The sequence below is a fragment of the Lygodium microphyllum genome, chromosome 5, assembly GCF_053477565.2.
Source record: "Lygodium microphyllum isolate KBCC chromosome 5, Lygodium_microphyllum_v1.1.10, whole genome shotgun sequence".
NCBI lineage: Eukaryota > Viridiplantae > Streptophyta > Polypodiopsida > Schizaeales > Lygodiaceae > Lygodium > Lygodium microphyllum.
In genome coordinates, this window is record NC_141139.1 from 159,769,302 (window position 1) to 160,057,659 (window position 288,358).

The following is a 288,358-nucleotide window of genomic DNA, read 5'->3' on the forward strand; positions in this document are numbered from 1 at the left end:
CAAAGAAGTTGACAGCAAGGAACGTTGACCTAGAATCTAGGATACTAGAGTCCCGATTTGTACTGTTTTAGGGGAACGGAATGGGACTATGCCTTATGGGCACAGAGGTCGAGCTTTGCATCCCTCTCGTTTCCCATTCTCCTTGAACCAAGTGCAGCATGAATCCGCTTTGACCCTAACGTTTCCGCGTAAAGTAGTTCTCCTGGGGTTCGGCGTTAGTTACCATTCTAGGAAAATGACCACTAGAAAACGGCCGGAATGCTTCCGCTTTGTGGCAGACTCGGGAAGACCTAGATCGCAAACCCTGTGACATTCCGTAGGAGTACCGGGCGGCACTTTCTGGACTCTCTTCCCAATGGGTTGCTAAGATGTGTCCTACAAGTGAACAAGTGGACACGTTACAGTTGGTATCAGAGCGAACCAACAAAGGACCTGTCTTTACAAGGAAACTTAATAAGAAGAAGTAAAGCAAATGTTGATGTTAAGAACATTTTCTTACCTACTTATCAATGCTGACTTGCAGAGTTGCAAAGCATGGAACAGATTCTTGGTGTTCCAAGTTATGTTTATGACCGCGATGGGTGCCTTGATTTATCGATGGAGGATCGATATGATGAATATCCTAGACCGCATCTACAATCCTTCACCCCTGTACGTGGAACGGAGATGGACGGGTGATTCAAGAATTTATTACATAGTTGCCCACCGATTTGCGTACCTTCGAACCAACCTAAAGAGAATAAAGTGGTTGGAGAACCTGAAGATCGTGAAGCTGTTCATCTTTGTTGAGGCTCACGCAAACTTAAGCCTACATGTCGAAGGTCGGAAGGTCAAGCAGAACACGTATGTGTACAAGGAAGTGACCCGAATAATCCCTGCCGACAAAATCAAGGTCTTGGAAGATTACGAGAAGAACGGGTACCAAAGGAAAGGATACCCTAATCTTCCAATGACCTATCAATTCCTGAAAATCTATGATCCCAATCCATACTATTACTCAGTTCCCGTAGCTGAATGTAACACAATCTTATTCTCCCCAAATTAATGTATCTGCTTGTTCCATTTTCCCAAGAATAATTATACTCGAAAGGGCTATGCCCATATGAATGAAATAAGACTTCTTTTTATCAATGATTGTCTTGACTGTGAGTATTGATTTTAAAAAAAGTTAAGTGATTAGGTCTCTTGGCTGAAAGCTGAATTGGGCATGAAATGTAATGTGAGAAACGTTTAGCGAGTTGTTAACATTAAGAATCTCAATGCCCAGGCACAACCTCAGGTCCGTCCAAACTTATGCCAAGATCTAGATTGAATCCATGGAGGATTACTTCGAAGCGACGGGTATTGCACCTGCCAACCAGGCTATGCTCCGCCAAGTTGAAGCTTACCGATGAAGCAAGACTTTGGTGGAAGCAATGGTGCAGAGACCAAGGGATCTCAGAAGGGTCCGTTACTTGGGAGAAGCTGAAAAGAGCTGTGCAAGGAAGATACTGACCACCTGCATACCGCATGCAGAAGATGAACGAGTTCTATGAGCTGAAGCAGCTTGGTTTATCTCTTGACGCATACTACTCAAAGTTTGTCTCTCTTTTGAAGTATGCACCACAAATGGATATGACACAACAGGTGTCAAAGTTTTGTGCTGGATTAAACCCACCCGTAAACACTTGCCTTGAGTCGATGCGCCCAACAGATCTTCAGGACGCACTCATTCAAGCTGCACCCATAATACAAGAGGTGCAGACCAGGCCAAGAAATAACAAGACTTGGTCTTATAAGGATCAGAATAAAGGACTGCATAGGTCCTAGGTGAAGAGAGTTCAAGGTCAAAACCAGGGTCAAAGGAAGAAAGCTAAGACCAACAATGTCAATAATTTTGTCCCTACCCAAGGTAATGGCCGCAATCTCTGTTGCTTCCATTGCAACGAGCCCGGTCATTTCAAAAGGCAATGTCCCAAGATTGGCAGAGGACAACATCAAGGATCATTCCAAGGAACCGCCCGTGGCCAAGGAGCCGCCACCTAGGGCAGAGGAAGAACCATTGTGTCACCAACAGGAAGATGTGCGAAGAAGAAGACCCGACCATGGAAGCAGACTTTGAAGGGCAACAGTCCATGCCGCCCTTCACAAGAAAGGGCCGAATCGCCAGTTTTTGGTGATTCGGAAACCATCGGACTATCAAGGTAAAGGCTTCAAAACCTTGATTGATTGTGGCAGTACGCATTCCTTTATTTCACTAGTTTATGCAAAAAGATTAGGAATAGCCACAAAAGATGCACCTACCTTGCTTATGGAATTAGCAAATGGTCGTGAGGTCACTTGTACCAGGCAAACTGCTAAGGTGGAATTCCTACTGGGAGGAAAGTCGACTTCGATCAGATTCAGGGTTATGAACCTAGGTATCCAACCGTGTTTGCTCGGAATGGATTGGCTTAAACCTAATGATGCCCACATTCATTGTGGAAAGGGCCAAGTTTCCTTTCGAAATTCTGAAGGGGAATTGGTCACAACTCAAGGAGAGGCTGGAAAGCCGAAAATTCAATTGGCCAAAGCATCTCGGATAATAAAGGGAGTTAGAAAGGGACTACCTGTCTATTTGATTAAGCTTAATAAGCTAGATCAGAATCGGGAGTCTAGTGAAGAACCTTCATGGCTAAAGGAGTACGCAGACGTATTTCCTGAAGAGTTGACAGAACTCCTGCCTCAAAGGGAAGTTGATCATGAAATCAAGCTGGCACCAGGAGCTACACCAATTGCAAAGAGGCCATATAGAATGTCCATCCTGAAAGCAATTGAGTTGAAGGAGAAACTCAAGCAACTGTTAGATCAGGGCTATATCCGTCCTAGCAGTTCACCATGGGGAGCTCCAGTGCTGTTCCAGAAGAAGAAAGATGGAACGCTTCGGTTGTGTATTGATTACAGAGGGTTGAATCAATCAACCATTAAGAACAAATACCCCATTCCAAGAATAGATGAACTTCTTGACCGTCTTCAAGGTGCGAAGATCTTCTCCAAGATTGATCTCAGGTCTGGATACTATCAGATAAGGATCAAGGAAGAAGATATCCCAAAGACGGCATTCAGCACAAGATATGGGCATTTTGAGTTCCTAGTCATGTCATTCGGGCTGACGAATGCACCTGCCACCTTCAACAGGTTAATGCAGGATATCTTTAGGCCATATCTTGATGACTTTGTACTCGTCTTCTTCGATGATACCTTAGTCTACTCCAAACAGGAAGAAGATCATGAACCCCAGCTTTGCATTGTCCTTGAGACAATGAGGGCACACTGTTGCCGTGAACCAAAAAGGTGGATTCAATATTTGCCACTAGTTGAGTTTGCCTACAATGCCTCATACCAACAAAGCATTCAGATGATCCCTTTCCAAGCATTGTATGGGCACGATTGTCGTAGTCCTTTAAACTTCTCAGATCCAACCTTGAGAGTTGAAGCTTCAAAGAAAATGCTGGAAGATATGGATGACCAAATGAAGTCAACAAGGCAGGACATCCAAGCCGCCAAGGATAGACAGAAGGCTTACACATATTTGAAACGTCAAGATAGATCCTTCGCTGAAGGGGATATGGTCTTCATTCGTGTACGCCCAAAGAAGAGTTCCCTTTCCTTGGGTGAATGCAAAAAGCTAAGTCCAAGGTATTGTGGACCCTACAAGATCCTCAAGTGCTTAGGGCCTAATGCTTATAGACTTCAACTCCCTGAGAACCTAAAGGTTCATAATGTATTCCATATCAGTCTATTGAAGAAGTATGTACCTAACCCTAGAGCATACTTGATGATCAACAAGTTGTAATGCCTAGCCAAGGAGTCCTTGAGCTACGGCCGGACAAGATCTTAGATGTTAGGGAGAGACATTTGAGATCCAGAACCTTGAGAGAATACCTCATCCAGTGGAAAGATTATCCCGAAGAGGATGCCACTTGGATGGATAAAAGTACTCTCAACCAACAATACCCCCAGTTCTTCTCGAGATGAGGACATCTCGATTCCTCTAAGGGGAAGAGAATGTAATATTTCCACTCAAAATATTAAATCCACCTTAAAACCCTACGCAATAAGGCACCCCACACCCTTCTTGGAAAAAGGGGCAATTGGATAATGGTTAAGATTAAGGTAGATTTTTTTAATAACTACCCCCTCCCCTCAGCCGATGCATGGCAGGGGGAGAGGGAGTGTAAGAGAAAGGCGTAGTGGTGTGGGGAAGCATGAGGGGGAAGGCATGCACACAAGCCACGTGTGTGGCTACCTCTCCCCCCCTTAGCCTATATGGACCACCCTCCCCTTGAGCTTGGGAAGGAGGGGAGGACAGTCATGAGACGTTGTGCTGTAGCCGTCGTTGCCGCCTTACAACACCACGCAACCCGCCATCACCGCCGCTGTGAAGACCGCCAGGCTGCTGCTTGCTGCCGCCGTACACCCTTAGAACAAGTTTAGCATCTCTAAGAAAAGGTCGTTTCTTGTCGCAAGACAAGTAGACCGATTTAGCTAAATCACTTGTAATGACATAACCCACATGGGATTCTTCAAAGCATAAGTAGTTAGTACAACGAACACCTCAAAGTGCTAGCTAGGGTTTAGTATGTTAAAAATTTTGCCTAGTATCACACTTGGAACGCCAAGTCAAGACTTTTGATCCCTAAAGATCCTACCCACGTTCATGGAACGTTAGGGTTAGCTAAACACCCATGCAACAATGATCTAGGGATTGACCCGAAGGATTGATCGACCTAATACTAAAACTTCGATTGAGTTTAGAAACCCTAGGTCCGAACGTTGTCGTGCTAGTATAGTTAGGGTTGGGTTGGGTCAAGAGGACCCCCAAACCCTACAACTTGGCCAAACATATTTCTTGTCCAAGAAATGTCGTTTGATGGGAGAAATGATCCCATGAGTTAGGTGCGACACCTGTGCAATAAGTTGTAACGTCACAAAGTTTTGTGTTAAATCACAAAGTGGAGTTGCCACTCCTTAGAACAAGGTTGGCAGGTTCTAGCGCAAGTCTAACTTGAAAGAGGATGAGTAGTCATCCTGTTACATCACCCTTCTTGGGCTGATTTGCCAAGCTAGGGGAAGTTATGTATTTGCCTAGCAAGAAATTGACCAATCAAGTTGGGGCGATGAGGTTGCCCAGGATTTAGTGTCTTAAATTTAAGGAACCTAAGGTGTTTGTTAATTGGGTTGACAAGGTATAAGCCCTAACCCAAGGTTAAAAGGGTAAACAAACAAACCCTTAGGGATCTTGCCAAGTTGCAATTGATCCCGGATCGAATGCTAGATGCATTCGGAGAAGAGGATTCACACCTTAGCAGTTGGCCAAATAATACCACCGCTGGATTGATTGTGTTTTATAGTTTAGGAGCACTGTTTGCATTGCTTTGCTCAAAGAACTAAAGATGGAAAAATAATTAATGCTTCAGGTTGAAGGCTTGGAGGGAGAGGCAGCATCAGTTACCCCTAACTGTGTGCCTGACCCTAACCAAGGGGGTTGTTAGCCGCACCGAGAATGTGGACCGAACTTGCCATGAGAGTCTCTCCATTGGGCCCTACTTGGAGCAGGAGGACGCTTGGGTGCTAGAGGGGGCTTTGGCCGTAAATCCCTTGCCTTCCGGGTCCTGCACAAGAGGCCGACGTGACTCGAGATTTGATCTCGAGGCATGCATACTAGTCTATGGGCGAAAACTTAGATTAGTAATCCATGTGGATTGCTGGATTGCCTTAGGGCAAATTATGGATAGCCTTCGGGCGGATTATGAATTAGCCTTGAGGCTGGATTATTATAATGTATTCCAAAGACTACTTAATAAGATAAATTGTTGAAAATAAACTTGTTTGACACTGTTTTTTATGTCAGTGCTAAGATTACGTGAAGGAACCGGTGACTAATTGGCTAATTAAGGAAGCTATTTTATGCGTGTCCAACTAAATGTGGTAAGTAATTAGACAACTAAAGCAACCCTGAGGAAAGTGCAATGGATGTGGCCATGGGTCCGTCCTATGGATTGGTGATCCCAGTTGATCGGGAACTTTTCTCAAAGAAGTTGACAGCAAGGAACGTTGACCTAGAATCTAGGACACTAGAGTCCCGATTTGTGCTATTTTAGGGGAACGGAATGGGACTATGCCTTATGGGCAAAGAGGTCAAGCTTTGCATCCCTCTCATTTCCCATTCTCCTTGAACCAAGTGTAGCATGAATCCGCTTCGACCGTGATGTTTCTGCGTAAAGTAGTTCGCCTAGGGTTCGATGCTAGTTACCGTTCTAGGAAAATGACCACTAGGAAAACCTTGATTCAGGTCGGTCCTAAGTGGGAACAGTCGGAATGCTTTCGCTTCGTGGCAGACTCGGGAAGACCTAGATTGCAAAACCCGTGACATTTCGTGGGAGTGCCGGGCGGTGCTTTCTGGACTGTCTTCCCAATGGGCTGCTAAGACGTCCTATGAGCGAACAGGTGGACACGTTACAAGTTAATTGGGGGCGGAAGATCAATAATAACCCTGACTTTCAAGAAGTCAGTGGTGGCAATGCCGTTCTTCGACACCACGTGCCCTAGGATGCACCCATGTTTCACCCAAAACTGGCACTTTAAGGGGTTCAGGGAGAGACGATATAGGTGACGCCGCTCAAAGACTGCTCAAAGTTTGCCTAATTGTTCTCGCCAAGTTGAGTGAACACACAAGTTATCCACGAAGACCTCAAATTCCTTGCAAAGCATGTCTTTAAATATGGTGCGCATGAGGTGTTGAAAGGTGGCTGGGGCATTAGTCAACCCAAAGGGCATGACTATGTAAGCAAAGACGCCCCATTCGATGGCGAAGACAGTCTTATGCCTGTCAGCAAGATGTACTTGCACTTGATTGTATCCAAAGAAGCCATCTAGGAAGCTGTAGGCCTCTTTGGGGCCACTCTTTTGAGCATGTGCTTGATGTACGGCAATGGGTAATTGTCTCTCTTAGTGGCAACGTTCACCTTCTTGTAATTGATGCACACTCTAATCTTCCATTCTTCTTCATTACTATGACTATGGGCGACACCTAGTCCATCTGCTCGATTTCGTAGATGAATCCTGCTTTCATCAGCTTGTCAATCTCTTCTTTGACTGCATGAGCGTGTTTTGGATTCATCGGGTATGGTCGATGCTTGACTGGTGTTGCATCTGGTGTTATGGGTATGTTATGGGTCACTACACTCGAATCCACCCTCTTAATCTCCTCCAAGGACCAAGCGAACACGTCTACATACTCTCGCATGAGAGCAACAAGACTCGTCTCCTCTTTCTCAATCAAATCATCGACAATTAAGATAGGTCGGGGTGCCTCCCCTTCCTGAGCTAGGTTCACCTCCTTGACCTTGGTCGATCCCTCGATGGGTTCACTTGTTTGCCCTTGGCGTTTGGCACCCAACAGGATCACTACCCTGTCACCCTTCTTGAACTTTGTAAATCTCCTTAGGAGATCTTGCGGCTTCCTTTGCTCCTCCATTTGTGTGTCCCTAGGCTGTTTTGCCCTATCTTCCTTCAATCGTCTGTGCCAGGTGGACTCAGGTGGACGGGTAGGTCCTCCTTGTTGAATCTAGTCTTGGATGGTTGAGGTATCTCCAAGTCGCTATCTGAGCTCACCGACTCAGAATCGAACTCAGCGTTTTTGCTAGAAGAGGTGGTTTCTCTTGTCGATTGCAGTCCAAGCACTGGTGTCGTACCTGGTCAGGTTAGGCCTACTCGTTCAAAATCTATGGCTCCTATGTTTTCCAACCACGCACAGTCACATTCCATACGCATGACCCCTCGTCCCATCCTAAAGGCACCCTTTTTCTGTGGCATGGAGTCTGCTTGTATCTGTTCTATTTCTCGTCCCTCGGTGTCGTACTCCACCATGTCTATTTTGCCCTTACTTTCATCACTAAAGGAATGACAGTCTTCGTACTCGTCCGTGGAATCATCTTTGTCTGACTGCTCATCGTCCGCTAGGTTTTGGTACAACTCTTGTCTTTGGTCAAAAACAAGAGCCCACATACATGAGGTTTTGGCACAACTCTTGTCTTGGCACCTTGGTCCATTGCCACCTAGGTCCATCTAGCAAATCCTGGAGTGTCTCGAAGTTTGCTGCTGGATTGCCAACTAGTGTGCCAGTCAAATGCTCTAGAATCTCTTGAAGTTCCTTCTTGTTAATTGGCACTTGGAACGTGATAGGCTTAGGTCACCCACCAAGGGTTCCTGCCATCATACAGATTGGTGTGGAGGGTGTGTCTATTGTCCTGCTAATTGTCTGGATGGCTTGTTCATATGTCTCATGATCTGAGAATGGCACTTCAATCGTAGCAAGGACGTGCATCTAGTCTCGCTCATCCTTCGAGCATGGAATATACTTGGTCAAGGGCCCATAGGGCTTCTTGACCTAAGTGTTACCCTTAAGCATCGCGGAGATGGCATTCAAGTCGACTGGTGAGGTTTTCCAAGTGTCCATCTCTACCCTCACAGCTTCCGTCCTATTGCCCAGGAAGATTAAGTCATTACCCCAATCCTCCATGACTCTGGTATTGTGCATCTAGGGTCGGCCTAATAGGATGTCGTAGTCTACTCCCTTCATGACTATAAAGTGGACTGAGAACTGGATACCTGCGATCTTCATCGACCAATTTTTAAGTACCCCGAATGGTTTCACTTTCATATCGTTTGCTAGTGTTACATTGAACCTGGTGGTCTCCACAAGCGGGCTTCCCCACGTCTGAAGCATTGTGTGTCTTAGTACATTAACCCCCTCTCCTGTGTCTACAATCCCCTTTCAAGTTGTGTCACCCAGGGCTAAGACAGATAGGATTGCATGTGTCTCGGTGCCTTCCCAGAAAGCATTAATATGCAAGGTCTTAGGTATAGAGTGCAGCGTCATGCTTGGTATTTGTGTCTGCATCATGATCGTGCAGGTCTACAGTAGCTTGCTCTCGTGATCCTTCAATCCACTGCTTCAGGTCTTGCCATAGGGTGGAATGCAATCTAAGCAGGTCTCCCAGGCTAGCATCACAAGGGTGGTCACCAGTGTGGTAAGGAGGTCGTTGACTGCTCGCTTTTCTCCTATTCTGGATTGTCCTAGCCAATGGCCGTGATTGATTTGCTGGCCTATAGCATCGAGGCTTTGCTTAAGCAGTACCGCTTGCGGCGTAGTTGCATCTCATGCTTTCGGTCGAGGGGGTGAGACTGGCATGCTTATGCTAGAGAGATCCTTGATCTCATCCTCTAGGATGGGCTCCACATCTTTTAGGTGCTCTTGGGCCTCTCTTACCCATTCCTTCACTTTCTCGATAGCCTCTAGTTGGCGCTTAGGATGCGGGTACTCCCCTACCCTAGCACTTCCCTTTTCGGCCGTCTTAGGGGCTAAGGTTTCTTCCTCTGCGTCAATAACCTTCTTTCCCATAGGCAGAGTAGTGGCATTCTCAGTTTTTAGCGTGATCTTAGCTTCAGGTTTCTTCTTTCTCTGTCTATGGCTCTTCTTCCTGATCGAGACTGCATCGAGGTTGCTCAGACCTGTCAATGATATGCTGACCTGCTTTGTCTATGCTCGGGTCATAACATGCAATGGGATAGGTGTGGCCTCCCTGTTGAGATTCTCAACGCCGAACAGCCCCAATGGGACAAATGGCACATTAACTGAACTTGAGGATGGTTTTTTCTTAGGACAGTCAATGAAGAGGTGAGTGATTCCGTACTCTGGGCATCTTAGGTCTGCCTTATCTCTATTTGGTTGCTCCCATTCAAGGCAACATGATGAGACGTGCCCTGGATGACCACAAGTCCAACATATGATTGGATCCTATGTTTGCCCTCCTAGGCCTCTACCTTGGCCTCTTCCTAACACCATCACCGACACTGGCCAATAGTCCATAAGGACTACATTGCCCTCATCGTCGTGTGAGACATATGGGTATACGTAAGTCTCCTCCTCATTTGTCTCCTCCACATAGTGGACTGGCGTGTCAGCTGGTAGATGAGCCACATAGGGACCAGGTGGTCTTGGTATACCTGTAGGGTTTATGTCCATTCTAGGAACAGCCTGTGAGTAAGGGAGTCTTCTTGGTAATCTGCAATGCACAACGTGGTGACCAATTCTACTGTAATTAGTGCAAGGTCGTGACCTAGGGTCTTGACACTCAGCCGGCAAGTGGCTTCTGCCATAATGCACGCATTGTACGTGCGGGCGTGTTGGTCATCTCAATATGTCCTGTAGTTTGGCTATCTCCATTTTCACCTTAGTCAAGTCTTGGTTTGTCTTCAGAGGCCTTCCCCTTGTCCTGGGTTGTCGGACCTAATCATTTGCTAGAGGCCGATATTCTCTTCAAACTTTGCGAGTTGGTTTCTTTTGAATTTGAGCTCCTAGAGATCCGCTCTTTCAGCTGGTCATCCACTCGAATGGCCTCTTCAAACACCCTAGTTGTTGAGTCTCACTACAAGCTCGAATTACCTACCAAGGCCTTATACAGCTCCTCGCTCCATATTCCACTGATAAATACGGTGGACACTGCTCTCTTGGTAGGTCGTTTGCCCATGGGGACTCTCTTGAAGAGGCTCCTTACGTGGGTGACACAGTCGCGAATGTCCTCTTTCTCCTTTTGCTTGACATTTATCAATCTCACTAGCAGATTGTCAGAGTATCGGGGCTCGAGAACCTCTTGATGAAGAGGTCTTTGAGGCCATTGAAATTTACTCGTTCTCCGGCATCTAGACTCGTGTACCAAGTCCTACCCTTGTCGCCTAAGCAAAGCCCGAATGCTTGAGAGCATTGAGTCAAGTTGGTGAGGCCGTTGGTCTCGCAAACTTGCTCTCATTGCTCCACAAAGCTGTATGGGTCGTCATGGGGTTCGTACTTGTCGAGTTGCTTTGTAATGATTGGGATTCTAGACTGGCCCTTAAAGCCTTGGTTTGTTTCTAATCCTGTTAGTAATGATGTCACTAGTGCTGCAGCACTCTGCTCTGCTACGGTGTTATCAAGCAATCGCTTCATGAGAAGCTCACTCAATGTCAAGTCTCCTTCTAGGGCTCTCTCGTGATCGATACGATTCCCACCTACCAGGTTCAGTACCCGCTGTACTTCGTGTAATTCTGTGTTCTGCCTTAAGCTCCTAGCACGTTGGTCCTATTTGTATTTCATTATGCCTTGCAGTGCCTTGTGGTCTAGCTTTCGTTCCTCCTCCAAGTCTGTTATGATGGCTTCTGCTATTCTACCACGGTGCTCATATCGAGCATGCGCATTGTAGTTGCTTACCAGCTCTGGATCGTCTCTGGAAAAACTCCTAAGTTGAGTTTCTCATTTGGGCTATGGTCTAAGCTTTCCTTTGACATGATCGCCTTCTCATGCTCCACCAAGCTGTTGATGAGGTTGCACAAGCTAGTGGGATCCACTTCTCTAGTGCTGCTTGCTTGGTCCTACTCTGTACCTTGGTTGTTCGTCTATGTCTTGGGATCTTCTCCTATTGGTGGGTTCCTTGAGGTGTTTATTTGAGTGAGTTCCTTGACTTATTGCATCCAATCCTCAATTTACCCCTCCTCAATGTGTGTGTTCTATCCCGTGCTCTTGTGCTCAATTAGGCTTTCTGTTGTCCTTCAGTGTACTTCAGGTGCAAAAATTCAGGGTGAGTGTAGAAAACAAGTGTCTAAACGGCTTACATACCCTCTCGCTATCAAGATTGTGGGAGAGAAGGAAGGAGTCTCACTTGTAGCTTTCTCTTTTACACAATGGGGGAATACACACAAAGGTGGAGGCTGAAAACAGTTTTCCTCTTCTTAGTTATGTAAGCCAAAAGAACTCTAGTACAAAGAAATAGAAGAACCCTATATGGGTCTCAAACCAAACTCAACTAACTAAGGTGGCATACTAACTGAGGCACGAACTAGAGTAGATAAGGATAGCTGTCATCTAGCTATTATTCATGGGCAGTGTACCAACCGCATCTGCAGCAGCTAACAAGTCGGTGACATAAATGCACAATGGTCACCCTCGCATATCACGAGTGGAGCTCGATATCTCAACACTCCCCCTCGAGCTCAATCCCAATTCCTGCATACCAAGCAGGTCTCTGAACTTGTGCAGCTTCTCTGCGCCCAATGCCTTCGTGAATATGTCAGCTACCTGATCCTCTGTGCTGACATAAACTAGATCAATAAGACCTAGTAAAACCCTCTCCCACACATAGTGATAATGCACCTCAATGTGCTTTGTTCTAGCATGATAGACTGGGTTATTTGCTAAGTGTATACTGCTCATGTTGTCACAATAAATGACAACTACCCATCTGTAGGCTGATGCATATCATAAAATAGCTTATGCAACCAAGCTACCTCACATACAGCCATTGCTGCACCCTTGTACTCAGCCTCTGTGCTCGACAAGGCAACTGTAGGCTGTTTCTTGCTGCTCCAAGTGACTGCAGCACTCCCAAAAGAGAACACATATCCACTGGTAGATCGTCTATCAGAAATACTACCAGCCCAATCAGTATCAGTGTATCCATGCAACTGTATCTGAACCCCAGTCTCATAAAATAGTCCATATTGCAATGTGGACTTCACATACATGAGTATGTGTCTAGGCACATCCAAATGTGGTTTCCTTGGAGCCTGCATAAACTGACTTACCAATCCAACAACATAGCTCAAATCTGGCCTGGTAATAGTCATATAAATCAAACTTTCTACTATGCGTCCGTACATAGTAGGGTCTTCCAGAAGCTCACCTGCATTTGTGCTCAGCTTGACATTCTGCTCCAAAGGAACTGAAATAGGCTTACAGCCTGTTATCCCATATTTGGACAGCATGTCCAATCCATACTGCCTCTACAAGAGCCGTATCCCACTTGGTGATCTAATCACCTCAATGCCCAAGAAATAACGCAACTCTCCCAAATCCTTTATCTCAAACTTCTGCTTCAATAGCATTTTCACATGAAGGATATCTTCATCACTATCACCTGTCATAATCAAATCATCAATATAAATGACAAGTAGCATAATACCTTTCTCTGTTTTTCTCACATAAAGTGAGAAATCTGCCTTGGAAATCTGAAAGCCAATAGTGACAAGATACTGTCCTATCTTGTCAGACCATGCTCTAGGTGCTTGCTTCAAGCCATACAAGGCTTTCTTCAACCTGCAAACAAACTCAGGATGAACAGCATGCACATAACCTGGTGGCTGCTCCATATAGACCTCTTCTTGCAAATCACCATGCAAGAAGGCATTTTTTACATCCATCTGATGGAAAGACCATCCCTTTGATGTAGCCATAGCAATGACTGCTCTTACGGTTGCCATCCTTGCAACCCGACTGAGTGTTTCTTCATAATCAATGCCATATGTTTGTGCATACCCCTTGACTACTAATCTTGCCTTGTATCTGTTCACAGAGCCATCCGCATAGTGCTTCACTTTATAAACCCACTTACAACCAATCGCATTCTTATCTTTAGGCAAAGGTACCAATTCCCATGTAGCATTTGCTTCCAAGGCATCCATTTCTTCATCCATGTCTTTCTCCCATTTTTCTTTTCCCATGGCTTGCTCAAAAGAAGTAGATTCTGGTTCCTGTATCACTTTGACCATATAGGCGTAGTGAATGGCTGGTAAATCCATCATATTTCAGCCTATCCACAGGATACCTAGCTCTGGTAGACCTGCGCAAAGTAGGTTCACTCCCAGGTGCTCTCAAAACATCCCTGGTCTTCCTTACTCCATGTGTAACAATAGAAGGAATACCCAACTCATCATCAATGCTCTGTTCTGAGCCACTGGACTCACCATCCACATAAGAGTGACCTGCATTCACATCAAACATGGGCTGATCTATCTTCTCTTTTCCTTTTCATGAAACCTGCATACCACTATCTGCATTGTTTTGTGGAGATTCTGTTGACCTCAATCTACCTGTCCATGGTGAAGAATGTGAACCACTGCTAGAGGACACTCTAGGTCCACTAATATTTTGTGATTGCTCCTGTGAATTCTGTGCAGCATTACCATTTTGTGCATCTACATTATCAATCACATTTACTGGTTTATACCAGCTACTCATCTCATCAAAAACAACTTCTCTACTCACTGTAAACTTACGAGTAGAAGGGTTATAGCATCTATACCCTTTCTGCTGCAGAGAGTAACCAATAAAGATGCAGTTCTCAGCTTTTGGATCCAACTTGGATCTCAACTCATCTGGCACATGAACATAGGCAATGCAACCAAAAATCTTCAAATGAGAAATATCTGGTTTCCTACCAGTATACCTCTCCTCTGGAGTCATCCCATGTATTACTGTAGTGGGAGTCATGTTCATTATGTAGACTACTGTAGCAACTGCTTCAGCCCAGTAAAAATCTGGCAAGTCTTTTTCGTTGAGCATGGCACGAGATACCTCTCCAATATGCCTGTTTTTCCTTTCTGCAATTCCATTTTGTCGTGGGGTATGACTGCATGAATATTGCCGCTTTATGCCGTGCTCCTGCAGGAACCTTGCAAACTCATTTGAGAGGTACTCTCCCCCTCCATCTGACCTTAGGCATTTTATTTGCAGGCCTGTTTCTTTTTTAGCCATAGCTTTAAGAGTTTTGAAATGTCCAAAAACTTCACTTTTCTTTTTCATAAAATAGACCCAAACTTTTCTGCTATTGTCATCAATAAAAGTGACAAAATAATGACAGCCTCCAATAGATGCAGCTTTAGTAGTCCACACATCAAAGTGGATTAATTCCAATGGCTTCTTACTCTCTTGAACATGTCTAGGAAATGGTTTCCTTGCCTGTTTTCCAAATTGATAGGCTTCACATACCTTATGCATTTTTGCAACCTTGAATTTAGATAATCCTACAACAATATTTTGGGCTTGCATTGATTTAAGTCGCTGTACATTAACATGACCAATGCGTTTATGCCAGATATCAATATCTGCAACTACACCGGTCCCATGTGCAAACATTGCTGCACTCAATTCAGACATGTCTGCATCCAATGTAAACATTCTGCCTTTCTTCTTTCCTTTTGCTATCAAGCGACCTTTATTTTTCATATCCTCAACAAAGCATCCATGAGGATTAAATCTGACCTGCAAGCCCTGCTCAACCATGTGACCAACAGAAACCAGATTCTTGGTGATATTTGGGACATGAAATACATCGGATAGGTATTTCTTTTTCCCATCCTGCATAGACAAAGGAAATTTTCCAATCTGCACAATAGGATGTGCAGTATCATCACCAATCTCCACAAAATCCTGGTTTTTCCATTTTTCTTGCATCCTCCATCCATTCTGCATGACCTGTCATGTGGTTTGATGCTCCTGAGTCAACATACCATACATCATTGCTTTCTTCTCCACTTGTCACAGAATTGTTGATGTGCTGCACCATGAACAAATGCTCATTTCTGTCATCACCCTGTCTACTAGAAGATGCATAATTCCCTTGTTGCAGTTTTCCATTCATGATGTCATTCTGCTTTTTATAGCAGTCTTTAGCCATATGACCCATTTTACCACAGTAGTAGCATTCAACATTACTGTTTGCATTTTGGCCTCTCTGCCATCCACCACGACCTCTTTGGCTCTCCCTGCCTCTAGAGTTACCACGTCCTCCTCCATAGGACTGGTTTTCTTGAGTTTGCTGCATATTCTGATTTCTACCACGGCCTCCAAATCGGCCTCCTCTACCTCTGCCTCTACCTCTTCCAGCATTTGAGTAGAAGACAGCTTCTTTTGAAGTTCCTCCTGAAGAAGATGCACCACCATTTCTCTGCTCCTCGGAAATTAGAAGAGCAATCAACTCCTCAAAATCAGGAAATCTTTCACGGATGGAAATGGATGTTCGGAACTGTGCATAATCCTTTCCTAGACCATTCAAGGTCACAGAAACTAAATCATCATCTTCCACTGGCGACCCAATGGAAACAAGTGCATCTGTTATCTTCTTCATCTTCATGTGGTAGTCATTGATGCTCATACTTTCTCTTTGCACATTGTGCAACTCTTGCTTGAGCTGTATTTTCCTGGCTTGCGTATTTGTGCTATACATTTTTGACAAAGTTTCCCATGCCTCCTTTGGCATACTTGCATCCTGAATATGCACAATCATAGAGTCTGAAATGCTGATAGACAGCCAGTACATAACTTTCCTGGCTCTCTCATGCCATGCTTCAAATGCCTGCATTTGCTGTTGATTGGGAACATCAGGAAGAACTGGTTCTTCTTCATTTCCTGCAACAAATCCCCAATATCCTTTTCCCATAAGGAAATTCGTCATTCTAAACTTCCATGCTTGGAAGTTGTTCCTGTCAAGGTTTTCAGTGACAATCTGTGAAAGAGAATCAGACGCCATTACAGAATACTGCAAAAAACACAGCTTCAGCCTCACAAGGGCAAATCTGCAAAACTAACAAAAGTGGTATTTGACCACACAGTCACTTCCTAGTGATGATTTTGCATCAACATGCAACAAGGATGATTCTGTAACTCCCAATGTCTCTGCGCACAAGCATATGATGCAATTTCTACAATAACTTTTCACCGACCTGTAGAACAATGGTCGCACAGTAAAAAACTGGGCCTTTTTTTGAGTGCATGCGAAAAACTTCTGTCTCCAAAACAGGCACCGAAATGGCCTCGAATCAAAAAAACAGGGCAACCAAGGGCTAAAGCCCTTGCCGCAGCATATACTGCCCTCTTGCTACACCGCGAAGGGTCTCTCAATTTGAGACAATGCACTCTTGCACTTTCCGGCTGTGCTACCTGCAGAGACTTGCTCCCAAACTCAAAAAATGAAAGCAACACTGGTCCTGTTACCAGAACACCGCGAACTTGTTTGCTTTCTTGAGCTCCTTACCACGAACCAGGCTCTGATACCATGTCAAGATTGTGGGAGAGAAGGAAGGAGTCTCACTTGTAGCTTTCTCTCTTACACAATGGGGGAATACACACAAAGGTGGAGGTTGAAAACAGTTTTCCTCTTCTTAGTTGTGTAAGCCAAAAGAACTCTAGTACAAAGAAATAGAAGAACCCTATATATGGGTCTCAAACCAAACTCAACTAACTAAGGTGGCATACTAACTGAGCCACGAACTAGAGTAGATAAGGATAGCTATCATCTAGCTATTATTCATGGGTGGTGTACCAACCGCATCTGTAGCTAACAAGTCGGTGACATAAATGCACAATGGTCACCCTGGCATATCACGGGTGGAGCTCGATATCTCAACACTCGCTTCATTTTAGGCCTAGTAGACTTGTTGACCCGCATCTGGCCATCTTGTCCATCTTTGGGTCATTCGTCCAAGTTGCAGGGGCCGAGTGTGTCACTCATACGGCGGGCCAAGGGCCGAATGGGGTTGTAGGCTCAGTGAATTCAGTCGGACAGAGGGCCGAATGGTAACTAGCCGAATGGGCCGAGGGCCGAGGGCTCAGTCAAGAGGGCCGAGGCTAATGGGCTGAGGGCCGAATGGTGTTATAGGCCGAGTGGCCGAGTCAAGTGGGCCAAGGGCCGAGTGGTCTGAGGGCCGAGTGGTCTGAGGGCCGAGTGGTGAATTCGTTGGGCCAAATGTCAACTTGTCCGAGCGGGGTTGTGTCAAGAATCACGTGATGGGGGGATGTGCTTGAGCTGCTGTGCCAAACACACACTGTATACACAAGAGAAAGCTCACTCAAGAACAAAGAAGAGAGATGGAGGCCAAAAGGTTTTCTTGCTGATTTTTCTTCTTCTTCCACACACTATACAATGTACACAAAGTATAGATAAGATACAACATAAAAGAAAGTGGCCTTCTAAGTCAAATAGTGCATAATCGACTACACTAATCGATTGGCGTTATATCTTTGCCAGCTGTAGGTAGGTGTAACAAACTAAATATAATAAGTGGTAAGTCAATGGCCATGTGTGTTAAGACTTCAAGCTCGATCTACTATCTTTGGTATGACCATACCCGACACTTGAGTTGTCCAGCTGTACTACATGATGTGGACATTAAATAAGTTGGTGGTTAGGACTTAGTTGTTTGGTGTGAATGGTCCTAGACCTTAAGTTGTAATTATTCTCTTTAGTGATGTGTGGAATGTAAGAAGAGAAGAAAGGTGTGAGAGCTTATTGCTCTACATTGTTAAGTCCGACTCTCTCCGTCTCTGGTTCAGACTTCAAACATGGTATTAGAGCACCCATGACTGGGCTCTATGGAGTGCGTGCGGGAAGAAGATCTAAAGATTGACCTGCCAAGGTTGAAAAGAGAAGAAGGGCTATCTGCCATTGTCTTTCTGAAGGTATGCATTGGTTTATCAGGTCTCCATTTGGCTCAAGTATTGGTTGAGGATTGTCTGGCTCTTGTCTGGAGCATTTGGAGGTGCCATTGATCACATTAGAGAGGGCATTAATCAGTATGAAGATCAAATGCTATTGATGTAATATGGCTAATGCAGAGAGGACTGACAACATAACCCAGATAGTGGGGGAAAACCTTGACAGTAACAATTATGCCATATGGAAGTTTTACATGGAGAACTTCTTAATAGGGAAAGGCTATTGGGAATTGGTGACTGGAGCGGAAGCTAAACCTGAGCTCCCAGATCGACCTACGACTGATCAGAGATGATTACACCGAGCTTGGATAGAAAGAGCTCATAGAGTCTTGCACTAGCTCTCTTTATGTATCTCAGATGCCATGGTAATGCAGATAATGAACTGCAGCTCTCCTAAGAATGCATGGGACATTTTGGTCAAGTACTATGGCACAACCACAAGTGCCAGAAGATACAATTGAAGCAGAAGTTCAACAACATGGAGAGAAAGAGCAGATCTATACATGATTATGTCACGAAGGTTAAGACCATTGCAGATCAGCTGGCATCTGTTGGTTCATAGGTTGAAGATGAAGACATGGTTGCTGTGACTTTGAATGGGTTGGAACCTGAGTTGGCACTTCTGTGTCTGTGAGGGCTAAAATGCCTGATTTTAATGAGCTGGTTGCATTGCTTATATATGAGGAGGTTAAACTTGGCTTGGCTACAGGGTCAAGCAGTTCTAAAAATAAGGATGCAGTTTTTTATTCGAATCAGTGCGGCCGTGGTAGCCGAGGTAGAGGCTATGGATTTGGCAGAGGAGGCCAGCAAAATGCATCCTATGGCAATAACAACCAGCAAGTATCGAATGCAAGAGGTGGTGGAAACATTAGAGGTAAGGGGAGATCTAGCCCTAGAGGCAGAGGCTCCTGGCAACAGCAGCATCCATCTGACAATCCAAATAAGGATAAGGATTGTCATTACTGCGGGAAGTATGGTCATATTGCCAAGGACTGCTAGAAGAAGCAGGGCAATCAGAAAGGCAAACAACATGGACACTTTGCTACGTCTAGTCAGGCAGATGATACTTCAAGAGATAGATTGTTTACCATGCAGTATGTAAAAGACAAAGCTGCTGAAAAATCCACTGATGATGCAGTTTGGTATATTGATTTAGGTGCATCGAACCACATGATCCCTCACGGTGATTGGTTTACTGATATGGTGGCTAAAAAACATGGCTATGTCTATACAGGTGATGACACGCAGCATATCATTGAGCATAAAGGCAAAGTGCCTCTTGTGGTTCATGATGGTAGAAAGAAAAATTTGCATGATGTATTGCATGTTCCTTCGATTACAAAGAACTTACTGTCTGTCGATCAGATGACGGAGCAGAACTTGCAGGTTAGATTCAATAAGCATGGCTGCTTTATTGAAGAGTTTGGCAATAGATGCAAGTTGATAGCTCACGGTCACAGGAATGGCCAAATGTTTACTCTTGATGAGACCTTGCCAGAGCTGAATTTAGCTATGTTTGCCCATGGTTCTAGCACTATCAGAGATTTGGAAATTTGGCACAAGAGAGTGGGGCATGTGAATTTGCAAAGGCTGCAAATTATGCAGAAAAAATAGCTTGTTATAGGGTACTTGGTGTGAATGGTCTTACAGACCTTAGACCTTAGAGTGTTGTATTCACCTTAGATATATGGATTATGGAATAATGAATGGAAGATAGAGAGCATGACTGAGCTCTCCGTTCCTCTACACTATCTCTCTCTCTCTCTCTTAACATGGTATCAGAGCCATGAATGGGCTTTATGGTGGATAGCATTTGTGAAACAGACTTGGAACTTGAAGGTTTAGGGTTCTTGACAAGAGGGGTTGACTGCCATTGTTCCTGTTGAAGGTATGCATTGCTTCATTTGGTTTGGCATTGCTATTGGAGGTTGTCTGGGTCTTGTCTGGAGCATTTGGAGCCTTCATTGATCACATTAGAGACAGCACTGATCATCAGTGTGTTGAAGAGTTATTGAATACACCCCCATGCTGCATCACATGTTTGCATCTATTGTCCAAACTGTTCTCCATGGCTGCAAATCAGTAAAATGATCACTAGTCAAGTGATCTATAGCTTGCATACACACTTCGAAAGGTACTTGAAGGTTGTACTATGCTATTGCCTTTGTGGGAGCTCATCTATGAGTTGTAACAATGAATTACTAACCTAGAAATAGTCTTGAACTGTTGTATACAAGGCATATATAGCATATGCTTTACATTGGAAAGGTTTTGGAGCTCTTAGACATGTCCGGAAGACTTCATTAGGGCATAGATATGCTCATGGAGACATGTACATTGGTTGTCATGCACATGGGCTGAAGTTTTTTGACAAAAATACTTAGATCTGGAAATATCTGATAGGGTGAAATCTGTCATGGAATTTCCAACACCACTACAAGGCACCATTTGATCCATACATGCCTTGGAATGATGGTTATGACTAGCTAGAATGCTAGGTGAATGTTTGAGCAATACTCGTGTACACTTGGGCATGAGTAAAAGGATTAAAATTTCAGTTTTGGAATGTGTTTACAGATCTAAAAATTACAGGGTGAAAACTTTCATAAAACTGTGGACAGTAAACATGATATTTGCCTGAAGCACTACATGGCATTGATTGGTCCCTATAAAATGTATGGTTTGGGATATGTCTAGGAATGTTTGAAGCATTAAGACAAGGATTGAATGTTACTTAAAACTAAAGTCTGAGCTGAAAACAAACTCATTTAAAGTGTGTTGGCTAATTACAAGCAAGGAATGCAGTCCATGACATTGCTTCTTGAAGATAGAGCGTCTATGGTTGTATGTATGGTCATATGTTGACCTTAACACACTAAAACAAATGTATGAACTAATTTAAAGACATTTTGGAGCTGGATAAACCTTGCTTTGCTGAATATTTGTTGACTGCAATCTGTGAACAGAATTTTTGACACTTGCACTTTGCTGGTTATGCACTGATCTGTGCCCGTATGGTCATATTTGGACTGCTACATGTACTAGCAGATGTCTATGAAGATTTGGAGCATGTATGACATGTATACATCTCAATTTTAGCTATGAATTAGCTGCTGGTCACACTGACAGTTTACAGATTTTAGACTACATGTATGTACTCTGACAATAAGGTTGCATGAGATAGAGTTAAAACAACTACATGGTTTATGTATTGACTGATGTACCTACCGGTTATGCCTCATGGTTGTGGATGGTTTTGGGGCTGAAATACCCTGTTTTCAACATTGAATTTGTTGTAGAAAACTGCCATAAATAGTCAAAGACTGCAGTTAGTCAATTAGACTTGTTGGCTCAGGCATTGTTTGCAACATGGCAAATGCAGACAGAACCAAGAATATAACCCAGATAGTGGGGGAAATGCTTGATAGCAATAATTATGCCATATGGAAGTTCCACATGGAAAATTTCTTGATAGGAAAAGGATATTGGGACTTAGTGACAGGTGTTGAAGCTAAACCTAAAATTCCAACGAGGAATCCTACAGCTGGATCAAAGACGCGCATCGAACTTGGTTGGAAAGAGCTCGCAAAGTGCTACACTGGTTATCTGTGTATCTTGGATGCTATGGTAATGTTGTTTGTGAACTACAAGTCACCAACAGATGCATGGAACATATTGATCAGGTACTATGGTACAACTACTAGTGCCAAGAAGATACAATTGAAGCAGAAATTCAACAACATGGAGAGAAAAGGCAAATCTATATAAGATTATGTCACATAGATTAAGACTATTGCGGATCAGCTGGCATCCATTGGCACACAGGTTGAGGATGAAGACATGGTTGCAGTGACATTAAATGGTTTGGGATCTAAATATAAGTCATTTGATACTTCCATCTCTGTGCGGGCTGAAATGTCAGATTTCAATGAGTTGGTTGCATTGCTTATTCATGAAGAGGTTAAACTTGGATTGGCTACAAGTTCTAGCAACTCCAAGAACAAGGATGTTGTATTTTATTCAAATCAACGTGGCCGTGGTAGCTGTGGTAGAGGTTACGGTTCTGGCAAAGGAGGCCAACAAAATGTATCCTAGGGTCATAATAACCAGCAGGGTTCAAATGCACGAGGAGGTGGAAATTTCAGAGGCATGGGGAGAACTAGCCCTAGAGGTAGAGGCTCCTAGCAGTAGCAACATCCATCTGACAATCCTAATAAGGATAAGGATTGTCACTACTATGGAATGTTTGGTCATATTGCCAAGGACTATTGGAAGAAGCAAGGCAATCAAAGAGGCAAATGGCATGGACATTATGCATCGTCCAGTCAGGCAGAAGATGCATCAGGGGATAGATTGTTTGCCATGACATATGTGAAAGACAGGGCTACTAAGAAGTCTCATGAGGATGCAATTTGGTACATTGATTCAGGGGCATCGAATCATATGATGCCTCATGGTGACAGGTTTATTGACATGGTGCTTGATAGGAATGGCTATGTATGCACAGAGGATGACACACAACATAGCATAGAACATAAAGGCATGTACCTTTGGTAATCCATGATGGCAAGAAGAAGAACTTACATGATGTACTGCATGTCCCATCAATTAATAAAAATCTATGGGTTAGATGAAAGCAGAATTTGTAGGTCTAATTTAACAAGCATGGATGCTTCATTGAGGAATTTGATAATGGCTGCAAATTGATTGCTTGTAGTCATAGGAATGGCATGATGTTTAATCTTGATGCCACTTTGCCACAGCTGAAATCAGCAATGTTTGCCTGTGGCTCTAGCACAGCTAGAGACTTGGAAATATGGCATAAGAGAGTAGGACATGTTAATCTTCAGCGGCTACAAATGATGCAGAAGAAACAACTTGTGACAGGTTTACCCAAGTTTCAGTATACAGATATTGGTCATGTCTGTGATGCTTGTCAGTTTGGTAAATAGTCGAGGTTGCCATTTGTTAGGCATGTAAGAAATAGTACACAACCATTGCAATTAGTTCACTCTGATGTGTGGGGGCTAGCCCATAATGCATCTATGGGAGGCTCCAGGTACTATCTGACATTCATTGATGACTTCAATCACTATACTTGGGTTTATAAACTGAAAACAAAGGATGAGGTGTTTGCTATTTTTTAGCAGTCTAAAAAGCAAGTTGAAAAGGAATTTGATTGCTACACCTCTTGCTTGAGATATGACAGCGGTGGGGAGTATGTTGCAAATGAGTTTAATAGTTTTTTGGCTGAAAATTGCATATGTAGGCAGCTTACATGCAGTTACACTCCACAACAGAATGGGGTAGCTGAATGGAAGAATAGGGTATTGATGGAAGTTGCTCGTGCAATGATAAATGAGAAGAGTATGCTGCTCTATTATTGGGTTGAGGCTGTTATGGCAGCCATGTATATCTTAAACAGGACTCCCACTACAGGTATTCATGAGATGACACCATTTGAGAACCTGTATGGCTACAAGCTTGATGTCAGTCACATGAAAGTATTTGGCTGTCTTGCTTATGTGCATATCCCTAATGAGAAGAGGAAGAAGTTGGATTTGAAAGCCCATAAGTGTGTCTTTATTGGTTATTCGCAAGAGAAGAAGGTATATAAATGCTATGATCCCTCCACTCGGGAGACATTGGTCAATAGAGATGTTATCTTTGATGAGATGGCCTCTTGGTATGTATCATCGGCTGTAGTGCCATCGGATATGCCTTCTACACATGTATCTATAGTTGATTCTCAACAAAGTACTATAGTGACAAGCCCTAGTGGTACGATGGTATCTCCATGGATAGGGAGATTGAGGATGGTGCGTAGATCGGACGCTGTATGCTCGCGTAGTGAATGCCGGAAGGTGCCCAAGAACAATGAACTCTACTTTTTGCACAAATTACAAGGTAAAAAGCATGAACGACAAGAGCAAGAGACCAATTGGGTGCAATCTCCCCCCATGCATTGTGTGAGTGCTCCACAAAGCATGTATTTTATGTATATTTCATCTTCATGCTCAATAATAGCCCAATTTACAAAAAATAGCAAGCTTTTAGCTTTTGAGTTTGCTTTAACACAAAAATAGGAATAAAGCTAATGGACGGTGCCCAAAGAGTCTGGCACTCCCAATACAATGTCTAAATAGAAATAACATAACCGTGTGCCCATGCGCATACAAAATAATAATAAATAATCGATGCCTCAATACATAGGCATGACAAAATATAGGCGTGGCACCTATCAAAATATAATCCATAAATCGAATACTCGCTATCCTCCAATGCTTTCCTTCGCCACTGCTGCTATCTCTACATATCAACTGAAGCATTCCCAATCGTTAGTAAAATAATACAATTAAACCGACAAAAGTCAATACCTAGTAGTCTTCAGCTACATAAATAAATCAACTGGTTAGAAATAAATCCTAACCTTAATTTATTACGAGTGCGCACTCTAAACTCATAAACGTTTATTAATTTAATATGCATTCTGTGGAATCACCCGCTATGGAATCACCCATGTACACACTAAATTAATGAAACGCCCGAAAAGGATAGGCGTCCCCATCAACTTCTCGCACAAAGAATCCACTTTGTGTATGAGCTCCGGTCATCAAAGTTTACGGAATCCACCGTAAAACCTCACGGAATCCACCGTGGCACGGAATCCACCGTGAAGTATGCCTCCTGGCATCATACCCCCGGGGTGGGATAGCAATTGACCTCAATTGCTATTAGCTCAATGTGGAGCTAACAGAGTGGGGAAAGCATTTAAGTCTCTAGCGTGCATCCATTGTGCTTCCTCTACAGGATGGTTCTTAAATTTAACTAGATATCTAGAATATCTTCGGCCAGTTCTAGTGGTCATAAAGTCAGTGTCTATGATAGCTTCTGGTTCAAGTATTTCAGTCTCTTCCTCTAATAAAGGTGGGTTTTCATAAACAGGGTGTATAGGTAATTGGCCTCTAAATGGTCTCAATAAACTAATGTGAAATGTGTTGTGAATTTTCCAATGAGGTGGTAATTCTAACTTGAATGCATTGTCATTAATTTTATGAATGATCTTAAATGGTCCATAGAATCTAGGGGCTAATTTGACAATTGGATGTCTATCTACACTTTGTAGTCTACGTTTTTCTATTCTCAACCAAACATAATCATCAACTTTGAAATTCATTGCTTGTCTTTTCTTGTTGGCTTGTTTAGTATATGATTGTTGGGCTTTGGCAATCATATCTTTAACCTCATCAAAAATAGTGTTATGCATACTAGCAATATCATCAGCACTCTGAATTCTATTTGACAAAGATGCAATAGGTGTAGATAATCTATATCCATAAATCACTTCAAACGGTGCTTTCTTTGTAGATGTGTGTGGTGCATTGTTATATGCAAACTGTAATAAATGCAAATGTGTGTCCCATGTCTATGGTTTAGAGATAGTATATGCACGTAAAAGATCTAGAATTGTGCTGTTAGTGGATTTTGTTTGTCCATTAGTTTCTGGATGAAATGCAGATGAGAAATCAATCTTTGTGCCTAGGTTAGCAAATAGAGTAATCCAAAAGTTGTTACAAAATCTAGAATCACGATCTGAAATAATAACTTTTGGCAATCCATGGTTAGTGAAAACAGTTTTCAAAAACAACTGTGCTGCTTGTGATGCTGTTAAAGTTTTCTTACATGGAATGAAATATGCTTGTTTACTAAATCTATCTACTACTGTCCAAATCATATCATGGTTAGATTTAGTATTAGGTAAACCAGTAATGAAATCCATAGAAATTTGTTCCCAAGGTTTAGATGGAATAGACAAAGGCATAAGTAATCCATACTGTTTACCATGATGTCTCTTAACTCTTTGACAAATCAAACATTCAGAAACAAAGTTAGATACATCAATATCCATATGCGGCCAATAAAAATCTTCAGTTAATGTACGTAAGGTAGATATGATACCTCTATGACCTTGATATGGGGGACAATAAATCTCATTCAAAACAAAAGATCGGAATGGAATTGTAACACACAATCTCTTTTCATAAAACATAAATCCATCATTATATGACAATGAATCAATAGGAATCAAATTATTTTGAACTAATTTATTCCAATCAGCATGAAAAGTAATATCCTGATGATAAGTATCTTTCATAGTAATCAAAGAATCAAAAGATATAACAGAAATATTATGAATGGCAGGTCTTCTACTTAATGCATCAGCCACTACATTTTCTTTTCCAGGTTGGTATTGAATGATAGGATGAAAACTTTGAATAAAGGAGGCCCATTTGATATGTCGGTCAGAGATTTGGGGTTGGCTAAGTAAATGTCTAATACTTTGCTGATCGGTCTTAATCATAAATTCTGAACCCATTAAGTAGTGTTTCCACTGTCTTAATGCTTGTACAACTGCTAATAGTTCTTTGTCATATGTAGAATATTTCAGTTCAGAAGGTTTCAACTTACAACTAGAATAGGCTATAGGATGATTGTCTTGCATAAGTACAGCTCCTATTCCTGATCCACTAGCATCCGTCACTACTAGAAAGAATGGTCTATTAAAATCAGGCAACTGTAGAACAGGGGCATGGGTTAATGCATGTTTCAATAAGTCAAAGGATTTCTGTTGATTTTCGGACCAATGATAGACAATACCTTTCTTCAGAAGTTTGGTTAATGGTAATGCAAGTAATGAAAAATTACGTACAAACTTCCTATAGAAACTAGCAAGTCCAAGGAATGAGTGTAACTCATGCACGTTTTTAGGTACAGGCCAATTCAATATTGCATCGATTTTCTTAGGATCAACTTTAATTCCATCAGATGATACAATATGACCTAAATACTCAATTTTTGTTTTAAAGAATTCACTCTTTTCAGGGTTTGCATACAGTTGATTTTCTTTCAATAACTGAAAAACCAATGACAAATGCTCATAATGTTCTTTCTCATTTTGACTAAACACCAAAATATCATCAAAGAAGACAATTACACAATACTGATATTTCAAAAATATACGGTTCATCATTCTACTAAATGTAGCAGGTGCATTAGTCAATCCAAATGGCATCACTAAAAATTCGTAATGACCAAAATGTGTTCTAAATGCAGTCTTGAATATGTATAACGTATCTAGTCTCACCATATGATAACCAAACTTAAGGTCTATTTTACTAAATATAGCAGATCCTTGCAGTTTGTCCATAAGATCATCAACTCTAGGAATGGGATACCTATTCTTTACAGTGATCTTATTTAAAGCTCGATAGTCAATGCACATACGATAAGTATTATTCTTTTTCTTGACTAACAGAACAGGTGCACCGAATGGAGAACTGCTAGGTCGAATCAATCCTCTATTTAGTAATTCCTCAACTTGACTCTGAATTTCTTTTTGCTCTATCTGGTTATGCATATATGGTGCTTTGCAAGGTGGTTGTGTGCCAGGGATCAAATCTATCTTATGGTCTTCTGGACGTGAAGGAGGTAAACCAGGTGGTAGGTTTTCTGCAAAACAGTCTTTAAAATATGCAAGAAATTCTTTATGCCTAGAGTGCATATGATTATCTTTTACTTGCAGTTCATTCACCCAAATGAGATAGGATTTACTACTCTTGCGTAATGCACGTTTAGCTTGAGTATGCGAAAGCAATGGAAAAACATTAGATGCATGCATACCATATAATGTAATAGATTTTCCTTGAAAATTAATATTCATTGAGTGTGTGGAATAGTCTATATCTGGATTATGCTGATGACGCCAAGGCATACCTAAAATAATGTCACTTGACTGTAATGGAACAACTAGAAAATTTCTTCTTTCAGTGTATTGACCAATTTGAATCTCTAAGTCATGCACTTCCTGTGTACCATTATACCTAGTACCTAAGAATGTAGCTTTGATGCGGTAATGCGTAGGTACAGTCTGTAACTTCAATTCTTTTACTAATTTTGCTGAAATAAAATCATGAGTGCTACCGTCATCATGCAAGATAATCTTTTCCTTTCCACGCACCAAACATTTCATAGTCAGTAAAGAATGCGGAGTAGGCATACCTGGTAAAGTATCCGAAGGTGTAGTAGTGTCATCCTCATCTTCAGTGAAATCAGGCATATCTTCATGTTCGTCTTCGTCCATTGCTCCAAGGTAGTTGATATGGGTAGGTGGCTTCTTTGAATGACAATTTGCTGCTAGATGTCGAGGCTGGTGGCATTTATAGCATACTATTGGCTTGGCTTTGGTTACATTGTTTGCAATGGCGGGAAGTCTAGGGACATTAGGGTTTGGCTGTGGAATAGGCTTAGAGTTTTGATTGACATTGGATGGTAATGCAGGTGGTTTTGCCCAATTTTTGCGGAAAGATGATGAAGAGAAACATCCTGGATTAAATCTTCTAAAATTGGAATTGAATTGTTTAGATCCATAGTTACCATTGGCTTGGAATTGCTGTGGACATCTGTCTCTACCTCGTAGCTTATCTTTAGTGTCGTGAGCTAGTGAAATGGCATCTTCAAGAGTAGCAGGCTTGAACATGTTAACTTCAGCGTAGTAATGCCCAAGGAGTCCAGACATATACTTGCGCTTGTGTGTTGCTTCAGGTACGTCTTCAAGCATGCGTAGCTGGAGTAATGCATTCCAAAAACGCTCTGTATACTGAGGAATAGGCTCACGATCCCGTTGCTGGAGAAGATCCCATTGCTTAATAGCTTTCTCATGAAATTGTGGTGGAAGGAAATTCTGCATGAACTTCTTCTTGAAATTCTCCCAAGTATCAGGACAATCTATACTCTTGCGTACTACAGTCCACCAAAGAGATGCTCTGTCTACTAAATGATTAGTGACACACTTGATTTTATCTTTTTCTTCATAGGTTTCCTCATGAAAATAGTCATCAAACTGACTAATAAATGCTAGAACAGTTTTTCCTTCTCGTATGCCATTGAAAGTACGGAATTTGAAACTTCTTTTACTTATCTTTGATTCCTTGCAGATGGTTTGAGCTTCGAGAGTTGCGTCGATGGTACGTCGAATAAGATCTTCAGCTTGAGGTTCTTCTTTGTCGGTAGACGCTCTTTGTAAATTTGCCAGTTGAGCTTGCAATCCTTGCCTAGCCCTTTGTTCTTCTTCCAATTGCATCATGATTAAGTCCAGCTTTTGCTCCATCGTAGGCTCAGGTAGGTCGCCTTCAGCTATAAGATCATCCATATGTGGTTCCGTCATCCTGCAAAACTCAAAAGACCTTTCTCACTCAAAATCAAGTTAGCGGGATGAGCGTAGCTCAAGTTCGGGAATACAAGGCGTATGTGTTTTTGGGTATAGCTTTCACAATCTTCAAAAAATCTGTGTTTTATCCTTCTTCGTATGCTGAAAATGCTTTAGCAAACCTGCGTATGGGTAGAGTACCTTCCAATGAACAACTTTGCAGTTCGGAGTTTCTGCGCAGAAACAGTCCTTTTAGGAGTTTTGAGCACAAGTCAGTTCTGACTCCAGTTGACTAGTCTGACTTGTAGAGTTGCAGACTTATGTGACTTGCAGACTTGCAGACTTGCAGAACTTAGTCGATTTAACTGACTTGCAGAATTTAGACTTGAGAGACTTGTTGAATCTGAACTTTGCAGACTTGCAGTACTTGCTGGATCTGAGAGACTTATATGTCTTGCAACTTAGGTAACTAAGCTTTTAAGCTTAGCTTAAGGAAAAATTGTGAAATCGTGGGTGGGGGGTGGGGGGGGGGGGGGGGCGTTTTGCTGACGCCGCGGAAAAATCGGAGGTCTCTGAAGACCTCGCGCTGACAAATCGAAGCTTTTCCAAGCTTCTTAAAGCTTAGCAAGCTTTAATGCTAAGCTTACTAATAATAAAGCTTTGAAGTTTATGAGCTATGGAGGATTTCTCACTGTTTATCCACGACTTGATGAAGGAGATGTAGGAGTGGTCCTCCGCCTCTGTAGCCCGGTCCTTCGCGATCCAATGACGGAAATAGGGGTTCTTGATCACCAGAAGTCTGCCTGTATCGACGGTTCGCGACAATATTGACCGTAGAGCCCGATCGTTCCGGGAGCTCCGCCTTCGCACGAGATGGGTAGCGATTGAAAGCTCTTGATCTCAGGTTCGCTCTGATACCACTGGTGCGCAGATCGGACGATGTATGCTCGCGTAGTGAATGCCGGAAGGTCCCCAAGAACAATGAACTCTACTTTTTGCACAAATTACAAGGTAAAAAGCATGAACGACAAGAGCAAGAGACCAATTGGGTGCAATCTCCCCCCATGCATTGTGTGAGCGCTCCACAAAGCATGTATTTTATGTATATTTCATCTTCATGCTCAATAATAGCCCAATTTACAAAAAATAGCAAGCTTTTAGCTTTTGAGTTTGCTTTAACACAAAAATAGAAATAAAGCTAATGGACGGTGCCCAAAGAGTCTGGCACGCCCAATACAATGTCTAAATAGAAATAACATAACCGTGCGCCCATGCGCATACAAAATAATAATAAATAATCGGTGCCTCAATAAATAGGCATGACAAAATATAGGCGTGGCACCTATCAAAATATAATCCATAAATCGAATACTCGCTATCCTCCAATGCTTTCCTCCGCCACTGCTGCTATCTCTACACATCAACTGAAGCATTCCCAATCGTTAGTAAAATAATACAATTAAACCGACAAATGTGAATACCTAGCAGTCTTCAGCTACATAAATAAATCAACTGGTTAGAAATAAATCCTAACCTTAATTTATTACGAGTGCGCACTCTAAACTCATAAACGTTTATTAATTTAATATGCATTCTGCGGAATCACCCATGTACACACTAAATTAATGAAACGCCCGAAAAGGACAGGCGTCCCCATCAACTTCTCGCACAAAGAATCCACTTTGTGTATGAGCTCCGGTCATCAAAGTTTACGGAATCCACCGTAAAACCTCACGGAATCCACCGTGGCATGGAATCCACCGTGAAGTATGCCTCCTGGCATCAGAGGAGCTCTAGCTCACTGTCCACTAACACCACTATGTCAATGAGGGGGAGATATGATGTGGTGGATAGCAAAGGAAAAGAAAAAGTCAGTGATGATACATCTGGTGTGATGACACCTGGCAGGATGACTTCAGGTTATGACTCAGCTAAGAGTCTAGACAATGAGCTTGGTATTCCGACAGTGTATACGCCTAGCACTAGGCAAAACAAGTACATACTGCCTCATGAGAGAGGGAAATCGAGTAGTGCACCACAGCTTAGGCGCTCACAAAGAGTCAGGTACCCTGTGGATAGGTTAACTTACATTGGTTACTTTGCAAAGCATTTTGCTTATATGACAAAGGTGATAGAGGCCAAAGAGCCTACTACATTTGTTGATGCAGTGATGGATAAAAATCGGTGCACATCTATGGATGAGGAGATAGATGCTGTAGTTAAAAATAGTACTTGAGATCTTGTGCCTCTGCCAGAAGGAAAGAAGACCATTGGCTACAAATGGGTCTACAAAATTAAATGCAAGTCGGATGGCAGTGTAGAAAGATATAAAGCCAGGCTGGTTGCTAAAGGATATGCTCAGCCGTATGGGTTAGACTATGAGGAAACATTCAGCCCTGTTGCCAAGATGGCAACCATACAAACAGTGATCACATTGGCTACTACTAAAGGCTAGAAATTGTACCAGATGGACATGAAGAATGCTTTCCTCAATGGTGATTTAGCAGAGGATGTTTATATGGATCAACCTGAAGGGTATGCACACCCTAACTTTCAGCATTATGTATGCAAGTTGAAAAAGTCATTGTATGGGCTGAAGTAAGCTCTGAGAGCCTGGCATGCTTTCAGAGTTTGGGATTTACTGTTGGCAAGGCTGATCATAGTCTATTTACAAAAAAGACAGCTAGTAGTGCTCGTCATCTATGTTGATGACTTGATAATCATAGGTGATGATGACCTTGGGATACAGAATGTTATGAGAATGTTGAAATCTGAATTTGACATGAAAGACTTAAGTGAACTGAATTATTTCTTGGGTATTGAGGTGATCAAGGCTGAAAATGGTTTATGGTTGATGCAAAAACACTATGCCATGGAAATGCTGAAGAAATATGGCATGGCTAAATGTAAACCACTAGATACACCTCTTGATTAGAATGTCAAGTTGGACATTAGCACTCGAGCTAAAATTGATGATGTGATTATGTACATGCAGATGGTTGGAAGCTTGATCTACTTAACCATCACAAGGCCTGATTTGAGTTATGCAATTGGGCTCATAAGTCAGTTCATGCAGAAGCCCAGGAAGCCACATCTAGATGCTGTTAGGCGGATTATGAGATATGTTAAGTCCACTGTAGATTATGGGATGTTCTATGTGAAAGATAAGCCCTTGACACTGGTTGGATACACAGATGCGGATTGGGTAGAATGCTCATATGTTTGCAAATCTACGAGTAGTTATGCTTTTGGATTTGGAAGTAAAATGACTAGCTGGAGTAGCAAGAAGCAACCAACGGCTGCATTGTCTAGCACTGAGGCAGAGTACAGGGGTGCTGCATTGGCAGCATGTGAGATTGCATGGTTGCTCAAGCTTATGGCTGCTTTGGACATACACATGGATGCTCCAATGACCTTGTTATGCGATAATCTCGATAGTGTACTCCTCCCAACGAATCTAGTATACCATGCCAAGACTAAACACATTGAGGTACACTACCACTTTATCAGAGAGATGGTTCTTGCACGGAAAGTAGACCTTATGCATGTGAAGACTGATGAACAGGTTGCAGATATCTTTACCAAGTCTTTGGTTAAAGATAAGTTTAGTAGATTCTGACAGCTACTTGGTGTACAAATTTTATCTTGAGCTTGAGGAGGAGTGTTGAGACTTCAAGCTCATTATCTTGTGTGTGACCCTGACACTTAGCTTGTCCAATTGTACCACATGCAGACATTGAATAAGTCGGTCTGTACTTGGTGTGAATGGTCTTACAGACCTTAGACCTTAGAGTGTTGTATTCACCTTAGATATATGGATTATGGAATAATGAATGGAATATAGAGAGCATCTCCGAGCTATCTGTTCCTCGACACTATCTCTCTCTCTCTCTCTCTTAACAATATCTTTATGGGCTATGTATATAGTCACACACACCGGTGTTCTAATGATTTCTTGCATTCAAAGGTGCACCTCAAGTTTATGTGAGCGTGTGGTGTGTCTATGTGTACTTGTGTTGTCAATGTGTGTGTGTGTGTGTGTGTGTGTGTGTGTGTGTGTGTGTGAAAGAAGAATCACTATTGTGATGCAATGTGCACAACTTATCACGTACAGATGTGTATGTGTGTCACTACATGAGGTATTATGGATGCATTGTGTATTGTTGTGTGCACTAGGTGTTCTAGGTTATGTGTAGATTTGAATGTACTTGGGTGTGTGTCTATCTAATGTGTGTTAAGGTACGATATGCATGGGTGTGTGCACAACCAAAGTATAAGGTGTTTAAGCACATGTACATAAGTTCAACCTAGGAGGGCTTGTAGGGTACTAATGTACTGGGTGCAATGTGTGCATGGTGTGCCTACATGGTGATTGGGCACTAAGTGAGGATGTGTCTTAAGGTGAGTGGAATGTGCTAGGTGTGAGTTTAGGTACTACGAGGTGGTTGTTACGGTGTGTGAGTGAGATTAGTGTGGCATAGAAACTTGGGTAGGTATGGCCTAGGTGTAAGGAAATACAATAGCAAATTGATGTGTCTATGTATGTCAATGTGCTTATATGTGTGCACTAGGGTGGTGTAGATGCACTTGTGTGTGTGGCACTTATGTTTGAAGCTAAGGTGTGCAAGGTGTGTGCAAAAATGTGGTGTATCTAGGTGTAACACAATGTGCGCGCGCGTGTGTGTGTGTGTGTGTGCACGCGCGCAAGGCTATCATGTGCATGCAATGGTCCACATGCATGTGTGTGCACAAGTCTATGTATGAGGATGTGTGCACGTGCAAGTGTCTACATGTGTGTGCAAGGGTCTACATGTAGGGGTATTATGCATGTGCTCGTGTGCAATGGAATCACATACAAGTGCATGTGTGCAAGGGTATGGTGCAAAGTCCTCAGTGTTAGTGCTTATGTATGATAACCACGTGTAGGGGACTATGTGCAAGTGACTATTTGTGTGGAGATCCTAGTGCATGGAGTTGTGTGTGTGTGTGTGTGTGTGTGTGCACGTGCATGCGCATGCGCATGCAAAAGTGCAAGGTATGCAAGTGTACAAGGGTTGTGTGCGAGTGTCTATGTGTAGGTGTCTATCTGCAGGGTATCTTGTGTATGTGCTTATGTGCATATGTCTAAGCATGTGCACATGGGCCTTGAGCAAGTGCCAAAGGCCATGTGCATGTACACGTGTGCACATGTGGGGAGCTATGTATGGGTAATTATGGATAGATATGAGAGTGTAGGAGTCTTAGGATTCATGGGCACAAATGCAGGGGGCTTGTGTATGTGCACATGTGTTGGCCTATATATGCAAGTGATCATGTACATGGGTCTATGTGCATGTGCATGTGCATTGCTATGTGTGGGGGTCTACATGCATGTGTGCATGTGCAAGGGTATCTTAAGTGCAAGGATGTGCATGTGTCTATGGGTACCTATAAAGAGCTTGTGTGCAAGGGTGGAATGTGCAGGGTGTCTATGTGACAGTTCTAAGGCCTAGGTGTAGGGTTTTGTGAATGTACATGTGAGAGTTGTATGCATGCAAGGTTTCTATGCAAGGGTTTTTGTGTATAGGTCTTGAATGAGGGTCTAAGCCTATGTGTTAGTATGTGTGCATCTATGGGTCTGTGCACAAGGGTGTTGTTTTTGTGCACAGGGGTTGTGTGCATGAGTGTTGGTCTATTTGTACACATCAAGGTGTGTGTGCAAGGTTGATGCATGCATGGGTATGTGTGTAAATGCATGTGTCTGCGGCGTGAGAAGTGGTATATAAGGGTATTAGTGTGCATGTGTGGGTGTTAGTGCAACAAGTCACGTGCAATGCACCTATGTGGGGAGGGTAAGTCTTATGTGCACATGAGAGAGTAGACAAATGTGTGATGTGTGCAAGCATCCTATTACATGTGCACATGTATATATGCATGGAACATAGTGCAAGTACACAGGGTTGTGTGCACATGCATGTGCCTGTGTGTAAGGATCTTATATTGAAAGGTCGGAGACTGACAAAATTATTTAAAAATCATGAATTCCCCACTCCCCTGCACTAATTTGTCCACCATCTCCTTAGACTCCCCTCTCTCTCCCCCACAACTAGGATTAAAGAGAGCCAAGTTGGCCATGGACCCCCCTAGTGCCTCTGTTAATCCATTCCAACCCTAAAATAGAAGAAGCTCAATTTATAAAGAGTTGCAACCAAAGGTTCCTACCTCCTTGAAATTGTTGATAGATTGTTGCCCCTCTTCGGTAGCTCCTCTTCCCTTGCAACGGTTGATGCTTCTCTCTCAATGGTTCTCCCTCCTTGAACAAAGGCCACTTTGCTTCCCATAATATCTCTTTTGAAACTCTTGTCCTTTGTAGGGTGTACTACTTGACTAAGGATGGCATCGTAGATGGAGATGGGGAGGGTAGGTAGGAGATGTGGAGGAGAATGGGTGGGGGAGGAAGGCGAAGCTAAGAAGGGGGAGGAAGTATAGTCAAAGGAGAAGGATGGCATAGGATTGAGGACTATGAGCTCCAATGGGAGTTGGCGTCATGGATGGGGTTGGTGAGTGTTGCAGAGTAGGTGGTCATGAGGATGGGATGATGGCGGTTGATGTGACCCTTCATGGTAAGGGGGGCCTAATAACTGTAAGCCCCCCATTATGTTAAGCTTTTGACTCTTTTTTTGCTATTTTTTCTCATTTTTTTATATAAGATTAATCCTAACTTTTTAAGCCTTTACTAATTCTAACTTTTCTAACTTTTAAATTAATCCTTACACTAACCTTTACTAACCTAACTTTGCTAACACTTTCCCTACTAATCCCACTACATATATCAACATTGCTAATCCCTCCCCCCTTTTTTTAATAAATTAAAGAAATGAAAACACAATAAGATAAATAAATGGATATAAAAGGAATATCCTAGTAACAATGGACTTAATAAAAATCACCACCCTTCCTTTCTTAAACAAGATTAAAAAAAAAAAAAACAAGATGATTCTAAGGGCTTTCCCAAACCCCCATTCTGTCAAACCTAGCCAAAAACCCAAACCAAGCACATAGTCAAGCATGAAAACACCAATCTAATCACTAAATATATGTTTTAGAGTTGGTAACGCTTATCCCTCCTATTCCACCGTATAAGAGATGCAAGCAACCTCCTATTCTATCGTACGAGACATGCAAGAGAACTTGTGCTCAATATATCCTTAGTCCTAACAATGGAACCAAAATGTTGTGTGTCACATGCTCAACGATGGGACATTGGATACTCTCTTATCAATTCAAAAGGTTCGAACACATGGCATGTCAGTTAGCTCTCACCTAGCCTCTTACACATCACAAGAAAATCAAAACCATTGTAGTGAACTCCCTTGGCCCTCCTTCAAGAATGAAGATGGCACTTGGAAAGCTCCAAACCCACAAATGCACCCACTCTCCTTTTTCACCCTCAACGGCCTTCACATGCAAGATAGATAGGTATGAGAGAGCACTCAAGAGAAGGAATGGAGGCTTCACCCTTGGTCCCTCACACACACACACACACACACACACACACACACACACACACACACACTCTCTCTCTCTCTCTCTCTCTCTCTCTCTCTCTCTCTCTCTCTCTCTCTCTCTCTCAATGGAAAGAAAGAAAGTGAGAACAAGAAATTAGCACACACATGAATATCCTTTTTCATTCTCTTTCAACCTATTTATACAACTTTTTAGGGTTAGGGTTCCCCATCCCCCTTGGGCATTTAGCTCACTTTTTCGGCCAAAGACCGATCTTCCCTCCATGCATACACTCAAATCCATGTTTTTATGCTAAGTACTACTAAATTTCATTACAATTTTCATGGGAGGGAGCTTGCCCCTCATTTACAAAATGATTTCTTTTTTCAAGGTCTAATAATTTCCAAAAAAAATTGTCGTTTCCATGTTCTTCTTTCTCATCATGTCTTCATTTTTTTCAACTAGTTAATAAATGCATGAGACTACAAGGTTAGGATGCTATCAAAAGCCAAGAAGATATCCAAGCAGGCCCACAAGAAAATCAAGCGCTTGAAAATGGCCCAATACTTGTACTAAGCCCATAATACCAAGCAAAGCCTTATTTTTAAAAAATCCCCATAGCCTCCAACTCAGTTAAGCATTCTGCAACATCTCTATGTTCAACGAGGGCTTGCTCGGTTGCTATCTCATGCAAAGTTCTAAGAGTTTCCTTAGGCTTTAGCATGGCTGGGGGCTCAGGCCTAGATGAGCAAGATTGGTCCACACTAGGTTTTCTTATGCTCTTGGGGTTCTCACGTTTCTCCTGAGGTTTTGCTATTATTTCGTCATGGTTCTTCTCGGATGTGACTGGTATAGATTTGTCACCCTGTTGTGATAGCATTGTATCCACTCCTGATTGATCAATGTGAGTTCTATTGTCAGTGGATAGAGTGTTGCAAGCAACTGTTGTTGGCAATGGTTGCTTTGGTTTCTTAGAGCACACGGATGTGTCTGAGGGTTCACCGCTATTAGGAGAGGTATTAATGGGTTCATTAGTGGATGGACTCGATGCTTTATTCATCGGCTCTCCCGCACCCTTCGTCTCAATGTTCTTGGGGTCCACAACCACCTGCAACTGTTGCTATTTTCTCTGCTTTCTCCTATTTTTCTTGGTCAATGAAGGTGCCTCTCTCGATGACTCAGGACCCTGGGCTATATCGACCGTTGATGTGCTTGGTCGGGCCTCAGCATTTCCCTTCTCTAGTGTGTCCTTATGGGACATAGCCGTGGTTTGCTGAATAGCCTTGCCCGGTTGTGAGGGCACAACTGCCGCCCTTTTCGGAGAGTCTAGCTTTTCAACCAACCCCCTTGCGTTTGACTCCTCCGTCCTAGGCTTTAAGCACTTTGAAAGTGCTGGAGGTGCCGAGGGATTTGGTTGCGACACCTCCTCCACAGGTGAACTTCTAAGGACACGTTCCACATAGGGTATTGTCACAACCGAGGGCTGTGACTGCTGTGATCCCTGATTGGAAGTAGTAGCAGCTAGTTTAGTGGGCTGGCTACCCTTGGTGGATTGCGGTGTCAAGTCCCTAGGGCGATCAGAAGTGGCTGTGTCTTTCGTTGGCCTTTGAGCACTCATTTGTGTAGATCGAACAGGAGCTGATCTAGTCGCATTAGGTGGCTCAGGCATATCCTTGGGTCGAGAGGTACAGATGGCATCCTGCCCCACCTCTTTGACATTTGGAAGCTTAGATGGAGATAGAGATTGGAATTGAGCAGTCGCCCTTGACAGCTGCTGTAGTGCTTCCTGTGTCTGTTTGGGAGAAGAGGGCGTAGGAGATCTAGGACTCTTAGGTGGACTTGGCACTCGCTGAATGGTCTGCTCGAGGTTACTAAACGATTGTGCCATTTTCTTTGTTGAGCGATCAGCCTTGCCTTGAGCAATGTTGTGCCTATGATGTTTGTTCTCCCCTTGGGAAATCAAAGGCTCCTTGGGCACTAATGATTTTTGTGCACGCTCAGTGGCTGCATCTGATGTCCACTTGTCAAGCACACTAGGCTGAGGATCTACTTTTTGATAGGCCATGGTTGGTTTCTTGATTTCAGTAGTGATGGGCTCAATCACTCCAATATTTTTGGTTTGAAACTTGGCCGTTCGTTTAGTTTTCCTCCTACGCCTCTTTGCTTTGGACATAGTTTGGGCTTCTGATAGAGGTGGCCTAGCAAGGAGTTTGGGCACCCAAATCCATTGGTTACCTGCGTAGTATCCTTGAGCACGTAGCAACGCTTTGGATATCCATCGCGGTGTTGTGCTGACTCTCCATCGACGCCTCCATCTATAAGGCTTGGGCTTCGTTCGTGGTCTTCTACGATATTTGTGAGTCCAAACCCTGTCTTTGGCCTTGTCTCTTGACCTTCTTGTTTCCGGTATGGCCTCACTCACTGGTTCTCGTTGTTCGACCTGTGCTTGTATCAACTCTTCCAACAAGTCCTTGCCCTCGTTTGTAGGCGTGACTGTTATGTCATCACCTTCCTTGCCTTTCCCTTGAGGTTCGATGAGGTCACCCTTGCTAAAGGTGGTGACAATCCTCACACCCGGCAGTGTCAGGTGTATCCTCTGTGCTACATAGTCAGCCTCACATTTGGTCACCCTTTTGAAGGGTCTTCCTAGGAGGGTTTCTTTCTTGCAGCTAGCACTTTTGGGAGGAACATGAAGCAAAGCTTTCCATTTCAATTGTCGCAAGGATTTTGCACTTCCCTATGAGTGCTTGTGGGTGTCCCCCATAAGGGCTAAGAGTTGCACTAGTCGGTGTCAGCTCTGGTTGGCCTAGTAGGGTCCATGATTCATAGGTCAAGATATTAAAATCTGCTCCTTCATCAATTAGAGCATCAATAGTATGCTCTCTTTTTGCGGTGAGTTTGACCCTAAGATAAGCAGGTAGTACTATGTCTTCATCTTCTGGGTCCTGGCTTGTAAATTTAAGCCTTCTGACAGATGCCCTTGAGTTCTCGACTGCACGACCAGATGTGGATTCTCCACTGCTATCTTGGATCGTTAGTGCAGTGCTATTCAAGGTACATCTCTCGTCAAGAGTGTCCTGTCTAGTCATCTTGGCCTTTGCAGTTTGCTGATGTTGCATTTCGCTCCGACTAGACACGGTGTGAACACAATGTCTTTGTGTTCTCGTGGTGTGGCCTTTTTGCCCTTGATGGCTAGATTGGCCCGTTGAGGTTCTAGGGTCTCTGTTTGTCTCTGTTTGGGTATGGGCTTTTGGCTGCTCTTTTGCACGTGAGAATCCATGCTCGTATAGAGCCATTACTTCACTAGGGTCCAATTTGGAAGACCTATCACGGCGCGCGTTTTCTCTCCAACCTACTCGGGGGAGGTGCGGAGGGGGCAGAGCCCCCTCTGCGGGGGTCCGGGGGGGTAGTCCCCCCCGGCCCGCAGGGCCGTTACGGTAGACGCCATATGCAATTTGGAGGACCGTTTATAGCCAAATTTTGAGCTACGTGCTCTAAATTTTAGCCCGGTTATGGATCTGTGATGTGCCTTTAGCTCTACGTAGCCTTTGGGGTCAATTTCGGGGTTTAGATGCGTCAGAATTTGTGTTCTGGATACCTGTCCGATTTGACAGTTTTTTTTTCTTGGTCCGATTCTAAGATGTCCAATTTTCAGGAGTCCGATTATCAGAATCGGACGTCCGATTTTGGGTGGGTCCGATCGGACCAGTGGTCCGATTTTGGTCACGTTCGATTCTAGGAGTCGGATCAAAAAGTGGTCCGATTTTCAAAGTGGTCCGATTTTGGGAATCGGATCGGACAGGGTGGTCCGATTCCGATTCTGAGCTGGTCCGATTGTGAGTGGTCCGATTATAGACTCGTCCGAGTGTCCGAGTCGGACGGATTGGTACGAGCATCCGATTCTCAAAATCGGACGGGTTGGTCCGAGTGCCACGTGGCAAGTCCGATCGGGCTGGTCCGATTCTAGGAATCGGACGGTCCGACTCCCGAACTCGGGCAGTCTGATTCTGGGAATCGGACCACAGCGAGTTGGTCCGAGTGCGTCGGCGGCGGGCGCGATTCCCGCGGGTTTGTCCCCTCCTCACTGTCTGGTGCACACAATCACCACAGACTTTCTAGATCTGATCAGGACACTTGTTGGAAAACACCAGACTCACCTGGAGCAGCACGAATCACCGGCGCCTAGAGATCGGGGTAGCGCTTCCTCGTCCTGTGAACCAGAAGTTCTCTCTCTCTCTCTCTCTCTCTCTCACAAGGCAAACCAAGGAACTGAGGTTTGTCCTGGCCTCCCAGGCCTCTTAAGGTCCTTTCCCAGCACTGCAGAACCTTACAGCTAGTTCCCTGCCATTGTCTCACCCAGAACTTGAATCTGGTCCCCTGTTTTCCTGTTTTAGCCTGTTATACAGCAACAGAAAACCCTACTGTTTGCTTGTTTTTTCTTCTTTTTCTTTGGTTTTTCCTACCCTAATGCACCCAATTCATACAGTAAATACCTACACTACTTCATTCCACAATATGAATCTCCAGAAAGCAACAAACCTACTTGCCAAGGAGATCGAATACCATCTTCAACCCCCTCGCTTCCTACCTATCTACCTCAAGCACCGGTTCGGGGGAAACCCCTTACTTTGATGCTCGATTTGAAGCGCGCAAGCGCTCAAGGCTTGAATCCGTTGGTCCCGGCAACGGAACCAAAATGTGGGAGCTTTCACTCAACCGCCAAGACCCTCGGACCGCTTATTGTTTCAAGCGTTCCAAGCCGAGCACTAATGGCTACCTCTCACATAGCCGATACGCCATTCATATCTACGGGTGTAGTGAGCTTACCTTGATGCCGTTCGAGTTACCTCCTCTCCCGCGCACTCCGGTAGCTCCACGATCCAAGTGCAAGCTTCAAGCAAGCTCAATCCTCCCGCTCCAAGCTCCAAGCTCCATCACCGCGAGCAAGACAAGAGAAGAGAAGAGAAGAGAAGAAGAGAGGAGAAGATGGAGAGCTTCTCCTCCTCGGTCCCTCACCCTCACACACTCACTCCCTCACACTCTCACACTCCCTCTCTCAAGCACAAGCTCAAACAAGCAAGAACAAGAAGAAGAAGAAGAAGAGGAGAGCTACTTTTGGCCACACACAAGAATGAGCTTCTCATTCACTTTTCAACTTTATATACAAAACCCTAAATCCCTTTTGGGCGGTCATCCCCTTTTTCCCTTTTTACATGGCCGGCCATAGCCTAGGCCCTTTTTCCCATTGTCCTTCTATCTTCCTAGATTCCTTTCCACCGCCCGTCTACATTTACAAATTGCACGGGTGAGAGCCCGGCGCTCTTTTACAAGATTTCAGGGTGTGCCTTTTTATTTTAAAATGCGCATTTTCCCTTTTGCCTTTGCCTTGGACTTGCGCTTTTGGCCTTTTCTCCTTTTCTTTCTTCAGTCGGGCTACCTTTTTTCCGCCTTTGCCCTGCGTCTTTTCCACTTCCTTTTGCTTTCTTCGTGTTGGGGTTAACACCCCTCCCGATGGGCTGCTAAGACATGTCCCACAAGTGGACAAGCGGACACGTTACACTCTCCCTCTCCCTCTCCCTAATCCTTCACTATCCACAAGCAGGTAAACAAAATTTTCACACACTTGAATATCTTGTTTTATTCTTTTTCATCCCTTTTATACAAAGGTCTTAGGGCTTCTATCTCTATTGTGCATCTTGCCTACTTTATGGCCTTAGAACCAATCCTCATTTAATTTCATGCTTTCCCTAATGTCCATGAGCTATCCTAAGATGTAAAATTAAATATGACATCTTGTCACAACCCTCATATCCTCTATGGGTTATTAGATATCTCTTAAATATATCAAAAGGAGCATTATTAATTGCACATTAGTGACTTTGACACTCACAAAGAGCACAAAACTAATTATAAGAGCCCTAAATAATGCCACACGTACCCAAGCTAAATGAAGTCCCAATAATTAATATCCATGAAAAACATTCTTGCACTTGCACTTTGACATGGATTGAGTTTTCCTTGGACTTTGGCTTTCATAATTGTTGTAAATAGTGAGATCCTTTTAGATGCTTTGGTAATAAATTGTATTGTGGTCAAAACAACTACAATTGAAGCATAATCATTTGGAACTAGAACACTCCTAAAGTAAGTGGTCTACTTTGCAATGTACATAGTATATATTATGTCTAGAACACTTTGAAGTAAAAAGGTTAGTATTGCAACGTATGTAACATGTGTTAGGTCTATAAGCTAAATCACTACAACCGATGAGGGTTATACCAATTGTTATTTTTTATCCAATTTAGAAAAAATTATATAAGTGATGGTATAAGTGTTGGTATATAACCTATGATATAAGTGTCACAACTAACTCCATAGAATAGGGATGCTTTTTTTACACATATTTTGAAATAATAAAATTTTGGTGCATACACCAAGGCATATATTAACAAATATGTAAGGCAAGAGTTTTTCTTCTTTCTCATTTCATTGGCCATGGAGTTCACAAGTATGCTTGCAACCCCTATTGCATTTCTTTTTTCTTTTTTCTTCTTGTTGCCAACTCTTAGGTGGGAAAATAAATGTAAGGTCCATAGATGTTCTAAATAGTTAAAATTTTGTATGTTTTCCTATTTTTGTGTTGCATGTGTGTGTGTGTGTGTGTGTGTGGAGAGAGAGAGAGAGAGAGAGAGAGGGAGAGGGAGAGAGAGAGAGAGGGTGGAGAGAGAAAATAGTAGATAGAGAGTAGAAAGAAAAAAGAGTAGAGTAGAGAAGCAAGCGAGAGAGAGGAGAGAAGGTGGAGAGAGTAAACAATATGTAGAGTAGAGAGGAAAAAGAGAGAAGAGAAGAGAGAGAGAAGAGAGAAAAGAGTAGAGGGTAGGGAGAGAGAGGGTCAAAATTCATAGAGGGTAGAGAGAGGAGAGAGTATAGAGGAGGGTAGAGAGAGGAAAGTAGAGGACAAAGGGAGGATAGAAAGGAGTAGAGGGTAGATAGCGGAGAGACGAGAGAGAGAAGAGAGAGAGAGAGAGAGAGAGAGAGAGAGAGAGAGAGAGAGAGAGAGAGAGAGAGAGAGAGAGAGAGAGAGAGAGAGAGAGAGAGAGAGAGAGAGGCAGTAGAGAGAGGAGAGAGAAAATAGTAGGGAGAAAGAAAAGAGTAGAAGAAGGAGTACATGGTATAAGAGAGAAGAGAGAGATGAGGTAGCGAGAGAGGAGGGTAGAGAGGAGAGAGGATAGAGTGGAGATAGTAGAGAAAAGAGAGAGTAGAGAATAGGGAGAGAAAGGATGAAAGAAGGTAGAGAGAAAAATAGAGAGAGGAGAAAGGAGAGAATAGAGAGAGGAAGGGTGAAAGAAGGTAGAGAGAAAAAATTTGTAAAACATACAAAAATAGTAAAACATACGAAATTGTAACTATTTATGATTTAGAGTAGACAAGAGTAGAGGGTAGAGAGAAGAGACAAAAAAGAGTAGAAAAGAGATCAGTTGGTAGAGAGACAACAATACATGTTAGAGAGAGAGAGAGAGAGAGAGAGAGAGAGAGAGAGAGAGAGAGAGAGAGAGAGAGAGAGAGAGAGAGAGAGAGAGAGAGAGAGAGAGAGAGAGAGAGAGAGAGGAAGGGTTTAAAAGAGCATTGAAAAAGAGGAAAGTGTAGAGAGAAAAGAGTAGAGAGAGAGAGACTGTAGAGAATATTATAAAGAAAGATGAAAGATTAGAGTGAAAAGGTTAGAGAGAAAAGACTAGAGAGAGAGAGAGGAGAGATATTGAAATGAGGTAGAGAGAGGACAGAGAGATTAGATCAAGGAGGTAGATAGAGAAAGTAGAGAGAAGAGGAAAAACATTTAAAAAAAGGGTAGATTGAGGGGAGGAGAAAGAGACTTTCTATCTCAATAAACTAGCAATGTGTTCCAAAAGTAACTTAATGTTTAGGCTTTTTGAACTCCTCTATAATGACTTCTTCAACTCGATAAACTATCCATTTCTTGTATTATTTTTCAACAAAAATGCCATTGTACTAAGATTGACACTTACTTCAATGATTTTTCTAATGGCAAGAGTTGATATTCTAAAATGATATTCACATGTATTCTCATCTTAAATTTAATCAACATAGCCACTATATATTGTATGTAGGTTTCTTTATGGCTTCCATGAGCTTAGAGAGCTCAAGTTGCTAGTGCTAGAGTGCACTAAGGAGTTCTTTAGTTGCACTCAAAACTTGGCCACTTCAATTTAATCGGATGTAGCATTTCCATTTCCTTTTGACCTCCACTTTTCTATTTAAAGAAGTTGTTGGTTCTACTTTCCTCATCAAGTATCTCAAAGAGATTGAGTTGATTGATGGTTGAATTGTTAATTGAGATTTCATAAACTCTCACCTCAAACGCCCTTAGTGAACACTTTGGTTTACTCATTTTGTGCTTGGCCTTTTAATAAGTGGGATTCTCTTATATAGGCTTTGCACTTTAGCCACATAATCCTGTTGAGATATCGAGCTCCACTCGTGATACGCCAGGGTGACCGTTGTGTATTTATGTCACCGACTTGTCAGTTGCAGACGCGGTTGGTACACCGCCCATGAATAATAGCTACATGATAGCTATCCTTATCTACTCTAGTTTGTGGCTCAGTTAGTATGCCACCTTAGTTAGTTGAGTTTGGTTTGAGACCCATATATAGGGTTCTTCTATTTCTTTGTACTTGAGTTCTTTTGGCTTACACAACTAAGAAGGAAAACTGTTTTCAGCCTCCACCCTTGTGTGTATTCCCCCATTGTGCAAGCAAGAAAGCTACAAGTGAGACTCCTTCCTTCTCTCCCACAATCTTGACATGGTATCAGAGCCTTGTTCGTGGTAAGGAGCTCAAGAAAGCAAGCCAAGCTCGCGGTGTTCTGGTAAGAGGAGCAGTGTTGCTTTCATTTTCTGTTTTGGGAGCAGATCTCTGCAGGTAGCACAGTCGGAAATTGCAAGAGTGCATTGTCTCAGGTTGAGACGCCCTTCGCGGTGAAGCAAGAGGGCAGTATATGCTGCGGGAGACGGCTTTAGCCCTTGGCGACCTTGTTTTTTTGATTTGAGGCCATTTCGGGGCCTGTTTTGGAGGCGGAAGTTTTCTGCACGCACTCAGGAAAAGGCCCAGTTTTATGTTGTGCAGCCACTGTTCTACTACCACATGACAGGTCATGCAGAATGGATGGAGGATGCAAGGAAAATGGAAAAACCAGGATTTGTGGAGACTGGTGATGATACTGCACATCTTATTGTGCAGATTGGAAAAATTCATTTGTCTATGCAGGATGGGAAAAAGAAATACCTGTCCGATGTATTTCATGTCCCGAATATCACCAAGAATCTAGTTTCTGTTGGTCAAATGGTTGAACAGGGCTTGCAGGTCAGATTTAATCCTCATGGATGCTTTGTTGAGGATATGAAAAATAAAGGTCGCTTGATAGCAAAAGGAAAGAAGAAGGGCAGAATGTTTACATTGGATGCAGACATGTCTGAATTGAGTGCAGCAATGTTTGCACATGGGACCGGTGTAGTTGCAGATATTGATATCTGGCATAAACGCATTGGTCATGTTAATGTACAGCGACTTAAATCAATGCAGGCCCAAAACATTGTTGCAGGATTGTCTAAATTCAAGGTTGCAGAAATGCATAAGGTATGTGAAGCCTGTCAGTTTGGAAAACAGGCAAGGAAACCATTTCCTAGACATGTTCAAGAGAGTAAGAAGCCATTGGAATTAATCCACTCTGATGTGTGGACTATTAAAGCTGCATCTCTTGGAGGCTGTCATTATTTTGTCACTTTTATTGATGACTATAGCAGAAAAGTTTGGGTGTATTTTATGAAAAAGAAAAGTGAAGTTTTTGGGCATTTTAAAACTCTTAAAGCCATGGTTGAAAAAGAAACAGGTCTGCAAATAAAATGCCTAAGGTCAGATGGAGGGGGAGAGTACCTCTCAAATGAGTTTGCAAGGTTCCTGCAGGAGCATGGCATAAAGCAGCAATATTCATGCAGTCATACCCCACAACAAAATGGAATTGCAGAAAGGAAAAACAGGCATATTGGAGAGGTATCTCGTGCCATGCTCAATGAAAAAGACTTGCCAGATTTTTATTGGGCTGAAGCAGTTGCTACAGCAGTCTACATAATGAACAGGACTCCCACTGCAACAATACATGGAATGACTCCAGAGGAGAGGTATACTGGTAGGAAACCAGATATTTCTCATTTGAAATTTTTTGGTTGCATTGCCTATGTACATGTGCCAGATGAGTTGAGATCCAAGTTGGATCCAAAAGCTGAGAAGTGCATCTTTATTGGTTACTCTCTGCAGCAAAAAGGGTATAGATGCTATAACCCTTCTACTCGTAAGTTTACAGTGAGCAGAGATGTTGTTTTTGATGAGATGAGTAGCTGGTATAAACCAGTAAATGTGATTGATGATGTAGATGCACAAAATGGTAATGCTGCACAGAATTCACAGCAGCAGTCACAAAATATTAGTGGACCTGGAGCGTCTTCTAGTAGTGGTTCACATTCTTCACCATGGACAGGCAGATTGAGATCAGGAGAATCTTCTCAAAGCAATGCAGATAGTGGTATGCAGGTATCACGAAAATGAAAAGAGAAGGTTGATCAGCCCATGTTTGATGTGAATGCAGGTCACTCTTATGTGGATGGTGAATCCAGTGGCTCAGAACAGAGCATTGATGATGAGTTGGGTATCCCCTCTATTGTTACACCTGGAGTAAGGAAGACCAGGGATGTTTTGAGAGCACCTGGAAGTGAGCCTACTTTGCGTAGGTCTACCAGAGCTAGGTATCCTGTGGATAGGCTGAAATATGATGGATTTACAGCCATCCACTATGCATATATGGTCAAAGTGATACAGGAACCAGAACCCACTTCTTTTGAGCAAGCCATGGGAAAAGAAAAATGGGAGAAAGCCATGGATGAAGAAATGGATGCCTTGGAAGCAAATGCTACATGGGAATTGGTACCTTTGCCTAAAGGTAAGAATGCAATTGGCTGTAAGTGAGTTTATAAGGTGAAGCACAATGCAGATGGTTCTGTGAACAGATACAAGGCAAGATTAGTAGTCAAGGGGTATGCACAAACATATGGCATTGACTATGAAGAAAGATTCAGCCCGGTTGCAAGGATGGCAACCGTAAGAGCAGTCATTGCTATGGCTGCATCAAAGGGATGGTCTTTACATCAGATGGATGTAAAGAATGCCTTCTTGCATGGTGATTTGCAAGAAGAGGTCTATATGGAGCAGCCACCAGGTTATGTGCATGCTGTTCATCCTGAGTTTGTTTGCAGGTTGAAGAAAGCCTTGTATGGCTTGAAGCAAGCACCTAGAGCATGGTCTGACAAGATAGGACAGTATCTTGTCACTATTGGCTTTCAGATTTCCAAGGCAGATTTCTCACTTTATGTGAGAAAAACAGAGAAAGGTATTATGCTACTTGTCATTTATGTTGATGATTTGATTATGACAGGTGACAGTGATGAAGATATCCTTCATGTGAAAATGCTATTGAAGCAGAAGTTTGAGATGAAGGATTTGGGAGAGCTGCGTTATTTCTTGGGCATTGAGGTGATTAGATCACCAAGTGGGATACAGCTCTTGCAGAGGCAGTATGGATTGGACATGCTGTCCAAATATGGGATGACAGGCTGTAAGCCCATTTCAGTTCCTTTGGAGCAGAATGTGAAGCTGAGCACAGATACAGGTGAGCTTCTAGAAGACCCTACTATGTACAGACGCATAGTAGGAAGTTTGATTTATATGACTATTACCAGGCCAGATTTGAGCTATGCTGTTGGATTGGTAAGTCAGTTTATGCAGGCTCCAAGGAAACCACATTTGGATGCGGCTAGACGCATACTCAGGTATGTGAAGTCCACATTGCAGTATGGACTATTTTATGAGACTGGGGTTCAGATACAGTTGCATGGATACACTGATGCTGATTGCGCTGGTAGTATTTCTGATAGACGATCTACCAGTGGATATGTGTTCTCTTTTGGGAGTGCTGCAGTCACTTGGAGCAGTAAGAAACAGCCTACAGTTGCCTTGTCGAGCACAGAGGCTGAGTACAGGGGTGCAGCAATGGCTGCATGTGAGGTAGCTTGGTTGCATAAGCTACTTTATGATATGCATCAGTCTACAGATGGGCCAGTTGTCATTTATTGTGACAACATGAGTAGTATACACTTGGCAAATAACCCAGTCTATCATGCTAGAACAAAGCACATTGAGGTGCATTATCACTATGTGCGAGAGAGGGTTTTACTAGGTCTTATTGATCTAGTTTATGTCAGCACAGAGGATCAGGTAGCTGACATATTCACGAAGGCATTGGGCGCAGAGAAGCTGCGCAAGTTCAGAGACCTGCTTGGTGTGCAGGAATTGGGATTGAGCTCGAGGGGGAGTGTTGAGATATCGAGCTCCACTCGTGATACGCCAGGGTGACCGTTGTGTATTTATGTCACCGACTTGTCAGTTGCAGACGCGGTTGGTACACCGCCCATGAATAATAGCTACATGATAGCTATCCTTATCTACTCTAGTTCGTGGCTCAGTTAGTATGCCACGTTAGTTAGTTGAGTTTGGTTTGAGACCCATATATAGGGTTCTTCTATTTCTTTGTACTTGAGTTCTTTTGGCTTACACAACTAAGAAGGAAAACTGTTTTCAGCCTCCACCCTTGTGTGTATTCCCCCATTGTGCAAGCAAGAAAGCTACAAGTGAGACTCCTTCCTTCTCTCCCACAATCTTGACAAATCCTTCATGCTCTTTCCTTATTGCTACTCCTCTATGTTGTTCATTAATAGCATGATGTGACTATCTTCATAGTAGCCATCTTCAATGAAGTGTTAAAGAATTACAAGAAGAATTATAGCAAAATAAGATGATGATTTAATTTATTTCTGTATATTTTCAACATCATTTAATCACCGCATGATTGTAACTTGTTATGCATGGGTTATGCATAGGCCTAGATGCGACATTGGTTGCTCGTGCCTGGTAGTTAAATAGTAGGGCCTAGTGTGATTTGTGCTTGGTGCATTAGATTATTAGGTGAATATATTATTTTTTGAAGAGTGCTTATGGTGCACAAAGGATATTTATTCATTGGACACTTGAGTAAGCAGATTTATCATATTTTGGATGTATGCTTTCTAGCATGATGGTTGTATGTGTACAAGTGCTAGTGGATTATTTGACGGCTAATTTATAAAAGCTAGATTGGGAGTGGTCCTCTTACTATTTCCAAGGTGATAGAGACCTTTTAAAACTCAATCCCACGTTTATAGCAAGGAAACCATCTATAAGTGGTTTGCTTCAACAAAGGTAGTTTTGCCAAATAAAGGGAAAGAGGCAAGTCTAAAAATGGAGGTATGTTGCTACTACTGTGGCTTTTGCAAATCCATCCTCAGAACCATAATTCTCTCGCAAAACTGCATAGAGAGTATCGATGTCAGCTCAGATAGGCATGTAGATCCTGATATTTCTACAATGGTCATTTTTCTACATCGTCCTACTGTCATCTGGTCCCCAAAGCTTGGTATTACTAAGATTTTAATTGAAATATTTTTTTTAAACAACTTGCAATAGCTATTTTCTATGGGGAGGGGGGCTACTTCAATATTACCCTTTCCCTACCTTCATAAGTTAAGGCTCTTGTTCCCCTTTAAATACACCTTTGTTCCTATTGCCACCACCTTGAGAATCTATTCCCCATTCAAACACTATGATAGAGCCTTCCATGAAGCTAGAATTTAATGTAGGATCTCCTCTTCTAGAGATTATTATTTAGTTACAAATTGACCTTTTGCACTATAATTTGGTAAAGAGGTTACTCGAGTCCTACAAGAGTGCAAAGCATAGTGAAGCCTACCTATCCAAGATGAAGATGATTGCATTGCACATATTCTTTGTGGCATTTATGATGCGTAACAAACACTTCAGGATAATTGTGTTAGCTGAAAGTCTTTCCAATTTACAATATTTTATGATAAGAAAGATGGAAATCTTTTCTTGTCATGGTTAAGACAATTCAATGATTATTTTGATCTAGAATCCTTTTCAAAGAAGGACAAACTCAAATGTACTACAAATTACTTGTCTGACAAAGTGTCCCTATGGTGGAATGTACTTTGCCAAAGTATGAATAACCCTGTCACATGGGATGCATTTCAAAAGAATTTCAAATATTATTTCTTACCTCCCCAATTTCATCTCAATGCTTAAAGGAATTGGGCTAATCTTTTAGGGCAAGAGGATGACAATCTAATCATCTATAGTGAGAGGTTCTAACAATGACTTCTATTGTTGCATATGCTAGAGAATGTATTAGAAGACATACTCCAACAAAAACATGAAGGGGGACTCCAATTAGGTATACAAGCTAAGCTTCATTCTCTTAAGCCTTCTTCTTTACAAGCTACTATCCCATGCACATGATGCTGAAAAAGAATTCTAAGCTAGGCATACATCATCTACACCCAATAATCTTTTGAAATTCACTCTCACACTAACAACTAGAATCCAAGGAAGCCTTTCATTCCCTTCTGTTCAAATTCTTTCTCGCCTTCTTGTCCACCCAATTTCATATCTAAAAGCACAATCAACCAACAAGCTAGAGCAATCAAGGCAAATTCCCAAAATACAAATCTTAATATTCAACATAAATATTTTAAGCCAATATGTTACCATTGTGGTCATCTTGGCCATCTACAAGTAAACTCTTAGGTTAAATTTCCAAACAACAACAATATTACCAACAACAACATCACTGCTCAATTGCATAGTATAGAAAAAGTGCTTGATTATGCTTCTGATTGGATCACTAACTCTCTACAACAAGAGGCAATAGCTGAAGCTAAGCAAGGTACACATCTCTCTCTTCATGCTTTATTAACAATGTGAGGATCTATGCATGATTCAAATGTAGTTATTTTGCATGATGATGGTAGCTCACATAATTTCATTTTTTGTGAGAAATTGATTAGAATATTACATTTGAAAACCATGCCAACTTTGTAATAAGGTAAAATCTTCTTTCCAAGGAATAACATATAATAAAACCCATGAAGTTAAAGGATTAGAAATAACCATGGGCTCTTATAAAGAAAAACATTATTTTCTTATGGCTCCTTTAAAGTCTTATGATATTATATTAGGTGTGTATCACTTGCTTGCCCACACGATGGTTTGACTTGCTTGGTCGTGCTTTGTAAGGCCCACTTGGCCATGCTTTGAAAGCAACATTTAGCCACTCATGGAGTGGATTTCATCCATGCTCTAAAATGCATACCCACCTACTTGACTAATGAGTTGTGCCCACCAATTGGTCCTTGCTCGAGCCCTACTCCAACTTGTCAACTCTCAAGTCTTGCATATACCTTGAGTTGTGTACCAAGAATTGTGTAGCTAGAGTCATTAGTGCATGTTGAGCTTGGTCAAAATTATGTTAGATTTTAGGTGAGATAAGAACACCACATCCAAGACCCAATAAGAAACAAAAGGAGGGTTGGTAATAAGTGGAGTTAGTGTTCGAATTAGGATCCAACTAAGAAGAAATTTCTTGAAACTTTCAAACTCCCCAACTTCTTGCAGCTCAATGTCCAACCTTCATTGTATTCTCACATACAACTCACATGCAAAATCTAACAATCAAATGCCTATAACTCTTCTCAATAAACCATTCAAACTCAAAATAACATTTCTCCACTAGAAAGGACCTCAAAAAACATCTCTTAAAGCATCCCGTGTATCTATAGTCCAATATATACATGAAAAAACTTTTAAAGAGTTTGAAAGATTTAGAAATTTTTCTTCCTAAAGTGGGTTAATGTTTTCCTTCTTTTCAACACAGAAGACATATGAGACAAAGAAATCTTATGGTTGAAACCCTTGGCACCAAATACTAGCTTTACAATTTGTTGAGATACCAATAAGAAATTTATTAGACTTTTTGAAGAAGCACCAACTTGACTGATTCAAGAAACTCAATAGTTTCCTCTTAAGGAAGTCATATTTCTAATGCGAGATGGTTTTACATTCAAAATAACTATTTCATTTTAGTGTAATTTGAGGCATTCATGAATTGCTTTCTTAGATCCTCTTGGAAGAGACTTTCACCATGGTTAAGAAACACAAATTCATGCCTACAAAGATGATGTATCAAAACCCTTTGAGAATTTACAAACTTTCAAACCTTCAAAAATCTCAAACCAAATAATGGGGCATCACACTCAAAAGATCACAAGTTAGGATATTCATCGTCTACTAATGTGAATAAAACTTAAGTATATTATCAAGAAACCCAAGATAATTTTAGATATTTGAAAGCCCAAGCAATCCCTTATAATGGTTGAATTTTTGCACTTTGTGAAAATGATCCTTAATGTGTACTAAGTCAAAACATCTAATTTCTTGAGTACCACATGTTTCACAGTTAAATCAAGTATTAATAGTTTTTTAAAGAAAAATTTTTGAGTTTTTCTAGGCAACATCAATATACATGGAAATGGAAATATAATTGAATTTTTTGAAAATTATAAGAATACAAACAATGAATACATGTTGAGTCATTAACTCCAAAAAGATAAAATTTCTTCTAAGCACAAATCTAAGACTACTTTAGAACCTTAGAAGAAGTAAGGTCCACTTAAAAGAAAACATGTCTTAATTAGAAAAGACCTTTGTACAAAGAAAAATTCAGTTATGAAGAAGGGAAGTGATGGGACCTAAAATGGGCCGGCACTGGCTATAGCACTAGCCGGACCTCTAACATACACAAGACAACCCCACGGCCTTGCAGTCAGGAGCATCTACAAGACACATTGCCTTGCCATCGTATACATTTTGCGTTTGTATCGTGTTTATAGTCCAACCCTTAACCTCCTCAGACTCCTCAAAGGGAGACCCTACACATTTTGGTGTAATTCACCACGTAAAGCACATAGGAGACACCCCTCAGCTGATTGTCGCGGCCCCACTGCGACCCTCCTACACCTTAGGGATTGGCCCCTCAATGCGTTGCTAACACATATAGTACATATGAAACAGACTCCACTCTTGGTACCAATATTATATCGTTCCAGGAATGTACTAGTCCTCACTTACTTGTCCCCTTGGACCCACCGTCTAGACCTATAGCTTGGGTGCTTTACTCTCTCCAGGGTGGGTCATTTATACTTCAACCAATTGCTATGCATGCCAGGAATAGATATCATGTGTATGATTCATGCAATGGTCTATGCTTTATTGTGCACAAATAATTATGGTTTAAAATCAGCCTATGTGTCGTACAAAAACAGCCCTTTTAATGAATTTCTGCTCATACGCAATGCTGTGTTGTGGGAATCTAGCACCAAGGCTAACCTCGAGCTACTAGATCCATTGTTTTCAAATAAACCGCATCCTAAATGTTATGCATAAAGAGAACAATCAAACTTTGTATCATTTCAGTGCTTAACTAATGTATAACATCATTCTCCCCCTCACCGTTTACATTTTGCTACGGTGCATAGGTGTAGAGGTTCTTTTATGTCATTTTTTGTATGTAAAAGCAATAAATACACACTTTAACCCAAAGAAAAATGGCCAACCTGAGGCTTAACCTCATGCTTCAGCCCCGTCAGACATTCACATACAAATATCTTATTTTTCCATTTTTTTCGAGTACCAAAATCCCATTTTTTTCTATTTTTTTCTACTTTTTCTATTTATTTTTAATAAAAATAGATATTTTTTGGTTCTTTTTAATGACTGATCATTTGAACTGAAACTCAGCATTTTTCCTTATTTTATCCCATGTCCACTCATTTTTTCCCATTTAAAATCAAAGAAACTATCAATTTTTATCAAAATTAGTGTTTTTTCGGGTTTTGAAAATTATAATTGATGTAAATCAATACGGGTTCTGCATAACAGTGATTGCAGCCCTCAAACATAATGCAAGGAATATTTAAATAAAAAGTTTAGCCCATGTGCATACCGCCTTTTTTTTTTTCATGTTTTGGATTTTTGGAATAATTAATTCGGATTGTGTATCAACCCACCGGCCATGGATTTTAGCATAGATCTTTAGCCTTCAGCCTCCTCAGCCTCTTGGAACAATCCGGTGCCTCTCGAACAAGCATCCATCACCCGATTCTCTTCTTGATTCTTGCACATGAAGTGTCTCTTAAGGGGAGAGAGAGGGAGGAGAGAGAAAGACTGAATTCTGATCTTCACAACCAACCAGCCATTTGACGAGCGGAAGCAAGCAATAGGGAGCGAAGATTGAGTGTAGACCGGGCATGAGATCAGTTGGGGGTTTGCTTTCAATCCCCCATAACCCATCTCCATTAATCATAAGAAAATGGCACCTTCATCTGCCTCACGCCCAAAAAAATGCCCCCCCCCTCCCCCCCCCCCCCCCCCCCGCCTCCCACCAATTTGTTTTTTGGTTGGAGAGCCCCCAAAGGTCATGACTTTTGGGACTTCTTAAGTCCTATTCACTCTTGGCCTTGGCCTTGGCCTCCCAAGCACTCCCTCTTTCGCGTCCAGTGCCCGAATTGAAGTCTAAAAAATCCTGGGCATCTGTCTTGAAGTCCCCACTGACGAGCATCTCCCATGGTCTCGTCTGACATGCCAAAAATTTATTAAAATTCACCAATTGCCATCCAGTGGATCTTTTAAGCACTTTCAGGCATTGCCGCTTAAAATCGTACTAATTGCCACCGCCGCCTTTGACGAAGTCTATTTTTCCCTTGAAATTCAAAATTTTTGGCTATTTTTAAACACTTCTCAGCATCTAAAATCATATGTCATAAAGTTAATAAGCTTTGCAAGAGCTTCTAATGCATTCTTTGATGGCCTTCGCTTTTTTAATTTGGCACCAAATTTAGCATATTCTATTATGACATTCTATCTAAGGAAAAAATCATGGTATGGATCTGCTCAGCATCTAGATTTCACACTACAAAAAATGTGGACTTCCTTGTCAATCCAAGAGCTTGTTCTTCATCACATGATTCTTTGTATATCATGAAAGGGTCTCCATCAATCGATTGACTTCTCTCTCTCTCTCTCTCTCTCTCTCTCTCCGATTACCAATGATCAATCATTCTCCTTCTTCCATCCAATGTTAAAAGCTTGATTTTTATCACCATTTCTTTATTCTCCTTTTAGAATTTTTGCTAAATAGTACACATGTAACTCCCTTTCTCTCATGAAGAGAACCACGACTCCTCTTTTTCTCCTTTTGTTTTTCTTTCTTTATCTCATCATTCTAAACCTTTAAAAAAGGTTAAAGTCCATCACACATGGTAAAGGAAAAAAGTACTTACCATGTTTTTATTCAGTGCTCTTAAGCACCATGGACATGAAACAAGACTTTAGCATAGCTCATAAGTTTTTTAACAAAATCATGCCTCAAGGCTCCGAATGATTCTCTAAAAGAACCCATGTAGGCGGATCATCCATATATCATGATCATGAGCTAAAACGTTTTTACAAAATAAACTTTCCAAGGAATGAAAGTTTTCATAAGATCCTTTAGGCAAGACATGTTCAAGAAAAATATAGCATATTTCCTACCACAAGAGGGATGGATGGAAAAGTTTTGAGTGCCTTTACCTCCATGAGTTCTTCAAGGTATGTTTTTTCTTGATGAGATCACCACCATGTGAGCTAAACTTTAATCATTCTTCTTTGATGTCAGTATCCCTTAGTCTTCTTGAGTTGCTTCTTTTTCTCGATGCTCAATACCTATCTTGTGAATTCTTTATGCGAGAATCCCCCTAAGAAAAAAATCATGTTTGATGAGAATATGTGATGCTCATGCACACATGCTTTTAGGTCTGTGCAACCCCAAAATCAACTATGAAACCAAAAATTGTATGAGCAAATGCAAGATTTTTATGCTTTGAGAAGATTGGTGCCTATCCCTTTTGTGATGCCTATAATATGTGTATCAATGCAAGAAATTCTTAAACCATTTTTCCTCTCAATTTACCTCTCAAAAGAAATAAAAAACTCTTGTACCCAATTCCCTTTCACAAATTCTCTCAAACATTGCCATACATGATAAGCGATAATGAGACCCCATCTTACAACTACTAAAATCATTCATGACCCTCTTGTGCTTCCTTTTAAAAAACATGCTTTGCATTGAATGAAAAATGTACCAAATCACTCATGTGACTAAAAGAGTTGTAACTTTGAAAGAAAACCCTATACACTTTCATCAAGCTATGATCGCATGGGAAGATGTACACAATGAGTAATCAATGCCTAGTTTTGTGTCTAGTATTCTATGCATTCATCCATCACATCAAGTTTTTTAATTTTATTATAGTCTCAATAAGACTGTCAACCTCACCTCTTAACATAAATGGAAAAAGATCTCCTCTCTTACCCCAACTCACAATCTCATAAAAGAGTGTTTGACTCTCTCTGAGTGCTCTTGGAGACCTTCACTACCCTCTCTCTCCCATTCTCCTTATCTCTCACACCCTGATTCCTAACAAGTGAATGATCATCCCAATGTGCATTGGTAAGAAGTGTATGGTCAATGGAAGATGTAACTCTCAAGTGCTCATGCATGTAAATTTTTCTAGATATACCTCTAGCAAGCCTCATGTCATGCAATGCCTTTGATGGCGCTTTTAGTGATTCTTCCCCTCTAGCATGGAAATTATTTGGGAAAAGGGTATATGAAACCCCAATGCAGATTAGGGGAAAAAAAAAAATGAGTACTTGTGCTCGTGTCCCTTATTCCCAAAACATACAAAGAGTTAGAAAAGAACAACATATCTTTCTATTCCTTTTTCCCATACTCAAGATTCCTTTGTGTAGTTGTAAAAATTGCTCCTTTGGACAAACAACTTTGTCAAAATATCTCTCAATAAAGAATCCTAGATGAAGAATGTTTTTCTTCTCCAAGAAAACTCTCAAGAAACCTTTCACAAAATAAAATTTTAGCTTTGGAAAACTTATGCATACCTATCTTTTTCCCTCCTCTTTTTGTAGGAATTTTTTATTTCACCTAAAAATCCTAGCAGTATCTCTTCTATATATTAAAAGGATATTTGGGGTCAATTGTCACAAGTCACACACCATACCCTCTCTTCCCCTATAATTTGTGGCCCTTTGTGCCTCCTTGATAGGTCACCCACTTGCCCACCTAATGGTCTAGCTTGCCAGTCTACACTTTGTAAGGTCCACATGCCCATAATCTGAAAGACCCACTCATCTACCCACGTTCTCTATCCCACCTATGTGCTAGAAATCCCAATATCTTGTCTGCCATGTTGCATTGCAATTTCCCATTGGTTCTTACCAATGGCCTACTCCAATCCACCACCACCCATCGAGCCATGTACACAACTCAAAGTTATACACCTTGAATTGCACATTTGAAGTTATATTATTATATTATATGATCACTAAAACTCTCTCTATTGCAAAAGTAGAAGCCAAGTTGTCTATTGAGCCAAGGCCAAGGAGTGTCTTACAAAGAAAGAAAGAGAGGAACTTCTTCAACAAAAAGGACAAGTTAACCTTGTCAAAATGACAAAGGCCCAACCCCTCCATAGCTATTACCCCCCAACAAGCTACATAATCAATGCCCAAGGTATCTACTACATCACCAATGAAGAATAAGAAGAGCCTATTTCTCTTAGAAAATTCAAGATTCATAAAGAATGCATGCTCTAGAAAGGAGGGAAGCTATCTAGGATCATATTTGGAGCTCACCTAGGTCCACTCATAGTTTGGATGATACTCCTCCATCCCCCAAGCTCGTTCACCTCTCAGACACAAAGCCCTTAAGATTGTACCTTGACATAGTTTATAGACTTTATTTCCTATAAGAGGAAGCCACTTCCTCTATGAGCATTTTGACAATCCAAATGTTATGTGTAGTGCTCACTATTTTGTAAATATATTTTTAACTTTCAATGCAACTTAATGCATTATTAAAAAAACCATAATTGTAAGATTCAACTAAAAGTAAGCATAATTTCAAAAAAATTAATGACCAAAATTATATAAAGTAGGCATATAATTGCAACAGGCTACTAAAACTAAGCATAACTTCAAATATTGTTTTGTTCTACTTATCCTTGATGAGAAAGAGAAACGAGAAAAGGAAGAGGATAAATAATTGTTTTCTAAGAATCATTTAATAGAAGTCTTCTTTTTAAAAAAATTTGTGGTTGAAAGTCATGTCAATAAAGATACAAAAAGGATCATGACAAAGAGTGGAGAGGAAGAAATAAAATAGAAATTAATGTGATTCTTTTGATTTCAAATACAGGCATTTAGGGAAAAACGAAAAGTTGCCTATAGTCATCATTACCAAAATATTTATAAAGGTGTTTGATACATGTCATATAACTCTTGTTGTAAATTTGACCAAAGGAAAACCATAATGAGGTTGCAAGAAAAATGCCCATTTTTTCTTGTATTCAATATAAATCAAAGTAGCCTTTCATGCATTTTCATGTAAATCCTAGTAGGGCCCCTCCATGTATTGATTTTTATCTAGGCTAAATTAATATTTCATGTAGTAAATATTGTAGTTTTGTCAACAGCATGCAAATATGGAAGACCCATAATTTTTTAAAATAAAAAGAGGAACTATTGTAAGCTATAAATTTTGAGAAGAATTCATTGTATAAAACATTATAACAAGAGCCAAGCTCCCTCCTATGCAAATTGTATTAGTATTGAGTGGAACCTAAGGCTAGAAATGTGCAAATTAATCAATATTAGAGTAACTCTAGGTGCATGCAAGAAGGGGAGACTGTTCATTGTCCAAAATGAGGGCCGAATGCCCAAGGGGGATGGAGAAATCCTAACCCTAGATTTCTTGACAAAAAAGGATGAAAGTGAATGGAAAAGGCTATTTATGCATGTGAAAACTTTGTGTGTGTGTCTTCTTCCCTTCTATTGTGTGAGGGAGAGAGTGAGTTTGAGAGAGTTTGAGAGAGGATATGTGCATGTGTGAGGGGCCATGTGGTTGAAGCCTTAATCTTTCTCTTGAGTACTTTCTTGTGCATATGTTCATGCTTCATTCTTGTGTGCTAAGGACATAGATGGTTGAGAACAAGAGAAGCATACTCTTGGATCATGGAGCATTGCAAAGTGTGTCCTTCATGCTTGAGGAAAGGCCATGCAAGCTCACTACAAACACATATTGTTATTCATAAGGCCTGCTAGATGCTAGGTAAGAGATAACCATCGTACTATGTGGTTGAACCTCTTTAATGAATAAGAGGGTGTCCAAAGTCCCATTGTTGAGCTCATGTAGCACAACATTTTGGTTCAATTGTTACTGGGACAAAGAACATGTTGGTCACATAGTCACTTGCGCACTTTGCATAGCACAATAGGAGGGGTGCATGCCTACCAACTTTGAAACACATGCAAAATAGCTAGGTTCATTTTGTCAATTATGAGAAAATGCTTGAATATAGCAATGGAATAGAACTTGAATACATGAAATCAAAACAAAATGTGACAAACACTTTTAGTAAATTTGATTTTCTTGATTAGACACATTTACAACATCATCAATAGAGGTGACAAATAAGGATTTATGCATATCATGCATATCACACTTAGGAAGCAAGAGAATGATATATTGAATAGGTCAAGTTTACATGGATCAACCTATCATTGTTTATCACAAATGTCTCCTCAAGGAGGGAACGAAAGCAGTCAGGCCAAATAGATCCCACATGTCCGCAACTGCATAAGGAAAAACAAAGAAAGAGAGTTCTTGAGTGGGAATAAAGGCTTGTCCCCCCTTTATTCAACTTTAGTTATTTTTTAAAAAATAATTAATTACTTTTAATAAGGAGATTAAGCCTAGGATACCCCCTCCTCATCATCACATAGCTAGTGCCATTGAAACCCACCATCATCGCCTCACAATGCCTCCTTGCTCTCAGGTAGATTATCATTATGTTGCTTATTGCCAATGAATCATATGCATGTGTGACCTAATTCTTTTGATGAAAACATGTTGAACTAGGCAATCATCATGGTGATTGCATATTTTTTGCATTTTCTACTAGCAAGACTTGATTGTTGTCCATAAACCACCCTATTAACATCAATGACCTGCTCCTAATCATGGTTCTACATCTTCATGATCATCAACATGGAAGTATGTGAACAAGCTCTAACAACTACACATGTAGGTTCAAAATGTTGGCAAGCTAATCTACTCCAAGGATATGGCGATTACTTTGTTATTGTAGTTTTCCCTTAGGTTCAGTGTATTCTACTTTGCTTTGGTTACCTTAGGGAGGACAAGACCCTTAAATGGGAGGAGTTGATTCTTATGGTCTTCGACCAAGAGGAACAATTGAAGGATACAAATTCTGAGAAATCTAAGGCTCTAATAGTCCAACTTTCCCAAAGGAGGGGAAGCAAAATTAGAAGAGAGATGAGAAGAACAAGAAAGACAAAGAGTCTACTTTTCACATCTATGGAAAGAAAGGTCACCAGAAAGAATATTGTCCTGATAAGGATAAGAAGGACACCAAGGATGAAAAGAAGGCTACAAAGGACTCAAAAGAAATGGTGCTCCTTCATCAACAATGTTTCTACATTTGGAGCTTATTTAGTATTCTTCACATGATCCTCCAATGCAACATTGATGGCCCCATAGTCTTTGTTAACCCCAATTTGAGATGGAGAAAAAGAAGTCCAAGAAAACTACAAATGTGGACACAAAGGAAGAAGCAGGAAGGGAAATGGCCAAAAGTGCAAGGCCAACCTCAAAAGCTAAGTCAAAGGCAAAATCGTATTTTTAAATGCAAGGCACCCCTAAAACTTTTGTAAAAGAGTGCCAGGCTCGCTCCTATGCAAATTGTAAGGGGTAGACAAGCATAGGTAAAGAGAAAGGGAAACTAGAAGGGAATGGAAAAAAGGGGACCTTGCCACAATGGCCAGCCATGTAAAAGGGATGGGTGCCCAAAGGGATAAGGGTTTTGTATATAAAATCAAAAGTGAATGAGAAGCTCATTCTTTAGTGTGTGGCTAAAGTGGAGTCTTCTTCTTTCCTTCTCCTCTCCTTCTTGCTTGCTTGTGTGTGCTTGAGAGAGGGAGTGTGAGAGTGTGAGGGAGTGAGTGTGTGAGGGTGAGGGATCTTGGAGAAGAAGCTCTCCATCATCTCATCTCTTCTCTTCTCTTCTCTTCTCTTCTCTTGCATGTGACTATGGAGGATGGAGCTTGGAGGTGGAGGCTTGAGGATGCTTGAGCTTGCATCACAAATTGTGGAGCTACTAGCTCACTTGAAGAAGGAGGCTACTCATTCGAGCATCAAGGTAAGCTCACTGCACCCCGATAGGATCGAAGGTGCATCGGCTAGGTGAGAGATAGCCATTTGTACTCGCTTGAAGCAATAAGCGGTTTGTGGGTCTTAGCAATTGAATCTGAGCTCCCTCTACATTTTGGTTTCATTTCTAGGACCAACAGATTCAAGCTTGAGCACTTGCGTGCCTCAAATCGAGTAATAAAGTAAGGGTTTCATCCCCGAACTAGAGCTTGAGATAGGTAGGAGATTTTGGGGTTTTAATATTTGCAACAAGTGAGTATTTCATCTTTTTGATGATTAGGCAACTAGGAGGAATCATTTCAGTATTTGGATTTTGATTTTTGTTGCATTTAGAGTAGGATAGGATTGAGAAATCGAACCGAAAAGCTTTAGGGTTGCTGCTATAAAACAGGCCCAAAAAGGGCACAAACAAGGAAGAAATGGAAAAAAAGAGCACTTAGATGTGTTAATGTTGCAAGGGAAGTGATCAGGAAGGTCGGCAAGGGTTTAAAACCTAAGAGGTCAAGGGAGAGCTCATTTGTAATAATAGCATTGAGAGAGAGAGAGAGAGCTTGAAGAGACCAAACGTTTGTAGCGGATTGATCAATTCATTCCGGAGGTTTTTGAGCACGTCAAGTATATGCAAACCTTGATCTTTGTCTATTGATCTATTCTAGAAGTGCTTGTGACCTAGGATATTAGGAGTCGATTGATTCATTAAACCAAAGTTGTTGCCCCTGCCAACACGCGCCATTGCACTCAGCCTATTTGAGTCCCAGACTTGAATGGCCACTCTAAGCTGAGCCCTAGAATCAGCCTTCAGCCATTCGTCCTAGTCACATTCGAACACTTCACTTGACCATTCGAGCTAATTTGGTCTAACTACCATTCAATTCACTCGGCCCTACCCACTCAAACCACCTTATTTGGCCCGTTTTCAGATGATCAAGCACTCGGCCCACCTTGCCACATGGAATTTGAATGGCCTTACATTTGACCCTTAGATTCGGTCCTAATAGCATTCATTCCTACGCCACTCAAATGGGCTGAATCTGACAGTCAGACCAGCTTGGCTGAATCTAGAATTTGTTAGATTTGACATGTATAGGCCCTCACTGACCTAGACCATAGCTATATGAACCCCCAAGACTGATAAATATGAACAAAACACCTTTTTGTTGGCGCATGAAATGAGAGAACCAGTGAATCACAAACCTAGAAGAATGCCAACCAGACAGCCTATTAGCTGTCCACCCCGGTAAGAGTGCCAAACTGAACCATAGACCCTGATTTGTGGTCCTTGACTGAGCCGAAAGATGCAACGCAGACCCTAGAGACTAAGATTAATTGGGAGGATCATGAAAAGGCTAGACAAGTGGTCTTTAAGGAGGTTATGAAGTTGCAAAAGAAGAAGCACTCACAACAGTGTAAAGGTGTAGAATTATCCCATGGGATGTAGCAGACTGAAGTGCCCTATGAGGACAAATATCAGGATATGGTTTTGATAGTAGAGCAAACTAGATCAACATCAAAGTTTTGATCCATATGAGTCATTTTGTGGTTCCCATGAGTTGTTTGCTGCATTGGTTAAATCTTCTTTACAGCTAACTTTGGAACAAATTCTTGATTTGATTCCAGGATTTAAGGAAAAGCTCATTACAAAGATTATGTCTAATCAGGATAGGGTATGGAATCATCATGATGGTGATAGTTAACTGATCTTAGAGTGTCAAGCAATCATCCCCACACAATGGAAGGTGGTAGATTACAAGGTTCCAACCATGCGAGAGCAGCCACAACGACTAAGCCTAAAGTCCTATTAGACCGAGAATGTAGACGAGAGTGTTGAAGCTACATTTACCATTGTGCATTGCCCCCACATTGTTCTTCGACACTTGAAGTGCACCTGAAGAAAAGCTGAAAGCTTGACTTCACACAGTGCACAGAAAAGAGCACACACACACACAGTGATAATAAATTAAGGATTTTTTGTAAATAACAAGGAATTTACTCATACTTAAGAAACTAAACTAACCCACCAGTAGGAGAAGACCCCAAGACTTTGTTGGATAATCAAGAAACCCAAGTTATAGGACCAAGACGAAGACGCGACACAGGAGTTAGATGCATCAAGGATTGACATCATTAGGAAAGTGAATCTACCCGACTAGATCAACCTTGTCAACACCCTAGTGGAGCAAGAGATCGCAAACATGGCAAATACTAGCATGAACCATAGACACAACAAGGAGCTTGATTTGGGGGATTTCCCAGATGAAATCCAACAAACGGTGAGTAAGTAGTACGACTTGCAAACCCGAATGGACCACCATGGTAGGCCATCTAAGGACATCATAGCAAATCTCGAAGAGGAGAGGAAACTAGCGCGGAAAGCTTTGCAAGGCATAGTGGCATACAATTAGGAAAAATAGCAAGCTAGAAGCTTGTGACAGAACATAGAAATGCAGGAGATCCAGTGAGTGTTGGCCTTAACAAATAGAAATCAAATAGCAAGCCAGAAGCTTGTGACAGGACATAGAAATGTAGGAGATCTAGTGAGTGTTGGCCTTAGCAAATAGAAATTGAGCAGGACCTGACACACACACACACACACACACACACACACACACACACACACACACACACACACACACACACACACACACACACACACACACACACACACACACACACACACACACACACACACACACACACACACACACACACACACACACACACACACACACACACACACACACACACACACACACACACACACACACACAGAGTGTGTGTGTGTGTGCGTGCTAAAAGGGGACCTTACGCTAAGCGAGCTTCTCATGAAGCAACTATTAGATAACATGTCAATAGAGCAGAGCGTAGTAGCACTAGCAAACTCACTGCTCGCAAGATTAGGAGCCAACCAAGGCTCCAAGAAATAGTCAAAAATCCATGCTGTTGCTAAGCAGATAGAAAAGTACTTGCCCAATCATGATCCCTACAGATTCATAGAGTAATTCGAGCAGGTATGTGAGGCCAACGGCCTCACTGATCTCACCCAACACTTGCAAGCCTTTGGCCTATGCCTAGCTGATAAGGGTAGGACCTAGTACACAAGCTTAGATGCCACAGAGTGCAATAACTTCAATAATCTCAAGAATCTCTTTATTAAGATATTTTTGGAGGATGGGTACTCGGACAATTTGATAGTGTGGCTGATGAACGTAAACCAGAAAGACAAGGAGGACATATGGGACTACGTTACCCACGTGCGAAGTCTCTTTAAGAGAATTTTGACAAATGAATGACTAACAAAGAGAGTGGTGTCCACCGTCTTTATCAATGAAATACGCAATCAAGAGCTCTACAAGGCCTTGGCAAGCAACTCAAGCTTGCAGCAAGATGCATTGACTAGGAAACCGCATATTCATGAATTTGAAAATTTTCATAAAGTTTGGGAATTCCTAATGTGATTAATATTTTGACACATGGTCAAATCTTATCCCCTTAGTTGAAGGTGATATTATTCCTAGATACTATATAAGCAATCCCCCCAAGTCTCAGTCTCAAATATGGGGTTTAGATTTAGCCACTTGGTCAAATCTTTACTCCTTATTCAAAAGTGGAACTTGGGAGATTCCCAAATTCTCTAATATGGTATTTAGGGTCTTTGAAGAGGCCATTTGAGTGGATGGCCATCTCAAGGAGAGGAGCTCAAAGAGCTGAAACTGAGACGACACTAGCTCTAGAACCTCAGAAAGGGTAACCAAAACCAGCAAACAATCAGTCCCAAGTAGCCAAGATAAGGGAAAGAGTGCTAACTAGATCCAAGAGCTAGTAGAAATGAAGATGGAGCTAGCAAGACTACAAGAGATGATGAGGAGACCTACACGCCCACACATCCAATGCATGTATTGTGGAGGAAACCACCTGCCAGCTCAGTGTTAGGATCCTAGGTCCTGACCATGTGTTGATTGCAGTAGGTTCGGCCATGATGCCATGCATTGCAAACTACCAAGGAGACTCCCATATTCACAACCTTACAACTAGCCTTGCCTAGGGAATAGGCCACCAAATTTCTTCAAAAGGGGAGCCCCATTGGCTCTCTTGATAGCTAATTACCCTAAACCAGCCATTCCTAGGATGTAGACAAATCCCACAAGCATACCTCGGTCACCGAGGCCTTTTGTAACCCATCCATCGAGTGACACTCTAGTCCACTATGTGGAGGAGCTGAATGACGATGAGCCTTACGTGAACCATTACGTCTTGTATGATGAAGAGGGCAATCCAATCCTCATGGATTATTGACTAGTACCAGTGATGGCACTAGGTAGAGATAGAGGCAGAGGCTTAGGAGGGCAGACCCAAGAGCCAATCTTGAGATCACCTAGGACACATCTCCTCACGCTTCCCTAAAAGGGAACAAGCCAATCAAGACAAGGCTAATCATAGATGCGATGTGTGGAAACACATATCTCTTTGTTGCCAATTTTCCTAGACAAAAACCATGCTCCAATTTGGCAGTCATGCCATCAATCCTATTGGGGTTGTTTGGTATTGAAACACTTGACAGTGAGGCCACACCCATCCCCCTTGCATGTCATGACCCAAGTGCAGACAAAGCAAGCTGGCATATCACTGCGAGGACCTAGCAACTTAGACACAACCTGAATCGTAAAGAAAAGTCATAGTAGGCAAAGAAAAAAGAAAACCAACACAAAGGTCACGCTCAAAATCAAGAGTGCCACAACATTGCCTACTAGAAAGAAGGTCACAAAAGTGGAGGTAGAGACATCCACTCCAAAGACTGCTGAGAAGGGGAGTGCTAAAGTAGGGGAGTACCTCAACCCAAACCATCAACTCAAAGCCATAGAAAAAGTGAAGGAGTGGGTGAAAGAAGCCCAAGAACACCTAAAGGATGTTGAGCCCATCTTGGAGGACAAGATCGATGATCTCTCAAGCGTAAGCACACTAGTTTCGCCTCCATGACCAAAATTGAGAGATGCAATTGCACCATAAGCAATGCCGCTTAGACACAATTTAAATGTATGGGCTAGCAAATCAGTCAAGGCCATTGGCCAAGAAATGTAGAATCAGGAGAGAAGCAAGAAGTTAGCAATCTCCTCACAACGCTAGTAATCACTCTAGTGATCTAAACTTAGGAGACCTACTTAGGTAGCATTTGACACTATGGCAAGAATTAAAACAATGGATGGAAGAATCGATAGAGCAAGCTACTCTACTGACTTACATGAGCTTGATGTTGTGACACCAATACCAAGTTTGACACTGCACTCTGTGCCCAAGTCTTTGCATGTTAATGCTTTCAAGAAAGGCACCAAACTGCATGCAACCTTACTGGTCCTAGCTCTAGGCAATACCATGAGAAAGGGAATTGTAGACATGAGGGCAGGAGTCAGTGTGCCTAGCCATGCAGTGCTCTAGGCTTGGGGTGACCCACCTATCAGGAATGCTAGATTTAATATCACACTAGCTAACGGAATGAAAGTAAATCCATTCAGAGTATTAAAGAATTGGCCATTGAAGATCATGGGAGTCCAGTTCTCCGTAGACTTCATAGTCATGAAAGGACTGGACTACAACACCCTATTAGGCCAACCCTGGATGCGCAAAGCACGAGTCATAGAAGATTGGGGCAGTGATATGATCTTCCTAGGCAATCAAATGGAAGTGGTAAGGGTAGAGATGGATACTTGGAAGATTACGCCAGTCAACTTAGATGCCATCTCAGCCATGTTGAAGGGCGATGCACAAGTTAGAAAATTGTACGGGTCACTCACCAAGTATATCCCTTGTCTTGAGGATGAGCGAGATTGGATGCACATGCTAGCCATGATTGATCTGCCATTCTCAGATAATGAGGAGTACGAGCAAGCTGCTAAGGCAATTGGTAAGCCTAGTGACCCACCCTCAATACGAGTCTGCATGATGGCTAGGAGCTCACATAGACAACACAACCATGTCATATTCCACATATCAAACAACAAGCAAGAACTCCTTGAGATCTTAGAGCATCTAATAAACAAGCTAGCCTACAACCAAGTAGCCAATCTCAAGCCACCCAAGGATCTCTTGGATGAACACAAGAGGTGATGGACTAAGGTGCACGACCTGAACTTAATGTACAATTGGGACTTAGTCACTTGTGAAAAGGAAATGTTGTGTCAAGACTTAGGAGATGGCGAGCACTTGGATGAGGATAATTCTAATGATAAATATGAGGACTGCTACTCCTTCAGTGACGAGAGCAAAGGAGAGACCGATACAATAGAATACGACACTAAGGGACATGTAATTGAGAAAATATGGGCAGACTCCAAACCTCAAAAGAAGAACACTTTTAGAATCGAGAGAGGAGTCATGCGCATGGATTGTGATCGCACGTGGTTGGAGCATATAGGAGCAATTGACTATGAGCAAGCAGGCCTGGTCCAACCAAGTGCTGCACCATTATTTAGAACAAATTCATCCTCTAAGCTACGACCACCAGGAGAGACCCCCTCTTCTAGAGAAGGTGGAGAGTTTGATTCTAAGTCGAAAGTAAGCTCAAAGAGTGATCTTGAAATACCTCAACCACCTAAGACCGGAAGCACCAAAGGAGACTTACCAATCCACCTAAAGTGCTGAAGGTTGAAGGAAGAACGAAAGAAATAGCCGAAGGAATCGCAAGCTAAGGAGCAAATAAAGTCATACGACCTATCAAAATGTTACACAAAGTTTAGGAAAGGTGGTAGGGTAGTGATCTTGCTAGGAGCCAAATGACAAGGGAAAGTGAGTGAACCAATAGAAGGGCCATCCAAAGTCAAGGAGGTTAATCTAGCTAAGGAATCAAAGCTGCCTTGACATGTCTTTATAGCCAATTACTTGACCAAGCAGGAGGAAACCAATCTCATGGCTCTCTTATGGGAGTATATAGACATCTTTGCTTGGTCCCTCAATGAGCTAAAAGGGGTAGATATGAGTGTAGTGACTCACAATATACCCATGATGCCTGATGCAACACCAATCAATCAATGACCGTACCCTATGAACCCCAATCATGCTCACAATGTCAAAGAAGAAATTAATAGACTATTGAGAGTAGTATTCATTTATGAGATTGAATACAAAGACTGGGTCTCACCCATTAGTGATTGTACTGAAGGAAAATGGAAAGATTAGAGTGTGTGTCAACTACAAGAAAGTCAACGTTGCTACCAAGAGAGAAAACTACCCATTGGCTTACACTGAGCATATGCTCAAGTGAGTAGCTGGTAAAGAGGCCTACAGTTTTTTGGATGGCTTCTTAGGGTACAATCAAGTGCAAGTGCATCCTGACGATAGGCACAAGACTGCATTCACCAATGAGTGGGGGGTCTTTGCCTACATAGTCATGGCCTTGTCAAGATTGTGGGAGAGAAGGAAGGAGTCTCACTTGTAGCTCTCTTGCTTGCACAATGGGGGAATACACACAGAGGTGGAGGCTGAAAACAGTTTTCCTCTTCTTAGTTGTGTAAGCCAAAAAGAACTCTTATACAAAGAAATAGAAGAACTCTATATATGGGTCTCAAACCAAACTCAACTAACTAAGGCGGCATACTAACTGAGCCACGAACTAGAGTAGATAAGGATAGCTATCATGTAGCTATTATTCATGGGCGGTGTACCAACCGCATCTGCAACTGACACGTCGGTGACATAAATGCACAACGGTCACCCTGGCATATCACGAGTGGAGCTCGATATCTCAACACTCCCCCTCGAGCTCAATCCCAATTCCTGCACACCAAGCAGGTCTCTGAACTTGCGCAGCTTCTCTCCGCCCAATGCCTTCGTGAATATGTCAGCTACCTGATCCTGTGTGCTGACATAAACTAGATCAATAAGACCTAGTAAAACCCTCTCCCGCACATAGTGATAATGCACCTCAATGTGCTTTGTTCTAGCATGATAGATTGGGTTATTTTCCAAGTGTATACTACTCATGTTGTCACAATAAATGACAACTGGCCCATCTGTAGACTGATGCATATCATAAAGTAGCTTATGCAACCAAGCTACCTCACATGCAGCCATTGCTGCACCCCTGTACTCAGCCTCTGTGCTGGACAAGGCAATTGTAGGCTGTTTCTTGCTGCTCCAAGTGACTGCAGCACTCCCAAAAGAGAACACATATCCACTGGTAGATCGTCTATCAGAAATGCTACCAGCCCAATCAGCATCAGTGTATCCATGCAACTGTATCTGAACCCCAGTCTCATAAAATAGTCCATACTACAATGTGGACTTCACATACCTGAGTATGCATCTAGCCGCATCCAAATGCGGTTTCCTTGGAGCCTGCATAAACTGACTTACCAATCCAATAGTATAGCTCAAATCTAGCCTGGTAATAGTCATATAAATCAAGCTTCCTACTATGCGTCTGTACATAGTAGGGTCTTCCAGAAGCTCACCTGCATCTGCGCTCAGCTTCACATTCTGCTCCAAAGGAACTGAAATAGGCTTACAGCCTGTCATTCCATATTTGGACAGCATGTTCAATCCATACTGCCTCTGCAAGAGCTGTATCCCACTTGGTGATCTAATCACCTCAATGCCCAAGAAATAACGGAGCTCTCCCAAATCCTTCATCTCAAACTTCTGCTTCAATAGCATTTTCACATGAAGGATATCTTCATCACTGTCACCTGTCATAATCAAATCATCAACATAAATGACAAGTAGCATAATACCTTTCTTTGTTTTTCTCACATAAAGTGAGAAATCTGCCTTGGAAATCTGAAAGCCAATAGTGACAAGATACTGTCCTATCTTGTCAGACCATGCTCTAGGTGCTTGCTTCAAGCCATACAAGGCTTTCTTCAACCTGCAAACAAACTCAGGATGAACATCATGCACATAACCTGATGGCTGCTCCATATAGACCTCTTCTTGCAAATCACCGTGCAAGAAGGCATTCTTTACATCCATATGATGTAAAGACCATCCCTTTGATGCAGCCATAGCAATGACTGCTCTTACGGTTGCCATCCTTGCAACCAGACTAAATGTTTCTTCATAGTCAATGCCATATGTTTGTGCATACCCCTTGACTACTAATCTTGCCTTGTATCTGTTCACAGAACCATCTGCATTGTGCTTCACCTTATAAACCCACTTACAGCCAATTGCATTCTTACCTTTAGGTAAAGGTACCAATTCCCATGTAGCATTTGCTTCCAAGGCATCCATTTCTTCATCCATGGCTTTCTCCCATTTTTCTTTTCCCATGGCTTGCTCAAAAGAAATGGGTTCTGGTTCCTGTATCACTTTGACCATATATGCATAGTGAATGGCTGTAAATCCATCATATTTCAGCCTATCCACAGGATACCTAACTCTGGTAGACCTGCGCAAAGTAGGCTCACTCCCAGGTGCTCTCAAGACATCCCTGGTCTTCCTTACTCCAAGTGTAACAATAGAAGGAATACCCAACTCATCATCAATGCTCTGTTTTGAGCCACTGGATTCACCATCCACATAAGAGTGACCTGCATTCACATCAAACATGGGCTGATCAACCTTCTCTTTTCCTTTTCGTGATACCTGCATACCACTATCTGCATTGCTTTGAGAAGATTCTCCTGATCTCAATCTACTTATCCATGGTGAAGAATGTGAACCACTGCTAGAGGACGCTCTAGGTCCACTAATATTTTGTGACTGCTGCTGTGAATTCTGTGCAGCATTACCATTTTGTGCATCTACATCATCAATCACATTTACTGGTTTATACCAGCTACTCATCTCATAAAAAACAACATCTCTGCTCACTGTAAACTTACGAGTAGAAGGGTTATAGCATCTATACCCTTTTTGTTGCAGAGAGTAACCAATAAAGATGCACTTCTCAGCTTTTGGTTCCAACTTGGATCTCAACTCATCTGGCACATGTATATAGGCAATGCAACCAAAAATTTTTAAATGAGAAATATCTGGTTTCCTACCAGTATACCTCTCCTCTGGAGTCATCCCATGTATTGCTGCAGTGGGAGTCCTGTTCATTATGTAGACTGCTGTAGCAACTGCCTCAGCCCAATAAAAATCTGGCAGGTCTTTTTCATTGAGCATGGCACGAGATACCTCTCCAATATGCCCGTTTTTCCTTTCTGCAATTCCATTTTGTTGTGGGGTATGACTGTATGAATATTGCTGCTTTATGCCATGCTCCTGCAAGAACCTTGCAAACTCATTTGAGAGGTAGTTTCCCCCTCCATCTGACCTTAGGCATTTTATTTGCAGGCCTGTTTCTTTTTCAACCATAGCTTTAAGAGTTTTGAAATGCCCAAAAACTTCACTTTTCTTTTTCATAAAATACACCCAAACTTTTCTGCTATAGTCATCAATAAAAGTAACAAAATAATGACAGCCTCCAAGAGATGCAGCTTTAGTAGTCCACACATCAGAGTGGATTAATTCCAATGGCTTCTTACTCTCTTGAACATGTTTAGGAAATGGTTTCCTTGCCTGTTTTCCAAACTGACAGGCTTCACATACCTTATGCATTTCTGCAACCTTGAATTTAGGCAATCCTGCAACAATGTTTTGGGCCTGCATTGATTTAAGTCGCTGTACATTAACATGACCAATGCGTTTATGCCAGATATCAATATCTGCAACTACACCGGTCCCATGTGCAAACATTGCTGCACTCAATTCAGACATGTCTGCATCCAATGTAAACATTCTGCCTTTCTTCTTTCCTTTTGCTATCAAGCGACCTTTATTTTTCATATCCTCAACAAAGCATCCATGAGGATTAAATCTGACCTGCAAGCCCTGCTCAACCATGTGACCAACAGAAACCAGATTCTTGGTGATATTTGGGACATGAAATACATCGGATAGGTATTTCTTTTTCCCATCCTGCATAGACAAAGGAAATTTTCCAATCTGCACAATAGGATGTGCAGTATCATCACCAATCTCCACAAAATCCTGGTTTTTCCATTTTCCTTGCATCCTCCATCCATTCTGCATGACCTGTCATGTGGTTTGATGCTCCTGAGTCAACATACCATACATCATTGCTTTCTTCTCCACTTGTCACAGAATTGTTGATGTGCTGCACCATGAACAAATGCTCATTTCTGTCATCACCCTGTCTACTAGAAGATGCATAATTCCCTTGTTGCAGTTTTCCATTCATGATGTCATTCTGCTTTTTATAGCAGTCTTTAGCCATATGACCCATTTTACCACAGTAGTAGCATTCAACATTACTGTTTGCATTTTGGCCTCTCTGCCATCCACCACGACCTCTTTGGCTCCCCCTGCCTCTAGAGTTACCACGTCCTCCTCCATAGGACTGGTTTTCTTGAGTTTGCTGCATATTCTGATTTCTACCACGGCCTCCAAATCGGCCTCCTCTACCTCTGCCTCTACCTCTTCCAGCATTTGAGTAGAAGACAGCTTCTTTTGAAGTTCCTCCTGAAGAAGATGCACCACCATTTCTCTGCTCCTCGGAAATTAGAAGAGCAATCAACTCCTCAAAATCAGGAAATCTTTCACGAACTGAAATGGATGTCCGAAACTGCGCATAATCCTTTCCTAGACCATTCAAGGTCACAGAAACTAAATCATCATCTTCCACTGGCGACCCAATGGAAGCAAGTGCATTTGCAATCTTCTTCACCTTCATGTGGTAGTCATTGATGCTCATACTTTCTCTTTGCACATTATGCAACTCTTGCTTGAGCTGCATTTTCCTAGCTTGCGTATTTGTGCTATACATTTTTGACAAAGTATCCCATGCCTCCTTTGGCGTACTTGCATCCTGAATATGCACAATCATAGAGTCTGAAATACTGATAGACAGCCAGTACATAACTTTCCTGGCTCTCTCATGCCATGCTTTGAATGCCTGCATTTGCTGTTGATTGGGAACATCAGGAAGAACTGGTTCTTCTTCATTTCCTGCAACAAATTCCCAATATCCTTTTCCCATAAGGAAATTCGTCATTCTAAACTTCCATGCTTGGAAGTTGTTCTTGTCAAGCTTTTCAGTGACAATCTGTGAAAGAGAATCAGATGCCATTACAGAATACTGCAAAAAATTCTGTCACTGCAAAAAACATAGCTTCACCCTCACAAGGGCAAATCTGCAAAACTGGCGAAAGTGGTATTTGACCACACAGTCACTTCCTAGTGACGATTTTGCATCAACATGCAACAGGGATGATTCTGTAACTCCCAATGTCTCTGCCCACAAGCATACGATGCAATATCTGTGGTAACTTTTCACCGACCTGTAGAACAGTGGTTGCACAGCATAAAACTGGGTCTTTTCCTGAGTGTGTGCAGAAAACTTCCGCCTCCAAAACAGGCCCCGAAATGGCCTCAAATAAAAAAAATAGGGTCGTCGAGGGCTAAAGCCTTCTCCCGCAGAATATACTGCCCTCTTGCTTCACCGCGAAGGGTGTCTCAACCTGAGACAATGCACTCTTGTAATTTCTGGCTGTGCTACCTGTAGAGATCTGCTCCCAAAACAGAAAATGAAAGCAACACTGCTCCTCTTACCAGAACACCGCGAGCTTGGCTTGCTTTCTTGAGCTCCTTACCATGAACAAGGCTCTGATACCATGTCAAGATTGTGGGAGAGAAGGAAGGAGTCTCACTTGTAGCTCTCTTGCTTGCACAATGGGGGAATACACACAGAGGTGGAGGCTGAAAACAGTTTTCCTCTTCTTAGTTGTGTAAGCCAAAAAGAACTCTTATACAAAGAAATAGAAGAACCCTATGTATGGGTCTCAAACCAAACTCAACTAACTAAGGTGGCATACTAACTGAGCCACGAACTAGAGTAGATAAGGATAGCTATCATGTAGCTATTATTCATGGGCGGTGTACCAACCGCATCTGCAACTGACATGTCGGTGACATAAATGCACAACGGTCACCCTGGCATATCACGAGTGGAGCTCGATATCTCAACATGCATGTGGGTTGAAAAATGCACTAGCCACATTCCAAAGGCTCATGTGTGCCATATTCAAAGGCATGCTTAGAAAAGAGCTAGAAGTATTTGTTGATGATATATGTATTCACTCTAATTGGAAGGAACACCTAGACAAACTCCGAGCGGTCTTTGAACGATGTCGATTGTATCTTCTCTCGTCAAACCCCTTGAAGTGCCAACTTTGGGTAAAACATGGATGCATCCTAGGGTATACCATGGACATTTTGAAAGTCAGGATTATTATTGATCTACCACCACCATCTGATTACAAGGGAGTTCAATGCTTCCTAGGCCATATGGGGTATTATCGGAGATTTGTATTGAACTATGCATTGATTGCTAGACCTCTATACAACTTGCTAATAATATTTGAATGGACCAAGGAATGTTAGTGCACATACGAGAAATTAAAGAAGGCTCTAACCACATTACCAATCCTACAAGCCCCTGACTGGACCATAACCTTCCACATTCACATTGATGCTTTGAAGTTTGCCGTGGAAGCTATGTTGTGCCAGCCTAGTGAACACAATCTTGACTATCCAGTGAGCTTTGCTAGCAAATAACTCACAGATATGGAAATGAGCTACTCAACAAGAGAGAGAGAGAGAGAGAGAGAGAGAGAGAGAGAGAGGGAGAGAGAGAGAGAGAGTTTACCCATGGTGTTTGCTTTAAAGAAATTTATTCATTATCTTCTGGCTATGCCTTTTACCTTCTTTGTTGACCATCAAGCCTTGCTTTATCTCACTAATAAACCTTGCGCTACAGGACGCACTGCTCGATGGACACTTTTGCTTTTAGAATTTGACTTCTCTGTGGTTGTACAAAAAGGAAAATAGCATTACATGGCTGATCATATGTCTCACATACCCACTGGAGAAGCTGCTAGACAGGGCATCACAGACGAATTGCTAGATGTGCATCTTTTTAACATGTCTAGTGAGAGAGATTTGTTTAGAGCTAACTTGACGCCATATCGGGCAGACAACATAGTCCAAGTGCTTGAACACGGACCCTAAATGACCCATAGAAAAGTCCTGACTTAGGCAACTCATTCTTAAAATCCAACCCTATCAGTTAATAACAAGCCAACTCTATAGTGTTGAGAAATATGCAATCACACCCATGTGATAGCCTCTTTGTATGGAGCAATAGGGAAAGACACAAGCAGTTTGCTAGAAAGGATGCTTGAAATGCAAGATGCATGAATCCCATAAGCACAGTGGAGAAAAAGGGAACCATCATGAGCCTATAAAGTGATGTACCTTCTTATCATTCAAGGATGGAATACAACTGTACTTTGTCCTTTCAGTCATAGTTAGTGTCATACACAAGATTGTGTTTATGAGTCCAAGCTTCCATCTTGGAACCTAATTCACTTGAGTAATAGTTGGTCTCTTCAATCTATGTCATCATGAACATTGTCTTTGTGTTCCATCCGCCATAGCCATGCTCTAGATCTGACATTTTCAACATGGTATCAGAGCCCAGTCAGGCATGGCATTGCTCCTCCAGCACCACTTCACCTCCATCTAGCTCAGCTTTAGCTCATGATTTTATATTCAGATCCATTCCCACTTCCAGCTCCACTCAAACTTCTTGTCTGTCATAGCCAAACTCCTCCCGTTGATCATGATCTTCCAGACTTGCATTAATCAAGGTCGCACCACTAATGCTATTGTAGTCACACCCTCCAGCTAGTACCAATACTAGTAGTACTACTAACAAAACCAACATGGTATGGTACATTGATCATGCATGCATGACTAGATAGCTCTGCTGTGGGAGCATGTGCCAGCCATTTCTCTAAAGCCATACCTTCATCCAAATGCAGAGGGAGAGAACCTCACATGGGGTGTCAACCTTGCCTTGGCAGTGTCAAGCTTCTACAATCAGACAACGCTCAATTTTAATGTGGCACCAAATGAAATGGTTCATGCAATACAAGGTGGAACTAGGTGGTGTTGTAGGTAGCAACAAGGTGAAGTCTATACTGGCAAATGCACTATATGTGGTGAGCGCAGGCTCAAATGATTATGTCAACAATTACTACCTCGATCATAGGCTCTGATCTCTCTACAACATCACTCAATACATTGATTTCCTCTCTGGCCTCATTATTGCCTTCTTTCAAGAGTTGTACAATGAAGGGGCTCGCAAGATTTCAGTCGTTTCATTTCCTCCACTAGGTTGTGTGCCATCCCAGATAGCCCTCCATGGAAGTAGATCTGCATTGCTCAACAAGCAAAAGGCCTTGTGTGTGCCCTTTCTCAACCAAGTGGCCACACTTGTCAATATGAAGTTGTAGTCTCTCATCTCCACTTTGCAGAGCACCCTCCCTAGAATCAATCTAGTCTAACTTGACAGCTACAATTTGGTGTTTGATGCTTGCACCACACCCTTCCAAATATGGAGGACATAAAGCTACCTACACCAAAGAGCAATCAATGTATTCATTCGAAGAACTTGAAGACATGCCTGCTACCTTGTAGAAAGTGCAAGATTTTGAAGTCATTTCTGCTGCCTCAAAGATAATGATACATTTGCTTGAGGGGGACATGAAGATTAATGCAAGCAAAGTCAATGAAGACCATAATGAAGAAAAAGACCAAACATACTAAAAAGAAAAAGACCAAGAAAAAGAAGACCATGAAGACAAAAAGAGCATCAAAGAAAGCAAAATGGACTACGTCGAAGAAGTGGACAAAGAAAAGAAGATCTACTATGCCTACCATGATATATCTAATGAAGAAAATCACAAGGGCTTGTTGGTGCTTGTCTCTACTTTTCACTAGAACTTTGTATTGAATGTACTTGCCATTAATGCTCCTGACATATGCCTTGTAAAACTCTTCATATAAGCCTATGCATAGCAGCCTCTACACACTTAGTGAGGCCTTGTAATAGCCCTTGGATGTTAGCCATGTTTCTTGATACCCACACTTAGCCTTTTCTACAACAACCTCTAGTGTTTACCATGTTTGTGGCATACCCACACTTAGCAAGGTTCTACTAATGACAACCTCTGTACACTTAGTGCCTTGTTTACAGTTGTGATTGAGGAGGGGTGTTGAGAAATATGCAATCACACCCATGTGAAATCCTCTTTGTATGGAGCAATAGGGCAAGACACAAGCAGTTTGCTAGAAAGGATGCTTGAAATGCAAGATGCATGAATCCCATAAGTACAGTGGAGAAAAAGGGAACCATCATGAGCCTATAAAGTGATGTACCTTCTTATCATTCAAGGATGGAATGCAATTTTACTTTGTCCTTTTAGTCATAGTTAATGTCATACGCAAGATTTTGTTTATGATTCCAAGCTTCCATCTTGGAACCTAATTCACTTGAGTAATTGTTGGTCTCTTCAGTCTATGTCATCATGAACATTGTCTTTGTGTTCCATCCGCCATATGTTGAGAAATAAGCCAAAGTCTAAGGCATAGTCTAAGCCTTATCATATTGTTGTATGAAAAGTGTCCTTAAGTTTGGGGGTATCTAGTGTGGACTGTCAAAAGATAGGATTGGAGAATAATGGAGGTGAATTTGACTTGAGCTCCAAAAACTGTGCTTGTTCCATATTTGTCTTCCTCTAATTGAAGTTTTATTATGGTATCAGAGCCTGTACTTCCATTTTATCAGTTGTATCAAGAGGCAAGTAGATCTCTTCCATCTCAAATGCACCTGCTTCTACCCACAACTACCATATGTGCAGATAGACAGAACAAACTGTGGACGGAGTAGCAAATCAAACGAGACTACTGCGTGGATATCAATGTAACGAGCTGAGTGGATGAGGACAATGTGATCAGGCTTCTTGGTAAGGTTGTGAAGGATCCATCGAAGGTTCCATTGTGAGGCTTGGTTAGCTTTCGTCAATGCACACAAAGATCCTCCTGGTGCTCCAAGTTCTCCATTTCCAATGAACATCCATGTCCAAGGAGTAAGGTACTGTTGCAGCAAATCGTCTTCCTGCCTCTCTTTTGCATGGTTATGGCTATGGCTACCTCAGTTGTTACAAAATCTATTGCTCTGGGCTCCGTTTTCCATCTGCAACAAACCTCCGTAACCAAGGAGCAAGGTAGTTTTGTGGCAAATCGTCCTGCGGTTCCTCTTGAGCATAATAAGTATGGTCGTGGCCGTGCTGCGTGTCTCAGTCGGCAACTTGTTTAATGCAGCAAGGATCCGCTACTAGAGCTCGATAAGGACAATCTGCGGAGAAGTTCGTCCAGTTTTTTCCCATGGTTCCACTTGATTTGGCACGGCCAGTGCTACCATGCTGTTGGTGGTGCTGCTGCTTCTTGATTGTGCCATGAGTGAGAAAGGTAAATACAACTCAATCAATGGGGATGAGAGCGGAAGCACACAGGTGATGATTGGAGACCTGATGTGCTTGGATGTTAAAACGGACGTGTGAAAACTAGTATCCATCAATGAAGTCTGGCTCTGTTTGAGCCTGTTTTGCAAGGTTACAAAGTGACTGGCAATAACGGGCAGCCGAGATAGGCAACAAATATGGAGGACATTTGTTGTGTCAGAAAACATATGTGAGCAGCAGACTTTGACTGGGTTGCAGGCGTGGCAAAAGCAATTTGACATGGGCAAACCTCTGGCTGATGAGGCAGCACCTCTACACAGATTCAGGTGTGGGCAGCAGCAGAAGCTCTAGTAGGCAGCATCCATCGGGTGTTGAAGGAAAAAGAGGAACAATTGTCAAAAAGAGGGAGACTAATTGGATGCAACAAATGATTGAGATTATAAGAATGCCCACAACATGTGCTATTAATATGGGATTTTGAAGCATTTGTCTAACCATGTCAAGTAATGTTAGAGCTGCACATTTCTTGGACAAGCAGAACAACAGGTATAGCAGGCGACTGGTGTAGCAAGAGTGCCACGTGGCAATTGATGTGTAAGGGCAATTTCTATGCAGTTTACGGGAGGCTTTTTGGAGCCCGTCTTTTGCTAAAAAATTATGGGAAAATTTTTATAGCTTCTGCTTGATATGTATTTTCAGCTTGGCACAAAAATCAGTAGAAAAAGTGCAGGAAAAATGATCAATTTTAGACCCGTATTTTGATGCTTTTTGGATCATACAGACATCGTGTGGAATCCGATTTGGATGGTTCTTGCTGGGAACTAAATGTATGACATGTTGGCATCATGGATGGATGTATATGACAGTTTTTCGACACATGTATGACAATCATATTGCTGAATACCATTTTTGGACAGATTGTATTGTTGTTTTCTTTTGAATTTGTAGCAGTCATTATGTTTGACACGGCACAGATCACTCAGATCGTGGGGGACAAATTGACCAAAGACAACTATAGTGTTTGGTCCTATAGGATGGAGAATTTTTTGATGGGTAGAGGTCTATGGGATCTCATAATAGGTGATGATGAATGTCCAGAAGTTCCCGAACATCCAACTGAAGAGCAAAAGAAAGCGTACAAGGATTGGACTGGGAAGAACAGGAAGGTTTTGCATTGGATCTCCATATGTATTTCAGAAACATTGATTCCTCATATCAAAAAGGCAAGTACTTGTAAGGAGGCATGGGAAATCATAGAAAAAATGTATGGAACATGTACAGAGGCTCATAAGATACAACTTAAGCAGATATTACATGGTGCATGGAGAGGCAATTGCAGTATCAGTGACTACGTGGCAGAAATCAAACAAATTTCAGAAGACCTTGCATCCATTAATGCACCTGTTGATGATGATGATTTAGTGTCAGTGACACTAAATGGGCTTGGACCAGCTTTTAAATCTTTGGATACCTATATTTCCATTAGGGGAGGCTCTATGCCTGACTTTGAGGAGCTTATTGGATTGCTACTTACAGAAGAAATCAAGTTGGGATTGAATGCATCTAGCAGTGGCAAAAATGCAGGTGGAGATAGTGTTTTCTATTACCAGAGAGGTCGTGGCAGCTCATCTAGAGCTAGAGGCTCTTCACCTGGTCGTATTAATTATGGTTTGGCTTGTGGAAGAGGCAACTTTGGTCATGGTGACTTCATACATGGAGGTAGGGGGAGATCTTTCCCTAGAGGTAGAGGACAGTCTAGTCCTTCTTCACAAAGATATGGCACTTGTCATTATTGTGGGCATTTTGGTCACTTTGAGAGGGATTGTTATCAAAAATAGAATGCTATGTCTAGGGGTCATGGAAGGACCCAATATGGCCACTATGTAGGCACTTATGGTGGTACAGGTTATGGATCGCCTAGAGGTCATCTATTTGCTATGGAGCATGTGCTTGGGAGCATGACTCATCCTCCTTGTGAGAATGACTGGTTTTTGGATTTAGGAGCTACAAACCACATGACTCATCATACTGAGTGGTTTGATAGCAAGGAGCAAGTGCACAATGATGAATATGTTGCCACTGGTGATGATACTTTACACAAAATTACTCATATTGGTAGTGTGCCACTTGTTACTAAAGATGGGATTGAGAACAAGCTTGGTGATGTACTTTATGTGCCCACAATAACTAAGAACCTAGCATCGGTTGGTCAAATGACAGATCAAGGATTGCAGGTGAGATTCAATAAGTTTGGATGTTTCATTGAAGAGTTCCACAATGGGAGAACTGGCAGGGTGATTGCTCATGGTAGAAAGAAAGGGAAATTGTTTGCTTTGGATGCAGGTACTCCAGTGATTCAAAACTCTATGTATGTTGAGAGAGGACATGGGCAAGATAACGATGTTGAATTATGGCATAAACGGATTGGTCATGTTATTTTGCAAAGATTGAAGCAAATGCAATCAAAACAGATAGTCCGTGGTTTACCGCATTTAGGATATGTGAATTTTGATCATGTATGTGAGGCTTGTCAATTTGGCAAGCAGTCCAGATTGCCATTTCCAAGGAGGGGGAGAATAAGCAGCTATCCTCTGGAAATAATACACTCAGATATTTGGGGCCCATGTCAGAATGTTTCCATGAGCGAAAAATGTAGATTCTATATCACTTTCATTGATGATTTCAGCAGGATGACTTGGGTATACTTTATGCAGCATAAAAGTGAAGCATTTGAAAAGTTCTTGGAATTTAAATCTATGGGTGAAAAGCAGTTTGGATGCTACATAAAATGTTTGAGGTTAGATAATGGTGGAGAGTACATGTCATATGAGTTTTGTGACTTCTTGAGAGATCATGGTATCAAAAGGCAATTGACATGCAGGTATACACCTCAGCAGAATGGTGTGGCTGAAAGGAAGAATCGGATTATTGCAGAGGTTGCAAGGGCAATGATGAATCAAATGAGCATGCCATTGTCATATTGGGAAAAAGCAGTGCATACTGCAGTTCACATTATGAATAGAACACCTACAGCCTTGATTCATAATATGTCACCATATGAGAGAATGTATGGCATGAAACCCACTGTTGCATACTTTAGAGTCTTTGGATGTGTCTGTTATGTTCATGTTCCGGATGATTTGAGAAAGAAGATGGAACCTAAGGCTGTAAAATGCATTTCCCTTGGATATCCTGATGAGAAGAAGGGATACAAATGCTATGATCCGGTAAGTAAGGAAGTATACATAAGCAGGGATGTCAAATTCAGTGAATATGAATCATGGTACAAGCCCAAAATTGCAGTGGATGTTGATTCCTATGAAAGCAATGATGATAATGGCTACGGAAGAAAAATTTCAGCAAATAGCAAGGCTGAAAATCAGCATGTGGAAGATGCTTCAGGACCTCAAGAGAATGTGGAAAGTAGTGGCAGCTACAGTCCATGGAGTGGTAGATTGAGAAATGCACAAAGGAGTGCAGAAGTTGCAAAAGGTAAGAGACCAATGACTGAAAGTTCAGAAGATGAATCTATAGATGATGAGTATGGCATTCCGCATGTTAAAACACCTGGCACTAGAAGTGCAGGAAAGTATGTGCCACCACATGCTAGATCAGATGAGACACACGGTAGTGCACCTCAATTGAGAAGGTCAAAAAGGGTAAGGTATCCAGTTGATAGATTGACTTATAATGGGTTCATGAAGATGCATTATGCATACATGGTTTCTTATGTACAACATGTGGAGCCTACTTGCTTTGAAGAAGCAGTAGAGAGCAAAGAGTGGAGACAAGCAATGGATGAAGAGATGAATGCACTAAGGAAAAACAAGACTTGGGATTTGGTGAAACTACCTTATGGCAAGAAGTCCATTGGATTTAAATGGGTTTACAAGGTCAAATGTAATTATAAAGCAAGGCTAGTTGCAAAAGGATATGCACAAACTTATGGTTTGGACTATGAAGAAACATTCAGTCTAGTAGCTAAAATGACGACAGTGAGATCAGTAATTGCTTTGGCTTCTATCTATGGCTGGTGGCTTTATCAAATGGATGTGAAAATGCATTTTTGAATGGTAACTTAGAAGAGGAAGTGTACATGGATTAATCAGAGGGCTATGTGGATCCAAAATACCCACATTATGTATGCAGGTTGAAGAAGGCTTTATATGGACTGAAGCAAGCACCAAGAGCATGGTGTGATAGAATCAACAAATTCTTATGCAGTATGGGATTTCAGCAAAGCAAAGCTGATTATTCACTTTATGTGAGGCATACAGAAGATGGTATGGTTGTTGTGGTCATCTATGTTGATGATCTCATTATTACAGGTACACTTGAGAAGGAGATTACTGAAGTCAAGTATGGGTTACATAAAGAGTTTGATATAAAGGATCTTGGTTTGTTGAGATACTTCTTGGGTATTGAGGTTATTGACACACCTCATGGTATTTGGCTGATACAAAGGCAATATGCTTTGGAGATGTTGGAAAAATATGGCATGACTGGATGCAAATCGGTTGATACACCATTGGATCAAAATGCTAAGTTGATGGATGATGGATCTTATGTTGAGGATGTTACTATGTTCAGAAAGATGGTTGATAGTCTTATCTACTTGACCATTAAAAGACCAGACTTGAGTTACATTGTTGGATTGATAAGTCAGTTTATGCAGAAACCATGCAAATCACATTTGGATGTAGTAAGAAGAGTTCTTAGATATGTGAAAAAGACAGCTGGATTTGGGCTGTTTTATGAAAAAGGAATCAAGCCTACACTGTTTGGATACTCAGATGCAGACTGGGCAGGTAGCTCTATGGATAGAAGATCTATTAGTGGCTATGCATTCTCATTTGGATCAGCCATGATAAGTTGGAGCAGTAAGAAGCAACCTACAGTTGCTTTATCAAGCACTGAAGCAGAATATAGAGGCATTGCATTGGCAGCATGTGAGCAGACATGGCTGAGATTGATCCTATATGACATGGGGATAGAGATTGATGGTGAAGTTATTATGTATTGTGATAATGTTAGTAGCATTATGTTGGCAAAGAACCCAGTCTACCATGCAAGGACAAAACACATAGAAGTGCACTATCATTTCATTAGAGAAAAAGTCATTGATGGAGAGATTGACTTGGTCCGTGTGAAAACCAATGACCAAGTTGCTGATATCTTTACCAAAGCATTAGGTAAATATAATTTTGAGTACTTCAGGAGTCCATTGGAGTCTTATGTGTGCAAGCTCATTCTGAGCTTGAGGGGGAGTGTTGAGAAATAAGGCAAAGTCTAAGGCATAGTCTAAGCCTTATCATATTGTTGTATGAAAAGTGTCCTTAAGTTTGGGGGTATCTAGTGTGGATTGTCAAAAGATAGGATTGGAGAATAATGGAGGTGAAGTTGACTTGAGCTCCAAAAACTATGCTTGTTCCATCTTTGTCTTTCTCTAATTGAAGTTTTATTACCATAGCCATGCTCTAGATCCAACATTTTCAACATATAGGCTAGGGCAAGCCGGGTTGGTGTGAAGATGCATGTGTGAGCATGAAATGCATGATGCACTTGTAGAGGCACACAGTGGAATTGTAGGAGGATATTTGAGCGGAGACACAACAACCTACAAGGTGCTACAGTCTCAATTGTGGTGGCCTAGTCTTTTTTAAGGACGTAGCACGATTTGTCAAGCACTGTGACAAGTGCCAATGGACCAAGGTACCTATTCACAAGGAAAAAATGGAGTTAAGTTAAATCATTGCAAGACAACCATTCGAGAAGTGGGGGATTGACTTCATTGGGCCTATTAGTCCCGCAGCACAGTACTCGCAGGCCAAGTACATCATTGTTGCCACCGATTATTGTTGAGAAATCAAATGATGTATGCCCATAGAGGCTAAATGTGTACCCAAAAGAGGCTTGCCCATAAGTGTCTTTGTATGGAAAATATGAGAAAAGACGTATGCTCTAGAAGCTCTAGGAAGAGATGTCCAAAATCCCATATGCATAGTGAGGAGAATGGTACTATCCAAAAAGCTATAAAGGCATTTGACACTCATTACAAGGTAATGGTACTATTAGTTTGAGTCATTGTCAGTGTCATTGTCCATCTTACACAAGAATGTGTTTATGAGTCCAAGTTAATCTATCTTGAAACCCAATTCACTTGTGTAACAATGAGTCTATCTAAGTCTATGTCATCATGAGTTGTATATTCATTTTTCATCCTCCATAGCTCCTGCCATGCTCTAGATCCACACTTTTGACATGGTATCGAAGCTCAGTTGGGCATGGCACTACTCCTCCCAGCTTCTTTTCACTCTCACATCTAGCTCAGCTGAGTGTATGACCCCCATTCTTCACTTGAATCTCATAGTCACCTTATGGCAGCCATAGCCAGACTACACCTACCCACCTTGGAGCTTCTAGATCTCTCTCTAAAGACCATATCTTCCAGTGATTCCTTTTGGAGATATCTTCCTCTAATCAAGACACTTCCTCTTGGCACAACAACTCACAACATTGAGCACTCTATGCTCCAGCATTTCCAGAATTCATCATCGCTACCTATTTTGCACCTACACCTGTTCGTATGGCTTGCTCTCTCTATACACAGTGTGATTCTCACCGACTTCATAGGGCAAGTGAAGCTCCATCTCTAAGCTCTCTCCCACTCGAAGGGTTTTCAAAATGGTTATCTCTGAGAGCTGCAATGAGTGAAAAATTAGGCCCCTGTCTTGAAACCCTAAATAGGAAGCCATAGCCATTTGGGTTAAAGCTCATAAAACACTACATTTTCTCACTTTTGCCACTTGAACCAAGTTTTTGCCACTCTGATCACTTGATTTAGTAAGCTTCTAGCAATATTTTCACATCAAACCAGCAAAGGAGGGGAAGATATATGAAGATTTGAAGGATTCAAGCTCATCATTAAGCCTAGCATCAAACTAGTATCTTTTGATACTAATTTAGTGCTTCTTGGCACTTGTGTTGTTTTAGCGCGGTCAAGCTCATCTAGGTTGTTGAACATTTGAAGTTGAGTTCCTATCACAGAATGCCAAGCATGAAGAATGTTAAATAGATGTTTTTCATGAAGAGTAACATGACTCATACTACTCATCTATACTACATGGAAGAACTAGTTGTTTCTTGCAAGGATGGTTGGATTTACTTGTTTTGAAGAGCAATCAATTATCTTATTTGATGACCTTGAAGACATTTATGGTGCCTCAAAAATAATGATACATTTTCTTGATGAAGACAAGAAGAGCAAATTCAAAGTCAAAGAAGCTACAAGCAAAGTAAAGGGTGACAAAGCAATAAAAATGAAGGACAATCTCACAAGAAAATTCAATGAGTCAAAGCCATATGAAATCCCAAAATCTATGTATCCCAAGATTTATGAAATAGTTCAACAAGTCATGTCAAGACATAGCAATGTATCCATCTCAAACTCACTGAGAAATAAGACCAAAAGGACCTCACAAAGAAGACTAGATCACAAGATAATGAAGAGCATGAAGACCAAGAATGAGTCCAAAAAGATCTAGCAGATGAAGAAGATACTTTCTGCTGTTAAAAACAAAGAATTTCCCATATTGGGTCTCCCTTTGTGGATATTGTTTCCCATAATGGATGTAAAAACCCTACCAAGATGTAAAGTTTCAAGCCTTAACTTGACTAGGTTGCCAAAGAGCTAGTCTCCTGGTCCATGTTCACATGTAGGAGGGGCAAAAGTGCCAGCAAGGGTAGAGACTCATCATTTGAGAGGGAGTGTTGAGAAATCAAATGATGTATGCCCATAGAGGCTGAATGTGTGCCCATAAGTGGCTTTCTATGGAAAATATGAGAAAATATGTATGCCCTAGAAGCTCTAGGAAGAGATGTTCAGAATCCCATATGTATAGTGAGGAGAATGATACTATCCAAAAAGCTATAAAGGCATGTACTTGGTTGACACTCATTACAAGGTAATGGTACTATCAGTTTGAGTCATTGTCAGTGTCATTGTCCATCTTACACAAGGATGTGTTTATGATTCCAAGCTAATCTATCCACAATTAAGTTCCTATGGGAGCAAGTGATCTCACAATTTGGCTACCCCATTGAACTGGTTAGTGATCAAGGCACACACTTTATCAATGAAGTGATCACTCACCTCCTATCCACCTTCTTGATCATCCATCAAAAATCCTCACTTTACCCTTAGGAAAATGGCCAGGTTGAGTCTACTAATAAAATCGTAGTGAATGTCCTGACCAAAGTATTCTCTACCTTATGCAGTGACTGGGATAACAAACTAATGGTAGCCTTATTGTCCTACCAAATAGCCTATAAGATGGTTGTAGGATAGACTCCTTTCAGGCTGATCTACGCAAGTGAAGAAATTCTACTAGTAGAGTTCTTCGTTCCTAGCTTGAGAATAGCTCTTCAGGAGAGATGAGAATCTCTTAATGAAGAGACTCTTGAGGTCATTAAAATTGTTGTGCTCAACAACATCTAGGCTTGTGTACCACATCCTACCCTTGTCGGCCAAGCATCAGGGCCAAGCATCAGTCGAAGGCTTGTGAGCGCTGAGCAAGATCTGTGAGACCGTTAGCCACGTAGACCTACTTGTACTACTCTACAAAACTATATGGGTTGCTTCTTGACTCATACCTGTCTAGTTGCTTCGCAATTGCAAGAATCCTTAACTAGCTCTTCGAGCCCTAGGTAACTCCTAATCCTACAAGCAGCGATGTTGCTAGTGCTACCACACTTTTTTCTGTCAACATGTTGTATATTCGTCACTTTGTGAAAAGCTCACTCAGCATTAAGTCTGCCTCTAGCACTCTTTCCCTCTCTGGATTCGGTTTCTATTTGCTAGGAGCTTCTCGCATTTTAAAGTCCTACTGTAATCTCCTAGTCTGATGCTGCTAGTTGTATGACACTATGCTCTACAAGGCTTTCCATGCTAGCTTTCTTTCCTCCTCAAGGTCCACTATGATGTCTTCTGACAGTCTATCGCCATGGTGATCCAGCCTGGTTTATGCATCGTATTCATTCACCATTCACTAGATTTTGACCAAGAAATCTCCCAGGTCGACCTCTTCGTTTTTGCAATTTATATTGGGTTCTGCCATATATGCGGTCTCCTGCTCCACTAAATTGTCGATGAGGTTGATCAAGTCGAGCAGTGTAGCACTCCCAATGGTGTTTCTCCTTCAATGTGTCTAGCCTTCCTTGTTGTATCTATCACTCGGTCCTACCAATTGGGGTTGCTTGATTCCTGGTCTAGGTTTGAGGGTCATCTCCTATTGGTGGGTTCATTCTGTCTATTAAGTCAAAGTGTGTTCCTTTTTATTTACAGAGACAATCCTCAATTTATGTTCACTCCATGCATGTGTGGTGCTCTTTTTCGTGCATTGTACGAAATCACGCTTTCAATTTTTCCAAGTGCACTTCAAGTATTGAAAATAATGTAGGTATGAACACAAGATTAACAAATATAGCTTCTGCACTATGATCTAAGTTCTCGACCAAATAGGGCTTTATACTCCATCACCGATGCTCTCTCTGGTCTCTAGGGTATGTGATACTCTACTCAATTTGATCAAGGTGAAATGGGGGTCTGGGGGTTTGGGGGTCGGTTTACAACTTAAAAGGGACTAAAAGCTAACGTGACTATCAACGGTCCTGCCTAGCCATTCGACTGCTGTGATTTCTAAGGTTAATTGTGCCTTTAAGGCTTTCGGAGCCTTCCCTGGTTTTGCGGGAGGTGTTGTGCCTTGCTCGGGATGCACTAGATTTATTAGCCTCTCCTGTTAGAATTTTGGTCTAATTTAATAGTGTCCAATTCTACAACATTGGATCCTCAAAACACAAACACCTCCAGCAAAAAGAAAGGTGGCACTAAGAGAAAGAAGGAAAAAAATGGTGGAGGATGGAAGGAGGAAATGGAATGCCAGGGGAGTGAGGGAACCCCAGGCACCTATCCCACCACGTGAGGACAATGCCCCATCAAGCTTCCACACCGATCTTGTAATCTAGAAGAGGCAAGAAATGCCAAGAAGCCCCTTCGACCTTAACTTTCAATTCCCCAACACCTTGCGTAGGGTTTTGCCCATCAAGGTGGTGGAGGAGGTCATTAACATTAGAGGCAAGCTCTGACAAAAGTGGTTGGAGGAGAGAAAGCAGAGCCCCATATTATGGGCCATTGAAGATGCTGAATTTTGGTAAGATAAAGTTTTTGAAGTGCCGAGGTCTGTGCCTGGCTATGAATGCCAACCTACATGGAGAAGAAGGGTCTGCGACACCAACATGGACACTTGGATGGTCTTTTGCAACACTCAACCCTTCAAGTGAAACGACCCAACCTTTATGCCCTACCCTCGAAGGGTGGGAGTGGATTTTGACTCCAATGTCCATGGCCGCTATGACTTCCCTATAATCTATAATCCTCATTGTACTGCATATGAAAATGCCCTCATCTTCACATCAAAAAACTTGTATGATACTCTAATCCATTTTACTAACAAATTCTCTTCATGCCCTGACCCCGCCTTTATCACTACTTGTAATTATCTTAGATTTCTTAGGATACTCCTTAGGCAAGACCCCACCCCATAGGAGAGCGGCCTTCCAGTACTCCATTTTGATCCTAACGCTATAGATAGTTGCGCAATGGCCCGACTAATGATGCGAGCTGCTTTGTTACCTTCATTTTGCGTAGCCCTTCTGGAGAACATGAATGATAGCCACTTCACCCCGCTGCAATCATCCATTCCTCTCCACAACCACCCTTCAGGTCCGACTAAACCTCAAAGGGTATCTCCTAAGTTGCCATTTTCTTAACAAATCTATTAAGCCCCCTTCTCCACCTCACTCCGATATGACGAAGATTAAACTTATGTCACGATTATGTAACTTTATATCTATATCTATATATATATACATACATACATACATATATATATATATATATATATATATATATATACATACATATACATACATACATACATACATACATACATACATACATACATACATACATACATACATACATACATACATACATACATACATACATACATACATACATACATACATACATACATACATACATACATACATACATACATACATACATACATACATACATACATACATACATACATACATACATACATACATACATACATACATACATACATACATACATACATACATACATACATACATACATACATACATACATACATACATACATACATACATACATACATACATACATACATATATATATATATATATATATATATATATATATATATATATATATATAAAGAAAAAGAGAAAGAAAAAGAAAAGGATGTCACACGTGGCCATCGCAAGTTGCACATTGGTCACAGTCACTGCACCTAGGGGTCCTCAAGTTAGGTGCGTCCGGTGGCCTTGGTCGGCCGGCTCCATCCCTAACCCCCTAGCTACATTTCAATTCCCCACTTCATGCTTAGGGCACAACAAGGGCAGGACACACCTAGGAAGGTAACCCTCACCTATGGTTAGGCATGTCACCCTAAGCCCCCTGTACCGCAACTCCCTTATGCACCAACTGGGTCCTCAAGTGTGGAATGCCACCGTGGGCTCGACCCATCTCCCAGTCCCACAAGCACGATCACCACGCACTCCACGGTAAGGCAGAAACATCCCCAAGTAGTGCACCTTCTTTTCTCTCAAGGTACAAATAGCAGCCCCGACCGCCAACTCCACAAAACCCATCATCCATGCAATGTGCTCCCCATCTTATGAAACATCCTACCATGCAGGCCCAACAAACCAAGGGGCAGACGCAACAACCCCAATTGAAAAGTGAATGAAGAAGCTCATTTCGAATACTGCATGAGAAGGTACCCACAGAGGGCCATGCGACCGATCCATCCAACACAATATTCAATTTCAATGATGGATCCACCCACCAGCCTCTCTCCACCATCCAAATTTATCTTCAATTTCAAAGACATAAATCCCTCCAACACACCTTCCAACACGGCTTATACACATGCAAAAAGCTACTGGCCACTCCAGCAAAACAGAGTCAAACTCACTACCCAACAAGTGCCATGGGACTGGCACTCAATTAGGAGGGGGGTAATGTTAACCCTCAAATGAACAAAGTGGAAAATCTAGAAAATACAAAGCAAAAGACAACGCCAAGGAAAAAGCGAAATGGAGGACGAAGGCACACCAAGAAAAATCGGGAAACACAAGAAGTATGAAAAATCCCTAAATTAGGGAGAGCACACAGGGAAAAGTGTAAGTCAAAACTTTTGTAAAAGAGCGCAAGGCGCACCATGATTTATTTTAAGAGCGCCAAGCTCTGACCCGTGCAAATTGTAAAGGTAGATGGGTGGTAGAAAGGAAGCTAGGAAGACAAGAGAACAATGGGAAAAAGGGTTTAGGCCATGTAAAAAAGGGGGATAAGGGGATGACCGCCCAAAGGGATCTAGGATTTTTTATGGAACCAAAAATGGGCCGGCACTGGCTATGGCACTAGCCGGACCTCATGCACACAATAGACAACTCCACCACCACACGGCCTCATGGGCCAAGAGCATCTGTAATAACTAAATGCACACTAGATACATCTAATATTGTGTTTGTAGCTGGATAAGAGTCTAACAATACCTTCCCCAAAACCCCTCAAAGGGAGGTATCCCACACATATTGGCAATAAGTGCCACGTATCACAGACACAAGAGGCACCCCATCGGCTGATCGTCGTGGCCCCACTGTAGCTCTCCTACATCTTGGGAATTGGCCCCTCGATGCACTGCTTTTACATATAAGCACAGTCGCACAAAACTCCTCTCTTTTTTCAGTGAGATCCAAGAGATACCATGTTTCCTCACCAATAATTTCCCCCAAGAAACGAACGGCTAACCTATGGCAAGGGGAATCTCACCCTCTCAAGCGTGGGTTGTTAGAGATGCGGGATCTAGAGCATGGCAAACTGCGGAAGCTATGGAGGATGAAAGATGAAGAGAGAACTCATGATGACATTGACAAAGAAGACAACTGTTATTACACAAGTGAATTAGGTTCCAGGATTGAGACTTGGACTCATAAAGACATTCTTATTGCATTATCATCATATGAAAGTGATAGTTGAAGTACATCATTATATAGAGTTCTTTGGTAGCACTTTAACATCCACTGTGCATATGGGATTTTGTCTCTCTTCTTAGAATGGACTGCATCTTCCTAGCCTAGCTGTTCCATACAAAGGGGCATACATAGGGTGTGATTGGTAGATTCTCAACACCCCTCCTCAATCACGACTTGAAAGTACAAAGTGTATAGAGGCTTTAGTGAGAGCAACACTTGCAAAGTGTGGGCATACCACAAACATGGCAAAACACTAGAGGCTGTTGCAGAAAAGGCTAAGTGTGGGTACCATAAACATGGTGGACATCCAGAGGCTGTAACAGGGGCCTCACAAAGTGTACAGAGGCTGTAGTACAAGGCTACATGAGGAGTTTTTACAAGCTTATGAAAGGAACATTAAGGCAGGTACAATGCTTTTAAAACAGAAAATGAGAGACAAGGACCGATAGGCCCTTGTGGTCTTTTTTAGCATCTGCTATTTCTTTGTCAGCATGGAAAATCTTCTTGTCTTTCTTCTCTTCTTCATGATCTTCTTGGTCTACTCCTTTATTGACTTTGCTTGCAGCATTTTTGAGTTTGCTCTTCCAGTTGTCCCCCTCAAGCAAAGTGGTAGACATGTCTTCAGAATCTTCAAATGGATTCATTAATTTCTCTTTGGTGTAGGCAGCTCCATTTCCTTCTGCAGGTAGAGTAAGAACATCTTCTATGTCATGTAAATAAGCAACACAAGTCATGTTACTCTTCATGAAGTGTATCCACATAGAAATCTTCTTGATTGTCATTGATATGACCAAGAATCAGCTTCAAATCTGAGATAAATCAGTAAGAGTGTTGTACTTAAGTGTATCAAAGGATACAAGAAGATTAGTGTCAAATAACACTTGATAAGTATCAATAGATACTATTTTTTTTAATGAGTCCGATGTTGATGCTTGATCTCGTTGCTCAAGTTCCCTCCTGGCTGGTAAAATCTTGCTGGTAAAACACTTGAATCTTTGTTGGAAGCTGAGCTGGGAGCTCAAATCAGAGTGGCAACTCAAACCAAGTGGTAGAACCTCAATAGAGTGAAAAGAGTAAGAAAATGAAGCAAAAAAGGAGCTTAAGCTGCTTGATTTCTCCCTTCCCTTGCTGATTTGAAAGAGGCACTAAGTAGATTTGACAATCAATGACTTGGTTAACTTGAGAAACTTGGAACTTGAAGTGAAGTTGAAGCTTTGGAGCTCAAGGATATGGAATAGGTTTAGGGTTAAACAGACCCTTCTGATTTTCCTGTTGTAGCAGCATGTAGAGACAATATTTTGGCAAACCCTTTGGTGGAGAGAGAGCTTACATATGGTGCTTGAGAAGCCCTATGATCACAGGTTGATGCGCACAACGTGCTGATCACGTCAACTGTACGACCATCTCTGCACCTTTTTTTGGCAGCGAGCAGCTCTTCACGCAATGCTGGGACATAGAGGACCCAATGTCAAGCTTTGAAGTGCTAGGAGGGAGCGCCTGGAGGCCAAGAAGATATGCCACGAAGGAGGCTTCAGCTGAGAAGGCTTAATTGAAGAGATCTAAAGGCTCCAATGTGACTGGGTCTTGCTGGCTATGGCAGACACACAGGGCAGCAACTGTGAAGAATCACAATGCTGAGCTTGAAATGGCCTAATGTTGAGCTCTAAGGTGACAAAGAGGAGCTCCAAGAGCAAAGCCACACTTCTCCAAAAGAAAGCTTGTCAAGATATTTTCTGGTTGAAGAGATCTAAGAGCTTGAAGCAAGATAGGTGAAGGGTGGCTATGGCTGCCACAAGGTCAAATGGAGAAAAAAGGTGAGAAATGGAACCATGAGCTGATCTTGACTTGACCTGAGGTTAAGATGAGCTGAGAGAGAGTAGAGGAGAGCTAAGCCATGGTCAGCTGAGCTCTGATACCATGTTAGAGATGCGAGATCTAGAGCATGGCAAATTGCAGAAGCTATGGAGGATGGAAGATGAAGAGAGAACTCATGATGACATTGACAAAGAAGACAACTGTTATTACACAAGTGAATTATGTTCCAAGATTGAGACTTGGACTCATAAAGACATTCTTGTGTAGTACTGACAATGACACAGACACTTGATAGAAAGAGACAAGTACTATTGCATTATCATCATATGAAAGTGATAGTTCAAGTACATCATTATATAGAGTTCTTTGGTAGCACTTTAACATCCACTGTGCATATGGGATTTTGTCTCTCTTCTTAGAATGGACTGCATCTTCCTAGCCTAGTTGTTCCATACAAAGGGGCATACATAGGGTGTGATTGGCAGATTCTCAACATGAGTCAACTATAATTCAAACAATTGCTATGCATTTCCAAGAGTTGATATGATATGTATATGATCAATGCAATAGTGGATTCTCATCATGCATGAATAGTTATGTTTCGAAATCAGCCTATGTGCAAGTACGCAAACAGTATTTTCATGAATTCCAACTAATACGTATATACTTCGTTGTAAGAATCTAGCATCAAGGTGAACCTTATGCTACTAGATCCCTTATTTCCAAATAGGTTGTTTCCTAAATGCTATCCAAGAAAAACTTGAAATTTGTATTAATTCAGCCCTCAAACTGTTGCGCAAAATCCTCCTCCCCCTCACCGTTTAAGTTTTGCTTCGTTGCATAGGTATATAGAGGTTGTTTTGTCATAGTTCAATGTATAAAAAGCAATAAATCACACACTCTGCCAAAAAGATAGGGCAAAATAAGGCCAAACCTCGTGCTTTGCCACTACCGTACGTCCACAACTACTTATTATATCTTTTCGTATTTTTCTAAGGCGTATTCCTATTTTTCTCTTATTTTTCCCCATTTTTGTCTATTTTTCTAATAAAAATATTGATATATTTTCTGAGTTGTGGCTCTTGATTCTTAGAACAGCAGAAATATATATTTTATTGGCATTTGATCCCATGTGTAGTGGTTTATCCCACCCGAAAACACCAAAAACCCCATTTTTCTCATAAAAACCGTGTTTTATAGGTTTTAAAAATTAGTTCCAGCATTTTGACTTTATGGTTTCTTATTTTTTCATCATGCAAGCATAGAATAAACAGTAAAAATCATTTCTACCAATTTTCACTCCATAAGAACAACATTGGCTCAATCAAATATAAAAAACAAGCAATTTTCCTTTGTAAAATAGAGTTACCGATTTTTTTTTCTTTGTGGGTTTTAAAATCTAATGCAGGACTGCATATCACCCCTCATTCAAGGCTAATCCCACCTCCAAAACGCCAACTCTAGCCCTCCATCGATTCGGGAGTGATTCGATACCATGTCGGACAAGCATCCTTCAATCGGTTCTCTTCTTGGTTCTTCCCACATGAATTGCCTCTTGGAAGAGAGAGGGGGGGGAGAGAAATACTGATTTTCATCCTCCATCTTCAGGCAACCATTTCACGAGCGGAGACCAGCGATAGGAAGCATAGATAGGAGGGAGATCAGGTATGTACTCTGTTTTGGGGGGGAGGGGGGGGGGGTGCATTGAAGCTCTCCAACCCCCCTCCACTAAATCATCGTCGCCATTCATGGCATTCGTTTCTTGCAGCCACAAAAAAAAATAGCCCTCCCCCATGAAAATTAAAAATTAGGGGCCCCCAAAGGTTACACCCTTTAGCACATCCAAAGTCCATTTCCATTTGGCCACTTTGGCCCTTGGCCTCCCTTTCGGCCTATCTTCTGCATCATCCAGCCTCGAATTTGGCAACTGAAAATTTGTGGGCATTCGTCTCAAAGTCCCCCACTGTTTGGCATCTCCCAAATTCTTTTTTAACATGTCAAGAAATTATGAAAATTCCCCAACCGCTGCTTGGTGGGTCTTTAAAGCACTTTTGGGGCATTGTCACTTAAAATCATACTGATTGCAGCTGCCGCCTTCGACGAAGTCTATTTTTCCCCTGAAATTCAAAATTTTTGGCTATTTTTAAGCACTTCTTGGTGTCAAAAATCATCTGTCATTGGCGACCACGAGATAGGACGACTCAGCCCATTGAATCCCACGAACAGATTTGCACAAAAACAATCATAAAGAGCATCAAGCTGATACAAAATATAAGCAATAAAACACATCACATCTCTCACCCTACCCCTTGACAAAACCAAGGCATGAAATCCACAAGGAGTAGACCTAGGATAATCTGATAAAAATCCTAAAGCTAATCACTAACCAATTGTTCCAACACAACCAAGCTAAAAAGAACTATCAAAGAGATCATCCTAAGTGGTGGTCTGAACTACCTACCTAACGACAACTCAACTAGGAGCTCCTACTAGGCGAGCACTCCTATAGCCTAATCAAGAAGTATTGTCTTTTAGCACATTGGTCCTTTTGAGGCTTTTATTTTCCATACTCGGCGTTTAAAAAGGAGGGAGCTAAGCGTAGTGACCCAAGGAGAACAAGGTATCGGCCTCAGGTCCTATCTCGGTACCCAAGAACCTACCAAGCCCTTGCAAGGCGACACTTAGTCCTTTTCTAACACTCACTTTTATTTTCACTCCATCCTTTTCTTATTCTTATTTTTCTAGCTAGATGCCACCCCTAGGAAGACAAGGCATCGGCCCTGGGTCTGACTTGTCCCCAGGAACCTACCATGCCTTCACAAGGCGATAACCAACTGCTCAAGGATTTTTCTTTCTTTCCTTTTCTATATATATTTTTTATAGGGGCTAGACCCCTTTTTACACACCTCTGTGTATTCGTAGATTTTCTCTCAGATATTTAGGGTTTTGCTTCTTTATATCATCCTTTTAGTAGGCTTCTCTAATAGCCTTACACTAACAGAAACTCTTAGAACGGCCGCCTAGCAGGTCAGCACAATAGGGTCACTAGAACTCCCTTCGCAAACAGGTCTTTCAGTGCCTGACAATGCCTTTACAGGAGGCAATAACTACTCAAACCTCCCAGAGACATAATAACCTAAACCTGGGACTTCATGCCTTGATTGTCAGTCCCCAACAAACAAAAAGAAAGTACCCCTTACACATGTATTGTTATTTTCTTAAAGGAAAAAACTCGAAAAGGGGACGAAACCACCTGGAATGGCCACAAGAAGCTCCTCCGCAACAAAGGCTCCCTCTAGTGACTTCATCAACGTGTATGATGCAATCACTAAAACAACAAACCATTAAACGTACCTGCACCAAACAAACATAGGGCCCTCTTGGCCTAAAGGAATAGCACATTTGTACTACAAACTAACTGGCCCTCTTGGCCTAAAGAAATCAAACAAACCAGCTCATATAGATCCCTCCTTAGAAAAAGGCAGATATACGAAAATACGCTATATTCCAAGGGGAAAAATAGGGCTCACATCCCTAAACTAAATGCATCAAATTGTGACCCATACCTTCTGCATATATAGCAAGAGGTGTATGCATAACATATCATCTGACCAACCTATGGGTCCAAGATAATAGTGGTGGATGGGTCTCGGCTACTCTTCGCATTACCCATATCAACCATCACCTACCATATAACATGTGGTCTGATAACATTCCCGACAAATGACCAGGTCCCATCTCATTATCAAGAGCAACATCTAGACTAGGACCACAGCTAAAGAAGAGGCCCTCTTCATAAGCAAAATTGGCTAGTAAATCCATAAACTAATTCCAAGAATGTGGAATCATTTGAAGAGATACGCTCTCAAATTCATCAAGTAGGGTTATAGCAGTTTGATGATACATACAAAGGATAGGATTCCGGACTGTATATGTCTCATTGAGTTGATTTAAGATCAACTAGGAATCCCCTTTTACTAACAACTACCGAATACCACCTTTCTTGGCAATATTCAATAATGAGCTTTCCCTAATGATATCGCTGCTCTAAGTATGGGTGCTCCAAATAAGGGATCAGTCAACCCATCAACCTCTATCGATGTTTCCTTGCAGATGTCTGATCAATCGCGCATAGACCTGCAAGGCACTTATGTCATTATCACAGTTAGAAATAATAAGATTTAATAATATTAAGATTAACCTTATTCTTAAACTCCACACCCTCAAGATCTGCCAATAATGCTGTGGATTTATTCTTCCCAATCCTGACAATCCTATAAGGACATCCCATTTGGGCTCTAGCTTTCCTGAAAATAATTCTCTACGCGCATCATAGTACAACACTAGCTGTCCTTTCTTAAAAGTGTATTTCTTTGCTTTTAGGTCATGGAGCTTCTTCATCTGACGCTTGGTCACCTCCTGATGTAGCAAGCTCTGCAATTTAATCTCATTGAGGTGTGCCAGAGTCGTAAAGCGCTCTAAGAGAGCATCCCCATCACCCAAAGAATGATTGATCGCAAATCTTATCATTGGCAACTTGATCTCCAGAGGTAGGATGCACTCCTCTCCATATACTAACTTGAATGGGGTGTGACTAGTAGCTCCTTTGAACGTCATATTGTATGCCCACACTGCCATGTACAACTTTTTGTCCCAATCTCGTTTCTTTTCCAATACTACCTTAGACAGAATGCCCACAAGCTTCGTGTTGCTACTCTTGACCTGCCCATTGGCTTGTGGGTTATACAAGGTTGTTTTATTTTGCTTGATATGCATTTTTATCACTTTGTTCAAAAAATGCATCCCGCGGTTCGATACTATTTCTTTTGGCAGACCAAATCGACATACTGTTTGCTCTAATAAGAAACTGGCAGTTTCCTTTGCATCGTCTTTCCGTGTTGCATGTGCTTCTGACCACTTAGTAAAATAATTAGTCGCTACGATAATATATCTTTTATGTGCAGTGAATGACGGAGTAATAGGGCCCACAAAGTCGATCCCCCACTTCTCGAACAGAATGATCGCCATAATAGGAGTGAGTGGTCACTTCCTATTCTCTCGGCTATCATGTCATTGGCAGATGTCGCATCTTTTAATGTACTTGAATGCATCCTAGAAGATGACCGGCCACCAATATCCCGCCCTCAAGGCTTTTTGCACAGTTAGTCGCCCAACAAAATGATCTCCGCAAGCAGAGTCATGGCACTCTTCTAAGATGAAAGGGACCTCGTCAGGCATTACACATCGGCGATAGATATCGTCCACCCCTTGCCGATACAACGTGCCTACAATTATTGTGAATTTTAAAGCCTGCTGCTTGATCTTTCGCTTTTTTGACTTTGATAGATCGGCTCTAGTCTCTCCCATCGACAAATAATGCATCATCACCGCATACCATGAGGGAATAGATGCCGTGTCAATCTTGAACAATGAGTCCCAGACAATGCCTTCAGCCAGAGCTTCCTTTGGCTCCCCAAAGTCCCCAAGGCACTCTACGATACCCTGCAACCTGGGTGGCTTGCTCTTAACCTCATAGTCAAACTCCTGCAAATTGATTAACCACTTTGCCAAACGGTCGAGCGGTTGTAGCTTATTCATCAGCAGTCGTAGCCCTTCCACCTTAGTATAAAGGACAACTTTCTCATAAAGGATGTAGTGCATGAACTTTTTAGTCGCAAAGACCATCACAAGGCACAACTTTTCCATACAAGTATAATTAATTTCGAATGCACCCAGCTTCTGACTCGCAAAAGCAATCAGGTGATACCACTTTTCTTCCCACATATGCGCTAAATAGCAACTAATGTTATGCATGGTACTTGTTGAAAAGATATAAAAAATTTCACCCCTCTTCGGTGCTTTCGACACAGGTGCTCTTGCGAGTTCATGCTTTACATTCTCGAAAGCCACCTTACAAGGGTCACTCCACATAAACAAACAGTTGAAGGATAACAGATTTGTCAATGGCAATGTTCTTTCTGTCAAAGCATTTATGAACCGTCGATAATATCCAACTGATGACAGAAAGCTATGGACTTCTTTGGGGGTGCGTGGCGGACTCATGGCAACTATAGCTTTGATCTTTTCAGGATCCGTTGCAATCCCTACTGAGCTAACTACATGGCCCAGCAGGAGCCCATAAGATACGCCAAAAATGCACATCCTCAAATTGAGAGCTATGCAAAATTGTCTACATCACTCAAAACATTTTTGTAAAATAATCAACTGCCTTTCTCTCACAGTGGCTGCCCCTAAATCATCAATAAATACCTTCAGCTCCTTAGGGGCAATGTCACCAAAGGTCTTATCGGTAGTTCGTTGCCAAGAATCAGGTGCATTGCATAGACCAAATGCCATCACATGATACACAAAGGTCTCGAAGACTGTTATAAACATTGTTTTGAGCTTATCCTCTTCTGCAGTCGCCATCTGATTATAGCTTGCAAAACAATCCATGAATGAATATATCTCCCTACCCGCCAATTCATCCAGAATCTGGTCGATAAAAAACAGTGGGTAGTAATCCTTAACTATTTTCTTTTTCAACTCTCGAAAGTCCACACACAACCGAATTTCATTATTTTTCTTCTTCCTGATCACAATTGGTGAACATTATTCAGTGTGCTGCACATGGAAGATCAAACCCACTTTTCATAATTTCTGTAACTCCTTGAACAGCCCATCCCACAACTCACATGGCATACGCTTGACTTTCTGTCGCACAAGACGACTTCTTTCCTTCAATGGAATTGTATGGACAACGAGACTGGGAGGAATGCCCCTAAGTTCATCATAACTCCAAGCGAAAATATCGCGGAACTCTTGGATTAGAGTGACATAATCCTCCCATTCCTCCACACTAAGCTCGATAACATCTGTGTCCCTTATTCTATCTTGAGCTTCTAATGTCTCATTCAGCGTTACTTGATAGACATCTTCTGTGTGGTCGATCCCTCTTTGGATTCGTCAGTCGAAAATGTCTCACTTGCAGACACATCTTCCATTGTATCTTACTCTATAGAAGACAGGGAAGCTCGCTCACTTTGAGGTGATTCAGGATATGCATCGACTACCACACGTCTAGCACCTCTGTCAAATATCAATCTACCAGCGGGTATATCTACTTGACAGTCTGTTTGCAAAATCCAAGGTCAACCAAGCAATACTTGGTAACTCGGACGCCGTGCAAATCGGATTACCCTAAAGTCCAATAGGCATTCTATGTTGGCAACAGTCACATGGACTTTAGTAATGCAACCCTCCAGCTGTCTCAGACTATCGTCATCCATTCTAAGGATTGTGGAGGCATCTTTCTAAATCGCAAGACCCAACCTCTCCATCAATTCAAAACTCATAATATTAACCGAGGATCATGTGTCAACGATAGCATTATCCACTAGAATCCCATCAACATAGGTTGCAACCCTTGGGCAATGCTTTTCGGCATGTTCAAACCAATTATCCCCTACATGTGCTATTCCCAAGGGTTCTTGCTCCAACAGGTGGCTGTTAAATGGCCGAAATTTTCGCAAATGTCACACTTGACATTTGGGCAATTACGTGGATAATGTTTCCCACCACACCACTTACAGTTAAATCTAGAGGGTGCACCCTCTTCGGGGGGCGTCGACTCCCTATCAGATTCTATTGTTTCTTTAAGAAATTAACATCAATGGCTATTTGTCGATATTGTTCAGAGATCATATCCATGTAGTGCTTCATCATGTCCTTGACTTCGCTAAGGACATTTGACGAACTTGACTCATAGCCCTGATCATCTACCCGTCAGTCCCTTGGCTGCACAATTTGATTAGGCATTGGTTGCATTGGTTGCTGACCCACAAGAAGGATGTTAGGGTTCGCTGCTTGGCCTCCCACATTTGGAGGCATATGACTAGCCACCATCAGCATAGTCACACTAGGCGGAGCTAGCAATAAAGGCACATTCGGCACCACCTTCCGTCTCCCATTAAGGTTGGCCATCCCTATCCCTTGGCTTCCACTGCCATTAATCAGTTGCAAATTATTTCCCAATGCTAGACCCATATTGGGATTGGTTCAAGAAGCGTAGGCCACTTGTAGTCGGGATTCTATTTCTTGTGCTTGTCTAATGGTAGTGTCTATATCTACCAAGGTGACACTACTCAGCTACACCTCGATGTTAAAATCAAGACCATGCAAGAAGAATTGTAACTAGGCAGCAGGTAGGATAGGGATAGAGGCATCCAATTTACGAAAAACCTCTTTGATCTTCTTGGCATACGCTTGTATATCTTCATGCGGTTCTTGGCGTGTCACATTCAACATGCGCAGCCAATATTGGCCACCCCTCTTAGGGGTGAACTCCCTTTGGAAGGCTTCATAAAATAAGTCCATCGTGGTTATGGTTCTGACCTCAAGGCCATGATACCATATAGCTGCCCTTCCCTTCAGGGTCATGTTGAAGAACATCATTAGATGCCCTTCCTCTTGGATGCGGCAGTTAAACATCAACTTTTGGAACTCCCTTATACGAAGCTCTGCATCTTCTTCCACTAACCCATAAAAAATGGGTAGGGGGAAACCTAAGGCTACCAAATATGTCGTTCTCGCAGGAATGGTGATAGGTTATGCCATGGCAATGATCGAATTTGCTAATGGAACCGAGACATGCAAAGCTATCACACCACTCGAAGTGGGCAAATCAATTGGGAGCAGGGAAGTACTAGAACTTCCACCTCCTAACGGACTTTGATTCAAGCTAAGGTTACTAAGACCCTGCCCTTGAATAGGTTCAAAACTACTCTGTTTAGAAGAATAATACCTATTGATTTCGGCCCTCCATTCAGCCCTCTCGGCTCTCTCATGTTTTTGGAGTTTAGATTGATGGATCTCTTCAAAGGACATCAACTAACAAGTAGGTCCCAAGAGACCCTAGATTTGGAAACCACCACTTTGAGGTGATGCACCACTAATGGGACCAAAAATGGGCCGATGCTGGCTATGGCATTAGCCGGACCTCATGCACACAATAGACAACTCCAGCACCACACAGCCTTCCGGGCCAGGAGCATCTATAATAACTAAATGCACACTAAATAAATCTAATATTGTGTTTGTAGCTGGATAAGAGTCCAACGGCACCTTCCCCAAAACCCCTCAAAGGGGGGTATCCTACACATATTGGCAATAAGTGCCACGTATCACAGACACAGGAGGCACCCCATCGGCTGATCATCATGGCCCCATTGCAGCTCTCCTACATCTTGGGGATTGGCCCCTCGATGTGCTGCTTTTACATATAAACACATTCGCACAAAACTCCTCTCTTCTTTCAAAAAGTTCCAGGAGATACCATGTTCCCTCACTAATAATTTCCCCCAAGAAACGAACGGCTAACCTACGGCAAGGGGAATCTCACCCTCTCAAGCGTGGGTCGACTATAATTCAAACAATTGCTATGCATTTCCAAGAGTTGATACCATATGTATATGATTAATGCAAGAGTGGATGTCTCATCGTGCACAAACAGTTATGTTTCGAAATTAGCCTATATGCTAGTACACAAACAGTCTTTTCATAAATTCCAACTAATGTTGAGATATCGAGCTCCACTCGTGATATGCCAGGGTGACTGTTGTGCATTTATGTCACCGACTTGTCAGTTGTAGACGCGGTTGGTACACCGCCCATGAATAATAGCTAGATGACAGCTATCCTTATCTACTCTAATTCGTGGCTTGGTTAGTATGCCACCTTAGTTAGTTGAGTTTGGTTTGAGACCCATATATAGGGTTCTTCTATTTCTTTGTATGAGAGTTCTTTTGGCTTACACAACTAAGAAGAGGAAAACTGTTTTCAGCCTCCACCCTTGTGTGTATTCCCCCATTGTGCAAGCAAGAAAGCTTCAAGTGAGACTCCTTCCTTCTCTCCCACAATCTTGACATGGTATCAGAGCCTTGTTCGTGGTAAGGAGCTCAAGAAAGCAAGCCAAGCTCGCGGTGTTCTAGTAAGAGGAGCAGTGTTGCTTTCATTTTCTATTTTGGGAGCAGATCTCTGCAGGTAGCACAGCCGGAAATTGCAAGAGTGCATTGTCTCAGGTTGAGACGCCCTTCGCGGTGAAGCAAGAGGGCAGTATATGCTGCAGGCAAGGGCTTTAGCCCTTGGCGACCCTGTTTTTTTGATTTGAGGCCATTTCAGGGCCTGTTTTGGAGGCGGAAGTTTTCTGCACGCACTCAGGAAAAGGCCCAGTTTTATGCTGTGCGACCACTGTTCTACAGGTCAGTGAAAAGTTACTACAGAAATTGCATCGTATGCTTATGTGCAGAGACATTGGGAGTTACAGAATCATCCTTGATTCCTGTTTATGCAAAATCATCACTAGGAAGTGACTGTGTGGTCAAATACCACTTTCGCCAGTTTTACAGATTTGCCCTTGTGAGGGTGAAACTGTGTTTTTTGCAGTGACAGAATTTTTTGCAGTGTTCTATAATGGCGTCTGATTCTCTTTCACAGATTGTAACTGAAAAGCTTGACAAGAACAACTTCCAAGTATGGAAGTTTAGAATGACGAATTTTCTTATGGGAAAAGGATATTGGGAATTTGTTGCAGGAAATGAAGAAGAACCAGTTCTTCTTGATGTTCCCAATCAACAGCAAATGCAGGCATTCAAAGCATGGCATGAAAGAGCCAGGAAAGTTATGTACTGGCTGTCTATCAGTATTTTAGACTCTATGATTGTGCATATTCAGGATGCAAGTACGCCAAAGGAGGCATGGGATACTTTGTCAAAAATGTATAGCACAAATACACAAGCCAGGAAAATGCAGCTCAAGCAAGAGTTGCATAATGTGCAAAGAGAAAATATGAGCATCAATGACTACCACATGAAGGTGAAGAAGATTGTAGATGCACTTGCTTCCATTGGGTCGCCAGTGGAAGATGATGATTTAGTTTCTGTGACCTTGAATGGTCTAGGAAAGGATTATGCACAGTTTCGGACATCCATTTCAGTTCGTGAAAGATTTCCTGATTTTGAGGAGTTGATTGCTCTTCTAATTTCTGAGGAGCAGAGAAATGGTGGTGCATCTTCTTCAGGAGGAACTTCAAAAGAAGTTGTCTTCTACTCAAATACTGGAAGAGGTAGAGGCAGAGGTAGAGGAGGCCGATTTGGAGGCCGTGGTAGAAATCAGAATATGCAGCAAACTCAAGAAAATCAGTCCTATGGAGGAGGACGTGGTAACTCTAGAGGCAGGGGGAGCCAAAGAGGTCGTGGTGGATGGCAAAGAGGTCAAAATGCAAACAATAATGTTGAATGCTACTACTGTGGTAAAATGGGTCATATGGCTAAAGACTGCTATAAAAAGTAGAATGATATCATGAATGGAAAACTGCAACAAGGGAATTATGCATCTTCTAGTAGACAGGGTGATGACAGAAATGAGCATTTGTTTATGGTGCAGCACATGAATAATTCTGTGACAAGTGCAGAAGAAAGCAACAATGTATGGTATGTTGACTCAGGTGCATCAAACCACATGACAGGTCATGCAGAATGGATGGAGGATGCAAGGAAAATGGAAAAACCAGGATTTGTGGAGACTGGTGATGATACTGCACATCCGATTGTGCAGATTGGAAAAATTCCTTTGTCTATGCAGGATGGGAAAAAGAAATACCTGTCCGATGTATTTCATGTCCCGAATATCACCAAGAATCTGGTTTCTGTTGGTCAAATGGTTGAGCAGGGCTTGCAGGTCAGATTTAATCCTCATGGATGCTTTGTTGAGGATATGAAAAATAAAGGTCGCTTGATAGCAAAAGGAAAGAAGAAGGGCAGAATGTTTACATTGGATGCAGACATGTCTGAATTGAGTGCAGCAATGTTTGCACATGGGACCGGTGTAGTTGCAGATATTGATATCTGGCATAAACACATTGGTCATGTTAATGTACAGCGACTTAAATCAATGCAGGCCCAAAATATTATTGCAGGATTGCCTAAATTCAAGGTTGCAGAAATGCATAAGGTATGTGAAGCCTGTCAGTTTGGAAAACAGGCAAGGAAACCATTTCCTAGACATGTTCAAGAGAGTAAGAAGCCATTGGAATTAATCCACTCTGATGTGTGGACTACTAAAGTTGCATCTCTTGGAGGCTATCATTATTTTGTCACTTTTATTGATGACTATAGCAGAAAAATTTGGGTGTATTTTATGAAAAAGAAAAGTAAAGTTTTTGGGCACTTCAAAACTCTTAAAGCTATGGTTGAAAAAGAAACAGGCCTGCAAATAAAATGCCTAAGGTCAGATGGAGGGGGAGAGTACCTCTCAAATGAGTTTGCAAGGTTCTTGCAGGAGCATGGCATAAAGTAGCAATATTCATGCAGTCATAACCCACAACAAAATGGAATTGCAGAAAGAAAAAACAGGCATATTGGAGAGGTATCTCGTGCCATGCTCAATGAAAAAGACCTGCCAGATTTTTATTGGGCTGAAGCAGTTGCTACAGCAGTCTACATAATGAACAGGACTCCCACTGCAGCAATACATGGGATGACTCCAGAGGAGAGGCATACTGGTAGGAAACCAGATATTTCTCATTTGAAAATTTTTGGTTGCATTGCCTATGTACATGTGCCAGATGAGTTGAGATCCAAGTTGGATCCAAAAGCTAAGAAGTGCATCTTTATTGGTTACTCTCTACAGCAAAAAGGGTATAGATGCTATAACCCTTCTACTCGTAAGTTTACAGTGAGCAGAGATGTTGTTTTTGATGAGATGAGTAGCTGGTATAAACCAGTAACTGTGATTGATAATGTAGATGCACAAAATGGTGATGTTGCACAGAATTCTCAACAGCAGTCACAAGATATTAGTGGACTTGGAGCGTCCTCTAGCAGTGGTTCACATTCTTTGCCATGGACAGGCAGATTGAGATCAGGAGAATCTTCTCAAGGCAGTGCAAATAGTGGTATGCAGGTATCACGAAAAGAAAAAGAGAAGGTAGATCAGCCCATGTTTGATGTGAATGTAGGTCACTCTTATGTGGATGGTGAATCCAGTGGCCCAGAACAGAGCATTGATGATGAGTTGGGTATTCCTTCTATTGTTACACCTGGAGTAAGGAAGACTAGGGATGTTTGAGAGCACCTGGGAGTGAACCTACTTTGCGCAGGTCAACTAGAGTTAGGTATCCTGTGGATAGGCTGAAATATGATGGATTTACAGCCATTCACTATGCATATATGGTCAAAGTGATACATGGAAGCAAATGCTACATGGGAATTGGTACCTTTGCCTAAAGGTAAGAATGCAATTGGCTGTAAGTGGGTTTATAAGGTGAAGCACAATGCAGATGGTTCTGTGAACAGATACAAGGCAAGATTAGTAGTCAAGGGGTATGCACAAACATATGGCATTGACTATGAAGAAAGATTCAGTCCGGTTGCAAGGATGGCAACCGTAAGAGCAGTCATTGCTATGGCTGCATCAAAGGAATGGTCTTTACATCAGATGGATGTAAAGAATGCCTTCTTGCATGGTGATTTGCAAGAAGAGGTATATATGGAGCAGTCACCAGGTTATGTGCATGCTGTTCATCCTGAGTTTGTTTGCAGGTTGAAGAAAGCCTTGTATGGCTTGAAGCAAGCACCTAGAGCATAGTCTGACAAGATAGGACAGTATCTTGTCACTATTGGCTTTCAGATTTCCAAGGCAGATTTCTCACTTTATGTGAGAAAAACAGAGAAATATATTATGCTACTTGTCATTTATGTTGATGATTTGATTATGACAGGTGACAGTGATGAAGATATCCTTCATGTGAAAATGCTATTGAAGCAGAAGTTTGAGATGAAGGATTTGGGAGAGCTGTGTTATTTCTTGGGCATTGAGGTGATTAGATCACCAAGTGGGATACAGCTCTTGCAGAGGCAGTATGGATTGGACATGCTGTCCAAATATGGGATGACAGGCTATAAGCCTATTTCAGTTTCTTTGGAGCAGAATGTGAAGCTGAGCGCAGATGCAGGTGAGCTTCTGGAAGACCCTACTATGTATAGACGCATAGTAGGAAGTTTGATTTATATGACTATTACCAGGCCAGATTTGAGATATGCTGTTGGATTGGTAAGTCAGTTTATGCAGGCTCCAAGGAAACCGCATTTGGATGCGGCTAGACGCATACTCAGGTATGTGAAGTCCACATTGCAGTACGGACTATTTTATGAGACTGGGGTTCAGATACAGTTGTATGGATATATTGATGCTGATTGGGCTGGTAGTATTTCTGATAGACGATCTACCAGTGGATATGTGTTTTCTTTTGGGAGTGCTGTAGTCACTTGGAGCAGCAAGAAACAGCCTACAGTTGCCTTGTCGAGCACAGAGGCCGAGTACAGGGGTGCAGCAATGGCTGCATGTGAGGTAGCTTGGTTGCATAAGCTACTTTATGATATGCATCAGCCTACAGATGGGCCAGTTGTCATTTATTGTGACAACATGAGTAGTATACACTTGGCAAATAACCCAGTCTATCATGCTAGAACAAAGCACATTGAGGTGCATTATCACTATGTGCGGGAGAGGGTTTTACTAGGTCTTATTGATCTAGTTTATGTCAGCACAGAGGATCAGGTAGCTGACATATTTACGAAGGCATTGGGCGCAGAGAAGCTGCGCAAGTTTAGAGACTTGCTTAGTGTGCAGGAATTGGGATTGAGCTCGAGGGGGAGTGTTGAGATATCGAGCTCCACTCGTGATATGCCAGGGTGACCGTTGTGCATTTATGTCACCGACTTGTCAGTTGTAGACACGGTTGGTACACCGCCCATGAATAATAGCTAGATGACAGCTATCCTTATCTACTCTAGTTCGTGGCTTGGTTAGTATGCCACCTTAGTTAGTTGAGTTTGGTTTGAGACCCATATATAGGGTTCTTCTATTTCTTTGTATGAGAGTTCTTTTGGCTTACACAACTAAGAAGAGGAAAACTGTTTTCAGCCTCCACCCTTGTGTGTATTCCCCCATTGTGCAAGCAAGAAAGCTTCAAGTGAGACTCCTTCCTTCTCTCCCACAATCTTGACAACTAATACGTATATACTTCATTGCAAGAATCTAGCACCAAGGCGAACCTTATGCCACTAGATCCCTTATTTTGAAATAGACAGTTTCCTAAATACTATCCATAGAAAAACTCTAAATTTGTATTATTTCAGCCGTCAAACTGTTGTGCAAAATCCTCCTCCCCCTCACCGTTTAAGTTTTGCTTTGTTGCATAGGTGTATAGAGGTTGTTTTGTCATAGTTCAATGTATAAAAAGTAATAGATCACACACTATGCCAAAGAGATAGGGCAAACTGAGGCCAAACCTCGTGCTTTGCCACTACCATACATCCACAACCACTTATTATATTTTTTTGTATTTTTCTAAGGTGTATTCCTATTTTTCTCTTATTTTTCTCTATTTTTCTAATAAAAATATTGATATATTTTCATAGCTATGGCTCTTGATTCTTAGAACATCAGAAATATAGATTTTATTAGCATTTTATCCCGCTGTTTATCCCACCCGAAAACACCAAAAATCCCATTTTTCTCATAAAAACCGTATTTTACGGGTTTCTAAAAATTATTTCTAGCATTTTGACTTTATGTTTTCTGACTTTTTCATCATGGAGGCATAGAACAAATAGTAAACAACATGTCTATCAATTTTCACTCCATAAGAACAACATTGGCTCAATCAAATATAAAAAACGAGCAATTTTCCTTTGTATAATAGAGTTACCGATTTTTTTCTTCTTTGCGGGTTTTAAAATCTGATGCAGGACTATAGATCAAACCTCATTCAAGGCTTAGCCCACCTCTGAACAGCCATTTCTAGCCCTCCATCGATTCGGGATTGATCTGGTACCATACCAGACAAGCATCCTTCAAAACCAGTTCTCTTCTTGGTTCTTCCCACATGAATTGCCTCTTGGAAGAGAGAGAGGGAGGAGAGAGAAATTCTGATTTTCATCCTCCATCTTCAGGCAGCCATTTCATGGGTGGAGATCGGCAATAGGAAGCATAGACAAAAGGGAGATCAGGTATGTACTCTGTTGGGGGGGTGCATTGAAGCTCTCCAACCCCCCTCCACCAAATCATCGCCATTCACGACGTTCATTACTTGCAACTGCCGAATAAAACGTCCCCCCCCCCATAAAAATAAAAAATTAGGGGCCCCCAAAGGTTACACCCTTTGGCCCCTCCAAAGTCCATTTCCACTTGGCCACTTTGGCCCTTGGCCTCCCTTCTGGCCTATCTCCCGCCTCCGGCCTCAGATTTGGCCACTGAAAAATTCTGGGCATTCGTCTCGAAGTCCCCCACTATCAAGCATCTCCCAGAGTCTCGTCTGACATGACGAGAAATTATGAAAATTCCCAATCATTGCTCGATGGGTCTTTAAAGCACTTTTTGGGCATTGCTGCTTAAAATCATACTGATTGCAGCTGCTACCTTCGACGAAGTCTATTTTCCCCCTAAAATTCAGAATTTTTGGCTTTTTTTAAGCACTTCTCGGTGCCAAAAATCATCTATTAGTTTTTTATATAAAGTTCAAAAAGTGAACGGAAGCTCATTCTTTGGTGTGTGGCAAAGTGGATTCTTCTCTTATCTTGCTTGCTTGCGAGTGCTTGAGTGAGGGAGTGAGCTTGTGAGAGAGTGAGGGATCTTAAAGATGAAGCTCTCCACCATCCTCTCTCTTCTTCCCCTTTTCCCTTGTCTCGTCTCATGCATGGCTATGGAGGATGGAGCTTTGGGGAAGAGGCATGAGGATGCTTGAGCTCGCATCACGAATCGTGGAGCTATCAAAGTACTCGAGAGAGGAGGCAACTCAATCGGGCATCAAGGTAAGCTCACTACACTTGTAGAGAGGGATAACGCGTCGGCTATGTGAGAGGTAGCCATTAGTGCTTTCTTGAGACGCTTGAACAATAAGCAGTCCGTGGGTCTAGGCGGCTGCTCGCTCGCCTCTACACCTGTGGAGGCACTGGAAGCAAGGAAGAGTAAAAATCTCATATTGATGTGAGATTTGGTGTGCAAGCAAAGCATTGTATATTCTACAGATATACCCTTTAGGGCTTACCCATTCTTTTTTTGTGCATCTAAGGCTATTTTGGGCCCTGTTTTAGAGCTAGAAGGTTGTAGCCAATAGTTTCAGGGTATTTTGTGATTTCAACGACCAAAAGTGGGTGCACAAGTTGCAGATTTTGAATCTATAATTTTTGAGGTGTCTGCTGTCAAGAAGCAAACATAAGATTTGTCTGCAAACAGGTTGTTGATTACATGTATTGTTGAGCAATCAATGAAAAAGTTTGCTTGTTCTATTGTTGTGCACTTGTTATGAAAGATTACAGAAGACTTGCTTGTTGTTTTATATCATTTTTGTGATAATGGCATAGAACAATGAAAACTCCATCATTAAGAAGCTCGACAAGAACAAGTACCCTTCATGGAAGTTCTATGTGATGAGCTTCCTCATTGAAAGTGCCTTTATGAGTTTGTTTTAGGTGAAGAAAAGGAGCCAGAGCTAAGTATCCCTCCAACTACATATGAATTAAAGACATGGAAAGAATGGAATACAAAAGGCAAAAAGGTAATGTATTGGCTATCTGCAATCATTGATAATACTATGATGGGAAATATCAGAAATGCAAAAACTTCACACACAACGTGGACAATTTTTTAGAACATTTTTTCAGTAAATACAAAGGCACAAAAGATTCAACTCAAGCAAAGAGTTGAATACCTTGAAGAAAGGGACAATGTTTGTTAATGAGTATGTTTTGAAGGTGAGGAGCATTGCAAATGCTTTAGTAGTGATTTTTGCAATGCTTGATGATGATGATTTAGTTTCATCTACTTTGGGTGGTCTTAATAATGAGAAGGCTTTGAAATCATTTATCACTTTTGTGGGAGCTTTCGCTCAACTGCCAAGACCCACAGACCACTTATTGCTTCAAGCGTTCTAAGCGAGCTCTCATGGCTATCTCTCACCTAGCCAACGCGTCATCGATCCTCTAGGGGTGTAGTGAGCTTACCTTGATGCTGAAACGAGTTGCCTCCTCTCTTACACAAGCCAATAGCCCCACGATCCTAGATGCTAGCTCAAGCATCCTCAAGCCTCCTCCATCTCCAAGCTCCATTCTCCATAGCCACATGCAAGGTAAGAGAAGGGAAGAGATGAGAGAGGAAAAGAGAAGAGGAGATGGTGAAGAGCTTCAGCCTCTTGATCCCTCACTTCCACACGCTCACTCTCTCCCTCACACTCTCACACTCCCTCCCTCAAGAGCACATACACTAGCAAGAAGAGGAGAAGAAGAGAAGAAGAGAGGACTCTTGTTAGCCACACACCAAAGAATGAGCTTTCATTCACTTTTTGAACTTTATATATACAAACTCTAAAACCCCCATGGGCGCCCATCCCTTGTTACATGATCGGCCATTGTGGCAAGGTCCCTTTTCTTAATTCCCTCTTCTTGCTTCATGCCTATACCTGCCTATTCCTTTACAAGTGGCACATGAGGGAGCCTGGCGCTCTTTTACAAGATTTTTAGAGTTTTTGAGGTGTCTTTCCTTTAAAATTGCTCTTTTTGCCTTAGTTTAGTTTTCGAGGCCGCCTCTACACCTTTGCTCTCTTTCTGTTCTTTTTGTGCTTTTTCCTTTATTTTTCCACCATTCCGATTTGAGGTTAACATTACCCCCCTCCGAGACGGGTGCCAGTCCCATGGCACGTCAAGCTGTTGTTGGGGAAGGGAAGGTGGTGGTAGGGCCATAGGCGGGTTGGGCTGCCATGGGAGCATGGGCAATACTGTCAAGTGGGTGATGGGGCCTCTGAAGTTGATGGTTGGGCACATCTTGCAGTGGCTGAGAGGAGAAAGTGCGGTGTTCTTACCTAAGCGGAGTGTCTTCTTTATTGTGGGGTGCCCTGTGCGCGTGCTGGTGGAACAGGGAGCTGGGTCAGGCCTGGGTGATGTCATACACTTGAGGACCCCGTTTGTGCGGTAGGGAGGTGTGGTGAGTGTAGCATAGGGTGACAGGTCTAACCATAGGCGAGTGTTAACTCCCTAGGTGTGACCTGCCCTTGGTGGACCTTAGGCGTGAAGTGGGGGCAAAGAAGGGCTAGGGGGCTAGGAGTGGGGCCAGCCGACCGCGGTCACCGGGGACGCGCCTAACTTAAGGACCCCTAGGTGGAGGGATTGTGAGTAGTGTGTCGGGACCGGCGTGGGGATGCGGTTTTTTTTTGGATTGTGTTTAGTTATAGGGACTTGTTAGTTCTCATCCTCAGGGAGGGGTGGTGAAGGAGATTTAATGGAGTGGCTCAAAAATCTCCGACCTTGCAAGAAATTCTTAAGGTTCAAATGAACCTGGAGGTGAGTGGTGGAGAGGAAAGGATGGTTGCAGCGAGTGAACCAGCTGTGGCTCATGTCTTCAAGAATAGTGATGCAGAAAGAAGGGAGGAGGTTGGCCCACATCATGAGGCAGGTCATCGAGTAGTTGTCGATTGCGTTAGGATCAAAAAAGAGTGGAGGAAGGCCGCGTTCGGGTGGGGTCTTGCCTAAGTAGGATTTTTAGGAGCCTAAGATAGTTACAATTGGTGATGAAGGCAAGATCCGAGTAGAAGGAGAAATCGGTGATAAAGCATGTCATGGTGGCATCTAAGCTGTCGGAGGTGAAGGTGAGGGCTTGGGCTAAAGTGGTGGTACATGGGTTGTATATTACAGAGAAGTCGTAACGGCCGTGGGTGTTTGTATCAAAGTCTACTCCTATTCGTTGAGGGAGGAAGTACATCTCACTCTTTCAGGTGCCAAGTCTATCTTTGGTGTTGAGGAGGTGTTGATTGTAGGGCACATGTGTGGTCCTTATGGTTGAAAAACCTCACTAATTAAAATTGATGGGATTAGTAGGATGTAGGAGAGGTGTTTCGATGTCTTGGAGGCTAGAAGATTTTTAGGCACATTTGTCTTTTATCTTATTTGGATGCCTCATTTTGCACGTGGTTGAAAGCCTTTAGTAGCTATTGAGAAAATGGAAAAAGCTTTATTGGGAAAGGAAATATACAAAAGCTATTTAGAAGTTAAAGAAGTTGTAGAATTCTATGTTGACATTGAAGAAAGTTGATTATTTGGTGGGAAGTCCTATCATTGTCACTATGGATACAAGTCCTATAGGTATTGGATGGGTAGTGGATCAAGATGATGTTGAAGAAAGCAGGTATACTATTAGATTTGAAGCAAATGTCTTGAATGAGAGGCAATGGAGGTATCCGCAAGTGAAAAGAGAGCTTTGGGGAGTCCTCACTGCTCTTAAATGTGATTGAGAATATTTCATGGATGCTCATGTAGTGGTAGAGACTAATTGTTTACCTCTTTTGGGCATGATTGCTAATTGCTTAACCCCGGATATTGCTATGCTATGTTGGATTGCTTATATTAAATCACTAAACCCTGATTCATAGCATATTGTAGGTATGAGAGTGGGATGTAACCACCGGGAAATGTTGGATAAGTGCCAAGTGATGTGAATTTTAAGCGGAATTTAAAGACTAACGGAAGCAGAAGCATAACTATGGATCTAACAATTTTAAGTGGTCGTGGAAGACAAGAATTCAAATTTCTTCAAAAGATCAACCTTCATTGTGGTTGTAGATTTTTCATAAATTTTCGAGTGCCAAACCAAAGTAAGAAGAGTTCTTGGCAATTTCGAGCTTGAAGTTGGACACACATGATTTTTTAGATGTCGAATCGGTCACCAGATGAGGCAAAAACTAGAGCTAGACCTAAAAGTCCAAAATTTGGCCAAAGTTCAAGTAAGCATTGCCTTTTGGCTTTTGGGGGGGGGGGGGGGGGGGGAACCATAAGCCCAAATTTTTGACAAAATTGGGGGGGGGGGGGGGGGGTGTTTCAAAATCGGTGCTAATAAGGAACGATGCCTCGTTGGTGACAATTTGATGGAAAGGGGGTAATGAGGGGCTGAAAGAAGCACCCAATTTGATCATACTCATGTATTTCTCAAATTTTTTGCTCTTCATTGCTTGCTTTTGCATGTAGAATGGCTGCTCGGATGGAGATCTCAGAATTCAATCTTTCTCTCTCCTCCAAGAGATAGTTCATGCGTGAAGAATCAAGAGAACAAAAAGATGAAGGATGCTTATCCGGATTGGTGTAAGATGCTGAGAATCAATGACCCATGCTGTGTAAAGACCAATGCTAAGTCTGATGGCTATCCATGCATTCAATTTCCATGACCCGAAACATACAATTTAATAGTATGTATATTTTATGAAGAAAAAATTCTTTTTTTAAATCATTTGTGATCCAAATGAAGTGCGTATGAAATGAAAATTTGTATAAACCTTGTTCAACATGCCTTTGAGGGCTGCAATTGATAATATGCAGAACTGTAAGTCAATGTCATCGTTATTAATTATTAAAGGCTCAAAATGTGATTTTTATTTGAAAAAATAAAAAATTTTACCATTTCGAGTGAGAGAATCATGTTCTTGTGAAATGAAATGCAAGATAATGTTGAATCTCAATAATTCTAATCGGGTTGGATAAAAATTAAAAAATAATAGTAATTTATAAATAAATAAATAAAGGTTTAAAAAATATAAAAATAGAAATTATGCGTTTAACAATTATGAAAAAACTATACATGTAGCTGTGAATGTATAATGGGGCTGAAATATGAGGTTTAGCATCAATTTAGCTCTATTTTCATGTTATAATGTATGATTTATTACTTTCGGAAGGCCTTGGGTGTTTTAGTTGAGCATAGAGGCCCAAGTAGAGGCTTAGAGCTAGTGTTGGGGGCGTGTTTTAGGTCCTGACAAGTGGTACCTTTGCTAGGAGTTGCTAACAAGTGGCAATGTCTGAATTTTGGTTGATAGGGGACCAATTGATTAGTGTATGCCAAAAGGCCGTGAAATAGACCCAAAGGAATGTCAAGCCGAGCTTTAGAAGCAAGAAAGAGCCGAAAGGGCTAGACAACGGCCCAAGATTATTAGAAAGTATTCTCCTCAATAGACTAGTGTGAGATCCCTATAAGGGAGGGGTCTTAGCAACCCTAGCTCTATGAATAGTTCATTAGGAGGAGGAGGGAGCTCTAGTACTTCCCCTCTTCCAGTTGGCCCACTTTGAGTGGGGTAATAGTCCCAATAGTTCAAAGACCCTTAGTGAGTCTGGTTGTCATAGCACAACTGATTGCAATCCCAATAGGGACACTAGACTTGCCAATCTTAAGATTCCCTCTACCCATTTTTAATGAGTTAGCAAAGGAAGATGCAAATGTCCACATTAATGAGTTTCAAAATTTAATGTTCAACTGTCAAATCCAAGATGAAGGGAATCTGATGATGTTCTTCAATATGACTTGAAAGGACGAGCTGCAGTATGGTATCATAGCCTAGAAGTTGAAACCATAACTACAATTGATCTATTTTTTGTGACCTTCCAAAGAGAGTTTGCCCCTGAAAGAGGCGGTCAGTATTGACTACATGTTCTCAATGTAACACGCCAAGAATCTCACGAGAATGTTTGAGGTTATGCCAAGAAACTGAAAGAAGTATTTCATAAATTACTGACTTATATTCCCATTCTATTTGTTGCTTAGTTATAGTACTTTTTGCATTTGGGTTATGTGAAATACGTAGGTTCTTGGCAATATACAACTGATAAGACTTTTGGTGATATTTTCACAAAGGAGTTAAAAGTCTTTATTGATGATCTAGGGGCCGCCACCACCAAGGACAGACAATTGGTTATTCTAAGAAATTTTTTTGAGTGTTATAGGCAGTTCTACATTGCTCTTAATCCAAGAAAGTGCAACTTTGGAGTGCCATATGGATTGTTATTGGGCCATGTGGTTAGTTTAGCTGGTATTGCAACCAATCATCCCGAAAAGATAAAGGTCATTGTCATTATGAGTCCGCCACGTACTCTTAAAGAAGTACATAGCTTTTTGTCATCACTAGGTTATTATTGAAGATTTATTAATGCATTGGCAGAGATAACATTGCCATTGACGAATCTACTGTTCTTTAAATGTCAAGTTGTTTGGAGTGACCCATGCTGAGTCTCCTTTGAGGATGTAAAACATGAACTAGTGAAAGTGCCAATCCTAAAAGCACCAAAAAGAGGTGAGATCTTCTATATATTTTGCACGACTGACCGCGTGACAAAGTGGTTAATCACTTTTTGCACGAGTTTGATTACACAATCAAGAGTAATCCACCAAAGTTTCATGGCATCGTTGAATGTCTTGTGGATTTGGGGAGTCGAAGAAAATTTTAGCTAAAGGTAGTGACCTTGAGGGTCTATTCAAAATTGATGCAGCTTCCATTTCATCTTGGTATGCTGCCATAACGCATTACATATCTATAGGAGAGACTAGAGCTTGGGGGTTCACTATATATATATTCTCGATATAACGTGCATTCATGGCCTATTTATAAATAACCTAATTTGTAAAATTTTCTTGAATAAAATGCAACCCTTTTTATTCAATCTGTAAGTCACCCCTTTATATGACACCCTTCTGTATGTAAAAAATGTATAAAAATGGTGTTTTAAAAACCCCTTATTTTGAACTCACATTATACATATATATATTCATAAATGACCCCCTTGAGGACTGGAGCTACTTTGTTAAAGGCTAAAAAGAGGAAAATTAAATAGCAAGCATTGAAATTTGCCTTGATTCTAGGAACATCATATCGGCAAGGGATTGATGATGTTTATCACCAATGTGTTATGCCTGAAGAGGTTCTATTTATCTTGGAAGAGTGTCATGAATCCACTTGTGGAGGACACTTTGTTGGACGGTTGATTAAAAAAAAGCTTTAAGAGTTGGATATTAGTGGCCATCCATTTTCCAAGATGCATTTGCATATATCAAGAGATGTGATGTATGTCAAAGACATAATAGTAGGGAGAATAGGAAGCACCCCCTGACTCCTATTATGGCTATACTACCATTCAAGAAGTGGTGCATCGATTTTGTGGGTCCTATTACCCTGTCATCCTTTACACATGAGAGGTATATCATAGTGGCAATTGATTAATTTACAAAGTGGACAGAAGCACGAGCAATGAGGAAGGACAATGCAAAGAAGACTGCAAGCTTCCTGCTTGAGTAGATAATCTATTGATTTGGTTTGCCAAAGGAGCTAGTGTTGGACCATGGAACCCATTTTCTGAATAAGGTGATCAAGAGAGCTGAAGCATGGAAGATTATAATCCCTAGGTGAATGGGCAGGTTGAAAGTACCAATAAACAACTTGTGGGTATTGTATTGAAGAGATAGTATTGAAGAAGAAATGAGATTGGGATAAGAAGTTATATGTGGCTATGTGGGCATATAACATGACCTTTAAGTGAGCTACCTACCACATCCCATTCAAGTTAATTTATTGCGAGGAGTGTGTATTACCCCTAGAGATTGTGTTACTGACTATAAGATTTGCGATTAACCATTCTTTGGGTTACAAAGATGCACTCTTTGAGCATTTTACGACTTAAGCACACCTAGATGAGCTCAAATTATAGAGTCTATTATATCAGGAAGTAGCTAAGCATTGAATAAGCAGCTTCATAATTTAAAAGCAAAGAGGTATACCTTTAAGAAAGGGCAGTTAGTTTTATACTATGATGCACATAGGGAGTTATTTCTTGGGAAACTAGAGCCTAAGTGGGATGGTCCCTACAAAATTGTTAGAATTGGGAAAAACAAGTCGACAACATTACTAGAAGATTTGCAAGGAGTGGAGTTGAAAAAAAAGGTTAATCTAAATAGGATTAAACCTTATTATCTTCAGGTATAATGATGAGATAATTATCTTGCAGGTCAAGATTGAATTGATTTGAAAACCTGCAAGAGAGGCTAAAAGTTGGTTTATGGGGCGGTTGATTCCCTACTTAGAACACCCATATCTAGAACAAATATACCATCAGGTAAGACTTGTTTGGTGAAGGGTTATAAAGTGATTGAGCAAGAGGACGGGACATTTTTTTGGGAGATCAAAGTCTTCTGCCATCACTGTTTAAAGATTTTGACAAGCATCCCTATTAGATTCAATGAAGAAGGTGGGATAGAGCCTTTGGTTCATCATTTGAATATGCTGAATGTCGACTATCATAGTTATGAATAAAGGAGCCGACGATGGTCGGATACGTGAACCCATTATGGATATATGCAATATATTTTGATGGAGCATTCCCAAGGGTCCCAATAAGGAAGGGAACATTAGAGTAGTCATTAAAGATCTCTGACGTAAAATTAGGATGAAATTAGCTACTACCTTAGGGTAGGATTTACTAATAATATGGTAGAATATAAAGCCCTAATTATGGGATTGAATATTGTTAAGAAAGGTGGAATTCATCAGTTATTAGTAAAAGGGGATTCCCAACTGGTTTTGAATCAATTGAGTGGAATGTACATAGTGTGGAATCCCATTCTTTGTATGTATTATCCACTACTATGAACCTGATTGACAAGTTTGAGAGTGTCCCTTTAGCTAGTTCAATGATATTGGAATCAGTTTTCCGATTCATTAGCAAATTATGCTTATGGAGAAGACCTCTTTTCCAACTGCGGTCCTAGTTTAGATGTCTCCATTGATGATGAGACAAAACTTGGTCAATTATGGAGACTTTTATCAAAGCATGCTTTATATGGCAGGAGATGGTTAGGGGGTAATGCAAAGAGTAGCCAAGGCCCATTTATCATTGTTATCGTGGACCCATAGGGTGGTCAGATGACATTTTTTGCGTACACCTCTTGCTGTATTATACAAGAGGTATGGGTCATAATCTGATGCATCTAGTTTTTAGGGCTAGGAGCCCTCTTTCTCCTTAGGATAGAGTGTCTTGTTGTATGTTAGTACTACTCCAAGGAGAGGTGTGTATAAGCTGTATTGGTTTTTTACTTTAGGCCAGGAGGCCAATTGTTTTGGCTATGCAATGTTATATTTTGTTAGGCCAAGAGGGCCATCTTGTTGGTGGTGACATGTTATATCTCTTTAGGCCAAGATGGCCATGTATTTGTTTGGTGTGGGTATGTTTAATGATTTTTTGTTTTAGTGTTGTAACAAATAGGTCTGATGGAGTACCTGGGGTGAGCCTCTTATTCTTGTGGCAACGCTTCTTGTGGCCAAGTCTAGGTGATATCCCTTTATGTTGAATGGTTAAGTGTATATGTGAATTTTCATTTTCTTGGGGACCAGTGATCAAGGCATAAAGTCCTATAGTTTAGGTTCGGTTTTTCTGGATAAGTCTAAGTAGTCATCTATATTCTATAAAGACATTGCCAAGCACTCTAAGAACTATTTTAGAAGGTAGCCCTAATGACCCTATTCTACTAGCCTGCTAGGCAGTTGTTTTTTGGAGTTTTTGTTAGTTGTGAGGTAGATAGAGAAGCTTGCCAAATAAAAGAAAGAGAAGAAAGAATGAATATATCTAAAGACTATAGTATATGCAAGTGTGTAAAAAGGGGTTCTAACCCCTGAAAAAAAGGAAAAGAAAGAAAATTTCTAAGAGTAGATTATCATTACCTTGCGGAGGCCTGGTAGGCTCCTAGGGTCGATTCAACAACCTGGGGCCCTTGATGCCTTTTCTTCTTGGGGTTGATGTCTAGCCAAAAAAATCAATAAGGTTGGTTGGAGCAAAAATAAAAGTGAGTGGAAGGAAAAAAGGATTAAATGTCAACTTGTGAGTGCTTGGTAGGTTCTTGGGTACCAAGTTAGGACCTGAGACCAATGCCCTATTCTCATTGGGTCACTACGCTTAGCTCCCTCCTTTTACATGCCTAAATATCAAGTCCAGAAGTATATAAAAAGTGATGAATTAAAAATATGTGTAAATAAAAGACTAGGCTATAGGAGTACTCACCTAGTAGAAGTTCCTAGTCCGGTTGTTCTAGATTAGGTAAGTAGTTCAGGCCACCACTTAGGATGACTTTATTGATAGTTATTTTCAGCTTGTTTATGTTGGAGTAGTTGATTAGTGACTAGCTCTGGATCTCTATCAGGTTATACTTGGCTTATCCCTTGAGGATTTTCATGCCTTCATTTTGCTAGGGGGTAGGGTGAGAGCTATTCTTGAGTTTTGTTGTGTATTCTATTTTGTGGGAGCTTGATGCTCTTTTTGGTTGTTGTTTTTTGTGTAGATCAGTTTGTGGATTCGATGAGTTGAGTTACCCTATCCCATGCTGACCAATGAGAGCAAGATTTAACCACCAAGAAATGCTAGATAAGTGCCAAGTGATACAAATTTTAAGCAGGATTTAAAGACTGACGGAAGTGGAAGGAGTAGATTCAATAATTTTAAGTGGTTGTGGAAGATGAGAATTCAAATTTCTTCAAAAGACCAACCTTCATAGTGTTTGTGGATATTTCATAATTTTTTTGACTGTTAGACCAAAGTAAGACAAGTTCCCAACCATTCAGAGCTTCAAGCTAGATGTGCAAGATCTTTCAAATCTTGAATCGGTCACCAGGGAGGGCAGAAACTAGAGCAGGGCACCTAGAAGGCCAAAATTTAGCTAGAGTCCAAGTGGGCATGGCCTTTTGGCTTTGGGGGAGCCAAATAGTTGAGTCCCAATAGCCTCGAAGATAGCCCTCCAAAAGTGTGATGTGAAGAGAGAGTCATGATCACTAATGATTCTTCTGGGTAACCCATGCAGTTTGAATATTTCCTTGATGAATAATCTTGAGATGTCTGAGGCTTTATAGTTTGTCTTGACAGGGATGAGATGTGCAACCTTGGTGAGCATATCTACTACAACCATAATAGAGTTGTATCCTCCCTGAACTTGGGGTAGGCCAACAACAAAGTCCATACTAATGAATTCCCATTTCGTTTGGGGAATGTCAAGTGGTTGCAATTTCCCTGGAATTTTGACATGTTCTGCCTTAATGCTTGACAAGACAAACATTCCGTGACATATTTGAGAATGTCACCCTTGAGCCTATCCCAATAATAGCTCTTCCTGACCGCATTAAGGGTCTTGGCATAGCCAGGATGTCTTGAGAAAGGGGAGTCATGGGCTTCCCAAAGTATCTTCTGCTTGAGAGATTGGCTTGCAGGGATACATAATCTTGTCCTAAAGTAGACAAGTCCACTACTGACAGAGAATTCTTGATACTTCGTCTTTAGCTTCGGGTCTTGATCCTTGACGGGGATCTCCCTTAGCAATTTCTGATAGACTGGGTCATGACATGCCTCTTCTCTAACTAGCTCAAGAATTGGGTTGTTTGGCATTGATACCTTTGTGGCTAGTGACCTTACTGTTGATGGATCTTGCAAAATAAGAGAGTTTAGAAATGCCTTGCGACTGAGTGTATCGGCAACTACATTCTCTTTTCCAGGCCTGTATTTGATTTCAAAGTCATATTCTTCTAGCACTTCGATCCATCGACGTTGCCTCATGTTGAGCTCATTCTAGGTGAAGATCCATTTAAGACTCTTGTGGTCCGTCACTAAGGAAAATTTATTACCTAGCAGGTAATGTCTCCAAAGTTTGAGAGCATGGATGACAGCCAATAGCTCCAGATTGTGGGTAGCATAATTCCTTTCATGGCTCTTCAATTTCCTTGAGGAATATGCTACAGGGTGACCTTCTTGCATAAGCACACATCCTAAGGCAAGTGCGCTAGCATCAGTTACCACCTCAAACTCCTTACTAAGATCGGGAAGTTTCAGGATGGGTGCTGATACTAAACTTTGCTTTAGTTTGTCAAAGCTAGTCTGTTCAGCAGGTGACCATACAATTGCAACTTGCTTCTTTAGTAGATCAGTCAGAGGCGCTACAATCAAAGCATATTCTTTGATGAAGATCTTGTATCATCCTGTCAATCCAAGAAAGCTACGCATTTCTTTGACAGAAGTTGGTGTTGGATATTCCAGAACGTCTCTAACCTTGGTTGGATCTACTGAAATTCTTTCCACTAATACAATGAATCCCAGATATTCAATTTGTCACTTGAAAAATGCACACTTCTTCTTCTTGGCATAAAGCTCGTGTGCTTTCATTGTTTCAAGAACAATGTGAAGCTGGGGTTCATGATCTTCCTCTTGTTTAGAGTAGAATAGGGTATCGTCAAAGAAGACGAGTACGAAGTCATCAAGATAGGGCCTAAAGATATCCTGCATTAACCTGTTGAAGGTAGTAGGAGCATTTGTAAGCCTGAATGACATCACTAGGAATTCAAAGTGTCCATACCTTGAGCTGAATGCAATCTTCGGGATATCTTCTTCCTTGATCCTTATCTGATAATACCCAGATCTGAGATCTATCTTAGAGAAGATATTTGCACCTTGAAGATGGTCAAGTAATTCATCTATTCTTAGAATGGGGTATTTATTTTTTATGGTTGATTGATTCAACCCTCTGTAGTCAATGCATAGCTGAAGCATTCCATCTTTCTTCTTTTGGAACAGCACTAGAGCTCCCCACGGTGAACTGCTAGGACGGATGCTTTAGTTCAATAGCTTCTCGGATGGACATCTATATGGCCTCTTTGCAACTAGTGCAGCTCCTAGCGTCAGCTTGATTTCGTGGTTGACTTTCCTTTGAGGAGGAAGTTCTATTAGCTCCTCAGGAAAAATGTCGGCATATTCCTTTAACCATGAAGGTTCTTCCCCAAATTCTTGATTTTGATCTAGCTTATTCAGTTTAATCAGATAGACAGGTAGGCCCTTCCTAACTCCTTTTATTATCTGTGTTGCTTTTGCCAGCTGTATTTTTGGCTTACCAGCCTCTCCTTGAGTTGTAACTAGTTCCCCTTCAGAATTTTGGAAGGAGACTTGGCCCTTTCCACAGTGGATGTGGGTATCATTGGGTATTAGCCAATCTATTCCAAGTAAACATTTGTGAACACCTAGGTTCATTACCCTGAATCTCACAGAAGTCGGTTTCCCACCTAGCAGGAATTTCACCTTAGTAGTTTGCCTAATACAAGAGACCTCATGACCATTTGCCAATTCCACAAGTAAAGTAGGTGCGTCTATTGTGGCTATCCCTAGCCTTTTTGCACAGATTGGTGAAATGAAGGAATGTGTACTGCCACAATCGATTAGGGTTTTGAAGCTTTTACCTTCATAATACGATGGAGTTTGGATCACTGAGAATTGGCGATTCGGACCCTTCTTGTGAAGAGCGGCGTGAACCATTGCCTTCTCAATGTCAGCGTCCATGGATGGATCTTCTTCATCGCCCAGCTCCTTGGAAACATTGGAGGTTCTCCCTCTGGCCATGATGGTGGCTCCTTGGCCATGTGTGGCTCCTTGGAATGGCCCTTGGCAATTCCTCTACTAAGCTTAGGACACTGCCTTTTGAAGTGTCCGAGCTCATTGCAATGGAAGCAACGTAGATTGCGGTCATTACCTTGTGTAGGAACAAAGTTGTTGATAGCATTGGTCCTAGCTTTCTTCCTTTGTCCTTGATTCTGACCCTGCGCTCTCTTAATCTGAGCCCTATACATTCCCTTGTTTTGATCCCTATAAGGCCAAGTCCTGTTGTTCCTTGGCTTGGTCTACACCTCCTGTATTATTGGTACAGCTCGAATGAGTGTGTCTTGTAGGTCCATTGGGTGCATTGATTCCAAGCGGGTGTTTATGGGGGGATTTAACCTGGCACAAAACTTTGACACCTGTTGTGTCATATCCATTGGAGGCACGTACTTTAGGAGAGAAACGAACTTTGAATAATATGCATCAAGGGATAGCCCGAGCTGCTTCAATTCATAGAATTTGTTCATCTTCTGTGTGCGGTAGGCAGGTGGCAGATACCTCCCTCGCACGGCTTCCTTAAGCTTCTCCCAAGTGACTGTTCCTTCCAAGATCGCTTGGTCTCTGCACCATTGTTTCCACCAAAGTCTTGCTTCTCCTGTAAGCTTAAGTTTGGTGAGCATGGCTTGGTTAGCAAGTGCAATTCTTGCTGCCTCAAAATAGTCCTCCATGGACTCGATCGAGATCTCAACGTCAACTTGAACGGTCCTTCCCTTGCCATCGAACTCAGATGGCTTAATTTGTTTGAGAAGGAACTTCTTCTCTTGAATCACATCTATACTTAGTATAGGGGTTGGACTTGGAACCTGCACTTGGGGTTGTGCCTGGGAAATAAGATTCTTTATGTTAAAAACTTATCAAATGTTTCCCATATTACGTTAATATGACTAGCACAGCTTTTAGCCAAGTGACCTAATCACTTAATTCCTTTGCCAACATTTACAATCAGGATAGACAATAGTAAGAAGTCTTATTCATTTATGAGGGCATATCCCTTTGAGTATATTTATTTTGGGAAAGTAGAATAAGCTGATTGGTACATCAGTTTAGGAAAAATAGGATTGTGTTACAATCGGCTACAGGGACTAAGTAATAATATGGAGTGGGGCCATGGAGTTTCAGGAATCGATAATTCATAGGAAGCTTGGGGTATCCCTTCCTTTGATACCCATTCTTCTCATAGCACCCTAGCACTTTGATTCTGCAGCAGGGATCACCCGAGTCACTTCTTTATACACATACTTGTTCTGTTTGACTTGCTGACTGCCAACATGCAGGGTTGCGTTTGTGTGAGCTTCGACAAAGATGAACAGCTTCACAATCTTTAAATCCTCCATCCACTTGATTCTCTTCAAGTTGGTCTGAAGGTACGCAAGTCGATGGGTTGCTATGTAGTATATTCCTGATTCTCCCGTCCATCTCCGTTCCGCATACATGGGTGAAGGATTATAGATGTGGTCCAAAATATTCATCATGCCTAGCCTTCATTGATAATCCGAAGCACGCATTGCAGTCATAAACCTAACTTGGAATACCAAGAATTTGTTCCATGCTTCGTGACTCTGCAACCCAGAATCCATAAGTGAGTAAGGAAATGTTTTCAACAAAAAACACTGCTCTATTCCACTCACCTTCCCCTGGTTGTCCCCTTATTCCCTTTACTTTCCTCCATTAAGTTCCTTTGTAAATCTTAGATCCCGTTGGTTAGCTCTGATACCAACTCTAACATGCCCACTTGTCCACTTGTGGGACGTGTCTTAACAGGCCATTGGGAGGAGCGTCTAGAAGACTCCGCCTGGCACTCATAGGAAATGACTCAAGGTTTGCGATCTAGGTCTTCTCGAGTCTGCCCCGAGTGGAAGTGTCCAGTCGTTCCCACTTGGAATCGACCTGAGGTCAGGGTTCCTTTCCTATCAGCAAAGTCCCTAGGAAGGAGCTAGCGTCGAGCTCCAAATGTACCACTTTGCGTAGGAACAATAGAGTCGAAGCGGATTCATGCTGCACTAGTTCATGGAGAATGGGAAACGAGAGGGATGCAAAGGTCAACCCCTCTGCCATATGGCATAGTCCCATTCCTTTCCCCTAAAAGAGAATAAATTGGAAATTCTACATCTACTGATACTAGGTCTTCATTGTCTTATTATCCCATCATTTGAGAAAAGTTCCCAGCTAACCGAGACCACCCTTCCGTAGGACGGACCTAAGTCGCATCCACCGCACTTTCCTCAGTTTGCTTTAGTTATCTAATTACCTAACACATTACGTTTTGATATACAAAGTCAACTTCCTTAATTAAACAAATTAATCACGGGTTCCTTCACGTAACTTAGGCATTGACACAAAAACAATGCCAAGCAAGTTTCTTTTTCTCTAATAATTGCTCTTTATTTATAAAAATCATGGAGTACATCCAATATCACACCCGAAGGTTATCCCAGCAATCTATAGGATTGCTGCTCCAAGTTCCGCTCGTTGACTAGTACACGGGCCTCGAGATCCCATCTCGAGTCACGTCAGCCTCTTGTGCGGGATTCGGAGGCAAGGGATTTACAGCCAGAGCCTCCCTTGGCACCCAAGTGTCCTCCTGCTCCAAGTAGCACCCACGAAGAGATCTCTCGCGGCGGGTTAGGTCCATATACCAATTGCGGTTAACAACCCCCTTGGATAGGGCCAGGCAGACAGTCGGAGGTAACTGTTCCTGCCTCTCTTTCAACCTGAAGCATTAAGTGTTTTCCTCGAATTAGTTCCTTGAGCAGAGAGATCAAGTAATGTACCTAAGTATAAGCACGGACATTTCGGAGGTTGTTTGTACGACCAATTGCTAAGGTGTGACTCCTTTTTTCCCAGATGCTCCCAGCATCCGATCTTGGGTCTTCCATGACTTGGCGAGATCCCAATAATTTCAAACAACATACGCAAGCAAATGGTCTTGGTAAGTTGACTTATACTTGCCCTTTTCCCTTGGTTTTACCTTAGGGTATCTTAGTCCCTAACTCAAGCATTAGCCGGTCAGTCAAGGCAACTGACATGCCTTATTCGCAACCCAACCAAGGGTCTTTTAATCTCTAATTCCAACCAACCTCTGTTAACACACATGGCAACACATGATTCTTTGTTTAGACTTTAAAGATGCAGTCTAGATGCATGAGATTCTTTCAATTGTCTTAGTGCGGTTCTATGCAGGATTTCCCAATCAACCTTAACCACCATGCACATTGTGCATTTAGTATAGTTCTACCTCCTCAAATGACTTTTATCTCTCTTTATTCATGGCAACAAGTACTCATTCTAATGCACCGGATCACATGTGAATTGCGTCTATGAAAGTCTAGGGTTTTGTCTAACGATGCAAGTGTATCTCATGAACATAAATTAATATTTCATGTGTTTCTTTTAACCATGATTGCGAAACATGAATTCTAAATGACTATTCATGCACTGAACTGGTTAAAAAGCTATCATTTTATGTGAAGTAAAGCGATAACCTTATCATTTTATGTGTGTAGAAGCTTTTCATGTGAATTCTAAACTCTTCCGTTTCACACGTGCAACTTAGTTCTCAGAGTAAACAAAACCCTAAGACTCATTCTTGTTCCATGCACATCATTAATCCTTTCATCCCTTCCATGAGAAATAATTCCTAATTAATTTTAAAGCTTGGAACCTGGGCTTGATTCGTATGTGCGGTGTTGGTCGCTCCGCTCACCTCTCCAACATTACTGGTAGCTTGGGTGCCTACGCTTCCCGCGACTTTCTTCTTGGGAGCCATTCGCATTGCGGAGATTGGGCAGTCCGAACCTTAATGGGTTTTGGGTTGTTCGGGTTTGGTAGGAAGGACTGCTGAATGGGGTCCTTTGCCAAGGGAGTGGTTTGGGTGTGGCTTGATGCGGTTACCAACTCTCACTCCCTCTCCTTCCTTCTTTCTCCCTCTCTCTCTTCTTCTTCTTTTCACTTATTCTCCTACTCTCTCTCTCCCTCTCTCTCTCTCTTCCTCTTCTCTTCTTTTCTCCTTCTATTCTTCTTCTTCTTTTCCTACTACTTCTCTCCTCTTTCCTACTCCCTCTTCTTCTTTCTCCTCTACCTCTCTCCCTCTACCTATCTTCTTCTCCTTGTTCTTCTCGTCTCCTCTCTTCTACCCCTTTCTTTTTCCTCCTTCTTCTACTTCTCCCTTCTTTCCTTCTCTTCCCTCCTCCTTCTCTCCCTCTTCTTCTCTTCTCTCTTCCACTCCTTCTCCTTCTCTCCCTCTTCTTCCCTTCTCTCTCCCACTCCTTGTTCTTCTACTCTTCTCCTTCTCTCCCTCTTCTTCTCTTCTCTCTCTCTTTTCTCTTCTCTCTCCCACTCCTCCTTCTTCTTCTCTTCTTCTCCTTCTCTCCCTCTTATTCTCTTGTCTCTCTCCCTCCTTTCTCTTCTCTCTCCCACTCCTCCTTCTTCTCTTCTTCTCCTTCTCTCCCTCTTATTCCCTCTACTCTCCCACTCCTTCTTTTCCTCTCTCCTTCTCCTTCTCTCCCTCTTCTTCTCTTCCCTCTACTTCTTTCCTACTCCTTCTCTTCTTCTCCTTCTCTCCCTCTACTTCCCTTCTTCTTACTCTTCCTCACGGGCCCCCCCGTAGCTAATGATCGAGGGGTGGTTATATCGTAGTCCAAGGCCCGTTTCAATGCATGGCGGGTGATCAGAGGGGGGGTGGTTATGATCGTGGCCCCAGGCCCGTTCAGCACGATAGGGGGGAGAGGTAGGCTGAGACGTCTGCCTGGGTGGCGGCGCAGTACGTTAGCCCATGATTGCCATTGCAGCGGAACACAAGGGGACAGTGCCGTTCGGAGGGCCCCAGGCAGCATCTGGTGACTATGGACGAAGGCCCAGGGGAGAGGTGTGCAGTGTCATCGAGCGAGGAGGGGGGAGCCTTCAGTCAACGGCCTCAAGGGCCCTGTAGCAACTGATGGGGGGGCGGTGACATGCGTAGAAGGGGGCGTAGTCTCTTCTCTCCACTGGGGAGGGGAGAAGCCTCCCCTTATATAGGGGAGGGGAGGAGGTAGGTGGCATGGCCACCCCTTCCACCTGGGGGGATGCATGCCCCCCATCACCATCACCCCCCCTCTCTCTCTCTCTCTGAGGTGCTATCGGCGGGGAGAGAGAGGGGGGCTAAAAAATTTTGAACTTATGAAAAAAAAACCCAATTTCTTTTAAAATTCCAGGGGGAGGGTTCCTATGGCCTATTACAATCCAACTAATGTCAATCGCACACATAAAGATAGACTAACTGAAGAGTAACGAGAGCTTGATATCCTTACACTCTGCTTGTTTAGGTATGGGCTTTTGGTTGTTGTTTTGCAAGTGAGAATCTATGCTTATGTAGAGCCATTACTACACTAGGATCTAATTTCGAGGACTTGTCATGGCGCACATTTTCTCTCCAGCCTAGCCCCAAGGTGCCAAGGGGGACCCTCTTTGGAGGTCCATGGCAAGGGAGGGGGGGGGGAAGGGAGTCTCCCCCGGCATGTAAGGTCGTTACACTAATTACCATGTGTGATTTGAAGGACTGTTTGTAGCCAAGTTTTGAACTACTTGCTCTAGATTTCAGCCTAGTGATAAATGTATGGTGCGCTTTTGGCTCTATACGGTCTCTGGGTCAGTTTCAGGGGTTAGATGTTAAAAATTAAAAAAAATCCAAACTTGGCCCAATAGGTTCGAATTGTAGGGGCCAAATGTCCAATTCGACCCATCCCAATGGCCGAGGGCCGAATGAGAAAGGGGTGAATGCAACTGGTCCAAATGTGATTGTCCGAGGGATGAATGACTAATGGTAGTGAGCCAAATGCAAAGTTGGTCTGAATGGTGAATTCAAGTGGGCCGAATGTCAGCTTGTCCAACTGGGGTTGGGCCAAGCCGGCACAGCCGATGGCCAAAGTTTCAAGTGTTTGAGTAAGATGGGTCAAATGGTTGATTCAACTTGGCGAGTCCTAAGCATTCGAATAGTGGTGGGCCGAATGGCTGAATACAATAGGGCTAGCCAAGGGCGATTCTGGGGTTTGGTCCAAAATTGGTAGGTAAACCAAACGCGACACGGTTTTAGCAGATATGATGACGAATAAATCAAATCGTATGATTTAGGTCACGACATATAGCAAGTACCTCCATATCAAAGCTATGGATAGAGGAGAAGAGTTGTATATACCTGGAATAACAAATAAATTCCAAAAGACAAATCAAGAAACAAATCAAACCCTCTTGTTGTGTTATGACATCAAAACACCTAATGCTTTTTTTCCTTTTTTTTTTTCATTTTTTTCCTATCCTAATGCATCCAAATCACAAAGCAAACACCTACACTACTCCAACCTAATTTTCCAAATCCAAAAAACCGAAAACTTACTTGCTAAGGAGATCAAATACCTCTTCAAACTCCCTCACTTATCTACCTCAAGCATCAATCTAGGGAAACTGCTCAATTCAAAGCATGCAAGCACTCAAGGCTTGAATCCGTTGGTTCTGACAATGGAATCAATATGTTGGAAGATCAGCTCAATCGCCAAGATCCACGGATACTTATTGTTCAAGTGTTTCAAGCAGAGCACTAATGCCTACCTCTCATATAGCCAACGTGCTATCTCTCTCTATGAGTGTAGTGATGAGTCTACCTCCATGCCCGATCGAGTTGCCTCCTCTCCAAGCACTCCAATAGCTCCATGATCCAAGTGCAAGATTCAAGCAAGCTCAATCCTCAAGCTCCATGCTCCAAGATCCATTCCCACAAGCAAGAGAAGAGAATAGAAGATAATAAGAGAGGACAAGATGGAGAGCTTCTCCACCACGGTCCCTCACCCTCACACACTCCCTCCCTTACACTCTCGCAGTCCCTCTCTCAAGCACAAGCTCAAGCAAGCAAGCAAGCAAGAAGAAGAAGAAGAAGAAGAAGAAGAAGAAGAAGAGGAGGAGGAGGAGGAGGAGGAGGAGGAGGAGGAGGAGGAGGAGGAGGAGGAGGAGGAGGAGGAGGAGGAGGAGGAGGAGGAGGAGGAGGAGGAGGAGGAGAGCTACTTTTAGCCACACACAAGAATGAGCTCTTCATTCACTTTTCAACTTTATATACAAAACCCTAAATCCTTTTTGGGCGGTCATCCCCTTATCCCCTTTTTTACATGGTCTAGGCCATTTTTCCCATTGTCCTCCTATCTTCCTAGCTTCCTTCCTGAGAAAATAGATAAGAGACTCAATGGGGATGCACAACGGAAGGTGGTTGAGATACATCTATGGAGACTCAAGCTCTATCTTTTATTAATTCTCCTCTTCTTCATCTTCTTACTATCTTTACATCTATCCACTTTTTCAAGACTCTCTCAAAGAGATAGACACTCTGACCTTTAGGACACTTTACAGTGCCTCTCACACACTTACTTAATACAACCATAGGATAAGGCTTAGGCTATGCCTTATGTTTCTCAACAGTCCCCCTCAAGTTCAGAATGAGCTTGCAAAGTAAATGCTCCAAGTGCACTTTTGAAATACTCAAACTTATCTTTACCTAATGCTTTGGTAAAGATATCAGCAACTTAGTCATTTGTTTTGACATGGACCAAGTCAATCTCTCCATCAATGACCTTTTCTCTAATGAAATGATAATGCACTTCTATGTGTTTTATCCTAGCATGATAGACTGGATTCTTTGCCAACATGATGCTGCTAATGTTGTCACAATATATGATGACTCCAGCATCGATTTCAATCCTCGTGTCACCTAAAACCAGTCTTAGCCATGTTTGCTCATGTGCTGCCAATGCAATACCTTGATACTCAACTTTTGTACTTGATAAAGAACCTATAGTTTGCTTTTTGCTGCTCCAACTTACGATGGCTGATCCAAATGAAAATTCATAACCACTAGTGGATCTCCTATCCATAAAACTACCTATACAGTCTACATCAGTATACCCAAACAAGGTAGGCTTTATTCTCTTCTCATAGAATAAGCCAAATCCAGTTGTCTTCTTCACATACCTTAGAACTCTCCTCACTGCATCCAAATGTGAGTTACATGGTCCTTGCATAAATTGGCTAATCAATCCAACATCATAACTCAAATCTGGCCTTGTAATGGTTAATAGATAAGACTACCAACCATTTTTCTAAACATAGTCACATCTTCCACATATTCCCCATCATCAATCATTTTGATGTTCTGATCCAAGGGAGTATTCAATGGCTTACATCTTGTCATGCCATACTTCTCCAACATCTCCAAGGAATAATATATTTGTACCAACCAAATACCATGAGGTGTATCAATAACCTCAATGCCCAAAAAATATCTCAACTGACCTAGTTCCTTTATGTGAAATTCCTTATGAAAACCATGCTTAACTTCAGCAATCTCCTCTCAAGTTTACCTATAATAGTGAGGTCATCAACATAGATGACAACCACAACCATGCCATCCTCTGTATGTCTCACACAGAGTGAGTAATCAATCATACTCTACTGAAATCCCATGCTACACAAGATTTTGCTAATCCTCTCTCACCAAGCTCTTGGTGCTTGCTTCAGCCCATATAGTGCCTTCTTCAATTTACATACATAATGCGGGTATTTAGGATTCACATACCCTTCAACTTGATCCATGTACACTTCCTCTTCTAAATTCCCATTTAGGAATGCATTTTTCACATCCATTTGATACAATTTCCAGCCATATATAGAAGCCAAAGCAATCACTGATCTCACTGTAGTCATCTTTGCCACTGGGTTGAATGTCTCCTCATAATCCAATCCATATGTTTGTGCATAACCCTTTGCAACTAGCCTTACTTTATACCTTTCTAGAGAACCATCTAATTTGCACTTGACTTTATACACCCATTTGCAACCAATTGATTTCTTTCCATGAGGTATCTGCACTAAATCCCAAGTTTTGTTTTTCTTCAATGCATCCATCTTCTCATCCATAGTCCCTCATCCATAGCTTGTCTCCATTCTTTGATTTCCACTACTTCCTCAAAGCAAGTAGGCTCCACATGATGTACATAAGAAACCATATAAGCATAATGCATCTTCATGAACCCATTATATGTCAATCTATCAACATGATATCTAACCCTTTCTGATCTCCTCAATTGAGGTGCACCACTTGGAGTCTCAACTACTCTTGCATGTGGTGGCACATATTTTCCTGCACTTCTAGTACTCAAAATTTTTACATGAGGAATGCCATATTCATCATCAATAGATTCATCCTTAGAACTTTCAACCATAGGCCTCTTGTCTTTTGCAATTTTTGCACTCTTTTGTGAACTTCTCAACCTACCACTCCATATAGCTGCCACTACTTTTTGCATTCTCATGAGGTCCAAACATTTCTTCTAAGTGCTAATTTCCAAACTTACCATTTGCTGAAATTTTCTTCCCATGAGAATCATCATCACTACTCTCATGAGAATCCAAGTCCACTGCAATCTTGGGCTTGTACCATGATTCATACTCACAGAATCTGACATCCTTGCTAATGTAAACTTCCTTAGTCATTGGATCAATCATAGCATTTGTAACCCTTCTTCTCACCAAGGTATCCAAGAAAGATGCATTTTATAGCCTTTGGCTCTATCTTTTTCCTCAAGTCATCTGGCACATGAACATAACAAACACATCCAAAAACCTTGAAATAGGCAACAGTGGGTGTCCTACTATGACGTGCCCGCCTATTGGCTGTCCAAGCATGTTTTGGAAGTCCATTGAGAAACGAATCTAAGTGTCGCCGCTCGGTATTCCCATGGAGATGTCACAGGGTTTGTCGCTTAGGGTTTCTCGAGTTTGCCTCACAATGGAATGTTTGCGGTCAAACCCACTAGGAGAATGACTTGAAACTTTAGTTCCTAATGGTCATGGTCTCTTGACAACATTCTAGCATTGGGACCTGAACATTCTGCTTTATGTGGAATTACCCACTCTGAAGCAGATCCATACCCCACTTGGTTCAAGGAAAATGAGAAATGAGAGGGATGCGTCACTCCACCTCTTTGTTCATAGGGCATAACCCCATCATCCCGATCCCTTAAAACGGCATGAATCGGGTTCTAACCTTGCACTTCCTAGAGATTGATTGATGGTAAAACCTTGTGAGAAGCCTCCCAGTTCTCTAGGACCACCCTTCCATAGGATAGACCTGTCGGGGGTTTTGCCCACCCGCTTCCCTCAATCGGCGTACTTTAGTTATCTAATTAGCCCTATCACATTTATGTGCGACATTTAAAAATTAGCTTCCTTAATTATGCCTTTTAGGGAACAAGGTTCGTTCACGTAATCTTATGGCACTGACACGAAGACAATTTCAGACAGGTTCCTTGGATGTAAACTTAGTATTATCATCTTAACTAAGATACAAGTCTTGTTTAAAAAGGGACAATATCCGCAATCGTGAGGATGCACCTTATTTCCTCCAAGATTCTGCCCTTGCACTAGTAATAAGGGCCCTCAAGAATCTATCTCGAGTCATGCAGATCATTTGAGTGGGTAGAGAATTTACAACCAGAGCCCCGTGGCATCCAAGCGTCTTCCTACATTCAATCCAACCCGTAGAGAGACCTCTCATGGAAAGTTTGGTCCATGTTCTCATCATGGCTATTCAGAACCTCCATAGCTAGGGTTAGCGACCAAATGGGGGTGGTTTGGCATGCCTTCCAAAAGTTCAACTTGATTCATTATTCCCATTTCTTTTATGAGTTTGGGGTTATACAATCTTTTTATAGGCGGTGTTCCTAAATTTATAAGCACAAACAATGGTGCAGGCAAGTGCTCGGGACATCTGCTAAGGTGGAGTCCCTATCTTTGACACTTCGCGTTTGTCCTTCTTGCCTTGGCGGCAATCTCCCATATCCTCCAAGGGCTAGCGAGTACCTTTTTTTTTCGACCCCACTCCTATGTGATAGGAATGAGAAATTATGCAATTTGATCTATATCTGATTGTTGTTCTAGCTTGTTGCTAGCCTTAATTCCAGGGTTCTTGTCTTGGAAAAACAACACTCGAACTCTCTTGTATTAACATCAAGTTGTGTCATGGTCGAAGGTGATATCTTCAAGGTTGTTTCAGCTTTATCAAGGCCAGATGTAGAATAGAGACCAATGAGTATTTTACTTTTCTCAAGGTCCTCCTATGAATGTAACAATAGATTAGCCCATTTACCTTTAAACAATAAATAAGTTGAGTTAAGCCCTATCCTTGCATATATAGGGTTCATCTCATTGAACCGCCTTGAGAAATTAAGTTTAATCCTTTATATGCACATCCTTTAACTATCTTTAAGATGAATCCCTAGCACTGCCAGCTGAAACCATCCATGATACCACACAATCTAGATGTGAGTCCCTATCTTAAGACGATGATGCAATGCGGAGTTCTACTCTTGGGAATTCATTTCAAGGCACTTATGCAAATGATAAATAGAGACCTATATTTTTCTTTGGTGTGAGGAACACGAAGTCATCAGGACGAAAGCAAGTGCGAGCTACTTCTCTCTAAAGGTTTATAGGAGCCTAATACGTGGCCTAGTATTGAAATGACACCTAAACATACGTAACAGTTATCATAGCAACTCACAATCCCCATGGACTTGATTCAATCCTTTACTCCTGCCTTTCCAATTTCACAAATTTTGCGATGCAAAAAGCACGATTTCCGCTTAATGATGAATATGTTTTATCGTTCCGATAACCCATTTTTCAGTTTCTTTTACCTCTCAAGCATGCCAATGCTAGTGTATAAATCTAATGCATTATGAACACAATCAATAAATTCCTTGATTTCAGCATGCAAAAATGAAAAATATTTTGTGCAAGTTGTTCGTTCAAAACATGCCAAAGTGCAATAAAACACAGTTTCCAACATGATTGAATAATGCAACTTGATTGGTGGTTAGTTATTATAGAATTTTTCCCGAATACTTCTCCCTTCCCAATGAAGTCGATCTACATTTTTAAGAGTTCCCATCAAGTAGGATTTATGTGATGCACCTGGTTACCAAGTGTTGCAATTCCTTGACCCGCAACTCCATCGATTAAAGCGGGATTCGCGCTCGATTGGACCTTACTTCGCTTGGGAGACATCGTATAATTTGGCTTTTTTTCTTCGCGACTACGCACCCAAGCTACAAGAGGATTGACTCCTTGTGGAAGAAAATCACTCGTGAGAACCCTCTCAGAGAGGGGGGAAAAACCTATCCCCATTAGGGCAGCCAGGTGGGTGGCCGCCATGCAGCGTATGGTCGATGCCCCCCTCTCCTCCACGTCCTCCCGTCATCACTCGGCAGCTGTCGTCCATCCCTGCAGCTCGTCCTCTTCCATCTAGAGCTCCCCCCCCCCACGCCCATGTAAGCATTCTGGAAGGCCTCGATGGGCTTCACGAATCCTGCCCCCTCTGACCTCACCAACTGGAGCTCCCCCATGGCAGCCCCCCCTTCATCCCCGCTATCTGGCACCATGAGTAAAAGGGGGGGCATTTATTATTTTCTTTTTTAAAAAAATCATTAATAAAGGGGGGTCATATGGCGGGAGGGAGGGAAATATTACACCCACCATACATCTTTTCATACAGTGATACATGATGAGTCAATGTTGTAGGTGTCTTGTTCATGATATATATTGTAGTATGCACTGCCTCTACCCAATATTTCAATGGCATATTCATTTGGCTCATCATTTCCCTAGCAATCTCTGCAATGATACGGTTCTTCCTTTCTGCCACACCATTCTGTTGAGATATGTTCATGCATGTCACTTGTCTTTTGATTCCATGATCTCTCAAAAAATCAAAAAATTCATATGACATATACTCTCCTACATTATCAGACCTCAAGCATTTTATGGAACAACCAAACAGTTTTTCAACCATTGCTTTAAACTCTAAAAATATTTCAAAGGCTTCACTTTGATGATGCATGAAATACACCCAAGTCATTCTGCTAAAGTCATCAATAAAAGTGAAATAAAACCTACATCTTCCACTCAATGAAACATTCTGACATGGATCCCAAATATCACAATGCACCATTTCCAAAGGATAACTATTGGTTCTCCCCCTCTTTGGAAATGGTAATCTAGCTTGCTTGCCAAACTAACAAGCCTCACATACATTATCATAATTAACATAGCCAAAATGGGGCAAACCACAAACCACCTGTTTAGTTTGCATTTGTTTCAATCTGTGCAAGTTTACATGACCAATTCTCTTATGCCATAATTTAGCATCCTTATCTTGATTATGCCCACTTTCAACATACATAGAATTTTGAATGATGGGAGTTCCTGCATCCAAGGAAAATAACCTACCTTTCTTCTTTCCTTTTGCAATCAATTTGCCAGGCCTTCCATTTTGAAATTCTTCAATGAAACATCCATATCTATTGAATCTCACTTGCATTCCTTGGTTTGCCATTTGACCAACTGATGCTAAGTTCTTAGTGATTGTAGGTACATAAAGTACATCCCCAAGCTTATTTTCAACTCCGTCTCTATTGACAAGTGGCTCACTACCAATATGAGTGATTTTATTCAAAGTATCATCCCCAGTAGCCACATATTCTTCATTATGCATTTCTTGTTTTGTGTCAAACCACTCAACATAATGAGTCATGTGATTTGTAGCCCCTAAGTCCAAAAACCAATCATCCTCACTAAGAGGGTGAGTCATGCTCCCTAATACATGTTCCATGGCAAATAAACGGCGTCTAGTAGAGCCACCTCTAGGTCCATTGTTGGAAGAGAGGGAGAGAGACAGAGTGGAACAGAAGATGAGTCTGTGCTCATTGTTGGTCTTCTTCCATTATTATTCCATCATACTAATTGAAAGAGACTTACACACATAGGTATGACTAACCAAGACTAACTGTGGTTAAGTCACTGACTACACCGACTTATTGAATGTCACACACATGTACAACTGTATCTAGCTAATGTCGATCACACACATAAAGATAAACTGACTAGAGAGTAATGGGAGCTTGATATTCTAACACTCCCCCTCAAGCTCAAACCATCCAATAAACTCCAAGTAGTTGTCTGAAATATATGAACTTTTCTTTACCAAGACACTTGGTAAATATGTCTGCTACCTTGTCTTCAGTCTTCACATGAATTAAGTCAATATTCCTTGTAAGTACCATTTCTTTGATGAAATAGTAGTGAACCTCAATATATTTGGACCTAGCATGGTAGACAGGATTGCTAAAAACATAACATTGCTGAGGTTATCACAATGCAATCTCGCTCTACTTTCCAGTTGTATTCCCAAGTCTTTTAGTAGTTTCATAAACTAAACTACTTTGCAAGCCGCTAAGGCAGCTCCTCTGTACTCAGCTTCTGTACTAGACAATGCAACAATAGGTTGTTTCTTACTCTGCCAACTGATCAAACCTCCTGTGATAGCCACAACCAATCCAATCAGCATCAGTAACCCCTGTCAAGTCAAGAGATTTTCCATATGCATAAAACAACCCATAATCTGTAGTACCCTTTACATATCTCATGATCCTCCTGACTGCATCTAAATGTGGTTTGCGAGGCTTCTACATGAGTTGACTAATTAGCCATGATGGGTAATAGTCAAGCATATCAAGTTGCCCACCATTTGTTGATACATGGTCACATTCTCTATGTCATTCCCAACATCAATCTGCAGCTTGACATTCTGATCAAGAGGTGTCTCCATAGGCTTGCATTCAGCTATACCATACTTCTGTAATATGTCATGAGCATACTGCTTCTGTAGCAGCCATATATCTTAAGGCATAGAGACTACCTCAATCCCAAGAAAATACTTTAGTTCACCAAGGTCTTTGACTCTGAATTCATCTTGTAAACATGATTTAATTTCAGAAATGCCCTCTTCATTATCTCCATGATGATAAGATCATCTATATAAACCACTAGAAACACATATCCATCATTTGTCTTCTTTGTGAATAGACTGTGATCTGTATCACCCAATCTAAATCCATGTTGCTGTAAATAACTGTTGAGCCGAGCATTCCATGCTCTAGGTGCCTGTTTTAGTCCATATAAAGCTGTTTTTAGGTGACATACATGTGTAGGAAAGTCCGAGTGAAAATAGCCTTAAGGCTGCTCCATGTATACTTCCTCAACAAAATCACCGTTCAAGAAAGCATTCTTGACGTCCATTTGCCATAATTTCCAACCTTTGCATGCTGCCAAAGCAATGACATTTCTGACTGTTGCCATTTTAGCCATCGGACTAAAAGTCTCCTCATAGTAAAGGCCATATTGTTCTGCATACCCTTTTGCAACCAACCTGGCCTTATAATGTTCTAACGAACCATCTGACTTGCACTTAACCTTGTATACCCATTTGCAGTCAATGGGGACTTTGCCTTTAGGCAACTCAACCAATTCCCATGTCTCATTTTCAGCCAGGGCTACATACTCCTCATCCATGGAAGCACACCAATTATCATCTGTAAGTGCATCACCAAACTTCGTAGGTTCTTTGTAACCTATCACACTAGCCATATATGCATAATGGCGGGCTGAATAACCAGTGTATGTAAACTTCTCAACTGGTTTTCTGACTCTCTTCTCAAATCTCTGTAACTGTGCCTCACTTTAATCTTGCCTCTCATGAGGCAGTACATAACGACTCTTCCTTGGTCCAGGCATCATAGCAGACGGAATGCCCAACTCACTATCCAAACTGTCGTTGTTGGATGACTCATACCCTACTGTAAGTGGACCTGTCACATCCTCAAGCATCTTTTCTTTTCCCTTATCCAATCTCCCCCTCATTGACATATCTGTGTCAGTGGATGTAGAAGTATGACTCTGCAAGCATCTTGACCAAGGACTTACTGTAGGTGACCCATCACCTATAGGACCACTCATAGATGTACTCACTGTAGGTGTATTTTTAGCATTACTAGTGCTAGCTGATCCATTGGTAGCCACTGCAACAGGATTACCATACCACGATGCTAGCTCATCAAAAACAACATCTCTGCTAACAATGTCTCATGTGTAGACGGTACATAACACTTTTACGCTTTCCGATCTTGTGCATAACCAAGGAGCACACTCTTGACAGTTTTAGGATTCAATTTCTTCCTCTTTTCATCAAGAACATGCACATATGCAATACTCCCAAATACCTTCAAGTGTGAAATGTCAAGCTTATGACCATACAACCTCTCATATGGAGTTACATCATGAATCCCTGTTGTAGGGGTTCTATTCAACACATAGACAGCACTCACTACTGCCAGCACTCCCGACTGCTTCAACCCAATAACCATTTGGAAAACTCTTCTCATTCTTAGCATAGCTCTTGCCAATTCCATCATTACCCTGTTTTTCCTTTCTGCTACACCATTTTGCTGCAGCATATAGCTGCAAGTTAACTGTCTTCTAATCCCATGTTTAGCAACGTACCTGCCAAAACAATTAGAGACATATTCTCCACCTCCATCTTATCTAAGACATGAAATTTTACAGCTCAACTCATTTTCAGCATGCTTCTTGAAATCCTTGAATGCATCAAACACATCATCCTTATGTTTCAGTATATAAAGCCAAGTATACCTGCTGGAATCATCAATGAAGAATACATAGTAACAAGCACCACCAAACGAAGCATTATGAGACAGACCCCATACATTTGAATGTACCAACTGCAAGGGTTGTGAGCTATTTCATACATGTCTCAAAAATGGAAATCTTGTCTTCTTTCCAAATTGACATGCATCACATACATATCCAAAGTCATGATACTTGAACTTAGGCAGTGCAAGCACAATCTCCTTCTGCTGCATAGATTTCAGCTTTTGTACATTCACATGGCAAATCCATTTATGCCATATATCAACATCCCGTATAGCACCATCATCATGTGCAAACACGGCTACTTTCAATTTTGGAATTGACGCATCAAGAGTAAACATTCTGCGATCTCTTCGGCCTCTAGCAATCAATTTGCAGCCATTACCATATTCTTCAACAAAGCATCCATCTCTATTAAATCTCACCTGCAGATTCCATTCTTCCATCTGTCCAACTGACAAAAGATTCATGGTTATTGTAGGTACATATAGTACATCATGCAGGCTCTTTTTCTTGCCATCAAGCATCAGCAAAGGTACAACTCCTTAATGCTGAATAGTATGGTGGGTTTCATCCCCAGTACAAACATGTCCATGCGAACCTGCAACCATCTCATCAAACCATTCTCCATGGGGTATTATATGATTTGAAGCCCCTGAATCAATGTACCATCTCTCATCTTTTTTTTTGCCTAGATGCATTATTAGACACATGCTGCATGGCAAACAATCTGCCAACCTGCTCATCATGAGCATCGCTAGAAGATGCATAGTGCCCATGTTGTTTGCCCTTTGCCTTCATTTCTCCCTACTTCTTGTAACAATCCTTTGCAATGTGTGCATATCTACCGTAGTAGTGATAGTACTTATCTTTGTTTGAATGATCATTTCATTGCCATCAACCAAATCCACCTTCTCTACCATGGGGTAATCTCCCCTGCCTCTAGAGCCACCAAATCCACACTGGTCCTGTGTATTTGTGCCTTGCCAGGCATTTTGCTGATGCTATCCATAAGTGATTTGAGTGTCTCCTCGACCTTGAAAAGAGCCACGACATGGGCACGGCCTCTACCACCTCTACCACGCTAGCTAGAGTAAAGAAGAGTGTCTCTGCTTTGAGACATACTAGAACTTGTATTCAGCCTAAGCTTAACTTTCTCATGCAGCAGCAAAGCAATAAACTCATCCCAATCAGGGGATTCAGCTCTCATAGAAATAGACGTATCAAATGCTTTATACTATTTGCCAAGTCCATTCAATGTCACTGCAATCATATCATTCTCAGACACTGAAGATCCAGTGGTGGCAAGCTGATCTGATCTCTATATTGTACGCCTGAATGCTTCTACCATTCCTAAACATGTTATTGAATTGTTAATTTAGCTTAATCTTTTTTGCATGTGTTACATTTCCATAATTCTTCATGAGTATGTCCCATGCATCCTTTGGGAAACTGCATCCACCAGTAATATGTATAACTATAGCATCTGATATACATAAGGAAAACCAATGTAACATCTTGCATGCTCTCTCAGTCCATAGCTTATGAGCCCTTTTCTGATCATTTGTCGGATTCCTTTCATGCATTTCAAGTTCAGCCTCATCACTTGTACATAAGTCCCAATAGTCTTTGCCAAACAAAAAATTCTTCATACGGAACTTCCATAAAGAAAAATTTTTATTGTCCTGCTTTTCTCCCACAATTTGAGTGATATTGTCAGTGCCTTGAGCATTTTCCATAGTTGCAGCTTAGGTATTCAATGATATATACAACCTGTAAGAATCTGACTCCTTTTCCTACAGTTCAGGACAACTTTTCTACTTCAAGTCAGTTTTCCGTAATTCAGGACAGTTTTCCTAACAACCTTCTTGCTATAAAATGTATTCCAACAATGAAATAACACAATCAACTGAGCATAAACCAAGCTCAAATCAGTTCAAAACATTCTATGGTAGTGGCAAAACATCCCAGCAACAAACTATGTCCATACAAGTATCAATGTTTGTACTATATGCAAGTAGCAGTACCAAATACAGCCAGCCCACTGCTATAACTAGAAATATTTTCTCTATATAAACAAGAGTATTTAGACCTCAAAAAAACCCCAAAATATCTCATTCAATTACCACTCTATGCAGGAGTTGATACATGTCCAATCGGTCAGAATATATTACATGTATGTCAAGTGAAGATGATAGGTATCCTTCTTGTAGACAATAACTAGTCAATACCCTGGTATAACCAGCAAAAAATTAGTCCAAACTTTGGACTTTCAACACTCACAATATCCCAAAAAGCATCTACCACTCAAGTGGTATGATCCAAGCATTTGTCACTAGAAAATAAGCATCACTGATACTTCAACCCTGTAGATATATTGTTTTCAAATTCAGGACATCAACCAGTTCGTTGTTTCCAGCCTGCAAATAAGCTCCAAAATTGAGCATTTGACACTCCAATATCATGCTCAAATACATGATAATAAGGGCATATACATTGTTAGGATGAAAGCCACCAGTGCCCTGGAATCACCTACTGTTTATTATAATAAACAACCAGTTTGCACAGGTTTGTGTTGAATATCTCAAAATCTGTGAGGAATTTGAAAAAACTTTCTTCTGCAAACTTGTAGACCATGTTAAAACAGTCAGGCATGATGAACCGTTTCTCCAAAAACCATTTCTCTAGCAAGATATAGCTTCTGAAAAAAAAATGGATGCATGCACAGTCTCCTTTGATGACGTTTTCATCAAATCTGATGTCTTGATGTCAAATGGCCACTGCCAAGCCTTCAGGCTTTAGGCGTTCAAGCTCTGATATCATGTTGGAAGAGAGGGAGAGAGACAGAGTGGAGTAGAAGATGAGTCTGTGCTCATTGTTGTTGTTCTTCCATCGTACTAACATTGAAAAAGACTTACACACATAGCTATGACTAACCAAGACTAACAGTGGTTAAGTCACTGACTACACCGACTTATTGAATGTCACGCATGTGTACAGTTGTAGTCACACACATAAAGATAGACTGACTGAAGAGTAACAGGAGCTTGATATTCTAACATCCATAACATGAACCTCCATAGCCACCTATGTAATGGTTATATCGAGTCCTTCCTCGAACCCTAGGCATAGCATTTTTCTTATGATAACATTCTCTTTCAAAATGTCCATACTGCCCACAATAGTTACACGCAACATCTCTATGTGGAGGAGTAGATCATCCTCTACCTCTAGAGTACGTTCTCCCCTTCCCTCTAGGCATGAAACTACCATGACCAAAGGTACCTTGACTACGTGCAAAACTATCACCACCACGGCCATAAGATGAGCCTCTAGCTCTAGATGGGCTACCACGCCCTCTTTCATGATAAAAGACACTATCTCCACTTGTATTCTTGGTGCTTCTAGATGCATTCAAACCCAACTTTATTTCTTTTGTATAAGTAGCAAGGCAATCAATTCTTCAAAGTTTGGCATAGAGCCTCCTCTAACTCAAATAGAGGTATCCGAAGAATTATACGCTAGGCCAAGTCCATTAAGTGTGACAGAAACCAAGTCATCATCATCCATTGGTGCATTTATAGATGCAAGATCTTCTGCAACCTATTTAATCTCTACAACATAGTCACTAATAGTGTGGTTTCCTCTCCATGATCCATGCAATCTTTGCTTAAGTTGTATCTTCCTTGCCTTGGTACATGTCCCATACATTTTCTTAGTGATCTTCCATGCCTCTTTACAAGTGTTTGCCTTTTTGTTATGAGGAATCAAAGTCTCTAATATGCATGTGTTGGGGGTAAAGGCGGCTCTGCAGTGCCGCCCCGTGTATTACTACACTGACAGTACCCGCCACTGCACACTACAGGTGGCGGGCGCCCGTCACGTCACTTTATTCTTTATTCTTTTAGTGACAGTTTGAATAAAGGAAGGCCTGGTCACACATTGTGACTGTTAGAGTTCCCATTTCTTGTCTCTCTCTTTCTTGCTCTTGCTCTCCCGCCATAGCTCGCGTGCAAGCTTCGATCCTTCTCACCTTTTAACTGGTATCAGAGCTTGGCATTCTCTTGCTCGAGCTCGACTCGGTGCTTCCCGACCTTCGCATTGACTTGCTTCACGCATTGGGTCTCCATCCCGGCAGCCATAGCTGACCTCTTGAGCTCTCGACTCTCCCCGGCTTCCCGAGCTCCATCCCGACCTTCTTGAGCTTCATCAGGGCCTTGCCCTTGAGATATTGCTTCAGCATTTGCAGGCATTTGAGTGTATTCTCAGTTGGAAACAGGGCAGGAATAAAGGGCAGCCACTCTTCTTGAGCTCCATAGCTCATATCTTCCCTCCCCTTTGCATTGGGCCTTCATGGCTTGGTATGTGTCTACCTTGGGCCATCATTGAGCCCCCCCACACTCAACATTCAGCCACGTGATTAAAGCAGCACTGCAGGCCTCAACACGCTGAATATGGTGCCCATTTTCAGACTTTGACCTCCACGTTTTACAACTGAATGCTTTGTTGCTCATGGAGCACTCATCATTGGCCTATTTGGAGGGCATTTGAGCCATTTTTGGATGTCATTTTGATGCTTTGGCTTGACATTGAGGTTGGGAGCTGATCATTCTCAGTTTTGAAACTGTCATTCACTGCATAACAGTGCTGGAAACAGGGCAGCAACCCTGACACTGACATTTGTTGCTTATGCCTCATTCCATTGGAGCTATTTGATGCCCGTATACGGTCTACTTCCTACCTGGATGTATTGGGGATGTATGCATTTGGTTTGACCATGATTTTGGCTTGAATTCGGGGCTGAAATCTACTGTTTAGAACAGTAAATACATGCTGGAATAACAGTGGGCTGAAGGTACTTTACATGCTTTGGCACTTACCTATCGATACCAGATGTATGCTTTGAGCTTTGGCATGATGTCTCTGACATTTGGGGACGACTTGGAGTGATTTTGGCTTGAATACGGGGCTGAAATCTACTGTTTAGAATAGTAAATACATGCTGGAATAACAGTGGGCTGAAGGTACTTTACATGCTTTGGCACTTACCTACCGATACCGGATGTATGCTTTGAGCTTTGGCATGATGTCTCTGACATTTGGGGACGATTTGGAGCATATGTATGAGATTATGGGATGCTTTTGAGCTTCGCATTAGCTCCGTCTTCACTGGCATTTGGACCAACTTGGCATGCTCGTGGACCGCCTATGCCTCATGTCTCTACTTGACAGTTAGGCTTTTGCATTACATGCTTTGGTTCGTGACATATGCTATTTGGTTCGTGTATGCCATACCGACATTTGGAGCTTGCATTTGGATGTATTTGAGCATTCCCGGCTTACTTGATCACTAATCTTGGTTGCTATTTGGATGTCATTGAGTTGACCGAGAGCTTATTTGGGCTTCTGTATTGCTTCATGGTTAATACGACCGGTGCTTCATGTATGTCATGCTCTCTTGGATGCGCTTGATGCATTGACAGGGTCACTTATCACTGGTGCTTTCTCTTGGGTTGTTTGAGCTTCTGAGCTTGCTTTGTACGCCTTTTGTGCCAGTGGGAGCATTTTACATGCTTGCTTGACCTTTGACAGTTGCATGCTATTGGAGCACTTACATGTATTTGGACCAGTTTATGTCTTGAGCAGCTACATACGCATTGAGACTTTGGGATCATACTCCGATCTTTAAGGATATGCATTGATGTACTCTTGGTTCACAGGATGCTTATGAGCTGAGTCTCATATTTGGATCTTTCTCTTTGAGCAGACACCTATTTGTGTCAGGTTTTGGCAGTTACAGGAACACTTTGCCTAGAGTGTTTGGGGGTGTGCCTTTCACTGGCAGATGTTATTTTGACATGCTTCGGTGTTGAGCTCATGTTCTTTTCACTATCATTGGCCTTGCTTATGTCCGTTTCATGCCGGCTTTGGACCTAGCATTGTTTGCTTGACATTGGATCCTATTTTGGGACAGTTTGCTCTCTAGACTGCATACCTGCAATTCATTACAGCAAGCAGTTATTGGTGGACTGAGGTGTACTTTTCATGCTGAAATATCCTGATTTGGTGTACCGCACCTAGTACTAAGTGGGCAGCAACTTTTGGCACACTTTGCTCGCCCTTTCGATCCCGTTTTGGTCATTTTTGGGTAGTTTCTGCAGTAAAACATCAAGCAGTTTTGGACTGTTTGGGCATTTCCAGCCTGCATAATGGCATCATCTTCGCATGATAGTGCCATCTTTAACATTACAAAGTTGGATGGTACCAACTACTCTTACTGGAAGAGTCAAATATGGCAGGTTTTGGCGCAGAAATCTCAGATTAAGCCACTTCGGTTGAGTGGGGAGCAGCCTGAAACTATGGACAATGACGACTGGCTTGAACTTGATGAGCTATGCAAGTCCATGATTGTATTGTCTCTCACTCAACACGTACATTATAATGTATTTGAGGAAGCATAGAGTGCATGGGATCTATGGAATAAGATCAAGAATCTTTATGATAAGAAAAGTCCGGCGAGTCAGATGTACTGGTTGAAGCAGCTTATGGATCTGCGCATGAAGGATAATGCGACTATGTCTGCTCACTTGAGCCAGTTCCATGCTATACTGAAGAACCTGACTTCGCAGGATATCACCTTTGGAGAGGAAGTAACTCCTCTTTTCTTGCTTGGGACTCTGAATGAGTCATGGGATGTATTCCGCACTGCTCTTTGTGCCTCTAGTGCTACTCTAAAATTGGCAGATGTTGAGAGTGCTCTTCTTCAGGAAGAGGTGAATCGCAAAAACTTGGATGCCTCTCGTGGTAGTCATGCTTTGACAGTTAGAGGCAGGAATGACAGGTATGATCATGGTAATGGCCGAGGCCGTGACTCGCAGAAGGGTCGGTCTAAATCTCGTGGCAAGTCGCGTGGGCACAATGCAAATGTCACTTGTCATCATTGTGGGAAAAAGGGCCATATTAGACCACAGTGTCATGAGTTGCGCAATGAGAAGCGCAAGGATAAGGGGAAAGATAAAGTGCAGGAGAAGTCCTCTAATCGCAGCATAGTACTTGCGAAGTCCAGCGTCAAGATTGAGGAAATTAATGTCACGCAGACTGAGGAGTCCGATGGTGGTGATGAGTTTATACTTGCAGCTAGTTCTTCTGATGCTTCACACTTGACTGAGACATCTAGTATGTATGCACAGTGCTGGTTATTGGATTCAGGTGCGTCCTTCCATGTGACGCCTTACCGTGAGTGGTTTCACTCTTACCGTACTGTATCTGGATCAGTCAGACTTGGAGATGATGTACGTCATGTACCTGGGCTTACGCGCAGTCTTATGTCTGCAGGACAGTTGGATGATGCAGGGTTTCATGTCTGTTTTGGGGATTCTGCCTGGAAAATTACCAAAGGCAGACTTGTGCTTGCTAGAGGCGCCAAGGCTGGCAGCCTCTATCCTCTTGTTGTATCTGGGTCTTCTGTAGACCATGTTTTGGCAGTAAGCTCTATCCCACATGTATCACTTTGGCATGCCCATTTGGGGCATATGTCTTTGAAGGGAATGAAAATGTTATCTGGTTTGCAGTATCTTCCGCCTTTGGACTATGCATGTTTTGACTCATGTGATCATTGTCTTTATGGTAAGCAGAATAGGTCTACGCATAAGAAATCGGGTAGGCCACGCATGAGTGAGCCCTTGGCATTGGTGCATTCTGATGTTTGTGGGCCTATGCCTTGCATGTCTATGGGTGGCGCGAAGTACTTTGTTACCTTCATTGATGATTTTTCTAGGAAAGTGTGGGCTTATCCCATAAAGCAAAAGTCCGATGTCTTGGCAGTCTTTCAGCGTTGGCTTGCTCTTGTTGAGAACCAGACTGGGTATAGGCTGAAATGCCTTAGGACTGACAATGGGGGAGAATATGTCTCACGTGCTTTTGAGCAGTTTTGTGATGACAGGGGTATTAAGCGTCAGTTGACCGCCCCTTACACCCCACCCCAAAATGGTTTGGCTGAGCGCATGAACAAGACTATTCAGGAGCATGTGCGCTCTATGCTTATGTTGAGATATTGAGCTCCACTCGTGATATGCCAGGGTGACCGTTGTGCATTTATGTCACCGACGTGTTAGTTGCAGATGTGGTTGGTACACCGCCCATGGATAATAGCTACATGATAGCTATCCTTATCTACTCTAGTTCGTGGCTCAGTTAGTATGCCACCTTAGTTAGTTGAGTTTGGTTTGAGACCCATATATAGGGTTCTTCTATTTCTTTGTATGAGAGTTCTTTTTGGCTTACACAACTAAGAAGAGGAAAACTGTTTTCAGCCTCCACCTCTATGTGTATTCCCCCATTGTGCAAGCAAGAAAGCTACAAGTGAGTCTCCTTCCTTCTCTCCCACAATCTTGACATGGTATCAGAGCCTTGTTCGTGGTAAGGAGCTCAAGAAAGCAAGCCAAGCTCGTGGTGTTCTGGTAAGAGGAGCAATGTTGCTTTCATTTTTTGTTTTGGGAGCAGATCACTGCAGGTAGCACAGTCGGAAATTGCAAGAGTGCATTGTCTCAGGTTGAGACGCCCTTCGCGGTGAAGCAAGAGGGCAGTATATGCTGCGGGAGAGGGCTTTCGCCCTTGGCGACCCTGTTTTTTTGATTTGAGGCCATTTTGGGGCCTGTTTTGAAGGCGGAAGTTTTCTGCACGCACTCAGGAAAAGGCCCTGTTTTATGCTGTGCGACCACTGTTCTACAGGTCGGTGAAAAGTTACCACAGAGATTGCATCGTATGCTTGTGTGCAGAGACATTGGGAGTTACAGAATCATCCCTGTTGCCTGTTGATGCAAAATCGTCACTAGGAAGTGACTGTGTGGTCAAATACCACTTTCGCCAGTTTTGCAGATTTGACCTTGTGAGGGTGAAGCTGTGTTCTTTGCAGTGACAGAATTTTTTGCAGTATTCTGTATTGGCATCTGATTCTCTCACAGATTGTCACTGAAAAGCTTAACAAGAACAACTTCCAAGCATGGAAGTTTAGAATGACGAATTTCCTTATGGGAAAAGGATATTGGGAATTTGTTGCAGGAAATGAAGAAGAACCAGTTCTTCGTGATGTTCCCAATCAACAGCAAATGCAGACATTTAAAGCATGGCATGAGAGAGCCATGAAAGTTATGTACTGGCTGTCTATCAGTATTTCAGACTCTATGATTGTGCATATTCAGGATGCAAGTACGCCAAAGGAGGCATGGGATACTTTGTCAAAAATGTATAGCACAAATACTCAAGCCAGGAAAATGCAGCTCAAGCAAGAGTTGCATAATGTGCAAAGAGAAAATGTGAGCATCAATGACTACCACATGAAGGTGAAGAAGATTGCAGATGCACTTGCTTCCATTGGGTCGCCAGTGGAAGATGATGATTTAGTTTATGTGACCTTGAATGGTCTAGGAAAGGATTATGCACAGTTTCGAACATCCATTTCCGTCCGTGAAAGATTTCCTGATTTTGAGGAGTTGATTGCTCTTCTAATTTCTGAGGAGGAAATGGTGGTGCATCTTCTTCAGGAGGAACTTCAAAAGAAACTATCTTCTACTCAAATGCTGGAAGAGGTAGAGGTAGAGGTAGAGGAGGCCGATTTGGAGGCCGTGGTAGAAATCAGAATATGCAGCAAACTCAAGAAAACCAGTCCTATGGAGGAGGACGTGGTAACTCTAGAGGCAGGGGGAGCCAAAGAGGTCGTGGTGGATGGCAAAGAGGCCAAAATGCAAACAGCAATGTTGAATGCTACTACTGTGGTAAAATGGGTCATATGGCTAAAGACTGCTATAAAAAGCAGAATGACATCATGAATGGAAAATTGCAACAAGGGAATTATGCATCTTCTAATAGACAGGGTGATGACAGAAATGAGCATTTGTTTATGGTGCAACACTTGAACAATTCTGTGACAAGTGCAGAAGAAAGCAACGATGTGTGGTATGTTGACTCAGGTGCATCAAACCACATGACAGGTCATGCAGAATGGATGGAGGATGCAAGGAAAATGGAAAAACCAGGATTTGTGGAGACTGGTGATGATACTGCACATCCTATTGTGCAGATTGGAAAAATTCCTTTGTCTATGCAGGATGGGAAAAAGAAATACCTGTCCGATGTATTTCATGTCCCGAATATCACTAAGAATCTGGTTTCTGTTGGTCAAATGGTTGAGCAGGGCTTGCAGGTCAGATTTAATCCTCATGGATGCTTTGTTGAGGATATGAAAAATAAAGGTCGCTTGATAGCAAAAGGAAAGAAGAAGGGCAGAATGTTTACGTTGGATGCAGACATGTCTGAATTGAGTGCAGCAATGTTTGCACATGGGACCGGTGTAGTTGTAGATATTGATATCTGGCATAAACGCATTGGCTATGTTAATGTACAGCGACTTAAATCAATGCAGGCCCAAAACATTGTTGCAGGATTGCCTAAATTCAAGGTTGCAGAAATGCATAAGGTATGTGAAGCCTGTCAGTTTGGAAAACAGGCAAGGAAACCATTTCCTAGACATGTTCAAGAGAGTAAGAAGCCATTGGAATTAATCCACTCTGATGTGTAGACTACTAAAGCTGCATCTCTTGGAGGCTGTCATTATTTTGTTACTTTTATTGATGACTATAGAAGAAGAGGTCTATATGGAGCAGCCACCAAGTTATGTGCATGATGTTCATCCTGAGTTTGTTTGCAGGTTGAATGGCTTGAAGCAAGCACCTAGAGCATGGTCTGACAAGATAGGACAGTATCTTGTCACTATTGGCTTTCAGATTTCCAAGGCAGATTTCTCACTTTATGTGAGAAAAACAGAGAAAGGTATTATGCTACTTGTCATTTATGTTGATGATTTGATTATGATAGGTGACAGTGATGAAGATATCCTTCATGTGAAAATGCTATTGAAGCAGAAGTTTGAGATGAAGGATTTGGGAGAGCTGCGTTATTTCTTGGGCATTGAGGTGATTAGATCACCAAGTGGGATACAGCTCTTGCAGAGGCAGTATGGATTGGACATGCTGTCCAAATATGGGATGACAGGCTGTAAGCCTATTTCAGTTCCTTTGGAGCAGAATGTGAAGCTGAGCGCAGATGCAGGTGAGCTTTTGGAAGACCCTACTATGTATAGACGCATGGTAGGAAGCTTGATTTATATGACTATTACCAGGCCAGATTTGAGCTATGCTGTTGGATTGGTAAGTCAGTTTATGCAGGCTCCAAGGAAACCGCATTTGGATGCGGCTAGACGCATACTCAGGTATGTGAAGTCCACATTGCAGTATGGACTATTTTATGAGACTGGGGTTCAGATACAGTTGCATGGATACACTGATGCTGATTGGGCTGGTAGCATTTCTGATAGACGTTCTACCAGTGGATATGTGTTCTCTTTTGGGAGTGCTGCAGTCACTTGGAGCAGCAAGAAATAGCCTACAGTTGCCTTGTCGAGCACAGAGGCTGAGTACAGGGGTGCAACAATGGCTGCATGTGAGGTAGCTTGGTTGCATAAGCTACTTTATGATATGCATCAGCCTCCTACAGATGGGCCAGTTGTCATTTATTGTGACAACATGAGTAGTATACACTTGGCAAATAACCCAGTCTATCATGCTAGAACAAAGCACATTGAGATGCATTATCACTATGTGCGGGAGAGGGTTTTACTAGGTCTTATTGATCTAGTTTATGTCAGCACAGAGGATCAGGTAGCTGACATATTTACGAAGGCATTGGGCGCAGAGAAGCTGCGCAAGTTCAGAGACCTGCTTGGTGTGCAGGAATTGGGATTGAGCTCGAGGGGGAGTGTTGAGATATCGAGCTCCACTCGTGATATGCCATCGTGGCTCAGTTAATATGCCACCTTAGTTAGTTGAGTTTGGTTTGAGACCCATATATAGGGTTCTTCTATTTCTTTGTATGAGAGTTCTTTTTGGCTTACACAACTAAGAAGAGGAAAACTGTTTTCAGCCTCCACCTCTGTGTGTATTCCCCCATTGTGCAAGCAAGAAAGCTACAAGTGAGTCTCCTTCCTTCTCTCCCACAATCTTGACAGCTTAGCCATGCAGGCCTACCCCAGAGTTTTTGGGCTCAGGCAGTTAGTACGACAGTGCATGTCATAAACCGATCATCTTCCAGTGGATTGGATTTCTAGGTTGCAGAGGAAGTTTGGGCTGGTAAGCCACCCTCTTATGCGCATCTCCGTGTCTTTGGATGTGAGGCATTCTTCCATGTGCCCAAGGATAAGAGGAGTAAATTGGATCCAAAGAGCATTAAATGCTTATTCCTTGGCTATGGTGAGTCAGGAGAGATGGGCTATCGCCTATGGGATCCACAGGCGCGGAAAATAGTACGCAGCCATGATGTCGTCTTCCATGAAGACAAGATGCACAGGCAGCCTGAGAAGGTGGTTGAGATCCGCAGAGTGATCTTTCAGGAGGAGCCTAGAGCTCCAGCACAGCCAGTAGTACAGCCTGCAGTAGTTCCTCCACAGGGCCAGGGTGTTGGACAGGCAGTTAGACAGGCAGCACAGCCTGCGGTGAGACGGTCTGCTAGAGACAGACATCCACCTGACAGATTTCAGCCCTCTATGCATTATGTTTTGGTTACAGATGCAGGAGAGCCTTTCACTTATGATGAGGCTATGCGCAGGGGTGACAGTCACTCCTGGGAGAGGGCTATGCAGTCTGAGATAGACTCCCTGCATAAGAATGAGACTTGGGATTTGGTTGCCTTGCCTAAGGGCAAGAAGGCTTTGCCATGCAAGTGGGTGTACAAGCTAAAAAGTACCCTTGGACACCCCAAGCCGGCATACAAGGCTAGATTGGTAGCAAAGGGTTTTACGCAGGAACATGCTGTGGACTTTGATGAGGTCTTCTCTCCTGTGGTTAAGATGACCACCCTGCGCTTAGTCTTGGCTTTGGTTGCACAACTTGACTTAGATCTATATCAGATGGATGTCAAGACGGATTTTCTACATGGGGACTTGCATGATGAGATCTATATGGATCAGCCTAAGGGCTTTGTAGAACCTGGCAGGGAGCACCTAGTGTGCAAGTTGAAGAAGAGCTTGTATGGCTTGAAGCAGGCACCTAGGGAATGGTATCATAAGTTTGATGCCTTTATGCAGTCACAAGGCTACAGCAGGAGTGCTATGGATCCGTGTCTTTACAGGAAGAAAGCCCGTGATGGCAGTTTACTTATCTTGGTACTCTATGTTGATGATATGCTGATAGCAGGGAAAGCTCATGATGAGCTAGATGCTCTTAAATCTCAGCTGAAGAAGAGCTTTGAGATGAAGGATCTGGGACAGGCCTCACATATACTTGGGATGCGCATTAAGCGCGATAGGCATCAGGGGCTTTTATATCTCTCACAGCGGGAGTACATTCATAAAGTCCTTGAGCGCTTCCGCATGCAGGACGTAAAGCCTATTGGCTGTCCATTACCTTCTTATGTGAAGGTATCACAGGCCGATTGTCCGCAGACAGATGAGCAGAGGGCCGAGATGGCCAAGATCCCTTATGCTTCAGCCGTGGGCAGTTTGATGTATGCCATGATAGCCACTCGTCCAGATATTGCGCATGCAGTTGGTGTTGTGGCACGCTATATGGCTACACCTGGCAGTAGACATTGGGATGCCGTGAAGGGTATCATGAGGTACCTGAAGGGCACAGTAGATATGTGTATTTGCTATGGCAGCCAGGATACAGGGGTCGTGGGGTACACTACTCCGATTATGCAGGACATGCAGATAGTAGGAAGTCCACTTCTGGCTATGTATTCACCTATGCTGGAGGGGCTATCTCTTGGATGTCCAGGGTTCAGAAGTGTACGGCTTTGTCTACCACTGAGGCCGAGTATGTTGCAGCCACTGAGGCTTGCAAGGAGGCCATATGGTTAGGCCGTCTAGTTGCTGACCTTGGGGTTGATGCTACACCTACACTGCATTCGGATTCTATGAGTGCCATTCAGTTGGCTAAGAATCCGGTCTTCCATGCGAAGACGAAACACATTGAAGTGAGGTATCACTTCATACGTGGTGTCGTGGAGGACAGGTCTGTTGACCTTGTCAAGATCTCCACTGACGAGAATCCTGCAGATCTGCTCACGAAGAGCCTCACTACTGAGCGCTTTGCCTTCCTCAGGAGGTTGATGGGCGTTGGATGAGATGTCGCCTTTCCTCATCCCTTGTACCTATATACATTTGTACTGTCTTTTCTTTTTCTTTTCTCTCTCACTAGGGCAGATTCGCCTTTAAGTGGGAGATTGTTGGGGGTAAAGGCGCCTCCGCCGTGCCGCCCCGTGTATTACTACACTGACAGTACCCGCCACTGCACACTGCAGGTGGCGGGCGCCCGTAACGTCACTTTATTCTTTATTCTTTTAGTGACAGTTTGAATAAAGGAAGGCCCGGTCACACATTGTGACTATTGGAGTTCCCATTTCTTGTCTCTCTCTTTCTTGCTCTTGCTCTCCTGCCATAGCTCGCGTGCAAGCTTCGATCCTTCTCACCTTTTAGCATGTAGAGATCCAATGCAAAACTTTCATGTTTTTTCTAGTCCAATCTTTGTATGATTTCTTGTTCTCTTCTGTAGGCTCCTCAAGAAGCTCTGGACATGCGTCATCACCTGTAATGAGGTCCCAAAGACCTCTCCCCATTAAAAAGTTTTCCATTCTATATGACCATACACTATAGTTGTCCTTGGTCAATTTATTTCCAAAAATCTGGGTAATTTCAATTGTGTTTGACATTTTGATGGCTGAAATTTTAGAAAAATCAGCAATATGTGTTGTCCCAATCAAGCATTCAGCAACATGAACCAATCCACTGCCTCAAATGGTCAACCCGAGACAAAAAATGCACCAAAAATAGCTTGAAAATTCATGCAAATTCCCTTCCAAGAGGATGACTACCATAAGCTCAAATGATGTCATATACATCCACACATGATGCCCATACATCATACATTGATTGTCCAACAATAGGCATCCAAAACGGAGCTCCAACATAGTGCTCATATGACCTAAAAAGCATCAAAATATGGGCTTAAAATCAACTAATTTCCTTGTTGTTTTTCTACAATTTTTTGTGCCAACAATGACGTCCCAGTCAAGTTGAAGCTATATAAATTTTCTTGGAAATTTTCTGCAATTTTTTGGCCTCCAAAATGACACCCGAAAAATGCATAAAACTAGTCTTCTAGGCCTTCAAAACAACTAGTTCAACTCTGTGACAATGTGAATTCTCCAACTGTGAACCAGTTTAGGAAATAACTAGTTCATGGGCTTTGCAATGTGAACAAAATTCCACCAAATAACTAGTTCACCCCTTGACCAATATGAACATGGCTTAAGTTAAAGGTTTGTTGAACCTTAATGGATAAGTGCGCCTTCGTCCTCCACTTCACTTTTGCGCCTTGGCCTTGTCTTCTGCTTTAGATTTTTTGGATTTTCCACATTGTTTGTCTGAGGGTTAACATGTACATTTCTACTTTGTCACTTTTTTCTCATTCTCTCCTCACTAGGCACACATTTTCCTTTAAGTGGGAGGTTTTTGGGGTAAACACTTATGCCTAGCCACCCGTGTATTATATAGTGATAGTACCCGCACATCTATACACTACAGCTGGCGAGCGCCCATCACTATCACTTCATTCTTTATTCTTTCAATGACATTTGAATAAAGGAAAGGTCATTTACACATTGTGACTATTGGAATTCCCACATCTTGTGTCTCTCTCTCTCTTACTCTTTCTCCTTCTACCATAGCTCTTACTTCCACTCACGTACTTCCATTCTAGGCTCACTCCCTTCACATGTAAAGTTAGTAGTGAATATGTGGGACAATTCATGGAATTATGTATAGATTGTGGATCACCTGACAAGCCTTGGAGATTCGACTATAATGAAGAGGTAAGTTGTTGCTTGCTATACCTTGATATTCATTTGCATTTATTGATTTCTTGTATAGGAAAGGTGAGTGTAGGATTAGGTTTAAGTAGATCATGAGAATGGTTATGTGAGAGATAACCAATTGGCATATGTGGTTTGAGGATTTTGAAATAATAAGAGCTCATCCAAGTCCCACATGTTATGCACATGAAGCACAAAACTCATATCATACTCCACAAGTGAATGTTGGATTCTAGTAGCCCAATCAAGTCTCTCCCTACCAAACAAGAAGCTCCTTTAGCACTCCTAGCCTTGTCTAATCAAGAGCAATAATTTTAAGGTATGAGATGAATCCATCAATGATATCAAAACTATCCAAATCAATCATCACATATCCACCTAGTAGCCCTCTTATGCATATAACTAAAGAACAATACAACAAGGAATATAAAAATCCTTATGTGGTATATGACAAAGAGGATAACATTGTCCTCATGGACTACTGCTAAATTCCAATCATGTTTTTAGGGCACAAAAAAGGAAGACGTATGAATTCCTTGCAATTGTTTAATTGCCAGCAATCAAGGCACATGTCAATTACTACTTAGAAAAGCAAGAGCCTCAATTAGAAAATTAGGCTGACATAATACATAATGAGTGCAATATTACTCATATGTACCATGATTGTCCTAGCTACCAAGTGTTCCCTAGTAGCAATAACTGTTGAGATATTGAGCTCCACTCGTGATATGCCAGGGTGACCGTTGTGCATTTATGTCACCGACTTGTCAGTTGTAGATGCGGTTGGTACATCGCCCATGAATAATAGCTAGATGACAGCTATCCTTATCTACTCTAGTTCGTGGCTCAGTCAGTATGCCACCTTAGTTAGCTGTCTTTGGTTTGAGACCCATATATAGGGTTCTTCTATTTCTTTGTATTAGAATCCTTTTTGGCTTACACAACTAAGAAGAGGAAAATTGTTTTTAGCCTCCACCCTTATGTGTATTCCCCCATTGTGCAAGCAAGAAAGCTACAAGTGAGACTCCTTCCTTCTCTCCCACAATCTTGACATGGTATCAGAGCCTTGTTCGTGGTAAGGAGCTCAAGAAAGCAAGCCAAGCTCGCAGTGTTCTGGTAAGAGGAGCAGTGTTGCTTTCATTTTCTATTTTGGGAGCAGATCTCTGCAGGTAGCACAGCCGAAAATTGCAAGAGTGCATTGTCTCAGGTTGAGACGCCCTTCGCGGTGAAGCAAGAGGGCAATATATGCTGCGGGAGAGGCCTTTAGCCCTTGGCGACCCTGTTTTTTTGATTTGAGGCCATTTCGGGGCCTATTTTGGAGGCGGAAGTTTTCTGCACGCACTCAGGAAAAGGCCCTGTTTTATGCTGTGCGACCACTGTTCTACAGGTCGGTGAAAAGTTACCATAGAAATTGCATCGTATGCTTGTGTGCAGAGATATTGGGAGTTACAGAATCATCCTTGGTTCCTGTTTATGCAAAATTGTCACTAGGAAGTGACTGTGTGGTCAAATACCACTTTCGCTAGTTTTGCAGATTTGCCCTTGTGAGGGTGAAGCTGTGGTCTTTGCAGTGACAGAACTTTTTGCAGTGTTTTGTAATGGCATCTGATTCTCTCTCACAGATTGTCACTGAAAAGCTTGACAAGAACAACTTCCAAGCATGGAAGTTTAGAATGACGAATTTCCTTATGGGAAAAGGATATTGGGAATTTGTTGCAGGAAATGAAGAAGAACCAGTTCTTCCTGATGTTCCCAATCAACAGCAAATGCAGGCATTTAAGGCATGGCATGAGAGAGCCAGAAAAGTTATGTACTGGCTGTCTATCAGCATTTCAGACTCTATGATTGTGCATATTCAGGATGCAAGTAAGCCAAAGGAGGCCTGGGATACTTTGTCAAAAATGTATAGCACAAATACGCAAGCCAGGAAAATGCAGCTCAAGCAAGAGTTACATAATGTGCAAAGAGAAAATATGAGCATCAATGACTACCACATGAAGGTGAAGAAGATTGCAGATGCACTTGCTTCCATTGGGTCGCCAGTGGAAGATGATGATTTAGTTTCTGTGACCTTGAATGGTCTAGGAAAGGATTATGCACAATTTCAAACATCCATTTCCGTCCGTGAAAGATTTCCTGATTTTGAGGAGTTGATTGCTCTTCTAATTTCTGAGGAGCAGAGAAATGGTGGTGCATCTTCTTCAGGAGGAACATCAAAAGAAACTGTCTTCTACTCAAATGCTGGAAGAGGTAGAGGCAGAGGTAGAGGAGGCCGATTTGGAGGCCGTGGTAGAAATCAAAATATACAGCAAACTCAAGAAAACCAGTCCTATGGAGGAGGACGTGGTAACTCTAGAGGCACGGGAAGCCAAAGAGGTCGTGGTGGATGGCAAAGAGGCCAAAATGCAAACAGCAATGTTGAATGCTACTACTGTGGTAAAATGGGTCATATGGCTAAAGACTGCTATAAAAAGTAGAATGGCATCATGAATGGGAAATTGCAACAAGGGAATTATGCATCTTCTAGTAGACAGGGTGATGAAAGAAATGAGCATTTGTTTATGGTGCAGCACATGAACAATTCTGTGACAAGTGCAGAAGAAAGCAACGATGTGTGGTATGTTGACTCAGGTGTATCAAACCACATGACAGGTCATGCAAAATGGATGGAGGATGCAAGGAAAATGGAAAAACCAGGATTTGTGGAGATTGGTGATAATACTACACATCCTATTGTGCAGATTGAAAAAATTCATTTGTCTATGCAGGATGGGAAAAAGAAATACCTGTCCGATGTATTTCATGTCCCGAATATCACCAAGAATCTGGTTTCTGTTGGTCCTACCTTTATTACTAATTGTAATTATCCAAGATTACTTAGGGTACTACTTAGATAGGAGCCTATGCCACAGGGGTACCACCTCCCACCACTCTTTTTTTATCTCAATGCCGGCATAGATTGTTGTGCAATGGCTAGGCTAATGATGGGCATTGCCCTCTTGACATCTTTTTGTGTAGCCCTCTTAGAGGATATGAGTGACAACCATTTCACTAGCTGCAACCATCCCTTCCTATCCACTACTCCTCTTAACACTCGAATAGGCCTAAAAGTATACATCTAAAGTAGAAAATTTCTTAGCGAATCCCTTAAGTCTCTAACTTCCCTCTCTCATGAATCTGATGAGGAGGACTAGATCTTTGTTTATTTATATATATATATTTTTAAAGGGATAAAGAAAAGAAAGAAACAAAAAAAGAAAAGAAAAGAAAAGAAAAGACAGAGAAAAGAAAACAAGAAAGTGAACGAATAAGAGATCACCACAAGGAAATCATAGGGAAAGCAACCGAACGATCTCATTACATGTAGGCCAAAATCACTACACCTAGGGGTCCTCAAGTTAGGAATGTCTGATGTCTTCAACCAACCAACTCCATCCTTAACTCGCTATCCCATTTTGATTCCCCACATCATGCTTAGGGCACATCAAGGGTAGGACATACCTAGGGAGGTCACCCTCACCTATGGTTAGACCTATCTCCCTAAGACACACTCACCACACCCCCTTAGGCAAGAACAGGGTCCTCAAGTGCGAGACAATACCTAGGACCTACCTATGGTTCAACCCAACTCCCAGTTCCACTAGCATGAGCACAATGCACCACATGGTAAGGTAGACATACCCCCGAGTAGTGCACCTTCTTTTCTTTACAAGTAACTCCAAACAATGCAAGCCACAAACTTTGGAGGCCCCATCATCATCGATTCACATGACCACCTGTCAAATCACCAGATCTTCATCAGCTCAAATCCGCAAGTTCCATGGGATTGGCACTTGTCTAGGAGGGAGGTTAATGCTAGAAGACATGTCAGGGACACGAACCATGTAGCCAAAAAGAAGTAAAGGAAGACAAAGAAAGCCCAAGTCAAAAAGTGAATGAAGAAGCCCATTTGCATAGGCAGGAAAAGTGGAGGAGAAGGAAAACTTAGAAGAAATGGGGGAGAGTACCAAATATTCTAGCAAGGTGCTCTCAAGATGAAGGAGGCTCTCTCAAGGATCAAGGATCTCCCTTAAGGAAAAAGGAGAGCCTCTGAGGGCTCTCGCAAGGAAAGCATGGGGCACAATGTAATTCATTTTACAAGAGTGCCAAGCTCTCTCTTGTGTAAGTTGTAAAATTTAAATGGACATAGGTGAAGGGATAAGGTAACTAGAAGGGAATAGGGAAAGAGGACCTTGGCAAGATGCCTGGTCATATAAAAAAAGAGACGGGTGCCCAATGGATTTAGGGCTTTTATATAAGCTTGAAAAGTGAATGAGGAGCTTGTTCTTTGGTGTGCGGAAAAAGTGGTCTCTTCTTCTTTTCTCCTTCTTTCTTGCTTGTGTGTGCTTGAGAGAGGGAGTTTGAGGGGGTGAGTGTGTGAGGGTGAGGGATCTTGGAGAAGAAGCTCTCCATCATCTGCTCTCTTCTTCTTCTCTTCTCTTGTTTCACACGCGATGGAGGATGGAGCTTGAAGGAGAAGGCTTGAGGTTGCTTGAGCTCACATCTCGAATCCTGGAGCTACCAGCTTGCTTGAGGGAGGAGGCTACTCATTTGGGCATCAAGGTAAGCTCACTACACCTGCATAATATTGAAGGTGTGTCATCTAGGTGAGAGATAGCCATTTGTGCTCGCTTGAAATGCTTGAAGTAATAAGTGGTCCATGGGTGTTGGCGGTTGAGCATGAGCTCCCACTATAGTAGGTGGTATAGATAACCATACCCATCGGTTTCTTGCATGGTACTCTTGAGCATGCAAGAGGGCCTTGGAAACCCATTGTGATAATTTGTACTAGTTCTTTTTCAATGCTTGTGATTGTTAGTCTTAGATCTTCTCTTTTAGCTAGTTGAAGCTTTTTGATGACTAGTTGTGACAACTTTGGAGGTTTTTGTTATGCTCTTAATAGTGTTGATTATCTTGTCTATCCTATAAGAAGTGTTGTTGGGTAGATTTTTTTAAAAAATCTTGCACTTTAAGCAACTTCTCTAGCACTTTCTTCCTCTTCTCACTATGCTTCACATTTTACTTGGATTTTGTTTTCTTACCCTTTCCTTGGGAATAAGCAATATTATGGTTATTGAAAGATATACTTATCTTGATGTTTGGTATACTCAAGTTTAGTGGATTTTTATGGACCGCTTAAGCAATATTTTAGTTTGATACTCAAGGAAATTTTGCATTTATCTAAAGGAGAACATGGAGCTCCCATAAGTATTGGTTGGTCTATTTTTTGGGACATACAGACTCAAGTTGTCCAACTTTATTCCATGTGTCATAAGTTAGGATATGAAGTCCACTCCTTAGTCAATGAGAGCATTGGTAATGTGCTCTTGTTTTGCAGTAAGTTTGACCCCAAGCTATGTGGGTGGTAATAGTTCTTCATATTTAGGGATCAATATTTGTAGCATTGACCTTTAGAATTCAAATTCTATGTCCTATAGATCCGATTTGGTTATTGTCAAGATTGTGGGAGAGAAGGAAGGAGTCTCACTTGTAGCTTTCTTGCTTGCACAATGGGGGAATACACACAAGGGTGGAGGCTGAAAACAGTTTTCCTCTTCTTAGTTGTGTAAGCCAAAAAGGAGTCTAATACAAAGAAATAGAAGAACCCTATATATGGGTCTCAAACCAAAGACAACTAACTAAGGTGGCATACTAACTGAGCCACAAACTAGAGTAGATAAGGATAGCTGTCATCTAGCTATTATTCATGGGCGGTGTACCAATCGCATCTACAACTGACAAGTCGGTGACATAAATGCACAATGGTCACCCTGGCATATCACGAGTGGAGCTCGATATCTCAACACTCCCCCTCGATCTCAATCCCAATTCCTGCACACCAAGCAGGTCTCTGAACTTGCGCAGCTTCTCTGCGTCCAATGCCTTCGTAAATATGTCAGCTACCTGATCCTCTGTGCTAACATAAACTAGATCAATAAGACCTAGTAAAACCCTCTCCCGCACATAGTGATAATGCACCTCAATCTGCTTTGTTCTAGCATGATAGACTAGGTTATTTGCCAAGTGTATACTGCTCATGTTGTCACAATAAATGACAACCGGCCCATCTGTAGGCTGATGCATATCATAAAGTAGCTTATGCAACCAAGCTACCTCACATGCAGCCATTGCTGCACCCCTGTACTCGGCCTCTGTGCTCGACAAGGCAACTGTAGGTTGTTTCTTGCTGCTCCAAGTGACTGCAGCACTCCCAAAAGAGAACACATATCCACTGGTAAATTGTCTATCAGAAATACTACCAGCCCAATTAGCATCAGTGTATCCATGCAGCTGTATCTGAATCCCAGTCTCATAAAATAGTCCATACTACAATGTGGACTTCACATACCTGAGTATGCGTCTAGCCGCATTCAAATGTGGTTTCCTTGGAGCCTGCATAAACTGACTTACCAATCCAACATCATAGCTCAAATCTGGCCTGGTAATAGTCATATAAATCAAACTTCCTACTATGCGTCTGTGCATAGTAGGGTCTTCCAGAAGCTCACCTGCATCTGTGCTCAGCTTCACATTCTGCTCCAAAGGAACTGAAATAGGCTTACAGCCTGTCATCTCATATTTGGACAGCATGTCCAATCCATACTGCCTCTGCAAAAGCTGTATCCCACTTGGTGATCTAATCACCTCAATGCCCAAGAAATAACGTAGCTCTCCCAAATCCTTCATCTCAAACTTCTGCTTCAATAGCATTTTCACATGAAGGATATCTTCATCACTGTCACCTGTCATAATCAAATCATCAACATAAATGACAAGTAGCATAATACCTTTCTCTGTTTTTCTCACATAAAGTGAGAAATCTGACTTGGAAATCTGAAAGCCAATAGTGACAAGATATTGTCCTATCTTGTCAGACCATGCTCTAGGTGCTTGCTTCAAGCCATACAATGCTTTCTTCAACCTGCAAACAAACTCAGGATGAACAACATGCACATAACCTGGTGGCTGCTCCATATAGACCTCTTCTTGCAAATCACCATGCAAGAAGGCATTCTTTATATCCATCTGATGTAAAGACCATCCCTTTGATGCAACCATAGCAATGACTGCTCTTACGGTTGCCATCCTTGCAACCAGACTGAATGTTTCTTCATAGTCAATGCCATATGTTTGTGCATACCCCTTGACTACTAATCTTGCCTTGTATCTGTTCACAGAACCATCTGCATTGTGCTTCACCTTATAAACCCACTTACAGCCAATTGCATTCTTACCTTTAGGCAAAGGTACTAACTCCCATGTAGCATTTGCTTCCAAGGCATCCATTTCTTCATCCATGGCTTTCTCCCATTTTTCTTTTCCCATGGCTTGCTCAAAAGAAGTGGGTTCTGGTTCCTGTATCACTTTGACCATATATGCATAGTGAATGGCTGTAAATCCATCATATTTCAGCCTATCCACAGGATACCTAGCTCTGGTAGACCTACGCAAAGTAGGTTCACTCCCAGGTGCTCTCAAAACATCCCTGGTCTTCCTTACTACAGGTGTAACAATAGAAGGAATACCCAACTCATCATCAATGCTCTGTTCTGAGCCATTGGATTCACCATCCACATAAGAGTGACCTGCATTCACATCAAACATGGGCTGATCTACCTTCTCTTTTCCTTTTCGTGATACCTGCATACCACTATCTTCATTACTTTGAGAAGATTCTCCTGCTCTCAATCTGCCTGTCCATGGCGAAGAATGTGAACCACTGCTAGAGGACGCTCCATGTCCACTAATATCTTGTGACTGCTGCTGTGAATTCTGTGCAGCATTACCATTTTGTGCATCTACATTATCAATCACATTTACTGGCTTATACCAGCTACTCATCTCATCAAAAACAACATCTCTGCTCACTGTAAACTTACGAGTAGAAGGCTTATAGCATCTATACCCTTTCTGCTACAAAGAGTAACCAATAAAGATGCACTTCTCAGCTTTTGGATCCAGCTTGGATCTCAACTCATCTGGCACATGTACATAGGCAATGCAACCAAAAATTTTCAAATGAGAAATATCTGGTTTCCTACCAGTATACCTCTCGTCTGGAGTCATCCCATGTATTCCTGCGGTGGGAGTCCTGTTCATTATATAGACTGCTGTAGCAACTGCTTCAGCCCAGTAAAAATCTGGCAAGTCTTTTTCGTTGAGCATGGCACGAGATACCTCTCCAATATGCCTGTTTTTCCATTCTGCAATTCCATTTTGTTGTGGGGTATGACAGCATGAATATTGCTGCTTTATGCCATGCTCCTGCAGGAACCTTGCAAACTCATTTGAGAGGTACTCTCCCCCTCCATCTGACCTTAGGCATTTTATTTGCAGGCCTGTTTCTTTTTCAACCATAGCTTTAAGAGTTTTGAAATGCCCAAAAACTTCACTTTTCTTTTTCATAAAATACACCCAAACTTTTCTGCTATAGTCATCAATAAAAGTGACAAAATAATGACAGCCTCCAAGAGATGCAGCTTTAGTAGTCCACACATCAGAGTGGATTAATTCCAATGGCTTCTTACTCTCTTGAACATGTCTAGGAAATGGTTTCCTTGCCTGTTTTCCAAATTGACAGGCTTCACATACCTTATGCATTTCTGCAACCTTGAATTTAGGCAATCCTGCAACAATATTTTGGGCCTGCATTGATTTCAATCACTGTACATTAACATGACCAATGCGTTTATGCCAGATATCAATATCTGCAACTACACCGGTCCCATGTGCAAACATTGCTGCACTCAATTCAGGCATGTCTGCATCCAACGTAAACATTCTGCCCTTCTTCTTTCCTTTTGCTATCAAGCGACCTTTATTTTTCATATCCTCAACAAAGCATCCATGAGGATTAAATCTGACCTGCAAGCCCTGCTTAACAAAAGTGAACTCATTGAAAAAATGGGCAATTGAGTCTAATAGATCAATTTTGGAGAAGGTCAGCAGGGCATCCTTCGGCTTGGTGACATTTACATTATATATATTTGGAAAATCATATATTCCATGGATGTCAAGGTTACAATCCGCCCCTACCCTTCTTGGATATGGCATATGTGTGGGGTCATTTCTCTTGAAGGGTAATGTGTTGAAAAATGACATCTAGGCCTCCATGTTGCCGTCCCAAATTCTCCTTCTCCACTTTGGTTGGGACTTGTACCCTTGAACTGTTCAAGGCAACTCCATGACTCTGTCTTCCTAGTATTCAAGTGCTTCCATTCCCTAGCATGTTGGGTTCTTCTCCCTCTCCTAGTTCCACCTACTATTAAGCCTTCCTCCCATGCTTATTACCTCCTCCGCCACTTTGGTTGATAGTACTCTGCACAAGGTGGAGGGGAATTCGAAGGTGAAGTCGAAGGGTTGGCGGCCATTTTCTTTTTTCTCCCACACTATAAGATCCTCATTCCAATCCACTGGGAAGCAATCCACTTTGGCGAAATGGGTGCTTTAGGGGCTATTGTTAGTTGGACTTTTAATCTTCTCCTTGCTTGCTCCAACATCCTCACCCTTTTCCTCTTGAGTTTTGCTTTTCTCTCAGCACTGGTGTCCACCTCTTGCTGCATTTCTGGTTGTGGAGAGGGAAGTTGTGGTACTAGTTCCTCTTCTAGCTATCCCATTTCAAACTCGAGTTCCCAGCTTTTGAGAGTGGCCTCTGCATTTTAGCTTCACTCCTAAGCTCTTGTGGTTCTCCTTCCTTGAAGCTTAGTAGGTCCACCTCTTCGACCGTTAGCCCTCCCTTAGCAAATAATCTCTTTGATCTTGTCAACTTAGGCTGGTCCCTTCTTCTTGCAATTGAGCACACAACCCATGCCTTATGGCTTTGTAGGTGATCTCTAGCTTTTTTTTTTATGCTTCAATAGCCTCCTCCTCCTTTGATTGTGTGACATCCATTATAGTCCTGATGAGGAAGGCATGTTGTTGGGCTTCTAGTATTGTTTGCATGACCTTTGCCCTACTCTCCTCAAACACTCTATTTCCTTTTGTAAGGGCCAGGTGGCTCGCTAGGTCTGTCACTCCTCTCTCACTCTTTGCCACCCATTCATCGGCCTTTTGTTGCATCTTCTTTAGGCTCTTATTCTGTCTTTGCACTACGGACACTATGGTTGGTTCTTGCACTTTCCACTTTTCAGTTATTGTCTCCTTCTCCTTCTTCAAGTATTCGATCTCTCTCTCTCTAACCTCCCTTGCTCTTCCATTTCCATCATTATCCTACCTATCATTTCATCTATTTCTTTTTTATGCTCCTCCCCTTCTAGGGATTTCCTTGCTTCTTCTGTTACGAGTTGATCCATGGCTTGTTGGATCTTGTCCATTCACCCTATTAGTTCTTCATTCTGCAATATGAGGAGTTTGTATTACCTTTATAGACTGATCAATTCTTGATGCTCTTCCTTAAGCCCCTTTTGCCACTTATCTTCTTCTCTTTCTTTAGCCTTGAGCTTTACTTATAGCTCACTTATTTCTTTATGGTAGCTTGCCACTTGGCATGTTTTCTCTAGTTAGAAGGTCACCATAGCCTCCTTTTTATCCTTGAGCTCAACAATAGCGATTTTATTTTCTTCTTTTTCTCTCTCCAGCTATGACAAGAGTTCCTTGATGTAGTCATCATAATGTGTAGATGACGACGGTACTGTAGGAATAGTCATTGTGGATGCTTCTATCTTCTGCCTTTTGGGGTCCTGTCTAGACTCCACATCCACATCTACTAGCCTTTTTGTTCTAGTCATTGGGGTCCCTCCACTTCCACCTTGAAATATTTCTTTGTTAACTAGAAACTGCACCCAAGCCACAAGGTTACTAACATCCATTGTGGTAGAAGAGGCTTGGATGGGTGCAGAGACTGGGGTGGTGGGTACTAGTATAGGTGGGATGGGTTTAATTAGAACCTTGCCCTTGCCCTTGGCTACTAGGGGTGGCATGTTTTTGGGTGCTTGGGAGCTTGTGCTTGGGTGTTCTTCTTCATGAGGGCTCATGGCAGCCAACATCTTCCCTTGAAGGCTACTCCACTGAGAGGCGGATGGCCAGGGCTATGTATTCTTCTTCCTTCCTCCTTAACTCCTCAACCTCTCACTATGTTTTCCTCCTCCTCTCCTCTTCAAATTTCCTAGATTACTCTTTTATACTTTTCACCTCCTCCTCTTCTCTTCTATTTCTTCTTTCTTTGATGCTTTTGGACTCACTTTGGGCTCTTAATAGATCTTCTTTTTCTTTCTTCCTACTCTCTTCTTTGACCTTCTTCTGTGGAATCTTTTTCTTCAACTTCTTGGACCATCCTTGGCTAAATTGTGCTTCCTGCTCTCCTTTTTTGTCACTCATCGTTCTCTCATTGGATTACTCCTATTCTTGGTGTGGAGGGGACCTTTTTGGCATCTCCCCGGACTTCCTCATGTTCTTGCGCTTCCCCCAAGGCCTCTCTAATGATGGCCATCAAGACCCCTCCAAAGCCAATGGTAGAGGCATTTGATGATGACTTCTTCCTAGCTTTGGAGGCTAGGGATTCTCCCCTCACAGGTCTTCCACCTATGGCCAATACTTTCACTCATGTTTTTATCATCTTTCGCACAAAGCCGTTTAGGTTTACCTCATAAAAGGACTTGGTAGTGATGCTTTCGAGAATTGGCACATTGATTCTACTCATCAATTGTTGTACCTTTGGCTGGAGAATAAGGCATGCACCATTTTGGCATGTAGTTGGACTTTGGGTTTGGGGATGCCAGCTAAGCCGATGCCATCGTTGGTGTGGCCCATCACTTTGTCCATTCTAAACATGATGTACATGTCCCTTTTTGGTTGTCTTTCAAATTTTTTGGACACAGGCCTAGTACTCTCTGCACCAACTCAAGACTCAGCTCTACCTGGCAGGCTTCATTCTCTTCATACACTGTGATGATGGCGTGGCACCTGGCAGACTCAACTCTACTGGCAGGCTTCATTCTCTTCATACACTGTGATGATGGCATGGTTCATGTTGAAAGTCCAGAGGAATTCCACACACTTCTTGTAGTCCACGACTTGGTCCACCTTCTCCACATACTTTTGTAGCTTAGACTACTTCACAATTTTCTTGATGGTTGGCTTCTTCATGACTATGTCTTCTAAATTCAAGATGTGCATGAATTTGGATTGGATGTAGGCCCTTGTCTCCACTAAGAAACCGTACTTTACCTGCTCTTCCTCGAGAATGACAGCTTGTTGGTTTTCTCCTATCTTGCCATTGTAGGTGCCTATCATGAAGCCATAGCCCATCATCAGTATTCTTTAGATATTTTTTACAAAAAGATGCGTAGGAGATGGAAGAAATACTTATGAAAATTGAAATGCTTAAATTTAGAAAGAGAATTTTTCCTTAAATAATCCATGCATTTCACAACACTTTTACTCAATCATGAGTTGATTTTCACACATTCTTTTCCATTTTTGAATGTTGATTGAGGTTTTAAGGTTTGTTTTTATGTTCCACACCTTTTATCATTTACACACTCCCCTCTTAGAGATGAGAAGAATCCTTCCTAGGATTAGAGGTTGAAGGGTGGAGACCATTCAGTGCATGCTACTGTGTTTCACCTTTGTGTGAGCCAAGCGTAAAAGTTTAGGTTGTAGTCCATTTGAGCATAATAGTCCATGTCGACAAGTTGGATGCTTACATGGGTGAGGTAAGTGAGGACATCCGTGAGGAAATCACTGAAGTCCATTCGGCTGGCAATGTATAGCTTCTCCTCGATCAACATGCAATCTAAGTAGGGGTGAGTCATGATGATGTGCTCTTTAAGGGGCCTATTGTGGATGGTGGTCAACACTCTATATGAGGTTTGGGCTACATAATTTGGGTCATATTTCGAGGTCTTGATTGCATGTCTCTGCTTAGCGTTGGTCATGATTTGGTAGCCTTCTTGCTCCCATTGGAGTTTGAGAGCATACCATTGGTGCAAGAAAGATGAGTCATTTAGCGACCAGCCATTTTAGCTTCTCAATTTCCTAGTTAGTGGCAAGGACCGTGCCCTTGGCGTAAGACGTAATGAGGCATTTCTTGCGTGCTTATTCACAGAAAATCTTAGTGTCTATGAGTTTCTAAGTTGCATGGGGAGCCTTGATGAATACAAATTCTAATTCTTTCCATGAGCAAGGCAATGTGCATACCTCCATTGCTAAAGGCTCATCTAAGAGGCCTAGGTCTAATTGATCATAGCTTTTAGCAAGTGTGGTAAATGTGGCATCTAAACACCAAAGGAAACCAACTAAGTCATCCCATGTATTTTTAGCTAAGTTTGTGGCCAAGGTAGGAACCAAACATCATTCGTAAGAAGGTTTAAGGCTTGCTAGGGGCTGGGGTTTGACTGGGGACTCAATAGCTCAAGGGGGCTGACATCTACAGTTGCGGCTACTTTGGAGTGTGCAGTTTGGCCTCTCGTGCACTAGGCTTGGTTTGGGATTATAACTTTGTGCTGCTAGATGTCTATGAGGCTTGAGTAGCACTAACAGTGTTGGGCTGAGTTGGTTTGGAGTCAACAAGCTATGGTTTTAGTCGATAGGATCATTGAGGGTCAACGTGCTTAATAGTGTTGGGCTATGTGGCATTCATAGCTTGAGCTCTTTGTGGCTTTAGTTCCTGATCTGTCATGCAGCTTGATAGTCGGGCTAGGGGGTGGCATTTCAATAGAACCAACGGCCCTCATGGTTTTAGGCACCCAAATCTAGGCATTTCGCTTGTAATAGCCTTGTGCTTGTAGTAAGGTTTTGGAGACCCATCTCGGGTTGACTCTTCATATGTGCCTATAGTTTCTCCATTGCCTCATGGGCTTCGAGTGTGAGTTTCTAGGCTTGTGAGGTCGTGATTGTATGCTCATAGGCTATAGTCCTTGATGTTTAAGGGTCCTTAGCCTTGATCTCAATGGTGTGGTGATAGTGTGGCATGGCGGGTTTTGACAAGTCTCGACCCCCCTCCTTAGACTTGGTGGTGGGTTTCTCTGTCGGTGGCCTCACGAGCTTGGATGGAGCTGCACCGCCCTTGCTAAAAGTTGTGACTATTTGTACATTATTAATATAGCAAGGTGAATGTGTTGTGAGTCATAGTCGATATTACAATGTGCTTGCTTTTTAAATGAGCATCCTAATAGCGATTATTGACCAACATTCTTTGCATTTGGAAACACATAAAAGATTATGGATGTGTTTTCAAACTCAATAGGGGCTACTATTTTGCACCTTCCTAAGAGGGCATATGATGGGCCCCCAAATGGGCTAAGTTTGGCATTGGTAGGTTGTAGTTGTGGGCAGCCAATTTGAGTCCAATGATCATGAGTTAAGATATTAAAATCAACTCCATCCTCAATCAATGCATCAAGATATGTGTCTTTTTGGCAGACTGTTATGCGTAGGTAAGCGGGCACTACTACCTCTTCATCTTCCTCCTCAATTTTCGTTATTGTGGCAACTCAGACTTTCACATGGGACTCTAGCATGGGAGGCTCATGCAGTGGATGTGTGGGAGGGTAGTACTTCTTTATGCGGCTCCCATTGAAGAAGCATATGCCCTTTCCTTATAGGGTCTTGAGCTCAACATTGCCAGTTTGGGCTGATAGTGCATACTCAAAAAGGCCCTAATCCCTTGAACTTCATCTTTTCCTTGAAGCCCTTTATTGAGTACAACAACAATAAGTTGCTTTATTCGAATTCTTTCCTTGATGTGCTTTTAAAACCAACTCTTGAGTTGTGCCTTTTCGCAAATTAGTACATGCATGGCTAGAAGTCAAGTCTCTGATATGTGTTTTAGCTTGATCAGGCAATCAATCCGTGCCTCCTTTTTGTCCCATCTCTCTTGGGTGGCTACTCTCAAGCTTGAGACAAGGAACTCTATAGGTAGAATGGCTTCAGTCCCATAGGTTGACTTGAAGGGAGTCTATCCTACCATTGTTTTATAGGTTGTTCGATAGGCCCACAAGACTACCATTAGTTTGTTGTCCTAGTCACTGCACGAGGCAGTGACCACTTGGTTAGGAAGTTCACTAAGATCTTATTAGTAGACTCATCCTGGCCATTTTCTTGAGGTAGTAGGGTGAGAGTGTTTGATGGATGATTAGAAAGGTCAGCACAGGAGGTGAGCAATCGCTTCATTAATGAAGTGTGTGCCTTGATCACTAACTAGCTCAATGGGGTAGCCAAATCGTGAGATCACCTGCTCCCAAAGGAACTTAGTAGTGGTTCTAGCATTGCTTTTCCTCGTGGCTCATGCTTTTGCCTACTTGGTGAGGTAGTCTATGTAGCAAAGACGATGTACTTGGCATGCGAGCATTGTGCTGCAAGACTAATTGGCCCAATGAAATCAATTACCCATTTATCGAATGGTTGTATTGCAATGATTGGACTTAGCTCCATTTTTTCCTTGCGAATGGATACCTTGGACAATTGGCACTCGTTACAGTGCTTTACAAATCATGATGCATCTCAAAAAAGAGTAGGCCACAGAATTGAAACTGTAGCACCTTACATGCCATCATGTCTCTACTAAAGTGCCCTCTTACAATTCCGTTGTGTAATTCTGCAAGTACATCATGCATCTCATGTTCGCATATACATCTACAGAGCAAGTCGTCATGCCCTAACCTATAGAGTTGTCCTTCTATCAACTGATAGGGTTGTATTTTAAGGATGAGTAGCCTAATTCACACCTTCTTGATGGGTCTTTTAGGTAGTCCATGCTCAAGCACTTGGACTATGTCGTTTGCCTAGTAAGGCAACAAGTTGGCTCTAAACAAGTCCCTTTCGCAAGATAGGCTAAATAGGTGTGCCTCCAACAAGTCCCTTGTGATGCCCATGCAAGACATATGGTCAGCCATGTAGTGCTACTTCCCTTTGTGTACAACCACAAAGAATTCGAACTCTAGAAGTAGAAGTAGCCATCATGCGATGTGTCCCATAGCACAGGGTTTGTTAACAAGATAATGAAAGGCTTGATGGTTAACAAAGAAGACAAAAGGTGTGGTCAAAAGGTAAAGCTAAAATTCCTTTACAGAGAAAACACCATGGCTAACCCCTCCCTCTCCATGGTGGATTAGTTCATCTCCGTATCCATGAGTTGTTTGCTAGCAAAGCTCATTGGATAGTTTAAATTGTGTTCACCCGATTGGCACAAGACAACTCCCATGGCAAACTTCAAGGCATCAATGTGAATGTGAAAGGTTATGGTCTAGTCTAGGGCTCATAGGATTGGTGTTGTGCTTAGAGCCTTCTTCAACTCTTCATATGCACGTTGGCATTCCTCGGTCCATTCAAATACCACCAGCAATTTGTATAGAGGCCTAGCGATCAATGTATAGTTTATAATCATCGATAGTACCCTATATGGCCAAGGAAGCACTAAACTCCCTTGTAATCAATTGGTGGTTGAAGATCAGTGATAGCCCTATCTTTCAAGAAGTTAGCAATGCCATTCTTTGACACCATGTGCCTAGGATGCATCTGTGCTTCATCTAGAAGTGGCATTTCAAGGGGTTCAATGAGAGATGATACATTTTTCAAAGATTGCTCAAAGCTTGCCTAGGTGTGCCTTCCAATTGGAGTGGACACATAGATTGTCAACAAATACCTCTAGCTCTTACCTAAGCATGTCTTTGAAAATGGCACACATGAGCCTTTGAAATGTGCTTGCTGCATTCGTCAACCTAAAGGGCATGACTACGTAGGCAAAGATGCCTCACTCAATAGCAAAAGTGGTCTTGTGCGAATCATCTAAATGCACTTGCAGTTGATTGTATTTGGAGAATACGTCTAGGAAAATATAGGCCTCTTTAGTAGCCACCCTTTTGAGCATATGCCCAGTGTATGTCAGTGGTGGATAATTGTCTCTCTTTGTGGTAGCGTTGACTTTCTTGTAATTGATGCACACTCTGATTTTTCCATTCTCCTTCATTACAATCACTATGGGTGATACCCAGTCTATATGCTCATTTTCATAAATGAATCCTACTCTCAATAGCTTATCGATTTCCTCCTTGGTAGCGTAAGCATGTTTGGGATTCATCAGATATGGTCATTGCTTGACTGGCATTGCATTGGGTGTCATCAGGATGTTATGAGTCACTCCACTCAGATGTACCCCCTTCAGCTCATCAAGGGACAAAGCGAATACATCTATGTAGTCTTGTAAGAGAGAAATAACAGTTGCCTCCACTTCCTTAGTTAAGTTATTGACCATAAAAATAGATTGGGGCGTCTCCCCTTCCTCAACTAGATTGACCTCCTTGACTTTGGTGGGTCCTTCTATAGACTCGCTCGCTTGCCCTTGTCTTTTGGGTCCTAGCAAAACCACTACCCTCTTGCCTTTCTTAAATCTCATGAATCATTCCGATAGGTATTGCGACTTCCTCTACTCCTCAGCTTGCAAATCCCTAGGCTATTTCCTCTTTTCCTCCTTCAACCTTTGTTGTCTTAGGTGGACTAATAGGTCTCCTCTAGTGTGTTTGGTCTTAGGTGACCGGGGTATCTCAGGATTACTGTTTGCACTTACTTCTGACTCAAAATTGAACCCTCCATCTTCACTACAAGAGGGAGTCTCTCCTAGAGGTCGTAGCTCCAATGATGATTCCGTTCTGAGTACTGGTGCGACATTTGGTTGGGTAAGACATGCTCCATCATAATCAATCACTCCTATGTGCTCCAACTAGGTGTGCTCGTAGTCCATTTACATGACTCCTTTCTTGATTTTGAAGATGTTCTTTTTCTATGGTTCGGAGTCTGCCCTTATTTGTTCAATCTCATGCCCCTCCGTGTCAATCTCTTCTTTACTCTTGTCATTGGAGGAACAACAGTATTTATACTCATCATTGGAATCATTCCCATCCAACTGCTTGTCATCTCCTAAAGTGTGGTTCCTTGTCAAACGGTGGCTAAGGCCCAATTGTACATTAAGTTTAGGTCATGCACCTTGGTCCATTGCCACTTGGGTTCATCCAAGAGATCCTTGAGTAGTTTAAGATTTGCGGCTAGGTTACCAGCTAATTTGTCTGTCATGTGTTATAAGATCTTGTAAAAAAGCTAATTCCCACAGGTAACCATTAAACTGGAAATTCAAAGAAATATACTAAATTCCAAGAAACCATAGCCAAGGTGGCTAGACATGAAAAGATATTACCATAAATGACTAAGAATCAAATGATGAGAGGCTGCAACATGGTATGCACCCCAAGCTATGGTGGCCAAGAGTATTCACCCTCTTAGATGGTGGGAGGTTGAGACGTCAAACATGTAATGTTGTAAAATGGCAAAAAGATCCTAGGCTAGTTACAACTTAGCCTTTTATACTTAACCCTAGTAGGCTAAATATTGGCTAAGGCATTTGGGCACTTTTACTCTATTACAAGCCATCCCATCTTAGAAAAGGTTTGTTCTCAAAGCTGAATTTGGGACAAGATACAAGGATGAGTATAAGAATAGCTTGAAGTAGAAGAAGTCATGTTGAAATAGGAGTCCATATTGAATAAGGCCAAATAAATCGATAAAGAAAGACCATGTAAATGGAACGAATTGATGTAGGCTGTCCACAACATGCAGCAGTACAAATCTAGCCATATCTTGAATAGAAGTGTCCATTTTTCGTGTGTGAGGTATAGAAATGTAGAGGACAATTCGTGGTATCCAACCATGCTATGAAAATAAAATTTTGATGAAGATAAATCATTTAACTTCAGAACCAAAATGTATTACATCAAGTTGATTAATGTCTAGTGAATAAACTATCCTCTTGAAGAAGCCATGGAAATTGTTCCAAATAAGAAGCATGTTGCCAAGAAGATTCTTCCATAGGCAAACCCTTCCACTTAATAAGATACTCCATAAGAACTTGTTTCCTTAGAACTTTCTCATGCTTACCAATAATCTTTTTGGTTTCATATATGATCAAACCATCTTCATCAAGGAAAGGTAGTTCTTCAAGAGCTTGGGTTTTAGGGCCAATATATTTCTTGAGATGAGATACATGAAAGACATTGTGGATGCGTGTAGTTGAAGGTAAATCAAGTTTATAAACAAGATCCCCAACTCCCTCAACTATTTGGTATGGACCATAATACCTATGAGAAATTTTATTATATCCTCCCTTAAGACAAGATCCCCAACTCTCTTAACTATTTGGTATGGACTATAATACCTATGAGAAAGTTTATTATATCCTCCCTTAAGAGAAGCATAACCAAATTTTGGAACCTTCAAGAAAACCCATTCATCTTTATCAAACTTCACATGTATTCTTTTCTCATCCACATAGGCCTTCATTGTCTCTTGATCTTTTCCAATGTTGTCCTTGCATTGTTAGATATGCTCAATGCCCCACCCTCATAAGGTGCCACCAATGATCCATGGTGCTCAAAGTTGTAAGGTCCCCATCATGAGGAGAATCCATATGTGAGCCCGAATATTGGTTGAGTCTCGACTTGTATGTCAAATGAGGTCTATGTGACGGAATGGCAAAAGGTGACCATTGTGGGTCTAATCTTTGAGTTAGACAGAGTAGTTAAGCTATGTAGCAACTCGAGGCACATTGCATCAAGTTGTGGGGTAAGGGAGTCAAAATGGGCCCTTATTTTGGGGTCCGGGGGCAGTGCCCCCGGCCTGACAATAAAGGGAATATTCCATTTGCAACTAGTGGAGTATATGGTAGGTTGGCAAGGCCAACCTAACCTCCTTCATGGGCTATAAAAGCTAAACCACTTCATAGCCATCGATCATCTATCTTTCACCCAATCAGAGTTATTTCAGCTAGCCTGGAGCTCTTCACCTATCTTCTGTCTAAATTGCCATCTAAGCTTCATAGTGGAAGCGCATGAGTGGATAGAGCCATCTTTGTAAACAGTTGTTTGGAGCTAAAGAAATTTTTATTGTCCTCTTATCTATTATGTACTCTATATCTCTTTCTCAAATTCTATTCGATGCACCGTGTAATTTTACATTCATTACTTCATAAGAGCCTCCATCTTCTCTAACTCTTCATGAGCATTAGGATTTACATCATCATAAAACAATGGAGAAGGCACTTGAACCTTGTAAACATATAATGCTTCAAAAGGAGACATTCCAATACTCATGTGATGAGTATTATTATAACAAAATTCTGCAAGATGAAGTCAATGGTCCCATGCGTATTGCGTATCATGACAAAAATGACGCAAATAAATATCTAGCCATTTGTTCACCCTTTCAATTTGCCAATCTATTTGCAGATGATAAGTGTTACTAGGAGTCAAAATAGTCCCCATAGAAGAGAATAAACTCCTCCAAAAGCTACCCATAAACTTGGTGTCATGACCAGACACAATCTTCATTTGGCATTCCATGAAGCTTAAAGGCACATTCCATAAATTGATCAGCCATTTGCTTTTTTGTAAATTGAGCCTTTGTTGGAATGAAATGGGCTGATTTAGTCAACCGGTCTACCACAACATAAATGCTATTCTAGCTGTGCTTAGTTGTAGGCAATCCCATTATGAAATCCATGCTAATATTTGTCCACTTCCCATGAGGAGTAGGTAGTGGCTAAAGCAAACCACCGAGTAGAAGTGTGGAATCCTTATTTTGTTGACACAGAAGACAACTCATAACATAGTCTTTAACATCTCTCCAAATCCCTTTCTAATAAAAGCTCTTATGAATGTTATCAAATGTTTTGAACAAACCATGATATCCTACTAAAGATGAAGAGTGTATCCTCTTGCAAAATGCGGTGTTTGAAAGATGATTGAGGAGTCAAGAAAACCAGTCCTTGATACCATAAAAGACCATTATGCCACTTATAATTTGGATACTCTTCTCCTTTGCCTTGCTAAAATTCCTTCATCATTTTGGATACTTGCTCATCAAGCAAATACTCTTCTTGAATGTCATGGATCCAATCCTTATGCATGTTGAAATGGTAGAGATAGAACATACAGAAATTATTGATAAGGCATCCGCCACCACATTGTCTTTTCCATCCATATAAAATATCTCAATGTCATATCCTTGAAGAGTAGCTAACCATCTTCATTGCTTGGGAGACAAATTTGGTTTTCAAAGGAAATATTTCAGCACACGATGATTACTTTGACCTTAAAATGGCTGCCATAGATATAATGATGCCACTTTTTAATAGCATGCAATATTGCTAACATCTCTTGCTCATAAACATGTAATTGACTCTCTTTTTCATCAAGCTTTCAGCTCTCATAAGCTATAACTCCATGGTCTTGACATAAAACAACCCCAATTCCTCTTCCACTATTATCCACACATATGATAAACTCCTTAGAGAAATCCGAGCATACAAGGATAGGTGCTGAAATTAAGAGGGATTTCAGCTCATTGAAACTTTGATCGGTAATGGAGTCCCAAAAGAAAACCTCCTTTTGGAGTCTATCTATCAATGGAGCTGCCACATGAGCATAATTCTTGATGAACCTCCTATAGAAGGATGATAACCCAAGGAATCCTCTCAAGGAGGTTGCATTTGTAGCAGTAGAATATTCTTTAACACATTTTATCTTATTGGGATCCACTCTAATGCCTTGGCCTCCCACAACATGACCTAAGTATTCAACTTCATCTTCCATGGAAGAATACTTTATCATCTTGGCAAAGAGTGTGTGTCTTCATAATGTGTCAAATACCTCTTGTATATGCTTCAAATGCTCATCCTTGGATTTGCTATAGATAAGGATCTCATCAAAGAAAACAAGGATTGTTTTAAACAAGAAGGGCTACAATATTTTATTCATAAGGGCTTGAAAAGTAGCAGGTGCATTGGAAAGTCTAAATGGCATAACCAAGAAGTAGTATAACCCTCTTTCAATTCTAAAAGCTATTTTGAACTCCTCTCCTTCCTTCATTCGAATTTGATGATAACACAATTGAAGCTCTATTTTGGTGATGACCTTTGTATCTCTAAGCTCATCCAAAAGATAATCAATTCGAGGAATAGAATGCATATTCTTGACTATTGACTTGTTCAAATCCCGATAATCAATACACATGCAAAATGATCTATCATTCTTCTTGACTAAGAGCATGGTAGAGGCAAATAGTGATTGACTTTGCTAAATTAAACCCATTTGCAGCAATTCTTTGACTTGTTGCTTCACTTCTTCCCTTTCAAACTTGGACAAGCGACATGGAGGTTTGTTGATGGGCTTTGTGTTAGGTAGCAAATCAATAGGATGATCAACGTCTTGCTTTGGAGGTAAAGATGATGGTGGCTAAAATAAATCCTTGTATTCCTTGAATAACTCTTCCAATCTTAGATTCCTTTTCTTTGAAGAAGAAGATGGCTAATTTGATTATTTCTCTTCATCTACTTTCGCAAGCAAAAGAGTGAATATGCATGACTTGGCATTGATTTCTTTTCTCAATTTCTTCATGGAGATAAGTTTTATTTGTTTGTGGTCTATGCCTTTCAATTCTATGTGCTATCCTTGCCAATTAAATCCCATTTGAATTTGCTCCAAATCTAAAGTGAATTTCCAAGTGTCTTTAGTCAATTACATCCAATAACAATGTCAATAGGTCCCATTATCCAAAGTGATCAAGTCTACTTGTATTGTGCAAGAGGACAATAGCTCAATTGAAGTACATGGGCACACTTCTTTACTAGACTCATATGCACCATTGACAACTTGTATATGCAAGGAAAAATCCATATCAATGGGTAGCAACTTCAGCCCTTTCAAAGATTTGGTGTTGACAAAGCTATGAATGCTGCCCATATCCACTAAAATATGTGCAACCTTGCCATTAATGAAACCTTTGAGTCTAAGAGTATTTTTCTCTTTGCAACTGGGCCATACATAATGTGAAATGGTACACAAGGAAGCATGAGAATCATGAGTACCACTTGGATCAAATGGAAATCCATCCATGGGATCATAGAATCCTTTGTTAATGGCATGCTCTTCTTCATAAATCTCTTCAACCATTGGATTTGCATCAACATGCAATAAATTTCCCTCTTGATCTTCTTCTTCTTCAACTTCCACATCTTGAGTGATCACCATATTTATTTTTGAGTTCTTAGCTTTACACTTCATTTTATGATCTTGTGACCACTTCTCCCCACATTTTAAGCATAATCCTTTTGTATGAATTTCTCTAAGCTTATCGTGAGGAAGGAAGTTGCTGTTAGAACTATTTTGGGACAGTTTAGGAGCATTTTCAGCTCTTGAAAAAGTGCCTCTTGTCTCAGCCACATTTCTAAAAGTTTGCCCCTATTTCTATGCATAATTTTCACCCTATTTAGATACATCAACAATGAAAAAAGTTGGCACTTTGCTATTATAAATGTTTTGACTATTATAACCCGTGTTTTGTTTCTTAAAAGAGTCTCTTGATTGGCTGAAAACTTGCCCATATTTTGTAGGTTGATTGGAAATATTGTTGCCTGTACTCCTTTGTTGGAAATTTCATGCATCTCTCTTGTACTTAAAGGAGTATCTTTCAACCAATTGTATGGCCTCATGTAATGTTTTTGGTTGTTGAGCTCCTACCTCCAATGATAGGGCAACGTCAAGACTAAAAATGTATTTATTCAGCTTAGCAAAATTTGAAATGTCTTCAACATACATGGAGAGATTCAAGTAGGTGTTGGAATAGTCTCTAACGGACATTCCTCTTTGAGCACATTCATATCATATTCATTGGAGCCTTTCTTTTTCCAAAGGAGAAATAAAGATATCAATCATTGCTTGCTTGAATTCTTCCCAAGTAACAAATTTTTTCCCAACCTTGTGCATGTAATGCCTACAAGTATGGGCGTAACCTTCAAGATGAAGAACCGCAAAATAAATCTTGGTTCTTCACTTCTAGGATAAAGGGTAAAGTACAATTCAAGCTTATTAATCCACTCCTTCCATTCCAAAGGTGAAGCATTATCCCCTTTGAAATTAGTGATATTGATATTTTCCTTATATTCTTTTTCATTGTAAGATGGCTGCCCATAAGAATATTGCCTCCATGTATCTTTGTTCCATGAGTTTTTTCTAAAAGTAGGTGGCCCAAAACTATGAGATGAGGGTTGACCATTCGAAACATGCTCTGGTTTGGGATGTTATGGGTTGATCTTCGCTCATCATGCCTTCCACCTTCATGAACTTGATTATTGACAACATTTTCTTTTTGTACCTTTGAGGGCTCATGAAAAGGAGTTATATCCGTGATAATCATTATCCCATCAAGTGTTGTCTTGTTCCCCTTCATGTCCATGATTATCTTTTGGGATACTAAACTAAGGCCTTGGGTATGAATGCCATGGATTCATGAAAGATGATGGTTGCCCCTCAGTCTAAATAGTTCTCCCCTTTCAAAAGTGTGCATAGTTTGCTGATAACTCTCTTTGTTTGGATGGTAAGGATTACCAACAAAGGGGATTGCATGGGAATCTTCAATAGTTTGAGGTTCCCTTTGTGTCTTCTCCCAAGTTCCTTTATGGCTGAGATGAGTTCTTGGAATAAAGATTTGTTGCTTTGCTGCAAATCAGAGATTCCCTTATTTACTTGTGCCACATCTTGCAACAAACCTTGATTCATATATGTTAAGCCTTCAAGTCTTCAAATCCTTATGGAGCCCCAAGAGAGACACCAAGGAAATAGGGTTTCTACTGCAAGAAAATCTATCTTGGCATTATCAACATGATTTTTTTATTAGGTTTTATATGATTACCATGAAGAAAAGAACACCAGGCACAACAAATCTTCATGCAGCATCATGTAGATCTCCCACGGATTTGATAGAATCAACCATATTATTCATAATCTTCATAATCTCCATCAAAAGAACAAAGAACACAAAAGAATATACCATATTTTAATGAAAATCAATCACATATTATTCATCTTCAATGTCTTCATAGTTCTCTCTCTCTATCTTTCATATACAATTACACTGTTTTGATAGAATTTACTATCTCTGACTCTCTCTCTCTCTCCATCAATAATACATCATATCCTCACTACAACAATCAATAATCACTCTCAATAATCCTTCTTAGGTCGTGGATACACCTCCCTAAATTTATGTTTGATATGAAGAGGCACCAGAGACTTCATAGTGTCCTATGAGATCTATCTTCTGTCACTGTCTTCTATAACCTTCTGTGAATCTTCTATGAATCTTCAGCAGTTACTTCTTCACTTCAATTAGCTTGGATAGAGCTTCCATTCATCCTTTCCTAAGAAAAAAACACTTCCCAAAATATCCACACATCCATCATAACACTCAACAGAAACAACAGAACAGAACCACAAAGCAACAGAAGTACAGAACAACAGAGCTACAGAACTTCACAGAAGATCAACAAAACCCATAAAAATCATAAAAACCAAAACAAAACCAATTCAATCTTTTGTAAACCTCTTCACACAACTTCAATCATCTCTCAAATCATTCATTCAACTATCTCTACTACCAAAACAGAAACAAAACAGAAGAAAACAGAAGAAAATTAGACCTTACAAAACCAAACATCCTCATCAAAAACCATAAAAAACCCTTCAATATTATCCAAACCTTTCCAAACACTTCAAAATAAACAACCATTTATCATCAAAAACAACAAAAAATCAGCCCAAAAACCAACATATTTCACACTCAACATATCCCCACACTTAGAAAGGAAGCGTCCTCGCGACCCAAGGAAAAAATGAATAAAAGCTATAATCTCTTTGCTAAAAAATCTTCAATCAGCACAATGTGCCAGTTACAATCACGACCCCAACATCAACTTCATAAAACCTATATAATATGTTTCAGCTTCCAAATCTTCAACTGCAACTTCATCCAGCTAATAAGCAACATCATCAATCTTCACAGCTCCATCTTCATCAGCTCCTCATCCTCAAAGAAAAAACAATAATACCCAATACAAAAAATACCCATACACAAATATAATCTGAATGGCACAACTCCTCAAAAATGTTGAAGAGAAAGAAGAAATTTCCATTTAAAAAAAAGAGAGTGGATACAATCAAGAAAACCCTCCTACTAAGTAGGATGAACGTATTTCTTCTTAAACTGCAAACTAATTTTAAGACGGTCCAAGGCTTTGTTTTCATCCACAAAGTATTGAGGTACATTTTGGAGGAATTGTAGGCAACACATCCTTTCCAATAAAATGATGAATCTGGTAGGGAAGGCCTGTGCAAAATAATATAAGAGATCCATTTGAGCAACTACTACACCCTCCTTTGGATTAATCAGCATCTGGGGGATACCCTTGCGAGTATTCAAATGTGACTGATGATGCATGAATGCAAGATACCAGCAAAAATGAGCAACAAGACGAACTGTGGTATCTCTAGAAGTACCATGTACCCTAGCAAAGTAAAGGTAAGAATTAGAACACGCTGCAGAAGTATCCCAGGACCCTGGAATGAGAGGCCAATTAAATACTGGACCTGTCACTGAATCATGTAATGTCCACTATCTTCTACGAAGGATGTCACCATCATACCCTGGGGTATCTAGCACTATTTGGGGAGGAAGGTTAATGTAATCTGTCGGAGAGGGTAATGGAATGAAAGGAGAGCATTGTAATGGAGGATAGGACAGATCATAAAAAGAGGGTAATTGAAGGGATAAAGAAGGTGGAAAAGATGGAGAACACATCAAAAATGTATGAAGGGATTCTGTTGGAAAAACTGAAGGAACAGGAGGAACAGTAGGTGAAATGCCAGAAGGAGTAGGAGATAGTGTAGGATCAGCAATGAAAGGACATGTAGTGAACACTGAAATGTGAAGAAATCCTGAAGGGGTAAATGATAAGAGAGGAATATTGTCACGACTAGATGAAAGAAGAGAAACATATAATGGGAAACGATAAGACATTATGGAATATGATAAAATATCAACAGGATCTAAAGGATAAATAGAACATCAGAAATTTAAATCCTGAAAGAAAGACTCAGTAAATAATGGGTTATCAGCAATGAAGCTCAACAACTGAGATTGAAGAGGCTGGATATCTGATTTATGAAAGACACTTCTGAGGCGGTGAGGTTCCAAAGCAACATCCTCCAAAGGTGGATGCCAAGCATATCCCTTGCACCAAGACGTCTGCTCATGATAAGTTCGTAAACTCTCTGCTCTAACAGAAGCTCAACTGAATGTACATACATCACTGCCTGTAAGATGACATCCCACACATAAACGTTTAAATCTTCCTCATCAGGGATTTGTAGATAGCCTGTAAGATACATGAAAGAGAGTAACTGGACCTCATGGAAAATCAAGTCATCCACAAATCTGTCAAAAACAGCTCGTAAGAGATCCGCAGGCCAGAGATTGGACCATCCACCCTCTGGAGGCTCTAAATCCACATTGCTCAAAGAGATATATAAGGCAAACCTCTGTTGATGATAGTTCACCCAAAAGGATGGAGGAGGTGATACCAATTCAATATAACAGACAAAATCATTCTGCACACAATCCATCCGCTCTGCTGAAGATGATCAACCTTAGTTGAGAACCCATCACAGAGCTTAGCCTTATGTGTCAACTAATTAAGCTCCTCTTGGGATGACACAACAGAAAATACAGTAGCAGGAGGGGAAATAGAAAGAACATCCACCTTCTGATTAAGTTCTTCAATGAGCTTTTGTTGGGACTCTACTGTGTCCTGATATTGCTGGAACTGACCCTCACTGGTAGCAAGCTTACTAGCCAAACTGACCATCTCTGCACGGGCAGAATTCTTCTCAAGCATCAAAGATGAATTCTCCTCCTCTAGTTTAACAACCTTAGCTTCTAGCTCCTGAATAGTGACCTTCTGTGAATCCATTAAGGCTGTGGCAATAGTCATCTAATTGTGGATATCACTGAGGGTAGCCCTTTCTGAAGACAGATCCTCCAGTGCCTTACTCAATTGACTAGTGAGGGAATCCACCTTGTCTTGCATGGAAGTGTAAACACTGGTGTACAGTGTCTGAAGACAGGAAGTAAGGGAAGTTTCCAGAGTAGGTTGCACATTGGAAACCATTTGTGGAAGCATGGGTCAAGCTAAAATGGTTTGTACTGATGAAGGGATCTTTGAATCTAATTTTCCTTCCTTTTGAGCGACAAATAGATTGGTACAAGAAAGGAATGAAGGAAGAGCATTGCCAGACACAACAGGAGTGGATGTTTGCACCAGTGGATCTTGGACAGAAGGATTGGAAGGTCCCTTTGTGCGAAGGCGTTTCTTTCTAGAAAAAATAACAGGCGACTCCTCATCTTCTGAATTAAGCTGCATGGGCCTAGGAGAAGAAACTGATACTGTAGGCTGCACTGGTAAAGGAGCTGGATATAGCACTGGAACACCACTAGGAGGAGGTGCAAAAGTAAGGATCCTCTGGAGGAAGGCACCATAAGAAACAATACTTTTTTGACCTCGCTGGAAATGTTGATCCATCTTAGATAATAGGAAACTTGCCCAGTTGAATTTAGCTCCCTCCAGAATCTTCACAGAAGCTATGAATAATTCTTTTGACAGGTATTTGGATGCAGCCTTTCCTGACATGAACCGGTCCTGTAGGAACTAGCATAACTGCTTCCAGACTGGAGAAGAAATGTGGGCAACAAACACCCATGAGCTATTAATGAGTTGGTTAAGGAGCAAGGGGGTGGAAGTTTCCTTCTTCATCAGTGTGACTATCTCCTCAGCCGTCAGTAGTAGCTGGTTACCACTGGGCACAAAGGAAGCAGATAAGGGCAAGCATAATGCTTCACTAATATTGGCTACTGATAAACAGAATGTCCGGTTGTAAGCCAAGCCTGACTAGTTTTTGTAAGAAGCAAGGAAAGAATAACACAGCTTCTCATCCACAGGTGGTAAAGTGAGAGCCACAAATGGGTGAAGGCCAGCTCGTCGAATACAATCTACCTCTAACAGAAGAGAATAGTCATGGACCACAAGAGGAACATGCTGGATCACAATTGGAGGCGTAGAAAGAGGTGCCATTCAGACTCTAGTAAAAAAAAAAAAACCCCACACACACCACCAGGAGAACAAAAAGAAAACCTACAAAACCCAAAAACAAAACCAAGACTAAGACCATCAACAAGAAACCAACTAATTAACACGACTGACTGGACCATAACAACCCCCAGGCAAACCACATCCTTAAAAAAATCGGCATGACCTCTACACATGTGCGACCGAAAGCTTCATGCTATGCACGCATACATGCACCCTGTAACCCCGTATTAGGCTAGAAAATAAAATAAAACTACATTCCGTAGCCCAGACACAGACTCGAAAAAAAATCATGACACAATCAAATATTCTGACTAAAAACAAGAATAAATACCATATTGACCAATGTCAAATTACTACTCCCACTCCCACGTAGCGTTCACGTCCTACAGTGCGGTGGAGTGTGTGAGTGAAACTAATGACTCATTTTTTATTATATAAACAATTAAGCATCGTTCATTATTAAATTAACCCATTAATGCATGATGAGCCGACATCGTAACCCAGCCCCACTTAGATTTTGACACGACTGAACTGACTGACTGGGTCTCTACTAATGCAGTTCCTTGTTACAATTAGATGATGTATGGCACTTGCGTGCATGCATGCGTGACTTCGGGGGTTAATTTTAATTATAATTTAATGTGTCTGGAACGCGTGTGCGTGTGCATTTGTGAATAGATTTTAATTTACAACGTATGTGGGTTAGGGTGCAAAGGTGCACGTGCAACGGCGGGGGTTCTTTTTACAATTAACGTCCGGTTCATTTTATTTACAAGTTATGAGGTGCAGTCTGTTAATTATGTGTGTGCAACGTTCGGTTGATTTTATTTACAATTAATGTGTGTTATTGTGCAAGTGAGAGGGGAAAAAAGGAAAGAACCTAGTAATGTATGGGTCTGCCTGTGAAGTCTGAAATCACAACCTCCAAAATGTCCAGTCCACAAAACGGTCAAACAGTCGACTGCCAAGAGTCGTCCTGTTGGATAGAAAAACAAAAACGAGCTAACACCATGACCACGATAAAGAACAATGAAATGGATGACCAAAAGAAAAGAAGAAAAAATGTATGTCTTGGATTTATTTGGATGTGTTGATTGGTAGGGTTTTTATGTTTTTAGTTTGTGGTTTTTTTTTTTGTTTGTGTTTTTTTTTTTAAAACCAAGAACCCAAATTTTCCCACTACAAGGACGGAAACCCATATTGTTTCAATGTGATGGAAAAGTTGATTTAATGTTGGGGAGTTTCGAAAAATTTGTTCATAATAAATACATTGTCATGAGATATTTCCAAAAAGAAATAAGTTCCCAACATTATGTGAATATTTTTTTTTTTTTCCAAGAAAATTTTCAAAATAGGAAAGAGTCCCGCACGTGAATAGCTGCAAAGAGACACTCCTGCGTACACACATGTGAACGGCCGCGAACGGTCTCCCGCACGAACCACACACATGCAAATCCACGCATGCGAACACACGGCGGGGGAGGGTGGGGGTGAAGCCAATGGGGGGGTTGGGTCTGGTTAAGGGGGGTTGGGTGGGAATGGGGGTTAAGGGAGGTTGATGGGAATGTGGGGGATGGGGGTGTGTGTGAATGGGGGGATAGGAGGGTGTGAATGTGAATGGTGGTAATGAGGGTGTGTGTGTGAATGGGGGGGTGTGAACGGGGGTGTTGGGGGGGAAAGGTGTGAATGGGGGTGTTGGGGGGGTGAGGTGGTGTGAACGGGGGTGTTGGGGGGTTGAAGGTGGTGTGAGGTAGCAGAGGAGGAGGGTGGAGGGAGTTACGGGGAGAGAGAGGGAGGGGGAGGAGAGAGAAAGAAAAAACGAGAAGAGAGAGATTGAGAGAGATTGAGAGAAGGAGAGAGAGAGTGGGCGGGATAGGGGAGTTGGAACGGACGCGGGAAGGGGGGGTATAATAAATTAATTAATTAATTAAATTAATAAACTAATAAATAAATTAATAAATTAAAAGAAAGGCCTGCCCCCATCCTACGCGCATGCGCGGGGCGCGGTAAAAAAATTTGCAGTGGCGGGATCAGAACGGCACCAGGACGTCGGCACGAAGGGCGCTTACGTGACGAGGCATGGCACGACGCGTAAAACTGCAAATGCGTGCGTTCTCGCGCGAGACGAATCTCGTGAAACATGTCAAAATAAAGAAAAATTAATATCTTACAATCCGATCGTCCAAACGAAATGGTGTAAAAACGAAAAATGTACAAGACGGCAGGGAGAAGATAGGGGAAAATGTCAACAGGGGTTCCGAGGGGAATAAAGGCGTGCTTATGCAAAAAAACATGAAAAACAGCCCCGAAAACACGTACGGGGATTAATTTTGGGAAATATACTCACCCCAATGCAAGGCGGAAACAAGGAAAAATGTGCAGAATAATGCGCCCGACAATCCTATCACGTCAAAACACACTTTCGACCGCGAGAAGACACGTTCACATGGGAAAAACGTAAAAAGGACACACGCAAATACAGTCGGAAATTAATAACAGAAGATCGGTTCACCGAAACAGAGAGCAAAAAAAACGACAAATGTGTGGGCAAAGGGGGGGGCACAAGCTTGTCACATTAAAATGCAGTTCCGATAGGGTTAGGAGGCGTTCACATGCAAAAAACACCAAAAATACACTCAAAAACACTTTTAAAAATTAATAATAATAAATCCAGAAATCAGAATAGGGGGGAGAAAAAATGAAAAATGTAGGGAAAGGCGCGTGGACACGGATGTCAAGTCAAACTAGAATTCCGATGCAAACAAGGCAGGTTCACATGGGAAAATGTCAAAAAGACGCACGAAAAGGTCCTGAAAAACTACAAAAATTAATATGGGACAAACCGTGCATCGGAATGACACGGAGTAAAAAGGAAAAATGTCAGGGGGAAAGTGGTTGTCAGGGCTACCATGTCAGAGCATGGTTCCGAAGCAAGCAAAGCACATTCACATGGAAAATCATCTAATATACGCAAAATCCTTCAAAAATTAATAACTCAAAAACCGTGCATCGGAATAGGGGTTGGTAAAAAGGAAAATGGACTATTTGAAGGGACGAACAAGGCTGTAAGGGCAGATGGGGATTCTGTTAAACGTAGGGTGCGTTCACCTGGAAACACATCAAAATAAGGGAGAAAGAAAAATGGAGGAGGAACAGTCCCAACGGAGAGGTGATAGTGGACGAGTGGGTGGGGAAGGGACCCCAGGAGGATAAAAGAAAGTCATGACATACATGCATGATCCAAGTGAGGCATATGCAGGGCAGTATGCCACGTAGACACGCAGGGATGAAGATCGCGTCGTTAGTTATTGAAGAGGCGTACCTAGGGAGGTAGCCATCAAATCGAACGTTGTGTTAGATAGGAACATGGCTTTTGCTAGAGGACTATCAAACGCTCTGCAGAAAGGCACAGGACACAGCGTACCAAGGGAGTTAGCCTCGGAACTGGATCCTGGGGATGTCAACTGATGAATCCACTTTCTGGACTGCTGGGTGTTGCCACCTTTTCCACAACCAGCTTCCCACCCAAGGGTGTCGACCACCTTTTCTTGGAACGAGGCCTGCTATGACATGGAATTTCTTTCTTTTCTCCCATAACAGTTTTTTTCCTTTTTCTTTTCTTGTTTATTATTTGTTTCTTTTTTTTTCTTTTTTTTGTTTTTTCTCCTATTCCCAAGGGTGTCTCCACCTTTTCTCGAAGAATAGGTCGGCATGATAGGGACCGAAGTCCTTTTCTCCCATGACCGATATGTATATTTTTTTTTCTTTTTCGAATTAAGCAAGGGAATGAGGTGGGGCTGAGGGGACAGAGGGTTGCATCCACCTCATCAGGAGTGGCTGAAGAACGACTATCAGAAGTAGCATCATAAGAGTTACAGTGCCACGCCAATGGGGGAAAGGATCAGGTGACTGTGATTGTCAAGATCCCCAAGGAGGGAAGTACTTCTTCAGGTGATAGCCATTAATCAGAAAGGGATCATCAGAGGCATCAACGGTTTGACCTGAACAGAGCCATTAGGGTTGACAGCTAGTACCTTATATGGGCCCATCCACTGCTATTGAAGCTTGCTAGGAAACTTGCCAAATCGTGAATCATAGGCTAGGACCAAATCACCCTCTTTGAACTCCTTGTGCTTGATGAAACTGTCATGGTAGGCCTTACGTCGCGCTTGAGTGGCTTCCATGCACTGTAGAGCCATCCTGCGAGTTTTTTCCAAACATTCCAAGTGCAGGAGACGATGTTGTAGTGAATCATCGTCCCCCAAATGCTCTTTGATAGCCACTCGCAAAGAGGGCAATTCCAGTTCAACAGGGAAAACAGCTTCTGTACCATACACCAGCTGGAAAGGTGTCTGTCCTGTTGCTGCTTTATGGGAGGTTCTGTACGCCCAGAGGGCCTATGTAAGCCGATCATCCCAATCACGACGATATGCGACAATCGTCCTTGTCAGGATCGAGCAGAGGATGCGATTGGTGACTTCAACTTGGCCGTTGGCTTTGGGGTAATAGGGAGTGGACTTGCGATGGCGAATCTTATACAGCTTTGTCAACTCTTCCATGACTTTATTAATGAAATGAGTGCCTATGTCACTTACAGCTCTAGGGGACTTAGCCTTATGTTGCAACTGATTAAGCTCCTCTTGGGATGACACAACAGAAGATACAGGAGCAGGAGGGGAAACAGAAAGTACATCCACCTTCTGATTAAGTTCTTCAATGAGTTTTTGTTGGGACTCAGTGTCCTGAGATTGCTGGAACTGACCCTCACTGGTAGAAAGCTTACTAGCCAAAGTGACCATCTCTACAAGGGCAGAATTCTTCTCAAGCATCAAACATGTATTCTCCTCCTCTAGTTTAACAACCTTAGCTTTTAGCTCCTGAATAGTGACCTTTTGTGAATCGATTAAGGCTGTGGTAGTAGTCATCTGATTGTGGATATCACTGAGGGTAGCCCTTTCTGAAGACAGATCCTCCAGTGCCTTACTCAATTGACTAGTGAGGGAATCTACCTTGTCTTGCATGGAACTGTAAACACTGGTGTACAGTGTCTGAAGACAGGAAGTAAGGGAAGTTTCCAGAGTAGTCTGGACATTGGAAACCATCTGTGGAAGCATGGGTCCAGCTAAAATGGTTTGTAACGATGAAGGGATCTGTGAATCTAATTTTCCTTCCTTTTGAGCGGCAAATAGATTGGTACAGGAAAGGAATGAAGGAAGGGCACTCCGAGACACAGTAGGAGTGGATGTTTGCACCAGTGGATCTTGGACAGAAGGATTGGAAGGTCCCTTTGTGCGAAGGCGTTTCTTTCTAGAAAAAATAACAGGCGACTCCTCATCATCTGAATTAAGCTACATGGGCCTAGGAGAAGAAACTAATACTATAGGCTACACTAGTAAAAGAGCTGGATCTGGCACTGGAACACCACCAGGAGGAGGTGCAAAAGTAAGGATCTTCTGTAGGAAGGCACCATAATAAACAGTACTATTTTGACCTTTCCTGACACGCTCGAAATGCTGATCCATCTTAGATAACAGGAAACTTGCCCAGTTGAATTTAGCTCCCTCCAGAATCTTCACAGAAGCTATGAATAATTCTTTTGACAGGTATTTGGATGCATTCTTTCCTAACATGAACCGGTCCTGTGTAGGAACTGGCATAACTGCTTCCAGACTGGAGAAGAAATGTGGGCAACAAACACCCCTGAGCTATTAATGAGCTGGTTAAGCAGCAAGGGGTTGGAAGTTTCCTTCTTCAGCAATGTGACTATCTCCTCAGCGGGGTCAGTATAGCTGGTTGCTGATAAGGGCAAACATAATGCTTCACTGATATTGGCTACTGATAAACAGAATGTCTGGTTGTAAGCCAGGCCAGCCTGGTTTTTGTAAGAAGCAAGGAAAGAATAACACAGCTTCTCATCTACAGGTGGTAAAGTAAGAGCCACAAATGGGTGAAGGCCCGCTCGTCGAATACAATCTGCCTCTAACAGAAGAGAATAGTCATGGACCGCAAGAGGAACATGCTGGACCACAATTGGAGGCGTAGAAAGAGGTGCCATTCAGACTATGGTTATTTTTTTTAAAAAACCCACACACACCACCAGGAAAACAAAAAGAAAACCGCAAAACCCAAAAACAAAACCAAGACTGAGACTATCGACAGGAAACCAACTAATTAACACGACTGATTGGACCATAACAACCCCCAGGCAAACCACATCCTAAAAAAAATCGGCATGACCTCTACACACATGCGACCGAAAGCTTCATGCTATGCACACATACATGCACCCTGTAACCCTGTATCAAGCAGAAAATAAAATAAAACTACATTCCGTAGCCCAGACAGAGACTCGAAAAAAATCATGACACAATCAAATATTCTGACTAAAAACAAGAATAAATACCATGTTGACCAATGTCAGATTACTACTCCCACTCCCACGTAACGTTCACATCCGACAGTGCGGCAAAGTGTGTGAGTGAAACTAACGACTCATTTTTTATTATATAAACAATTAAGCATCGTTCATTATTAAATTAACCCGTTAATGCATGGTGAGTCGATATCGTAACCCAGCCCCACTCAGATTTTGACACGACTGAACTGACTGACTGGGTCTCTACTAATGCAGTTCCTTGTTATAATTAGATGATGTATGGCACTTGCGTGCATGCATGCATGACTTCGCGGGTTGATTTTAATTACAAGTTAATGTGTCTGAAATGCGTGTGCGTGTGCATTTGTGAATTGATTTTAATTACAACTTATGTGGGTTAGGGTGCAAAGGTGCACGTGCAACGGCGAGGGTTCTTTTTACAATTAACGTCCGGTTCATTTTATTTACAATTTATGAGGTGCAGTCTGTTAATTATGTGTGTGCAACGTTCGGTTGATTTTATTTACAATTAATGTGTGTTATTGTGCAAGTGAGAGGGGAAAAAGGAAAGAACCTGGTAATGTGTGGGTTTGCCTGCGAAGTCTGAAATCACAACCTCCAAAAGTGGAATGCCCAGTCCACAAAAATCCACAAAACTGTCAAACAGTCGATTGCCAAGAGTCGTACTGTTGGATAGAAAAATAAAAACGAGCTAACACCGTGACCACGACAAAGAAATTTAAGAAATTTGGTTCAAGGTATAGATCCCTTGGATTTATTTGAATATCCCCATTTTTTTTATTTCTCTTCTCCAACTGATTAAAATTAATTCTTTCTATTTATTTAAGTGATAGCAAACATTCAAAACAAATTTTCTAACGTACCATAAACCCATAATTTTAATTCCTTACAACGTTTCCCCTCTCTGTATTTGCAATTCGTCGTTGCTTTCAGTGTTTAGATAATTAATTTTTTTTGCGAGAATAACGTCCTTTCTTTATTCTTCTTTACTAAATACCAATCAGGAAAAAAACAAGTACTCTCTGCACTCTAACGTAAACACATACATAGTTTATTTTAAATTCCCATATTTCCCTTTAATTTATCAGTTAGTCCTAGTGGCCTTCCACTCGTAATTCTTTCAATCATCTAATTTCTCTAAATGTCAATAAAATATAAATATTTAATATAGACGCTAAGACTTCATCTCATGTCATCTAATCATTAAATTATTAATTTTTATGTTGCTTTTAATTTAAACCAAATATTGTAGCTAAAATCTGACATTAGTAATTATAACAAAGTATTACTAAGCTTCTTATTCTTACCCTCCCATATTTCATAAATTTCCACACCACGGATAATCTCTATTTATCAAAACCAAAACACCATATCTTTATGCAAGCATTTCTTTAAGTAAAACATTATTAAATTGTTATTTCTTTCCTTTTAATCCTTACAAAAATTCACTAACAACTCAGAAACTATCTTTTCAGTCTTTCACTAGGAATCCATAATTTTCATTGATAAATAACACATTTTATTTAAATAAAAAATATGATTTTTATTTAAAAATAACACTTTTTAAATTTTTAAATATATTAAATAGTCTTTAAATATTATGGAAAAAATTTCAGTAAATTTCTAAAGACATAGCCTTTATCAAAAAAAAAATATCATAAGTCATATTGGATCAACCAAAAATTTGGTAAAAATTCATATATGTAAATTTTGAACCATTTTAGAGCATTTTTCACTATTTTTTATTTTTAGAAAATAATTTCAGGTCCACATAATTCAACACAAGAAAACAGTTTTCAAGGCATTTTCTAAAAATACTAAACTGAACATTTACTCATACTATATCATTTATTTTAGATAAATGAATTAAGACGCTTACATGTTAAACCGCGGGTCGTCGTCACGTCTTTGAAGACCGTGTCCTCTTTTCATCTAGCCACGTAAAGTCTAACTTCCAGCCAGTCGTCCTGACCTCGAGTTATCCAAGCTCTCCTAGACCTTGATTTTCCCTCCTTATGAAATATGATTGGAGCAGAGAAGGCGCCCCATCTCTCTCTCTCTCTCTCTCTCTCTCTTTCTTTGTGCACAATTGAACTCACAAAGAACACCTTGTTGGAGTTATAATGATGACCCTTGGCTTTAGGGTTTTATTGGCTTCTAAGTGTTCTTCTTAAGATCTTGAAATGAGAAGCGGTTCATTTAATGTCGATGTAGAAACACCAATTGGTTCCATAGCCTTCTTAACCTCTTTTTCCCAATCCATAAGATACGTGACCACTGCATAAGTAATAAATTCGTCAGCCGCAAAGAGCTCGCAAAGCCTATGGCCAGTCAATCAGACATGTCCATGGCCGTCGCAAGAGCGGAAGACAGAGGCGGGGAAGATGTGGACATGGGGAAGCCCAGATTCCAGCCCTTGACGGCCCACAAGATGAGGGGAGGGCGCCTGTAGTTCCACAAGGTCGTCATCCCTGCCCATCACTACACCCCTTTGAAGTAGCGCTGGATGGAAATTGACACACCCATATATGAGCAGATGAAGATCGACATCCGCATGAACTTGAAGGCCCGCAGAGTGGAACTGACGACCAGAAAGAACACACCAAATCCTGGTGCTCTTCAGAAATGCGCATGCTTTCATGCTTGGCATTGATTTGGCAGATACGATTGCTTTGTTGCGGCTTGATGATTGGTACATTGAGTCATTTGAGATCAAAGGTGTCAAGACTTTGACGGGTGAGCACTTGTCCAGAGCCATTGGTAGGATTTTCTAGAGATGACGAGAGGGGCGCGGGAGGAAGGAAAAACCGAACTTCTCTCTCTGACAAGCGCCTTCATTTCACACGACGGTTTTTTTTTTCTTCCCAACTGCTCTCTCACACTTTATATCCTTTTTTCCTTCTTTTTTTTCCTCTCACGACATTTCCAAAGAAAAAATGACTCTCCCCCAAGCTTGATACCATTGAAAGTACTTGTAAGAAAGCTTGTTATTGATGACAATATACTTGATAAAAAGCTTGTACTCTCTGTTGGATCTATGTCCTTATTTGCAATCTTTGATACATTGATGTATGTTGTTGCTGCAACCATGACCATTGTTGATACCTTGTCCCAAAACTTCACCCCCTGAGTCCTCTAACCTAGCTACACATTCTATTGAACTAGCTTTATCACTTGTGGTGGTTAAAGCAAACTCATAAGTTTCCGGTTTGTTAGGTTGTAAGCTAAGTATCAACTCCGGAGAAGCCCTTATTCCAATTGAACAATTCGTACCTAGATAAAAAGCAACTACAAGCTCCCCAATGTTAGACACCACCACCTTTACATTTCCATCTCGGGAGCAAGACCATTGATATTATTTTCCTTGGACTCCTATTTATAATAAATTGAACATCATCTGCATTGAGCTCCCATGTGATAACGGATTTTGTGACATCTTTCAAAGGTAGAAGCAAACGTGTAAAAGCACCTTCATCCTTGAAACCAAACTCTACACCATATTGTGTCACTGCATAATGAGGTTTTAGTCCCTTTAACATTCTTTCATAATCCTCCTCTATATAGTCTTGAATTTGAAATCTTAAACAGTTGTTGAAGGCTTGTGTACATTGATTTAACTGATCACAAAATGCATAGTATAATATTCCAATGTGATCACACAATTGCCCATTGAAGGAATATTCTAGCTTATCAGTCAAAAGCCATTCTGATTCATTCAAAAGTCGTCTCATGATTAACTGGTTTTGACAGGTACACACTTGGAAAACTGGAAATTGTGTATAGAACACAAGATCTCCATGTAGCCTCGCAATTACTGTTCTGTCTTCAGCTGTAGCAATAACATCTAATGGAGTTAGTGTTATGCTGGACAGTAGAGTGTCAAAGCCAACAAATACTCCGATTGTAATATTGAACTCCATTGTTCCCAATTCTGTTGCATATGTTGAAAACCACTGTGGATCCAAACTCAAACAATGTCAAGTTCCAGCAACCTTCTTGCTAAATTGACTTTTTCCTGTCTCAATAAATAGACAATAATCACAATCATGATGCTATGTATGTTCTTCATAAGGAATTTAATCCTTAGGAGGTAAGAGGTAGCATAACTGGTGAAATCCCTTAAATTAATACTGAGATATCCTATCAACCTGTCAAGACCTTGCCAAGTCTAAAATTCTCCCGAAAACTCCTAATTTATAACAAGGTCTTATCTCCTCTAAGTGATAATAATCCCTACAGGAAAATTTTAATCAGTCATAGCTAAGATTCACTAAGTAAACCTATCAGATTTTTTCTAAAACTCCACCTTCCTCTCATACATGAACTTCCTTGTACCAACATCTCCTGGCTAGACTGCAAGGACACAGCCTCCAAAGACAACAACTACCAACACCGCATCTGCATTAAATTAATGTAAAAAGATGGTAGTAGTATATCAGATGTATACAATGTTGTTGAAAATTTTTGCAATATGTGACATGTTTTTAGGTGTTATCATTCTCCCCCACTTAATTGCTAAGCATCCTCGCGAGCATAGCTACCTCACGAACATGCAACATCACGAACACAGCTACCATGAGCACTGCTATGCAACTTCAAAAGAAAAAATATACTCTCCCCCACTTAATTGCGAAGCGTCCTCGCGAGCATAGCTACCATATCTGCAAAACCGCACATAGAAAACTAGTAGACACGGAAAAGATCTAAAAATACTAACTTGTATCTTATTGTAAATCCAGCAAGACAAATATTTCAATTAAGTTATATAAAATCTTATACATACTAACAACCCCCTTACTCACTCTCCCCACTAAAGTGCATAACAGAGCTTCATCCAGTGCAAAGAATATACCAACTAGGAAGCTTTCTAGAGCCGCTAAACAACAATAATCCCTCTATGCAATGAAATGCCACACTACTATCCTACTAGAAATATTGCTTCTGAAATAGCCTCACTAATGAGATCGTTACTTAACAAAGAACCCAAACAAGACAAGCTAATACTACAACACCAAATAGGACTCCTAGGGTTTAGCTGCTAACCCTCCATGTTCTACTAGAACAACCAGCCAATGATCCCTTGCTTCCAAGTGTCCAAAGTTTTTCTTTTAATTTTAAGGTTTAATAGCATTCTTTTCAGTGTCAAAAGAGTATATACATTTATTCTCCTTCCAAAAGGTCCCACCCCAAAGAGATACAAGGCATCAGACGCAGGGCACCCGTCAAGGAAATCCCTACAGCCTACAAGGACCTCAGAGGTGATGATTATCTTCTTTTGGTTTTTTTTTTTTCCAAACCTTGCAGTCTTAGGGCGTTTTTTTTTCTTTCTTTCTTTCTTCTGTGAAAGAATAAATATATAGACTCTTCTGAACTTGTAATATTTGGATTGGATGTTAAGTAGTTTTTTTTTTAAAGAATCAACTAGAAGGGTAAGAATACATCACTTAATTGAACGGTCAAACAATTCAGCTCAACAACTTTGCTAGAGGAATCTAATCTAGCGCATAATACTAGTCACTCTACCTGGGCAAATGATAAGCAAAAAATACTCACCAGTTCAACATCTCTCTTCCACGCTACTCCTAGTCAAAATTTCGTGGAGAGAACCTTGTTGCATATCTACCCTACATATCACTAGAAAAGCGACTAAAAGATAGGGGAAAACTCTATAGGATTCCTAATTAGATATCCATACAATGGAATTCACTATGTTATACACACACATCACCCCCTTTTTAATCTCGTCCTAGTGCTAAGTCCCATCCCTTGTGAGTGGACTTCATATATACGGAATTAGATATGTGTCATTCATATTGGTTTGAAATATTTACTTATATTTCTTTTGTAATTACTTAGGCTATTGAAATCTCTGAGTTAGCTCAATCAATTTCTATTGTTGTATTTTGCCTTTCAAATGAATAAATATAGATAAAGAGTATAGGTATGAAACAACCTGATTTGTACATGGATATTGCAACTCCGAGAATCATCAATAGAAGCATGCAGTAGTATATAACTCAAAATCATAGTCAAATCTGCACATGAAACATACACTAGCCAGTACAATGTTAAAGGGTTAGATAAATAAATAATAAAAAATTCCCCCAGACAAAAGAATTGTCATATGCTCATGTCACAATTTTGATCAACTAGTCTATCGTAATGCTTCCACTGCTTAGTTGTTTAGAGAGATTACTGGTCCCCTAGGCCGCTGTTGTCCACCCTGCCCCATTAGATTACGAAAATTTCCATTATTTCTTCTAAAAGGAGAATTTCTCCCTCGATTGGTATCACTATTATAATTGTTTCGGGGTACTGGAGGTCTACCCTGAGTTGGCAATCCTCATGGCCTAAAAGGTTGATTGGGTGGTCCAATCTCATAAGTTGTATTATTACGATCCATATAATTATAATTCGTTGCATTGAACGAGCTTGTTGTTGCTCTTGCCCTATCTTATGCCAACAATTGGTATCTAAATGCCCTGTCTTAAGGCAAAAAGTACAGAACGGTGGATGATCATGTATTAATCTTGAAGGTTTCGGGCACTCTGTAGCCACATGGCCATAACCATGACACTTACCACACCATATATTTGGGGTAGGTGGGTTGAAGTTAAATTTCCTGACTATTGTTGTGCATTAGGAACTTGTGTTGTTACCGAATAAATTTCCCTCAAAGATGCTTGTACTGCACTCATAATTTCCTCCTTCAATTTTCCTAGGGATTTCGCAATAATATCTACTACTTTTGCTTCATCAAGAGGAGATTGAGGTTGAGGCATAGAAGGCATTCCTGTCTGCATCATATAGGCTGGAATCGAAGTGTACGGATTTAAAGGTACACTTGACACATTTGAATTTGTAGTTACCGATGGATTTAAAGGAAGGTCACATAAGACACGTTCTTAGATAACCCGCCTGAAGTGCTGGCAGGGTATTCCATCCGAGGTTCCTTGAATAGATCCCTCCGTCGTTGTTGACTAAGTTGCACTTCTTCCCACCATCTAGCATGCGTTTTAGCATCTGCTAGCGTAGCTGGTCATTGTAAACTAACATGCTAATGAACTTCATGATTAAGCCCATCAATAAACTTACATTTTTGCGTGGGATCATCAGGAGCGGGATTCATCTTTTGAATAATCGTCTCCATACGCTCAATGTAATGTTCAATGCTTTCAGTTGCTCCTTGGGACAAATAATCTAATTGAAGAGCCAATCTATCTTGAAAACCTTGTCGCCTAAATTTTTCGAGAAAAGCTCTTGATAAGGCAGCATAGGTTCCTTTATGTTGAGCATCCAGGTTCCCGTACCACCTCGCTGCCTCGTTAGCCCAGACAGAGACTCAAAAAAAAAAAATCATGATGCAATCAAATATTCTGACTAAAAACGAGAATAAATACCATGTTGACCAATATCAAATTACTACTCCCACTCCCACGTAGCGTTCACGTAATACAATGCGGTGGAGTGTGTGAGTGAAATTAACGACTCATTTTATATTATATAAATAATTAAGCATCGTTCATTATTAAATTAACCCGTTAATGCATGGTGAGTCGATATCGTAACCCAGCCCCACTCAGATTTTGACACGACTGAACTGACTGACTGGGTCTCTACTAATGCAGTTCCTTGTTATAATTAGATTATGTATGGCACTTGCATGCATGCATGCGTGACTTCGGGGGTTGATTTTAATTACAAGTTAATGTGTCTGGAACGCGTGTGCATGTGCATTTGTGAATTGATTTTAATTTACAACATATTTGGGTTAGGGCGCAAAGGTGCACGTGCAACGGCGGGGGTTCTTTTTACAATTAATGTCCGGTTCATTTTATTTACAAGTTAAGAGGTGCAGTCTGTTAATTATGTGTGTGCAACATTCGATGGATTTTATTTACAATTAATGTGTGTTATTGTGCAAGTGAGAGGGAGAAAAAGGAAGGAACCTGGTAATGTGTGGGTCTGCCTGCAAAGTCTAAAATCACAACCTCGAAAAGTGAAATGCCCAGTCCACTAAAATCCACAAAACAGTCAAACAGTCGACTGTCAAGAGTCGTCCTGTTGGATAGAAAATAAAAAACGAGCTAACACCGTGACCACGACAAAGAATAATGAAACGGATGACCAAAAGAAAAGAAGAAAAAAAATGTATGTCTGGGATTTATTTGGATGTGTTGATTGGTAGGGTTTTTATGTTTTGAGTGTGTGGTGTTTTTTTTGTTTGTTGTTTGTTTTTTGTTTAAATGTTGTTTTTGTTTTTATTTTAAAAAAAAAATTAACCAAGAACCCAAATTTTCCCACTACAAGGACGGAAACCCATACTGTTTCAATGTGATGGAAATGTTCATTTGATGTTGGGGAGTTTCGAAAAATTTTGTTTATAATAAATACATTGACATGAGATGTTTCCAAAAAGAAATAAATTTCCAACATTATGTGAATATTTTTTTATTCCAAGAAAATGTCCAAAATAGGAAAAATGGTAAATGTGAGTTTCGGAAAATTTATTTATTATTATTATTATTATTATTAGGGAATTATTTTCTGATTTTTATGTATTTTTTGGATTTTTTATCAATTTCCATCAATTTAGAAATAATTTCCACCAATTTGGAATTTTTTAATAGGATTTTTCAAAAAGAAAATTTATTAAATTGTGTGAAAAGGTTTCAACAATTTGTGGTAATTTTTTAGAATTTTTTATGATTTTTTTGAAATTTTAAATGTGTTTAATGGATTTTGTGATTAAAAAATGATTTTCGGGATTTCAAAAATGAATACCCGGACACACGTGAACACTTGCGTGTGAACGAACCAGCACACACCACCTCATGGGCAAGTCCAAACGCGCGTCCCGCGCGTGAACAGTCGCAAAAAGACACGCTCCCGCATACACGCACGCGAACAGCCGCTAAGGGACACGATAGGAAACCCACCAACACGAGTGGCCGTGCAAGAACCACGGGTTGTAGGTAAGGTTGATTTGGTTTAGTTGTTGTACTCGCTGCGGGAGGGGGTGAACAGGAGCTAGGGTAGGAAGGGGTTAAGGGAAAGGGGGGGTTAGGAAGGGGGGTTGGGTGTGGTTGAGGAAGGGGAACCGGGGGGTGGGAATGGGTGTTAAGGGGGGGTGGAAATGTGGAATTGGGGGGGTTGGTGGGAATAGGGGATTGGGAGGGGGGCTGGTGGGAATAGGGGATTGGCAGAGGAGGCCCGAGAGGAGGGCGGCGGAGGAGGAGCACCAGGGGGAAGCGGGTGGCAGCACCAGGGCGGCGGCGGGCGACGGGCGGCACACCAGGTGGTGGGGCGAACGATGAACGGCCGGGACGGGGCGACGAACGGCCGGCACGTCGGCGTCAATGCCACAGGCGGGCGTCAGCGCCACAAGCAGGCGGGCGCAGGAAGGCAGGGCGCCAGGGAGAAGAAAGGAGGGTGGAGGGGGAATAGGAGGGAGGGAGAAGGAAGAGGAGGGTGGAGTAGGGGAGGAGATGGAAGATGAAGGGAGGAGGGGAGGGAGAAGAGGAGGAGGATGTCGGGGAGAGATGGTGGAAGGGAGGGAGCAGAGGAGGAGGGTGGAGGGAGAAGTTACGAGGAGAGAGGGGGAGGGGGAGGAGAGAGAAACAAAAAAGAAAAAGAAGAAGAAGAAGAGAGAGAAGGAGAGAGAAGAGGGAAGGAGGGGAGTTGGAACGGACGCGGGAGGGGGGGTTCAATTAATTAATTAATTAATTAAATTAAGAAATAAATTAATTAATTAATTAATTAAAAGAAAGGCGTGCTCCCGTCCCGCGCGCGTGCGCGGGGCGGGGTAAAAAAATTTGTAGTTGCAGGACCGGAACGGCGCCAGGACGTCGGCACGGGGGCGCTTACGCGACGAGGCGGGGCAAGACGAGTAAAACTGAAAATGCGTGCGTTCACGCACGAGACGAGTCGCACGAAACACGTCAAAATAAAGAAAAATTAATATCTCACAATCCGATCGTCGAAACGAAATGGTGTAAAAACGAAAAATGCACAAGATGGCAGGGGGAAGATAGGGGAAAAGGTCAACAGGGGTTCCGGGGGGAATAAAGGGCGTGCACATGCAAAAAACACAAAAAACAGCCCCGAAAATACATACAGGGATTAATTTTGAGAAATCCGCTAGCCGAAATGCAGGGCAGAAAGAAGGAAAAAGGTGCAGAAGAACGCACCGACAACCCTATCATGTCAAAACACCGTTCTGACTAAGATAGGACACGTTCACATGGGAAAAATGTAAAAAGGACACATGCAAATACAATCAAAAATTAATAACAGAAGATCGGTTCACCGGAACAAAGGGTAGCAAAAACGACAAATGTGTGGGGGAAGGGATTGCACATGGATGTCACGTTAAAATGCAATTCCAATAGGGTTCGGAGGCGTTCACATGCAAAAAACACCAAAATTTTTTGACGTATTTTGCGTAAATGGGACCGTTTTCCATGTGACCGTGTTTTGCTTGCTTTGGAACGGTGATGTGACACGATAGCCTTGTCCCTCCCTTCTTCCGTGACATTTTTCCTTTTTACTCCATGTCATTCCGATGCACGTTTGTCCAATATTAATTTTTGCGATTTCTCGGGACCTTTTTGTGCATCTTTTTGACATTTTTCCATGTGAACCTGCCTTTTTTGCATCGGAATTCTAGTTTGCTTTGATAGCCGTGTTCATCACGCCTTTCCCTACATTTTTTCTTTTTTCTCCCCCCATTCCGACTTCCGAATTTTTAACCCTTCTTCTTTGCACGCGTGATGGCAGCAACTTCCAATTCCACTAAATTGGAGGTAGGCTCTTGGCCCTTGGACGGATTATTAGTAGCACTGATTTTCACTGGGGCTAGGCTTGGATAGTCTTTTCCAGTGTGGCCTTCTCCTTTGCATCGACTGCATAAGGGCTTGTAATCCACTGACCTTTTGGGATTTGGACAATTTGGTGAAATGTGTCCCTTTTCTCTGCATCTGTAACACTCCACTTCTGATCTCTGACCACCGCCAGCTGACCACCACCAGACTGTCGTCCTCTGTAACTTTGAGAGGGAAACCTCCTTGGACCGAAATTAGGAACAAACTCTCTAGGCTTGGGTCCAATATCCTATGTTGTCATTTTGGATTCCAACAAGTTGAATCTTGCGTCTTCTTCCTTCCTTCTCCTATCATGCATCTCCTTCAAAGAGCAAATATCCTCTGTATGGTTCTTCCTAAGACAATAGGAGCAAAAAGCTCCACGGACTGTTGGCTTTCGTGTACATTCAGTGGCTAAATGGCCTGCTTGATGACACTTACCACACCAAGTATTTGACTGCATCACATCTCTTCCTGCTCCTGCAACGTTGGATATGCTAGCGGTATTCACTTTCAGTGTCTGCAACTGCTCTGTAATCACATCCATCAACTCCTTTTTGATATTTGCAACTGAGTTGGATAGATAATCCTTCAAGCTTTCTCCTCTTGAGGCACTGGAAATAGGGTTTTGAGGAGTCTCTGTAATCACTGCATAAACAGGTTGGGCTGGTGCAGAGGGGTCTCTGTTCTAATTCTGATTCAGAGCTCCTGTTTGAACTGTTGGATGTTGGCTCCAATTGGTAGGGTTCCACTGTTGCTCTGCTAATTTGGCATTGGGGGAATTGTTTGGGACCATTGTTGTTTTGGTTGAACCATCATTTGAGGCATTGATTTTGGCCACTGTGGATTTGGTGCACTGTACTGTGATACTGGGGGCATCTGTTGGTAGGGGTAGGGGACATTCCTTCGGATTGTATTTGGTGGGTACATCATTCCTGGCATCAGAGGAGTGGGACTCCTCTTCCTGGATTCATCGCCAATCTAGCTTCCACTTCATCGTACAGTCTTGCACCTTCTGTTGCAGCTTGCAGTGTGGCTGGTCTTTTCAGCTCCACAAACTTACGGACTTCTGGTTGTAATCCTCTGAGGAAGACTCCCTTCTGAATGCCATCATCTAGATTATGGTTGGTCCATCTCTTCAGGATGGATTCCATTCGCGAGACATATGCTTCTACTCTTTCTCCAACAGACTGACTTAAATTCATGAACTCTTCTCGCATCCGCTCTTCAAAACCTTCACGCCTGAATTTAGTGAGAAAGGCCAACTTCAGGTCGTCCCATGTACCAAAAGTTCCTGTTGCTTGTCTCTCATACCACTGAAATGCCGCGCCCTTGAAAGTGGCGGAGAATATTGCTAACCAATGCTCAGGGGTTCTGGCATTGTTAGGCACACATGCTACCATAAACTCTGCTACATGAAGATCGGGGTCTTCATTGTACTCTCCCTTAAAAATTGGCAACGGAACTACATTCGCTGGCCTGTTATCAATATTTCTAGGATGGATCTGGCTTGGAACTGGACCTCCAGCAGGAGGAGGAAGGGCTTGATGTGCCATTGGGACTTCTGTAAAGAGTTCCGCAAGGGCGTCAAAGGCGGCTTCTCCTGCTAGCTCGTTCTCGTCTTTGATTCTTACTTTCTCTCTTCGCACGTACCTCTGAAGTTGTTCTAGTGGTTGTCTCCGAATGGCCTCATTCATGAGGGGGTTGGCTCCACTCTGTTGTTAGTGCTCCACAGAGGGATAACATAAGGCTTCAGTCTCTGGAGGACTCTCTTGCCAACATTTCTTCTACTTCTTCCTTTTCAATGTCTCTGAATTCTGCTTTCATGCCACTGCACAGAGAAAGGTATTCGGTTTTGAAGGTGTCAAAATGCATACGTCTAAGCATTGTGATGGTGCCATCATCATAGTAATTCCAGCTCTTGATGGTTTCAACAGTGTATGTTGTAAAGAACACTCTGTCTACCAACTTCCAGTGGGTTGCCAATTGGACAAACAAAAGATTGTCAGAACACCAAGCATCCCACATATCTTGCTGTTGAGCGTCTACGAACAAATCCCAGCTCTGTTCCTTCTTATTTTTGTGAACCTCCATAGACCACGACTCCTGAAGCTTCTTGACTATTTCCCACTTGATGATGTCTGGAAATTCTTCAATGAAGGCCAAATCCTCCATTGATACTCATTCTCTCTGTTCTACTCTTCAGTTTTGTGGGAGGAACTTTGCAATTGTGATGCAACTTTCTACAGCTTCAGAGGGTAGCACACAAAGGGACTTCATCAGAATGGCATTGTGCTTTCTCCATTGGGGAATGAATATTTTGTAGAATGTTGCATTGGCAATGAAGGGTTGCAATTATTCAACAGTGGCAGGAACTCTACTATCCATTGATTTATTTCTTTTTCCACAGTGCCACTTCTTCCATTTTCAGCCTCTGTTTGTGCTTGTTGATGGCAGTATTCCCCGGCTGCACACCAAAAACATGGAGTCCCAAGAGAGACACCGAGGAAATAGGGTTTCTACTGCAAGAAAATCTATCTTGGCATCATCAACAAGCTTTTTTATTAGGTTTTATATGATCACCATGAAGAAAAGAACACCAGGCACACAACAAATCTTCATGCAGCATCATGTAGATCTCCCACGGATTTGATAGAATCAACCATATTATTCATAATCTCCATCAAAAGAACAAAGAACACAAAAGAATACACCATCTTTGAATGGAAATCAATCACATATTATTCATCTTCAATGTCTTCATAGTTCTCTCTCTCTATCTTTCATACAATTACACTATTTTGATAGAATTTACTATCTCTGACTCTCTCTCTCTCTCTCTCCATCAATAATACATCATATCCTCACTACAACAATCAATAATCACTCTCAATAATCCTTCTTAGGTCATGGATATACCTCCCAAAAGGTATGTCTGATATGAAGAGGCACCAGAGACTTCATAGTGTCCTGTGAGATCTGTCTTCTGTAACCTTCTGTCAATCTTCTGTGAATCTTCAGCAGTTACTTCTTCACTTTAATTAGCTTGGATAGAGCTTCCATTCATCCTTTCCTAAGACAAAAACACTTCCCAAAATATCCACACATCCATCATAACACTCAACAGAAACAACAGAACAGAACCACACAGCAACAGAAGTACAGAACAACAGAGCTACAGAACTTCACAGAAGATCAACAGAACCCATAAAAATCATAAAAACCAAAACAAAAACAATTAAATCTTTCATAAACCTCTTCACACAACTTCAATCATCTCTCAAATCATTCATTCAACCATCTCTACTACCAAAACAGAAACAAAACAGAAGAAAACTGAAGAAAATCAAACCTTACAGAACCAAACATCCTCATCAAAAACCATAAAAAACCCTTCAATCTTATCCAAACCTTTCCAAACACTTCAAAATAAACAACCATTTATCATCAAAAACAACAAAAAATCATCCCAAAAACCAACATATTTCACACTCAACACCTTAGAAAGGCCTTCATTGACATGTCCCAACTCTTTTGACAGTAAAAGGTAATCATTCACTACATGCACTTCATGTATGTCATGCCTTCCTTGATGTGTGTTGTAAGCAATCCCAATGCTTAAATCTTCATCTATTTGTTCAACATTATGGGTTCATTTTTGTAATTTTGATCCTCTTGAAAGTCCCCGACACCATCATTCAATGCTTCAATAATGGGGTATTTCTTCTTATTCTTGGCCATTAAGAGACAGTGATGTAGCAGTAGACAGTTTGTCAATTAATCCCCTGTTTCTCTCAAAATATAGCACCAATATAATCAAACAAGGATGCTATGCATTGACTGAAAAAACCTTTAAATTCTTCAATGAAATGCAACTGGGTATTGGAAAATGATTGAATTAAAAGGGCAATGGATAGGGCATTACCCTTTTGCAGTGACTCACTGTTTTTACAATATTCCCTATTACCATTTTCATCATTATTTCAATCCTATAGCATCAATGTTCAATCATCCAACAAAAATCCAAATTAAGCAGGTAGTGAATAGAATTTATGCAATCAATTCAGCATCAACATTTAAATGGGCAGGAAAGAAATTCATCAAGCAATCATAATCAATCCTAAGCTGAATTCTACATGCCCTTCAATGGGAATCAAGAGGTTTTATTACACTCAATCTCTCTATGAAAAATAGGATTGGTTCAACAATTGGATGAAAAGAGAGATTAAGCTAAAAGCAATAGAATTACCTCTTTAATTTTGATGAAGAGTAGTAGATAAATCCAATCAATCAACATCTAGCATAAACCACTATCAATGGACCAAGATTGAAGATTATAAGACCAACTTCATATGATTACTCCCATGTAATTTTCAACTCCCAATCAATAAGATTGCTCCAATGCAATCAAGAGAAGCCAATGATTTGATATAAGTCTAAATATCTTGTTGGAGAAGATCCTTTGAGCTTTGAAGAGTGTAAATTCTTGTTAGAGTCAAGGATTTCATGAATTTTTAGACATTACCATGTTCAAGAGGTTGGAAATGTGTCTTCAATCTTTGAAGAAATTATTCAACGTATGCCCAATATTTATGAAATACCTTCAATTAAACATTCCTAAGGTTGTAGACAGCAAAAGCCCCATGAATTGAAGCCCTAATGAAGCAAAATTTGATGAAGATTGGATGCCTTGATTTCCCCCAATCTGAGATGAGGAAAATGCTTCAATCTTGCTTGGAAGCTCCTATGTTTGCTCAATGTTGGTTATAGATGCTTGCTTTCCACTTCTTGAAGCTAAAAGAGACCAAGATTGACTCAAAACTTCAAGAAATTGTTGAAATCTTCATGCTCTCCATTTTCACCCCATAGCTAAGGTTGTGAAGGAAGCTTCAAGGCTGAAGAAAAGTGAAATATCAAGTAAGAGATGACTAGTACTTCAGGTTAGGGCTGCATTTGATCATGAAAGAGAGGGCATAGCTTTCATATGAGGTTGTGAACTGATTCAAGAGGTTAACAACATGCTGAAAATTGGCAAAATTTGCCTAGAAGCTTCTCCTGCATCTCGTGATGATAATCTTGATGAAGAACCATCAAATAGCTAGTCCATAGATTGCCTAGGGTATCATGAATCATCTCCAGTAGTAGGTGGCTTGAAGAGAAATGATCATGATAGAGAGAAATGAGAAGAGATCTCCATGGCAATTTTCAATAAGAAGAAGCTTGAAAAGAGGAAAGAGAAGCTTGCTCGAAAAAGTAACCACGGTATAACCTCTCTAAACCCTATTTAGGCTTCAATTAAGTCCATGATGGTCTCAAATTGACCACAAACCACCAAAATGACCATGAATCCGTCATTATTTCTTCAAACATTCTTCAAGACTATCAAATTTAGTCACGGCTTAGTGCAGAGACCTTAACTGGTCATGGTTTTAATAACTAAATCAAATCTTATGACTAATTATTGTCCTCCAATTACTCTGTGCCTAAACTGTAACTAGATTTACCATGAAAATGACATTTCCATTGGATCAAAGATGTGCTCTGATACCAATGTAAAGAAGCTAATTCCCACAGGTAACCATTTAACTAAAAATACAAAGAAATAGCCTAAATGCCAAGAAACCATAGCCAAGGTGGCGAGATATAAAATGATATTACCATAAATGGTTGAGAATCAAATGATGAGAGGCTACAGCATGGTATGCATCCCAAGCTATGGTGGCCAAGAGTATTTACCCTCTTAGATGGTGGGAGGTTGAGACCTCAAACATGTAATGTTGTAAAATGGCAAAAACATGCTATGCTAGTTACAACTTAGCCTTTTATACTTAACCCTAGTAGGCTAAATATTGGCAAGGTATTTAGGCACTTTTACTCTATTACAGATCTCGTGGAGGTCTCATTTATTATTTGAGACATGAAATATGACAAATGCGAGTTGCCCATGAGCTCCTAGCCATCGTGTAGATTGGTATTGAGGGCATTGTTGTGCCGCTACATGCTCACATTGTGAAAAACTCTAGACTGCTGCTTTCTTATTGATCTAGAGAGCCAGTGCCATTTTAGTCATTAATGTTAGTCTCTGTAGTGTGGATGGTTCAAAAATATTAGATTTTTGGACAAGTTTAGCCCATTTTTGATATTTTAGATATTATATATTGTAAAAATTCAAGAACTGTAGAAAACTTCTAGAATAGGATGGCATGTAAAAGAAAGTAGGTAGCTTTCAGCCTTTTTGAGAGGATTTTATGTAACAAGGATTGGTGAAATTGTGCAACGCGCGATTGCAGTTTTTAGGCAGTGAATAGCACTCTGAACTAGGAGATGAAGAAGGAGTGATCTGGTAGAATTCTGGCTAAGTGTCTTGGTATTTTACCCCCCTTTTGGAGCCAATGGAGGCATGAGATTGGTAGTCTAAGTAGCATAGAGGAAGGCATTGTTTTATGCACATTTTTGTCTACAAGAGATTTATCTTCTCATAATGCAGAAATAAATTGGCAGGCTTTATCTCTGTGAGTATTCTTTTATGTCTCCTATTTCTTTCAACCCCTTCTCTTCTATCTAATCCTCTCCTTGAATCCCCCTTCACCCTATTGTCTCTTACCCCCACGGTAGACTTTCGACCCCAAACACTCCGAAAGTGGTGATCTCCACTCTTAATGCTTTCATTCAATGGCCTAGGAAGATCAGACTATTATCCCTGTCTTCTATGACTCATATGTTACACATCTAGGGTCGGCCTAATAGGATATCATAGTTTACTCCCTTCATGACTATAAAGTCCACAGAGAATCAAACTCTTGTGATCTTCAATGGCCAATTTCTCAGCACTCTGAATGGCTTCACTTTCAATGCATTTGCTAGCATGACATTGAACCTAGCATCCTCGATAGGTGGGTTACCCCAAGCCTGGAGTATTGCATGGCTAAGTACATTGACTCTTGCCCCCGTATCTATAATCCCTTTCCTCATGGTATCACCTAGAGCTAGGACCGACATCATCAAGAATAACCAAAGCCGCAACTGTCAGTTGATGAATTATCTAGTTCTATCAAACCCCAACCACCTATTACAAGTCTTAGACCTTCTTACGAGCAAAAATCAATTCTAACCTTGGCTGGGACTTTGTTGAGAATACAGGGGATGACTTGGTTGCCTACCTTCAATGGTTGGACACCACATTTATCGCACTTGCTAAAAGTTATGACATTCTAGACCTAGGTCTTTTGGACAAGCCTTTAGCAATAGAGGTATGTACATTGTCGTGCTCATGGGAGAAATCCAAATTTGTATTTGTTAAAGCTCTCCAGACAGCCGAGGAATTAATTGCCACCAATATATCCTGAGAACATGCACAAAAACAACGCCTCATTACATCTTATGACAAGATCACAATCCTTGCCATTGACGAAGAAATGGAGGAGTTGAAACAGCTTGCTGACAATGACTCCTCTTTCTTGAGGAAATGGTATGCTCTCCAACTTCAATGGGAGCAATAGGGCCACCAAATTATGTCCAACGTGGAGCAAAAACGTGCAATCAAAACCTCAGAGTATTACCCCACTTACGTAGCTCCGACCTCCTAGGGTATTGACCACCATTCATCACCAACCCCTAGAAGAGCTTCTCTTGACCCACTCGTATTTAGATCGAATTCTGACTGAGGAGGAGTTACACATTGCCAGTCAAATAGACTCTGGTGACTTCCTCATGGATGTTCTCACCTACATCACTCGAGTCGGCATCCGTCCTTTTGACATGGACTGTTATGCTAATCTAGAATACAATCCGAACTTCTATGCTTGGCTCATGCAAAAGTAAAACACCGAGAGCACGCATTGAATTCCCTTGACATCTCAACCCTTAATTCTAGGAAGGATTCTTCTCAATTCCAAAGGTGAGGGGGTAAGATGAATCAAACGTGTAAGGTGAATGAAACATGCAATGAAAAAAGCCTCAATCAATGTCCAAAAGTAGAAAAGAATGAATGAAAATCAAATTGCGATTGAGAAAAAGTATCATAAATTTTTTGGAATGAATGGATTGCTTGAAAGAAAATTCTCTTTTTGTACTTAAGCATCATGCTTACCTTTTAGCAAGAAATTATCTTAAGGACACTAATGGTGAACTATGGTATCATGGCAGGAACTTAAAATGGCAGCATGCCCATCGACTTCCATTCACAGAAGAGGAAAGGGAAAAGTACCACATCTCCCTCAAGAACCGTGCCTACAACCAGCTAAAGTTCACAACTATCCACAACATTAAAGAAGTTGTGGCCAAGGAGAAGGCTGCCAAAAGAGTTGTGGAATAGTGCAATCTTACTAAATATGTCAAGAAATTTGAGTAGGAGACCGACCACACTAAGTATGTAGAGTTCTTGAGAACCTACGATCCCAACAGAGAATGTGGCACTATAACAATCGGAAGAGGAGAAGGAGCCAAGCAAGTGTAGGTCCAAAGAAGGACTCGGTTCTAACCAATGATGGCATCAGTATCCAAGAAATCCTGGATCCAAAAGTAAGGCTTCCCGCAAAGGTCATCCACTACCTATTCTCCAGCCAAAGGTATAATTTTCTCATGCACAAAATTAACATGCCTATGTTAGAGAGCTTGGCATCCCACTCACTGGATGAGGTCGATTGGATTGGATATGTGAGAAAGACGATCAACTAATCAGCCAAGGCATTGGCCCTCAAAAGCAAGCCAATAAGTGGAGAATCCCTGGCATCAAAAGGTGGAGCTGAAAGAAAGAAACCATCATCAAAAGCCTCATTCATTAGGTATGGGGGAGTTCTGATGGCTCTTATCCAAGAGGCAGTGAAAGAGACGCAAAATAAAGAAGAAGAAGGGGTCGACGAGACACTAGAAAGGTCACTTCTCCGCCATGAATGAGAACAATCTAGTGAGAGAATAGTAAGTGATGAAGAGGAGAAACAGGAAACACAATCTAGCAATGGAAGGGCTAAGAAAGCAAAGAAAAAGACTACACATGAGAAGCAAGAAGAAGAAAGCAGAAAAAAGGAGAAGGCAGACTTAAAAAAGGCTAAGAAAGAATCTAAGAAAGAGGAGGAAGAAAGAAAAAGAGGAGTGAGAGAGGTTAAAAGAAGAATCAAAGAGAATAGAAAAGGAGAGAAGAAGGAAGGCAACTAAAAAAGAGGAAGAATTGAGAAGGAAGGAAGAAGAGAATATTATGCTAGCAATGCGCATGTCAATAGAACAACAATGCAAACAGGACGAGCTGGGTGCTATGAGCCCACCATGAGATAAAGGCCCAAGCTCAAGTGCGCAAGTTCTAGAGATCATGCCACCTCTGGTGAAAGAAGGCAAGGGAAAGGGCCTAATTGATTCCATCTCTACTCTCCTAGTGCCCACCACCACCCCTACAACCACAACCACCAAAGGCTCCATGCCTAAAGTTGATGCTAGAAACATGTTGGCTTGGGTGAATTTATTGGTTAATAAAGAAATGGCCCAAGGGAGAGGTGAAGGCACCCCTGTAGTAGCAGGAACCAAGTGATCAGCAATCGCAAATATCAAGTCAAGATAGGACCCTAAGAGGCAGAGGGTGGAAAGATCCATGACCTCCATTCCCACAATGATGATGCCACCTACAAACTATGATGAGTACGTCCAAGAGATTCTCTCAAAGATAGAGAAAGCAAAAGAGGATAATAAGGTAGCACTGGTTGAGTTAGAAGCCGAAAAGGAGTTTATGACTGTGTTCCAATCAGAGAAAACCTGCCAAGTAGCTATGTGCACCAGAAAAAAATACATGAGCTGAAGGTAAAGCTCAAAGCTAAGGAAGGTGAAGAAGGAAAGTGGAAGGGAAGGCTAGCTAAGGAGACATAGGACCTAGTGAGGATGCAACAACATATTGAGGAGCTGACAAAGTTGTATGAAGAGCTGCAAGAAACAATGAAGAACGTCCAAGACACCACAGAAACGCTAGAAGCAACACGAGAGGAAAGGGCACACAGGTATCAAAATGAGATAGAAATTTTTAAAAAGGAGGCAACCTTGGGGCAGGAGGAGCAAAAGAGATTAGAGAGAGAGATCGAAGAGCAAGAGAAATGGCTCATAATCATGGTGCAAAGGCAAGAGGATAGCCTTGAAGGAATGAAAAAGATAGCGGAAGATTGGGCTAACCATAATGAAAGAAGAGTCAGAGACTTGGCATGCCATCTCTGGCCCATGTGGAAGGAGATAAAGTATTAACAGAGAGCAAGGCAGAGGCCACTCAAGTGAGCCTACAGACCCAACAACATGCCTTCCTTAACAGAATCATTGACATCACTCAAACAGAAGAAGGGGAGGCCATTGAACCATTGAAGAGAAAGCTATGGATTGCTCGCATGGCCCTGAGAACAAGATTGCATATGCCAACACGACTAGTGGGTGTCAACTTTAGCCTTGAAGAATAAAGGAGTTATCTACTAAGGATAGGCTTGGCCCCACAAGAAGTGGATGCCCTAGGGTTCACCAAGGAGGCACAACAGCAGGAAAAGCAAGAGGGCAAGGCAGGAACAAGTTTTGAGATGGGACCTCAAGAGGAAGAACTCATCCCACAACCCCCTTCCTCAACCCAAAGTACACTAGGAGGTGGACACCTCTGCAGAAAGAAAAGCAGAGCTTAAGAAGAAGAGACAACAGATGGTAGAGCAAGCATAGAGAAGACTGAATGCCCAACTAGTAGTAGCGCCAACAGCACCTATCCCACCAGGTGAAGAAGACCTCCCAACAAACTTCCATGCTAAATTCATAATCTGGGAAAAACAAGAGAATGAAAGCCCTTTGACTTTAATTTCTAATTCTTCGCCAATTTGAACAGAGTATTGTTAGTCAAGGTGGTGGAAGAGGTAACTAATGTTGGAAGCAGACTGTGAGACAAATAGATATCTGAGAGGGCACATAACCCTACCTTATGGGGGGACATAGGACACAGATTTTTGGTAGAACAAAGTTTTTGAAGTACCGAAAGTAGTGAAGGGCTATGAAGGCCAACCAACGTGGAGAAGGTGCATTTTTTATGTAAACATGGAGGCCTGGATGGCATTTTGTAACACCCTACCCTTCGAAAGGAATAATTCAACTTTCATGTCATAGCCTAAGAAGGTGGCATTTCCTTTTGAAGCCCTAAGGAGGAGATGTTCTTCTCAACTAGGAAGAAGCTCAAAGACTTGTTGTATCACTATCAAGATTACAAGAAAACCTTGTTAGAGTGCAACAAATTTAGAAGTGCATGATCTGACTGAAATGAAAAGTTGTGAATGCACAAGGAGAGAGAGAGAGAGAGAGAGACTAATTTGCAGACTGCAAAGTATGAATGTGAAGACTAAAAAAGACTTTGTACAATGGGCTGCCAAGGTACCACCATCTAGAGCTCTCTCTCTAGCTTGTCGAAAACTAAAAAACTATGAATGATGTGCTAGAACTACCAATATAGACACAGAATTGAGCATAATAATGATGAATTTGATTAGCGAAAATCGGCCAACTACTATCAAATATGGCCAACTGCAGCTTAAAACTAGCCAATTGCAAAAGGAATGTAGTGAATAGTTGCATGCCACATGGCACTGCTTGTTCACCCTACCTAGCCTAACCAAAATATTGTTCAAATGCTAGCAGTTGTAGATAAACCATGTGACATGCTCGAAACTAGGAAATTATACCCTAAACTATCCTAACACAACCTATGCATCCAAGAAATGACCAAATCTCTAGCACTTCCTCTTAGATCTTGGACGTGGCATGAGGCTTAGGAATTTGGCATGCTAACGAAGAATGCCTTGAGCAAGTGCTTTGGTAAACAAATCAACCGTGTTATCCTCTATCTTATAATGCTCCACATCTATGGTCCCATCCAAGAACTTCTAACAAACTTAGTGATACTATATCTCTATGTGCTTTTTCCTAGCATGGAACATGGGATTTCGTGCCAAAGCTATGCAATTGTAGCACAAAAGTGTAGTTGCTCTAGGTTGTGAATAGCCAAGCTCTTCCAACAACCTCCGAAGTCAATTGGTTCAGAGGTGGTAGTACAAGACACTTGATACTTAGCCTCTATAAATGATAGGGCAAGAATGGACTACTTACTATTCCACAAGATAGCACTTGCAAACAAACTTTCTTTGATTACCAATGGTCTGCATCTCTGCCCCCATCCAGCCTCATAACACCAAGCTAAACCATCTACATCTATTGGATAAAAGAGACCAAGGTCATGTATCTCCCTCAAGAACCCCAATATCGTGAATGCAACATGCTAATGAACATTCTTAGGTTCACTCTCATAAAATTTTAACTTGAAATTGAGTGGGACAAGATCGAGCAAAGGTAGAAACTAAGCAATTATTTTTCATTTGAATGCCATGGATAGATAGAAGGACGAACTAATTCATAGTATTATAACAACATAAAGACAAATAAAATGTCAGATGAGGGCGGGATTGCCTAATACTCATTTTCGTAAAGATTATTACATATCAATATTTTTTAGGATCACAAATATAGTTCACAGGTTAGATCTAGGCTATAAGACCATTGTAAGATAATTTGAGAGACCAAATAGTTAGAGCTACATTTTAAGGTAGTTATTAGAGAACTAGATGGCTCCGTAGAGCTATTGATGGATCTCTTTTCTAGTTCATAATGAGTTGTATGAGAGAGAGAGAGAGAGAGAGAGAGAGAGAGAGAGAGAGAGAGAGAGAGAGAGAGAGAGAGAGAGAGAGAGAGAGAGAGAGAGAGAGAGAGAGAGAGAAATAAATTATATGATAAGAAATGGCTACATTGTTGCAACATTGTCAAAGTTAAGCTATTATGAAAATGTACTCAAAACAATGACTTAAAAGGGAGAGAGTTGTATATTGAAGATACATGCACATAAATATCTAAAAATATCTCTTAGAAAGGTTTATTATAGAGGCAAGAGAAAGAGGCTTCAATTTGACTAGTTTTACTTCTCCTTTGGCAAGTTATATAGAAATGTCTACATGAAATATTTCAATGTGCTTATTTAATTTATATTTTTGAATTATATAAGCATGGAACATGATTTAAAAATAAGTAATGAGATGTATTTAAGGACTAAAAGGAAGTGAGTGGATATTACAATACATCTAAGAAGCCTAGTTTAGCCAAGAACTTGGTTGTATATATGAGTAGATCGTATGTAAGAAGCATAAGCCTTCCTCTCCTTATGAACATGACAATAAAATCCATTGCCATGAGCCAAACCTCTTATAACAAATTTTATTTGAATTTCATGGTTGTATGCTCTCAAATTCTAAGCCACATGCTTTAGTAGAAACTTGAATTTTACTACTTCCCTCTTTAGTAGGACAATGACATAGAATTAAGTTGGCATTCATCAACCCAAAAATCTATAGTGAATTAAGGGAGCCATTCCCCATTTCTAAATCAAGAAATATTTTCCATTTGGCTAGCCCACGTGTAACTAATATTCCAACTGGTTGAGCTTTGAAGAGTTGAAAGGAGCAATCATAACAAGGGAGGGCACATGTGGAAATAAAGATAAGTTAAGGCATTATGATTAAGAGAGAATGTGGCCATTTCCACGTGGTGGCCACCCTCTTCAACAACCACATGTAGGAGAGGTTGTAGAAGCAAGCTACATAGGAGTTATTAGGCTAGACAGAAGATGAGGATGTGAGGGGTGAGTAACAAAAGTTACAAAAGGGAGAGAGGGATGGGATGGATGTTGATCACACATATATTTTGTGCGATGACCAAGTTGACATGTAGGCTATGGAATAGGAGCTAAATGGTAGTAGTCTCAAGATTTAGAAGAAGAAGAAGTGCAAGAGTAAGATGATCAAAGACAAAAAGCTCATTAGAGTCTTAGTTTCATTGTCATTGCCAATGATTAGAAATAGGCCTGCACAATACTCTATTGCAAGGGTTTATTTGTATTTCTTGGGAAGGATACTAGCAAAGAAAGTGCTCATGAAGTGGCAATATATCGACTAAATTTCTTCCTTTGTCAATTTGTTTTTGTGGGTAAGGGTTTTTTTTTTGGACTCCTTGGTTCATGAGTGGAGAGGGAATATGTATTGGGAAGATCTATGAGCGTCATTGGGAGATTTTGGTGTGTGACTACCCTAGACTATTAGCTTCTCCCCAATAGCTACACTTCTCCACAAATCCCTAGTTTGGGTCTAGTTCTCATTGCTACTAGATTTTCTAGAAGGGAAGACCATTGTGTTGGTGAAAGCATGTGACAAAGTCCTATGTGCTCTAGCAAAAAGCTATGCCCCCCTTGTGCATAGAGTAGATGTTTTTATACTATGGGATTAGAGGAAGAAGACATTGGAAGTCTTCGATCTCTTTGATTCTAGGAGCCTAAAAGTGGACATGGAAGTCTACTTCCCTTTGTTCCTTGATTTTGCTAAATATGTAGCGCCCTAGGAAATTTCACTAAATCATGATGAGGAGAAAAAAAAGGTGAGGAGGATAACTCCAAGGCTCCAATAGGAGTAAGCATGTAGGTGGAAGTGCAAAAGGACCAGATCAAAGAAGAACCAAAACTTCCATACAATAAGGAGCACATGAGGGAGTGGAGGAAGAGGATCCTCAATTATGGCAACACATGACCAAACTCACTAGATGCATGCAAGCTTGGAGAGTTTGCAGTAGGTAGTAGGTAGCTGAGTTAAAATCACAAGGGAAAAGAGAATATGTGACCTAGTAAGAATTATTATTAACAAGAAAAGGAAGGTAATACAAAGCCTTTGCTCAGGAAGCTAGCTCAATAATTGCTTTGTTTGTTATAATATTTATGCACACTTGGAAGAAGAAGAATATGTTTTTGACTTCAATGAGGAAAAAGCTAACCAAGAAACTTAGCATCATCTCTAACATAAGGGGATTCTGTAGTGGCAAGAGAAGGGCATCATGCAACATGTTGGTTGAATGAATGGAGCCAAACATGCTAGCATTGCAAGCGCTTTGTGGAGGCAAAAACAAGAGGAAGAGGATGCACCATCTTTGTGGAATTAAAGCTAAAATTGCATTGTCAATGGTTTGATGAGAGTGAATCCATAACTATAGCCAATGTTTATGTCAAAGGAGAGAAGTTGATAGTGATCTTAGTTGATGCACTAGATGCCTATAGGAATGGAGTGGCCTTGTGGGCATGGTTAAGAGAATGCTTAAAAAAAGGCCACACATTCCTTTAGGTGAATGGAATATTACAACTAGCAATAATCATAGATCTTAAGGTAGTGAATGCATGATAGAATAGGAAACAAATGTATGGGAAATATTGGCTTTGTGTCCTACAAACAAAAAGATGTGATGTAGCTAAACAAAGAGGTATGTTCAATTTACACCTAGAACAACTAGCACATAGGGGCTACTTCAAGGATTGCTTGATTAGGTAGGCTCTATTTAAATGAGGATGATGGTGGTTAGGGCCAAAAGTAAGCTATGAAACTTTTATGCATGTGATAGACTTTGACCACTCCCTTGCTTTTATGGAAAGTATGATGGTTAAAATTGCTAATAATCAAGGGGTCCTCACCCTTTTAAATTGAATGTTACATTCCTACAAGAGTAGGTGTATTGTAGAGCTGTTATGGAAATATAGGAGTGTAAGTTACCAAAGATATCCATCTTGAAGGTCAATTGGTAGAAATGTATTGAAGATGTAATTATCTTTTCAAAGGGATATGGAAGGAACAAGGCAGGGCATTGAGGGAAAAGCAACAATGGCTAAAGCATGAGAAAACACTATCCTCACTTAGTTAGAGTTTTTAGCAGACCCCATCCTACATCAAATATTGCAAGCAATAGAAAAATTCATTAGAAAAAGTTGAAAGAAAGAAAGTATTGTATGTATAGAAAAGGAAGAAGGAAATTTGTGTAGCTCAAATTGTAGCAATATTTGATAAATATCTCTTAGGCATCACAAGCTTGGCATCGGGTGATGGTGAAATAATTTGGAAGAAAACAATCAATTGTTGTAATATGTGCATATCGGTGTGCCTAGGGAGATCAGGTTGATAAGAGTTTGTAGTAAAGAAGATGAAAATAAAAAGTAACTAGCCCACATGGACTCCCTGTAGAGTTGTTTCAAACTTTTTGGTATGTGGTAGGAAAGGACCTTTATAGAATTTCAAATAGCTTTAGAGAGAAGTGAAAGACATGCACCAATATGAACAAGGGACTCATTAAATTCATCATTAAGTCAATTGCAAGGACAAAACCAATATATTGGGGCTACAAGAAAAATGAAGGCAAATGTACTAGCCTAGTCAGGTGCAACAAGCCAATAGCCATGCTCATCCAAGAGGTGCAACAAGCCCCAATAACCATGCTACAACTGGCAAGAGGCTCTTAAACATGAGATGCATATTTCATCTTAACTCAATCAATAGTCCAACTCTCAATACTTGTAAAGAGGTGCAATAAGAAAACAACCATGCTCAGTCAAGAGGCACAGCAAGCCCCAATAGCCATGCTACATCTTGGAAGAGGCTCTTGACCACTATAAGATCTATATTTCAAAAGATTGAGGTTTTGCATTGTAGCCATATTTGAAAATGATATTGACTTGATGAACACAATGACTTGATCCACACCCTTGAGAAATGCCAAGCAACATTGGTGCTTGGAATATGCTTAGCATGACATTTCCAACTTCAAATATTGGCATTTACAACACGATGGTAGCTCTTCCAACATCAATACATGTGTATCCAGAGAGAGCATTGTTATGAGATTTTTCTACATTCACACAAAAGGATCAAATGCTATAGGCTTTCAACTTGTATTGCCTCCATTTAGAAAAATCATAATGCTCTCCTTCCATGTGATGTCTAAGATGCCACACGATTGTTTCATTTAAAGCAATCTCAAATATGTCATCCCTCCAACCAATGCATTGGAAACAAATTGCAACTTTTCAACAACCCCTTTTGACAATCACAACATGTTTTGTGATCTACTCTAGCCTCCTAATAGTATGGCTAGCCTTCATAGAAGTAAATCAAGGTGACTATGTAAAATGGTCTTAAAGCATCTTAGTGTTACATTACCATCACCATGCTTATGATACCCTACATTTGGTGTAGTAAAAGAAAATTCTCTCAATCTCCATGGTTCTCTAATCATCCAATAATGTCAAGTAGGGTATTGAAAATCAAACTACTTACCCCTCTCTAGTTGATAACATGTAATTCTTGCTTCACATCCATTTTGGGAAAATGAAGTGTTATTTCACCATCTTATATGAGCATATTACAAGAGAACACAACTGAATGTTGCAACTTCTTAACCACTTTTTATATAGCCAAAGAGAGCAAAGATTAAGAGGATTTAAGAGGGATTTTTCCATTATGATGAAGAGCACAACATACAAACGGTACTTTCACTACCCATCAAAGAACCTGCCCACATATGGAGCTATAGTGAAATCCCTCATCACCAATTTCCTCCTTCTAGACTAATACATTGGAGCATCAAAAACAATGTATTAAATTCAAAGAGGAACATAAGGATCTATGCCATCAATGGAGGGATGCACCAAGTGAAGTTTTTGGTGAGGCATCATATGATAAAGTCATTAGTTTCTAGAGATTGATTCATGTACATAAGGAAAATTTGTAGTCATTGGACACTTTTTCTTGGTGGCAAATGAGAGATTTCCACTAGGCAAAGTGGATGTTGAGTTAAGGAGATGGTCACTTTTTGCCCATAACCAATCTTTTTAAGTATAAACATGCATTTATGAGGACAACTCTAAGATATGCTCAACGAGTTAGCTTGTGTTGAGGACCTTGCTATGGAAGTCCCGAGAAATATGAGGGCTCTTAACTAGGTCTTAGAAATATACACAATAGGTTAATGGGAGGGGACGAGGGAGTGTTAGTTAGAAAGCATTTGGTGGATCTAACATCAACAACACTAGAGGAGAAGCAAATAATAATTGACTTGTCGAGTGGTCCCAAACAACAAACTATTATATGAAAGTAGAGAAATTTGTATGCAAGCATTAGTCATAGGCTCGAGTATGAGAATGCCACTATTCATCATCCAAGGTCTAAGGGAGGAATAATATTTACTAGAGCTATCCTTGAAGAGATTGGTGTGCATGTGAAGGAATGGGCTATTTGTTATACACAAGCAGATTGTTAATCCGCATGTTGGGGGGTGTTGGAGGAAAAAGTAAAGCAATGCGGGCCTTGTTCATGATGGTAGAGATGGGAGGGTGAAGGGTGTGTGTGCACCACACTTCAAGGATTGAAGGCAATCCAAGGATAAGGAGAGTTAGAAAATGTTTTGGTTTTGTCCCTCAAGTGTAGTTCACTCATCAATGATTGATAAGAAATTTAGAGCTACTATGTGCAAGGTAGCCAAGGGGGCATGTTTAACTATAGAGGAGATATCAAAGCTTATTTCATTAATACTAATTTTAGGGGGTGTCGAATAAAAGGTTTTGAACATTAAGACAATACCTTATAATATGTACCCAAAGTAGTGGAGATGATTGTGCTATTAGGTGGAGAGAGAAATCAAGTAAGGCAAATAACAAGTGGACTAACTGTGCTCATCTTTTGCAAAGCGAAATTATAAGTGAGCTTGAAATCATCCATGGTGATTCACACTTTTTATGGGTTGCAAAAATGGAATCAAAGAAGATAGGGATTGCATTTGATGTGTACCTATGGGAGTCTCCAAGAAGGTGCTCATGCCTAGAATTTGCTCTTCAAAAGTTAATGAATGAGGCTTTCATGCCTTATGTGTATTTATGTTTTTTGTTAGGGTTCTTGGATTAGAGCCCTCAATACATACATTTATGTATCAAGTAGCTTTGACAAATTTGGAGATCACAATGTATCCTTTGTGAGTGGTGTTTAGGTAATGGTTTGTATTTGGAAGTAAATTTGGATGTGGTGGCTATGGTGATGTATTCAATATTTTGGTCTTGTTGGGCTTGTTGATTTATTTTAAGGGCAAAGTCTACACTATATTTTTTTATGCTTCATTTTTACGTTCTTTAGGCTTAATAGGCTATGATAGTCTCTTCTTGATTTTGGCAAGGATGGCATCCTCCTATGGCATGAATATAGGCTTAGTTAGTGTAGGTTAGTGTGTTTGGTTTTGATAGGTATAAGACAATCAATGTATTTTTCTAAATTTAAGTATGAAAATAGTTGATTTTGCATCAAATTGCATTTATATAATGTTTGGATGTGAGTTCAAACTTGGTAGGTTAGGATAGAACGTTACTAATTTTGGTCATGACAATGTCCTCCTAATTGTGGCTTGAATATTTGCTAATTAGTTTTGGGGTGTCTATTTTTTGCATGTACAAGAGAGTAAATGTGTTGTTCTTAATAAAATTATAGTATAAAAATAGTCTATCTTGCATCAATTCATGTACATGCTTGGTCCATTCATGCTTAGTTTCTTGTGTTTCTTGTTTCAAGTCTACTTAGTTTAAAATAACCCTCACTCAACTTGGGAAGCATAAATTAATTAGGGTATTAAAAGAAGTGCGCTACCTAGGGGGAGTGTCTACCTTACTGTGTAGTGCATTGTGCTTGTTCTAGTGGAACTCGGAGCTAAGTCTGACCCAAGCAAGCCGGGGTATTGTCCCACACTTGAGGACCCGATTCATGCGTAAGGGATGTGCAGTGGGTGTGGCTTAGGGAGACAGGTCTAACCATAGGCAAGTGTGACCTCCCTAGGTATGTCCTGCCCTTGATGTGCCCTAAGCGTGATGTGGGGATTCAAAATGGGATAAGGGGTTAGGGACAGAGCCAGGCAACCGAAGCCACTAGATGCCCTAACTTGAGGACCCCTGTGACCTACATCATGTAGTGAGGTGATTTGATTGCTTTTCTGGTGATTTCCTTCTCTTTTCCTCTTATTCTCTTCTTTCTTTTATTTTTCATTTGCTTTTCTTTTTATTTTTTTGAATTACGTAAATATGACGAGAAGCTAGTCTTCGTCATTCGAGTCGTGAGAGGGTGGTTCTGGGTGCTTAAGAGATTTTTCAAGGAATTTCTAGCTCTACATGTACCCCTTGACGTTCAAGTGGAGAGTGGTGGTGGAAAGAAATGGATGATTGTAGCGGGTGAAGTGGCTATCATTCATATCTTCTAAGAGGGCTAAGCAAAATGAGGGGAGTAGAGCATCTCACATCATTGATCTAGCCATAGCACAATTGTCTATGCCATTGGGATTAAAAAAGAGTGCTAGGAGAGGCTATGTTCTTGTGGTGTTGGATCGTGCCTCTGTAGTATCCTAAGAAATCTAAGGTAGTTACATGTTGTGATGAAAGTGGGATCGGGGCAAGAAGAGAATTTGTCAATGAAGAGGACTATTGAGTTGTCTAGGTCCTCTGACGTGAAGACTAGGGCTTCTTCGCATTTAGTAGCATTTGCATTATAGATCCATGGAAAGTCATATTTGCCATGGATGCTTGGATTAAAATCCACTCCTACTAGTGATGTGTGATAGAGAGAGTCTATTGTACTTTGCAACCTTAGATAATGTGAGCTCTGTGTGTGTGTGTGTGTGTGTGTGTGTGTGTGTGTGTGTGTGTGTGTGTGTGTGTGTGTGTGTGTGTGTGTGTGTGTGGACCACTAGATAGATACACTATATCATGGTTACCAAGTGTGGTGAGCCTTCTTGTTATGTTGCTATGTGGAAGTCATAACTCGAAGAGGACTATGTAGTCAAATATGGATTCTTTGGTGAAAAATGGAGTTATTTCTTTGCCTAAGGGCTAACATGCAACACTGCCATGCAAGTGCATCTACAAGTTAAGGATGTGGTTCTTAAGTACAAGGCAAGATTGTGGCCAATGGATTTAAGCAAGAAAAGTGAATTGAGTTTGATTAGATATTCTCACCAATAGTCATGATAAAAACCCTTCATATTGTACTTTTATTGATCTGAGAAGTTCCTTACACGGGGACTTGTATGAGAATATTTATATGTAAAAGCTCATATGGTTTGAAATAAGCTCCTAGGGAGGAATGGTATCATAAGTTTGATGCATTTATGTGATCGTAGGGGCATGCTAGAAGTGAGACTCTAGACAAGTATTCTTTTTTTAAAATGGAACAAAAGGCTAGTTCACCAAAGCAAGGGATGGAAAATTCAATTAGGCCTTGATAACCTTTAAGAAAGCCACATACTTTGCAAGCTTCACAAAGTCATGTACTCGTAACCCAATGTCTGGCCTTTGCAATAAAGGTAGTCTTCCTATGAACCCTAGCCCCATAACTCATATATATAGTTTTATAGCTTTATCACACTCAGGCTACGATCCTTTTGAAAAATTTTGCAACTTCTTTCTCTTACCAACCTTTCTAAGAGCACCCAATTCATTGTTGTATCACTTGAGATAAAATTATTTCTTCATCACCCTCATCTCTCATTAGTCATTCAATGGTTTGCACCCTAAGCTATGTTTTATCATTACGAGGCAAAGTTGTTCATTTTTTGTGAATGAGACCTTTGCAAATTAGATAGAAAGATGAAGAGGCTACAAGCAACTACATCCACAAGACAATAAGAGACAAGTTAGCACAATGAGAGAAAAATAACTAGATTCAATTATACAATACATCTCTTAACACATAGGATTCAATTACACCCTAAGCTATGTTTTATCATTACGAGGAAAAGTTGTTCACTGTTTGTGAATGAGACCTTTGCAAATTAGATAGAAAGATGAAGAGGCTACAAGCAACTACATCCACAAGACAATAAGAGACAAGTTAGCACAATGAGAGAAAAATAACTAGATTCAATTATACAATACATATCTTAACACATAGGATTCAATTATATGATACATCTCATAACACAAAGAACTAGATACAATTACAATAAAAATGTGTTCATTGTTTGCAAATGATACCTTTGCAAATTAGATAGAAAAAAACTATATCCACAAGACAATGAGAGGCAAGTTCATAGAATGAAAGACAAGAAACTATATTCGATTATATAATATATCTCATATCTCATAATACAAAGAACTAGATACCATTTTATAATACATATCATAACACAAAGAATTAAAATCAATAAAACAGAATTAAATGCACAAGATATCACAATGCCTTTCAATCTTGAAGGTTGTGTATGAATTAAGGCTTCAACTTCTCAAGGGCCCTTTGTTTGATTTGTGTCTCTATGGATGAATTTGTCTGAAGGCAAGAAAGAAATCTACCTACATTAAATACAGATTATTAGTAAATGTATTGGAAAATTCCTAACATATTATTAGCTAAAACAAATATTATCTCTCTAAGGTGGAAAATCAAAGCAATATAGAAGTAGAAAATTGATATCAAGTTGAAAAAAAATGCTAGCTCTCTTAGGTAGAAGAATGGTAGCAATGTGGAACTAGCAAATTGAAAGTAATAGACCCCTATCGAGTTGAAAACAAAATTAGTAGCACACCTAAAGTGGCAAACAAATTGTTATTAGTGTGCTACTATATCAGCCAATCCACCAATCTAGTATCACACTAATAGCAAATTGGTAGCAAACCAAAAGTGACAAACTGATAGCATACTTAAAGTAGCAAACAAATATCAAGTTTGTTTACATAGGATTTTGGGCCACTCACAGGACCAACCTCACTAGAGATACGTTGGTCATTTTCTCTTGGAGTTATATAGACATTGAGAGAAGCTTTTACACACAAAGAGAGAAGAGATCCTAGGCCTAATACCTACTTCTTCTGTCCACTACCATACCACATTCTCTCTCTCTCTCTCTCTCTCTCTCTCTCTCTCTCTCTCTCTCTCTCTCTCTCTCTCTCTCTCTCTCTCTCTCTGTGCACACATATCCATGTTGACGTTGCATTACATAGGATTTGTGGGTATCTTAGGCAAGAAAGTGCATGTACTTTGCATTTCCTCTCCACTATGTAATGAAGATATATTGTTGTACCATGCCATGTCATTTGGTTAATTGAGAAACCAACAACCACATAAATCATTTCCATCATTTCCAATTTAGAGCAATGATAACACACATTGAGGCACAAACATTCATTTTGAAGCCATTAACTAGCACATAATAGTTTTTAGGAGTGTGGTTGCACTCATGAAGCATTTGATCTTTTTACATAGCTTCATCATCCTCTATTTGAAACTTTATTTCCTCAAAAGAGAGAACATGCTTCTTCCTTTCTTGCAAAGCATGGCATGTGCTATTTGATACCTTGAAAGGTTTGCTATAGGCAACTCCTTTCCGCACCTTGCAAAAGTAGAATAGTGATTAGTAAGTGTTTATTAAATGGATCCCTACATTTGAAAGAAATCAAAACTTTGACTTCTTCAAGTAAATGAAATAACTTGAATGTAAAAGTAAGGAGTTTAATTTTCCATGATCAAATAAACCTACATTTTAATTTTTTTTAATGTGATAGATTTTAAGTTATACACACCATATATCTATAAGTGAAGAAACTATTACATGAAAAGTGTAATGAAGTTCTAAAAATTATTCTTGAGTCTAAATAGATAGTCACATGAACTCTTATTTAAGTAATTAATGGATATGGGGGTTGAAATTCTACATAAGATAGTATCACATAATACAAAGTACATCCTACCAATTTGAAAAAAAAATGAACATAAGCATTAAAAGTTAAGTAGAAGCTCATGCATATGCATAATCAAAAGACTTTTATCAAAAATCCACCTTCAAATCTATACATGGCACATTCACTTAGAATTGATATAGTTTACTTTTTGTTGATGTGGGGTTTCTCTTCTACCTTCTCAATAGGCCATTGAATCTTCAAGCTTTTCTTGATCATGCACCTCTATTCTTCTACATTTATTATAGCCAACTTGATCTAATGGACTCGCTCAACTTTGTATTTTTTCACTTACGATCTCATGTTGTTCTCCATGGTTTAAGTCAAATCATCAACCATTGCAAGTTGATTATATTTAAAAGAGCTCATTGTTTCTCCTTAGCAAGGAGCTCATGCACAAAGAATGATAGCACTAAAGCATCAATAAGAATATGATGAATATTTACTTGCACCAATTGAAATTGTGAGTGAACAAAAACAAAAACATATCTGATTAAGCAATCAACTAGGAAACAAGCCACATCAAGTATCTTATTGCATTGGACGTGATCAACAACTAGTTGATACTAGCTTCAACCAAAATGTGATGTGATATTACCAACCATAGATATTGCACTGGGCCAAGATATGCTATAATACCAAATGTAAAAAGGCAAGAAACCTATTCTAAACTAAGAAATGAATGAATAGATAATGAAATAACAATAGTGGAATTGGGTAAGCTCAAAAGGAACAAATAAAAAATTGGTATCTCACAAGTAGGTCCATGGTGGCCTCTTGGAATCTAAGAGTGTTGGAGGACACTATACATACTATCAAAGAACACCCTTGGTGCTTTTCATACATACCAAAATACAGAATCTACAAATGTTGAAATTATGCACGTATGTATGTTAAGTATACATGTAACCATCTATATACACACAAAAATCAAGACACATTTACCATGGATATGCACAAGTGACCATCTCTATATACACACAAAAATCAAAAGACACATTTACCATGGATATGCACAAAAACAACTGGTTTGTAATGAAATTACTTTGGTAAATTGAAACCACTTTACTATGTTGAAGTAATCCCTTAATAAAGTTCTCTTGACACATTCATTTTATTATCTTTCAAACCTTGGACTTCCAACCTCAAAAGAGATTTGAGTTTATAGCTTTACAAAATAAAATTGACATATGCTGACCTAGAATATTTATGCTCTAATCATGAATTATTAGTACCATGTTCCTCTTCTAATTACAATCTCCTTTGGTTTGATTTGGTTTTAACATGGAAAATTTTAAAACCATGGTTTTTATCCAAACTCAAATGAGAATTTAAATCACATTGTGCATTTTTCAAATGTCTTGAGTTGCTAAAAATTGGAGCGCAAGAGACAATCACATAGATTTATCCTAGCACAATTAAGTAAAAAAGGATGCATATCAATCTAGTATGATAAAGGCAAAATGAAAAGCCAAAAGGCTTCTCAAAAAGCCTATATCTACATAAATATTCATCCTTTGCATCATGTTGGTGCTAGCTATCAATTCTAAGAGATTGGCTCTTAAATTGGATCCAAAGTCAAGCAATTCAAAGCATCTAAAAGTTGACATGAAGTTTCCACTTACAATAGCATTATGAACCTATTAACCAACCTAAAGACATCTTAGAGAATACTTGCATCATAAATCTCACACCAAGAGCAAAGAGGTTGACATTAGAAGAAAAAACATGGTACTAGTAATCGATGAATAGGGAATAAATCTTCCCTAAGTCAAGCATGCATAATCTTTGTTTTGTACAACATATTAACTCAAAATTTGAGGGTTGCAATTTTATTTATTATTTCATGATTGCATTTCCACTACCTTTATGAAACATCTCACCAATATAATAAATTCATACTAACAACAAGAACTAAACATATCTAAATGCTAAAGGGTGAAAGGGAAAACCATTTAAAACACTAGACTTGAGCCTATTATGGCCTTCAATTTTTTTTAATCCATGTCAACTTTCAACTACTACATTTAGGTAACAATAAGATGAAACTGTGTCATAATTGAACCATTTAAGATGAATGACCCTGTAATAAACCTACAAAAAATGCATTTGTTCACAAGAAGATTTACAATGTTTTGCTATTAATTTCGCAAGCTCTTACACCCACATCCTTAGGCATCTTGGCAATTTTGTAGAATTTTTGCGATTGGCATTTATATCAAAGGAAGGAATGGTAGAAATAGAGTATTTTTGAAGATACTTCATTAGAAACCTGGTTTGTCTATTATATTCTAATTTAAGAAATCTATTGGGATTTAGAAAAAGATAAAGGAGTGACAAAGCTATATATTAGAGTCATAAAGCATTTAATATAGTAGAAAATACATACTTACCTATTTAAGGAACCAATCTAGGATTTTCTTCAACTTAATAGATTAAGTATTAATGGATCAAAACTAGTATTTTGATTAAATAGAATTACCCTTGATTCACCATGTACCAAAATCTAAATGAGAGCTTAGTGCTAAGACTCCAAAGAGATTTTTCATGTATGGAAAAACATAAAATGGATCCATCAATTAACTTTTGTTAGACAATTGGGTGCCCTTCTCATGTTGTGCATAGTTTGTGTTTTAAAGCAACGAAAAGAGAGGCCTTTTTTATATCATGGTTGTTGCTTAAGAAAATGTAATGATTATTTGGCAAAAAAGTGAATCAACTAAGATTTGATACCATAAAAAATTTCAATGAATTTTTTCAAATATTTTACAATGATTATAAAAAACAAGCTAAACAAGTGCCATTTTTCGCCCTTGACATCAATTTCAACACAATATTGCTAAATAATGACGATGAGGTAATGAAAAACATGAAACTCTAAAGGATACTCCCATAGAGGGGGACTCCCATTAGGAATATTTCTAAATAGAATATGCCTACTATTTTCATTGGTGTTTCTCTTAAAAATATATTCTTTTTCCAATCACTTCCTTTCCACAACGAATCTTTTTGAGACGTAAAAATATCTCTAAAAAGTAAACTTTGCTTATCCTATTATGAAGCTACTTCGTGAGCAATTCTCCTTCATCGCACAATTCCTCATTGAGAACTAGCTCTAACATTTCTATTTATTCAAGGGCTAAGCCTTGTATTAAGCCAATGTTCATTGCTCATAGTGGTGCCAATTTTTTGGCTCTTCAAATTTGTGCTTCTATTTCCATGTCACATATTGTTTGTTGTTTGTCTTATTTAGGTTTTGGATTCTTTCAAGCCAATGCTCATTGCTCATGATCATGTCAACTTTTTGTTATTTTAATTCAAGCTTCTATTTCATGTTGCATAACCTTTTTTATTCTTTAAAATTTTGCTTCTATTCTTCATGCTACATGGTTTTGGTTTTCACAAGCAATGGGTCATCCATGGTGATGAAATATTTGGCATGATGTGGATATATGTGGCCATGGTCCATGGATAAATCTTGCTTTTTGTTCGAGCTATCATCATTAACATTAGTAAAGGCAGTAGTAGTGCCATGTCATAAAGTAGCCTTGCAAGGGCACAACTATATGTAAACTTCGTATTGTATGTGTTTCCCATGCATATGTTGACTTATGCATTTGGCCCCTCATGGTTATGGCATGGCTCTAGGAAATAATTAGTTATATATAACTAATCCTTGAGAGTTCTATGATTATTCAAACACTAAAATGTGGTCTATATCACTAGGTAGATGCATTACTATTTTAAGTAGTAAGTAGTTATTAGGTCCTGGGTTAGCGTGTATGTGTTTTTAGAGTCAAAAGTGATGCAATCTTGGAAGAGGACTACTCCTTAGAATATGGTTTACCTCCCTATACACTATATATGCTGAGCCTTAGCACATTCACTTCACATTAGTAATCTTATCATCCTTCACACAAATGACCTTATCATCCATTCGCAAAAGCTTGTAGTGCCTTGCATCATTATCAAGCTCCTCATTTGGCTAATCAAGCTTGTAGCGCCTTGCATCATTATCAAGCTCTCTCATTTGGCTAATCAAGCCATTTGTGTCTAGTTTTGGTTACAAGTACAGGATATAGTAGATAAGATTACAAGCCTTGTTTTGGGAGGTGGGCTCCTTAATGGAGCATATGCTTTATTATGCTATTGGGAGAGGTTCTTCATTATGCTCAAGTTCCATGCAAAAATGGCCTTGAATTGCAAGATATATAGAGCAAAACCTCTCTTTTTTTTGGGATACCAATGCAAAAAGCCTCCAAATCTACATATTAATGTGTTTCACTGATCGTTTCATTTGAAAATTGTAGATTCTAACCTAAATACCTAGTGAGCCTTAAGGATAAAATGTTCTCCTTTCTTTTTTTTAAGAAGGGGTATCATTTCTAGTAGCTTATTCAATGAACTCACAACACCTCATATGAGTGGAGCCACAAATCCACCAATTCATCCTTAGGAATTGAGCCTAGCTTTTGATGCAAACATATTCACATGCCTTATCTACTAATTTAAATGTTATTGGGGTATTGGGATGAAATGTTAATGGAAGAAGCATAATGCTATGTGGAATATCCCTACTATTCCATACTCATAGTAGTGAAAGGTTTTGAATTATGAGTTTGGCAACCAAGAGCTTTACCAATCAAAAGATGGAACCCTAAATTAAGGGCGGCTACATAACTTATAACCATAGACATCCCTACAATGTTAGATATCCAACCTAGTATATGAGAGAGAGAGAGAGAGAGAGAGAGAGAGGGCAAACTGGTGTAGCTCAGTTGGTTAAGTAGAATATATGTGACCGAAGGCCTCAGGTTCCACTCCTAGATAGTGCATGGTCATTTAGTATAGGTATAGAAAAAAAGTGAGATGTGAGTCTCGGCTAGTGGGTTGATAAATTGACTTACCACTAGGGTAGTCACTCTTATAATTGAGTTGTACTTGGCTCACAATAGGTGATGCAGTCAAACAATCAAGAAGGATGGCAAATGAGTGTAATTCCTGAGTCCAAACCACACAACCATATATGCAATAGTAAATGAACAAAAGTGCATATTTCCTGCAAAGAAGGAGTGGGTTACCTCTCATTGCTTGACAGGAGCAATGCACCACCGATGCTTTCCAGATGACATTGGAGTGCAAGTTCTAAAACCAAATGTTTGAGTTGTGCAATCGCTATGAGTTGCTGAAGCAAAGTGCATACATATCTTAGTACAGTCGAAAAGTCTATCCGGCAAGATAGCCAGAAACTTTACTTGCAACTGAACCAAACCTTACTTGCCTCAGGAACCTCGTAACTTTCACAACAATCCTCAGGTCTGCTTAATATATTGGACCATATCCCTTCTGAGGAATCCTGACTGATCGTCTGCTCTGCATCCAGACATCTGTTAGTTTCATGCCGAAGCAACCCTTTCACGCATTACAAGCTCAATAAGATAGAGTTTATGCTTTTTCATAGTTGCATCTACAGCTTATCCACCATCTGACAGAGTTAAAGTTATTAGGTTTCATAAACCCAAACATGTCATCACCTGTTTCATAGAGTGAAGTAAAAATCATCCATAATTTATGTCAGTGAGCATATAGCCACTAGAAATACTGTATCTTTTCCAAGAACATGTCCCTACCTTCAGTGATTATACATAGGAAGAACCATAGCAGTGGCAAATGGTAAGAAGGTTACCTACATGGAAACTTGGACAGTTCCTGTCAATTTGAAGGGCAGGGCTTCCATATTCAGTGACAAGTGGTTCGAGGGTAGCAGGGCAACGATAGGGAAACAGGGGCACACAAAGTAAGGGTGACTGTTGCCACACAGAGCCTTAGCCTTTGTGGTACTAAGAACTGTAAGCTGGGGATGTCCTATTCAGAGACTCAATATGTGCAAAGCTTATAATGTATCAGCTTACAAAATCAGCTGAACGAACATGTGCTTGGTCCATGGTGATAGCCCTTTCTTACTGGGAGAAAATGCAAAATGAAAAGCACATTGTATGAACCACAATCGGAGGACCTTCAATGCCAATATGTAGTACCCAAAATAGACCAACAATCTGGTGGAAGCCAGCACTGTGGTCCCAAACTCATGGTGCTAGGCGACTCCGTCTGCGCAGGAGCAGGTTCTTCTTTCGAGTTTCCATGTCTTTCGTGAACCAGTTTTCCTTTTAGAAGATGGCTCAGGCAAGTGTCTCTGTGCTTGGGAAGTTCAGGCCCTGCTTACAATCAAACAGATAATAATGAAGCTATAGCATTTTTTGGAGATCTCTCTCTCTCTCTCGTATACACACACACACACCTGATGCTATCTTAAGTGCACTGCTTTGTTGGTGAGACTTGGCGTACAGGCCCAGAAACCATACAATCTTCTGCAAGTTTCTTATCTGAACAATGGTGTCTTTGAATTTCTGTTACATAGAGAGAGAGAGAGAGAGACAGAGACAGAGAGAGAGAGCGTAGTAGTCGTAGTAGTAGTAGTAGTAGTAGGAGTACACAGTTAACAAGATCAAGAAACATTATCGCAAAACCATATCGTAGGAGAAGAAGAAGAAGAATGGTGCCTTAACTCTTACGGCATCGTAATCAATGGAAGAGTGGCTGCCTGCGCTCTGCAAGGCTGAGAGGAAGCTCTCTCTCTTTCGATTTGCGGTCTCCTTAGTAAGCATTGTGACTTCTGCATCCTTCTCCATGGAAGTACCTCTCTCTCTCTCTCTCAATCTCTCTCTCTCTCTGTGTCGTGGCGCTCTATCTCAATCAAGAAACCCTGCAGGACACATCACCTAACCACCAACGGACCAGACTTACCGAGAGAGAACCGAACTAACCGCAAGCTGACTCGCCGGGAGCCAGTAAAGCAAGGCAACCACGACATTCATCGATGATCAAGACCTTTAGACTAAAACACTCGAGAATGGAATGTAAATCACTTCTCTTGCCTTTCGGACCTCAAGCACATACATTGCACCAAAGAGATGCAAATACACTAGCTTGCTAAAGTCTTAACCTTGGATCTTTCATCTTCAGGATCATATAAGGAGCACCTGAAAAGGCTTCCACACACCTTGGAAGCTTACTACTACACCTATCAGCTGTCATCATCTCCAGCTACATTTGCTATCTTTGCATCCTCCTATGTCTAAGAGTTGTTGCATTTTGCTTTCTACACAACCTTTTTTGGTCTGAATAGCATCTTTATAGTTTGGAGATAGTAAATACCATCATGGCTACCTACAACACCTAGATCAAATTCAATGTCAAGCTTTGGCAGTTTGTTTTGTTCAAGATCATTGCTTAAGTATCACTCCTCCAACCTTTGCTCTTTGCTTTTTGAGCATTCATTGTATCACACCATCATCATCCTCATGTGTTGGAATGGTAGGGGTGAATGTGGCTGTTGTGCTGGTCATTGTGACTCCGTCCTCCTAGGTAGTGGTCACGGAAAAAAAAAATCTCAACTGGAAAAAATAACGGCAAGTTTCTAAAGCAATTGATTTTCATGTTCAAAATTTATATGAAGTGCCAATTGTATGACTAAAATACTCAAAAAATTCATTGTTATTTTTAAGGACATGAGAAAATTACTTCTAGTATTTTAGAATTCCAACTAATACAAACACAATAATATAGCATTTTTTGTTAACATTACTCCTAGGAATCACCGTTCTCAATTTGTCATCACCAAATCTGTTTTATTTCAACTTGAGCTACCACCGTGCTTTCCATAATCATCTTACTTGTGCATCTTCTAGCTTATTGGTATTTTGTTAATGGGTTTCGTCATCTCAAGTTTTCATTTGTTGTCTCTACATCCTCTTACATTTGAGAGTAGTTATGTTTTGACATATATAGTCTTCCTCCATATCGATGAGATATTCATACTTCAAGATTGCTGTGTTCTCCATTTTTTTTTGCATGGCCATTGCTTAGACTACGTAGATCACATTTGATATCGAGCATTAATGATTTGTTATGTTCAAGATCCATCAGAATTCAATACACTCCTCCAACCTCCCTCGTCCTCTACTCCCACAAGAGAGAGAGTGTGGCCTTTGGGCATCCCCTCCACTCCTTGAGCATCTTATATCATATGACTCATATAGTTTTCTCACAAGTTTACTTTTTCATTGATTCATTCTTTTAGTCTATTTGTGTTTCTAAGTTCATTCGGTAGTCATATTTTGACTCTATGTTTTCGCTACATACCTTAGAACACCCTCACAAAGTGTGTGGCTTTCTACCAATGCAAAAAATGTAAGTTTGAAATGTGAGCCTCCTAAGAACAATTGGATTGGCCTTCCATAGAGATGGCAAGGATGAACTTTCTGCTACTATACTAGAAGGAAGATAGAGTCGCAAAATAGAGTTGCAAAAGGCTCCTAGGCTTTGAACCCAAACCACAGGTATATACATGCATGTATGCCAATAAATAGGCATTGATGAAGGAGTTGGATGTCCTACGTTTAAGAGAAAAGAATGGAAGACCTCCTAGAAGAGTAGAAATAGTTCGACAGAAATGAGGAAATGTGGCCAAACTAGGCATCCAACTTTGGCACATGCAAGAATCAATCGAAGCTATCATTCAATGAATATGGTGCATTAAACCTACCCCCTTATCATTTGATTTCTGTATCAACTTTTTGAGTTTCCACTTATGCATTCAGGTTACCATTGGAAAAAGGGGTCTTTATCTACATGTCAAACTTTGCTAGGCATTGGTATCAAGCTCCCTTAGAATTAGCCTAAAACATAAACTCATGTTATTGACTAATTTATGAATTAAGGTTAGAAAAAGTGTGGAGAAATTTAGTGGGACAATTGACTAAGAAGTTTTAAAAACCATGAATATGAATGGAAAACAATGAGAATGCTCTCTACTATTCACAATTGGAATGTAAAGGAGCATCAGTTGGTAGAGAGCCTCAAAAAACTTGGCTACTTAGTACAAAACACTAGGATCCTATGAACAAGTCCTCTCTCTAAGCTCAGACAAGCAAAGTCATCTCAACCTTTTAGGATTACTTGGAGACTATAAGTGTAATCAAACAATTGAGGCTCCATAGAACTTACCTCCAAAGAGATCTAAACAAATGAAGGGATGGTCGAGCACCCAAAACCACTTGTAACCTAGGAAGACCTAAAGATTAGTAAAGTAGGCTTGGCGATCCAAGTAAGAATAAGGAACCATTCAACCTTGTGCAACACCAAGTGAAACCTCAAGTCATAGCCTATTATTCTTTCCTATAAGTATTTCCTATGATTTATCACACTCTCAATTCCCTCAAGGCATTTATCCATTCATGGCTTGGTACAAGTCTTAATTGTTGTTCCCTAGGACCCTTAGTTTGCTTTGACAATATACTCTAGCACAACTTATAATAACTATACCCTAAATTGAAAAGGTAATCTCAGTCTCATCTCAACTATTTTGTTAGATAAAGATTTTGGCCTCTAAATTAATTTGTCATATTATAACACATGAATGATATACCATCAAACTCTGTGCAACAAATATAAGCAAAAATGGTTTAAATTAGCATGCCACACCAATTGCTATTTTTGTTGAAACGGTTCTTGCTAGGAATGTGTCGGAATAACCATTAAGATAGACATCGGAATGCGCATCATGGTATAGCTACAAACATATTGACAGAGATTCTTTTTTTTAAATCATATATTCTAATGTTTCTTTCTATGAGTGCAAAGAAATTATGACTGGTGTAAAGAAAAAGGTCTTTGGCAAGGATCTGGTGCCCCAACAGTCAAATCCCTACTATCCTTGTCAATTACCATATCAAACATAGATTGGTATTCGATCTATATAAAAATCCAAGCATCAACTAAACTAGTATTAGAACATATATAAATGAGACACTTGAATATATAACACAACAAAGTTGCTACAAAATACTTGAAAGTAGAGAGAAAATACAATTATGACCTAATGATATAGTAGCAAATTGATATTTATAAATCCAAATGATACATCTAGAATGGATATAACAAGATGTCTATATAAAATTATAGCTCTTAATAATAAGACCAAATATCTATATAGTAGAGAATGATGAGATTCCTAATGAGAATCTCTTAATATCATATACAATCGCTCCTTAGCCCAATGGTGCAACAATTAAAAAAAACTCTTGAATGAAACATAAAATGTAAGCTTAGTAGTATCTACATCTCCTCCCCACACTAATAGTCTCTTCATAAGTCATAATCTCATGGCACACAATATACTCTTTCTCCAACTTGATCTTTGAATGACTATTGTAGCCATGCTAGAAAAACATAAACAATCAATAAATATAAGATGATACAAATATAATATTGAAATGACTTATAAAATAAAAACCTAAACTATAAACAAGATGAAGCGTAATACTTATAAAGTCTTCCTCAAAGGAGGCGCAGTCCCTACTTCTAAGGTATGATGACGAGTATGTTGTAACTCGTACGCATGCCACCTCATTTGCTACCTTCACTTGTCAAGATTTTCCTATATGTCATTTTTTTCTTTCCTCCATTAGTCTTGATCAAGACATCCAAGCTTTCCTAACACATTATTGTAGATATTACATGCCTTTGAATAAAGATGGGCTCAATGTTTCTAGATGCACATCTATATACAATCATTTGAAAACTTGTCTCAATGGCGAATGCCCAAGAAAACTTATCATGCACTATAACAAATTGAGTCTCTAGTGAAAAAAATAATTCCATTGTTACTAAAAGCCTCGCCATAAAATCATCACTAAATAGCAACGCTATAGTCATCGCTATTTTCATTGGTATTAGCATCACCATATAGGGATGGTAATAGCAATGGATGCATTAAAAATAGCAAATTTGCTAATAATGATGGTTTTAGGGGGGGAAAGTTGGCGGCAAGGGTTTGTAGCATTGCCACCCTTCTATCCACATTGGGCTAAGAACAACATCATGTCACAATGATTTGAGAACCACATTATGCCACATTGAACTAAGAATGAGTCTTGTCATTAAATTTAAACAATGTATATTATTTGATAGATTCTAGATACTTTAACAAAAATAAATATTTATCAATTGAATTTCACAACATGTACAATTATGATGTGTATAGAATAGAACTACAATAAGGCATAGAGACTAAAAATATTGCTCAATGTAAGCCACATACAATGAACATAATCGTTATCATCATAAGTAATGATGGCATAAAGAAAAACAAATGCAAGGGCCATAAGGTCATACATGGTGGAAGAGATAAGATAGAGCACAAGGAAAAAAAGCCAAACTCTAGTAGTTTCCAAGATTTGCTACAACTAGTCGCCATCCAAGAGATCAATCTGATGCAATGGATCATCGAAAGGATTCTACAACACAACCAAGCATTAATCCAAATTTAGACAAGACCTTATGAGAAATATACATTTGTTACACTATCAAAAGAGACATGACATACCAAACTAATGAGTGTGTAGGGCTTGTTAATGAGGGGTTCAGACTATGATTTTCTCCCAATGTTATTTCTAGTGCAAATGGGATCCCAATTTGTGAGGGAGTGCTATACCAAAGAGCATAAATTAGCATTGTTAGAATCACATTAGTACTATGAGTAGCAAAAAGTTAATAAAGCCTTAATAAAAAATATAGAAATCTTACAGAATCCTTTAAGTAGGTTTTGTGGCTTCCACTGCCAAGGTGATATATAACTCCTGCATACAGTCATGGAATTGTCACCTCCCTCTGCTATCACCATTTTTGCAGAGAGAAAGTGGCGTCCTCCCTAAGTCTCATCCATTCCTCCTATCTAACTACTTGAACTTTCCACTGCTATATTTTATATCCTTTTGTGTATCTAATTGCATATGGGTTATATATGCACTAATTTTCTCATCATCTGCCTTATGGAGAATCGATCAACAAGAGATGGTACAAATAACTTCTCAAGCAAGGACATTATCACATAGTCCTTGCTATTCTTTGGCACCTTCTTCCATCTATCTAAGACATTTATTAAAACACTTTCTAGCACAACATACATATACGTATAATGATCCTCTTCTCCTCATCATTCATGAGCATAACACCAATGGCCTTGTCCACCAAGTAGGTATAATATGGTGGGTAGACTCTAACATGGGTCCTCTCCCACCTAGGAGTACACTAACTAGCATATCCACCAAGAGAACCCCATACATCTGATGTACCTGCACAAATACCACCCCCATATAGCTAAGCAAATCAAGTATCATAGGACAGGCATTATCTATGGGTATAGCAAGTATGGGCAACTGGTGTCCATTTAATTGATGGCAAGAGGTCATGGCATATATATCACCTTAGCATCTACTACAACCATCTCCTTGTCAACTCGATGAGAGATAGGAGTGCCAATAGAGCAAGGGCTCCTAGTATGACAAGGGTAAACATTGCCCACATCTCCACAACACCCACTAAAGACACCATCTCCACTAATCAAGGGAGAGGGGTATTAAGCATCAATTGACCACCCCCTGTACCCCATCCCAGAATGGTTTGGCTGAGCGGATGAATAGAACCATCCAGGAGTGTGTACACAGTATGCTTAGCCATGTAGGCTTACCACAGAGCTTTTGGGCTGAGGCAGTCAGTACAGTTGTGCATGTCATAAATATATCACCTTCCAGTGGTTTGGATTTCCAAGTTGCCTACAGAGGAGGTATGGACTGGGAAACCTCCATCTTATGCGCATCTACGTGTCTTTGGATGTGAGGCATTCTGCCATGTGCCCAAGACAAGCGTACTAAGTTGGATCCTAAGAGTGTCAAATGCATTTTTCTTGGCTATGGGGATGCAGGCGAGATGGGTTACCACCTCTGGGATCCACAAGTGCGGAAAGTCATCCGCAGCCATGATGCAGTCTTCCATGAAGACAAGATGCATAGGCAACTTGAGAAGGTGGTAGAGATACGCAGGGTTATATTCCAAGAGGAGCCACGTGCTCTTGCATAGCCAGTTGGACAGCCTACAGCAGTAGTTGGTACACATGGCTAGGGTGTTGGACCGGCCGCAGAGCCTATCATGAGATGGTCTACTAGAGATAGATGTCCACCTGATAGATTTGAGCCCTCGATACATTATGTTTTGGTTACAAATGCAGGAGAGTCTCTCACCTATGATGAGGCTATGCACAGGGGTGACAGTCACTCTTGGGAGAGGGCTATGCAGTCTGAGATAGACTCCATGCACAAGAATATGACTTGGGATTTGGTTGCACTACCTCAAGGCAAGAAGGCTTTGCCATGCAAATGTGTGTACAAGCTGAAAAGTACCCCTAGAAACCCCAAGATGACTTATAAGGCAAGACTTGTCTCTAAGGGTTTTAAATATGAGCATGGAGTTGACTTTGATGAAGTCTTTTCTCTTGTAGTCAAGATGACCACCCTATGCTTGGTTTTGGCCTTAGTTGCACAGCTTGACTTGGACTTGTACCAAATGGATTTCAAGACTGCATTCTTGCATGGGGATTTGCATGATGAGATATAGGTGGAGCAGCCTAAGGGCTTTGCAGAATCTAGCAGGGAGCACCTAGTGTGCAAGTTGAAGAAAAGTCTTTATGGCTTGAAGCAGGCACCTAGGGAGTGGTATCATAAGTTTGATGCCTTTATGCAGTCATAGGGCTATAGCAGAAGTGCTATGGATCCGTATCTTTACACGAAGAAAGCCCGATGCCTCATTGCTTATTTTGGTACTTTATGTGGATGATATGCTGATAGCAGGAAAAGCTCATGATGAGTTGGATACTCTTAAATCTCAGCTGAAGAAGAGCTTTGAGATGAAGGATTTGGGACAGGCCTCTCACATTCTTGGTATGTGCATTAAAAGCACGACAGGCATCAGGGACTACTCTACCTCTCACAAAGGGAGTACATTCATAAAGTCCTTGAGCGTTTCCGTATGCAGGACGTAAAGCCTATTAGCTATCCATTACCTTCTTATGTGAAGGTTTCACACGCCGATTATCCACAGATGAATGAGCAGAGAGCCAAGATGTCAAGATCCCTTATGCATCAGCCGCGGGCAATTTGATGTATGCCATGATAGCCACTCGTCCAGATATTGCCTTTGCAGTTGTTGTTGTGGCACGCTATATGGCTACACCTAGAAAAAAGCATTGGGATGTCGTAAAGGGTATCATGAGATACCTAAAGGGCACAACAGATATGTGTATTTGCTATGGTAGCCAAGATGATACAGGAGTTGTGGGCTACACACACTCCGATTATGCAAGACATGCAGATAGTAGGAAGTCCACTTCCGGTTATGTCTTTACCTATGTTGGAGGTGTTGTTTCTTGGATGTCCAGGGTTTAGAAGTGTACGGCTCTCTGTACCACTGAGGCCGAGTATGTTGCGGCCAACACTGAGACTTGCAAGGAGGCCATATGGTTGGGTCGTTTGGTTCATGACCTTGGGATTGATACTATAACTACGCTGCATTCGGATTCTATGAGTGCTATTCAGCTAGCCAAGAATCTGGTCTTCCATGCGAAAGACGAAACACATTGAGGTGAGGTATCACTTCATACATGGGGTCATGGAGGACAAGTCTATTGACCTTATCAAGATCTCCACTGACAAAAATCCTACAGATCTGCTCACAAAAAGCCTCACTACTGAGCACTTTGCCTTCCTCAGAAGATTGATGGGAGTTGGATGAGATGACATTTTTCCTCATCCTATTGTACATGTGTACATTGTACTATCTTTTCTTTTTCTTTTCACTCCACACTGGGGATGATTCACCTTTAAGTGGAAGGTTGTTGGGGGTAAAGGCACCTTTGCCTAGCCGCCCGTGTATTACTACACTAATAGTATCCGCCACTGCACACTGCAGGTGGTGGGCGCCCATCACCGTCACTTTATTCTTTATTCTTTTAGCGACAGTTTGAATAAAGGAATGCCCGGTCACACATTGTGACTGTTGGAGTTCCCATTTGTGTCTCTCTCTCTTCTTGTTCTTGCTCTCCGCCATAGCGCACTTCCAAGGAAGCTTCGATCCTTCTCACCTTTCAACCCTTATCTGTTAATTTTATTTAAATAAAACACAACCCTTTTCTATTCAATATGTGAATAACTCCTTCATATGTTACCCTTTTGTATGTAAAATATATGTAAGAATGGTATTTTTAAAATCTCTTATTTTGAGTGACCTTTCAAGATCCATAGCCAACCTAGAGTGTAAACTACACTTTTTGGGACCAATATGTTCGAGTGTATCAAGGCAAAATATGATAACATTGATGAGGAAAAATCCACATCTACTCTCTCTAAAATGGGCCATCTAATCTAGAGGTGTGTGTGAAAATCTACTCGAGCTCCTCATTTGTATACTGTTGGCTCATGAAAAATGACCTACACAACCAAAAAGAGATGTCATGGCCCTTTGGGAAGAATTTTGTGTGTCCCTAATAAACTATATTCTTCGTCGTCCTTGACCTTTGGGAATCCAACCTTGGTCCACACAAGAGACATGTAATGGTAACTTGAAGTGACTAGCCTTGCAATAACCATTGTATATGATCAACTTGATCATGAAAATATATATTGGAGAAGGTGTACACAATGGAGACTCATTTATATGAGCACTCTCTTGAACTTAGAAATTCTTGCATGGTCCACATGAGAATGGACCTTATATTGGTAAACCGCCTTCCAATATGCTTGCTCATATCTTCCAATGAAATTCACTTCCACAACTCCTTAAACTCATTAATCAATGGACAAATATAGACATCCATGTTCTTGACCTTGTTGCATCCATGTATAAGAAAGTTCAGGATAAAGTGTCATTTCTTGATAAAAATTCATGGTGAAATGTTGTAACTAATAAGTGCTACTAGCCATATACTATAAGATATTGAGCACAATCTGAATGGGTTCATGCCATCCATAGCAAGATCAAATCAAAGATCCCTTGTCTCTTTTGCAAACTCTAAAAATGTTAAATCGATGTTATTCCATGCCTACAAGTTTATGAGAATACACTATATACCATTCATTAATCTACTTTACACATGCCATGTTGTCAAGCTTTCAATGCTTGTAGTCTAAAACATGTGACCCCACAGACACATGGTGTGAGTAAAAAGTGAGTAAGAACCTTCTAGGGGATCATTTGACCTTGGAGGTCTTGTCAATATATATTAGTACAACACTTTAGACATGGAGCCATGGACTCATATTTGCCCCAAAAGAGCACACAATCCTTGACAAAGCATGTATGCTATTGTAATCCATACCTATTGTCTACAACACTTGCATTGTGTCACCATGAGACTCAAGTATCATACTTTTGAATTGTAATATGTGACATTTCAATATTCTAAAAAGCCCAAAAGTGTCAAACAAATTACTACACATTTTTATACAAAGATAGGATAAATGCATTGTGTATCTTAGCATCTCAGTTACACTTTCATCACTCTATCTATACTTTGCTTATATACTTAAGAGCACAAGAAGTGTCTTCAACCAAGTACCTAACACTTGTCATATAATGGTGTGGAGGCCTCTTCTTTAAATATCAGAAAACTTAGCATCCATGGGTAGTAATACGTCGATCATCACTTCCATCTCAGGCTCCAATATCTAAGAACGGACCATGATTTCTTCTCCTATGGAAGTCATACCAAAGAAAGTATCTTCTAGAATATTTGATTGCTCAAGTGCTCTTAGTACACCCACGAACCCTTCTCACTAGATGTAGGAGACCTATGGCTTACAATGTATTGTCACCTCCCTACATAGATTTATAAAGACATGCAATACATTGACAAAACATTATATTTGCTCCAAATCTCAATGCCACAATGATTACACAAATCATGCACACTTTACTCACTACTAATTTGTAGTTTGAGATCACTTGATCAATAATTTTTGGTTGGAACTTGTTGTAGTGTTGCACATGCTCTATGGACAAATGATGCTTTTGGTGAATTGTTCACTTACACTAAGTGTAAGCACTAAGTGTAAGGATATGGGACAAGCTGATTGGGATATTTCTCTCAATCATTAGCATATTGGTTGTCATTACTACTCATTTTTGCTACAATGCAAGTATGGTCAAAAGTTTCATTACTCTATACTTTGTTATAAGCTCTCTTACGTATTTAATAGATCATCCATGATGCCTTACACTAGTTCTATACTTGGATTGCTTCACATATGGTTCACCATATTGATGCTTACCTTTATGCACAACCACTAAAGTAGCAAACCTATGTAGCATTAATATTATCCATTTTCTTATGCAACAAATTACGCATGATTTGTTTCTTCCCTTCATTGGTCATAAAAAATGAACCTATATAGTTGGTGATCAAGTACAATATATTGGGAGAAGTCATGGGAATCCTGAGCTTGTGAGGTATAGTAGCCTTGGACCAGGAGGAGCAAGCACTAGCATTGGGCTCTATGTGCCAGTAGCCCTAGCTACCATATCACCATGATCTTGGGAAGGCATGGTAAAGATAGGAGATGCAACTTAAGGTCTAGCCAAAGGACTAGTTGGAAATAGGAGAAGGAGAGTTTAGTCTAGCACAATACGTTGCAAACCCTAGAACCGACTCAACAATACCAAAATCCACAAAGCCATGCTCTTATAGATTCAATGTTGATCCCCCTAATGCAAGCTTGAATAAAGATGGATGAGAGATCATGATAGAATATGAATGTGATTGACTTGAAAAAAATGATATAATGAATGGTCATGTACTAGGATTTTGGCTTATGAGGTGAGAGCTGAATTTTGAAGTTGTTTTGGGAGTGTGTCAAAGTGGCATGATAAGTGTAAAAGAGTAAATTTTCATGGAAAATGAATCGAGTGCAAATCAAGGAGATGGAGTTTTCCCAAATTCATTTCAACACGGAGAATCCAATGCAAGTCTCAATTCGTCGATTGGAGGTCGTTTGACCCCCCATTTAATGCTCACAAGATATAGTGCTGTGAAGCGACTATCGGATCTGGGAGTCGAAAAGTGCCTAACAGATGTCCCAATTGATAGATTTTGATGCCACAAAGCTAGCCCTCTAGTCGGATTGTAATTGAGTCTATTTTTTCCCCCAACGAGGCCGAAACCACTTGCCAAGAAGTGTGAACGTGCAAAAATCAAACCAGATAGTTTAATAATTAATGGTGAGGCCTTAAGAGGCTTTAAAAAACTAAAAAATCAACATGAAGGGGAGGGGGGGTTTTTTGTGCCCCTTCAATTCCAGCAAGATGCCTCTCTCCACCACCTTGAAAAATCATCAAGAAAGAAAGGTAGAGTGCCGATTGTGGGAGCTTTCGCTCAATTGCCAAGACCCACGGACCGCTATAGAGGCGATCAACCACCAAGACCCACGGACCGCTTATTGTTCAAGTGTTTCGAGCAAGCACTAATGGCTACCTCTCACATAGGCGATGCACTATCCCTCTCTATAAGTGTAGTGAGCTTACCTTGATGCCTGATTGAGTTGCTTTCTCTCTCAAGCACTCTGATAGCTCCACGATTCGTGATGCAAGCTCAAGCATCTTCAAGCCTCTTCCTCCAAGATCCATCCTCCATAGCCACGCGCGAGACGAGAGAAGAGAAGAGAAGAAGAGAAAAGAGAAGAAGGAGGAGGGATTCTCCTCCAAGATCCCTCACCCTCACACACTCACTCTCTCACTCACACTCCCTCCCTCAAGCACTCACAAGCAAGCAAGCAAAGAGAAGAAGAGAAGAAGAAGTGTCCACTTTGCCACACACCAAAGAATGAGCTCTCATTCACTTTTTGAACTTTATATACAAAACCCTAAAATCTCTTTTGGACGGTCATCCCCTTATCCCCTTTTGGATGGGCCTAGGCCCTTTTTCCCATTCATCCTCTTCTCTTTCTAGCTTGGTCCTCCTACCCATTCATGGTTACAATTTGCACACAAAGGGAGCCTGGCGCTCTTTTACAGAGGCTTTGACTGCACCTTTATATTTTAAAGGTGTGCCTTTTTTATTTTGGCTTCTTGTGGCTTCCAAGGTTGCGTCTTAGACTGGTTGTTCCCATGCTTTTAGATTTCCTTCGGGTCCACTCTTTTATAGGGCGCCTTTCCTTTTTTCCACCTTGCACTTTTCCTCTTTATGCCTCATTTTTTGCTTCCTTCGCTTTTTGCAGTAAACATTACCCCCTCCTAGTTAAGTGCCAGTCCCATGGCACTGCTCCGGACTGTGTTGCTAAGGTGGCTAGTGGCTTTTTGAGTTTGTATACGAGCTATGGTGGATCATGAGTTTGGAAAGAGCCCTGGTGTTGGAGATATTTATGGATCAGTTGGAGGGATTTATGGAACTGAAGGGCCCTTGAGTTTGGAATGAGCCCTGGTCTTGGGGGGATTTATGGACCTATTGGAGGGATTTATGGAACCGAAGGCCCTTGAGTTTGGAATGAGCCTTGGTGTTGAAAGGATTTATGGACCTAGGAGGCCCTTGAGTTTAGAATGAGCCCTGGTGTTGGAGGATGTGTAGGAGGGATTTATGCCTTTGAAATTGAATATTGTGTTGGACAGATCCCTCTACTACTAACCCTCCGCACTTGTTGTCTCTTGCGTTGTTCCAAATGAGCTTCTTCGTTCACTTTTTGACTGGAGTTGTCACGTCCGTCCCTTGCTTTGTTGTATTTTCTTGGTGGCACGTGGCATAAGATGGGGTGCATTGCATGGATGATGGGGTCTCTGGAGCTCGTGGTGTGGCCTTTGTTTGTACCTAGAAAGAAAAGAAATGTGCACTACCTGTGGGGGTTTGTGTTTTACCATGGAGTGTGTGGTGCCCATGCTTGTGGAACTAGGAGATGGGTCTAACCTTGGGCAAGCCCTCGGTTGTGTCCCACACTTGAGGACCAAGTGTGTGCTTAAGGAAGGTGCGGTGCATGGGGCTTAGGGTGACAGGTCTAAGCATAGGTAAGAATTACTTGCCTAGGTATGTCCTGCCTTTGATGTGCCCTAAGCACGTGTCGTGGAGAGTCCAAAGGGCTAGGGGGTTAGATACAGAGCCGATTGACCGAGGCCATTAGACGCGCCTAACTTGAGGACCCCTAGGTGTAGTGACTATGATTGATGTGCAATTTGTGGTATCTACTGTTGAGATATCGAGCTCCACTCGTGATACGCCAGGGTGACCGTTGTGCATTTATGTCACCGACGTGTTAGTTGCAGATGCGATTGGTACACCGCCCATGAATAATAGCTACATGATAGCTATCCTTATCTACTCTAGTTCGTGGCTCAGTTAGTATGCCACCTTAGTTAGTTGAGTTTGGTTTGAGACCCATATCTAGGGTTCTTCTATTTCTTTGTACTTGAGTTCTTTTGGCTTACACAACTAAGAAGAGGAAAACTGTTTTCAGCCTCCACCCTTGTGTGTATTCCCCCATTGTGCAAGCAAGAAAGCTTCAAGTGAGACTCCTTCCTTCTCTCCCACAATCTTGACATGGTATCAGAGCCTTGTTCGTGGTAAGGAGCTCAAGAAAGCAAGCCAAGCTCGCGGTGTTCTGGTAAGAGGAGCAGTGTTGCTTTCATTTTCTATTTTGGGAGTAGATCTCTGCAGGTAGCAGAGCCGGAAAGTGTAGGAGTGCATTGTCTCAGGTTGAGACGCCCTTCGCGGTGAAGCAAGAGGGCAATATATGCTGCGGGAGAGGGCTTTAGCCCATGGCGACCTTATTTTTTTGATTTGAGGCCATTTCGGGGCCTGTTTTGGAGGCGGAAGTTTTCTGCATGCACTCAGGAAAAGGCCCAGTTTTATGCTGTGCAGCCACTGTTCTACAGGTCGGTGAATAGTTACTGTAAAAATTGCATTGTATGCTTGTGCGCAGAGACATTGGGAGTTACAGATTCATCCTTGTTGCCTGTTGATGCAAAATCGTCACTAGGAAGTGACTGTGTGGTCAAATACCACTTTCGCCAGTTTTGCAGATTTGCCCTTGTGAGGATGAAGCTGTGTTTTTTGCAGTGACAGAATTTTTTGCAGTATTCTGTAATGGCATCTGATTCTCTCTCACAGATTGTCACTGAAAAGCTTGACAAGAACAACTTCCAAGCATGGAAGTTTAGAATGACGAATTTTCTTATGGGAAAAGGATATTGGGAATTTGTTGCAGGAAATGAAGAAGAACCAGTTCTTCCTGATGTTCCCAATCAACAGCAAATGCAGGCATTCAAAGCATGGCATGAGAGAGCCAGGAAAGTTATGTACTGGCTGTCTATCAGTATTTCAGACTCTATGATTGTGCATATTCAGGATGCAAGTACGCCAAAGGAGGCATGGGATACTCTGTCAAAAATGTATAGCACAAATACGCAAGCCAGGAAAATGCAGCTCAAGCAAGAGTTGCATAACGTGCAAAGAGAAAGTATGAGCATCAATGACTACCACATGAAGGTGAAGAAGATTGCAGATGCACTTGCTTCCATTGGGTCGCCAGTGGAAGATGATGATTTAGTTTCTGTGACCTTGAATGGTCTAGGAAAGGATTATGTGCAGTTTCGGATATCCATTTCCGTCCGTGAAAGATTCCCTGATTTTGAGGAGTTGATTGCTCTTCTAATTTCTGAGGAGCAGAGAAATGGTGGTGCATCTTCTTCAGGAGGAACTTCAAAAGAAGCTGTCTTCTACTCAAATGCTGGAAGAGGTAGAGGCAGAGGTAGAGGAGGCCGATTTGGAGGCCGTGGTAGAAATCAGAATATGCAGCAAACTCAAGAAAACCAGTCCTATGGAGGAGGACGTGGTAACTCTAGAGGCAGGGGGAGCCAAAGAGGTCGTGGTGGATGGCAAAGAGGTCAAAATGCAAACAGTAATGTTGAATGCTACTATTGTGGTAAAATGGGTCATATGGCTAAAGACTGCTATAAAAAGCAGAATGACATCATGAATGGAAAACTGCAACAAGGAAATTATGCATCTTCTAGTAGACAGAGTGATGACAGAAATGAGCATTTGTTTATGGTGCAGCACATGAACAATTCTGTGACAAATGCAGAAGAAAGCAACGATGTGTGGTATGTTGACTCAGGTGCATCAAACCACATGACAGGTCATGCAGAATGGATGGAGGATGCAAGGAAAATGGAAAAACCAGGATTTGTGGAGACTGGTGATGATACTGCACATCCGATTGTGCAGATTGGAAAAATTCCTTTGTCTATGCAGGATGGGAAAAAGAAATACCTATCCGATGTATTTCATGTCCCCAATATCACCAAGAATCTGGTTTCTGTTGGTCAAATGGTTGAACAGGGCTTGCAGGTCAGATTTAATCCTCATGGATGCTTTGTTGAGGATATGAAAAATAAAGGTCGCTTGATAGCAAAAGGAAAGAAGAAGGGCAGAATGTTTACGTTGGATGCAGACATGTCTGAATTGAGTGCAGCAATGTTTGCACATGGGACCGGTGTAGTTGCAGATATTGATATCTGGCATAAACGCATTGGTCATGTTAATGTACAGCGACTTAAATCAATGCAGGCCCAAAATATTGTTGCAGGATTGCCAAAATTCAAGGTTGCAGAAATGCATAAGGTATGTGAAGCCTGTCAGTTTGGAAAACAGGCAAGGAAACCATTTCCTAGACATGTTCAAGAGAGTGAGAAGCCATTGGAATTAATCCACTCTGATGTGTGGACTACTAAAGCTGCATCTCTTGGAGGCTGTCATTATTTTGTCAGTTTTATTGATGACTATAGCAGAAAAGTTTGGGTGTATTTTATGAAAAAGAAAAGTGAAGTTTTTGGGCATTTCAAAACCCTTAAAGCTATGGTTGAAAAAGAAATAGGTTTGCAAATAAAATGCCTAAGGTCAGATGGAGGGGGAGAGTACCTCTCAAATGAGTTTGCAAGGTTCCTACAGGAGCATGGCATAAAGCAGCAATATTCATGCAGTTATACCCCACAACAAAATGGAATTGCAGAAAGGAAAAATAGGCATATTAGAGAGGTATCTCGTGCCATGCTTAATGAAAAAGACTTACCAGATTTTTATTGGGCTGAAGCAGTTGCTACAGCAGTCTACATAATGAACAGGACTCCTACTGCAGCAATACATGGAATGACTCCAGAGGAGAGGTATACTGGTAGGAAACCAGATATTTCTCATTTGAAAATTTTTGGTTGCATTGCCTATGTACATGTGCCAGATGAGCTGAGATCCAAGTTGGATCCAAAAGCTGAGAAGTGCATCTTTATTGGTTATTCTCTGCAGCAAAAAGGGTATAGATGCTATAACCCTTCTACTCATAAGTTTACAGAGAGCAGAGATGTTGTTTTTGATGAGATGAGTAGCTGGTATAAACCAATAAATGTGATTGATGATGTAGATGCACAAAATGGTAATGTTGCACAGAATTCATAGCAACAGTCACAAAATATTAGTGGACCTGGAGCGTCCTCTAGCAGTGGTTCACATTCTTCGCCATGGACAGGCAGATTGAGATCAGGAGAATCTTCTCAAAGTAATACAGATAGTGGTATGCAGGTATCACGAAAAGGAAAAGAGAAGGTTGATCAGCCCATGTTTGATGTGAATGCAGGTCACTCTTATGTGGATGGTGAATCCAGTGGCTCAGAACAGAGCATTGATGATGAGTTGGGTATTCCTTCTATTGTTACACCTGGAGTAAGGAAGACCAGGGATGTTTTGAGAGCACCTGGGAGTGAACCCACTTTGCGCAGGTCTACCAGAGTTAGGTATCCTGTGGATAGGCTGAAATATGATGGATTTACAGCCATTCACTATGCATATATGGTCAAGGTGATACAAGAACCAGAACCCACTTCTTTTGAGCAAGCCATGGGAAAAGAAAAATGGGAGAAAGCCATGGATGAAGAAATGGATGCCTTGGAAGCAAACGCTACATGGGAATTGGTACCTTTGCCTAAAGGTAAGAATGCAATTGGCTGTAAGTGGGTTTATAAGGTGAAGCACAATGCTGATGGTTCTGTGAACAGATACAAGGCAAGATTAGTAGTCAAGGGGTATGCACAAACATATGGCATTGACTATGAAGAAACATTCAGTCCGGTTGCAAGGATGGCAACCGTAAGAGCAGTCATTGCTATGGCTGCATCAAAGGGATGGTCTTTACATCAGATGGATGTAAAGAATGCCTTCTTGCATGGTGATTTGCAAGAAGAGGTCTATATGGAGCAGCCACCAGGTTATGTGCATGCTGTTCATCCTGAGTTTGTTTGCAGGTTGAAGAAAGCTTTGTATGGCTTGAAGCAAGCACCTAGAGCATGGTCTGACAAGATAGGATAGTATCTTGTCACTATTGGCTTTCAGATTTCCAAGGCAGATTTCTCACTTTATGTGAGAAAAACAGAGAAAGAAGTTTGAGATGAAGGATTTGGGAGAGCTGCGTTATTTCTTGGGCATTGAGGTGATTAGATCACCAAGTGGGATACAGCTCTTGCAGAGGCAGTATGGATTGGACATGCTGTCCAAATATGGGATGACAGGCTGTAAGCCTATTTCAGTTCCTTTGGAGCAGAATGTGAAGCTGAGCGCAGATGCAGGTGAGCTTCTGGAAGACCCTACTATGTACAGACGCATAGTAGGAAGCTTGATTTATATGACTATTACCAGGCCAGATTTGAGCTATGCTGTTGGATTGGTAAGTCAGTTTATGCAGGCTCCAAGGAAACCGCATTTGGATGCAGCTAGACGCATACTCAGGTATGTGAAGTCCACATTGCAGTATGGACTATTTTATGAGACTGGGGTTCAGATACAGTTGCATGGATACACTGATGCTGATTGGGTTGGTAGCATTTCTGATAGACGATCTACCAGTGGATATGTGTTCTCTTTTGGGAGTGCTGCAGTCACTTGGAGCAGCAAGAAACAGCTTACAGTTGCCTTGTCGAGCACAGAGGCTGAGTACAGGGGTGCAGCAATGGCTGCATGTGAGGTAGCTTGGTTGCATAAGCTACTTTATGATATGCATCAGTCTACAGATGGGCCAGTTGTCATTTATTGTGACAACATGAGTAGTATACACTTGGCAAATAACCCAGTCTATCATGCTAGAACAAAGCACATTGAGGTGCATTATCACTATGTGCGAGAGAGGGTTTTACTAGGTCTTATTGATCTAGTTTATGTCAGCACAGAGGATCAGGTAGCTGACATATTCACGAAGGCATTGGGCGCAGAGAAGTTGCGCAAGTTCAGAGACCTGCTTGGTGTGCAGGATTTGGGATTGAGCTCGAGGGGGAGTGTTGAGATATCGAGCTCCACTCGTGATACGCCAGGGTGACCGTTGTGCATTTATGTCACCGATGTGTTAGTTGCAGATGCGATTGGTACACCGCCCATGAATAATAGCTACATGATAGCTATCCTTATCTACTCTAGTTCGTGGCTCAGTTAGTATGCCACCTTAGTTAGTTGAGTTTGGTTTGAGACCCATATCTAGGGTTCTTCTATTTCTTTGTACTTGAGTTCTTTTGGCTTACACAACTAAGAAGAGGAAAACTGTTTTCAGCCTCCACCCTTGTGTGTATTCCCCCATTGTGCAAGCAAGAAAGCTTCAAGTGAGACTCCTTCCTTCTCTCCCACAATCTTGACATCTACGTATGATTTCTCTTTTTTTTTGAGTCACATAGTCGTGACAAAATTTAATCTTCATCATCAGAGTGAGGTGGAGAAGGGAGCTTAATAGATTTGTTAAGAAACTGGCAGCTTTGGAGATACCCCTTGAGGTTTTGGCGGACCTAAAGGGTGGTGGTGGAGAGGAATGGATGATTGCAGCATTAGGTGAAGCTGCTATCATTCATGTCCTCTAGAAGGGCTAAGCAAAATGAAGGTAATAGAGGAGCTCGCATCATTAGTCATCCATCGCACAACTATCTATAGCATTAGGATCAAAATGGAGTATTGGGATGCCGCGCTCCTGCGGGGTGGGGTCTTGCCTAAGGAGTATCCTAAGCAATCTAAGGTAATTGCAAGTAGTAATAAAGGTGGGGTGTGGGCATGAAGAGAATTTGTTAGTGAATTGGATTAGAGTATCATACAAGTTCTTTGATGTGAAGATGAGGGCCTCTTTATATGTAGTACAGTGAGGATTATATATTATAGGGAAGTCGTAACGGCCGTGGACATTGGAGTCAAAATCCACTCTCACCATTCGAGGGTAAGGCATAAAGGTTGGATCATTCCGCTTGAAGGGTTGAGTGTTGCAAAAGGCCATCCAAGTGTCCAAGTTGGAATCGCATACTCTTCTTCTCCATTTAGGTTAACATTGCTGGCCACCAGCCTTGGCATTTCAAAAACCTTATTCTGCCAAAATTCAGCATCTTGAGTGGCCCATAAGGTGGGATTGTGCTCTCTCTCCTCCAGTCATTTCTGTCCAAACCTGATTTCGATATTAATCACTTCCTCCACCACCTTGATAGGCAAAACCCTATGCAAGATGGTGGGGAACTGAAACTTAAAGTCAAAGGGGCTCCTGGACGTTCCTTGCCTCTCTCAGGTTACAAGATTGGCATGGAAGCTCACTGGGACATCATCTTTGCATGGTGGGATATGTGCCTGGGGTGCCCTCACTCCCTTGGCATTCCATTTTCTCCTTGTATCCTCCACCATTTGTTTCTTTCTTTCCCTCAGTGCCGCCTTTCTTTCTGTAGAGATGCCTGCATGTTGATGCTCTTCAGGCTACAGGGAAGGAGGCAGTGGGACAAGCTCTTCTTCATGTGATCCCACTTCAAATTTCACACCCACCTCCCTCTCCTGGCTTGGCTCTTGCTGCTCCTCTTTGAAGAACCCGAGTGCATCCACTTCCTGTGAGGTTAGGCCTGCCAATAGGAGATAATGGCATTGCTCTTCCAGACTTGGGCCCACTCTACTAGGTTGTGGTAGCATATGCAATCCTGCTTTCAACGCTCTATGAGCCATTCCTAGTTTCCTTTCATTGCCTCTATGGACTCTTCCTCTCCTGTTTGGGTGATGTCCAATAGTGTATCCAAGAAGGTGCGTTGCTGGATCTGGAAGCTCACTTGGGTGGCCTCTGCTCTGCTTTCAGCAAGTATTCTTTCTTTTTCTACTTGAGTGAGATGGCACCACCCTTCTATCATGAAACACTCCCATCTTTCCTTTTGTCACACATCCCTTCAAGGTGTTCAAAGGTGGAAAAGTACTTCTATAATAATGCTACCATTTCAATGGGGTTTCTCTTTGCAACACCTATAGAGGCTATATGGATTTTCTTCCATGATATTTACTTTATTAGCTAGCCAAGCTTAGATATTGCAAAGTGGGCCTCTAGGGTCAGTAATCTTATAATCCTATTTGGCAAGATAAATTTCAAGCACAAGAATAAAAAGATAAGTACTTTTCAAAACAACATTTAATCACAAAAGTATTGCATCCATATTTATGAATATATATTTGACACATATTGTACCAATCATTCAACTTTAATCTACTGAGTCAATTATCCTTAGTGAGAAAGCTTCATGTAGAATATGAATAAGATTGGTTGGTACCACAAGAACCCATGGGGCCTTTAGGAGATGAATGCAATTATCATGATGGTCTTAAGGCCATTATTCTTGCATAACATTCACCACCATAAGATCTTCACGAGCAGCTATTAACTCCCTTAACCCTATGAGGAATGTCCCCACAAGAGACTTCCAATGTTCTTCATTATGTGCATTGGATCAAGAAGATGGTTGATTAGCAAGGCATCCCATTATGGTAAGTTGTAGAATATGAAAAACCTTTTCCATTTGATAATGTCTCACCACCTTGCATTAGTAGGATCTCCTAATCGGCAACCACCATAAGCTTGGGAAATCTTTCAAGAAAGCCAAATTGAAGCTCATGCTCCTTACAAAGAAAGACTCAATGACCTACATAGATCATCTTCCTCAAAGACCATGATCTTCGTACATTTAACATTGGCCCACACATAGGGTAACCATGATAATTCTAACTACAAGACTTGTATGGTTTGAAGCTTAGTACAAAATTTTTAGAACAACTATATTATTCATAAATAAATAACTATTTTAGAATTGATAGGGCATGTGATATTTACCTAAGAATTCTTCGTACCCAAGAAATCATGTATGGTGCATATTAAGACTTTTGGATCAGCATATTCCTCTATTAGTCAACACACCTACTTATATCAATTATGGAAATGCCTAACCATAATGATTGGAACTCCTCAACTAGAGGTTACAGATAGACATCCATATTTTTCACCTCTATATTGGCCAAAATTCAATAGATTGAGAATGAGATAGCCCTCAAGGAATAACATAGTTCATTAAAACCACAAGTCAACCACTTTGCATGGTTACCCATTTGCCAAAAGTGTTTACCCCATTCATTGCAAGGTCCAAGATTAAGTGTTAAGGCTCCTTCCCAAAGTCATGTCATTGGTCCTCCTCAATATATTTTTATGCCCTGTAATCCATGAGAAATCATAGCATACCATCATAGGGTTAATTCTTGGAGTGCTAGAACATAAGAAATGCTAAATTTTTTGACTTACCCATGGTATAAGAGAGAAAAGATTAAGAACTTTGACCATATAAATGAATACCTTTATGGACATGAACCTTTCAATATTACCTTGAATTGTGTAGCTAAATAAGGTTACACTACTTGTATGGCTCTATCCATAAAGAGATTGAAAGTTCAACATGACAATAAAGATACCCTTATCTTGGATATGCTTGACTCCTAATAATAGAGTGATGTGTTTGCCTACTTTTTTAAGGCATCAATACAATACTCATTCTCAAAAAGGAGTCATATATCATTGATCCATACCTTGTCCAATTGGATCCATATCTAACTCTCAGGTCCAATTGGATCAATCTCTAACTTGATTGGCTTATGCTCATGAGCCCTTACCTTGGATGCCTCCTCTTGTGCTTGTCCTCTTGAAGCATTTCTGAATGGCTCATCACCCCTATTGATGAACTTGCTCATCCCTTTTGAATGCACCTCATGGTTAAAAGGCCCTAGCTCTTCATGAGAACTCCTATTTCCATAGCTCATGAATATTTTAGTTATAATCGTCAATTGAGTATCCATAAAGGCTTGTGCAATTGATAGAGTCACAAGTCATACCAAAGGCAAGCTAGTTTTTCACACGATTTAATGTAATTAAGAGGTATCAAATACCCCATAAAGTGGTACATGCTCTAAGGTGATGTGATGTGATGTTGTCATCTAATTGTTGTCTTACATTAGTTGTATGGAAAAGGTATTCTCTAATCGTTGAATCTCTTGTTCAAAGTATTGGCTTGAGCCTTGATCAAATTAGATGTCCACATACCTATGTGAGTAGAAAATGTACAAATTAGATGTCATATACCTATGTGAGAGTACAGAATGCTTAGTCTAAGCTAAGCTTATTAGCCCCAACCTTTAAGTATATAAATCCCTTAAGCGTAACTTTAATCTAACCTATGCCTATTAATTTAAGTCATCAAGCTTAGTCTAGAGATTTAAATCCTTTAAGTTTATGTGAAATAGGATTTTTGAGTGTGTATTCATAGCTTGGAGAAGCCTTACTAAATCTAGATTATGTCTAGTGCGAATCTACCTTAAGAATAAGTGAAGATTTTTCTCACTTGGATTCCAGCTTATACCTACTCCATGTACAAACCTAGACTAGCATAGCCTTATTTATGTCTAGCTTATGTCTACTCTAGGTATAGGCCTAGCTTTCACTTACAACAATTGTAAGCTTTAAAAATTATTAAGTCATATTCCTTAAAAGTAAGAACTTTGTAAAGATTTATATTATTCTTAATTCTAGTTCTAATTAATGCTTTTTTTTAATAGCTAGATCCTAACTCTGGTCCCAATACCCTAATTAAGAAAATTTTTAAATAATTAAATCTTAATCTTAATATTAATCAAGAATTAAAGGGAGATGAGCCCTAAAGTGGAAGCACGAGCAAAAGCAAGAGCTATGGTGGAGGAAGTAGGAGCCAGAGAGAGAGAGAGAGAGAGAGAGAGAGAGAGAGAGAGAGAGAGAGAGAGAGAGAGAGAGAGAGAGAGAGAGAGAGAGAGAGAGAGAGAGAGAGAGAGAGAGAGAGAGAGAGAGAGAGAGAGAGAGAGACTACAAATGTGGGAACTCCAACAGACACAATGTTTGATCGGCCTTCCCTTTATTCAAATGTCACTAAAAGAATAAAGAATGAAGTGATAGTGATGGTGGGCACCTGCCACCTACAATGTGTAGGCGTGGGTACTATTAGTGTAGTAATACATGGGTGGCTAGGTAGAGGCATCTTTACACCCAACAACCTCCCACTTAAAGGAAAATCTACTTCAGTGAGGAGGGAAAAAGAAAAAAAGTACAAGTGTACATAGGTACAATAGGATGAGGAAAGATGACATCTCATCTTACGCCCATCATCTTCTTAAGGAAGGAAAAAGGCTCCACTGAGAGACTTTTTGTGAGCAAGTCTACAAGATTCTGATCCACCGTCAAGATCTTGACAAGATCAACAGTCCTGTCCTCAATGACCTCACAAATGAAGTGGTACCTCACCTTAATGTGTTTCGTCTTCGTATGGAAGACCGAATTCTTGGCTAACTACATAGCACTCAGAGAATCAGAATGTACTGTAGGGATAACATCTGTCATACCAAGGTCAATAACCAAATAGCCTAACCAAATGGCATCCTTGTGAGCCTTAGGCTACAACATGCTCGATCTCTGTAGTGGAGAGCGCCATGCATTTCTACATCCTAGATATCCATGAAATAACACCTCTAGCAAAAGTGAACACATAGCTGGAGTTCCTATTGTCTGCATAGTTAGAGTTAGTGTACCCCATGACTCCTGTATCCTAGTCACCATAACAAATGCACATATTAGTAGTGCCCTTTAGGTACCTCATGATACCTTTCATGGCATCCCAATGCATCTTGCTAGCTATAGCCATATAACTTGCCACAACACCAACTGCAAAAGCAATATCTGGATGGGTGGCTGCCATGGCATACATAAGACTGAAAACCACTACGGATGCATAAAGAATCTTGGCCATCTAGACCTTCTACTCATCTATTTGTAGACAATCAACCTATGATACCTTCACATGAGAAGGAAATAGTCTTCAGATCTTGCATACAAAAGCACTCAAGGACTTCATGGATATACTCCTTCTGTGATAGATAGAGTAGCTCCTAAGACCTATCATGCGTATTGCGCATACCAAGTATATGAGAGGCATGTCTTAGATCTTTCATCTCAAAGCTCTTTTTGAGCTAAGCCTTAAGAGCATCTAGCTCATCATGAGCTTTCCTTGCCAAAAGCATGCCATCCACATAGAGTACCAAAATCAATAATGATCCATCATGACTTTCTTCTGTACAAGCACAGATCCATAGCACTATGATTGTAGCCCTATGACTGCATAAAAACATCAAACTTGCGCTTGGGTGCCTACTTTAGACCATAAAGACTCTTCCTCACTTTGCACACTAGGTGTTCCTTACCAGGATCTACAAAACCCTTAGGTTGCTCCATTTATATCTCATCATGTGTTGAGGGTTGAAATGATTTGATTTTTTGGCTAATTTTTGTTGTTTTTGTGGATTGAATGGTTGATTTTTTATGGATTTTACATGATTATTAGTTGATTTGAAAATGTTTGAAAGTGTTTTGGATGAGGTTGAATAGGTTTGAAATCTCATGATGTTTTATAATAGAGATATGATGTTTTGACATATACTGTTGATGTCTTGATAGTGTCTCTTTGGTTCTATTGAGCTTCTGTTTTGCTCTGTTTTACTTCTATATGAGGGGTTGGAATAATGTCTGATGGAGTTTGAGAGTGTTTGGAATATTATTGATTGATTCTTGATGATTTTGAATGATTAAGTTGAGCTAAAGACTTTCTGATGACTATCTGTTAACCCTCTGTTGAGCTTCTATAGAGCCTTTGTTTCTGTTTATGTTCTGTTTTGTATGCCTCTGTAAGTGTTATGTGGGATGAATGTATAGATTGGAAAAGTTTTCCAACCTTGAGAAGAGATGAATATAAGTTCAAAATAGCTCAAAGAAGTGGAAGAAGTAGTTGTTGAAGACTCAAAGCAAAGAGTGAAGTGACAGTGACACTGTTGAGCTGAAGGAATATTGTAGTGGTCTTGGTGACCTTTCATACCAGACATACCTCTTAGGAGGGGCATCCATGAAGAAAGAGGAATTATGGATAATTATTTATTATTATTCCATTGTACTATTGAGAGAGAGCATGTATGAGAGAGTGTGTGAGTAGCAAAATTTATGCAAAACCATGTATCTATGAGTAGGAGATTGAGAGAGAAAGCTATGGAACCTTTGAAGAAGAATACTATGTGATGATTTACATTCAAAGTGGTGTATTCTCTTGTGTTTTTGTGTTCTCTTGATGAATTATATGAAGAATATGAAGATCATAATCAATTTTCTTTAAGTTAAAGCCGTGGAAGAATTGTTTCTATGAAACTGTGTGAAGATTTATTGTTCCTAGTATTCTTTTTCTTGTTGTGATCATACCAAATATGAAAAAGAGGTTTGTTTATAATACAAGATAGATTTTCTTGTAATAGATTCTATATTTTCTTGGTATTCCTTTTGGGGCTCCATGTTTTTTGTGCGCAGCCAGGGAATATTGCCATCAACAAGCATCAGAAGAGGTTGAAAATAAAGAAAATGGCATTGCCAAGAGAAGAAGAATTAAATGGATGCTTGCAAAGTTCCTTCTACCACTAAAGAATTGGAAATTATCATGATCAAATCCACTTTCTACAAGAATTTCATCCGACAATGGTGGAAACATATTATCATCATGATGCACACTCTATGTGGTGGACTATTTTCTCTCCCTGTTGAAGTAGTAGAAACGTGCATCTTGGTGGCAAATTGTGTAGGAGCAAACTGAAGTGAAAAATAGTGAGAATGATCATCCATGGAATATTTAGCATTCATTGAAGAGTTTCTAGACATAGTCAAGTGGGAAATTGTGAAGAAGCTTCAGGAGTTGTGGTCAGTGGAAGTTTAGGAGAACAAGAAGGAAAAGAGTTGGAATTTGTTCGTGGATGCTCAACATCAAGATATGTGGAATACATTGTGTACTAACAACCTTCTGTTTGTCCAATTAGGAACCCACTACAAGTTGGTGGACAGTGTTCTTCACAACATACACCGTTGAAACCATCATAAGTTGGCGTTACTATGATGATGGCACCACAACGATGCTCAAACGAATGAGCTTTGATACCTTCAAAACTGAATATCTTTTTCTTTATAGTGGAATGAAAGTTGAATTCAGAGACATTGAAAAGAAGGAAGTAGAAAAAATATTGCCAAGAGAGTCCTCTAAAGACTGAAGCCTCTCTGATTCTTTTTTGTTGAGCGCATATAAACTAGGTGGAGCTAACTCCTTGATGAATAACACAATCAAGAGGCAAGGACTAGAACTAGTCCAGAGGTACGTGAGAAGAGAGAATACAAAAATCAAAGATGAGAACAAGCTAGTAGTAGAAGCCTCCTTTGACACCCTAGTGGCACTCTTTACAGAAGTCCCCATGGTGACTCAAGGCCCCCTTCCTAGCTAGATCCATTTTGGCAATATTGATGACATGCCAGTGAATGTAGTCATATTGCCCATTTTTAAGGGAGAGTACAATGAAGACCCTGATCTTCATGTAGCTAAGTTCATGATAGTGTGTGTAGCTAACAATGCCAGAATCCCCAAGCATCCAAAAGGGAGTTTTTCTTAGAGGCCTACAACTAGAAGTTTGTAAGTTTATGGAATTAAGAAGACCTATCAATCTACAAGCTACAGTTGAAGGTGCAAGACTGTATGATGAAGTTGAAGCAAGGTTGTCGATGACCTCATGAAGAGGAGTCCTACCTCCTCCCATGCCACGAATGGTATACCAACCAAATGCAATCCCAAGGACAATTTCCTACCCCTACACTCAGATGCAAATAGTGCCATAGTACAGTACACCAAATCCACAGTGGCCGCAAATGACAGTACCTTAGATGATGGTTCAACCACAATAACAATGGCCTCAAACATTTTCCCCAATGGCAACTCAACAACAACAATGGAATCCTATGAACTGGAACCAACAACCCCCAGTCTCAGTAGTAGCTCTGAATCAGAACTAGAATAGAGGACCCTATGGATCAACTCAACCAGCCTATGTCGTGATAGCAAAAGCTTCCTAAAACCCTACTATAAGTATTCCAAGAGGTGAAATTTTGAAGGACTACCTATCCAATTCAATCCCAAGTATCAAGAAGTAGTTGATTGATGCGATTACAAAATAGCTACAAATGTTAAAGGTGAATACCATTGCCAACATATCCACTCTTGCAAGAGGTGGAAGAGATATGATGCGATCTAATACATGGTGTGGAAAGTGCCATCAAGTGAGACACTTAGTCACTGAGGATATCTGCTCTCTGAAGAGATGCATGAAAGAATGAAGAAAGATGAAGAAGCAAGATTCAACTTGTTGGAATCCAAGATGACTACCCAAGTTGTTGGACCAAAGCCTAGCAAGTTTGGTCCCAATTTTGGCCCAAGGAGTTTTCCCTCTCAAAGTTACAGAGGATGATAGTTTGGCAGTGGGGCCAGAGATCAGAGGTGGAGTGTTACACAGGTGTTGGGAGTGCTGCAGTCACTTGGAGCAGCAAGAAACAGCCTACAGTTGCCTTGTCGAGCACAGAGGCTGAGTACAGGGGCGCAGCAATGGCTGCATGTGAGGTAGCTTGGTTGCATAAGCTACTTTATGATATGCATCAGCCTACAGATGGGCCAGTTGTTATTTATTGTGACAACATGAGTAGTATACACTTGGCAAATAACCCAGTCTATCATGCTAGAACAAAGCACATTGAGGTGCATTATCACTATGTGCGGGAGAGGGTTTTACTAGGTCTTATTGATCTAGTTTATGTCAGCACAGAGGATCAGGTAGCTGACATATTCACAAAGGCATTGGGCGTAGAGAAGCTGCGCAAGTTCAGAGACCTGCTTGGTATGCATGAATTGGGATTGAGCTCGAGGGGGAGTGTTGAGATATCGAGCTCCACTCGTGATATGACAGGGTGATCATTGTGCATTTATGTCACCGACGTGTCAGTTATAGATGCGGTTGGTACACCGCCCATGAATAATAGCTAGATGACAGCTATCCTTATCTACTCTAGTTCGTGGCTCAGTTAGTATGCCACCTTAGTTATTTGAGTTTGGTTTTGAGACCCATATATAGGGTTCTTCTATTTCTTTGTATAGGCGTTCTTTTTTGGCTTATACAACTAAGAAGAGGAAAACTGTTTTCAGCCTCCACCTCTGTGTGTATTCCCCCATTGTGCAAGCAAGAAAGCTACAAGTGAGACTCCTTCCTTCTCTCCCACAATCTTGACAAGATGATGGTAACAATGTGGCTTTCTTTCTATATGAAAACATCATCACCCGTTTTGGTAGTCCCCTAGAGCTTATAAGTGACAAAGGTACTCACTTCCTAGACAAGATTGTGAAAGAATTGAAAGAGTTGTACAAGATCCGCCATCGCAAGTCTACACCTTACTACCTTAGAGCCAACGGCCAAGTCAAAGTTACCAATCACATCCTTTGCCCAATTCTAACAAGGACAATTGCTACATATTGTTGTGATTGGGATGATCAACTTACAAAGGCCCTCTAGGCATACATAACCTCCTATTAGGCTGCTACAAGACAGATCCCTTTCCAGCTAGTACAGAGGCCATCTTCCCTATTGAACTGGAATTGCCCTCTCTATGCATGGCTATCAAAGAGAACTTGGGAGATGACGAGTCCTTGCAACATTGTCTCTTGCACTTGGAATGTCTGGATGAGACTCGTAGGATGGCCCTACAGTGCATGCAAGCCATGTAAGCTCGAAGAAAGGCCTATCATGATCGCTTCATCAAGTAGAAGGAGTTTAAGGAAGGTGACTTAGTCCTTGCTTATGATTCGAGATTTGGCAAGTTTCTAGGCAAGCTTCAACAATAATGTGGATGGGCCCCTGTAAGGAACTTACCGTAAACGCCTTAAGAAGTATTACCCTCCTTGGGGATCCTGACAATCACTGCCAATAGTCTCTTTATTCCTTGTGCGTTGATTGGTAAAGCTTTACCTATTTCTCCTAATAGCCCTCTTGCTCATCCTAATGAGATGGCCTCATTCTTCTAGCCCCTCACAGCCATCTTCAGCCCCAACATTGCTCCCTTTCTATCTGATCCAACAGAGGTGGCGAGGATGGTTCTGATATATGGTGTTCCACCATTCTCCTCTTTCAAAAGAAAAAAAAAAGAGAATATATATATATATATATATATATATATATATATATATATATATATATATATATCGATCATCATGAGAGAAAAGGACTTCAATCCCTGTCATGCCGACCTATTCTTTGAGAAAAGGTGAAAACACCCTCGCGAGTAGGAAGGGAGAAAGAAAATGAAAAAAAAAAAGAAAAAATCCAAAAAAAGTCAAACCTATTATGGGAGAAAATGAAGAAACTCATTGTCATAACAAGCCTTGTTCCAAGAAAAAGGTGGTACACACCCTTGGACGGGAAGCTAGCTATGGAAAAGGTGGTAACACCCTGCAGTCCAAGATAGCTAAATCTATCGTTGATCTTCCAAAAGCGATTCCAAAGCCACCTCCCTTGGTGCACTGTATCCTGCAACTCCATCCAGTGCTTCTAATTCCTACAAAAGATTATATTTCCAACATACAATCCAAGTCCTAGACTTGTTGGCTGCCTCCCTGGGTATCCCTCTTTATCAACCAATCTGAGTTGACATCATTAACAAGACGAAGTCAATATTCATCAACAAACCATGAGTGATGTGAGCTTTCATCTTAACTGGATGGGGATGTGAGTATGGGTTGCCCTCTGTATTTATCAATAGAGTGTGAGACAAAGGGTGGGGTGAGTGACCAGTTTTTGCCCTTTATATCCAATAGAGAGGTGAGATGTGTCGGGATGGGCCTCTCAATGCACAAAGCATAAATTGTTCCTATGCACAACACTATAAGGTTCCTTGGCCTTCCTTCTCACACCTTATGCTGGCACATTAAGCATGATGCACTATTGTACCATCAATTGTGTACAAGGCATACAACCTTCACACAAGTGGCAATGAAGCTTACATTAATGGGTGTCAGGAGGAACTCGGTTTCCCTGTTATATTCATTAACAGATCGTGAAATAGAGGGGGGGCTGAGCATGATTGATTTCCATTTCATCAATTGAGAGGAGAGAATTAAGGGATGTTACGACCATTGGAGACAGGTACATTCTCATTTCCCTATGCACACACGGGACATGCCTCCTCCACCATCATCACTCTACACCTCATTTTGTTTGGTGCACTACACTGCAAGCCTCCCTGGCCTTTCTTCTTGCACCTACGACAAATGGGTTGGGATGCACCGATACACCATCAACTATGCATGTTGGCATACTCCTTTTTAACCATCCCTCTTGTCGATATCTAAACCGGGTGTGAGATATGGGTTTCCATTATTATCCATCAAGTGACATGAGTCCTCGGGGGCGAGCGCGACTGATCTATCATTCCAACATGAGTGATTGTTGAGATTGAGTATTGTATACCTTGCCACTGACAACCTAACCAATGCTTCATCAACAATGCTACCTTATTGGGTGATGTTGCATGGTCCCTCCCATGCTGGACGAGTGTGATGTGGTAAGCCGTGGTACCTCTCGTCAATGACTATGATCTTTTACACATTAGCAATGATAGTTCACCTCGACCATTGAAAAATTGGGCCAAGTTTTTCTAACCCTACCCTTTAAACAAGATTCAGACATGTTTTAATTGTGAGGGTGTAAGTGTATGAGTGGTGGTCAAGTGTTAGGTCCGAATTGATGAGTCAATTCGATCTATTAAGGTTTTAAGTGTGGTGACACATCTTTGTGCGTCTTTGTTGCATATCCTCATGGGAACATCCCTATCAGATCAATCAAGTATACCATGCCCTAATTTTTCTCTAATAGGGTCTCTTCCCTACCCACCTGTCCTATTTTTACCCCGCGGTCCGTTTCTTGTCTATTTGGCTTTATCCTTTGTTTTGCCACTTTTTTATGAGAATGCACCTTATGTTCCCAAAAATTAAAATCTAACCTTAGATCCCTCTTTGTCCCTTTGAACTGTTCATTTTTCCTTTCTATGGTCCTCTGTTCTGAGCCACGATTCATGAGATATTAATTTTTGAAGGATCATCTACCAAATTGACGTATATCCATACAAATGCACCTCTTTTGCTTTGAAATAGTGATGTAATGGGATAGCACTAGTGTACACCTTCCTCTTGACATTTTTCATTTTTATTGCTTGTCATTCCGATTACGCTTTGTCTATTATAAATTTTTTTAATTTTTTGAGCATTTTCACGTGTGTTTTTTACTCTTTTTTCATGTGAACTTGCCTTGATCACAATGCAATTCAATTTTCATTAGATAGCCCTATCTAGCTTGCCCAATGCATAATTTTTCTTTTTTCCCCATCCTCTTCTGGGCCAACAATTTTATGTTATTAAATTTTCTGTGTGTTTTTGTGCCTTTTTCCTATTTTTTCCATGTAAACACCCCTTAAGGCCACCGAAAATGCATTCTGACCTAACAGCACTGTCCCCTAGGTTTCCCCTAACAATTTTTTCTTTTTGTTGCACTCCGTTCCGACACACGAATTTTCTCGTATTAATTTTTGACTTTGTTTTCAACTATATCTTTGCCGTTTTTTCCATGTGAACACATCCTACTACCCTCGAAGCTATGTTCTACCTTATCCATCCTATTTGTCACTTCCTGTGGACATTTTTGGTTTTCATTCTTCCTTGTTTCAACCATTGAATTTTTTTAAATTAATTTTTATTTCCATTTTTGTGTATTTTTTCCATGCAACCTTCACTAATCAATTCTTAAACTCGTCGCATTTGATCATAACTATATTGAATGCGCATAAAGACATATGTACAATAACCTTTGGCAATTAATTCTATCCTGATTCTATGCCTTAGTATCTCAACTATTCTAGCTACAAATCATAGTGATTAATCGTTTTATGCTTGTACTAATATGTCTTTCTAGATGAGTTATCAGTTTAATGTGTAAGTGAAGAATATGGAATTGACTTAACCTTACCATTATCCATTTTGCCCCTTCAAAAAGGGTGTTTCCCCGCGGCTATGCGGTCTTGAACCCTTGGCCTCAATTGCTCAATGTGGAGGCCTCATTTTTGCGCGTGCGAAGTACGTATTAAGCTGCCGATAAATTTGATGTGGGAGATAACCTTGCACAAGTTTTACGCGACGTGCGGGGAGTCAAGTTCAACAATATTTTTGAGCAGAAATATTACACTAACAAATAGCAATTCATTGTGCAATTTTTTGCTAATGACAATGCTAGTATATTGCAAGCTAAGAGAACATGGATCGATTTATTGGCTATCTATAAGGAGTTTGCAACTCTAATGGCATCCAAGATTAGTGTTAATAAGACTGAACTAATTCCCCTCTCTTTTGTAGGACATTAGTAATGGCTGGAAGCATATGGTTTTAGGCTAATAGGTACTAAGTAGATTGTTAGGTACTTGGGATACCCCTTAGGTGTTGGGATCAACATCAAACAACAATTCCAGTGTCATAAAGATAAAGTGGAAGTGAAAATAGCTAAGTGGAGAGAGAACCAACTGATGCTGACAGGTAGGTTGATGGTAGTCAAGTCAATCCTTACATTGAACACTATATATATGGGCTCTCCTTCCAATCAGCACAACATTGTGGAGCAGGTAGAAACAATGTTCAAATAGTTTATATGGAAGAGACATCATGGAAGTAGCCTGGCCCAAATCTCCTGGGATACCTTGACAATTGATAAGGAGGATGGGGGCTTTGGATTAGAGTCCCTTCCAAACAAGGCCAATAGATTGCTCTTTGGTCTACTTAAGAAGGTTCTTTCTGATCAACTATGTATACACCTTTTAAGGGATTGGATTGAGTCCTCTCTGACTACGAGGGGCCATTGGCTAGAATCCAAGTGTTTTGATATTCTTGGAAATAGACTCCCAATCAAAATCACACAATTCACCACAACCCAAGAATGTGATCCTCCAAGAGGGGAGCTTCCCCCCAATCGCAAAAAACCTGAGGCTATCCAAGGCAATACATATCAAGGGCTTGAAGACTTAGATAGATATTACGGATGGAGGAACCTAAAAAGAACTACATGTGATCAATTGCTCATCAATTGGCCTTACGGAGAGAGAAAGTCATTGGCTCTGTAAGGTCACATCTGGACATAAAACCCAATGGTCAACTTCACTAACCCCCAAACCGGTGCACGTAACTAATCTTATAACATCCCCCATAGGCAACCCACTTTGGGTGTGCAAGAAAGAAAGGGATATTAAAGGCCCGTCCACCCAATTGGCTATCAAGACCTAGGTAGAATGGAGGAAGGAATTCCTGCACACTAGACCATCAACATGGAGACTAGATGTGCCTTGAAGATAATACAAAAAATGATGCTCAAGTATGAAGCATGGGATGAAGAAACCACTCCTCGCATATGGTCGCTCAACAATGTAAAGGATATTCCAATTAAAAGTGCCTCAAATCTCCAACAATGCCATCCAATATTCATTGAAAATATGTAGCATGCAAGTGCCCACGCAATGTCAAACAAAAATCCAATCCCAACTTCCAAGCCATTGATCATAGCAATGAGAATGTCAAAGAAAAATCTAATCCCAAGTCATTGCTAACTATAGCAAGGGTGAGACTCATCAATCACACTCCCAAGAACTAGCATTGGATTTCATATAAGGAGGTGAAACAAAAGTATAGCCTTGTCTTTCTCACTATGAGGGCATTGGCACTGGATATCCCCTGCAACTTCCCTTGCACTTGCATTGACAACTATTCATGAAGTATTAAATTACCAGCATCTTAAAAAGAAAATGAATCCTTGCTACAATTACTTTTGCCAATGCGCAAAAAATTCTTATGCACAATCCAAGACTTTAGTTTTAGCTTTCAATGAGAATAGTTAGTGCAATACATGTGTTTTAGATTTTGACATAGAGGTGCCATGATGGAGATGCAACACACATCACTTGGAAGAAAATAATATCACTAAACCACACAAAATAATAGCCCATAAACTCACACCACAAAAGAAACTCAAAACTCAATGCACCACACAAACAATAATAGCACCTAAAACACACAGAAAAAGGAAAGTCAATGTAACACACAAAAAAATTCAAATCACTAATTTTCAAGGTGTAATGTGCCTTTAAGGTGATAAATCTTAGACTTTAAGAAATTTTTAATATCCTTATTATGCTAATGTCTAATGTTTCAAGTCAAAAAATATCAGCACAAAGGCAGAGAGTGGGAGAGAACTGAGAGTACCTATCTAGGTAGCAATGGCCCTTTCTTGCTTTCACTATTTTTGGAGGTCACGACATCAACTCCACTAACTACAGTATTGATGAAGATATGGATCCCATGTCATGTACGATTTGTGTGTGGATCATACAATGCAACCCTGCCATGAGCTTGATTGTCGCCTCTCCATTTTGAATCTTGCAAGTTCCTTGGAGGTATGCCCCTCTCTATATTCTTCGCCTCCCTAATCTACATTCTCGATCTTGCAGGTCTTCACTAGAGGTATGCCGCCCCTCTTTCTTGCATCAATTCTTATTGTTAGAGTCGAGTTTTTTGTGCAAATAGGATGGACTTTTCTAAAGCAGTCTAAGTTGATCCGGCAAAAAGGTTATTGGTAAGATTTTCTGTGTGTGTTTCTCCCCCCTTTTTTTAAATGCATTTGGGCATTTCATAACTTCATCAGTATCATCCTCATCATCTTGATTGTGACTAGTTAGCAAAAGCACTTCCATACTATGTGATTCCTGATTAGTGAGATCATCAAAGGCTCATCATTCAGATTGCACTTGGCAAAGCACAAACTTTCAAAGGGAGATACCTTATGTCAGAGCTAGAACTATCTAGGGGAAGTTGCCACAGCAATGCAGCTCACTGGCCTACATTCTACTTTCAAAGGGAGATGCCTTATAGTAATGCAGCTCACTGGCCTACATTCTATCAAGATGGTAGCTCTAATTGTAAATGCAGCAAGCAATGCCCACATGCACAAGAAGAACTACAAGCAGTTTTCCCAGCATCTCAAACTTACAGGTAACTTGTTGGAGTAGCTGAAGCTCCTAGATCTCAAGGCTTGTGGCCCGAGACTAGGGATCCATTAGAGGAACTTGAAGAGGCAGTGTAGAGGGCTTATATCCTCATGGATAGTTGCAAAAATAGGAGCTACCTATACTCGCTAGCTTTGGGCTAGATCACTGTGTCCCAATTCAAGGAACATCAAGTAGAGATTGACAATTTTCTCAGGTTGATCCCTCTCTTTACTTTGGTGGATAAGAACCCGTTTCGTACTAGCAGATTTGATGCACTAATATGGCGGAGGATGCAAGTTCCTACTCAAATGGTACAGTGGTAGTGATGTTTTGAATAAATACACATCAAAATGGTGTGGTGATCTATTTTTGCATGATAACAATCAGAAGAAAAACAGAGATAACTCAATAGCATGATACCAAAGTGGGTAGCAAGTGAGGGGGGAGAAGAAGTAAGTCAAGGAGCATGATAAAATCATGGTATCTCTATGTATATCCACAGATTTCAAGAGGAAAACAACCAGAAAAAGGTGGGAATGGTATATGATTTTGGATCTATATGTATACCTGCAATCTTCAAGAATGGAACAACAAGACAATGATGGGAATGTGAGAAACCATGTAGTGGTTTGGTAGACATGTGACTATGGAGAGAGCTCCAGCCTCCAACAAAGAGAAAGGAAATTAAAACATACTCGTGTGTGAGCTACTATTGGATGAGTGAGTGTAGACTAATACAATTCTTAAAAGTGGATCAACAGCATCACACATGGGAGTAGGACTAGCATCAAAAGTGGTGGTTTTGTTGGTCTACTTGAAAGAGGTAAAGAAAGATATCATTGGCTCCATTTATGAAGGAAAACCACAACAACTACTTGAAGAAAGAGAGAAGACATTCAGCTTGCAATTCTTTGCAAATGAAGACAACTTGTAACTAGGTTGGGATTGCCATGTACTTTCCTGTTAGGGGTGGTCTACTGAAATTTTTTTAGTGAGTATGTTTACCCTAATCATGCATTGAATTGTGTTTGAAAATTTAGAGCATATCTTTCCTCTCTCAATACTAGGTGGTAAACTTCATATAGTTTATGAAGTGTTTTGAGAAAGCTTTTATGTTGTGTAGAGTATGATTTGTTGGCTACGTGTTGGTAGGGTCTTTCCCCACTATTTTGGAGCTTGTGGTAGCATATGAGCAATTGAGAAGGGCATATAAGTACATGGCCATACTCAGCAGAGATCACACTGAATTCCATGATGCACAGAATCAGTAGAAGAAAACTCAAAAATGATCCCTTTTGTATTGACTTCTTGGAGCTTAATGAATTAATAAGAATCATTCGGCATATTGGATTTGAAGGAGTGGCTTCCTAAGTTCTCTTGAGACCATCTATGGATTGGTACTTTAGTTCACCTTGGATATTCAATAGCTAAGACCACTCTAACTTATTGTGGAATATGGCTTGCTTGTAGGATATTTTTCATCAATATCATCATTTCCCACTTGTAATCAAGCATGAGAGCCTTTCGTTCACCTCCCATCCTTGCTTAGGAAGACACAAAAAGAAGCGTGTGAAGCATTCTACCAGCCGTCAATTTCTAATGAGTTATACTAATTTATAACCCACTTACTGATTGCCTTGTTCCCATTTACATTCCTAAGCCCCCCAAACCCCGTACTACAGGTGCCCAAGGCCCCCAGATGGTCATCTCTCATGCTATTTTCCCATAAGTTACATTCATTAATGTAACATTTCCTCCCCCTTAAGAATTGGTTTCTTCCTCGAAAATGATACTTGGGAGGTCGGTATATGTTCTCTATGAACAATCTAGCCAATTATGGTGTTTTAACATCAGTTGAAGTTGGAATAAACCTAGCCATTTTGATTAACCTATCCACAGTCACCCACATAGAGTCATGCCTCCTCTATGTCCTGGGTAACCTGACAATAAAGTCCATGGAGATACTCTCCCATTTTCCCAAAGGAATCTCTAATGGGTGGAGAAGTCCTCCCATTTTCAATCTTTCAACTTTATTAACCTGGCACTTATTACATTTGACCACGTAGTCAAGGACGTCCTTATTCATTCTAGGCTAATAGAACTTCCTTCTAATAAGACTATAAGTCTTATTAACTCTTGGATGTCCCACACTAGGGTATCATGGCACTCAAAGAGTATCTGGCACCTTATTTCTTCATCTTTCGGGACACATACCCTACCCTTGTAGAGTAAATAACCATCACCAATGGTAAAATTCTTCCACGAATCCCATTTGAGCGACCCCTGATGCTCCATTTCCTTGTTGAACATCCTCAGATGTTCCTTCCTCAGTGGAGGCCCTTCCATTTGGATCCCAATTTTCAATTGCTTCCCATGTGTTGGAATATGCCAGATCAACCTGGCATTTCCCTTTTAAGGATTCAGGCAAATCAAAAGAGAATTGAGTAAAACTCAATTCATTTATGATGGGCATTTTGCTGAGGGCATCAGCCACTATATTGTACTTTCCTTTTCTATACCTTATCTCATAGTCAAACTCTTGGAGGAGTTTGGCCCATCTACCTTTACACCCTTGTAGATCCAGTTGGCCATTAAGCCACTTAATGCTTTCATTGTTGAGATGGCAAGTCCAATGCGTGCGGACATTGATGATGGACCACCTGGCTAGATGAGTCTGCACGTCTACACTTAGCACGTTGGTGGTCATTATGATACTCACATGGCCACTGACTTATCACTTATTATATTTAGTTTGTTACACCTACCTACAACTGGCAAAGATATAATGTCAGTCAATTAGTGTAGTTGGTTATGCACTGTTTGACTTAGAAGGCCACTTTCCTTTACATTGTATCTTATCTATACTTTGTGTACATTGTATAGTGTGTGAGAGAAGAATAAGAAATCGGCAAGAAAACGTTTTAGCCTCCATCTCTCTTCTTGTATTCTTGAGTGAGCTTCCTCTTGTGTATACAGTGTGTGTTTGGCGCAGCAACTCAAGCAGATCCCCCCACCACGTGATTCTTGAAATGGTATCAGAGCCGCACCATTGAGAGAGGCTGATTTTGAAGGCTGAAGTGAAGGAGAAGAAGCAAGGTTTGAGCAAGCAAGCAACGGGTAAGAAGCTCTCCCATTCTTCCACTCTCTCTCTCTTGGATAGTGCTTGTGGAGGCACCGGAAGCAGGGTAGAGTTAAAATCTAATATTGTTGTGAGATTTGGTGTGTGAGCGGAGCACTATATATTCTGCAGAATAAGCCTTGAAGGGCTTATCTGTAGTTATTTTGGGCGTCTGAGGCCGTTTCAGGCCCCGTTTTAGAGCCGCAAGGTTGCGGACAGTTTTTTCAAGGTACACTGTGATTTCCGCTGTATTGACCAAAAGTGGATGCACACGTTGCAGATTTTGAATCTTTAATTTTTTGAGGTATTTGCAAGAAGAAAAGATAAGGTTTATCTGCAAAGAGGTTGCAGATTACATGTACTATTAAGCAATCAGTAAAAAAGATTGCTTTGGGTATTGTTGTGCAAGTGTTGTGAAAGTTTGCAGAAGACTAGCTTGTTGTGTTGTATCCTTGTTTGTGATAATGGCAGAGAATTTTGTGGAAATCCCATTATTGAGAAGCTTGACAAGAACAACTACTCTTCATGGAAGTTCCGTGTGTTGAACTTCCTAATTGGGAAATGAGTTTGTTTCAGGTGAAGAAAAGGAGCCAGAGCTGGATATCCCTCCGATTCAGATGAATTAAAAGCATGGAAAAAATCGAATGTAAAAGAAAAAAAGGTGATATACTGGTTATCTATAGTCATTGATAATACAATGCTGGGACATATCAGGAATGCAAAAACTTCACATTCAACTTGGACAATTTTTGAGAACATGTTTTCAGTAAATACAAAGGCACGAAAGATTCAACTCAAGCAAGAGTTGAATGCCTTGAAGAAAGGAAAAATGTCTGTTAATGAGTGCCTGATGATGATGATTTGGTTTCATCCACATTGAGTGGCCTTAACAATGAGAAGGCATGGAAATCATTTGTTACTTCAGTATATGTACGGAAGCCATTTTCAAATTTTGATGAATTGATCTCTCTCATGATTACCGAAGAGATCAATATGCAAGGTGATTCATCTGAAAAAAATGGTGAACAGGTTCAAGCATTTTACTCAAGTTCAAGAAGGGGACGTGCTATCGATAACCAACAAAACATGTTCAATCAACAATTTGGTAAAATGCAGGTTTCAGGAGGCCGAGGAAACTTTAGAGGCAGGGAAAGCTCTAGAGGAAAAGGTAGATGGCAGAATAGAGGTTCTGGAAATCTTGCTATTGTTTGCCATTATTGTGGAAAAACGGGCCATATTGCAGCCCATTGCTATACTAAGAAGGATGATATTTGCAGTGGTAAATTGCAGCAAGGAAACTATGCATTGTCTTCACGATAGAATGAAGAAAAAAATGAGCATTTGTTTGTTATGCAGCATATGATGAATGTAGTTACAGGAAAGGGAACATATGATGATGTATGGTATGTCGATTCAAGTGTATCTAATCATATGACTAGTCATGTTGAATGGTTTGCAGAGATGCAAGGCTTACAAAATCTAGGTTATATGCAGATGGGTGATGATTCATCCCATCCAATTTCACACATTGGAAAGGTTCCCTTGTCCTTGTATGATGGCCAGACAAAGAGTCTGACAGATGTATTACATGTGCCATCAATTACAAAGAATCTAGTGTCTATTGGCCAAATGGTAAGAGCTGGGGTTGCAAGTTTGATTCAATGCAAAAGGTTGTTTTGTAGAAGACTTTAATGATAAGTGCAGGTTAGTCGCAAAAGGAAGTAGAGTTGGCCGAATGTTCACTTTAGATGCTGAAATTCCTACAATGGATGTTGCTATGTGTGCTAAAGGAAAAGGAGTAGTTGTAGATATTGAAATATGGCATAAACATATTGGACATGCAAATGTGCAAAGGTTGAAATCAATGCAGTCCAGAGGATCGGTTACAAGGTTGCCTTCTTTTAGAGTTTTAGAATTGCATAAAGTCTATGAAGAATGCCAGTTTGGTAAGCAGGCAAGACAACCCTTCTTGCATGATAGAGAAGTGAGTAGAAAAATACTTGATGTAGTGCATACAGATGTTTGGGGGCCTACAGAGAATGTATCTCTTGGTGGCAGCAAATACTTTGTTACATTTATTGATGACTGTTCAAGGAAGTTATGGGTATACTTCATGAAAGAAAAGAGTGATGTTTTTTAGCACTTCAAATCTTTTAAGGCAGCTGCTAAAATAGAAACACGCTTAAAAGTGAAGTGCTTGAGATCAGATGGAGGGGAAGATTACCTCTCTAATGAGTTTAGTGGCTTCTTGAGGACTCATGGGATAAAAAGGCAATTTACTTGTTGCAGGTATACCCCACAACAAAATGGGGTTGCAGAAAGAAAAAATAGGAATATTGCAGAAGTTGCACGGGCATTAATGGCTGAAAAGAATATGCCTAAAATTTTTTGGTCTGAGGCTGTCCATAATGTTGTCTACATTATAAACACAACTCCCACAGCTGCAGTTCATGGGATGACTCCTAAAGAATGCTTTACTGGGGCAAGAAGCCCGATATATTGCACTTGAAGGTATTTGGATGTGTTGCATATGTTCATGTGCCAGATGAGCTATGGAAGAAGCTTGATCCAAAGGCAGAAAAATGTATTTTTATTGGATACTCTTTAGAGCAAAAAGGGTATCATTGTTATAACCCTGTCACAGGTGAGTTCAGAGTGAGCAAGGATGTTACCTTTGATGAGATGGCCAGCTGGTATGCACCTGATGGTGATGTATTAGATAATGATAATGATCAGGACAGCTATGTGTAGAAAGACAAACAAGAATCACGGAGTCTTAGTGGACCAGAAATATCATCTAGTACTATACCTACAGTGAACCCTTAGTTTGGGAGACTAAGGAGTAGCCCCACATCTTTAGGTGGATCTATAAGTGTTGCAGGGAAGGACAAAGAAAAGAAGAAAGTGTTGGATGGTAATGATGCATCTACCAGTCATTTGGGATTTGATGGAGATTCTAGTGGTTCAGAGAGTTTGGATGATGAGCTTGGTATTCCTTCAATCAGGACACCAAGTGTACAGAGAGGTCATAGTAATGTAAAGGCTCCATTGAGTGATCCGGTGGTACGCAGATCCAGCAGGATTAGATATCCTATTAAAAGATTTGGTTTTGAAGGTTATGCAGCTCACCATTATGCTTATATGGTGGAACTAGTTGAGGATGTTGAGCCCACTTGTTTTGAGGATACTGTTGGTCATGCTAATTGGGATGCAGCAATGGATGAGGAGATGGTTGCATTAGAAGCCAATAAGACTTGGGATTTGGTATCCTTACCTAAGGGTAAGAGAGCTATTGGTTGTAAGTGGGTTTACAGAGTCAAGCATAATGCAGATGGTTCAGTTAGTAGGTATAAAGCTAGGCTGGTTGCAAAAGGCTATGCTCAAACATATGGCATAGATTATGAAGAGACATTCAGTCCAATTGCTAGGATGGCAACTATTAGATGTGTGATTGACTTGGCAATAGCCAAAAGGTTGGAGTTTTCAGCAAATGGATGTTAAGTATGCCTTCTTGCATGGTGAACTACAAGAAGAAGTGTATATGGAGCAGCCAGTAGGTTATGAGGATTTAGAGCATCCCACATATGTGTACAAGTTAAAGAAGGTGCTCTATGGGCTGAAGCAAGCACCTAGAGCATGGTCTAACAAGATTGGAGAGTATCTTGTCAATATTGGATTTTGTATTTATGATGCTGATCACTCACTTTATGTGAGAAAGAGAGATGCAGGTTTGGTCATCATAGTCATTTATGTGGATGACTTGATTATTACAGGTGACAGTGACAATGGGATTGCTGAAGTTAAGGACTTCTTGAAAAAGAAGTTTGAGATGAAAGATTTGGGTAAGCTCAGATACTTTCTTGGTATTGAGGTGATCAGATGTGATGATGGTATATGGCTATCCCAAAGGCAGTATGGCTTGGATATGTTACCCAAGTATGGTAAGACAACATGTAAGCCTCTTTCAGTACCATTCGAGCAAAATGGTAGGAAGTTTAATTTACATGACTATCACAAGGCCAAACTTGAGCTATGATGTTGGCCTTGTCAGTTAGTTTATGCAGATGCCTAGAAAGCCTTATTTGGATGCAGTTAGACGTATATTGAGGTATGTAAAGTCCACTTTACATTATGGACTTTTTTATGAGGCAGGTAAGGACATACAGGTCTTTGGATACACATATGCAGATTGGGCTGGTACAAACAGAAGATCTACAAGTGGATTCATGTTTTCCCTTGGTAGTGCAGCAATTATATAGATCAGCAAAAAGCAACCTACAGTTGCTTTATCGAGTACAGAGGCTGAGTATAGAGGTGCTGCTATGGCAGCATGTGAGGTGGTATGGTTGCAAAAGTTATTAGGTGATTTGGATGTGCAGGGAGATGGTCCAGTTGTCATTCATTGTGACAACATGAGCAACATACAGTTAGCTAGGAATCCAATGTTCCATGTTAAGACAAAACACATTGAGGTGCAGTGCAGAGAAGCTTCGAAAGTTCCGAAGCCTACTTGGAGTCGCAGAGATAGAGTTAAGCTTAAGGAGGAGTGTTGAGATGGCAAGCCCAACACATGCAGACATTGATGATGGACCGCCTAGCTAAATGAGTCCGCATGTCTACACTTAGCACGTTGGTGGTCATTATGATACTCACATGGCCACAGACTTATCACTTATTATATTTAGTTTGTTACACCTACCTACAGCTGGCATAGATATAACGCCAGTCGATTAGTGTAGTCGGTTATGCACTATTTGACTTAGAAGGCCACTTTCCTTTATGTTGTATCTTATCTATACTTTGTGTACATTCTATAGTGTGTGAGAAAAGAAGAAGAAATCAGCAAGAAAATGTTTTGGCCTCCATCTCTCTTCTTGTGTTCTTGAGTGAGCTTCCTCTTGTGTATACAGTGTGTGTTTGGCGCAGCAACTCAAGCAAATCCTGCCACCACGCGATTCTTGACAATCATGATTTGACAAGATCAAAAGTTTGGCACCGTGCAGATAGTGCCTCCATTTCTTCATTTCATGTACTATTGCATATAGCTCCCTCTCATAAACGGAATAATTCCATTTTGTACGGTCTAATTTCTTGCTTTCAAAAGTAACTGGTCGACCCTCTTGTAATAAGATCGCACCTACTGCCCTATCACTCGCATCAACTTCAACCACGAATGGTTTATTGGGATCCACAATTAATAGTACTAGAGCTATAGCAATAGCTACCTTAAGTTTTTCAAAACTTTCATTTTGGTCTATTCCCCAATTAAAGCTCCCCTTTCCCTTTAAGTTGGTCTGTCATTGAAACAGCTATCGTAGCATAATCTTGAATGAATCTACGATAAAATTTTGATAAACCTAGGAAGATCTGTAGCTCTTCCAGGCTCCTTGAAGATGGCCATTCAATAATTGCCCTTACTTTTTCTGGATCTATCTTGATTCCCTCTTTGGAGATAATATGTCCCAAATATTTGACCTCTTGTGCAAAGAATTCACATTTAGTTTTCTTTGCATAAAGGGAATGAGTTTTTAACAATCGGAATACTAACCATAAGTGTTCCAAATGTTCTTCTCTTGATTTACTAAAGATCAAGATATCATCCAAGAAGACTACTACAAAGCATCCTAGATAGGGCCGTAGCACACTATTCATCAGCTTCATAAAGGTAGCTGGTGCATTTGTGAGGCCAAAAGGCATCACCCAAAAGTCATAATGTCCATATCTAGTATGAAATGCCATCTTAGGAACATCCTGGGCCTTAATTCTTACTCAGTTATAGCCTGATCTTAAGTCAATCTTGGTGAAGAATTTTGCCCCTTGTAATTTATCAAAAAGATCTTCCATTCTAGGCATAGGAAATTTATTCTTCACCGTTATCTTATTAAGTGCTCTATAATCAACACAATGTCACATAGAGCCATCTTTTTCTTCACCAATAAAATTGGTGAAACCCAAGGTGAATTGTTGGGTTGTATAAACCCCTTATCAAGGTAATCCTTGATTTGTCTTTCGGCTTCTTTGTGTTGTGTTTCACTTAGCCTATGAGGTGGTTTAGAAACAGGGAGTGTATCTCTATCTATGTCAATTGGGTGATTTACTTCACCCCTATCTAGTGGAAGGCCACTAGGTAAGTCAGGTGGAAACACATCTTCAAATTCATCTAACAAACCACTTAATTCATTATTTACATTCAACTCACAAGCATAAGAAAATTGTTGCTTTATATTACAAGAAGTAAAAGTGTCCCGTACATGGAGGGACCATAACATGTATAACTCACAAGCTTCCTTCTTCATCAACTTCTGCACTTCAAGTTGTACTTTAAGGGAACACATCAAAGGGTTATCAGATACTTCATGTTCACCTTGAATCACAAAAGTTTTACCATCCCTTTCAAATTCTAGTGTGTTATGATGATAACTACGCTTTAAGGATGGTTCCAATCCCCATAGCCACTCCCTCGCTAGAGCAATATCGGTCCTTTCCATATTCATAATTTTGGAATCAAGCTTATCTTTATATCCTTGGATCTCAATTTCCAAATTGGATACCATTGTATCCCATATTTTGTTATCTTGACCTTGCATCATACGAACAATATATTGATGCTCACTCTTTTGTTGGGGAAGTTTCAACTTTTTGACAAGTGCATAACTTATGAAATTGTGGGTGTGGCAGAGTCATCAATCATGAATCTAACCCTCTTCCCACCAATCGATCCATGCACTCTAACTAAATTATGTGGCCCAAAGGTAGGTTGTGATGCCAGGAGGCATATTCCACGGGGGAGGATTCACCACGTGAGCTATCTGCGTCCGATCTGCGCACCAGGTTGCCACATAGAAGTTGACATACAACACATGTGTTGTACATCCTTGTGCAAGACCTCTAAAGATTTATACCTTTCATGCCCCTTTAATTCCAAGGTCTGCACTACATGGATTTGTTTCTCTTTCCCCTTGCCCTTGCCCTTATCCTTTCCTTTATCTTCCCCCTTCTTTCTTTGAGGGTAATTCCAAGGAGCATGGTTAGGGGATAGGCAGTTGAAACACATCCATTCTTTTTTTGCCTTATCAAAGTCATCTTGACTTAGCTTCGACCATACATATTGTCTCTTTTCAAAGGGTTGTTTCTTACCCTTAAGGAATGGCATTTTCCTTTTGGATTTGCCTGCAAATTTTGAGGCCTCACATTCCTTAGTCTTCGGCTCTGTGAGGTGTCCCCTTATAAATCCTCTTGTCTTTTGAAATCCATCTATTCCTTCCAAATTGAGAATTATCTCACGATACTCCTCGTCTTCCCTTTTGTCTGACAAAATCCCAATCTTCCCAATTTCTTTCCATTTTCTTCTCACAAAGAAGGAATTCTTTCAGAAAGAAAAATTCAAATTAAGCCCAGGTTTCAAGTATTTTATTTGCCTCCTTTAAAGTTCTCCACCATTTATATGCCTTTGGCCCCAAGGTTAAACTGGCCTCCAGCGCTTGAAAATGTGGTGGAGTATTCTTTAATTTGTGCAAATCCTCCCATTTTTGGAGGAAGTTAAAGATAGTGTCTTTGTTTCTATCTTTTTCCTCCCCATGAAACTGAGGGGGTTTCATGTCTTTTAACACTGGGCTATCCCTCAGCTTTTGGTGGGGTTCCCTTGGGTCTTGCATAGTCACATCTACATCTTTCGATGAAGATAGAATATTGGAGGCCTATGCTTTATCTTTATCCCTTTCAACCCTTTCTAAAAATAAGGCTAATAGGGATTTTATTTCGGTGAGTGCTTGAGTTAGCAACTCCATTTGAACCCCATGTGCTTGCACATGAGTAATTAAATCATCAAATTGCTCTCGTGTAGCAAAAAATTATTCCCAGTGTTATTCTTTCATTTCAATTTCATGGGGATCTGGGTGGTCCCCGGAACTAGAGCCTTTTGTTGCCCCCTCTCTCTCTTTCCCCTCCATCTATACACTAGAATTAAAAAGAGAATGTAAGAAATTTGCAGACAAAGGTGGGGCACTTCCCTGTATTGCATCGGCTTGATTCCTTGGCAAAGGGCGAAGATGGGTACGTTGAATTTTAGTTTTTAGCCTCCAAGAGAAATCGCCCTGTTGAAAATTGCCTGAGGGAGTGTCGATTTGTTGAAAGGTGAGGTGTCCAAGGTTGTAGGAAGCTTCCACGAGCAAGCCGGTTAAAAAATTCTTCCTCCTAGATGCATAACTATGCTTTAGTTAGCTGTTCCCAACCGAGTGGGTGTTAGGCTGCCATGATGTGGGGTCTCAACCACAATGAGAATATCCCCCTTTTCCCTGCATCGGGAGGACAACCCTTTTAGGCCTGCATATCTATGGCAAGCCTCATCTCGCAAAGACCAGACTCTGGGACTTTTGCTCAGGCGGGCTCATGAAAATACTGATGGCCCGAAGCGTCCCATCCTTCCTTACAGTCTGATACCAATGTTGGGGGCCCCTAAGTAACGGTAGCCTAGTTGTAATCAAGCACGAGAGCCTTTCGTTCAACTCCTAGCCTTGCTCAGGAAGACGTCGGAAGAAGCATGCGAAGCATTCTGCTAGCCATCAATTTCTCATGAGTTATACTAATTTATAACTCACTTACTAATTGCCTTGTTCCCACTTACATTCCTAAGCCGCCCGAACCCCGTACGGGCACCCAAGGCCCTCGGATGGTCATCTCTCGTCTTGTTTCCCCATAAGTTACATTCATTAATGTAACAAGGATTATCAATGTTTAGCTAACATTTGAGAAAATCAAGGCTTCTTTATCGTGAATCTTTGTCTAATCTTTTAGATGAAGCTTATGCGCACTTGAAACCTCACTACTGAGAGGCTTGTTCTATCTAGTAGCTTTTGCCTATGGAGTTAGAGTGATCATGGTAGCAGCTCTTCTAGACACGGGCAATGCCAACAAGGTGCTTGGAGAAGGGAAGCATATCAAACCTTGGACTGCCACCACAAGGTATGTATCCTTATGAAGGAAATCCATAAAAGGTACAACTCTTGCTACTTTAGTGCTCTTACATTAGATGCACCTCTTGCTACTTTGGTTGTAGCAAGCCCAATAAAAGGTTAGATTGGTTGAAGTTTGAGCTTGATGGATCTGTATGTTTCATCCACCTATCTAAACGACTTGCTAAAACATTGAAAATGAAGAATGTAAGTTGAGGGTTTTGATATCCTATTTGCATGTAGTGCTAAGCTAAATCAATTTGACTTGGTATGATACTTCAATCTATTGGATTCCTATCTTGTGGGCAAACTCAACAGTAGCATATGTGTTTGGTAAATCTTACTATTTGAGAGTCTAGATAGCATTGCATATTCCCACAAGAGTATGCATTGATTTGGATGGGCATTACATTTATCCCCATTAGCAAGTATGATACAATATGGTTCCATGAGCAAACAATTTAAATATCATTTCATTATTTGTCTTGTTGTGGATAGGACTACAGGGTTTGAAGCACACAACCAGTAGAGTAGATCTATGTTGTGGAGCTATGGGAGACTGCAGTGCTTTTAGGATCAAAGGGAAGGCAGTTGCTAAAAATGGTAGGTCTTCTCTTGTTGCTTTGAGCTTTTTTCGCAATGCACAGTTTTGAGCCTTTTGATATCCTTGCTGATTGTAAGCACAAAATGCATCCAGGGACAACATTGTTGGTGAAGCAACAAGGATTTGCATTTCAAAAAAAAGGAAGGGAGGCTTAGGAAAAGCCAACAAGACTTAATTTTTTTAACGGTGGAGCAAATTCGAAGAGGATGACAAACTCTAGACCTACCTTAGGTGCTGAAGGGAGGCTTAGGAAGAGCCAACAAGACTTAATTTTTTTAATAGTGGAGCAAATCCGAAGAGGATGACAAACTCTAGGCCTACCTTAGGTGCTGTAGAACATAGTGAAGCAGAGAGAATGTAGTGTTCAAGACAAAACTCTTTTAGTGGATTCAATCACAATTCTATTGCTAACAATACATCATTGTGAATAAATCGTGATTAGTTTGCTTAACATGATATATTAGTGTGGTAATGGCTGGTATTAATGATTTTGACTAGTTTTCTTCTATAGGAAAATTTTACTATATCTATGGTTTCAACTAGTTTTCTTATCTAGGAATATTTTACTAGATCATCAAATAGGGATTTTAATTTTTTTCTATATAGAAGCATTTTACTAGATCACTAACTTGTAAAATGTTCCACTTTTACTAGTTGAGACTTTTTCTAGATACTCTGATAAATATCTAGAAAATCTCTCTTTTTTTACTATATGGAAAAGTGTTTAAAGTTCCTTGTACGTACAATAATGTGATCTAGCAATAGCCATGCATATTCTGGTGTTATGCATCCAGATTCCTTGGAAGAACTGTGATATCAACATGAAATCTAGATGGGCTGAGATCTAGATGATAATTCTAAGATACAACTATCAGATAGCTGGCATAGTTTTGAATGATCCTAGGGTAAGAGCGACCGCAGGTGGTGTTGTCCAGATTCTCCTCCTTGGCTACCATAGCCAAAACAAAGCTCTCTCTGCCCTCTTCCGCTCCTCCTTTGTCGTTCCCTAGAGCGAGCTACGCCACCCTGTACTAAATCATTGTCGCCACCACCTCAGCATTAATTGCGCTGCAATTACACCATCTTCATGAACATGTCGCCTGCTTCTTCCGAAGCAGCGAGATTCATTCGTAGCAGTCCTTGTTCTTTCGATCGGAAGGCAACAAGCATAAGGATGAGCTAACTGACGTACCATCGCTTAAACTGTATTGCAAGGCATAAGAGTGTGGGTAGAGTGCACCATTCAACTTATGAATCCTTTGAATAACACTAAGAAAAGACTCGCGCTATAGCAAATGACAATATATCCATGTTTGAGCTTCATTATCTTGTTAACACCTCCACTTCATCACTTGGCACATGGTAATATAAATTCCACTTCTTCCCAATATGAAGACACTCCTTCGTCGTGCACAATATCAAACGACCTTAGACCTCTGCTTCATTAGCTAATGAGGAAAGAACTGACTAAAGACACAAGAGCAACACCACCTGCATTAGGGGGAATATGGACCCCAAAAGGGCCTCATAAGGAATGGATTAGAGGAGGATTACCTTTGCTAATCTCATAACTCAAGTGGGCTCGGAAGAAATGATGGTGGCAAAGGTAGTTTTAACCAAAACCATGTGCCTTTTTTGCCAATAAGGAAAAGAAAAAAAAAACTGGAAATTTGGTTATCATAGTTACTTTTGAGTTGTCTTAATACCATTGGCCCTTGGCCTAGCGGCAGGGCCATGGGGCTTCTGGCCAGGGGCTTTGGGTTCAATCCCACATGTGGTGACTTTCAAAAGGTAATATTATAAGGAATTGTTGGGTATTTAAACTGTGCATGCTATCACAAAATGCAGCACCAGTCTCCCGTCTATAGACTATATCTCCACGTGGTGTACAACCCGTGTCTCTAGTGCACTGTGGGTGCCAACTTTTTGCATTTAAAAAATCATCTTTGATTTTGAATTTTAAAATTCCCTCCACAAGTTGTTAGGTCACGACCCATTTTTGGAGATTTTAAATGCAAAATACCATTAACTTTTTGAGCAAAACCAAATTTGTGGGTCCAAGGTGGAAAAGAGAGTGGATATAATGTGCACAGTACCCCCTCTTCCATTGGTCCATGTCATAATCTCTTTGATTAAGAAATTGATTAATTGCTAAACTAAAGGCCCCTTTTTTGAGTCCATATTTCCCCTAATGTTTCGACTTCACAACCTAGGTTTTTCGAGTATGAATGCATGGCGTCACGACATCCACCCCCTCTAAACCTACTCATCCCCTGAATGAGTCACATCTACCCATCCTCATCTCCTTCGAGCTCTACAAAAAACTCGAGCCCCTCATTCCCAACATCCAAGATAGCATCATCGTCCACAACATCATCCTTCTCCTCAACTAAATTTTCCACTTCATATTCAACTTCATCTCTTCTCTTGAAAATTTTGATACGCTTACTTGCAATAGGTATCTTCGAGTCTATTCCATCAAGCTCAGTCAACTCAAAAGTAGCATTGTCATATGCATGCTTCACCTTGTAAGGTCTAAACCACCTTCCCACCATCTTGCGAACAGTGCTATACTAATTGTCCAAGCTACTATCATACATCAATAGCCTCTTCAACTACTTTAGGTCATAGCCTATGCTTGCTATCAAACCTCTCCTTATTCTACAACCTAGCTTCTTTGAGCTTTTGCACGGCACTTTGTACATTCTCCAGCCTTCACTCAAATTAACAAATGCGAAGAGCTAAGAGCTCCTCTCTAGACATATCCTCCTACCAATGTCAAACACTCCAAGTAAGTGCACAAACTTCTGCTAGCATGCATACATCAACTCTAAAGGCATAAAATATGCAGTAACATTGTGAATAGTGTAATCCGCCCAAAGAGCATAATCCCCAATCCTTTCACCACAAGCTTTGCCTAAAGCCTTCACTATAGCCTCATCTATATCCAACTCTCCACAATTAGCAATAATCTTATCCACACCTCTAATATATGCAAAAGATCTCCTCATGAAAGAATCTACATATGACACTTTAGCGGTCATCGTTCTTAGTGCTCTTCCCCTCGAGTAAGTACTTACTCATAAAAATATGTGTGCATCACGTGGGTTCAAAATAAGGTATTTTTAAAATACCATTTTTATACATTTTTTACATACAAAAGGGTGCAATATAAAGGGGTTATTTGCAGATTGAATAGAAAAGGGTTATGTTTTATTCAAGAAAAAATCACAAATAAGGATATTTTTAAATAGACCTTGAACGCACGTGATGTAGAGGATATACATATAGTAACTTCCCGAAGCTCTTCCCTCAATCTGATTGGTAAGATCTTCCCTTGCGAGCAAATATATCTCATTTGTCAAAGTCCCATTGACATAGTAATCAAATCAACAACCCACTTTTAGTACATACAAAGTGGATACATTGGATACAATTCATTCTTATGTTGCACTAAAAATTACAATTAGCATTCCATGCATGTCCCTACAAAGTGTGATGCATCCTTATACATCCCTTTCCACCAATAACGCTCTTTAATTTTCTCATATATGTAGCTCATACTCCTCTATGGCTAGCCCATACACTTTCATTTCACACATAACTTGCCAATTGCATAGCTTTGTCACAAATTACACGCAAAAGGAATTCCACCTCTTTTCTTAGGATCCTTCCAAAGCAATCCATCCTGCAAAAAATAACTATAGGCCTTACACCTAATCCTCTTGTACTCTGCATTAGTCCATTCAACCCTTTTAGTGAGCATACTCAAACCATCCCATCTGCAATCACTCACCTGAATATAGATCTTCTACAAAAGCCTCAAAAGAATATACATGGCACAAGTGATCAACCTTGGCTGAAATTTTAGCCTCTTCATTTCTTCATAAGAAGTGGTTTCTCATCATTAAACTTGGCTCTTGAAAGCATGTCAACCACTGGATTCTCTCTTCCTGCAATGTGCTTAAATTTTGGATTTAGCGACTTGATATAGACAATCCAACAAAGCATTGCTATATCAAGAGTAGAATAACTAGTAATCATCCCCAAAGAGGCAAGCACTTAGTCTCTACAACCATTGAAGCACCAAGAAAATAGTCCTTATTACATTTGAGTGTAGTCACAATACCCCAAAGCTCATGCTTGATTTGTGTGCAAAATCCTTGCGACAATTGAAACGAAAAGCTTGCCTATCCTATTTCATGTTCCCCCAAACAGTGCTAGCTGCAGGAAAGAAACCCTCCTAGGAAGACCCTTCAAAAGGGCGACCGAATGTGAGGCTGACTATGTAGCACAGAGGATACACCTGACACTACCGGGTGTGAGGATAGTCACGACCTTTAGCAAGGGTGACCTCATCGAACCTCGAGGGAAAGGCAAGCAAGGTGCTAACATAACAGTCAAGCCTGCGGACGAGAGCAAGGACTTGTTGGAAGAGTTAATACAAGCGCAGGTCGAACAAAGAGAACCAGTGAGTGAGGCCATGCCAGAAACAAGAAGGTCAGGAGACAATGCCAAGGACGGCCTTTTGACTTACAAATATCGTAGAAGACCCCAAAAGAAGCCCAAGCCTGATAGACGAAGGCATCGATGGAGGGTCAGCACAATGCCGCGATGGATATCCAAAGCGTTGCTATGTGCTCAAGGGTATTATGCAGGCAACGGATGGATTTGGGTACCAAAACCCCTTGTTAAACCTCCTTTGTCGACTGAAGGCCAGGACGTACCAAGAGCAAAGAATCGTAGGAGGAGATCTAAACGAAAAACCAAGTCCCAAGTCAAAAACAGTGGAGAGACCGAGCCCCTCATGGTCAAAATCAAGAAACCCAATGGGACCAATTGGAGGGTAGATCCTCAGCCTAGTGTGCTTGACAAGCAGACATCAGATGTAATCGTTGAGGATATGCAAAAGCCACTAGTGCCCAAGGAGCCTTTGATTCCCCAAGAGGATAGCAGGCATCATAGGCACAACATTGCTCATGGCAAGGTCAAATGCTCAACAAAGCAAATAGCAAAATCATCTAACAGCCATGAGCAAATTGCCCAGCCAGAGTCAAAACTACTTAGGAGTCCCAAGTCTCCTACACCTCTTCCCCTAAACGGACACAGGAAGCACAACAATTGTCAAGTGTAGCTACTCGATCCCAATCTCTACCTACACCAAAGCTTCCAAATGTCCAAGAGGTAGGACATGACACTAGCCGTAGCTCTCGGCCCAAGGATATGCCTGTGCAATCTAATGCGACTAGATCAGCTCATGCTAGATCTACACAAATGAATGCTCAAAGGGCAATAAAAGACACGACCACTTTTGATCGCCCTAGGGACCTCACACCACAATCCACTAAGAGTAGCCAGCCCACTGGACTAGCCGCTACTACTTCCACTCAAGGATCACAGCAGTCACAGCCCTTGGCCGTGACAATGCCCCTTGTAGAACATGTCCTTAGTAGTCTACCTGTGGAGGAGGAGGTGTCGCAATTGGCTTCCTTGACAACTCCAGTACTTCCAAAGTGCCTAAAGCCTAGGTTGGAGGAGTTAAACTCAAGGAAGTTGGTTGAAAAGCTAGACTCTTCGAAAAGGGAGGTAGTTGTGCTCTCACAACCTAGCGAGGCTATTCAGCAGGCCACGACTAGGTCCCATGAGGACCCCCTAGGGAAGGGGAATGCTGAGGCCCAACCAAGCACATCAATGGGTGACCTAGCCCAGGGTCTTGAGTCGTTGAGAGATGCACCTTCACTGACCAAGAAAAAGAGGAGAAAACAACGAAGACAACAGCAATCACAGGTGGTTGTGGACCCCAAGAGCATTGAGACCAAGAGCGAGGGAGAGCTGATGAATAAAGCATCGAGTCTCCCCTAATAGCGGTGAAACCTCAGACACATCCATGTGCTCTGAAAAATCAAAGCAGTTGTTGCCATCAACAATTGCTTTCAATGCTCAATCCACTGACAATAGAACCCACATCGACCAATCAAGAGTGGATACAACACGGTCACAACAAGGTGACGAACTCACACTAGTCACATCCAAGAAGAACCATAACGCAACAACGAAGCCTCTAGAGAAACATGGAAACCCCAAGGGCATGAGCAATCCCAACGTTGACC

The 288,358-nt window shown here is 41.0% G+C and overlaps 1 protein-coding gene across 2 annotated transcripts; it reads right to left on the reverse strand.

Annotated features, from left to right (window-relative positions):
* Positions 1–226,598: 226,598 nt before the first annotated feature.
* Positions 226,599–234,246, reverse strand: LOC148036599 (uncharacterized). Of its 2 annotated transcripts, none has more exons than XM_087678593.1 (6): positions 233,879–234,246; positions 233,605–233,713; positions 233,345–233,521; positions 232,588–232,679; positions 232,388–232,491; positions 226,599–226,960 (listed from the first exon to the last, which is right to left on the reverse strand). In XM_087678593.1, exons 1-6 carry the CDS (start codon positions 233,993–233,995, stop codon positions 226,858–226,860), a joined length of 702 nt encoding a protein of 233 aa, XP_087534719.1. In that variant the 5' UTR covers positions 233,996–234,246; the 3' UTR covers positions 226,599–226,857. The 2 variants fall into 2 exon arrangements, with proteins under 2 accessions (XP_087534719.1, XP_087534720.1); XM_087678594.1 differs by having other exon boundaries at positions 226,928–226,960; positions 232,584–232,679.
* Positions 234,247–288,358: the final 54,112 nt, after the last annotated feature.

Excerpts from the sequence above, each read along its gene's own strand:
- LOC148036599 (XM_087678593.1), bottom strand. The coding sequence starts at position 233,995 with ATGGAGAAGGATGCAGAAGTCACAATGCTTACTAAGGAGACCGCAAAT. Across the intron at positions 232,680-233,344 it reads AGATTGTTGGTCTATTTTGG|AGCAGACGATCAGTCAGGAT; the intron begins GTACTACATATT and ends GTCTGGATGCAG. Across the intron at positions 232,492-232,587 it reads AAAGTTACGAGGTTCCTGAG|CAACTCATAGCGATTGCACA; the intron begins GCAAGTAAGGTT and ends ACTTTGCTTCAG.